At 42.9% G+C, this 221,958-nt stretch overlaps 10 protein-coding genes and 2 long non-coding RNA genes across 22 annotated transcripts; 8 read left to right on the top strand and 4 right to left on the bottom strand.

Moving 5' to 3' along the window:
* Positions 1–1,039: 1,039 nt before the first annotated feature.
* WSCD1 (WSC domain containing 1) lies at positions 1,040–20,459 on the top strand. Of its 2 annotated transcripts, none has more exons than XM_018919568.3 (9): positions 1,040–1,774; positions 8,002–8,693; positions 10,918–11,032; positions 11,522–11,706; positions 14,329–14,450; positions 16,433–16,598; positions 17,097–17,261; positions 17,939–18,139; positions 19,173–20,459. In XM_018919568.3, the coding sequence occupies exons 2-9, from the start codon at positions 8,267–8,269 to the stop codon at positions 19,523–19,525; spliced, it is 1,734 nt and encodes a 577-aa protein (XP_018775113.1). In that variant the 5' UTR covers positions 1,040–1,774; positions 8,002–8,266; the 3' UTR covers positions 19,526–20,459. The 2 variants fall into 2 exon arrangements, with proteins under 2 accessions (XP_018775113.1, XP_018775114.1); XM_018919569.3 differs by lacking the exon at positions 1,040–1,774 and adding an exon at positions 1,816–5,882.
* Positions 20,460–76,969: 56,510 nt separating this feature from the next.
* Positions 76,970–89,470, top strand: SLC13A5 (solute carrier family 13 member 5). The gene is made up of 12 exons (XM_030232986.2): positions 76,970–77,074; positions 79,372–79,500; positions 80,274–80,410; positions 80,831–81,045; positions 82,344–82,515; positions 83,651–83,773; positions 84,310–84,522; positions 85,313–85,434; positions 85,714–85,832; positions 86,980–87,141; positions 88,118–88,255; positions 89,039–89,470. Exons 1-12 carry the CDS (start codon positions 76,970–76,972, stop codon positions 89,165–89,167), a joined length of 1,764 nt encoding a protein of 587 aa, XP_030088846.1. The 3' UTR covers positions 89,168–89,470.
* A 7,881-nt stretch (positions 89,471–97,351) lies between these two features.
* MED31 (mediator complex subunit 31) lies at positions 97,352–99,512 on the top strand. The gene is made up of 4 exons (XM_030231428.2): positions 97,352–97,492; positions 97,812–97,889; positions 98,402–98,498; positions 99,236–99,512. The coding sequence occupies exons 1-4, from the start codon at positions 97,483–97,485 to the stop codon at positions 99,426–99,428; spliced, it is 378 nt and encodes a 125-aa protein (XP_030087288.1). The 5' UTR covers positions 97,352–97,482; the 3' UTR covers positions 99,429–99,512.
* A 1,089-nt stretch (positions 99,513–100,601) lies between these two features.
* TXNDC17 (thioredoxin domain containing 17) lies at positions 100,602–102,806 on the bottom strand. The gene is made up of 4 exons (XM_009094854.4): positions 102,611–102,806; positions 101,815–101,896; positions 101,468–101,543; positions 100,602–100,886 (listed from the first exon to the last, which is right to left on the bottom strand). The coding sequence occupies exons 1-4, from the start codon at positions 102,750–102,752 to the stop codon at positions 100,818–100,820; spliced, it is 369 nt and encodes a 122-aa protein (XP_009093102.1). The 5' UTR covers positions 102,753–102,806; the 3' UTR covers positions 100,602–100,817.
* On the top strand, positions 102,746–114,672 carry KIAA0753 (KIAA0753 ortholog). 3 transcript variants are annotated; one of them, XM_018919573.3, is made up of 16 exons: positions 102,746–102,858; positions 103,151–103,291; positions 104,094–104,706; positions 105,203–105,309; positions 105,592–105,654; positions 106,483–106,698; positions 107,792–108,002; positions 109,078–109,277; positions 109,565–109,734; positions 110,501–110,590; positions 110,763–110,850; positions 111,050–111,223; positions 112,281–112,362; positions 113,006–113,126; positions 113,267–113,491; positions 113,585–114,672. In XM_018919573.3, exons 2-16 carry the CDS (start codon positions 103,202–103,204, stop codon positions 113,700–113,702), a joined length of 2,568 nt encoding a protein of 855 aa, XP_018775118.2. In that variant the 5' UTR covers positions 102,746–102,858; positions 103,151–103,201; the 3' UTR covers positions 113,703–114,672. The 3 variants fall into 3 exon arrangements, with proteins under 3 accessions (XP_018775118.2, XP_018775121.2, XP_030087287.2); XM_018919576.3 differs by lacking the exon at positions 102,746–102,858 and having other exon boundaries at positions 102,945–103,291; positions 104,122–104,706; XM_030231427.2 differs by lacking the exons at positions 102,746–102,858; positions 103,151–103,291 and having other exon boundaries at positions 104,587–104,708.
* A 1,384-nt stretch (positions 114,673–116,056) lies between these two features.
* Positions 116,057–153,174, top strand: PITPNM3 (PITPNM family member 3). 2 transcript variants are annotated; one of them, XM_030231438.2, is made up of 19 exons: positions 116,057–116,213; positions 124,560–124,655; positions 128,528–128,635; positions 129,855–129,931; positions 131,847–132,082; positions 133,068–133,257; positions 134,912–135,031; positions 137,623–137,804; positions 139,081–139,250; positions 140,728–140,898; positions 141,945–142,139; positions 142,927–143,075; positions 144,156–144,272; positions 144,924–145,040; positions 146,171–146,319; positions 147,348–147,497; positions 148,321–148,504; positions 148,957–149,029; positions 149,419–149,556. In XM_030231438.2, the coding sequence occupies exons 1-19, from the start codon at positions 116,192–116,194 to the stop codon at positions 149,427–149,429; spliced, it is 2,517 nt and encodes an 838-aa protein (XP_030087298.2). In that variant the 5' UTR covers positions 116,057–116,191; the 3' UTR covers positions 149,430–149,556. The 2 variants fall into 2 exon arrangements, with proteins under 2 accessions (XP_030087298.2, XP_030087297.2); XM_030231437.2 differs by having other exon boundaries at positions 116,058–116,213; positions 148,901–149,029; positions 149,419–153,174.
* Positions 153,175–155,085: 1,911 nt separating this feature from the next.
* On the bottom strand, positions 155,086–162,622 carry PIMREG (PICALM interacting mitotic regulator). 2 transcript variants are annotated; one of them, XM_018919581.3, is made up of 6 exons: positions 162,505–162,622; positions 161,229–161,548; positions 160,101–160,432; positions 159,260–159,355; positions 158,370–158,405; positions 155,086–157,170 (listed from the first exon to the last, which is right to left on the bottom strand). In XM_018919581.3, the coding sequence occupies exons 2-5, from the start codon at positions 161,517–161,519 to the stop codon at positions 158,390–158,392; spliced, it is 735 nt and encodes a 244-aa protein (XP_018775126.1). In that variant the 5' UTR covers positions 161,520–161,548; positions 162,505–162,622; the 3' UTR covers positions 155,086–157,170; positions 158,370–158,389. The 2 variants fall into 2 exon arrangements, with proteins under 2 accessions (XP_018775126.1, XP_018775125.1); XM_018919580.3 differs by lacking the exon at positions 158,370–158,405.
* Positions 162,623–164,681: 2,059 nt separating this feature from the next.
* On the top strand, positions 164,682–167,816 carry FBXO39 (F-box protein 39). Its single transcript, XM_009094859.1, has 3 exons — positions 164,682–165,695; positions 166,483–166,659; positions 167,688–167,816. The coding sequence occupies exons 1-3, from the start codon at positions 164,682–164,684 to the stop codon at positions 167,814–167,816; spliced, it is 1,320 nt and encodes a 439-aa protein (XP_009093107.1).
* A 707-nt stretch (positions 167,817–168,523) lies between these two features.
* Positions 168,524–175,319, bottom strand: TEKT1 (tektin 1). Of its 2 annotated transcripts, XM_018919583.2 has the most exons (9): positions 175,194–175,319; positions 174,924–175,065; positions 172,821–173,064; positions 172,283–172,448; positions 171,945–172,073; positions 171,384–171,527; positions 169,945–170,167; positions 169,162–169,358; positions 168,524–168,891 (listed from the first exon to the last, which is right to left on the bottom strand). In XM_018919583.2, exons 3-9 carry the CDS (start codon positions 173,008–173,010, stop codon positions 168,732–168,734), a joined length of 1,209 nt encoding a protein of 402 aa, XP_018775128.1. In that variant the 5' UTR covers positions 173,011–173,064; positions 174,924–175,065; positions 175,194–175,319; the 3' UTR covers positions 168,524–168,731. The 2 variants fall into 2 exon arrangements, with proteins under 2 accessions (XP_018775128.1, XP_018775129.1); XM_018919584.2 differs by lacking the exon at positions 172,283–172,448 and having other exon boundaries at positions 172,913–173,064.
* A 934-nt stretch (positions 175,320–176,253) lies between these two features.
* On the bottom strand, positions 176,254–194,739 carry SMTNL2 (smoothelin like 2). 2 transcript variants are annotated; one of them, XM_030233369.2, is made up of 9 exons: positions 194,199–194,739; positions 188,248–188,338; positions 187,291–187,533; positions 186,554–186,622; positions 184,954–185,029; positions 182,743–182,913; positions 182,059–182,176; positions 180,592–180,743; positions 176,254–178,657 (listed from the first exon to the last, which is right to left on the bottom strand). In XM_030233369.2, the coding sequence occupies exons 1-9, from the start codon at positions 194,601–194,603 to the stop codon at positions 178,531–178,533; spliced, it is 1,452 nt and encodes a 483-aa protein (XP_030089229.1). In that variant the 5' UTR covers positions 194,604–194,739; the 3' UTR covers positions 176,254–178,530. The 2 variants fall into 2 exon arrangements, with proteins under 2 accessions (XP_030089229.1, XP_030089230.1); XM_030233370.2 differs by lacking the exon at positions 186,554–186,622.
* A 16,353-nt stretch (positions 194,740–211,092) lies between these two features.
* LOC108964334 (uncharacterized) lies at positions 211,093–214,874 on the top strand. Of its 3 annotated transcripts, none has more exons than XR_007779171.1 (6): positions 211,093–211,241; positions 212,908–213,172; positions 213,267–213,311; positions 213,413–213,456; positions 213,538–213,578; positions 213,660–214,874. It is a non-coding gene; the product is annotated as an uncharacterized LOC108964334 (long non-coding RNA). The 3 variants fall into 3 exon arrangements; XR_003944610.2 differs by lacking the exon at positions 211,093–211,241 and having other exon boundaries at positions 212,198–213,054; positions 213,131–213,172; XR_007779170.1 differs by lacking the exon at positions 211,093–211,241 and having other exon boundaries at positions 212,198–213,172.
* A 2,585-nt stretch (positions 214,875–217,459) lies between these two features.
* Positions 217,460–220,748, top strand: LOC127060284 (uncharacterized). Of its 2 annotated transcripts, XR_007779169.1 has the most exons (3): positions 217,460–217,550; positions 219,500–220,219; positions 220,582–220,748. It is a non-coding gene; the product is annotated as an uncharacterized LOC127060284 (long non-coding RNA). The 2 variants fall into 2 exon arrangements; XR_007779168.1 differs by lacking the exon at positions 220,582–220,748 and having other exon boundaries at positions 219,500–220,388.
* The last annotated feature ends 1,210 nt before the right edge of the window (positions 220,749–221,958 follow it).

Here is a 221,958-nt window from a genome sequence, read left to right as displayed (position 1 = left end):
TACCGGCCCGGTCGCCCCGCCAGCTGTCCCTCCTGCAGCAAAGGTCCCGAGTGCCCGTGCCTGCCCACTCCCCTCCACACACCCCTGCTGCCACGCACGTGCTGTGGGGCACGTCAGGAGTTTGGTACATTTGGTGCATTTTTCTCACTGAGAATGCTGACTGCATTTTCTGCCACTGCTTTACCTGGGCACAGTCCTGCAATTCTATTGATTTAGGCCCCAACCCAGCACATTTAAAAATGTCATTATTACATTTAACATTTGATTAATTTAATTTCAGTAAAACTAAATTTCACAATTTTACAGCCTTAAAGCTGTACACTCACATGAAGGTTGGATGGGTTGCAATCGAACAGATGCACAACTTCTTGGGGTTGAGAATAGACCTCTACCCATCAGCATTTTAAAATTTGAATGTTGCACTGCTAAGCCTCAGGATTTTCTGTTAATCAAAATTCACCAAATCACTCTAGGATTGCAGCCTTATCAGTCCATCAGGTCCCAGAGAACACTGGTTATGAACAAAAGCACTTCAGTTGTTCATGCTGAGCTGAACAACCAGGTTCCTCTTCTCCAATGTGGAGATGGGAAAGCCAAGTGTCATTTAAATAGTGTCAGCATCTCGTTGTGGGGTTCAGACCCCACTCATGGGCTGCACTACATGAACAGATGCACACCCCTGCATCACTCAAGTCCATGAGACTGGTCAGAGCATGAAGAAATGTGCAGCATACTGAGAGGAAATTGGATCAGTCCCCACATGGCATTCCAATTCCCTTTTTCCTGCCACATCCAAGAAACCCCAAGTGCTATTTTCTCACAGCCAGGCAGGTGTTGGGTCTGATGTTTCTGACCCACACTCGCTGGCACAGAGAAGAACCAAAGTTGGTCTCATAACCACATTCTGTTTTGACTCCAAGAGATGGATCTCCACAGGTTCATTAAATATGTGTAGACCATAGGGTATTTCAAAATCCTAGGCAGGAGTGCGGCCAGCACCCATTGAAATGCAGATGCTTTAACAATAATTATCAGTTGCTCAATCTCCTTGAGAAGCAGCAGCAGGATGGAGCTGGAACATGCAGGGAAGGTGGCAGTGCAGGCAATCCTGAGGACACCAGCAACTGCCTTTCAGCTCTCACATTTATAAATAATTTATTTCCAGCCACCTGTGCCCAGAATAACAATTTTCTGCCCGAAATTTCCAAGCTGGTGCTGGGAGGCCGTCAGGGACTCGCTTTTCCGGGACCCTCTCGACCTGTTGGGAAGGGGTCCGGGTCTCCAGAGGGGCAGCTCTGAAGGGATGTGCCCCTAGTGGGAAGAGGCACAAGAAACAAACACGGAGCATCCGTTCAGCTGATCGCATTAGGGCTTCTCGCTGCTGCCGCTGCCACTCAGCTCTCTGCCGATGCAGCCATCCGTGCGTTTGGACAAACACCCAGGCAGAGGGAATGGGTAGGTCTGGAAACGTCGGCAGCTGCAGAAGGCTGCAGAGCTCTGCTGTGAAGCAGCCTTAGAGAATAGGCTGCTTCTTCGGGCAGGGGAGCGTTATGAAACACGAGCGCACTGGCTGTGCCTGAGGATTTTGGCAGCGCAGCGCGGACGCTGCTTCCATCCTGCCTGTTGGCGCAGGAGGCCATGGAGCGGCTCCCTTCGGCCGGCTCCGGCAGGGCGCAGGACCCCGGCGCCCCGGCCCGGTGAGCCGCAGGGACCCCGGAGAGCCGCAGGGACCCCGGAGAGCCGCGGGGACCCCTCGAGGGACACGGCGGCAGCGGTGAGCGGGGCGCGGAGAGGGGCTGGGCGAGCTCCCGCCAGGGCAGCGGGAGGGAGCGGAGCGCCGCAGACCCGGGCACGGCACCGAGCGGGGCGCGCAGGATTACGGCTCTGCGCGCTGGAAGCGGGAGGCAGCAGAAGGATTAGTAGGGAAGGGCAGAGGGAGCAGGATTTATCAGCTTTTCAGATATGCATTACGGCCTTTTGTAATATTTTACTGGATTGTACAGGACTTGGCCTGGGCACAACAGGGGCTCCTCAGCCAGAAAAGAAAGGAGAGGTTTTTCCTCTTTTTCTTACATCGTTCAGTATCTGCCTCTGCGAGCCGTGCACCAGCTGGCCTGGGCACGAGCAATAACCGGACAACTTTTTCGAGGCTGAAGTATCAGCATTCATTGCAGTCTCAACGACTATTTGTTTTACTAAATTAATCCACAGCATCTAAGTAAAGGGGCTGAGCGGCATTATTTACAAAGGCTGCAGGTTGCTCTCGAGATGCCCTTCCCCAAGCATCCATGGAACATTTTACTTGAAAAGTCAGCAATGGGTACTGCAAGTATGTGTGTGTGACAGCCTAGTGAGGCAGGCTGGAATGCTCAGCTTCTCCCATCAGTTTCTGGAGCATCACTGTGCTGAATAAATAGACTCCATCAATGTTTAGTAGGTGAATGTTGCAGGACTTCAGATATTGAAGGGTTTAGGAAAGACACTTCTAAAATACCTATGGTTAAGTTACAGAGCTGTGCGTTATTTTAATTCTAGTAGATTTCTTTGCACGCAGGGGAGGCTCTCATCTGTAGATCCTGTGGGCTAAGGCAAACATAAATATATGGTACATTTGTTACAACAATCTTGTGCAAACTTTGACCACAGACCACATAGGAGCTTTTGGAAACTCTTTTGCAGATAGAGCATCATTTGCTGGGTGGTTCTTAATACCTAAGAACGTAAATCATACATGAATGTTTTAATGTAATTAAATACTTCTGAGATACAGTAATAGTTTGCTGAAAGCTTTCAGTTTATCAGAGAATAGTGACAGCAGACTGTATGTTACCTCTGTAGCACACATCATTCTGTTTACAGAATGCACACACATAGATATAGATGCACATGTGCACCTGAAATGTGGGTATGCATGTGGCTGCATGCATCTCTTCCATACTGGCATAGAATTAGTCCTGCTGATTACTGCATTATGACTTGAGCTAGGTAAAAAGTGTGGGATTAATGGAGAAATTAATGGAGAAATGGTGTGATCGCTGCTCAAGCTGTCCCTGAGCACTTTCCAAGTCAGCACTCTCACAATAAGCCTTGCTGGACCATCTGCCTCCCACCAGCTCCTCTGCATCCCTCACCTCAGGCTCACCAACAACATTATTGTCTGGATTTATACCTATGTATGCTAAAAAATTGGTCTTTAAAAGCTGAATATTTGGTGAAAGAGCCACTGGGACAGGATTTGCACAAGTTAGTGCCAACTTCTCCAGCCTCAGGCTGCAGCTCTGCTCCTGTGGCATTCCCTTTCCCTTCCAAAGCTGAATTATCTGTCTCTGTAAAACACCTCCTGTATTGAATGAACAGGGTATAATACATATTTTAAATTTGTGTTACTTTCAACTTGATTTGCCCAGTTAATGCATTATAGAGTTTTCCTCCACCTTTCTCCTAACTCCACATGGAGATCTTTTTCTTATGTATCACAGTTCAGTGTTATGTAAAGGTTTTAACACAATCTCACCATCAAACATAACTTTGCAATCTGATTACATCTTGTATCAAGCCCATGTGTAGCAAGCAATGGTTAAGTCACTGGAGAGCCCTCTCGAGCTGCAAGACTTGTCACCACAGCATGTGGAGAAATTTGGGTGTTTCTACCTAATTTCCAGCTTGTTGGCAGACCTCCCTTGTTGGGAGATGCGTGGGGTCAGCACAGACATCCTCTAGCAAGGGAAACTTTGTAACTTGTAAGAAGCGCTTGAAGTTTCTCAGAATGATTGCAATAAAGGGAACTGCTAAGAGTTGACAGGGTCCCAGCATCAAATCTGTGGCTTCTTAACAGCCACTTTTACTTCCTATGTGCATTCACACAATTTGATATTTGTCTTGACTTTCCAAAACACTGAGAAAATGGCAGTGTGTATCCAAGGAAAAGGCTGCAAGACAGAATCCTTCAGCTGAGGCCTGTCCGCATTTGTCCTCAAGGAAAGCTGACAAAAGAAAGGAGAGACATGGAAGAGGGATGGATTTTTCTAAAAATAGTAATCATGAGTCCAATTCCCTTCAGTTTACAACAGGAAACATCATCTTGCTTCCCTGCCAACAACTCTGAATTTGCAAAATCCTGCTGGTCTTTAGACAAGGACCAACTCTTGATGCCCCGCAGCTGTAAATGCAGCATTGACCTGAGCTTCTGCACTGAGCACACATCAAAGAATAGTCCTCAGTTAAGCAACTCTTCACCTGCGAGTCTGGGGCTGTTTTTCAGTGTCTTCAGCCTTTACCAGAAATCATGGCATCACTGAAAATATTCAGTCTTCCCTTAAAAATTCTGTACATGCTCCTTCAGCTAGGAGAGTAGAATTGCCAAGAACTTTATCATACACACGATTGTATCTCTCATTAATGAGAAATACGTTAATGTATTTCTCTCTACAAATACATTAATGCAGCTGCTTAGCGTGATATCCTCTGTCACATTTTGCGAGTTCATTTTGGAAGCAAAGTACTGATCTGCTTTTCCTTATAGCAACTATTTTGGTAGCAAGAGATCCTTTCCCTGCTGAAGTCCCAGCACCCTGTAGATCTGTGCTTCCACTCACCATGCCCAAAGCTGATAATTTCCAGTGCTAACTATTGCCCTTTTTTCAGTGCAGTGTTAACCCTTTCATTGACCTCTTCACCTAGAGGTCTCCTCTGCCCATCAATTATCCATCACTGTCCTTTCAATTATGATTTTATGATTTTACTAACAACTTCCAATTCTTATGGTCCTAATCCCCCTTTGGCTGTGAGAACTGATAAACAGGGATAGAAGACTTGTTTTCTTTCATTTAGCTTAATTCATTTCAGGTGAAACATGCATGAAAAAGACAAATGCCACATTGTCTATTACAGATACTAGTTATTTCCTCCTTAGTCTTTCCTTTTAAATATCATAATCAGAAGTGATGCACTTCAGCTCTTTTAGGCATACTTTGATGATATTGCAATATGCAGTTTATGGAAAAATCAAACGGCAGTTTTTATTTCAGCAGCACTTTGCTATTTCCCCACTAAAAAGCAACATTTAATTTTTAAGCTGCACATTTGCAGCAGTGGTTGTGGGCGGAGAGTCTGCTTATTTATTTGGTTGGGTTTTACTAGAATGTACTGTCATGGCAACTGCTCTAAGGGTGAGTGCATCTGGAGGTAATTCGTACACATCATGTTGAATGCAGCAAAATTGTATTGTACCATTTAAACTTTTTCAACCACTGGGCGAAGGGCAAAGTTACCCCTTTGAGACTCCAAAGCAGCTTCTCCTTACTAAACAAACAAATACATAAACAAACTTGGCAGAGCACTAGGAGCAATGCCAAACATTTCTTGATGTTTGGATGCAAAGCCTGCTGCACAGTTAATTTAGGTCCAGTATCTTGGGTGTTTTCTCCAGTACTGCTGATGCACAGCAAGCTTTCCATCCTGTTCATGCGTAGGCTGAGCATTATGCCTTGCCCAGGTGCTGTTTGGGCAGGCATTGGCCAGACTAGTCTCCCTTGGCTCCAGGAGGCATTGCCACGTGTTGCCCAGGCAAGTGCCAGATCCTCTCATCCTGGCATTGATGTGGTCTCCAGCTGTTCCATTTTACATCACTGCAAGCATGGAGAAACTCTATCAAAATCCACTGACCAACGACACGAGTGGTGTTAAAAAGGACTAAATTGGGCCAGTGATGCAGTTTCAAGCATAACATGCCTGACCTTTGCTACATGGTCTTGATGGCCTTTCTCCAGCCAAGTTGTGGGCACTGCGTGATGAGCCAGAAAGCTCCAGCTATCCCAGCATGGCCTCTCCAACACTGGCAACAAGGACTCATCTGAGAACTTGGGCCTAAAGGATCTCTCTCAGTGAGTAAACCAAAAGAGCTGTGAAACCCTGAATGGGCAGAAATGACTGCAAATCTTATATATTTATCTAGTCTTATCTTTCTGCTGGGGGCGGGGGGGGAATCTTCAAACTTTTGAGCTGGTGTGTGAGTGCAGCCATTGCCATCTCCCTGCTGAGGGTTCTCAGCAGCTCCCCTGGGCAGGACTGCCCTGGGCAGCGTGCAGAGCCCGGCCCCCGTGGGCACCTGCCCTGCTGACCCAGCCTCACCTCGAGGTTCTGCACGGAGCATGGGCATCCCCAGCCCCAGTCTCAGGTGGCTGATACCTGCACACTGCTTGCTTTCAGATCACACAGCTTCCACTGGGAACAGCTCAAGTTTACAGTAGCCCTATGGCAGGAACAACTAGTGAATCAAATCCCACCTATGCTCATAGACAGTATTTCTTCAGATGAATTAGTGCAGTAACATCCTGCAGGATCTAATTATGGCTAATTTTCCATTCATTTGTCTCGGTACATCTGACCCTTTTACTGCAATTCTTGAACACTCACAACATTGATCAGAGATTTAACTCTAAGGGTCAGCTCTTTAGCTGGTGTAAATCAATGCGTTTTCTTTGGCTTTGGAGCTGATCCGAAGGGAGGTCTGTAACTTCTGCTGTAGAGAGAGCAGTCAGAATTCACTGAAGATGCTACAGCCTGGCAGTGCTTTGCACCTGCTTGTGCTTACCAGCCCTTGGAGAAAGAGCAGCAATCAGCACATTGAATACTTCTGGATATTACTCAGTACTCTACAGTTAAAATCAGCATACATGAACTTAAAAAAAATACCAGTAATAAAAGTACCTAAATCAGGTCTTTAAGATCACCTGAATTGTAAGAGTAGAGACAGAGACTCCTGGCTTTTGACAGTGTCATTTAGGAATTGAGGCTAAAAGTCACACAAAAGGAATTCAGGCTCAACTGACAAAAGATTTAATTGATCCTTAATTTATTTTTGTCCTAGAAGTTTTGGATCTTTGGTTTGGTTGCGATCTAAGACAGAAAGAATTTGTGCAACCAAATGAAAAAGGGAATGGGTGGAGACTAAATTGGTAACATTTATTTCATAAAGCAGCATAAGTGAGCATCCACAAAACTTTCAATCAACAACTGAAACAAGAAACAGTGAGCAGATGTTCATTGCTAGGACTGTGGATTTCAGGAGTATGCCCCAAATGCAAGCTAAGCAAAAGTCATAATATTTTCTTTTCTGGAAAACACTGCATCTTTTCTCAACACTTGCCTGGCTCCACAGAGAAAGGATAGACTGGGAAAACAGGAATTTATGAGGAGATGCCAGCTTTTATTTGCCACAGGAGATTAAAGGTTCCCTAGAGTACAAAGGAGCTTTTCTTGCCCAGACAATTCCATCGTGGTACACATCAGCACAACTAAAGCTGCAAAGCTCAGCAACAGTCAAGAGAGATCTGCTGAACTTGAGCTGAAATTTTTTCAAACATTCACTAGTTTTTCTCCACACGCATTCCCTCATCAACAGTTGGCAGTATGAATTCACTAAAAAAAATAGGATCTCTGGTTTCTGTTAAAGCAACACACACAGAACCTCCAAATATCCTTCCAACATAAAGCCCAACTTCTTTGTGCTTCAAAGAGATTAATAATTATTATCTTATCTATTGTGAGTTGATGCAATTTCTTTTTTCCTCCCACACACCCACACTTCTGTTCCCTTCTGATCTTCATTTGTAGCTGAGCTACCGTTTAGCTGAAAGGAAGGAATTTGGTAATACCTCCCTAAAAAGATGCCTGTTCATCCAGTGACAAAGGACGGAGATGTTGGCTATTGATAAAAGAAAATAAAGAACTTATTTTCCAAACATCCCAACAGAAATAACCTCATCATTAAGGTATTTCTTGTGCATTTCAAGTTAAAAGAAAGAAAATAAAAAAGTCTGAAGATCTGAAACTCGCTTGAGCTCAATCAATCGTTCTCATTTGTTCTTAACATTCATAATTATAAACAACAGACGGAGAAATGCTCAGATAAAGCCAAAAGGGGTGGGTGGGGGAAAATCACCCTGATGGTGGATGTTTTCATTTGGATGTGAACCAGCCTGACACCCCTTGGTCTTTCAGGTTTCAGCCTCGGCGGTTCAGCAGCTGGGCAGGGCACGATGAAAGCAACAGCCCAGGAGCCCACGGAGCCCCTGGGCCAGCCAGGCGCCTGAGGCTGGCAGCAGTGCCACACCAGGCTGGTCTCTGCCGCAGACAGCTGGGAGAAGCTTTTCATCAGGAGAAGGCACCAAAGTGATGGGCTGAACTTATGGGAGGAATGAGTGTCTGGCCAGGTGAAGATTTGGAGGCCTGTTGGGAAGCGTGAAGGGCCAGTTTCAGTAAGGGCATGGCCAAAGCTTTCTTCAGGCTACAGAAGTTTCTCCGTCGGATCCAGTTTCTGCTCTTCTTCCTCACAGCAGCTTACCTGATGGCTGGCAGCCTCTTGCTACTGCAGCGGACCCGCTTGGTTCTCCAGCAAGGTTCGCGTGGGACCCCCAGTAACCAGGCCCTGCCGGTGCTGGAGGGGGTGAGCAGGGTTGGGATCACAGAGCCCAGGACCCTGCAGAACCCCCGGCCCGGCCCCAGGCTGCTGGTGGGCATGGATGCACTGCAGGAGCCGGCCCTGGACCAGCGGCACAGCCCGCACTGGCTCATGTCCCGCAACTCGGAGCTCAGGCAGCTGCGGAGAAGGTGGTTCCACAGGTTCACCAGTGACCAGGAGCCCCTGCAGACAGCAGGGTTTAAAGCAATGAAGAGCACTGCTGAGCACAAAGGTAAGGGACAGAGCCTGCCCGTTTTCTGGCACATGCACAGGCTGCACTTTGCTGATACCAAGCAGACACAGGCGAGCACCACACACCCTGCATGTCTGCCTTCCTCCTTGCTCATCACCACTTTCAAAACTATTTGTAGGCATATGCCTAGGCCAAAGTAGAAAGGATCCATGCTGGGTGACTGCTGTGCCCTCACTGCAGCAGCAACGTATGAGTTGTAATCTTTGATGCTTTGCCTTTTAGAACTAGTTGTTCTTGGAGATGTTTCACTGATAATAAAACAGGAATGGGATCTGGATGACTAGACACCACATTTCGGAACTGCTTTTTAGTTTGTTGAATAAATTTGCCCAAACAGAAGGGCACAAAATCCCACAAAATGGGTGCCACGTCGTGCTACTTACTGAGAGAATTGTCAGAAATGGGAGTGAGAAGGTGATAGTGGTGGGAGATGAGTCATACAGTGTGAGTCAGGCAAACTGAACCGCTGGAGTTACCTGAAGCTCCAAGCTGGAGCTGCTCCATAGATGCTTCAGAACACCCTGTTGGTGGCAGATTTTGGTGGCAGAGGAGAGACTGAGAACTGCTCAGCCAGTGCCTTGCTGAGGTTCTAGCTACTGATGAGAGGGGCCAGAAGGACTATTTACTTGTACATCTCACCATACTGAACTGTAGATTCAAACATACATCATTTGAATATCAGATTGAATGTGAAGGGACATTATTAATAACAATATTGTTAACAAGCATTGGAATGCCTTTGAAGGTAATTAATTAAAACTTAACTACCTACATAGAGCATGTTATCTTTTCCAATTCATTTCTAGTAAACTTAGAGGCTTGTTATTTCATTATAAATCCCTTTCAAGACCTAATGAACTCCTCCGTGCTTATAATGCTTAATGATGTTTCAGTGATGCCCTGTGGTTCCTGCTTAGTAGAGCAGCACTGCCTCGCTATGGAGGCTGGGCTTATGCACCCCCATGGGTGTCATCCTCATAAGGCCATGCCTCCGAGGCAGTACAGCTCTGCCCCAGGGGCTGCTAGCCAGCCCTTCAAGGGCTTCCCTGGGCAGACCCTTAACCCAAGCCACAAACACCGGCATGTCTCCAGCCTGCTGTGAACCACCCAGCTCACTCTGCCTCACTCTGTCTCCACCCAGGAGCACGTGGCCTTTGGTGAGAAAATCCAAGCCCTTTTTTCATCCAGGTCAGGCTATCTCACCTGCTGACATTGCAAAAAATCCCTGATGGAGCAACTCAAAGTTCCTTTTTCTTGTGGATTAGTTAATATAATATTTTTTAGTTTCATTTTTCACCATATATTTTTTTTCCTATCAACATTATTTAATGCGTGTTTACAGTATTTAATTTCCCTATGTTATCATCTCAATGTTGTTATTTCTGAAATAAAATTTCCTTTTTTCCTTCATATTTTGATGATTAAATATATTTACAGACATACAATTGCTGTATAATAGTGGGACTATAAATCATGGTTCCAATTGTATATTAAAAAATGGGCTGGATTTTTACAGTATTTTGTCCATTACAACAAAAATTAGGCTGAGCACTGAATGCAAGTCTAAGAGAAACATTTATCTTTCCTATGCTAAGTAAAGCAAGACATATTTGAAGAGATTCCTTTGCACCAGAGAGGAGATAGCTCGGTATGATGGCTACATTGTGCTGCCTAGTTAAAAGTGAATTTATCTTTCCATTACAGCTTTAATGTAACTATCTATATCCAAAGAAAATTGATTTTCTTAATATTTCTCTTGCACCATCTCATTATCAACTAGAGATTTTAAAGAACATTTGGGAGAAATCCAAGAGGATTTCTGGAAGTTTTTGGCATTTAAAGGCTACATTCTCCTGTACTTTAGAGAAGTGCCGTGTTTTCTCATCCAAAGGAGGGAGTTGAGCAGACAGCAGCTGCATGCAGGAGCTGCAGTCCTGGGTGGGTTGTGGACTCTGGGCATGCAACAGCTGTGGAAGGGAAAGTTTCATTTCCTTTTAGCCCATTTCCACGGGACAGTAGCACTGACCCCTTACCAAGGTTCAGCAGCAATGGAGAGGTCTGCAGAGGGTGTGGGACCCCAAACAGGTTGGGACTTGACCAAATGCAGCCCAGCTTGCCACGTGAGGCACTGGATAAGCCTCAGGATGGGTTTTTCCCTTCCATCCCATATGCATTGCCTAACCCTGGTCTTACATGCACACAGGCACCTACATGGGCTGCTTCACTCACGATTCGAGGGAGAGGACACTGAAGGGAGCTGTCTTTTATGACTTAAGAAAAATGACAGTAGGTCACTGTCAGGAAGCTTGTGCTGAGAGGTGAGTGGTGATTTTTCACTGCAAGTTTTCTAGTTTTTGACAATAAGTGGAACTGAATTTGAAATGGGAAAAGCATTCTTATGTTAAACATAAAGCATCTATGAAAACAGTTATTATCTCATATCTTCAGGCACAGCATAGTTCTGCTTCTCTGCTTGAAGTAGACTGCTGCACTGCTGTCTATTCTCTATGGCAGCATGGCTACTTACATTATATTCTCCATTGTACTGGACAAAAATTACTGTTTGGTTAAAGAGTCTTTGTAAGATAGATATCTTTAGATAGACATTGGTTTCTAGCCCATATTTTGTTGAGGGGTTGCCCTGCTTAGGAGGCCACGCTGTATCCAGGATGGACTCAGCTCCAGAGCAAGGCAGCAGGAGCACAGGCTGTATGCAGGGACAGGGGGACAGGCTCGTCCCTTCCTCAGGTGCAAACTGGGGAGCAGACGGGCCCCTCTGTGACAGTGGCTGCTATTTCTGCTTGCAGAGCTTACAGCTACGCAGGCCTGGCATTCGGAGCAGAGTGCTACTGTGGGAACACGCTGCCAGCTGCTGCCGCCAAGCCCGAGGAGTGCGGCAGCGAGTGCAAGGGCGAGAAGGGCTCCGTGTGCGGAGGGGTGAACCGGCTCTCGGTCTACAGCGTGCAGCAGCTGCGGGCAGGAGCCAGGCCACGTAAGTGGGCATGCGGCCGGACAGGGGAGGCCACGAGGGAGATGTGTCATGGCCAGGCTTAGTACAGGGGCTGTCCCTTCTGCTTGTCTCACTCTATTTGTCACCAGAGTTTGAAACAGCAAAGGACAAAGGTGCCTGAAGGGCACAATGTCCATTTGCTGCTGGTCTGGTCCTTGGCTCCTCCCCGGAATAGCTGTGCTGCTCAGCACCCCAGAGCGGGGACATGTGCCTGGCATGCTGCCTCGAGGCTGCCACAGACGACGTTCCTGTCACCAGGGAGGAAAGTCAACACAGTGCAGTGATTGCAACAGAAGCACAATTTCAGCTGAAAAAAACCACTCCCTTTGGCATCTACCGAAGGGGTACAAACCCATGTGTGTTTAAGAAACAGCCTTGGAAGAGGTGCCCTGTGACAGGAGGGCAGAAAATTACTTAGATCAAGACCACCCTACACTCAGATGATCCTAAACAAAATGAGTAATTTGTGACTGCAAGGAATAAGCGGAGACCAGAAAGAGCCACATCAATCCCTTTCTTGAGAGAAATGAGACCAGACTTTTGCTTTTCCATGGAGTTCTGTTTCAGCAGGAGTTGGGAATTTTGTTCCATCTTTAGATAATCCATCGTTACCCCATCGTTCAGTTAGCTACCATGGGGGACTCAACGGATAAACCTTAAGGCAAACACAAAGTACATAAGAGATCTAAACTGCTGATCACTCTTTGCAATTGGCAAGCTCACAAGACCTTATGGATGCTATTTGCTGAGAAGAAGCACCAAGACCTTAGGTTGTGCCAGTATTGATGGTCCTTCATTTCATCTTAAAGACAAGTCAAGGTTTGTACAATAACCCAACCAGCTACATATCAATTATATATCAAAGGTACGCAGACCTAAATTGCTACTGTCAGGCTGACAGGCATGTTGGCCAGTTTCCCAGGACATGCATCACTGTTTAAACTCCAGTATGAAATATATATACACATTCTTCAGGAAAAGACAGCATTTAATTTTTTTTTTAAGTATTAATGAATTACTCCTCAAATTAGTCTAGCCTGAAGCTAGAATTGTAATTTTCTTGCCCTTAGTAATACCTGACAGTTGTCTGTTTGAAGAATCCCCCTGACACAAACCAGCTGAGGGGCCAAAAGAAGTATTAATCACAATGAACAAGTATGTTAGAAAGTAATTCTGAGACTGTAAGGGCCCCCATGATTTACGCTGTGTACTGTAGAGCACAGACCTCATATAAGTCTTTTACAGGGAGCAGATTCATCAGCAGATTCAGACATCTCCACTTAAACCTTCCCAGACAGGGTTTGCTGTCTCCCCTGTCCCTCTCCCTGCTGCGGTTCCCTGGACACCGTGACTCCTGCCCCCATGCCATGGTAAGGAAGCCCAGAGTGTGCAGCTGTGGCAGCCGGGGTGGCCAGGGTGGCTGTGGCAGCCAGACTGCCACAGTCCTGCATGCCTCAGGGTGTCCTTCCTCCCAAAAATGTGGGCACACCACACAGACCTGGCTGTTTCCAGTGTAATCCATGGATGCATCCTGCTCCCTCCCGATGCCGGTGTAGGCAGGTCAAGCTTTCTTCCTGACCTCTGAGAAAGCTCTAAACATGTTTGTAAACATTTTGTTTCAGGAATTTTATATCAGTGTGAGATTTTGTCGAAGAGCTTTCAAGATCATTCTGAGAAGTCCAAACACTCTTTTTATTCTTTGGTGCCATGCTCAAAGGGACCTGATCCTAAGTAGACTCCTGTTCCTTTCAGCTTGGGTGGAGTTATTTTATCTTCACATCATTACAGAGATCCAGCTCTGCTTCTAGTAAATGATCTGAATAGTTACAAGAATAAAATTTAGGCAGCTTCTCCTTAGATTTCTCTAGGCTCTTGCTTGAGAGTCTGGGCTTTTCTGCCAAGAAATTAATTCAGAACCAATTTTTTTTCGTAACTGCACCACGTCTCTCCTGTCATTCAACTCACTTCCCACATCAGTTCTGGCAATACCGTTTAAGGGAGCCACTGCAATAGTGCCAAGCTCTGTGGTGTTTCTACAGAAGCAGGTGAAATCAGAGGCTGGTGCTGAGGACACAGAGGAAGTTGATCTCCTAGAGCAGCTGACAAAAGCCCCGTGTAGAGTCTGAAAGGCAGCAGCAAACTCCCTTGGCCGGAAAAGGCGTGGGAGGCAGAGGGGCAGCAGAAGAGTAAGGTGGTCCGACGGCGCGGTTCTCAGGAGTCATTTACGCTCCTTTCCTTTTCTGATGCAGAAGCTTTGTAGATTTTTATCAGGCCTTTTAACTCATTGAGGGGAAAGCAGGTCTTCAGAGGAAACCGGGACCTGCAAACAATAGCAATGCCCTCCGCTGGTGGAATTTAACTCGGTGCTGCAGCGCTGCTTCCCGTGGTTAGTACAAAGATAAAGGCATGTGCTTCTTTCAATACCACATGATTTGCGACACGTTTTTATAGCATATATTACAGTTTCTCTTATTTCTGCAGCCTTTGTAATATAAAATTTATTTTATTATTTTTGGCTTCTGAACCTAATATTATTCTTTGTGAAAGAGGCAGGATACTTCGGACATCGTTTTCTAAAGAGAAACCTATTTCATATCCCCGCAGGGAGGAATGTTATTTATCGAGGATGTTTTAGAGCTCCAGAAAATTTAACAGACACCTTTCCAGCCTCTTTGACACAGACCAATTTGACGGTGGAGATGTGCTCTGAATTTTGCTCCAAGAAAGTAAGAACAGTTCTCATTTCACATCATTTCTTTTATTATTATTTTAAATTCTAATCTACCGAGGGAAGGACAGAGATTAGTGCCTTAGAGCTTTGAATTTGCAAATGAGTTTCTAAAGGACAAAACTCATCAGAGTAAATACCCAGTGATGCATCTGGTCCAACCGCTGGAGTGGGGATGGCGGGAGGGAAAGTCATCAGAGTGGTGCCACCAGACATGATACACAAGCCAGCTGCTCTAAGTAATGAGTATCGACCGAGAAGAAATCGATACCGTTTCCGTGTCACATTCCAATCAAGCCCTGAGCCACATCTGCCCCCGGGGGAAGTGGCTGCAGCTCATGGAGAGACATGCTGCCAGAGGGTGGATGTGGGCTGGCAGCATCCCAAACGTGGCTCCAGTGCCCTCCAAGGGAGCCGGCTTCACTCGGGGAGCCATGCACAGGGCATGGGCAGGGCACCCTCTCCCTTAGTGTCTCTTGGTTCCCTTCCCATCCTCCCCACTCTAATGAGACTGTTTTTTTCCTACACACGGTTCACTAAATGATCAGATTTTGCCTGCAGTCTCATTCAGCCTCATGCACTAAACTCAACGTTCAATTACTTTTTGCAGCGTCACAAAATTAATTGATTAAAACTATTAGCTAGCTGATTACAGTGCTTTGACCAGGACCTATGGCCTCAGTGCAATCTCCTCTCCCACGGAATAAGCAAATGGCCTCAAGTTGCAGCAGGGGAGGTTTAGACTGGAGATTAGAAAAAATTTGAGATTTCTCATGCAAAACCCACTCCAGGTTTCTCTCCTTCCTCACTCATGTGCTGCCCAAGCCATGGGAAGGTTGTGCAGGTGAGGGTCAGCCTGCCTTGAGGACAGACACTGCACCACTGGCACCCTGCACTGATCACCTTCTGAAGATGCAGGAGGACAGAGGAGCAGTTTTTCTGTTGCCTCACAGAACCTCCAGCCTTCCAGAAAAGTTCATCACTTGCAGAGGCTGCTTGGCATGAGGTACAAGGAACACTTTTATTCTAGTCTGTGTTTGAGGGCAGGGACACTTACTAATTTCTCAAACTGAGAAACACTGCTTGATTGTAAAGGAAAAATTTCTGTTTGCAGGCAAACCAAGAACTGTTTTGCCCTTGGATCAAATCTGTAAATAGTTTTTGACAATGTCATATCTCATTCGCTAAGTAAATGTTGGCTGTTGGGCACACACAGCACACAAGTTGCATTCAACTCCTTATCAGAGGATGAATGCATGGGAAAGAGCAAGAGATAAACTGCTCAGCAGTCCTGTCACATGCTCCCAGAACTCCAAAAGACTTTTAAAAGGCAAAAAGTGTTGATATGGAATAGGTGGACCGGAACGTTCTGCACTCAAATACTCCCCGAACTTCCTTCAGCCCACCCGCACAGCCCCATGCCACCAAGAGAGCCCACGAGGGACTCTAAGGCAACCCAAATTTTTCTGGTAAACCATAGAAAATCTGAATTTTAGGGCCGGTAAGCAACTGCTAATTTCTTCGGCAAATATTTAGCACATTTCCCTCAAACTTGTTTTAATTTTTACTAGTATTAGCCCAGCAGCTGGGGCTCAGTACCCCACCACTACACAGCTTTGCAGCCTGTTACTCTTCCTCGGTAATACTGGTACACCAAAACCTGAATTACTCTGCATCAAATCCATTAAAAAACCACTTCTTACAGACAATAATTTTCCTTAGGAATTTATTCCCTGCAAACAACATTAACTTCCTCATGATTGCACACCTTAGTTGGCCTCCTATGTAGAAGCAAGATGAATTTCAAAACTTACAAATATGAAGACAGTAACAGGAAAGTAATATGAGCTTTAGAATGGCAATGCTTTGATCTTGACAGTGGCCTTGTGAAGATTTATTTTTTTTGCATAGCGGCAGCATTCCCTGCAGGCTGCTGATGCCATGGCATTTACACACTGATCCGTTTTCCCTCTTTTGCAGGAGTTCCCGCTGGCAGTGATCCGAGGGCAGGAATGCTACTGTGGATACCCCACCAGGCGCTTCTCGCTGCGCGAGGGCACAGACAGGCAGCGCTGCAGCGGGAACCACAATGCCAGCAGTGCTGCTGGGGGAGACTACTGCCTGGTCTATCAGACACCTGTGCAAGGTACAAGCTCCAGCCTCGCTGTGCCAGGGCCACCGCTGCTGGAAACAACCCCTGTGCCCCTTCTGCAGCGGGTAAAAGTGATCTCGTTTACAGCAGTCTGAGCCACAGTAGTGGGTATCACCATACAGGCAGCAATTTAGGAAACAGTCTTTCTCTAATTTCCCCTCTTGCAATCATGCTCGTGAAAGATGCCTCTTTCCATTCTCTCATTATGCAACACCTTTTAAGACAACTTGCTGGCAAGTACAATGGTTTGTTGCAGCTTTATCAAAAAAGCATTGCCTTACACAAAACCAGCAGAAACCTCTTTGAGGATAATCTCTTTGGCCTCATACAGCTGAATTAATTTTAGGAAGTAGCTGACTCACAGCCAGACCAAATTGATACGCTATACTACTAAGAGAGAGAGGGAGGAAGCAATAAACTGTAATTGAGAGCTGCATGTGGAATTATTAAAAAGCCACAATACTAACAATGAAGTATCTTCTCTCCTCACAGACACCCGCTGCACAGACAGGAAATTCTTAACCACTAAATCCAAAGTGTTTGTTGCTTTGTCAAGCTTTCCTGGGGCTGGGAATACATGGGCACGCCATCTGATAGAGCACGCCACAGGATACTACACAGGAAGTTATTACTTTGATGGAGCCCTCTACAACAAAGGTATCGGGGCCCAAGAGATGGGCCACAGGCAGCCCTTCCAAAGCACAAAGCTTTACTTATTGCCCTATCATCCTTCTGCTTGAGCCGTGACTCAAGCAGAGTCGCGGTCAGCATGTTTGGTACAATTTAAACATGCCTGGGCCGAGCAGCCTCTCGCAGTGCAGATGGCAGCAGGGACAGCTCCAGCAGCACACTGCTCTGACAGGAAGCTGCCCTCACAAATAACAGCCAGGCTCTCCATTTGCAAATGGGCATACTGCCTGCACTGCTGCCCTGTGCACACACACATGTGCTGCTCCCACCTGACAGGCTGGTCCAAAAGACCAGTTACCTAAACGCTGTGGTAAGACCCTTCAGCAAACATGCAGGTTAAATTTTCAAACATTACTAATTACTCTGGGAGAACAGTATCCTGAGGTGGCAGAGGTTCAGTAAGCATCAAGCACTGGCCCTGTGAAAAGCTGCCTCGCTGCAGTGTGGGGCTGAGGATGCCTCCCCCAGCAGAGGGATAGCCTGGCTGCCAGCACGTGTCCAGCGTGGTGGCTGGGGCTCCAGCCATGGTTTAGCTGACAGGTACTGTCACACCAGTTTTACACCACTCTAGGGAATGATTTAGTGGGAAAAGGCACAGACATATAATCAGGCAAAAGAGCTAACAATTCTGTCTTGTAAAACAGGTTTTAAAGGAGAAAAAGACCACTGGAGAAGTAGAAGGACTATCTGTGTGAAAACACACGAAAGTGGCAAGACAGAGATTGAAATGTTTGACTCGGCGATCCTGTTGATTAGGAACCCGTACAAATCACTGATGGCGGAGTTCAACAGAAAATATGCTGGGCATCTGGGCTATGCCACTGACCGCAACTGGAAGAGCAAAGGTGAGCATTACCCCAGCACAGGCTGGTTTGAAACCCATCTCCTCAGTGTGCTGGGGAGGGGGGACACACTAGGACCTGAGTGAGTGCTGCTAACAAATTCAGTGGGACTTGAGTCCTGTCACAGCTGAGCTCAGTCCCAAAACCTCTGGCACCTGCACAGTGGGAGCAGTTGTGGTCTTGCTGTATGTCCACCCCCAGAGGGGAGGGGAGTGCAGCACCATTACCACAGGCACACTGGAGCATCACTGCACTGTTGGGCATAAAAAACATGTCCATATACAAGGCTCCTCTGCACAGCCCCTTTGCCAGGCTGAGGTGAAGAAAATTTGCCCCTACAGCATGTAATAATCATGAGAAATCTAACTTAAGATCTAGAGGATCCAATGGAGCATGACATTTCATGACGGATGTTTTGCAGCACTGCACAGGTGCTAGTGCACTACAGAAAAATAATGATAAAAGCAATAAGTGGACCTGAAATTCAGTGTCCCCTGAACACATGAAAAGGCTTCAGAACCTGCCTGCCATACTTCATGTATTTGACTGGCAACTGGCTGGTGACTGCAATTTCCCCACTGGGTACACCGCTGCATTCAGACTCTGCAGCAGAAAAGCCATTTGGCTTCCATTTCCCCTTGTACATATTTTAAGCATTACAGCTATGGCTTGGCAGAGGGCTGGGGGGAAAAGTGTCCTGTGTCATAGCACATTTCTTTCCCAAGCTGATGTATCACCTTTCATCAGTCACAACTCAAGACCTATTCATCAAAAAACTGACAAAATAGCCCCCAGAAAAAAGAAAGTCTGCTGGGAATGGCTTTCCCATACTGCAAACTGCAAATTGTTACATATCAGCCACAAATGCTCTTTGTCCAGCCCAAAAGCTTTCACTATGACTGTCCTGACTTCAGGAAATTAAATTATCAAAGAGAGCAAATAGATATCAAGGTATCATTAATGTCTAAAGCAGAAGAAAATTGCTGACATCCAGCATGGCTAACTGTCTCATTTTCCTGGTTTCCTGGTGATCCAGAGTGGCCAGATTTCGTGAACAGCTATGCCTCCTGGTGGGCCTCCCATGTCCTGGAGTGGCTGAAGTATGGGAAGCGCCTGCTCGTTGTCCATTATGAGGACCTGAAGCAGAGCCTCATCCCCAAGCTGAAGGAGATGGTGGAGTTTCTGAATGTGACAGTGACAGAGGACCGGCTGCTCTGTGTAGAGAACAACAGGGACGGGAATTTCAAGCGGTCTGGTGCTAAGCAAAAGAATTTTGAGCCATTCACCCAGGAAATGAAAGATCTTATCAACAGATACATCCTGACAGTGGATGAAGCCCTAAAGGGAAGAAACTTCTCAGGGCTGCCCAGGGAGTATGTGCCAAGATGATAGGCTGGTATCACGCTGCTGTGGTTAGAAATGAAGTTTTTTTTCTTCTTAAAAAAACAGAAAAAAAGCCCAAAAAAAAACCCCCCACAAATAAGAAGAAAAGTAAAAAAAAAAAAAAAAAAAAAAAAAAAAGGGGGGGGAAACAAACAAACAAAAAAAAAAAACAAAAAACCAAAACAAACAAACAAACAAACCCATGAAAAAAAACACCGAAGACCAGATCTCTTTAGAAGTTATGGCAAAGATACTTGTGGAGGCTGCTGAGCAGTGCAGCAGTTGGGAATGCCTGGGTTTTGTCAGCCCCAAACAACCCCAAACCTGGCTCCAGGAGCATGGAGGAGACCTCAGAGGGGTGGCAGAGAAGGGAGTGCCCCCTGTGCTAGGGGCTTGATACGGGCTTCTGCACCTACCTCTCTTCATCTGGAGAGTCATGGTGGGTCTGGGGGGACACCAGGGCCAAATGTCACCACAGTTGGTTCTAGAAATGGTCACCTGGGAAGACCTGGAGAATAGGGGCAAAGGGGGTAATCCCCAGTCCTTCTGGCCCCAGCAGGGGTAGGATCACACCTCCTACCTCATCCCTGAAGTCCCTGGAGGAACTCCAAGGCAGTCCAGCCTGGAAAACCACAGCTACTTAGAGCTGCGTGCTGGAGCCCCCTCCAGCAGCCATACAGGTTTGATTTTTAACTCCTGCAGTCACCTTGGGTGTGTTTGACCCTGCAGGGGGCCCGTGTGCTGTGGGGAGAGAACAGCTGGCAGGGCAGCTGGCCCCATGGTCCTGGGCCACTGGGCAGCTTGGAGGTGGTTAATCCCTGTGGCCAAAGGAGCTTGCCCTGCTGCAAGACACTTCTGTTCATGTGAAGTAAAGGATTTCTTAAAAATTTGAGTGAAAATACTAATTTTAATTAAACAAGTTTATATAAAGGGAACTGAACTTCCTTTGCCTGTGTATCATTGGTGCTTTAAAAACAATACAGGACGTGGAGTACCCTTCAACCCAAGCCTCTCCCTGTTTACACCCCACACGTGGCTCATCTCTGTGCCACCTGCCTGGTATGGGGCTTGTTGTGGGGCTATCACATCCCCATCCCTAAGGCTCAGTGCCTTCATTAGCAGTAAGGGTCGCACAGGCCACAAAACTGTGAGGGATTGCAGTGGACTGAGCTGGTTCACAAGGAAAACAGGAATTCTTTTTGTTTATGCAAGGGATACAGCTCAAAAAAACCAACTCAGTTTGGGTGCTGTAAGCCCAGATAAAAATAGGTGGTGAGACCCTGAGGCGCCTGCGCAGGGGGGCACAGCCCTCCCTGGGACACCTCGCAGCCCCTGCACAGGAACACAGCTCACACACACCTGCACTCCAAGGAAAAAAACTCAAATAATATTGTGCCAGTACCAAACACCACAGACAGTACAGAAACATTCCTATAAAGCAGATAAGTAAGGATGCTACAGAACAGGACTATCACCATCTCTACTCCGACTTAGTAAAGAACTGATTCTTTTGGAAATTATGCATTAAAGGTCTTCCAAGTTTCATTTCGGCAGCAGTTGCTGTTGATGGATGTGCATCACAAGCTCTTAAAAGTACTGATAACAAAAATAATTTCATCCTATGAACCACAGTGGAGAGACCTTTCCAGGTCTGTTCTGCACCGGTGGGGTGGGTTGGAAGCAAACTGCATTATCTGGAGCAGTTGCTGCAGTCACACAGTGACTGGATTATGAGTGCTTATCCCGAAGGCAAAACAGACGATCACAGCCCTTGGATTTTTAGATATGTCAGAAGCTGTATTAACCTATAATACTTCTGAAATAAAGCACTTAGTACCACCATAGCAAAATTATACAGCTCATTTCATAGGAAAAAAGTCAAGTCACAATAAATGAAAAACACAGAGAGGGAAGTGATTTAAAGGCAACACCTTGCTAATGACAAGAACATTTCTTTGACGAGTGAGGTTATAAAGGAGCAGTCTGCACTACAACTGCATCTTTCATGAAGCATCAAATATGCTGGAAAAGAAACCAAATCTTCCATGCTGACCTACTCTATTACAATGATGTTCTGGAAGATTGCCAAACACACACAAACACACTCCTATGTGGTTGCATGGGCAGCTGGTCCCACATTCCCCACGCAGGGATCAGGAGGTCTGTCCCTGCCTGGAGACCCCTGGAGCCTCTGCACTGCCCTGGGGGCACAGGGCTGGGACCCCACCCTGCAGCAGGGAGGGCAGAGCTGGGACAGCACCCACCACCCCAGGGGACGGGGCACAGCTGCACCTGAGGCACTGTGCTCTGGTGGAGGATTTCTGTTAAAAGAATGTGAGAAACATTTGTTTTCTTAAAAACACTCTTTTTTCCACAGTCACTCATTTAAATGGATTCCACTGTGCCTGTTTTATGCCTTTCTTTATTTCAGCAGAGACTAAATTAAGCTTTGAAGTTTAGTGAGAAATCCTAATGGCATTCGACTTCAGTGCTATTGCCTGAATCCTGGGGAACGAGCAAGAGGAAAGAAAACACTGTTTTATTGTTTTCTACAACTTGATCCTGAAATGGCTGACTTTGAAAACAACCTTAGTGCCTAGCTTTATGCATTATTCATATATACTAAAACATGTAAATACAGTTTTCAAAGGTTAAAATAAAACTCCTTTCCTGTACAGGTTACAATTATTTAATATTTTGACACAGCAACTTACATCATTAATATTAAACAGCACAGAGGGGAAAAAAGTGACCTAAAACAAGCATGAACGTTTCTCATCAGTATGAACACCTACACATTACCCAGAAAACAGTCAGACTACAAGCATGCATAAAGTCTTCCAAAAAGGAGGGGAAAATTAAGCATTTTAATTTTGTATAAAACTGTAGCTGCCACTTTGCCATTGACTAAGAATAAGGTCAGTCAAAATGTATATTCACAAGGAATTTCTTGGCATAGTAACGGTCTTGGGGGATCAAATAGTGGTGTTATTCCATTTTTCAGGGTAATAATGACCACGTATTCAGAAATAGAAGATAAGTTAAGGTGTATTTGATTACTACAACAATACATAGGATGAACCTAGAGTGTACCCTTACACACTTTGTGAGCTGATTTAAGCCTGTGCCCTCCCCACAGCAGAACGTTTGTACAGCTGTGAGCCACAGGATAGCCCAGAGATGCAAATTCTGTGCTCTTTGGGCAGTGCCAAAAATATAATTTCACCCAGCACTGTCATGACTAAATTTCCTGGCTGAAGGATCAAGCAGGCCTGGGCTTTAAGCAAGTGTTCACTTCTTGTAATGTTCACTCAGAAAGGGAGAGACAACAACTTCTGCCTGTGACAACTTCTTCCCAGCTACAAACAGATTAATCCTAATTGCCAGGGACAGAAATCCTGTTAGGCTATCCAGCCTGGCTCTTTGGTAACACAGGATTCTCCCCGGGCTTCTAGGTTATTATCTATTGCTTTGTTTAGTCTCTCTTCCAGTTTTGTGTGGGTGCCCATACCTAGTACCTGAGCACCTCTCCAGTTATTTACATTGCTGAGGAAGATCAATACATTTCATGGGCTCCTCAGTTCTCCACTCAGGTCACTCAAGGACACCGCGGGAGTGGTGCAGGACAAACTGTTAGACAGCAAACAACAGCACCCTTCATCCTCTTTCTGCTCTGTCAAAAACTGCCTATGGAAAAAAAGCCATGTTCAAAGTGTCCCAAATTAAGGAAATAAACTTTGAAAAAAACAACAACAAGAAAAAGTGCACCTGCCAAAGCAGGTGCTTTGAAAAAGACTTGGTTTAGTTCAGACTACTTCAGCCTCACAAACCCAGTTCATGGTTGGTTGTTTTTGAGTGACTGAAGGTATACCAACATCCTTCCTGGGCCTGTTTTGTTCCTCAGACTATTTGCATTCATGCACCCACAAATTTTCTCTTCAGCTCTCTTATGTGGCAGCACTATGGGAGAGTAAAAAGGGTAAATCAATGGAAATTTCAAATTTCTTCTGGGCCATGAAACAAAATCCTCTGCTCACATATACAGCAGCATCAAAATTAAGTCCTGAGCTTTTGTAAACATAGAGGTTTGTTACAAACGCTTAATCCACTTCTACCCACTCTCCCTGTAATGAGGCACAACAAAATTATTTTCAATGTACTTTCTGCATTATTTCGCTGAGGACTGTTAATGATGTTTAATTTGCTATTGCTGCAAATATATAGCTAATTATAATTAGACAGGAAAATCCAAACCATGCATTGACTGTCATTCTCCAGAGCTGTGTAAAGAAGACTCTTGTTTTACAGAACACCCCTTAACCAGGAGCGGCTCACTTCTCTCAAGTCAAAAAAGCTGAAATCCTTAATTTTAATCACTCACTACAAGACATATGCTAAGTATAAATACATCCAAGTTGAAAACTGCTAAAGCATTAGCATATATGCAAAATACCTTTAATCAGAATCATGCAGAGAGGATCTTCCAAAACAACTTGATTCCACAGCATTTTACAAAAACTCATATTGTTATTTGTAAATAGCTTTCAAAAATAAAAGCAGGCCTGCATCCCCAGTGTGGAGAAATAAAAGCTACATCCATTTCTGGTGAAACTTGACAATTTAATTTAGGAGTACAATAAAACTATTTTAGTAAAAAGACCAGAATGAAAACTAATTAACTTCTATTTATTAACTTAAACTTTTATTTAACTAATCTATGAATTAATTAAAATAAAGATTTGCAGTCAGTTGTGAACATCAATAAATGAACACATTATTCTAATAATGGCCTATTACATTATTTTTCTGCTGGAATGCAATATTGATTGGAAATCCTTGGGATGGAACAAATTGATTATTTGTGCAAATTTAACAACTGTTTGCTTACAGATGCAAATACTTGTTGTTTAATTTGAAATAAGTCTATAGGCAAGTTCCAGATGCTGGCAAAGAAGGCCCAGTGCATCCGCTGCTCTAAGCATTTGCACCTGAGATTAATTAACCCTGGTCAGTTTCTCTGTGCTCAGGTGTGACTCAATCCAGCCTTTCCCAGAGCCCACCACCTGAACCTGGCTTCTACCAGTTGGCGCTTCAGCGGATCATTCAGCCCCGGGAGTCAGGTGTGCTGGGAAGCAGGGCTGGCACATCCCCCTGGGCTCCAGCATCCCCCCTGCTCCAGCATCCCCCCCGGCTCCAGCATCCCCCGGGCTCCAGCATCCCCCGGGCTCCAGCATTCCCCCCGGCTCCAGCATCCCCCCGGCTCCAGCATCCCCCGGGCTCCAGCATCCCCCGGGCTCCAGCATCCCTGGGCTCCAGCATCCCCGGGCTCCAGCATCCCCCGGCTCCAGCATCCCCCGGGCTCCAGCATCCCTGGGCTCCAGCATCCCCCGGGCTCCAGCATCCCCCCGGCTCCAGCATCCCCCGGGCTCCAGCATTCCCCCCGGCTCCAGCATCCCCCCGGGCTCCAGCATCCCCCCGGCTCCAGCATCCCCCGGGCTCCAGCATTCCCCCCGGCTCCAGCATTCCCCCCGGCTCCAGCATCCCCCTGCTCCAGCATCCCCTGGGCTCCAGCATCCCCCGGGCTCCAGCATCCCCCCGGCTCCAGCATCCCCCGGGCTCCAGCATCCCCCGGGCTCCAGCATTCCCCCCGGCTCCAGCATCCCCCGGCTCCAGCATCCCCCGGCTCCAGCATCCCCGGCTCCAGCATCCCCCGGGCTCCAGCATTCCCCCGGCTCCAGCATCCCCTGGGCTCCAGCATCCCCCGGGCTCCAGCATCCCCCGGCTCCAGCATCCCCCGGGCTCCAGCATCCCCCAGGCTCCAGCATTCCCCCCGGCTCCAGCATCCCCCCGGCTCCAGCATCCCCCGGGCTCCAGCATCCCCCCGGCTCCAGCATCCCCCGGGCTCCAGCCTACCCTCGGCTCCAGCATCCCCCCGGCTCCAGCATCCCCCCGGCTCCAGCATCCCCCCGGCTCCAGTCTACCCTCGGCTCCAGCCTACCCTCGGCTCCCTCCCCTCCACGGCACCCAGGCTGAAGCAGACCCAGGCCTTGCTGGGGTGTTGGAACACCCACCTCAATTGTTCCACATTTAATGAGAGTCACCAACAGTCCGCCCCACACAAACACCGAGCCACAGCTCTGCCGTTGTCATCGTTCGTTTAACTCCTGCCGAGTTGCCGCTAAGCACAGGCGGCGAGGAGAAGCTCCGAGGCAGAAGTGCGCAGGCAGCGTCCGACGGGCGGCCCAGCCGAACAGGCCGTGGGAGGGGAGCAGTGGAGGGAAATCCCTTACCTGTAACGTGCCACTGCTGTGGCAGCACTTCCCTTCCCCTGCTAGGGAGCTGTCATCTCCGTGACACTCCATGGATCCCTGAACGGGCAGCCAGCATTAGATCTTAATCAAAAATCTCTGCAGGCCAGAGAGGGGAGGGGTGTGTTCTGTCTCCGGGAGTGAATCTCACAAGCCATGCTACAGTATCACCTACCGGGAAGCAAATGACACAGCTCATCCTCTGAGATAAACCCCTGCTGAATTTACCTGAGCTTTGCCAGGCAGTTACATGGTTCAGGAGTCAGTCATCCTGCTGTCAAGAACCATTGCTTTAGCTAGTAAAAGATAGCATCATTCTGTTGACTTCTAACAAACTTCTTTTGGTTTGTCAGTTGCTGAGGGTCATCTCCTTCAGCCATTTCAAGGTAATAAAAAAGTTCTTTAAAAAACTTATTACAACTGATAAGCTGCCCATGCAAGAAAACATTAAAAGCAATTTCAAAGTGCAAGTTGCAAGTCTGAAGAGATGCCTATTGCTATTTATGCAGTAAAACAGAAAAGGGAATAATCAAGTAATTTGGTTTTCAATACAGAAGGACAAATAGAGGGGAAAATGCTGCTCTGAAGTAGCACAGAATTCAGGTTTTCATGATAATGAGATTAGCAAGACAAATGCAGTGTCACAGTAGTTAGCTGCCTTTTTCCATCAGCAGAACCTGCACTGTTAGCCTCACACTGGAGCAGGGTTACCAGAAGGCTGGCAAAAACAGGAATGAAGTTTAACACGGAAAAGCCTTATATGCTAAAACTAAGGTCTATTAATATCCACAGGCATCTATCTCTGTTGGGAATAACAGTATCAGAACTGCCAAAACAACTCCCAGATTTCAGGAAGAATTTGTAATCATTCTGAAGAAAGAAACATTCTCAAACATCTGTTTGTGGGTCCAGAACAGTGAAAGGCAATTACAATAGTAATAAAAAATATATCTTTGAGGCAAAGACCTGTCAGAACTCAGGACATACCTTTGGGAGTCCAGAGTTGCCAGGACCCCTGCCAGGGGGCTCAGAGACCCTGGCACACAGCCCAGAACACCAGTGGGGTCAATTATGAACTGTGGAGCAAATTGCCACCTTTACATGAAAATCTAAAAGCCACAGCAGCTCAAATAGCGTAATAATAAAGTTATCACAGGGTATAAATCTAGGTTTTGGGATTTTTAGTATAGGGGTTTTTGGGGACAAGATAGAGGGATTTGGATGTGTCTAGCCTTTCTTCTTCTTCTTCTTCTCTACCTCCATCTTCACTGGTGATGTTGGCACTTTTGGATTGGTTTAGAGTAGAAGCTCACTGTCTAACATAGATGATAGGTATTGGAAAGTAATTGTAAATATTGTACACGTCGTTTTTTAGTATATAAAGATAACACCGCCCTGGGGGCAGGCAGAGTGCCTCTGACTGTCCTGCTGAGCGACCTCGGCTGGACAGGAGAAAGAATTTTATAGATAAGGTACAATAAACAACCTTGAGACCAAGAAATGAAGAGCCCTGACTCCTTCAAGAACCAGGAAAAGAGACTTTTGAACTTTTCTTGGGGTCACTCTGACCAGCTAGAGACCCCGACAAAGACCAAGAGAACTTATTTCACCCAAAACAATGATACACCTCTTAAATTCAGCCCTTTTGCAGCTCTGTAAATTGCAATAATTAAAAGAGGGGGGGAAAGCTTAATGCTGATAGATGATTTATTTCAGTGAGCAACAGCTTCTGATTTCTTGCAACTTAATAAAAAGGAAATGACCCGGGGCTCTATCTGTGCATTCTCCATTACCATTTCACATCACTTCCACTCAAACCTTACCTGCCTCAATGAGGAATAACACATTTCTGCTTTGGCTGAGGAGACTCAGAGCTGTTGCCAGCAAACTGTCCGAGATCTCCTGTGCTCTGTGAATATTCATGTAACCAGAAAGATGTGCAGTGGGGTGAGGTGGCAGCAACCCTTTCAAGAGGAGTCAGGAATGCCACCAGCACTGGAAAAGCCACCCAGTGTCTGTCATTTTACTCTTTATTGAAAATATTTTGCTTTCCCCTACTTCCATACGATTAAATTTGCCATGGTGAATTGGCATGCAAAATTGCTCTCTCCATATACATTGTTGTTAAATTACTCTATAATTAGTACTAACATATTGTACTTAGAGCATTTACTATGCTTGATGGTTCCATCAACATAACCTTATTGTGATATATAGCAGTAAGGACGACAATTAAAATGGTATTACTCACTTTTAAAGAGCCACTGACAAGTTTTACCTACATTTGCAAGCCTCCTTTCAATCATGCTTAGCCACCTCCATAAACTCTATTAATAATTCTATCGTGCTAATTTCCCTGTGGGGGGAGAGAGAGTAACAGAAAAGCCTTCACTCCCTTTTGGGCAGGATGGGGAGGCAGAGAATCCAGAGCCATGATGGGGTACCTGCCTGCCATGAAGCAAAGGGCCTTTCGAATGCCCAGGAAATCAGTGCTGGAAATCCCCCATATCATTCAGCAGGACTTGGGATCCTAAGTTCTCGAGGCACTTCTGCAAATCCTGGTTTATTGCCCAGGAGGGCAGAATTTACATACCCCTAGGGACCTAACAAAACAGAGAAGTAATTCCTCTGTTGGAATTTTATCCAATCACAAGGGCCTATTCCCTGTGCACTGTCTCAGAGCCAGGACCAAGATTTAGCCCTTGGTTAGAAAGAATATTTATACATCTGCTTCTTGCAAGCTGGGTGCAGGACCCACCATAAATAGGTAACTTAACACTAAAATTACTTTTTAAATGAAGCCTTCATTTTCCATATGGAAAAGGAAATCCATTGGAATACTAATAGCTTACGTCTTTCAGATTCGTATTCGGGTACAGGGTAGCAGGGTGAGGAGAAGGGGTAGAAGTGACCTCAATTCTGACAGTCACATAATTTTGTGGTTCAAAAGTCATTGGAACATTTCAGAGCATAATGCCCAATGATTTGCATTCCAGAAACCTTCCCAGAAATTGAAGGATTGCTAAAGGGTGTGTATCTCAGCACTAATGCTTGTGCCCTTTTCTCAAATTAGTGATACTGTCAAGCTCTGATAAGATTGTATCTAACACAGAGCAAAATTATGGTAACAGTTATGTTGATCTTATCCAGCCCAACTCCTATTTCCATGGGAGTACAAAAGGAATGAAAGTTCCATTAAACTGTATTTGAGAAGATGATATGCACCCTGAAGCTATAGGACTCTATCTGAGCACTACTTGTCATATCCTCAGAAAAGAGTAGAAAAAGAAAATTCAGAAACAGCACCAATAATCTAAGCAATCATGTAATACAATCCCAGCTACAATTTAGTGCTGATTGTAATTCTAGGTTTCTAGTTGCAAGTGAAGGAAACCAGATGGATTTTGGGGAACTGTTTCCACATGTATAATTAAAAGGGTGCACAGCAGCTGAGGATCTGGCCTCGCTTGCGAGAGGCAGGGTTTGAACAGTGTGTTTTGCCTATAATTTGGCTATGGCCAGAACACATCCAAATAGCTTCCCACTTCCTTAAGGGAAGGATGATTAGTGACTGAGAGAGGCATGCTCGGAGAGCCATCTGTGAACTGGGATACAAACCTGAAATCGCCTTCAAACACCCAGTGCACCAAGAGATACACCGCACACAGCCACTAAAAATAGGAAGAGTGGGCCTGAATCATTTGTTCAGTTTCTGAGCTCACCACCAGCTGAGGAGCCTTCTATCTGCCTCAGGTCTGATGCTTTCAGGGAGGAACCACAACTGCTGTTGTAGAAGGAGAAGCACTTAGCAACACCTCCAGTTATGTGTCAGTGGTCTCAAACAAGCACCCTAATATGGATTTGATAAGAATGCCTACGTAAATTATAAATCCATTTTTTGTTAGAAGTTCACAAAAGATTTATTAAGAGATGAATCTAGATGTGTGCTAATTAGCTGAAAGTTGCATGAAGGGTAAAACTCCCACCTGCACCAGGTGGTGTTTGATCAATGACGGATTTGGCTTCCACCTATCCCTGGTGCCAAGAGGACTAAGCTGGTCATGAGCTGACCTCACTGCAGAGATATAACTGCATTGCAAATTCAGTTATAATGACCTTCCCGTCAATACTAGATACTTGCAAAGATATTTTTGTTAAATTATTGTAATACTCTACCTGCAATTCAATATCAATGCAGTCAGACGAAGATTATGCACATACAGCTATGACTCACTGACTGCCCTGCACAACCACATGGTGTGTTTGAGCAGGAGAATATAAAGTAAAGAATTTCCCTTTAGAATACAGTGTAAATGTTAAATTCTAATGGGTATTTTTCGGAGGACCATCTTTAAACATTTGACATGCATGTGTTCATTTGCAGTCAGGGTTAGACACTGTTAGACGTGAGCCAAACTCTGCTCAGAGTGCTGACTGCAAGACCAGGACCTGGAGGAATTATGGATGTGATCCACCTTCCTTCCCATGGCTAGGCCAAGAAAAGAGTAACTTGATCTTTAAAGGTCTAGACTATCTGTTGCAGAGCTCTCTGGGGCCAAGAAAGCCTCTCCACAGGGAATAAGCATCTACCCATTCTTTAGAGTAAAGAGTTGGATTCCAATGTCTGTCACCATAAAGCACAGTGACTTTATTTAGGCCTCATGAAAGTGAAATTCAGTCATGTTACTCTGACCAAACAGGTATTAGAGAAGAGAGTTTTGACTTGAATATCAAAAACATCCAAACTCCCCTCAATAGCTGTTAAACAAAAAATCATTCAGAATAAGACTAACTCATGCTAACATTAAAACAACATGCAGGGGGGAAAAAGTGAGAAAGCAAGCAAGCAAGAAAGAAAACTTGATATAAATCAAGCCTAAACACTCCACCAATCATCAGCTCTCTAAATCAAGAAATCTGACAGATTTTCCAAGTGAGAATCAATCTTCCTGTCTCTGCAGAAGTATACTGTAATTCTTTTTCCAGCACAGTACAGAAAACGTAACTGCCACATTCAAGATTTATTGAAAAATATTCTGCCAGACTGTTTGAATGCTGCTGTTCCAGATGTTTTTAAACAAGAGGTCAGAAGAGTTTTCATGGCTCTATCCTCCTCCGCTGTCCAAAACAGCTTTGGTGGAAGACAGTTCTTATAGTTTGTGTGCCTGCCCCAACAGTACCTGTGTCCTGAACCTGAGATGATGCTCCAGCCAGATGCCACCCCCTCACCTCCTGGGCATGGCAGATGCTGCTGAAAGCACAGAGAGGTCAATGTGGGGGAAAGGAGACAAAAAAAGCAAGGACAATTAAATAAACAGGAAGCCAGTATTAAATTCCCCCCACCCCCAGCACTGTCCCTGCCTTCTCTATCTATTGCAGGCTGCAAACCAAAGTTCAGCCCTCAGAGAACAGACTGGGATAGGAACAGGTTCTGACTATAGGCAACAGTACTGGAAAACAGCCCCTTAATTCTCAGTATAATACGGCAAATCAATGCTGCTGGCACTGGAATCTGTTCATGTTACAAGAAATTCAAGTGATTCTGCAAAAATAACCATGAGGCAACATATAAAGGGAGAGGGAAAAGACATTGAATTAAGAAACTATTTAAATTCAGAAGCCACTGAAAAACTCATCAGCTAAGGTTTCACCAGAGTTTCTCAGGCTATTTTTAAAGCACACTGATGAGCTGACAAGAGGTATTCTTCCCTATTGCTTAGAGCCAGGGGACTTCAGCAGATCCATCTAAGAGGCCACCTCACAAGCATTTTGTGGCTTGCAAGCAGGCATTGGGGCTGTGGTGATGTTCCTGGGCTGTTGGTGCTGGTCATTGAGCTGTGAAGCCAGAGAACTGCAGTGAATCTGGACTCCTTCGAATATTCGTTTTAGACACTGTGTGCTAACACTGGCGTTCTGGCTCAATTTCAGTTTGCTTGTTTACATCCCAGCAGTCTGCAGCCCCTGCACTGCTGTCTGGGAGGATGATCTCTCTCTGCCCTCCATGACATGACATGGCAGCACTGGTCAGTGCCGGGGAGACTGGGTTTTGGTGAGGGCAAAGTGACAACCACAAGTTATCTCTGTATCTACCAGAGATGTTGAAGTGTTTTCTTCCCGTGGAACTTAGAGGAATGTCAGAACTGCATGGTTTGTCCATGATAACCCAGAGGGACGGAAAGGCTCCAAGCAGGGATGTGAAGAAGCAGCAGTATGAGGAGCCCAAGGTTCAGTCAGTGTTGAATGAACAGGCTGATGTTTTAGGAGTTGGACGGGCAGGGAGGAGGCAGTGAGATGCAACTGAGCTTCCTCACTTAACCTTCAGAGGAGGGAAGTGATCTGGTAAAACTTTAAAAAATGCATGTTCCTACTGGTGAAAAAAAGCAAGCAGAGGAGAGGCCGTTTCCTTCCTGTTTATCCTTTAGTCTCCCTAAAAGCTTACAATGACAGCTTAATATAATTTCGTTTTTAATGAGGATATTTTGTATTCCAGGAGAAAAGTTGAGGTTTGATGTTCCTTTTAAGTCTATATGATACAACAGCCAATCTGTCTGTTCAACAGCAGGAGCAGACCTTGCAGGTATTTTTGTTCTACATTGGTAAAGATGGTTATTCTTTTTCAAAAGGCATATATAATTTTTCTTTGCTTTCTGCATGTATTTTCACTTTCTTATAAGCCAAAGAAACATATTTAATGAAAAAGTCCTGTGAGAATGCCCCCAGAGCTGCAGTGCAGGTGTGTCACTGTCCACTTTTCCCACAAGCTGCACCTGCTCCTCACCCCATCAGTCAGGAACATGCCTCTGTGGGAAACAGCCTAACATCCCTTCAGGTGAACATGCAGGAAAGATGGGATCTGAGCTGGTGTTCAAAATTCAGCAAGAACAATTTCCTTTAAAAATTAATTACTGCTGGCATCTAATATGATTGCAGCATGCAGGCAGACACCAGCAATTAATTAATTGGCAGTTTTCAAAAAAGAGGGTATTGATTTGTTGTTCCTCGTAAACCTGGAATATTAGATTGAGGACAAGACAATTGCATAAAGCAAGGGAAGGAAATTGGCTTTCATGAACGAGATAAATGGAGAGGAGTCTGGGTGTCTCTAGTTTTCACCTGAATCCCCATTTAGGGTCATACACCAGAAAGACACATTCAAAACAGCTCACTCATTCTTCTGAAAAATTCTCTCCAATAAATTATGCTGTCCCAACCCCTGCTCCATCTCCAGCACAGAGCCACTTGCTGTACAGCCCAGCAGCCCACACCTCCACTGGAAAATGTCAGTTCTCAGCTCCAGAGCATCTTGTAGTTCTGTTCAGTCCTGCTTCCCTGCAAGCTTCCTTCCCTTCCAGACAGCTGTATCACATGGAACCTGAGTGGCATGGCCAAGGCAGCATGCTATCAATTCAATAACACACTCTTTATTCCTGGAGCACAATTGTGTCTTTTTAATTATCTGCCCTGTCCATCGCTCTGTAACAGCTCTCTGTTTCTCTTTGTCTGTGTACATATTATTTACCCCCCATAAATACTCTTTCCCATGAGTATTTATGGGGAAGCTCAAATTTGGAGCATTACTTAGGGGTTTGACTGGCACAACTTCAGTGATTCAAGAGGGAAAACCAGCTGAAAGATTCTGTCCTCCCTGCCAGTCTGTGCACTGCAGCCCTGGGGTGGCAGGGCCCTCAGCAGGAGCAGGGGCATTGCTGCTGCCCTGAGCACCCTCTGCCCCTGCTCTGCCCATCTGCACCTCTGGCCAGTCCCGTGGCTGCCCATCCTCTGCCACGGCCAGGGGGCACAGAGCACCGAGGTCTCCCACATAAGAGAATGTAACTGAGCAGTGAATTTTAACTGGTTACGTGGTGTCTGGTGACAACACAGCCAGCACAGAAATCCTGGAGAAAAACAAACAGGAAGATCTCAAACAGGCAGTTTCCATGGATGCAGGGGCTGCTTGAGTGGGTTACAAAAATAAAATAGTCTGTCATCCAGAATTTCACATTCCCTTTCTCCCTGCCTTCACATGCATGGGGTTTGAAGCTGTTAATTCCCATTTCTGTTCCTGCCGCTCCTCCCCAGAGACTGGGAACGTGCCACCTCCTGATTGACATGGCAGCCCAGGGAAAAGGGACGTGATCAGTTTGCCTGCTCAGCATTCAGCATGCTGACAAACAACCCTACACTACCCAATAAATCCTGCCTCAGAAAGCCAAGGCTTCATTAGCAGAAGCTATTTACTTGCTGCCCAGACTGGGAAGGCAAGGGCCTGGCCAGCCATCGTGGGTTTGGCTGAGCACTGTGGTCAGACCCAGGTGCTGCAGACTCTCTGGGCTCCGTGAATGTGAGAGGAACGTTCTGACTCACAATGATACAACTTTTTGACTAGAGTTCCTGAGAAAATCAGGAAAATCTTTTTTAACTGTGCTGGTCAGGGGGTCACCTTACAGCTCTCCTCCTCATCTTCTTCCCACCTTCTTTCCACACATTTTATCCTTTTTTATTTTATCCTTTATTTTATTCCTTCCAAGGAATTTGGCAAATTCTTCAAGGCTTCTGAGCTACCCAAGTTCTGCCAAGTTTCACCCCAAATAAGCCTGCTGCTTGCAGAGGTGACAGGCTGTTTGGGCTAGAGAAAACCCTCCTCCCTGATGCTGCTGCTTACAGAGATGTATTCCCAGGCAGCACTGATCTCTTTCTGAGGGTCTCTGGCCTCCTTCCAGGCAGGACTCACTTTGCAGGGAGCAGAGAGCCAGGTCCACCATGCTCAGTGCGGGGTTAAATTGGTGCAGAGGTGTTGCAGCTGCTGGATGAAGGAGTGAGAGACACAAAGCACATGGGACAGGAAGGGTACCCAGCAGGGCTGAGCCTGGGAGCCTCGGCAGAGTTCCCATTATCAGCCTGAGATGCCCCAGTCTAGGAGGATGCACCCTGCTGTAGGGACAGCTTGACTACATCAGTTACCACCTGTTACAGAAACACCCTGCTGGTGAAGCCAAATCAGCCTAATTAGAGGATCTGAAAACTCTCGGGCTCAGCACAGCTGATCTCATTGTTTGCTTGGGAAGGTGTATCTTCCAAAGCCAGAATACACTTGACTTAAATTCCCTGCAACTGAAGCAACTCTCAGTATTGTTTTCAGAAGTGACTGAGGCAGATTTGGAGGTGGGGAGGAGAAAAGGACTGTAACATATATGATTTCCAGTAAAAAGTCCTCACTTCCACTCAAGGACATCACCCAGAGCATGCTGCCCAGGATCACCACCAGCCAGACTTGGGTATCTCCCAGGACAGAAGTCATACTCCCTCTCTACAGCCCATCCCAGGATCTCACCACCCTCACAGCAAAGAATCTTTTTCTGATGTTAAATGTAATGTTCAGCATTTCCATTTGTATCCATTCCAGTCACAAAGCTAAAAGATAAATTTTGGAGTGTTTGATGTGCTCAGATTGTGACACAGATACAGCAACTCTGCCCATGGGACTTGCTGTAAAGGAGCAATCCAATCACTGGGAGCGCTTGTTTTCACATCACCTGCAGAGAGAAACACTCTCCATCTACCCCAAATAAGCCCTGCTTCAGAAACATGCTGTGAGTGAAGTCCACGGACAGAAAAAAACCCAACCTGCCTTTGATTGCACATGCAGGAGCCTTTTGTGTCTCCCAGGAGAGGAAATGGGCTCTGGAATGTGCAGCCCTGGCACCTTTCATTGTGGCCTGGCATTCCCTGTGCATCTCTCTGCCAGGTGAGGAGCTGGCCATAACTCCAGTGCTGTGCAGTCCTCTCCCTGCAAGCCCAGCTCACACGTCCACCAGGGCCACGTGTCCACCCAGCCCCACAACCATGAGCAGTGGGAAGGTTATGGATTGCCCAAGCAGGGTACTGGTGATTGCAATTATTATTCTGGTTAGTTCTCTTGGAGGTTCCTCTCTGCAGGCAGGGCCCCTGGGCAGAGAAAGAGGCATTGCCTTTCAAAACATGACTTCTATCTCTCCCAGACCCAGCTTTAATAGCAACAACAACAACAATTTGTGCAGCCTAGGGGCTGCATTTCTTTTGCAGCATCTCCCTCTTGTTGCATTGCATTTTTCCTTTCCTATTTAGCACTTGAGAAACAAAACTGATTAGAGATGTCTCACTGGAGACTTTGGTTTCACGGAATAGAAAGAAGCAGCACTAAAAGCATACTGAATATTCATTCAACAATGAAATCCTAATTCTCCTTAGCAGCTCTTCTGGGCAAGTTCCAAAGTGAGATTTGAACATCAAGGTGATTATTCATTATGTTGTAGTTGGCTTTTTCTCAGCAGATCACATTTCTACATCTCATTGCTGCAAATTCTCATGCACAACTAAACTTACTGCCAGGGCTGAACAGAAGAATAACATCAACGAGATTTGTATGTGCAGGATGGGCAGCAAACACTAAAGATTTGTAAAATGCAAATTCCACAGCAGCTTAGTAAATACCAACGACTACCAACTCACCAGAGTTGTCAAGGGCATCCTAATGTCTGCTTGAGCCTTTATCATCTTTAGTCATCTACATGCTGTCACTTCAAGGAAGAGGAAGATGGGGACAGGAGCAAGAGCACTGTATCACTGTGAGCTGTACAGCACTTTCACAATGGCAGGACTGGGGTCCATGCTGAGCTCTTCAAACACCTCTTTTCTAAAGAAGGGTTTCTTCACACTGTACTTAAAATTATTCCCAGCTCTTCATAAAACAATGTCCCAGCTCACTTCAGACGTGAATTGCAACATACATGTGCAAAGAAAATAAGAGTCAGTTTTTATGGAGAAGCTGCCTCAGGGATTTAATTCATAATTGTTGTCTTCAATTTTATTAAAATCAATATGAGATTTTATTACAGTATAAATTAAACGGGAGGCTATTTGCTCCTCAGATACCAGAAGCAATAGCATGAACATCGCTTCAAGCAATGATATTCATGCAGATGTCTTAGCTAATATTATCCATGAGCAAGTGTGGAGCTCCATTTCTTTTTCTCCCTTATTTTTTCATCCCTTAAACACCAGGCACAGTTCATGAAATGTGACTGAGGCTTACAGATGATACTCAGATATTTTTACAGGCTCAGGAAACTCAGAAAGGACTTGCACTAATATTAAGACCTGTAGGAAATGCTCTACAGTGAGTAGAGCTCAATTTGTTTAGTTTATTAAAAAGAAGGTGAAAGGAGGCTTGATTACAGGGTGTTAATAGGTTCACAGGGTCAAAGTACAAGGGACTACTAGGCTTTTAACCTAACAGAGAAAATGGCCACCATGCTCACAGCATGCACCTGCCAGGCAGGTGGCCCGGGCAAAGGGTGCTGCTGGGGTGCCCGGCCCTGGCACATCAGCACCACTGCCAGACACAAACCCTGCAGCAGACTTGCCTGTCCCTGTGTCAGACAGTGGGTTTGGGAACTGATTTGGGTTCACGTGCTTGCAAGCAGCAGGTGAGGTCTGCTAGAGCTGGGAAGGTGGCATAGGTGGCAGTCTGGTAATAGCACTGCTTTGAGGTGAAACTTCTAAAACCAGAGTGAGAAGATGGGAGCTTTCATGGAAATGCCAGAGTGTTGGAGGAAAAACATCAAATGCTGTATTACGGTAGATATAAAATAAATTGTGATAATAGCCAATATCCTGTCAAAGTTGATCTAATAATCACTTAAACTGGACTTAGATGCTTGAAAGGTTAATGTGCCAACAACTCATTTCACTGAGCTGCCATATATCAGTAGACAAATCATTTAAATAAATATGTACACACCCTGAAGAAGGTCAGCAGAATCTGTAAATGCAGGTCATATCCTGAAATGATGCCAGTTACTGTCACTTGGAAGGAAAAAATTATATCAGGCTGATTTGCATAGGGAGAAACTGGACCTAAACACTCAAGATGGAGAAATCAAATACACACCGCAGCTGGTTATGTGATCTTTAAAGCTCATCCCACCACACAATACAAAACTAAAGCACTCCCAGTTTCCTTCTAGATCTTACGCTTTCTTTAATTAGGTCATTTTCATAAAAACTGGATTTCTACATTCAAAGTTTAACAGTTCTAGCTGAGGTTTTGTGCAGGAGTTTTTTTCCTTGCTTCTGAAATTGCCTTTGCTTTGGAGACATAATAATTTCTCTCTTACTAATTATGATGTCAAAACCAAAGGATTAGCTATTCCACTAGGAATATATACACAGAAGAGGTGATTACACAGCATTCCCTTCTCCATGCAAAAGCCATTGGCACAAGCTAGTTACACAGAAATAACACAGACCAAACACTGGCTTGTGCCCCTGGGTGCGGCATCAAGTAGAGCTGGATGTGGTTATGATGCACTTATGCCAACCAAGGTCAGCTCCTGCCCTCTCTGCCCAGTCCTTTTATCTGTATCATGTCATTGCAGTTCTGTGCATCATCAGAAATCGGGGATGGCTGTTTCTTCCTTCTGTGCTCTGCTCACCCATATTGAGCAGAGCCGTCAGCACAGATTCTGTTCTTTTCCTTATTTTATTTCTTATTTTTAAGTCGATGAGTTAAAAAACCTGTTTTTAATGAAAAAAGATGAGCTCTCTGTTAGAAGCATGATGAATAAAGCCTCCTGAATAAAAAAATTCTGCAGGTTATTAAAAGTGACACATCAAATACAAACTGGATTGCAGGGCACAATGAAGTAATTATTCATTAGAGAGACACAATTAAATTAGTATTTAACACTTTTTGAAGCCCTGATAGATAATGACCATGGGGGAAACCCCTTGGGCCCAAGGGATATTCCATACCATGAAGTGCCTGAGAGCACTGAAAAGTGCTGAAAAGTGTCTGAGACATCTCATTACTAAAAGTATGCCATCCTATTTGCCACACTTCCTCTGACAGTTCAGCAACACAGGAGAAACCTTGCTAGGAAAGAGACACACTCTCCTGTTTAACTAAGAAAAAAAGAAAAATAAAAAGACACACAGTGTCTTACCAGTTATCACAAGGAGCTGCATGGTCCCTTGTACCTCTCTCTGTAAGCTAAGAATAGAGGCTATTTTAATATGCTGCCAGATACAGGCATTTATGGTTGAACATGCTCAAACACCTCCTCAAGCCACAATCCAGCAGTCTCCCATCTTTCTAACCTCAAAGCCCCTCATTCTTGTGATCCCCACTAAAACAAATAAATATGTAATACTCCTGTTTTCTTCACAGGGAATTTATGTAGAAGATTATTTTAATGTATAAAAGAATAGACATATGTTCAATTGTAAGCAGTGAAGTAATTAAATACAGTAAGAGATAAGCAGGGGACATGGTAAAGTTTTATCTTTTGAGTTTTTAAAGATAATATTTCTTTTGAAAAAATGCATGTTAGTTTAAATGGACACTCAATCACTAGACCCAGGAATTAGTCAGTGAGAGTCTAGGCTTCAGGATGTTAATGTGGTGCATAAACAGATCCCAGGCCTAGGGTAAACAATTAAAGGCTTTTTCCCCCAGGGTTACTACGTGACAAGGGAGTTACAGTTCATACTCTATTAACCCCTCTTCTGTCACTGTCAGACATGTTCTTCAAGACAAATTTCCCCAGCTGCTGGTTCCAGAGGAAAGAAAAAGAAAGTTACTGAAAAAGAAAGGAAAGAAAAACAGTCACTGAACAGGATCTCATGGGGTTAGGACCAAAGTTAAATTACCTCTGACTCTAGTAGCAATGCCCTATCTTGGGTGTTGGCAGAACTAATCAGGAGATTCACTGGATGTAAATAATAATTAACAAACATAAGTGAACATGAATGGAATTCTAGCCTCATGCAGGTATTGTCTGACCCTTGGTCTAGCAACTTAATAGAGCAGAGCAATGTAAAATGCCTGCAGTAGAAGCACTAGAGAGCAGCAGCACAGGCCCTTTCAACCCAATGGAGATTAAATATGGGACAATAATTTGCTTTTTAAAATGACCAAAATAGAAGATGCTGCAAGATTAGTAGAGCAGAAAAGTCCAAAGGATGCAGTAATAATTCATCCTGTTATCGAATGCCTGCTGACACACAGTGCAACTCAATAAAGGCATTGCTACCACTCTGTGCTGCTGGGGAGGGAACAAAGGGGCACAGAGACAGAGGTGTCATGGCTGTGCAGGGACTGCACCACCCCAGCCCAGGGGAGAGGGCTGCCCGTGCCACCCTCCCATTGCAACAGCAGCCAGCCACGGCACAAACCAAGCCAACGGCAGGCAACAAACAGAAAACAGGCCAGAATGTCTTCAGAGGATTTACCCTTCCATGGAGTACCACAGATAACAGAAACTGCTCCACCCCAAAACGTGCAAGCAAATGCCTGGCTCTTGATCACCTGCTCAGACAGCACAGATACAAGTCTTAATTAACTCTTGATGCAGGGTGTTGTTATAATGATAAATAGCACAACAAAAGTGGAAAAATATTTTCCACCTGCTGCATTTGGCTCCTGCAGGGCAAAATGGCTCATCTGGATTGTTATGAAGCCATTCATCACTAAGATTGTCTGTTACCTTCCTACAAAAATTGCATTTTAAGAGTTTGATGGTGAGTCTGAAGTAATCCTATTGACTTAATACAACAACACATTCAAGATGTTGAAGAATCTTTGTCTTAATTCAAGCTGTCTACTTGATATTTATTTGTGTGACCTGCAGTGCTTAGCAGCTGTGGTCACTACCAGCAGTCTGTGCCACAGGGCACTTCAGATGACTGGAAGTTCCACGTCTCTGGAGAAATATGGATATCTGCCTTCCTAAAAAAAAATAATGGGGCAAAACATCTATTATCTTACCTTGACCTTATGCACAGAACTCTGATTTATCCTGTGGGTAATAATGGATGTAAGTGGCATTTAATCCTGTTCTTATGCTCCTTTAGAGTGCTATGAAGTCTTTACATCACTGAAAACCAGTACAGGCAGAATTAGTGTCTTTTGAGGTAATTCACAGAGAACTGCAATGGCCATTTAAAACTGGAGGAGCCTGTGCATTCCCATGGATCACCACAAGAGAAACTACTTGTTCCTGGGTGAGAAACCTTGCTGAATTCTGAGGAACCATGTCCAATCCCTTGGCCATTTCAACCAGCACAGGAGGGGTTCCAGTTTGCTATTACAGACAACCTGATTAAAAGCAGCATCCAGTTTCACAGGGAAAAGGGGGAAATATATTTTCCATCAGCTATCTAATCCTAATTGCTTATCAAAGCATAGAAACAAATCCAATAACATTACTACTGCCATGAGAAATTATGGTCATGGTCATTCTCATCTCACAAGCTGTCAGCCAAAATCAACACTCCCACTGCTGCCACAGCATCACCAAGGGACACAGGGATCTGGCTTGCAACTTGCTGTGAACATGGGGTAAAGAGCTTTCACAGAAGCAAGTTGGAAAGAAAGGAGTTCAGCCTCAGGATGAGCTAAGGTCTCAGTATTTCAAATGTTTCTCTGTGTTCCAATGTCTCACTCAAACTTGAGCTGCTTGATCATTGAACAGAACTGCCTGCTCCACTGCAACAGACTGCAGTAACAGCACCTTGCAGCCTGATACTAAGCAAGGGCCAGGCCATTTCCCAAGCAGAGTTTTTAGACTTGTGAAAAAAACATCCATTTTTCATTTAATTCCAAACCTTAATGAATGTCTTCAATTTATCAGTAAAAGTTTGAAAATGTATAAAGTTCTTCCCAAAACATGACAACAAGAATGAATGCTATTTGCCAATAGGATATCTATCTTGTAGTCTTTAAACACAACACACCATCTGTTCAGAGTGGAATTATATACTCCTCCTATCCATGTCTCAGTCTTCCTGTATATTCCTGTATATCTATCTCCTTTCATTCTTTCTTCTTTTCTCTTGCTCACTACTTGTGGTTGATGGGACTGTGATTAAGCCCAGATGGACAGAGAGGCAAGCAGGCCCCAGCAGAGGGCACTCACCCTGTCACCACAGTGCCAGGAGGTGCCTGTCCTCTGTGCCACAGTCTGCCTGGCTTGTGTGTTTACCCCTCTATTACCAGCACTGTATCACAGTTAATAACAAGCTGTTCTGTGTGCTGATATGCCTCAGGGGAAGAAACATCTGACTTTCCAAATGAAAAACTCTTAAAATTATTTAGAAGAAGTTCTCTCGATATGATGATGTGTAAGATTATTTGTCATGCAGTGCTTGCCAAAGAGCTTAGACTAGAATACAACATACAGATCTAAAGACTGAGCATTAATAGAAGAGGAAGTCTGTTCCTGCACCTTGGTGTGTGCCAGCAGCAGTTCCCAAACTCAGACACCCATCCTGTCCCCATGTCCTTTGTTCTTCCCAGGTTGTGCCCTCACTTCAGTAACCAATGACCAGCTTCAGGTAGCTTTGGTTCAAAGTTACACAAAGCTTGTAGCATTTCTCTCCATTTTAATATATGAGCAGACAAAACCTTTGTCTCCAGACTGAGCAGTATTTCAGCCTTCCAGGTTTCTTAAGCAGGGTCAAAAAATAAAAGCTTGATTTTGAAACTTACATTTACTCCACTGTAAATAGGGTAAATTTCTCCCAAATTTGACCTAAACCAGGACATCAACCAATGCTCACCCAAAAGATTAAATTTCAAGCCATCCTAGATGCTGCTGGGGTGCACCCTCTTCTCAGCTGGCTTTCACCAGTCTGCTGCTTGCTGCAGGGACCTTTCTGTTAGGCAGAAGCCAAATAATCACTGTAATCAGGAATGAACTATGGATTTGTCATCTACACAGATGTATTAAAATTGTTGTGAAACAGAAAAATTTAATACTATGAAGATATTAGATATTAGATATTAATAACACACTCCACCATGTGTTATTTACCCCAAACCATTAGCTCATTAAATGAGGAATGCATAAAGTAATCAATACTCAGTAACTAAGTCAAATTAAAACAAAATTAAAATGCAAAATGAGCTTTAAGCAATTCCATTTAATCTCCCTGTTTACAGATTTGGCAGTGATTGCAGGCTGCCTTGGGTGTCCATGCATCCCCCACAGCACCTGGTGGCACAGAGGACAACCATTTGACCTCAGCCCCACACACCTGGGAATTGTCACCCTTCTTCACAGCACATGTGTGTGTTGAGGGATTTAATTTAACAATTTAAATGTGTACACAGGCCAGTGGTCCTTTAGTGCTCCCTTCTCTCTGGAATACACAATACGCAGAGTCTGTGGTCCAGCTAATGAATGGGAAAGAAATATTCTCTTTCCTGTAAGCAGCAAGGAACAGAGTCTGTATTTCCAATTGTCTAGAATGCATGTGTCCATCATAGCAACTGGAAAAGTGATATCAATCTACAGGAGAAAAAGAATGTGTGGCTTTAGCCTGAAGAAGCCAGGTCAGCACCCAAAGAATGGCTGAAACACACCTTTTCCCTGTGGAGCTCAGGTGTTCTCTCCACATCTACTCTCGTATTCCTGTGCAGCAGCAGACCTGGAGATTATCTAGAATTTTTTGTCAGATTTTCAGTCTCTTCAGGCTCTTTTTAATGAAATGACATTGAGGAAAAGAGAGCAAGCTGGGATTATGATAATGCTGTGTTTTAAACAGAATTATTTAAGGCTCCCAGGAGACATCTATTTTGATAGCACGGTTAGAGTATCACCAAAAACCAGGAGATAGACTCTCCAACCAGTTTGTTGTTAGAAAACTGACAACTTTATTTAGTGCTGCATACATGGGGGATTGCTCTACCTAACATGTATGTCATTGAATGAGTGGCTCCACTCTCCAGACAGCAAGCACTTTCAATAAGCAAATGCTCAATGTAATGGATGAAAAACATCATTAATAAATAATAGTGCCGCAAACACTGAAAGATGATCCACCTTTCAGTAAACTGCACGGGCTTTTCAGATTTTGTGACTTCATCTCCAGATCTCTTGGAAGTGGTGTATAAATATAAAATATTGCAGCTATCACCCTTCATTTTAGCAATCAATTTTGCTCTTATGTGATATTCATTTTTTGCAAAAACAGCTGTTTGAAAGAAGTTTGCTTTGCCGTGTGTGAAGTAAAAACAAAGACAGACTGTTGCAAATGGAGGCATGAAGTGGGCCAGTGGTCAAGGTGTTTTACAAATTTAATAATTAAGAGTGTTTCCTGAAGAACAAGGAAAAGAGGTCATGTAAACTTCTGCCTTGAGCAGTTCTCAACTTTTCCAAACATCTGTGTTTTGAAAGCATGACCTTAAACTGTGTTAATCCTCAATATCTGCACTGTGATGTTTACCTCTATAAGCAGCTGGTGTTTAGACATAACACCATATTTATTAAATACTTGCTTCCTATGTTTGGTTGGGGTTTTGTTTGCCTTCTGGTTAGCAAAATGAGTGCTGTGAGCTGACTCAGCCTAGCCAGCTTCCTCAAGCCCACAAAAAATGACAAATGTAGCCAGAGGAGTGCTTCTCCCTTGGAAATGCCATGACTGATGATTAGCATTTCACTAACAGCACTGTCCTGGCATCTCCTTATACCCTCCACACAGCGAAACTCCTCAGCCGCATAGTCTGCCAATGGTCAAATCATGCAGGAGATGAGCAGCTTGCATGAGGCACAGAGTAGCTTCTCCTAGGCATAACACCAACTAAAAACACCTTCACTTTTGACAAACCTTGCCTTCTGCTGTTCATTACGAATGCAAACACAAGCCATCTGCTCTCCTGGGGCAAGTCAAAGTTGCTCAAATGCACATGTACTGACTGTGCTTCCTTCAGCACAAATCGCTGCCCAGGGTGCGCCTGCTCTACCTGCACCAGAGCCAGCTCCGGGGTCAGCACCCACACAGTGCTTTCTTTTATCTCACAAACAAATTTCAGGAGTACCTTGTGGTGAATTTCCATCTGTTCTGGCTGTTTAGACTGTCTGGGAGGCAGACCTGAAAAAATGAGACACCTCACAGCACCTCACAGCTGCCTTCAGTCTCAGTGGGATGTGGTTCACTGCTTGATCTGCCCCAGCCTGAATTCCTCTTGCTCTTGCCCATCACCTCCTCAAAGGGGATCTTCTGCTGTGACAAATATTTTTATGGCTCCTTCAGTGCTGGAAATGCATGCACTTGGTCTGTAAGAGACACTGCAGAGTTGTGATCACAGCAGTTTGTAGCAAGCCTGCTTCTTTGGATGCAAATCAGTTATTTTGGATCACTGAACAATAATCACTGTCAGTAGCAGAGAAAAGAAAGGGAAAACTTTCAAGAATAGGGACAAATATCTTGCAGGAAATAATATACACTAGATAAGACTCTGAAGTCCTGAGGCCAAACAGCAGTACAATAGATTTCCACCTACACCTTTTCCTGGTCCCTGTACCTGCTGCAGCATTTTTCCAACGACACCAAACAAATGACATTTTCAAGTCATTCATGCACCAGGATCACTACAGGCACAACTTTGCATTGACCTTTATGTTAATCTCTGATGAGGTGTGTGAAATTGAGCAGAACAGTACATTAATCACAGCTGACATCATAGTTGGGACCCCCATACATGTAATTGCACTCAGTGCACCCCTGTGAGCAGAATAATTTCCTACCAAGCTACTTACTAAGTTGCAATCCTGCATAAAAACACCTGCGTCAGATCCTTATGCTACAGTTATGCTAAATTGGTTTTCACTCTGTTTATCCTTTTAGTCTTATTTTTTTTCTCTTGTTTGCAAATAGAATTCTTACGGAAAACACCAAAAGAATGAAGCACCTGACTGCCAAATTTCTTTGCTCCAGATTGGGAATTATACAGTATGGGTACAAAGGGTGTGAAGCTCTGAATGCTCACTAAGTCCTTGAAAAATTTCTAATATTATTTCTGATTTCTCCATCATGTGGCGCACTTTTCTCCTCTTATAAAGCATGAAAGAAGACAACCATGAACCATGAATTCTTGGAAGCGTGACTATGTGTATTGCACAACCCAGACAATACTCATGAATAAATCAGAACCCATCAATAACCCTGATGCAGAATTTCCATGCAAAGGTGCTTTCAAAAAAAAAAAAAAAAAAAAGTTCTTTTTTAAACTGGGAACTCCAGCAGTGTATTTCATGTCTTGGAGGTAACACGACCATGCAGACATCAGTGCTGCTACAGTCACACCTCAGGAGCCCAACATCACAGCCTATACTGGCTTGAGCCTAGCCAAGATTGGGACCCTTGGCAAGGTAACCCACCACCACTCCTGCCCAGCCAGCAGCATTCAGCTGCTGTGGGCAGCACTCAGCTGCTGGGATCCGGGTTTGGCTCTGCTCCATGCTCAGCCCACCCCTGCCTGGGGGCAAAAGCCTCCAGAGATGCAGCCAGCAAGGGGGAGGTGAGGAAGAGCTGAGAACAAGTCACGCTTGTTTTCCCTGGGAGTATTTCTAAGATTAATCTCTGCAGAGACGAGAGTCTTGAAATATTTATATGAAGGATTTCATGCTTCAGTGTAAATCCCATTGTAAACCCTACAGAAACTACAGGGTTCTTCCTCCTCCCTTTCTCTCCTTGGCTGTCTCTCTCCACGTATATAAAAATAAATGGATAATATCCAGCTAGGCTGAATAAATTCAAAGCTATTGCGCTGTGGAATTACAATTGCCCAGAGAAAAGCACAGAAGGAACTGACTTTCCTTCCTACAATGCAGGGGTGAGTAATGGAGCATAAACATGAGCTGAGCTCCTCACCCTCCTGACTGACACAAATACACATCAGCTGGAAGATGCCAGCTCCATTTGAAGCCAGGCATTGCATGTGTTAGAGCTGAGGGAACAGGAGATAGGACCATTGTTAAGGGGGAAAGAACAATACTGCCATCGCAGAATAAAACTTCCAAATAGCATAAAGAAATCAAACATAACTGGGAGAGGTGCAAATACTAATTCACAGCATTGAGCACCAAACTCCCACTGCTATGCTCCCTCCACAGACAAGATGTTTTTCAGCCAACTGGCATCACATTGCTGCTCCATGGGAGAGATGGCAGGAGACTCTGACCCTCAAACTCCATGCCTGCTCTAATATCACAACAGCTTAATAAGGTGGTCATCTTCAAGTTTAAAAATACTTCAAACTTTCTTCATTACAAGGATTTTTGCAATGAACTGCATTGCTGTTGTCAAGCCCAAGGTTTTCTTACCTGAGAATAAACTGTGCAGAGGGCCAATCCCAGTTGCTTTACCACATCAACCTGCCAGTGATCCAGAGCTAAGCCTGCAAGGAAAGGGTCCCCTTAGCACCATCCCATTCGTGATGGCATTGTGGCATGTCGGCTGAATAGAGGGCTTACTTTGATTCCGGCGGAATTTCAGGTGAGAAAAGACACCTGTAAACTGCACTCCCAGGCCTTACTTCCCATGGAGAGCAAGGGCTCAGGCACGCTGATGGATCAGCCAGTGTTTGGTGCTGGGCACACATTATAGGTGACAGGCAGTGCCCAAAAAAACTTTTTGCTCTGAATGAGCTACAAAGGTAGTTATTAAATTTTTGTGAGCTATAAATAAAGCAGAAATGTCTTTTCATTAACGGTCTTTTTCCATCCACAGATAGGGGAAAATGAAAAGCTTTCACACAGGTGTCTTCAAACAGCACAATGCTGCCTTTTCCAACATCCTCAGCTTTTGTCTGCTCCCAGAGGTTGTTCCCAAACCCCCAGCTCAGTGTCCAGCTCATTAGGCACATGCCTTGTTCTTGGCAGTGCTTCCTACAAGAGGCAAGGATAGGCAATGCAGAGGGGTGTCAGCACCCGCCAGAATTTCCCAGTCGCAGGCAGAGCCCCGGCAGGACAGAGCACCCCCGGAAAACAGGCTCTGCCTCCTCCCCTGCTCCAGCCTTTAGGGACAGCCAAAAAGCCACAGGGTCTTTTTTCAGAGCCTGAGATCCTGCTGCACATGAACAATATGAACCACAGTGAGTGGAGCTGACAATATGGTGATAATATATTATTTCTTTTTCTCAGTAATTGTTGCATGCTAAATTTAAGCATGACAAAGCACATTGTATTTCTGCCTCAACTTTATGAAGAGCTTAGAAGAGCTTTCTAAGCTTCTAGCAGAATTGGTTATTTCAGGTTAATAGAAGTGTTGCAAGGTCAATGCTGTGAGCCCAGCACATGCCTCTGTGTGGAGGATGAGAGCTTGCCAAGGGCAACAAATGCAATGCACAGCAGCAATACTTGCATGGGCTGTCAAAACACTTCCTGTATTTTCCTTAGTTAATAAAAATTAGGAAATTAGTCCCAGCATTTTAGGAACAGTTAATGCTACAGTAATAGATATAGATAATCTATTGCAACATTAATAGGCAATCTCTTAAAATGCATTTACAGCCTCCTGTACTGGAGAGGACCCTGAAGTGCCAGCTCAGTAATGTGTACCTGCTTAATTCTGAGGAAACAGCTCTTTCCCGGCAAGCTTCCCTGGGAGACTGGCTTTGGGAAAGCAGAATCAACATCTTGCTTTCCTGACTCCAGTAAAGGCCAGCCCCTGCCCACGCACACAGCACTGGCACCGCACACAACTGCTGCACCCCTCACACTGGGCTCTGAATTTCAGAAAGGGAAAATCTTGAAAAATGTATCCAAAGATCAGTAGAATATGGCAAAAGGCTTCAGAGCCCAATGAAGTGCCATGTTTCCAAAAGGAAATGAGATGGTGGGGAATTAGTGTCTCCTGTAATATTCCTGCTTCTTTTGACACACTTGAGAGTACCACTGGGGAGGAAGCCCAGGAACACTGCCATCAGCTGCCAGCTCATGGCACAGGCCACACAGATCATTCCCAGCCCATTACTGGTGACAGCTTAAAAGTCTGATCTGCTTTTTAGAAGTTAGAGCACAAAAACATTTCAATGCACTATTCCATGCTGGGCATCCATTAAAGGAAGCAAATACAGTCTAAGCCTTCCCATGTTGTTTTCATAGAGAAAATAAGCAAACTTTTCTGCCAATATTGTGTCACCTCATAAATTCCCTTCTCAGCAGAGCAGCACTGAGTGATGTGAAGCAGGCACTAATCCATTCCAGTGAATTACAGCATGGTCCTGAAAGCAGTTTCTTAACACTAGCAATGGACTTTGGCTCCACTGGGTATTTAGCTATATTTGGTTATTTAGCTGTGAATTTTGGCTGCTGATCTGCTCACTTCCTATGTTAGGCATGAGAAGCAGCCACCTGGGTGTGCAGTCCTAGCATGAAAAGAGTAGTACTTAATATCTAGTCTCATGTCACCTGGGTGCTGTGCAAATCTTACAATACTCTGGGTACTGTCTCTAATACCAGACAGCCAGAAAAAGAAGATGGATTTAATTTGGATCTTTTGCATTAAGACAAAAGTAATGCTATGACTTGGCTGGGTGGAAATGCTACACTGAGTATCCCCACTACACAGCTTACATCTGCCAGTTGCAGAAACAGTATGATGGACAAGCCAAAAAGAGATCCAAAGAAGCCAAAAAGGTTCATTTGTGTAATTAAATAACTAATCAAGAAAAAAATGCATCCATGGTGTGACAGGGATGAAACAAGGCAAGTGCACTTTACAGTGAAAGACACAAAAACTAGACAATTTATTTTCTGTATCCATGTCCATTTGCATGGTTCCTGCTGGTAATCAGCACAGAGCCGGTGCAAGATCTTTTCTGTATCAAAAATATTTTAAAGTTCTAGACATGAGATCAACAGACAGAAATTAATGTAAAAACCTGTTTAGAGCCCAGCTGTTCCACCCTTGTGAAAAGTAGACAAAAAGCCATGTACTGCAGGGGATACCTCCAGAGAAAACAGATTCTCACTCACTGTCTCCTTGAACTGGGGAGAGACAAATTCTTATGGAATAATTCCATGTGTGCCTTATTAATACAAACAGCGGCATAGCAAGAAAAAATGAAATCAATTACTTATAAAAACTCCATAAATCTCTTCCACTATGTTGCTGTCTTCTTTATGGTAATGGTCAATACTGAATATTAATTGAAAATCAATGGTACCAATAATACTTCAACTAAGTACAGACCATAGCTCTAAGTTTTCTTGTATCTCCTGTGTGAGGCTTTCTTCATATCATCTTAAGCACTTCATTTTTTGGCTATAATTAAAAATGCTATCATGTGCTGTCTGAAAACTGATGACAGTGTTCATAAAAACCTGCTAGGAAATGTATATTGTGATCATAGCTTTACACAGAAGCTTCTCCATGGAGCCAAGGCAGTGTCATGCATCCATTCAAGATGATCAACTGGGCCTTCAGAATGCACAGAGACTGGTTTTCCCATTAATGGGTACAAAGACTGCAGTTTAATTTATAGAAATTATACCCTAATACCTTCCCAGAAGCATGGTTTTGAATGACAGGCATGTTGATTTTGTAAAACAACATCTGAAACAGAGTGGCACAAAAACACTGTCTCCAGTGTGTCCATAGGGCCACTTCACTGCCCATCAGGACAAATGTCCTGGGGCACTAAAGAGATTGCATTTATACTAATTATGTTAGAATTACAATGATGAATTCTGATAGCTGTAACTTCTTCAGGGTTATGACTGGAATGCAAAATTACATATTATATCCTTTGCCATTTGACTTGCATCTCCTTCAGCAAGACTTGGAAAATCTGAAGTTTGTGTTAGCATTGGTACACATCCCCTGCAGATTCATGGCAAAAACATGAACCCATTTCAACTGATTGCCAAATTCATACCCTTAATAAAGAAGGATTTAAATATAGTGTAACATCCAAGTAGTTCACAGAATGGTATAACAAGAGTCAGGACATGAAACAAATACAATTAAAAAACCTGAAAACAGAACCTAAGGTGCAAAAAGGGATCAGAATTTCTTTTTCTCAATATTGTACCGTTTCAAAGGACACCTAATTCCAAGTCATAAATTACTCTTCTTTTTAACACAAAGATATTTTATAACATCTCAATCCATTATACTACAAACTGCAAGTAAACTTTCGTATGAAATATAAAGATGGATTAGTTAACTCTCAAAAGGTGTGTTTTGACAATGTGTTTTGTTTGTCCCTGACTATGTCCTTGATATCAATACACCCCCATTTTCAGTGTTAATGAAACAGCAATTCCCAAAAGAAAAATGTCCCATCAGAGAACTCTCCATAGCCAGAAGGCCAGGCTGCCAAAGGCAGCAGAAAATTGCGTAAATTAAACGCTTCAGCTGTCTTTCTGGAATACCTTATCTCAGCTATCAGCTCTGAAGTTACCTATCCAAACCTCAGACCACAGGTCCTGGGCTGCAGTTCTGCCTTGCTCTGAGCACTTATGTGATAAGAACAGGGAAATCCCTAGGGAATGGGATTTTCCAGGACAGCAGAAACCACGAACATTTCTTCCTTGGAGCTATTCTTAGACTGAAATATTCATCCTTAAATTGCTTCTGTGTCTCCAACTGGGTTGTCTGGCAGCCTGGCAGACAAATCTTAGTAACATACATACTTGATAAATACGCCAGGAGAAGTACTTGCAGTCTTGCTACAAAAAAAACCAAAAAAACAAAAAAAAAAAAAACAAACAAAAAAAAAAACAAAAAAAAAAAAAAAAAAAAAAAGGGGGAAGAAGCAAAAGAGTAAGAAGGAAGAAAATAAAATATAAATTGCTCAGCTGCTCTGGCTCCATGGATAACTTCTGGGAAAAGGCAGTGAGGATCAGCAAGAATGACAATTTCAACAACTGGGTTAATGTCTTCCAGCAGATACAAGATCTGTTGGCTACTGAGTTCAACAGAGCCTTGACTTGCACAGCCACACAGTGCAACCTCATATCAGCATGGTGAGAAAATGATTGATTGCCAAGGCTCTGAAGGTATTGAGCTATTTTTTCTCCCGACAGTATTCACAGCAAGGTAAGCTACATAAATAAACGGCTGCGAGGTACATTAACTCCACTGAAAGGAAAACACATGATCCTGTCATAAAGCATTCATCCAACAATTCCTCAAAACCATAAGTGAGGTTGTAATTTGCTGTCGCTGTAATTCAGACATTCATTTACTTTTCCGAAATTGTTCTTTCCACAGAGATCACTCTGCCTCCAAATCAAAACTCAAAACCATATCACCAACCTGTTAGGTTTAGCTCTTAGTTTTGAGGATTTTTGTTGTTTGATTTTGAGAGAGATTAAATACCTCAGAGCTCAGTTACCCCAGCAAACTGTCTGCATCCAAAACACCCCCAGCAGGGCTAAGCTTCTCCTAAGGAGTAAAAAAAAAAAAGACAAAGTGAACAAGGATGTTTCCACGAACCACACTTTTCAGGAGAAAAAATTTACTGAACACATAATTTTGACTGAATTTTCTCTTAATCACAGCTACTTAGAATGTATTCTAATAACTACTGAACATTTAAGAAAAAAATTAAACCCTGAAAAATACTTCCTCTAACACACACAGAGTCAGCAATGCTTCCCTGTGGCAGACTTATTCAGAAATGGAAATTCATTTAGCTTCTAATTGATTGATCATTATGCCACAGCTCTTCAATAAAATGGAATTAAGAGGACCCATGTAATATTGGTGTATAGTTTCCTTGTGGGGAGAGGAGTGAGACATCTCACAATTCATACTGGTTTTCATTACAATGTCACTTTTTATTTGCAATTTCATTCCTTTTTAAATTGTTTTTTGGATCAGGATTTATTTCATTGTATCATTGCAGTTCCAATGGCCCTTGGGGATAGCTGGCCCCACTGGCACCCACTCCCTGCATGGGACTGGGGCAGAGAGACAGAGCCAAGTCACCACAACTTCCCTGCAAAATTTTCTACAAGACTGTCAGATAAAGCAGTTGCTCCAAGAAAATTTTTTTACATACTATTCAGGATTGTATTTGTATTAATCAAGAATTTGTAGGTCAATGACTTAAAAAACCTTTAGGCTATAATTAAGCACCTGAAATTCACATGAGAATCAACATGGAAATTAAAACCACTTATATTGCAAAATAACTGTGCCCTTCTGCAGCACCAAAAAAATCTTGTCTTGAAAGAATTAACTCTGATTACAAGGGATGAAAAAACCCAAGATATCCATACAGCTAAATTTAATGTGCATAGTCCCACTGAATTTATTAGGCTTTGAAATCAGGTGGAGGGCTGCAGAACCTTGGGATGGGCATGTCTCCCCTTGAACTGCAGAGATTCTGCAGGTTTGGGATCCATCTCAAGCAGCTCTGGCAGCTACCATGCAGCCAACAAGCAGCAGCTCTCGGTTGCTGCACTCCTCAGATCACTGTTTCCCCTGTAAATCCTGCCATCTCACATCTCCCTTTGGATGTATTTTAAAAAATCCATTACAAGAGTTGCTCAGCAGTTGTTCAGCATAAATCCAGACTTTTCCCCCCTCATTTCACAGTAAATAAATGACATTCCATCTTCTCAAAGATTTTGAGTTCTATTTCCATTTAAAAGTTCCTGTTGCTGGAGAAGTCCAACCCTGTTACAACAAGGACTACGTCTGAAACACTACTGTAAATACATATTTTGAAGCTGCAACAAAATGAAAGAAAGAGCACCACTACTTAATCTTACAAAATCATTGACTGCACTTGCATTATCTTCTGAAGACATGGCACCTGAAAACACATTAGTGCTCTGTTCCTGATAGAGCAGAAGAACTCAAAACCAGCCAGACCAGGTAGTGGGTGAGTGTGGGAAGTTACTCCAGTAAAAGGACCTCCTCACAGTGACTGAAACCAGTGGGGGAAGCCAAATACCCCACCCCTTCACAAAACAAAACGGCGAGGTGAAAACTGGAGCAAGTGTCTACAAAAAATAATTGCTCCTGTTGCATTCACACATCTGGTAAAAGCCACCTTTTGCTTAAACTGTGTTCCTTTATGCTTTTCATTCATGCCAGGAAAAAATGCTCAAAGCCAAAGCACTCCTAGAAGTAACAGCTGATGCCCCATCTCTGCTGGAGTTTGTCCAGGTTTTGTTGGGAGTCATTGTTGATACCAGCAATTACTATGGACATCTTCAGTATCTCTTCAAGTGACAAAAAATAATCTGCAGGTTAAAGCAGAAGAATTTGAGAAGTCAAAATCATCTTCCATCTGAATGTTCTAAATCCCTCTCTGTCATGAGCAGTTTCCTGAGAGCCACAGCATGAGGCAGCCAGGGGCTTGCTCAGAATCTACCCCCAACAGAGCACTGGGTCTTGCAGGAAACCCTGGGAGTAAATAACCTTTCTGGGTCAGACCCTGGCATTGCACACTGGATAACTGCATCAGTAGGAAGGCATTAATAGCAGTCCTTACTTCATAACCTGCCTGGAAAACCTGGCAGCCCACAGCTTGGACAGGTTGAAGTAGCTCTTCACTGGGTTGAAGTAGCTCCACGGCAAGGCCCAGAGAGTGGTGGTGAATGGTGCCACATTCAGCAGTCATGCCCTGCAGATGAGTTTCCCCCAGTGTCTCCTAATGCCCACCCTGCCTCTTCTCCCACGTTCAGCAAGCACAAGGGCTCCATGATGGGCTTGCGGTGCTGAAGTACCTCACTTGAGGTATCCCACTGGAGTACAGTCCCTGCCTCACACCCCACTCAGCAAACACGAGCTCAATGTGCTATCAATCTCTAAAACTCACAGAAGAAACCTGCATATTAGACTTCAGATTCAAGTCCCAGCAAGGTGTGAATTATTGTCCCACAGTGACCATCTAAATCTCATAATAGCAATATGTGATGATAATACCTACATTGTAGGTCCTTTTTCCAACAATAAAAAGGACATAATGATCAAATTAGTAGGTATAAGCCTGATGACTCTGCTAAGATTTTCAATTTGTGAAACAAAATTGGAATGGGTGTGCCCATACTTCCTGACTGCTCCAAGTACAGGATTTATTGCTCTGCCTTATGTTTTTAACTCCTGCTATGGTTGGAGGACGCATCTCTTGCTTGGAATATGCATTAATGTATCTTCTCTGCCTTCGAGCTTTCTGGAAAACAAGATGCAGCTGCAGGAACTATTCCTTACTCAGTTTCACCTGATGACAGACAGGGTTTCATAGAGTAGTCCAATGCGAGAAAAATAAGAAGACTGAAGAATTTTAGTGGATGCAAGGATACAAAACACAGGTGGCTATTAGTGGAAAGAGCTACTGATTCCCTTGGGCAAATTCAATAGCATAACTGAATCATCTCTGTGACAAAAAAAAAAAAAAAGCCTAACAAAAATTCCCTGCAAAACCAGTCTCAGAAGTGTCATGCTTTGATATAATTGTTCAAATGCAAAGACTTAGACCATCTGCAGGCTCTGAGTTCAGCAAGAGATAGATATTAGCTCATACAAATGAGGATCAGATCCAAGGATCAGCCAAGTGGCCAGAGGGAAGCAACAGATAGCGCCAACCTTTATTCCTCGAAATTTTTAAAATGTGAATCAAAGACCAGTGAAAACAATGTAAGTCAAATTACCTCACTAGGCTTTGCAAGATGCTCGTTTCCATGTCGCTCCACACAACTTCTGAAGTACTGGTTCCATCCCAGAAACTGGGCCCTGGAACAAGTTTTCCTGAGTTTGGAAACAAGTTAGTATTTTTTGTCAGTTTCGTTTTCTTTGAATTTCATCAATAGTAAGTTCTTTGTCTGCAGGGAAATAAACCAATACTCTGAGTATTTGTTGTTTGCAATGCCTCTGGGTAAGACAGTGTGAGAAAGCTGCACAGACTCTAGTGACTGAGCTGATGCGTAATGCCCTTCTTCCCTGGTATGTCACCAGAGCCTGGCCACTCTGGCTGTACTTGGGAGTCACTCTCTTAAAGTGTTAAGTGTCATCTGGAAAAAGGGTTAACTAGTTGCTGTAGGTAGACATTACTCAATATGACATTACTGAAATGGCAAAAAGTGTAACTTGTGGAGAGCCAGTAAATGGGGGCAAAGTAAAAGTTCAGGCTCAGTTTCAGAGCCCAGTTTTCACTGAGGTGTTTAAACAAGAGACACTTTCATTAGTGCACAAGTCCCTCCTACTGTGTTAATTGACTTGAAAATTTGATGGTGTGACTTTGTGCTTAGCTAGGCGTTGAGTGGTTCTGAAATTCCAATTTTCCTGTTACCCTTTGAAGCCTTGGGGAATATAATCATAAAAATCCCTATGATGATTAACATCTTCCTCCCTGGTTTAACAGTCTTGAGTCACAGTGTGCAGCTGGAGCAAAGACAACCCACAAGCATGACACTGCTTGCGTCCTGGTGATGTCACTAAAACAGCGTCTGTCTATGACTGAAGACATGTTAAGGAAGAGCAAAGCTTGTCTTCAACTGGCATGTCTTTGTAAGCAGGAGATGCTGGTGCTCACATTTGTTTTTAGACAATAGACACATCACCAGCTGTAGGCTGCAGCGTGCTCAGAGAAGAGCCCTCCACGGGGGCATGGAGAAGTGCTGAGGTGGCTCCATCCTTTCCACGGATTTCTGTCCAGAACACTGACTGGTGATTTGAGGGTGCTCTCAGCATAAGCAAAAAGTATCTGAATTTGTCTTGGATACTAATTTTGCAGTAAATTGCAAAATTTATCAAATCAGCTGTGGCTTAGTTTCTGTGTCTTCTTGCCCTTACCCAAGAGTAGTCAGAGTTCCTGATTACTCCCAGTACTGCACAGAAAAATGGGGCTCTTCAGCCTACCAAAATACTGCTGAATCCTTACCCCCAAGGCACATCACACCATGGTTCTGTTCTCCTCTTTTCATGAGCAGGATCAGAAGGATGGAAAAATTAATTAGCTTCCCTAACCCTTCTTGAACAAAACCAAGCATAAAAAAGAGACCAGGAAACATTGCCTCTTTACATACACACTTGGAAAACTAAAGAATGCTGGTGGAATTGCTGTTTCAGATGTTCAGATGTGACATTTACACACACCTTTCTGCCATTTGAAGAGCAGTGGCCCATATCTAGAACATTATATCCACCAACAGAACAGAGTCCCTGGTGGAAGGGAAAAAACCTCTAGAAAATACTCTTACTCCTGTGTGACCAACACTCATGGGCTGCCTTTTCCCAGTCCCTGTGCTCAGGAACACTTAAATTAAAGCCAAGCCATGTGCTCCAACAGCTGTGTTTACTAGAGCAACTGTGGCTTGCCCTCTAAAACTAGTTCTAAGATGATGCCAGCTGTGTTTATACAGATATAGGAAACTTCATCTGGCAAACCATTTGCCAAATACCCTGTGAATTAGCTATTTTCCCTGTGCTGAGATAATACTGTCATTACCTGGTTTTAAACTTTAACACATCTGTATTACAGTGCTGCAGATAAATCCTCAGCTGAAAGTTCAGCCTTGAAAGCAATTCTTTGGCAAGCACATTTATACTGAACACAAAGGACACCCTGCCTAGTATTTCTTTGCTTTTCAGGATCATAAATCAAAGCCACTCTTTTGTTCAGCCATTGCTATTTTGGGAACAGCCCCCTTCCTCCACTGAGGAGGGAGGTTCACAAGGAAGAAGAGGCAGGAGGTCACGTCATCCTGCGTGGTGCAAGCACACCTCTGTAACCAAATGTCTTTTCATTACCTGCAATGCTTAACATGGTAAGTGTGTCACAGGCAGAAGCATACAGGAGATACAGAAAGTCTTGACCATTATTCACTCTGGATCCTCTTAAGACATGGAAAATTTACACCCTAAACCCAAATGGTGCTGTGCTAGAATTGTGGCCAAAGCAGCACTCATAGTACAGGGGCATCTCAACTATTACTGAACACTGAGACACAGCACCAAGGCTTTTTCTGCTTCCCCTGCTGCCCTCAGTCAGTCAATACGGAAAAGGCAAGAATAAAAGGCTGGACAAACACACTGGGTAAGAAACATGCCTGTGTAGCATCCTACAGGAAGGAATCTATGATCATCATGGATTATAGATGGAATGTGAACCGACTCATGTTGTTGCTGCAAAATATCAACTGGAGAGAATGCAGAGGGGAATGATTGGAGGTCTCAAAATTGCTTAGGAAAAAAACAGGTGAGAGAACAATTTAGTCTAAGGAAGGTCAGACTAAGGAGATCAGGTACAGATATAACAGGGGAAAAGCATGAACATAAACATTATAGGGCTCTTTTCAGAGGCATTTAGACATGCTAAATATCAAACTCTGTCAGGATTATGCTCCAAGTCACTCACCCTACTACTGAAAACATGCATATCTTAAATTACAGCTAAACACTCATACAAGAAAATGGCTTCTAGAAGGTCAGAAGCATCATCTCAATAGAAGAAGCAAGCTTCTGGTCTATGAACAGGCTTAAATTCAGAGCAACTCAAATCAGACCTCGGGATCTTAACTCCAGTTCAAGCCATGTCTATGCAAATGATTTCAACAGGACTGCCGCATTTTATTCAAATTAAAAGAACAGAACAATCCTGCTCACCTGCAGCAAGAGGCCCTATACATTATACAGTGCACATCAAGTACCCGTTAACAACTCACTGGAACGTGATGGTTAAAAATTTGACCAAGCAGCTGTCAAGGAATTGATCATTTTGAAAACGTTTGAGGTACAGAAGTCAAGCGTTAATAGACCTGCTACAGTGTAAAAGAGCAGGAAGTCTCGGACCTTTCAGTTCAAAGGGAATAGTAACTCAAAGCCCTTTTGATCTGGTGATGACCTGCAAATCTGCACTTACCCGCTCATTCTGCTGACTCCCAAGACAGTCGAGCAGAAAAACCTCATGACAAGCAGCTTGGCAAATCAGATGCTTACAGAATACACAACAGAAAAGAGACACAGCTGTAGTAAGTTTATAGTGATGCCTTCCCAGTATATTTCTTAATAATTGCAACAATTTATCTTTTCCTTGATGTTTCAATTAGACCAGATCCCAGACCTAGTGAAATCAAGGAAAATCTTTCTGCTGATCTCAGGCACTTTGGACTAGTATCTTCTGAAGCGATTTGTGTTTCATTCGACAATGCAAGTTAAACTTGCGTTAATCAAAGCACAGGTGACAATATCAGAAAGACAACGTGACTTTTCCATGCCATTCCACCACTTCGAAAAAGACTCCATGAAGAAGTTGACCTTTTCTCAGTCAAAATATAAATGCCAAAGTTGCAGTAATCTATCTTTCAGTCACTGTCACCTTGATAGTGAAAAACGCTCTAAGCGCTACACTTCAAACTTTACCAAGACCAGATGTACTTCAAAGGCAGTCTTCCCTTTCAGGACGGATTCTCCACCTCTGAAATGCAATTAATCTTATGCAACTTTTCCTCACAAATGTGACAATACTGGGGATTAAGACTCACTTTAAAAGAGGGAAGGACTATGAAAATGTTGGGGAAGGGCAGGAGCACCAGACACTTGCCTCCCTACAAGGAGGGGCTCTTGGCCAGGGGCTGTTGAGACAATTAATTCCCCTCAGTCTGGCAGAGATCAGAACTCAGAGTCCCACTACCTTGGCAAAGTTTCTGCCAGTGCTGTAGGGAATGCTGCCAGCCAAGGGCAGAAGGCACAGGCACCAGCAGCAGGGAAGAGGGAACAAGTGTCTTTCTTACCCTCTTCCCAAGGTTCACACTTTTGCCAGAAAATATGCTTCCAAATGAGTTCCCTCGGAAGCAGAAAATAACATTCAAAACGCTAATTTTTAAAACTCAGCCTGAAGGAATCACAGAAAAGTTCTGGTTGAGAAGAAATGCTGTAAGGAATAAATGATCCAAAGTCTCTGCTGCTCTTTAAAGACATTTTTCCTTTTGCTTTCCTTTTCCTTTGAACTGAATGAGGCTACAAGTCCAGCTTGTCAAGAGTAATAAATATTGCTCTTGAAAGCTCACCAGAGCTGAAACTTTACACAGGCTCAATTCTATTTCAGTTCCATTTGATATTCCAGGATATTCCATTCTTCACTGCACAGGTGAATGTCAAGTGTTTAATTCAACCCTCTGTGTCACTGTATGTCTATCTCATTATCCATATACCCATGAGGTTACAGGATATTCACAATCATTATACATGAGCCCCTCCCCTTCAGGGAAAGGATTGCTACTTTTAACATTGAGCTCTGGCTCAGGAAAAAAAAAAAAGAAAAAGAAAAGAAAAGAAGTATTTATACCAAAGTGTAAGATCACTAAACTTCAGTTATTGCTTCCATTTCACAAAGAAGGCACATACTTGCAATGCTAAGTGACAGCATAAAACCCTTAGATAGATGCATAATAATTTATTAATTACCTCTAATATAGACAGAAGCCCTTGGACATAGATATGGTACAAGAAAACTGTCATGAATCACTACCACAGATTAAGAAACATCTGGTTTTTTGCTTCCTCTTATCACTCATTCCATCTTTTTCATTTCCTATTCTTTCATTTCATGGTAGCAATGTTGAATACTAACAAGGCATATGTATTTAACTGTGCTCATTTCCATGCTAATTAATTCAGGCTCCAGTATACGCATTTTGTACAGGTTTGATAAATCCCTCTTAAATTGGTAATTTGAGCCCAAATCTTCTCACAGGGCAGAGAGAATCATTCACCTTCTGGCCACCTCTGCCTATGATGTCAGTGCAGGGATTATTTTAATTAAATGTAGGTGAGAAAATCAATCAAAAGATAACAAACAGGCCAGATCACCCATTACCTGTAGCCAGTATATATATGGGATTCTAATCCAATTTATGAAGCTTTATAGCCAGTAAACCAATTAATTTTAAAATGCATTTCAGTCAAGATGAAAAACTACTTTGTTTTGTGCTTTGTTTTTTAATGACACAAATACAGTGATTACTCCTAAGTGATATCCATCAGAAGACTCCTGGCAGTTTATATACCTCAAATACTTTGAGAATGATGTTAGCAGACTGTTTTCCTGCTGTTATTTGCTTTCATTACAACACATTAAACCATGAGACAGAGGATTCTACTATGGTCCCACTGTGTTGTCCTTGGTGCCTTGCCACTCACAGATACTAGAGTCTCTGAAAGCCTCCAAGGGAACAAGAAATACTCAGGAAAAGATATTGAAATTTTTAGATATGGGACCACTATGCAAGTACATAAAATATAATTACCTTACATCAGCTATTTCACTGAGCTCAAAACTGTAATTATTGTTTCGGGTTACGTTACCGTTTTAAAAAATAGGAAAAAACAGAGTGATGCAGCTAAAAAAGCTCTTCACTATGGAGAATTGAGTGAAAGTTTTGAAAAACAGGATAGTGTGTAATTAGACTTAACATATATCCAAGCAGATATTTACAGTCTTCACGACAGTAAGACAAACAGGAAGCAAAAACTACCCAAATACAGCAAAAGTCACCATCAGTTTGGTGTACCAGAGGGTAATTTCATTCTGCATCACCAAAAATGGTTATTCAATTGTGATGTGCTCGATTGTTCTGAGCATCTTTTTCTCAGTTTTTCAGTTTGCTTTTTTTTCAGGGAGAACAAAAGTAGAAGAAGGAAGGAAAACGGGAACAAAAAAAATTTCTGTCTCACCCAGCATAAAATGTATTTCATAGTAAAAGCACTCAGGAATCAAAGGAGAAGAAAAAAAATTCCTATTTTTATGCCATAAAATCATAAAATAATAGTTTAAGAACTGCTTCTATTCATAACCTCAGTGTCAATAAAAATGCTGAAATATAGGGTGGTAGGGCTGGATGAAATGAAATATAGGGTGGTAGGGCTGGATTTATCACTGGAATCTGCACACTGCCATAAAGCATGTCCTCTATTAGTGACAACAGCTGTTGGTTTAATAACCCTAGAAAAGACCATTAAATTCCTTCAAATTTCCCATAAACAGATGGAAGAAATGCAAAAGTGTTAAAACATATGGGAGAACATATTGGAATTCAGCAGCCTCCTGGAGCCAGGAATCCCAACACTGCAGCCTCCAGGCTGACACAGGTCCCCCACAGTGCTGGAGGTGGCTTTGCTGTGGAAATAATGGAAATATGGGGAGATGATGGAACAGGCTGGATGTCCAGGGGCAGAGGTTGCTCTGACAGTTCACCCTCATGACTTCTGCAAGCACAGATTTCCTTCCCACTCTATTTCCTTGGGAAGTTCTTTGCACCCAGAACTTCAGGACATGCAAAATTTTAACACACAGATGAACCCTTTCCCCAATAGCTGGAACAAATATGTGACTGTGTATCACTTCTGCACTTCCTAGAAAAAGAAAAAATTCATTTCAGGAAATGGAAGTTTCCCAACAGCTTGAAAGAGAAATTGCAACAGGTCACAGATTAAATGTTTCCTGTGAGGCTTTTTTGTCTTGCACTGCAGTAAATCCCCCAGGCTGGTAGGGACCCCCCCCCCAGGACAGAGTGCCCTTTCTAGAGGCATTGGCATTGGAAACAAGATAAATTAAATCCTTCCTCGCCAACCAGGCTGCAACTCACTGCATGTGGTCCAGCCAGGAAAGCAGGAGCACTGCTTCACTGACCTCACTGAGTGAGTGTCTGCATGCAGTTATATGCAGAAGCCTTTACATTTTTTATTCTTTATATATCATCTGCAATGAATTTTGTGAACTTAATTTTATCTTCCCAGTGAATGCAATTCCGACCCAAACAAGCTGTTCATGAGCATGGCAGTTCACAAGCCATCTGCAATATGCTGCACCTTCCTTGTGTATACAAATAACTTTAAGTTTGCTCTTTCAAAAGACTACTTTTTCTTCAGCAAAAACCAGTTACAATATTAAGCCATAAATCTAGGTCTTGTCTCATTGTTTATATATGGTATATTTTCATAAACAAATGGTTCTTGTCTTCTCTAAACTGATAGCACAAAAGGAACAAGTTTATCAAAGTCGTTCCAAACTATATATAACATAATTGTGGTTTTGTAAATCCAAGTCAGGCACGTAATTATTGCATATAATATTTCCTGCATTACTCACTTGAGCAGATAGGCATTTCAGTGAAATTTTGGCTAATAATTGACTCTTCTGAAAATCCATCATTTCAACTCAAAAAACACATGCAAGTTGATATATTTACATACACACACTTCTACTTGCCATCTCACACACCTTCCTACTCCGGTGTACATCACGAAACCTGGAAATTCAATGGCTCTCTGTCCTGTCCCAGAGAAATGTTATAGCTTGAAAGGGTTTACTCCCCACACCTTTTTTGGCTTTTATGTTTTTGTGCTGCCAAGCATCACAGTCCTTGCTGAGAATTTCTGGTAACAGAATCAGAAATAGTTGCTCTCTTTTTTGTGCCCAGTACAAAAGCCACCGACCCTGCTCTCTCCTTCTTGCCTCTTGCATTCCTCTTAGTTCTTCAGACCCATTTTCCAACCCTAAGTATTCTGTGACTTTCTTTTTGTAGTGATGACTTCATACTGGAAAACCAATTTATCATCCAAATCAATTGCTTGTGCATTCTTGCGGAGCAGAATACACCAGTAACAGATAGAGATGAGTTACAGCTACTGCTGTGCCTCTAGACCCACAAGACTCCCAGCACCTGGCCAGCTGAGAAGCCAGACACAAATCTTTAAAAAACTTGAAACGGATGCGCAAGATGCTTACTTGAAGGCCCTCATTCAGAAATGGCCTAAACTGTCATTCCTTATTCCTCCATAGCAGATGAAAGCTAATTTTTCTTTGAATGAAAACATCTGCAGGAGATCTAATGTGTTTTAAAATATGCATAGTGACCTCATGTTGAGCTGGACCTGCTTCAGCTTTCCTGAATGCTGATGCAGAGATCAGCTACAATGCAGGGATTGGAATTGCATCAGGAGCCCCTCTGACCCTCCCTGCAGAGCCATGGGACAGGGGGATGGAGAGGAGCTGTCAAGGACTGCCTCCCCACAGAGCCATGCTGAGCTGACATCCTCCAACAGACAGAAACACCTCTGCCCCTTTTATTCAGTGACTCAAAGAGACACTTCACCTATGGGCTGACTCCTGCAGTTTTAGAAGGAAGTTGGTCCAAACAGGGCCCTTGAGCTGTGCCTGTGCTGAGGCTGAGCACAGCAGAGACCAGGTAAGTCTGGTGCCTCTTCTGAGTCATGGCTTTGCTGGTTACTGATGCCAAATAGCTAATCCTTGCTTCCTGTGAGGCCAATTGAAAGGAGACAAGGAAAGCAAATAAACAGAAAAACAACAAACAATTTTAAAAAACCCAAAAAAACTGCAAACAACCAACACAAAAATTGCACACAGAAATAGTACTTTCCTCAACAGAATTAGCTAATAAAGAACATAAAGGCACTTGGAGTTTTACTGGGTTAGGCTTCAATCCTTATTACAAAGTTTATCAATTATTTAATAATATTTCTATTAATTATTTAGCAGATCTTTTATTTAAACAGGCATTTGGTAGCAGAGAAACTGGAACAAACCATTTAAATCCTCAGCTTTATAATCCAAATAGGTAGGCTTAGCAGAGATAAAAGTCACATTTCACAGGGAAAAACCATTTGCTGGACTCATTTCACCTTCCAAATTTGTTTCCACTCCTCAGAAACAGCATAAGATGAAGCTAAAAAGCATCTTTGGTGCCTGGTGCTGGTGTGGAGTGCAACACCGTCCCCAGCACCCCACAATCCCACCACAGCTCCCCCAACAGTGATGGCAGAAGAGACCAATGGCCCCTGTGCAATAATCAGCACCATGGGGAGGGACAGGGCTTCTGCCTGGCCCTGGCCCTGGCCCTGCCCTGCCAGAGCAGAAGCTTTGGGGGTGGTCCTCATCATTCAGCAAAAATGAACATGCAAACCACAGCTCTCTTCTAACTCAGAGCCAGGGGCAGCTCTCACAGCTGTCCCTTTCAGCTCCATGGCAAACATTCTGATGGCTGCACCTCAGATCTTGCAGTCACTTCATCCTGGTGCTGCACACAGGACTCATCCACTCACACAAAGAGGATTACTCACTCCCTCAAACTGGAAAACTGAGAATAAGCCTGTAGAGCATTGTGACCAGCAATTCTGTCTCTCCAGTCAATATTTAAACTCTAGTGGAGTTTCATGAGGGAACTTGCCCCCAAAGCTCCCTTTCAAATCTGTATGTGCCTTTCCCATCTCAGTGCTCTGCAGCCAGCACAGGGCTCCTTCAGTGCACAGGCTGTGCTGCACCTGGGCTTTAGAAGTGTCATCTTCAGGTGACACTGCAGCTTGTGCGTGTGTGTGTGTGTGTGTGTGTGTGCACGTGTTAAGTCTCACCTTTCTCAAAGCAATCAAACTGCTTTAATTACTTCAATGCTCTATATGCACAGTAATAGAACAGAATTTTTAAAGCTGAATCGTTAATCATTTGAGCTAGATCAATAAATAATTATCTGTGCCATACCACTGTGCTCATAAACAGAACCTTCCAGACACAGACACATGGTAAATAAACAACAGCCACACAGACATGTGCAAGAAAGGAAAACAGACATTCCTCACAGAAACTGTTTTTTTTTCCTTAAGTGTATAATAGTGAGATTTGTGAAGTGCCAGAGCTGTGAACTGATAATTTATTCCTAAAACAATTACAGGCTTTTGAAAATTTTATTACATAAAGAGCAGATTATTAATTATCATATCTGGTATTATTTCTGCACTATAATTTTAAAACTGACCAGACACACACAAAGGCACATAAACATGAGCAAAGTGATCAAGACACACCAAGGAGCAGTGATGGGGGTCTTGACCTGTGTAGGAGTTTTATGTAACACAAAATAATAATCTGCAATAATCTAAAAGTTGTGAGAGAAGAGGGAACAAAAAGTAGTCATCCAGTCACTGCCACCATTAAACTCCATTTTAATGCCCATGACATCTTGGAGAAATGCCTATTTAATTACCTCCTAATTCGGAGCCCTCCCATCCCCTCATGTCTCAGCTCTCTTCTTCTTCTCAGATAACTCTGGGAACTGGAGCTTTAAGGAGAAACAGCAAGCACTGCAAGATTTTAAACAAAAATTGCAAGACTTATCAGCCCTGCCACTTGAGTGTTTTCCTGTTTTCAAAACAGAGCCCTATGTGCTCCACCAAGGTGCTCACCGCTAGACAAGACATCACAACAAGGCCCATATCCCAGCTCTCACGAACCACCCCTGCAATGTCCCCTTTCAGTCTCTCCAGAGACACAAGTCCTTTTTTCAAGAGGAACCTTGCCCTAGTTTCAGCATGTTTCCAGGAATAAAATTCTTACACAAGATTAGGAAAACAAAAGAAAACAAACAAAATTATCCCAATGCTCCTCTAATAAAATCCACATAAGATAATGCATTTTTCATAGTGAATGAAAATAACAATAAAGATTCAAGCTCTTGTAGAAATCAATGATTCTCCTATTTCAAAAGCTTCTGTGCAAACAATATTTCCTTGAACTAATACAATACATTGAAGTGAAAGTTGTAATTTTACTATAATTGCATCAATAGAGCAGTCACATTCCTCCATACAAAACTCTGAAGATGAAATTTTAAAGCAAGGCTCATAAATACAAGAAGAGAGAACAAAATAGCCTCTTTTTTGATAATTAAACAGTTAGCAGCTAAATTGCATTGTAATTGATTGGAAAATTGCTTTTTTAATGAGATTTAGTCACGAGGAAATGGCTTTTTTCTTCAACGCATCCAATGTGCATTGGGGTCATTTAAAGAGCAAACTGCCTTCCTGGGCTCTCCCACAGAGATTGAACTTTCCCTAGGTCACGTCACCCAGCAAAGGAGTTCCACCCCTGTGAGGCTCAGCCCTGCAGCTCAGTTGTGCTGGACACCTGCAGGGCAGATGCAGGAGTGCATTCAGGGCATGGCAGGTGCAGGGGGTACAGGGGGTGTAGGCGGGTACACCTCATTGTCCTAGGAGATCAGCTTGCACCCTGCCAGCTCTGTTGTCTGTTTGGCTGATGCTGGGGTGGACTGGGAGCAGTGCTCCAGCAGAAGCCCCAGCCTGGACAGTCAAAATAGGCAAAACAACGTGAGAAGAAGTACTGAAGTATCTTTTAAAAGATGTATTATTTCAGACCTAATGTACTACTATGATTAATACAGTGCACAATAAAGATAAAGTAGCCTTTCTTCAATACCAGAAAGGCCATTAAAATGTTTGTTTTCAATTACATAGGAAACAGTCTAAAAGAAATCTTATCCAGCTACCTTAAGAGCACTGAGTAAGCACATAATAAATGTAAATTATTATTTCACAGCCATTAGTTACAGGAATTTTCCAAAAATGATACAGGAAAAAAAAATTTTGAAGAATCCTGGTTTTTGCAAACAACCTATTATGTACAAAAACACACATTGCACAGTTAAGTCAGATTTTTAGTGTTTAGTTTCCAAGATTTCTATTGATGTGACTTGGACTGCAGTATAAGCAGCAGTGATCGCAATCATTTGTTGCTGCCATAGCAACAGAGAAAATTAAAAGGGCAAACACTGAAGCTCAAGTGGCATCACAGTTGTAGCTTATAATTGTCTGACAGTAAAATGCTGTGTGCAGGGTAGCAGCAGCACTTGCAGATATCTGTGAACCACGTTTACTTGCAGAGATCAAAGTCATTTAGGTCAGTTCTGAAATCAAGAATGAGTACCAGTTCTCATTTTTTTACAGTTCCTTCTCTTTCTTTTTTTTTTTTTTTTTCTCTCTCTCATGTAGGTAGATTTTAAAAAAACAGTTCAGAGCAATCTTATGGAGATTTAAGCTATGTCTCCGTTTTTCGGGCTTCTAATTTGGAATTCCAATGTAACTATTATTTGCCACTTCTGTTCTAGATTTTAGAAGGTGGCAGACAACAGAGTCCCCTCTATTTTCAGTTTCCACAGCACAGGGATGAATTTTCTTCTGCTCTGCTGCCTCTGAAAGGTTTGCCATCCCTGGAGATATTTCTGCCTACCTTAGTCCACTCACTCTCCCCTGCTGGTTATTTGCACTATTACTGCATTTCCTTCTGATTTTCAGGGACATGTGTTTATATACCATAGGAGAAGATGGTCCTACTCATCTATCTAATAGTTTACTTTTTGCAAGTTTTTTTCTAAATAATCAAAAAAGTACTTGAGCTCAATTTTATCCCAATGTGACTCAAGACACCCAAAAAGACCTTCAGCAGCAAATGAAGAAATGCCAGTTATGAGGTACTACACAAGTTACATAGTTGGGTATGGTTCATAAAATACATGCTGTTTGTTTTAACATGCTGAGGCAGCGTGGGGGCCTTGTGTTGGCTCAACAGATGACTTTTACCCTCTGGATTATGGAAAATCCATGTTCATAGAAGACAATAGTAAAACAATGAGAACCTGCATTGTCTTTTGCAACAGAACCACTGAGAAGCAGCAGTGGGCAAATTCAAAAATAGGTCATTCAACTTCTCCCCACCAGCTCACTGCAGGGTATAATGTCAGTTTAATTTCCTCATTTAGTTCCCTCTGCTTCCCATAACACTGCTTTTGAATCACAAGAGTGCTTGGGATTAGGATATCCCAGCTGGCTTTGCAATGTTTTGTATTTACACAAAAATCCTGCCTTCAAATGAGATTAACCTTTGAACAAAATTAATGCACATAGCATAATGAGAAGCAGTCACCAGCACACAGCACCTAGGAAAGGGAGAAATATGAGGTGCTCTTCATTCTAGCACCTCAGAGACTGGTGTTAAAATTGTCACTACAAGAAAGCATTGTTTAAAAAAATACTGTATGGAGAGGCATGTAGGTAAGGATTTACTAGGTAAGAGGGTCATACAGAAATTGTCTCCTGCTACTGCCAAAGTATAAAAATGTGTCTTAAGCTTCAGGGTAAAACACTGAAATCCCAGAGTATTTGAAACTTCAGCAGTGCTTCAGGAGTATGATGCCATGTCCTCTAAGTACCTGTCCTGGTAATGCTGAGCTTCCTTTTCTTGCACAGAAATATGTTTTTAATCTGGTAATAGATTTGTGCTTGGTAAATACAGCCTATTTTTTTTTTAAGAAACAGACAGTAACAGAACAAATCCTCATTACCGAGCAGAACGACGGCACACTTACGTTCTTGGCTTCTCCAGTATCTTCCATTTCCATCTCCCGGGGAAATCCAGGCCGAGCTCTACGATCCTCCCCTGCTGCCCAGGGAAGAGCACGTTGGGTCTTTATTGCCATCTAGTGACTGAAGTGAGCGCACCGCACTGGCACACTGAACACATCTGGGAATTTTGGAAACCGACAAGCGCTCCTTTTCTTTCAGCCTGAACTTCGTGGTACCCTGTTACCCGCATCCCTAACGGACCTTGGGCCTCAGCTTTGCAGACGTGTGGGAACTGCTGCTTTCGTACAGTCCTGCCGCTCTGCAAATGAACCGGCCCTTCACCCTCCCACCGGGATCAGGCACTTTAGACAGAAGCCGCTCACAAAACCAAGGAGCCTTGGTTTGTCCCCAAGGAATACACCGAACTTGGGAGCAGGGTCGCCGCGCTGGGCAGCACATCCAGCCCCAGAGCGACATTTGGGGTGGCATCAGATGGTAACAGCCATCTCCTCACCATGGGAGAAGTACAGAGACAGATTGCTCACAAGTGTTTTGAAGATCCATTAGAGATGTGTTTTGTTTTGGAGGCTCTCTTGGTACTGAGACAGACTCCTGGCAGCTGGTACACCTGCACACAAGGCACCGGAGCATGCCGGGGGGCTGCAGAATGCTCCAGGCCATGAACACCTGGCTCGCTGCTCTCTTTTTCCAGATGTTGTCTTTGACCCAGCTGGGACCTGACGTTATGAATTACCGAATGGTCCCACGCCCGGGCTGGCCAGGCTGCTCCCGGCTCTCCTCCCGCCCGAGCCAGAGCCGCAGCCCCTCGCGGGGGAGCCGGTGCCACCGACATCCACACGGTGCCACCCACAGCCACACGATGCCTCTGCCACCCACAGCCACACGATGCCTCTGCCACCCACAGCCACACGGTGCCGCCCACAGCCACACGGTGCCGCCCACAGCCACACGATGCCTGTGCCATCCACAGCCACACGGTGCCACCCACAGCCACACGATGCCGCCCACAGCCACACGATGCCTCTGCCGCCCACAGCCACACGGTGCCACCCACAGCCACACGGTGCCACCCACAGCCACACGGTGCCTCTGTCGCCCACAGCCACACGGTGTCACCCGCAGCACCGAGCACCGAACACCCCGCGGGCCTTCGCGGAGGAAACACCTCTCTAATAGGCCAAATTTTCCCGCCCCTCCAAAGAGAAGGACTGGAAGGCTAAAGCCCGGCCCTGTGATCTGAGGCAGTTTTGTGGCCCTTTTCAGGCACAGCAACCTTGTTCCTGGTGCTGCAGTACGAGGTGTGACCCCATGTGTCCTCACAACCTGTGACAGAGCACAAAGATAGTGTGCACTGCTCTTGGTGTAACAGGGCTGGTGTGTGTATCATCACTTTGCCCACCTGTTCCTGCCCACTTGCTGTCCTGTGAGCATCCACTCTCCCTCCACTTGCATTTCAGGAGACAAACACCCTCAGTTATCCCTGAATGTTTCTGCCATTTCCTGAGATGAAGGTGTTTGTGCTGGTTCTGGGTTCAGTGGTTCACTGAAGTCATGGAATGCAGGGTTTAATGTTTTCTCATTGAGAGGGCTCAGCCCGTGGCTGCTCATTCAGCGAAAAGGGGCTTTGTCTTCTCTCACAGCATTCCCAGCATCCACCCAGCCCTTCCCACGGCGAATCTAAAACCATGCTGAAGACCTGCATAGGTGAATTCACCCCACCATCTTTAGGGCTCCGGCCCTAAAGTCCCACAGGCCCAGACCTCACCAGAAGGCCCTGTGGGAAAGGCCCAGCTGCAGGCCAAGGGGGGGGGTGGGAAGTCAGTTGGGGGCTGAGAGGCAGTTTGGAGTGAGGAGTCAGTTGAGTGACAGCTGGAAGTGAGGTTGTGATTTGCTGGAGGACAGCGTGGACAGCCATGAGCAGAAAGCTGATTGGGTGACAGAACATGTGGACAGCAGCACCGAGGCTGAGCCAGCCAATGGGTGCCCTTCTTCTGTTAAGTTCTGTTAGACCTCGGTTTGGTGTCAGTTGTGTCCGGTGTTCATTAGAGGCTTAACGCGATTTCTGCAGTAACGGAGTCTTCTTCGGACACGTAAGGAGGTCCGTGCCACTTTGTTCCCCATTGCTACAGGGTCCTGGGCATTCGGGAGATAAGTTGTGATTGTGTAAGATTCCTTTGCACGTAGGAAGCCAAGGCCAGTGTGTCACTTCTCGTGTTTCTGAAGGGTTGGAAGTGGCAGCAGAATTTTGCAATAGTCACAGGTCACCAGCATGTCAAAAGACTGAGTCTTTAAGAGCTTGAGGTGATGTGGAAATGGGGCGTTGGAGTCCCTGGGTTGATAGGAACGTAGTCTCTTCTGGGAGAGGGAAAGCTAATCATCTTTCTTTTGTAGAGTTTGTCCAATGGCCTTGCTACTGTTCAAAACACATCAGGTTCTGTGATCCTCATGGCCCCTTTCAGTCTTCTCTTCTATGAGAGATGGCCGGTTACCCTGAACAAAGAAATGAATGTTTTATCACTTAATTGCAAACATATCAAGAAAAAGATTCATCAGTCATGGAGGGAAATTGAGGCAGCTGCTGGGTTTGCCATCGTCCATGCCCTGACACCTCTCCCTGCCAGGTACTGCAAAATCACCCACAGTGGTATTCTGAAAAGAGAGAACATGCAGCAGGAGAGAAGGCTGTGAAAGAAACCTCTGCACGGCAAAGTAGCAAAAGAGCAGGAACTTGGGAATGTGAAATGCATACAAAATACTTTTGTTTCCTACTCAATGGAGAGCATACTCCTGCCATGTGGTTCTTCCTCTGCTGCCTCTCTTGCAGGAGACTGAGATAACACTAAGAAAAATCCTAGAAACTCTTGAAATCCTCACTTTGTAGGAGTGAAGATCTCTTACCAATTTTTGCACAACTTGCTGTCTCCTGACATTTTTCTTTTTTTCTGCTGGATATCCTTTCTTCTAAGAGCAGAGAGGAAAAAAAAAAAACCCAAAACTGAAAGGCTCTGTTGCAGTAACTCCACCCCAAACAGCTGTTGAGCCAAAACATTTTTTAAAGAAGAAACAGCAGCATTGCCAAACGAGTATCAGGGTTTGATTTTCAGTGGCAGTTCCACACAGAGATTAATTTGCTAATCCTTATAGAAACTCTGGGATCTCAGTTTCCTTCTTTCCCATATAAGTTTGATTTACATTAGCTGGTTCAGCAGGTGGCAGGGTTCCTCCACCCCACCCCTGGTTGGCCTCTGCCCCGAGCACCCAGGCATGCTCCAGCCCAGGAGCAGAGATCCTGTGGCACCCTGAGGAGGGCGGCATGGCATGAGAGATCCCTCCAGGTTGGCCTCAGGGCTGGCTTGTGTTGAGCAGGACGGTAGGGGCATGCTGCCATCCCCTTCGCCTCTGGAGGGATGGTCATAGTAGTATCGGCTCCCAAACACACCTTGGCTTCCCTGGGGCAGTGCTGCTTCCCTTGGACAAAAGCTGCCAGCTCATGGGAGGTGTTTTCCCTCCATCTCCACCTGGGAGAAACCCTTCATCAGGCCTCAGCCTCCTGTCCCCAGGGAGGGGACATGGGCTGCTCAGCCGTGCCCAGCAGATGCCCAGGCCTCACTGGTTCCCCAGCAGCCCTTGGAGCATTTTGGGGTATCCAAGTACGTTCCAGGTGAAATCTTCAACCTGCATTAGCCAGCCCTGCCTTTCCTCACTGGGGATACTTTGCTGTGATTGGGATGGACCAACAGCACAGAGGCCCCAGGAACAGCACGTCCTGTCTCTTCCTGGACCTCAGCAATACATTTTTAAATAGGAAACTTCAGAAGATATATAAATTAGAGAGAAAAATTAACAGAACTTTATGGTTTCAATGCCAAGAAATTTCAAGACTTTCTGAAGGAAGGTCAAGCTTTTGTGTACCTGCTGCTCCAACTGATCCCTTATAGCTCTACAATGCAAGTGGTGTCTCTTATGGGACAGACTCTACCCACTGTGGAACAATGGGATACAGGAGATGCAGAAAATATTAGCTAACTTTCTTAGTCTGTCAGGTAGGGGCACTAATATTAATTCTTTCACTTTGCAGGAGTATCAGAAAGAATCATTCACTAGTCTTTGCACAATATATCATAATGTCATCTGTGCCACAACAGCTGCCACAGATGTTTCTCAGAAATTGGTGTGGTTCATTTCCCATCTAAACAAGCCCCTACTGTCCCCCATTTTTCTCTGGGAAAAATGAAAGAAGAAGAAAAAGGGAGCGCAGTAGGCCATTATTTAGATCTGGGAATAATGAATGTTTATCTGGATTTTGTAACACAAATTATGTAATGAAGCAGAGAAAAGGCTTTTGAACAAATATGTTAATGAGATGACAGCTAAGGGAGAGGTTACAGAGCTGCCAATTCTGAATCAAATTTTTAATGTGATTTTCTTTTGGATCTCTTTTCTTTCATAGTCATTAGCCTGCACAGCATTTCAATGGGCTTTAGAGCACAAACTATATGGGAAACACCAATTCTACGTCAAGAAAGACTGATCAGCAACATACACTGACTGAGAAAATCCCACTGACTCAAAATTCATAATGAGGGCTTTTATGTAAAACATTGTTGTGCATGGGGATTGTGCTGAAAGGACTGTTCATTCAGAGTGCTGAGAGCTTTTCCTGGAAAAATATCAGATGCTCCATTGGGAACTTAGTTGAAAGCTACTCCTGAAGCAGGACAGTGGACTAGCAGTAACTGGGAAGGACTGACTGGAGGGAAAATGGAGAGCAGTGAAGGAGTGGTTTTCTCTGAATGCTGGTAATAACTCTTTCTATTTAAATTCTGTGTAAACCTTCCAGTGCATAACATTACCATACAAGACCTCTTCTAGGCACCTTTTGAAGGCAAGAATCAGATAGAGGTAAGTTTTGAGCTGGTTATTTTTAAAATATGACTTTCAAAAGCCCAAGTAGAAAACATTCTTTTTCTGCTACATCCTAGAATATCTCAGGGTCAGTTGTTTTAAGTTTTGTTTCTCAGTGTCAAGTATGATATGACTTACAGTCTCCTTGTTTAATTTTATTTTGTTAAAGCTTCTGTACCTCTGGCTGTTGCATGGAGCTTGCAACACGAAAGAACTTTAAAAAGAATGTGAGGAGTTTTTGTCTCGAGAGAGAGTAGCAGTTATCTAGGTCAAATGGACTGTTTAGAACGAGCAAACTGTACTTGTGTGTTTGGGCAGCATTTGAATTAGAAGCAGAAAATATGTCTACCTGTAATTAAATGAACCAGCTTCTGCCTGTAAAGCCTCCTTTTTCAGACCATTCCTATCCTCCAATAACTGGAGTAACTGGGATGATTGCCTTGTAGAGACTGCAATATATCAGAAAAGCAGCTTCTCAGGAATGAACTAAGCTATTAAAAAATCTGTATTTTACAATTTTTTTCTACCTGGACTGACCCTGGAAATTTTACTTTCTAAGTGGGATTGTTTTTCAGTCCCTTTCTCTACGAAATGATACATGTCAACCTTTCTTTACTAGTCTTCAGCAGTGTCCCACTTCTAACTGCAACTCTTGGCCATGGTTCACATAATTGACTCTGGTATCTGAAGTATAAAAGGAAAGATTGCAAGACTCTGCAATGTGGTTTGACAATGCTGTCAAGGTCACCTGGGCATTTTCTGTCTTGAAAGATACGGCTGTTCCTGCCTCAGCTGTTCCTTGCCCAGCCATAACTAGCCCAGTCTCCTGAGTTGGCTCTCGTGCTCACTGAACACTTCGTTGAACCTATTCAGCTCACGAACAGCAGAAAAATGTTCTGCTTTCTTTGTCAAGTTAAATCAAATTAACCCCAGAGCCACCAGCTGAGAAACATTGCAAAGGCCAGGGAAGGTTGGTGGCAGTGAGCCACAAGAGGGGCTTGGCTCTGTTACTAAAACCCTTAATTCTTGACATGCTTCAAAATACCTGGGTTTATTAGGGCAGCAGAACAGCAAATGGAAAAATGGTATCTTGCAACCAGGAAAAGGGATTTCAAGTACAAGAGACCTGATTCAGCTCCTGGTTCCACCTCTTATCACCACCCATGCCTAAACCTCTTTGTAACTCAAAAATTTGAGTTCCTTTGAAAACTGATTTGAAACTTACTATCAAGAAAAACAAGAAAAGTACATTATTCAACACTAGGGTATCTAAGAATGCTACAGTCTCCTGCTTCTAAATGATGTCTGCAACCAAAAGCTGGTTTTACCCACTGCTTCTAAAGCCCTATTTAAAGCTATTGTTCTCTACTATGTTCAGAGCCATACTGACTAGAGGAAAGGATTCCTTTTTCTTGAAGGTGTGCAGTTGGTCTCAATTAGCATAAGCTGAATTTCAGGCTGTGGGAAGTTTTTGTTTGAATGCTCTTTGGATCACCTAAAACTCATCCTGGATGTTTTGCAAGTGCTTAGGCTTTCTGCAGCTCCCTTCTACCCAGCTGTCAGACCAGTTCTGTAAAGCAAGCAGCCAAAACTTTGTCTGTCCTCTCCTTGGCACAGTGAAAAGGAAGCTCATAATCAAATGATTTGAAGGCAGTTTGCAATAATTCTGCACAATAAGGGAATATTGATTCCCTTTTCTGTATTGACAAAAAAAAAAGGACTGAGGCATGAATTAGCTAATTTAAATTCCTCATGGAGTCCCATGTCTCATCTCCAGGTACAGCAAGCAAGTCTCCTTTCACAAGATTAGTCCATCTAACGGTATCAACACATTTTTTGTCTTTCTCTTTATGTTCTTTTTTCTTCACTGCATCATATTGAAACAGGAAGAATACAAATCATATTTGCACTGGTCATTCAGAGTTAACCTTAGAACAACTCGTTTAGAGTGAACTATTTCCATTTTCTTATTTAAGTGCTTCTAGTGCTTCTTTTTTTCTTTTTTTTACTAGGAACCATTTTTTCATTGGAGACAGGCCACAGGAATTCAAGTTTTGGCCAATTCCCCCACATTCTGCTAGACTTTGCACTGGTGTGAAGTGTGTTTCCTCTGTGTTGGTAAGTTACCCAGAGGGCCTGCTCCGAAAGGTTTGAAGATTTGGAATCTGTCCAGATCCGGTTGGCTACTTTTTTCTTAGTGGGCATTCACTGCTTTTATAAATGAAAAGTAACATTGGAGTGTCTTGTTTTGAACTTCTGTCACTCAAGTTCCTTTGGTCAGCAGAGGACAAAGAGTGCAAGCTGTAGTCAGAGCTCCCTCATTACTAGCTGTGGAATCTGAAATTCTTTCTGTCAGTAACTGCTAGGTAAGACTGTATTAAGAGACTGCAGGATCAAATTGTTGATATATGATTTATGCTGACTTCAATTTCAGGTGGCTGTTGCCATCCCAGAAGCAAAACCTAAAATATCAACTATTTGTTTGTCTAGTTGTCCCTTTCTGCCCACTCGGTTGTGCTGGCCACCATCAGCAGGGCCGTTCCTTTGGATTCCAAGGCTGCGATGTAGACAAAATCACTGAAGTCAACGTCAAAAATAACCTTTCAAGTTAACCTTCCTGGGTTATTTTTAACCCAGATCCAGAGGCACAATGCCTCTCAAAATAATAGCAAAACACAGCCATGCATGCCGGCACAGACCTTTGTTTTAGAGAGATCCCCACTGTGGTTTTAACTCTCGATTTCGCTAAGGAGCTCAGTCCTTCCTCACCACGGTGTGAATGAGCGAGGGACGATCCTGCCCTGGCGCCACCAGCAGCTCCCGAGAGGCCAGCTCCCGAAAGGGGCGGCGGCAGCACCCCGGTCCCTGCACGCCGTGGGAGTCTGTGCGTGCCGGCACCTCTCGGTGCGCTCTGCGAGCAGGGAGAGCGTTCTTACAAGACTCTCCCGGCTGGGCTGGTAGCTGATACACAACCATCGAGCCGCTTTCCTTGGCACGGAGGTGGCCGTAAGGGAGGGGGTACGGGACCGGCCCGCGCCGTGTCCCGGCGGCCCGGCAGGGAGGACGGGTCGGAGCGGGGCCCGGGCGCTCCGGGAGGCTCGTTCGCTCCCTGTCCTCAGCCGGGAGGGTGAGGCTGCCGGAGGCTGCCCGGGGCGGCCCCCGGCGGGGCAGGCGGGACGTGTCGCCCCCGGCCGGGTCCCTCCCGCCCCTCCCGCCTCGTACTTAAAGCGGCGGCCGCGGGCCCTGCCGGCGCTCGCGCCTTGACCGTGTCCTCCCACAGAGCATGGCCCCGACGTGCCTGCAGCCGCTGCTGAGGTACCGCTCCTTCGCCATCCTCTTCCTCACGCCGGTGCTGCTGCTGCCGCTGCCGCTCGCTGTGCCCACGAAGGTAGGTGCCTGCGGGGCCCCTGCGGGAACAGAGCCCGGCTCCGGGCCTGCTGCCCCCCGGGTGACCCCGCTCTGCCCGGCTCCGGCCCTGCTCCCGGTGGCACCCAACCCACCATGCCAATTAGATGCAATTCATTCTGGGCCAAGACAAACCCATGCGTAGCTGGCCGGCATTGGGATTGTCCTGCATTATGTCGTAGTGATTGGAGTCGGCAGACGGGCAGGAGTGCGTCCCCCAGCTCTCTGCTCAGGGTCTGATATTCCCAGCGTGTTGCTTGGTGACATTCTCCACCCTAATGCAGTCAGCGTTGTGTTGTATGAATTGGTCAGGATTTCAAATGCCAAGTCCTCCAATTCATCCATCTTACTCCAGGGATGGTGACGGCGCAACTCCTTTGCATTCAGTGGAGTTACGCTAGCATAAAGTTGGAATAACCCAGGAAAGTTTGAGCTTTAATGCCTTGTAGCCTTCTTGACCAAGTGTGAATGCTCAGTTTGCAGTATTTTAGCCTACTAGAGCTTTGGAGGCTATTCTACTGCCAAAGCCAGCCTTTCTTCTGAGCAACTTGTATTGCTCAGTCTGTTTTAAAGTAAGGGAAAAATGTATCTGTGCTTATAAACCAAATTGCCAACCCTTCTTGTTTACCTGTCTAAGTTATATACCAGCCCAGCCTTTCAGTTGAATGGTGTTGCTTTATATAATGAGGCGTTCCTGACTGTTAAGCTCTACTTTGATCAAAACTAGGAAAGATAATTTCCAAAAAAATTAAATATGCCTTCAGTTTGCCATTATTTGTAGGCATATTTTGTCATTAGTCTAACCTAAGAAATTACAGTGTTGCACAATGGGAAGGCAATATTTCTGTCAGTGACTGCTTTTTCATCTCTCAGCCAGGAGGCAGGTCACTGTGTTTTGTGTCAACTGCACAGAAACACCAAAGAGACATTCTGTGACTGTTTCCATAAATCATGTATATATAGGTATAAATACAAATATATATTTAATTCCAAATCTTTTGTTGTTTGAATTGGCCACAGTTGCTGGAGTTAAATTATAAGCATGGCTGTATTTTTGAACTTCACATAAATTATTTACTCTCTGCTTTCTAAAACCAGGGTTTTGAATTTTATTCATTTAGAGTTGTTTATCTGTCTTTCATACTAGCAACAGATTAACCAGTCAATTCTACCCCTGCATTACTACAGTACAGCATGAATTGTATCATGAGCTGACCTTATATTTATAAAGGGAAGAGACTTCAACAGGATCTGTCTGATATCTTCTAGTCTCTGAAGAATTTTTCTTTTCAAAACTTGTGCTGTAATTAATCTGGAAACTTGAAGGAAAAAATTTCACATTACTTAGAAAAGATGTTTTCTGGTTCTTAAACTTCTCAACAAAATTACCTAAAACACAGCCCTACTTACTAGTAGCACCTGATGTCAATTTTTAAATGTCACTGTCACACCATTTATTTTAGCAATAAAGTCACATTTGTTGTATTAGAGTAAAATCCCATAAACACATGCCCTAAATAGGAGCAAATAGTGAGCTACAGAACACTGACTTCAGCTTTCAAGCAGTTCACTGTTAGCTAATGAATACCTGCTTCTCCTGACAATTTTAGAGTACAAACCACAGAAGGCTGGGATACAGAAATGCCTAGTCAACAGCCCAAAAAGACAGGTTACAAGAATTCTAAACTAGGGAATCCCCTTAGCAGGTAGGGAGAGTATGATATGGGAAAACAGTTTAATACCTCTAATGTGCTTAGTCACAAAAAAAGAAGTTTTACTTTAGGAGTTACTTTAAAAAGCAAATAACTTTTAAAATTATTCAGTGAAATAGTTTCTGAGCTCAGCTGTGTTACTGGACATACATCAAAGACTTGTGAATTTCAGAAAAGCTAATCATCCACACTGGGAAATTTGGCCATCCATTTAAAAAAATTAACTCTATATTGCTGTTCTTGGCTCCTGGATGTAAAATCTGCTGACCTCAACCACCAAGAGGTACTTTTACAAAGCAAGCTGTGCACTTACCTAGTGGTGGAAGATTTGTTTTTCTCACAGCATTTATTCTGTGTTAAAGCAAACACTATTGTCTTCTTGGTCAAAAAGATCTTTTTATACAAGTGACTTCAGAACATTTAAAAGCTCAAGTTTAAGTCCTTATTCAGCATAACTTGTTAAGCTACAGACAGTGCAGTGTATGAGCCACTTTCAAGAGCTACCAATGTGTTTCTTATCTTTAAAAACAGTTTATGATCCTTAAATATGTCTTCTATAATGTTGCAGGAGGCCAGATGTGCATATATCATCATTATCATGGCTGTGTACTGGTGCACTGAAGTGATCCCCCTGGCTGTCACCTCCCTCATGCCGGTGGTATTTTTCCCTCTGCTCGGAGTTCAGACCTCTAAAAAAGTGAGGAACTTGTGCAATCCAGGTCTGATACAGAGAAATCCAGTGCTCTGATCCCTCATCAATATTTAGCCAACAAGTCTGTATTAGTGTTCAGGGTTCTTATATGGGAAGATGCTGATCTATGTACACATTTGCCCAAAGTGTTGACAGTGGGGGGCTTGAGGTGGTAGAGGGGAGGGTCTCTTTTGGACATGGATCCTGCTGGAGAGCATCCCACTAGTGCCAGCAGTTTGTGTGTTCCCAGCCACAAAGAGAAAGAAAAAGTAGAGCTGACAGTCTTCTGGGAGATCTCAAAATGCATGGGACAAACTTGTGAGAGTTTGTCCCATGGTGCCAGCAGGTGTGCTGTGTCCTCCCCAGATCTCTGCCTGGGCTGTTAGTGCTGGAGGCACAAGGCACAGGCTGTGTTCGGGTTCTGTAGCCCAGGTTCACTTCTGCCCAACAGGCTGGTCAAGGCAGGTTGCTGATGGTGCTGAGAAAGCCCTTTTGGAGCTCAGTATTTCCAGCACCTTCCATACTTTGAACCCCCTGCTGCATTTTAGGAAACTGATGTTATTTTGCACCATGATGCACAAAGAGCTCCTGCACAGGCAAGTCAGCAGTTACACAGGAGACGAAGGTTTCAGGAAACTGCAGGGAGCTCACAGGCAGCAGCTGCCTCTTGTTCCAGTGTTGACTGGGGCCTAGTCCAGTCCATGGATTTGAGAGGGTGGTAAGCAGATTGTACTAGTGAAGCAAGTATTTTGGCCTGACTTACCTTCTCTGTCTTACAGGTATGCTTGCAGTACCTAAATAGCACAAACATGCTCTTCTTTGGAGGGCTGATTGTCGCAATTTCTGTTGAGCAGTGGAATCTTCACAAAAGGATTGCACTGAGGGTCCTTCTGATTCTTGGGGTGAAACCTGCACTGTAAGAGTATTACATTGGTTTTTTTCTTACCTCTTATCAATTTAGCAAAGGCCTAGGGATGATATTTAACAGTCAGCAGAGAAAGGATCCTTCAAGAGCCAATTAGCTGTACTTGCACAGAGTTTCCAGAAATGAACTCTAGCAACAGGAGCAGTTTATTTGTACTTTATCCAAAACTAGCATCTGACTAAATTTTAGAGGTTTGCCATTGGGGACAAAATTATGACAGACTTAATTATGCCCTGGGATTCCTTCAGTGAACGTGGCAGAGCTGTCCTAGAAGGGAGTCTGGCCCTGCTCTGCTCCAGTGGCTGCACACATCCCTGCCTGGGATTTGATCTCCAAATTATAGTGACTACAAAGCCTAGCAGCATCTGTTCACTTTCTTCCTCTCTCCTCTGTGTCTTTCTCTCTTTTCAGCCTGATGCTGGGATTTATGATCGTCACTGCCTTCCTGTCAATGTGGATAAGCAACACAGCCACCACTGCCATGATGGTTCCCATTGTCCAGGCTGTCCTGGATCAATTGGACATGACAGAGCATGATGTGACCACGGTGGAACCAGCAACTGGGCAAACAAATACAGTGATTGAGCTGGAGGAAAAGAGCACATCAGGGTCCACTGCAGTGCACGGTAATGGCCTGCTCACCAATAAGCTGATGCTACTGAACTTGCTACACTCAGCTCCCCAACCTAGGAGTGCTGTGTACCCTTTCCAAGGAAAGAAGATGGTAACCTGACTGAAATCCTGAAAATATATGACATTTAGGTTTTATGAAATAGCTTTCAATTTTGATGGCTGCCATTTTGTATGCTAGTGATAGAGCCCAGACAGGTTGTTATGTTCTTTCCTTCGAGCTAGAGTCATCCTCCCAGTTTCCCTAGACTTAACTGCCTGTTTAGGGAAGTGAAGAGCATATCCTGTGGGAAATAACCATCCAAACCCCCAGCATCCCACTTTCTAAATCTTGTGATTATCAGTGGTGATTCAGGTTCTAGGCTATGTAGGACTATTTGAAAAAAATATGTAAACACAGTCTATTTTGGTTATAGGGTAATAAATATCTCTTTATTGACCAGATGGTATGTGGAGGTAGGGAGAAAAAAGAGGACTGCTTTAAAAGCCACATGGAGAAGAGGAACTGGTGTAATTTGACGAACAGTAGACAAGCTGTTCTTGTGTGTGATCTTACCCTGATGCTTGATTCCTCAAGGTCCTCTGCTACTGATGTGGTTCTACAATAGCTTTCACTTCATTTTGAATATGAGCACAAACTCAGACCCACTCATTTCAGTGCTCTGCTGTGCTGTTACACAGGGCTATATTATTAAATATGATTAAAAATCAGATTCCAAGTGTAGTGAAGATAATAAGAGTGTGCAGAAAATACCCTTTGATATTGTTGAGTTGGTTGCAATTGCCATAAATTCTTTGTCCTGCTCCATTAGTCCAGTTAGATTTCAAGATTAGAGTGTTAACCTCAGAGAACAATGGACACAGCAGTAAAGTTTTGTAGTTATTGTAAACTGACATAATGCCAAGCAAGGATTTGGGTTTCAGTGTTTTTTTTTTTCCCTGCCTGTATTCACATCTGTTAAAGCTAGTTGGGTTGTTGCTGTGGAATTGGAATGGTTTCAGTGATGACAATATTTGGCTGGTGGTAAGCCTCTCTGTGAAACAAGACATTACTGAAGAGGAGTTGTGGCACTGATGTGGGCAACAGCATCCTTGAATCATGTAAACTCAGTCCATCAGCCTCTTTCTTCTGCTCCTCGTGAACATTAGTCTGAAGTATTTAGGGAGATATCTGTGGGTTTTTAAATTAAAATAAAAGGCACATACAAACTGAAAGCACTATGCCTACAGACCCTATCCTCAACTCTCTGCCTTTCCAACTTTACCTGAGGCAAATAATTTTCTTTCTGACTAGGTGTAAGCAATGAACAAGTCACTGATGACTCCAAATCTTCTGAGGAAAGTAAAACGAGGAAGCGTATATGCAAGGGAATGACACTTTGTGTATGCTATGCAGCCAGCATCGGAGGAACTGCAACACTTACTGGAACAGGACCAAATGTGGTACTGAAAGGCCAGATGAATCAGTAAGTAATTTTTGCTGCTTCTTTTAGTTACACTGCCGTACTGTTTGTGTGACCAATTGACTGGTCTTAGATGACAATTTCAGTTGTGAGCTTCAAGCAGTTAGTTGAGGAGCTGAGACTGAGAAATGTGTATGAAGTGTTAGGCCTCTTTTTTTTTTTTTTTTTTGCTTCAGCATCTTTTAAAAGAAAGCTATGTGATGGAATTAAGGTCTTCTGAAAAAATGGAAATACTTGTTGGCAATCAACATGCAAATGGTTGATTATGCAATATTGGTTCTTCTGTGCCCTCTTTTTCAACTGAAATGCAGCACATCCAGAAGAGGAACTGCAGTAAAGAGCACCAGAAGAATGTAGATTAACTCTACTCATAAGCGCACTGAAGAGAGCTAGAAGGAACTTGGCCCCTCATGTAACACTGTTCCTCCATGCTGTGGCTGTGGAAACTGTGCAGTTGTGTTGTTCTGTCATTGCTAAACTGAGATTGGGAACTGATTTACATGGAACCCAATCTGCAGTGGAAAATTTTCCAACTTTACTTCCTTGTGTTGCAAGTGCTTCAGCCTTAGCTGCTACATTATCTCTTGGTTTTAACACCCAGCTGGAAGTTTGCTATTGATATTTTTCCTCCAGTCATTATTGGCAAGCACAGAGAATAACAAAAATTGCCTTTCTTAAAACACTGTCTTCATTCTTTCAAGCCAACTAGCAACTTTTTCATCTGTTGAAGGCAGCAGAAGTACAGATATTAATTTCAGGGAAGACATTTATTGTTCTCTTACTAAAATGAGTTGGGAGGAAGACAAAAATATCCTTTCTTGGGATAAATGTTAGGAGTGAAAGGTGTCTAGAATAAATGGGAGATCTTTCAGCCATGCTTGTCTGATTGAGACCTAAAGTATCAGCATAAGCCCCTGTATGCATCAAATTAAAACACAGGGAAAACTGACAGTCATTTAAGTTCTGCTCTGAAATCAGGCTGCCTTATCCCATGACTTAAATTAGGCTGTGTATGTTACCTATGATTGCTTGTAATGGTTGTCCTAGATTTACATGCATAATTGTCTCTAGCACATATTAAAGGAAGACTAGATTTCTAAAGGTTTTGACTTTCATACAGAAAATAATTTCTTTACAGGTTATACCCCGACAGTAATGATATTGTGGATTTTGCTTCCTGGTTTGGATTTTCATTCCCAAACATGGTCCTGATGTTGGTGCTAGCTTGGCTTTGGTTACAGTGCTCCTTCATGGGACTCAAGTGAGTATTTATCTACATGATATTATGTAAACCCCTCAGTAAGTTAGTGCAGATCAGCTTACTGAGACATCTGGCTAAAACAAATGCAGTGACAAGTTATTAATTTTGTAGCAGACAGCAGGTCCATTTCACAAAAATTTTGAGGTCTGGAAACCTTTTGTGTTAATGGGAGGTATATTAAGGCAAAAGCCATATACTTTCTTAATCTTCAGTCAGAATTGTGTTTTTATTTTTCAATCTCTTGCCTGTGAATTTCAGCCTTAGGAGAGCTGGCATAGCTGGTTTGCAGTCATTGATTCAAACCTGACTTTTTCATCCTGGGTTACTCCAAATTGCCATCCTTTGATAAACCACATTCTTCTGTGAGAACTGGTGTGTCCCCACAAAATACTTTGGCACTGTTGTAGTTTCTTTATTTATGGCCTCTGCTGTGGTCTGTGTATGTCCCCAAGAGGAGCAGCTGCAGAGTGATAAGGATGTTAGATCCCTCTAATATGTTCATACTTACGGTATTTTTTTTCTCCCTTTTTTCAAAGCTTAAAAAAAAGCTGTGGCTTTCGGGCAAAGAAAACTGACAAAGAAAAAGCTGCATACGGTGTGCTGAAGGCAGAAATGAAGAAGTTAGGCCCTATGTCTTATGCTGAAATAAATGTCCTCCTTTTGTTTGTATTGCTGGTGGTCTTGTGGTTTTCCAGAAACCCAGGCTTTATAAAAGGCTGGGCTGGTATACTCTTCAAAGGAGGAGAAAAGTAAGTATTTAGGGTTTTTTTCCATCTTTTACCCACTTGGTTATTATTCAGATTCCCTTTCTCATAAATTCCATTTTGAATGTGGGATCATTAATTCCAACTTTACCTGACTTAACATGTTAGCTGGGCTTGATGCAATGGCTTGTACATGACACTACCAATCATCTGTGATTTGACCGTTTGTGCTGCAGTGAAAAGGCTGGAGACTGAGACATGGAGCAAGCTGAACTTTGTAAAAGAAGAGAAAATTCTGTAATGTTGGTCTCAGTCACACTGACATACACCTTAGTATTTTGTTTGTATGAGCTCCAATCAGTTGCAGTGACATTTGAATATTTGCTAATATCACCTTTAACCAATACCTTAGAGCTCACGGGAAAATTGATTTTGTGCTTGGAATGGCTTCTTTGTGTAGTGTTTGTGCATGGCATGTAAGGAATATAAAATATTTATTGGGACTATCATTCAGGCCATTTATTTAGATGTCTGTCTTTGAGATACAACTGTTGAATCTTGGCTTCAGCGCAGAGAAAGAACCCTGCTCCAGGAGGGATGAGTTGTCATCCAGGACTCTATTTATTAATGTGTATTGTAGCTTGTTTCTTTTATTTATTTTATTTATTGTGTTTAAATTATGTCAGGTCTGAGAGACTTCAGACATGAGCTAATGACCTATTTTGCTCAAGCCCCAAATGGGATGGCAACGATCAGTGACTAGAATGCTGGAAGGCACCCCTTTTCTAGGAGAAAGGTGTCCATTTTCTAACCTGTATTCTCTTTTCTTCATTAGGTATATGACTGATTCTGTTCCTGCTGTGTTTATTGCCCTGTTACTGTTTGTCCTTCCTGCTCAGAAGCCCAAGTGCATAGGCTGGAATCCAAGCACGTCTGACCCTGAAGAGACTGAAGAAGGTATTTAAAAGAGGGACTTTAGTACTGTGAAACATCTAACCCACACAGCCAACAAGGCAGAAACATGCACTGGATTTGCATGCAGTTCTTTAGAGCATCTCACCTACCTTCCTTGTTGGGCAGTGCTGGGGCAGAGTCCACGTCCATTTCCACGTGTGTTACCCTCACCCTGTGCAGATTTCTCAGTACTGTGCATCTGCCCACCAGTATCTTACAGAACAGAAGACAAAGTGTCTTCGCTTTCCTAAAACATGTTCTACTTTTTATTTCTCACTTCAGATAAGAAAAAGTCATTTTTATCAGCCCCGCTGCTAGACTGGAATGTGGTTCAAAGGAAGATGCCCTGGAGCATTGTGCTGCTGCTGGGAGGAGGTTTTGCTTTGGCTGATGCAAGCGCAGTATGTCCTGACATCTGTTTTTCTCTGACTCAAAGGCAAACTTCCCTGGTTTGTTATCTAGTCCTGTATTACTGGGCATGCACCCAAAGCCAAACCCAGTAGCCAAGTTCACATCTGAAGGGAGATCTAAATTAGCAAAAACCAAGGAGAGGTGAATGCTTGTGAGTCTTCTTCAGGAATTTTTGTTCTTTAAAGTTTCTTTTATTTATCTTACCTCTTGGAGACTCCTGAGTAGGTTGGGATCTTTGCTGTCTGGACAGTCCAGAAAAGCATCCTTTCTTATTTCTGTAATCATCCCAGTCCCAGTCCTGGCTAGAAAAGTAGAAGTATAGATAGCACTTGTCAGATTTTCAGGACCATCTGAGGTTTGTTTGAGGGTTATATATCTTCAGACTTAAAGCAAAACCACTGCTGAAGTGGTCAGAGAGAAAATCCTGGGTTGATGCTGTGTTTATAAATTCACAGAAAAGACAGCTAAATTCCCAAAACAGGAAGGAATCTTGAGGTGAACCCATATTGTTTCTTTCATCACTGCTAAGATGCATCTAAATTAAAGGAAGCGTTATCTATCAATAGTGCGATATTTTGGGGAAAGTAATGTTCACATCTAAGTTTTGTGGCTAATTAGGTTTAAACCGTGGGGCAAGTTAAAGCTCTGATCCTGACATTCATCTACATACAACACACATGGATTATTAAAGCTCCAGAGCATTAAAAACTATGAAGTCAGATATTGTAACCTGTTTGTATTAACTACTGCCTGTGTTCCTACAATAGAGCATTCACACAGAACCATAACCTTCAGAAACCTTAGAAAAATGTGCCAAGAAGCTTCTGGGCCATACACTAAGTATTTGCAATAGCCTCAGAAAAATTTTCTTGTTCAGCAAGAAACCATAATTTTGTAACGTGTGTGAGCAAGTATTTGGTTTCTGGAAGAATCAGAAAAGTGGGATTCAGTGTTATGTCTAGTTGGCAAGGAATTTTTTTTAGTTTTTGTGACAGATAATTGTACTTTCCCAGATGGTATATGTATAATTCAGGCGTCCTTTAGTATTATTTGTCAGGAATGTTGCCCATAACATGGCTTCCCTGTTTGTGAGTCAGGGGTTCTAAACCTCACTGACACCCACTTTCTTTCTTGCAGAACTCTGGGCTCTCAGCTTGGATGGGTCGTCAGATGACTCCACTGGGATCTATCCCACCATGGGCCATTGCAACAGTGATCTCCCTTATTACAGCTGTCTTCACCGAATGCACCAGTAACGTGGCCACAGCTACCCTCTTCCTGCCTGTCTTTTCATCCTTGGTAAGATTGCTTCTGTCCTGTTACCCTGTCAGCTGGAGGATCAGAGTTAAACTGGGTGGCAAAGCAATATTATAATTATTGTCTTGGATGTTGCTCCAGTGTACTTAAAAGGAAGCCAGGTCATGCCTTCTGTAAGGTGTGTGCCTTGGCCCTGGAGAGGGTGAAGTGACAGTCACTTTTTCAATACAGTTCAGCAAATATCAGTTACTTCTGGTCATTTTGAACCAACTTAGAACTGGGAAAACACACACACACACAAAACCCAAACCAAACCCAACCCAAAATCTAGCACTTTTTGATGGTGCCTTTGAATTATTCATCTTCACATTCTGTGCTAAAATACTCAAAGTGGTAGGCCTGATTATTAGGAATGTGTAATTTCTCACAGGAACCCAGAACAATTTTAAAACTTAGGGAGGAAAACCTGATAAGTTTTGCTGCCTTTTCTGAGCAGAATCGAAACTGTGGCATAAAGAGAAAAATAGGTTACTTTGTTCTTTAATTAGAAAAGGACAAACACTTTATTCTAGACTATTTTCTCAAAGCAAAATTACCCCAATCAAGGTACTGAGCTATTAATGACTTAAATTGGCACTTGAGTTTTGAGTGCCACAGAGTTTATGTAAAGTCTAAGAGTGTCACTCCATGTGCCTAGTAACTATAATTCCCATTCCTGGAAAAAGGGTGGTCTGAGGTCAAAGAAAAGATTGTTGGATATATTTGACCAGAAATCTAAATTATACCATAGAGCAAAACAAACAACATGAAAGAATTGTTTTTAAGTATCATTGGACAGGAAACAACAGCAAGTTATCTTTAAGCACATGTGGATTTCAGAATAAAGTGTTTGTGAATTATTTTGGTGATGTAATACAAGGAAACAAAGTAATGTATCTCATTGGTCTGGTGTGGATTGATCCTTTATGCTTTTCTTTTCAAACACCCCCAGAGTGATATTCTCTCCATTTCATTGCAGGCTGAATCAGTCAAGATCCACCCTTTGTATGTTATGCTGCCGGGTACTCTCAGTGCTTCATTTGCCTTCATGCTACCTGTTGCAACACCACCAAATGCAATAGTGTTTTCTTACGGCCACATCCGTGTTTTGGATATGGTAAGATAATTGCCTTCTCTCTTACCTGAAATTCTCCGTTGCTTTCTTTGCAAAATATGGTGAGAGTTTAATTTTCTTTGCATAGTATTTCCAAAGTACCAGGAAGCTCTTATGGGCTGTAACTGCAACTCTACGCCACTCTCTTCTGCAGCGTTAATATTGTGATAAAAATTTGCATCTCTGCAGTAACAGTACTTCTCTCATGGGCTTTGGCAGACATACAGATTGGCCCAAGTGAAATGAAAAACTGACAAGTCATAAGTCTCTGAAACCTGAAGGGTTAAAGTCCAGGCATGCCCTGCAGTGTTCTGGGGCTTTGGCAAGTGTCTAAAGCCTTGTCTCCACTGGAGCTGAAAGCAGAAGGTAGCAATCAGTAGCCCTTGGCTCTGGTCCTCTGATTTTCTGCCAGACCACACAGGGCAGGTTCTGGGCGGAACACACAAACATTACTGGTTTTCTAACTGGATACTTGAAGAGGGCATAAGCTGTTCTCTAACTAATAAGAACGATGTGTTACACATACCTTAAAGCTCCTCGACTGGTTATATACATAGCAAAGTGGTCAAAGACTTTGCAGAGTGTGTCCCCTGGTATCTCCACCTAAGCAAGAGCAGAAGGCAGTGGAGACAGTGGCTATTTCTGTGATTTATTTGACCATCTTTCTTGTGTATGTACAAGTAGGTCTTGTTGCAGTTTGCTGTGCTGGTGTTTGGGTGTTGCTGGTTTGGACTTGCTGGGCTGGTGTTTGGTTATTGTTGTTGGTTTGGATTTTTTTCCTCACAGGTTAAAGCTGGAATAGTGATGAATGTCATTGGAGTCTGCTGTGTCACACTGGCCATCAACACATGGGGAAGACCTATGTTTCAGCTGGACACATTCCCAGCCTGGGCGAACAGCACAAGAAACCAGTGAGCTGTGAAGAATTCGTGTATTGAACAAGGAAAGTACCCTCAGTACTCCCTATTGCCTAAAGTCCTGTGTAAACTCTCATCACCACTTCAGATCCAGTGCTGGGTGTTTGCTGCCTTCCAGCAGTCACACATCAGTTCAAGTTTGAACCAACCCAATCTTACTCCAGTTGTTCTGGAGCCAAAAATCTTGCAATTATACAACCTCTGTGTCAGGATCATAAGTATGTTTGAGTGATCCATTGTACCTCCAGTCAAGGTCAAGGATTAGGATTTATCAAACTTTCAATAAAGAGAGGGGAGGCTGTTGTATCAAATGGTTTGAACTATTATGTCACTGGTATGTACTTGTAAATCACTAGCATTGAAGATTGCACTCAGGCAGGGCTGAACATTCCTTACCTATTCCTTATACCTACAAGTCAACAACTGTACAGAGAAATCCCTGTTGTCACTTGTCTAGTGAAGAAAGGGGTATGTGATGTTGTTCTATGTTATGTTTTAGTTGGGCCTCAACCATGTGGTAGTATCCTTCCAAGTTAGCATTCAACACACTTTCTCTTGCCTTGTTTTCACTCCCAAATCTCACTGCATTTAGACACCTTTATTGAGGGTTGAGATAATGTAATTCCATGATGGTCATGATTCAGCTGGTATCTCGGACAAGGATGCACTAAGGCTGGCTCTGTGTTTGTTGCACTGTGGCAATTAGAGGGCAGGGAGCCTTTCCCTCAGATACAGGTGTAATTTCACATCCCAAGTAGTGTTTTCCGAGTGCCAGCCTGGAAATGCCCAGTGGCCCTTGGGACTTTACATCTATTGCAGAAGTTCCTGAATTAGCCCCTGATGTGCCCTATTAATTAACTCTGGAATTTATGAGGGAAGTCAAGATGTGAGGAAGGCTCTAACTGATGACCTGGGAAAAATGTAGGGGCCCAGATTTTAGTGCTTGTTCTGGCTGACAGCAGTGGGAGTTGTCCTGTGTACTTTGGAATTCATGTCTTGTGAGAAAAGGAATTTGTAACCTAATTATGCCATTTCTGTTGCAGAAGTAGTCTAGAGAATGATTGGTGTTGGGCTGGGTGTATTTTGTCAGTGGTACATGGATGCTTTTCCTTCAGCCCTGGGGATGGATGTGGGTGGGAGGTAAAGCAGTGTCTTACGGTGGAAAGATCTGTGGGTATGACCTGGGATGTGCTTCCAGACTTGCCATGTATCCCCGTGCAAGTCAGTTCACCTCTTTGTGCTTATTTCCCCTCCTAAAGAAGATGTTATGGAACCTATCTACCTCACCGAGGTGTTGTGAGGACATAAGGTAAAATTCTGCAGCCATAGTGATTTCCCACCTCATGATAATGGGTGCAAGGTGTTAAGTTATAGAATTACAGAATTCTGTGTATAAGATCTGGCATATAGCATAGTATTGTGTTTAGGATATTAAGTAGTTCTGTTATTAATGTGAATTTTCTTTATGGAACTGGAAAAATACATTTTTATCTAGAAGTGAGGGAAATATTTATCCACAAAATGACCAGTTGCTTTTTTGAGCAGAAAACTGCTTTAAGAATTTATTTCCATGCCTTTATCTTTTATGCTCTTTCATGGTGGTAAGCACCATAAACTGTCCACTGAATGTTGTTCCCAAGAGCCACCAATGGCTCCCTGTCTTTCCAGATGGCTGCAGGTGGTGCAGCCTCCCAGTTCTTCCAGGGAATGGTGGAGCATGTGGATAAACACGCTTCCACTTGCAGAGTCTGTCTAAGAAAGAGGCCAGTTCTAGTGCCAAGAATTGGCAGATGAGGTATTGCTCACAGATATTTGTCACCACCTGAAACTTATGACAGTATTTTTTTTAAGAAAGTGAAACCAGGAACAGTTGAGCATGTTCTGTCCTTTGGCAGTCACCACTTAATGCTGATTTGCATCTCTAGCTATCTAAATGCATTTGAGAAAGGGAATTCCTCTCTGACTAGTAAGATACAGGGGAACTTGCATGGGTAGATGATACTGAGCTTGGCTGTCTCAGTTCGTGCAGACCAAAACTCTTCTAAAACCAGTTCCAGCTAAAAGCTGTAGGACAGACGCTTCACTGTCCTATTTGCAGAAAAGAATGTTCTGAAAGTTTCTTGAAGGGGAGAGATGGCCCTTGCCTCAGCCAGTGAAGAGCTTCACTCTGTTGCTGGACAAGAAGGAAGCAAATGCTATTTTCATCAATAGTTACACAGGGTGATTCATGGTCAGGAGTGCTGGGCCAGGGCAGTGTGCATGTGGGGTAACGAACAGTGTTGAGTTTATTGTAACTGTGAATTATTGGATGTGTCACCTCTCTGTACTGTTAATAGCAGTGTCTTTTTGAGACACTTTTATGACATCCTGTGATTGATTCCTATTTAATTTAAATGGGTGGGTTACATAATTAGAGCCTGGCAAATAAAAAGTTTCTAGAACTGACTCCCCTCCTGTGTAACATAGTGGACCACTTGTTTCTGCATTAGCTTCCACTGTAGCACAGTGGTGCCCCAGTAAGATCCAGGAATGTACATGCTGTAGTTGAATAATGCAAAGCAGAGATTTGAACACCACTTTTAGGTGTCTTCAGACCTGAAAATCAGTGGTTTCTCTTCTTTAATCAGCTAAGTGATAACTCAAGTTCACATCTCTGAAGATGTTTAGGTGTGACCAAATCAGGTGGCATACTCCACGAACTGTCTCATTCATTTCAGAGTAAAGGATTATAAGACTCTAAGAAACACATCCACTTTTTAAGATAAATGTTGTACACACTTTCCAATATAACAGGCACAAATGGGCTTCTCTTCAGCAGCAAGCATGCATGGTGTCCTGTTCCAGTGCCCTGAGTAAATACATGTTACTTGCAGTGGACAGTGCAAGGACAATTGCTTTGTGACTAGATCTGGTTTACAGCCCCTTCAGCTGCAGGACAGGTACCATAGAAAGGTACCACTTACTAGACATAACAATTGTTTTGTTGCTCATCAAAGGAATATTGTTTTAGGTGCAGAGGTTGTGATGGTCCTAAGGTAGTGGCATAAAAGAATCAGTTTGCCCCCCACTTTCAAACATGCACCCCCAGCACCCACAATAAACATGTGAGGATCCTCAGTGTGGGCTTTGTCAGGGTGTTATTCAGCCACCCTGAGTGAGCAAACAGTTCCCATTTTACCATATGGGGGCAGAGTGTGATTCCTTGTGGTCAGTGAGTGTCAGCTGGCCAGCTGGCAGTGCTGCCTCTAAGGAGCTAAATTAAAGCTTTCTTATTTTCTGCCCACTTTCTATGGATCCTTGGCTTTTCCTTTCTTCTCTCAAAATACCAGTTTACCAAAATATCAAGTTGCTAATGCTGTTTCTGCAAATATTGAGTGTCCTAAACATTCAGCATTGTGATCTGTGCTGCTGTTGCACAGGGTTCCTCCTTGGTCATATACCAGTGTGCAAACTTGTTCCCACAGTGTAGTGCTTGGGAATGGTGTCACAACTGTGAATGAGTTCATGAACTACCAAACTACAAGAAAACATACAAAGGGAGAACAAAGGTACTTCCTGCCCATGTATTGAACATCTAGATCTGTGAAATTGAGAAGAAAAACCTTGCAGCATTCCCTACATGATTAGAAGTCCCCAATCTGAAGAGTGGTTCGGACTTGTTGGTGTCATCCACTGGGTTCAGAGCAGCGAGTAGTGCATTCCAGCTGAGTTCTGTTCTCACCTGAACTCAGTGTTTGGCTTTTTCAGCCTTTGTTTTCCAGCTCAGGTGTGTTGCCACTTGAAATAGCAATAACCTGGTTGTAGCCAAACCCAACATTTGCTGACAAAGTTAGAATTGGACAGTTGGTGAAAATCAGTCCAGAAAAAGAAATAGATCACTGAACCAGACCTAGCCAAAATGCGGCAGGGGTTCCTTAACATACCTCTTCCTTTTTAGTAGGGACATATTGTATACATTTTTACATACTTCACATCTTTTTTTCCCCGCCACCAAGTGTCTGTGCTAAATATGTGAAAAGGTGGGTGGTAATGAATCCCGAGCCCTTGGATCAAGTGACAGAGTTTTCACAATGTTTTCCAGTGTGGGTGAATAAATGTGTGACTTCAGACAAGTCTGATCAATCTCTTTGTGCCATTGAGAAGTTTTCAACACTTCTGTGCCTCGCACCACAAGGCCACCAGTCTGCTGCAGGACTTGGGCTCAGCATTTGTCTGCGTGGTTTAATGGCAGGGTGCTGATTCTCCTCTGCCCAGAAGAACCATCCCAGTGGCAGCTCTTCAGTGTCAGATCAGACCTTCCCCTTTGTGTATCTTTGCTGGCCCCTGAGTGAAGGGTCTGTGGCACAGAGAGGGCTTGCCATGCACTGCAGACTGCCTCTGCTGGCAGTCTGGCACAGAAACTCTAAGGGAAGTACAGCTCTTACCTTTGGGGGCACAGAGTAAAGGTAGGCATGCCATGCTGCCCTCAGGTGATTGGGGACTGCTTAATGTTTGGTAGTTATTTAAAAATAGAGCTGACTATACTGAAGCTACTTTTGCCCAGTTAGGTTTTTCTAGAGCACTTAGTCAATAGTTGCCCATTTATTTTGGTGTAAATGTAGATTTACATTTACTGTAGATTCTGGCCATAAGAAAGAGACTTTCTTCAGTCAGAGGAAAGATGTTATCCTTCCCCAGTTTACTTCAGTGCTTTATTTGCCCACACAATTTTTTTTCCCAGTCTTACTTGGCACATGGCACTTCAATGAGTTTTTATAAGCTGTTTCGAGTCAGAGTGTGAGCCTCATTAAAATGTTCATAAAACTTTTTTTTTATAGACAAACCATTTTCTTGAAAGAACTGAGTGTTCCAGATACTAAATCTATTTTATTGTAATTTCCTTTGTGAGATATTCTTTGAGAACAATAACTTGGGCTGGGTCTTTGCAAATATTTTAGAAAGCCAGCTGAAGATCAAATTTCCACCAGAAACAAAGTTAACGCAACATTTCAAATAAGGAATTACTATTCTGGAGGAAATTTCTATTTTATTTCAATATTTTGCCTTGGCTATATGGTCAGAAATCAGAAACATAGGAATGTATATTGCTCCTGGCAAATGGCTGATTTCAAATTCACCTGCTGTCCAGGTAAATTCCTTCCTAATAGAGGCCTTTAGGTATTTTTAACAAACTTATTAATGAAAAACATAAATGCTTTCTGACACATGACATTTAATCTTGAATTTATCTTTGAATTCCAGTGTTTGTCTGAAGCTGGAGGAGTACCAGAGTCACAGAAGTACATGTGCCAGTGCCTTCAATACACCAGTCTTTTTACAGTATTTCATCCAATTTGCAGCTTGCTTGAATGGTATTTGGCATCTGTGGATGAAGTGGTTCCACCATGACTCTTATTGGCTGCCTTCTGAAATGCACATTACCTGCCAGTTTCTTGACCTCAAAAAAGAGAACTTCATGAAGAGTTAAGCCTTTAATTAAATATGTTCTGACAATTGTTTTAGTCACTGAAAACTATGATTTTGTTTCTATTGAATTACAATTATAGCATTGGAGTAAAAAAATTGCAGACTTTGTGCTGGCTTGTTATATATATAACATAATGCATACTCTGCTCTGTTATTTAACCATATTTGAAGTAGGATGCTCTCCAGTCTACAGGAGCTGTCTTGCATTCTGTGGGTAAAATCCTGTCAGATGCCCATGTTGGTATCAGTTTGCATTCTGTTCCAAAGCAGTGGGCAGACGGGGGTGAACAAGAGGGGATGTCTTGGGTTTCATGCACTGGTATGAAACACGTCCCTGTTTCATCTCACTTGATCAGTTTTCAGTGATGAAATTGCTGGGACTTTTTTCTCTCTGGTGCAAATGCACTGCACTTTGGAGGAATCTTTTGTAGCATTTCTCTTCCTCAGTGTTTACCTTCAAGATTCAACAGCATGCCAGATGAGACTTTATTTTCTCTTGTGTCTGATAAAACCTTGGTGGCCTCAGGTCCCAGAAGTGGCTCCATTTAAGAGCTGTGTCTCTATGCCAGTTCTAATGAGTTAAGATAAACTTATTGTCCTAAACCATCACACTTCTGGGCAGACAACAGCCTCTTCTGGTCTCTATGAAAAGAGAAACTGATGCAGCAATGTCATCCTGGTTCTATGACAATAAGACAAATTTCTGGCTCACATTTATATTAACACATGTCCTGCAAGTCACCCGGCGTTTAAAAACAAAGCAACAAAAATCAAACTTTTCTTACAGAATGTTCTCATATATAAAATCCTTCATACTATAAAATCTCATATACTGAAATCCCGATTTTCAATTTTCTTCCTAATTTTGATGGACAAGGATTGAGATGTTTGACTTAACTCGGGCAAACCTACATAGTAATTTATTTTTGTGACCAATCCTTTTTTAGGGTTCTCTCCTCTGAAGTCACTCTTGGGAGAGAAATCCTGTTCTAGAATAGCAATGCAGACACGTGGGATCTATTTGATCTCTTCTTTTAGCTCAAAGTCTGTGTTTACTGGGGAGTGACTTGTTATGTTTTGATATAGTAATAGTAGTACTCCACAACCACTAAAATGTTGCTTAAGAAAGCAACCCATCTTTTTATTAAGAAAAATACTATGCACAGATTCTTTTTATATGGTTTTTGTAATGCAATTCCCAGGGAAAAATTCATACTGCCTAGGAAAATATAGTATTATAGAAAATTGCTATGTTGGATGCCAAAAATACTTCAACAAATGAAAATTGGAAATGATTAAACAACAAAAAAAGGAAGAAATTAGAAGGGTTTCAGGAAAGTCTGTAGAGATTGCTTCCACTGCTGCTGCTCACTCATGGAGCATTTGCTTATTAATGGTTTTACTCTGAGACTTCTGTGTCGTAATGAAGAATTAAGGTTAGAGGTTGACAGAAATCTCCTTGGCTGACTATAAAGTCACTACAAAAAACAAACAAAAAAAACCTGCAAAGCTACAAATTTTGTCCAATATCCAATATTTACCATTAAACTTTAAATACAGTTTAGTATTTTAGAATTGGTTCTCTCCACTTCCTTTTGCTCTGGAATTTATGAACAGTGGCTTTGTCTAGTACAAAGCTAAAATGAATGTTCTGCAAATACAAACAAAAGTTCATCCTCTTTTTATCCTTCCTAGCTCAAGGGCTATGTGGGGGAAAAGCATACCTGGATCACTGACCCCAGAGCCAAATTCTAATGGCTCTGGGACTGACTGACCTCTGTGGCAAACGGACAAACCAGTACCCCTGCTCCTGTCAGAAGGAATGCTCATGTTCGGGAGGAGTCGCAGGAGCTGGTGTCGCAGGAATGTCACTCTGAGCTAGCACTAGACTCCTGGCACAAGCGGCGCGTGTGTGACCGGGCTTTTGTCCCCTCCGATGGGGAAATTCTGCAGGGCTGGAGGGTGCCGCAGGACGGTGCTGAGTGACGCCGTCAGGACAAAGCGATTGATGTAAAACGAAATGGTGCTCGTTTAAAAATACACTGGTTTGTACTTTAACGATTTCCGAGTTCTTTGGGGTTTGCCGTGAGCTGCAGCAGAGCACCGTGAGAAGGGAGGAATTTGTACGGTGCCATATTCATTGCGGGGTTTATTCGGATACTGGGATCTCTCAATTCTCTTTCCAAGAGCAGCTACTCAATGCCCTGGTGCTGCAACCCAGCAGAAGCTGCTCCCTAACCAGGGGAGTGAGGGAATGGTGTCAATCATGCTTAGTTCCAGACACCCGAGTGTTTGCAGGCTGCCCTGCAGGACAGGCACGGGGGAAGCCCTCCGAGCAGTGCGCGGCCCTGGCGACACCCGTGAGCTCGGGAAACCAAGCCCTTAAAGTGACCCACACGTGTTAAAGGGGCGCCCTGTCAGTGTCCAGGGCGAGTGCGAAGGACTGTGAGTGGGCCCACAACCGGGACCGGGACGGGGAAGGGACCGGGACCGGGACCGGGAACGGGAACGAGCGGCTCTCCGCCTCCGCCGCGCCCCGCCTCCGCCGCGCCCCGCCTCCGCCGCGCCCCGCCTCCGCCGCGCCCCGCCTCCGCCGCGCCCCGCCTCCGCCGCGCCCCGCCTCCGCCGCGCCCCGCCTCCGCCGCGCCCCGCCTCCGCCGCGCCCCGCCTCCGCCGCGCCCCGCCTCCGCCGCGCCCCGCCTCCGCCGCGCCCCGCCTCCGCCGCGCCCCGCCTCTGCCGCCGTTGCTAGGCAACAACTGCTGAGTTCCCAGAGTGCTTAGCGTTGTCTTTCGCCGGACCGTTGCCAGGGGGTGTGCTCGCCGCAGTCGGGTGTGCGCGCCCCGGACATGGACGCAGGTGCGGGAGCGCGCGGGATCCTGCGGGACCGGTGCGGGGCCGGTGCGGCACCGGTGCGGGGCCGGTGCGGGGCCCCGTGGGGCCGCTGCCGGAGCTGCCCAGGCCCCCAGAGCGGCGGGTCGGACGGGACCGCGCAGGCCGAGAGAGGCCGCTGCCCGGCGCTCGGGCCCCTTGTGCTGCCCTGGCCGGGCCGGCCCGCGCTCGGCTGCCGGCCGTTCGCCCACCCCGGCCCGCTTTGGTCCCGGGTGACACAGCGACTGGGATTACTTTCAATCTGTTGTGTGGGTTCAATTCTTACTGGTTTTTTTTCTTAAATCAGATGATACAGGAAATCGACTTCGATTCCAGTTGGAGCTGGAGTTTGTTCAATGTCTGGCAAATCCAAATTATCTCAACTGTAAGTACTTAAATAAATAACAGGACCCGGACGAGTTATTATAGTGTATTGATGTTTATTGTTACTGGTAACTGGAGAGAGAGCTAAACAAAGAAAAGGGGTTTTCACAGCATAAAAGTAGTCTGTAAAGAAGAAAATAACAAGTTTGAGTCTGTTATTACAAAGTAATGTCAAGTTAACAGCATTCCTTTATCTGATAACAGAATTTTGCGAATGTGAATAGTTTTAGGTACTATACATAACTCATTGCTAATTTTGATGCTACAGTCAAATTTTCTTGTTTCAAAAAGTTGTTCCATTCAATGGAAGATGCAAACTGTAAGGGAGATGAGACCAATCTATTATTTTGTTGACATAAAAATCTTATTTTGCCCTGTGTTTTTTTAATTTGCCAAATAAAAATTATTGAAATTTGATTGTAATGAGAAAGTTTTGACTGTGATTTTTTTCAGGTGTGCTGATATTTTACACCCATCTGTAACTGTCAATTCCTTATTTGTCATTTATTTCAGTTCTTGCACAAAGAGGCTACTTCAAAGATAAAGCTTTTGTAAATTATCTTAAATATTTACTTTATTGGAAAGAACCTGAATATGCAAAATACCTGAAGTAAGTGCTCAATTCCCATAAGTTTCTGCATTTTATTGGTTTGGCATTGACCTCATTTTACACGCTGTACAGCACCACGTTAGGATTTCATTTCTGCCTTTAACATTACTTTTGTCCTCCCTGCAGCATAGATTATGCAAGATCATGGTTATATGCAATGTAGATTTTCCCATTTCCAATAGTCCACATGTAGCAGCAATGGGAAAATTATAAAAATTTCATGAGTTTTGCATAGAATCTTTCTGTAAAGCCTTAATCGGCACTTTCAATGGGTTTAAAAACAAACTATTGAACATTAGGGTAAAAAAGCAGTTAAGTGAATGTTAAGATCAGTTTTGCATTATTGATGCTTACACGAAGCAAAGGGTGATTTTGTGTTTTTGCAAGTGTGCAAATTCCTTCTGTTTTTGGGAAAATGGTTTTGGTCATCTCTAATTGGGCTCTGGAAGCAGGCCTTGCAAAGCCTGTTGGATGGATGGATGGATTTGGCCTATCAAACCAAACCATATGGGAAGATACTCTAAGTAGGCAGGAATGTGCATTTATTACTGGGATTGGATTCCTTGTTTCCTGGCCTGATGCTGCAGTTACCAAGTCACAGTGTGCATGCTGAAGTGGTTTCACACTTGGGTAAAGACATACAAGTCAAAACTAACAACCCACAGAAGCACTGGAGACTCTAGATTTAGTGTCCTTTGTTAAAAACCTGTATTAAAGCATGTTTATTTTTAACCCAGGTATCCTCAGTGTTTGCATATGCTAGAGCTGCTCCAGTATGAACATTTCCGCAAAGAACTGGTCAATGCTCAGTGTGCCAAATTTATTGATGAGCAACAGATCCTCCACTGGCAGCACTATTCCCGGAAAAGGATGCGCCTCCAGCAGGCACTGGCTGAGCAGCAGCAACAAAACAACACCTCTGTAAAATGAAGAGCACGCGGAGTAGTGGTGATAAGGTGTACTTTGTGTTAGTGAAGTGTTTGCAGGAGATGAATGAACCCTTGTGCAAGTTTGGCTCTGGGTGTGTGTCCCTTTTATTTGAATTTATCAAGTGACTGGGGTTTGTTTTTGTTTCAACTCTTTTGAAGACTAACTAACACCTGCAATTTATTTTATAGCATGGACAATTTTGTAAGAGTTTTACTACAATAGTTATTGATTCCTCTTGATTTTGAAAACAAAATCTAGATTTATTACTATCTACAAAGAAGTGTAACTCTAAAGGCTGCTCTTAGGACGCCTTTTCCCTGGAGAATAACGATGTGTCTCAAAGTGTCACTGAGAACTCCCTGCTACTTACAGCTCTGGGACATGTAAAGGTGATGATAGACAAGGTCAAAACTGTGCAGTTTTTCCTTGAAACCAAGCTGAGCTATTACTTGTCACTTGTCTGTTTTCCTGGCAATCATTGTTGGTGGAAGTTAGTTTTCCGTACAGCACGTTGTACAGATAGAAATCAGAGTGTACAGGGTAAGGTCTGGGGAGCGGAACAGGGATAGGTGCTGGTAAACTCTGCAGAACAGAGAAAGAAACAAGCTGTAGCTGTCTCTGTTCTATTAAACTCAGCTTCCTTGAATCTTATCCTCTGCCCGTGCAGCAGTGGCTGCTCTGGAGTCTCTTTACACTCCATGTAACAAGAACAGGGTTACAGGTGTGGGGAAATGTGCCATTGCTTGGAGTATTGGAGAAGCACTTGCCACTTATTCCTGTATAGTTTTTTTTTTATTCTAAGAACATAGCTCTTGGCAGCTGCCAGGGTTTTAATTTTCATATTTTTAGACTGTATTTCTGGTGCATTCATGTTGTATTTCCTGTCCTTGTAGGAGCAGGTTAACCAACTCCCAACTGTTAACCATTGGGATCAGTGACACTACAGCTGCCAGCCATCACATTATCACACTTAGACTGAACAGATAAGCCATTAAACATCTTTGGCATTGAAAATTTATCTTAACAGTTACAGTAATTATGTGGTCAGGCTTAGGAAAGAGGTCTTTCTCTTTCTCCCCTTCCTCCTTACTCACTGTAAGTGTAACTTGCAGTTACATGTCAGTAAGTATAGGCTAATCTGAGTTTCTAACATAAGCTCAGCTCCTTTGAAAATAGGTTGTTCACAAATTCAAGTTTATTTGGACATGAAAGGAAAGATACAGGTTTTCTTTTAAGATTTTAGTGTAAGGTTTGGACCCAGAATTTCAGGACATTTAACTAGTCCAAAGTAATTAATCATTAAAGTTTTAAAAAAGGTCAGTGATTCCTTGAAAGGACAGTGCAGTAATTGAGACTACCATCTTCATCAATGATTGACTAGTGAGGCCTTTAGTCTTCAGTAAACAACATACGCACAAGCTCTGATTTAAAACATTCTTCTTCAACCAGCTTCTGAGGCTGAAAGAAAAAAAGATCGTAATTAACATACCTCTTCTAGCTGAGAGCCATTTGTACATACTAACATTAGCCACATCCAGCAACTTTGTCCTGGGGAGTGAGGTAGTGGGGGTGGAATAAGAAAAGTAACTACAATTGAAACATTCCTGGGGGTTTTCTGGCCTTGGAAGAGGCATTTTTGAGAAAGTAACTGCTAATTTAACTAACATGTACAAGTTACAACTTGAGCTCCACTCCGAGTGGAGTGCTCCAAACTTGTTTCACTCCTGTAGCTCAGTGTTCGGAATTTTCAAAAGCTGAGGATCTGCAAATCGGGAACAGTAACAATATGTAGCTAAGAAGTTTCTCAGCCCCTCAAGCACTAAGAGCCAAGTGCACATATTCCCTTTACTGCATGTTTATTACAGAAGTTACATAATAAGCAGAATGGTTCTCTCTTGAGGAACTGGAAGCAGAAAGCTCTGGTCTCCTTGAAGAAGAGAGGGTTCTCAGAGAATACAAGTGACTAATTTACAGCCCTAAATTCCTGCCAAGTCCCCATCTCAATGCTGTAGATTCAGAACATAAAACAAATCACTTACTGTTCCATATTTAAGTAGCGTAGGCACTCCTGTTAATTTCAGATTCCTCCTGAATTCATTGTTGGGATCCTTCCAGCTGTTCAGAAAGAAGGTGTTGAGCGCAGCTTGCAGAGGGGCATTTTGAAGTTAAAATAGCTTCAAAATTATTCAAAGGCCTTTGCCTCACACCTTCCCAATGCCCTTCTCAAAACAAGCATGCAGATAGATTATGTCAAGGATAGTGAGGACCTCAAAAATGATTGACTCTTTACAGAAAAGGACAGCTCAGTCAGTTTTTTCAACAGGTTAACCACCAGTCCACCAACAGAACAAAGTCATCCCATCTGTCAGCATTCAAAGGTACTTACTAGGCTCTATCTCCAACTAGGCAGTAGATGAAAACTGATTCATCAGGCAGGTTATGAAGTTCTTTCCTTATAACTGGCTCAGCTAGAAAATAATTTTAAAAATCTGTTAGTACTAAATACTCGTGCTACAGAATCACATGGATTAACTTGGACCGGCAAGGCTGCTAATTAATGTTTTGTCTGCTTTAGAGATCTCTATTTCGTTTCACCTGGCTATGCACAAGTTTTTCAAAGTTTATTACATGCCTGAACGCGGACTGGACTTGTGTTGGAGTAAAAGCCAATTTCTTCTCTAACACGAAGAGAAACACTCGTTCTGTCCTGTCCTGGGTGTGGCAGCCCAGCACAGCGCCCTTCTGCAGGGTGACGCTTCCATAAGGCACCTTCACACCTGCTCAGACACGTAAAGCCCAGCAGTTCAGTGCGGTGATTCCTCAGAAGGAAATACTACTGCTGGACACCGTTGGGGAAGGCACCGCTGCGCCTCGACACGTGCAGCACAGGTGAAACTGACCGCAGGGCTCAGGTCTGTTCGTCTGCTGGGCCGTGTACCGGCCTTCGCCAACAGCCCGTGCCGTTCGATGTGCGCAACCAAAGGGGCAGCGCGGCAGCTGCGGCTCCCAGCCCGCTCAGCCTGTTCAGTTCACCAGGGGAAACTGCGCCTGGAGCCTGGCACCGGCTCTGGGGCTGCTGTGCCCGCCCAGCATTTCCCGGAAAGGCACCCGAGGCCTCTCCGGCTTCCTCAGGACCGACACGGCCCATGCCGGAGGCAGGGCGCTCCCCCCACGCGCCTCACCCGTCACGCAGTCGGGACACCAGCTCCTGCCCTCGGCATCCTTATCGCCGCAGAAGAGCGCGAAGATGGGCCGGCCGTGGTAGCTCTGCGCCGTCCGCACAAACTCGGGGTACCCGCGGACCTGCCTCTCCTCCCAGCCCATGGCGGCAGCGGCGGAGGCTCCGCCCGGCCCGGCCCACGCGGCCGCCGTAGCTGTGCGCGCTCCCGGCGTCCCGTGCGGCGGCGGGACCAGGTTCGAACGGCCCCTGGTGCGTCCCGGCGTGGCCTGGCCCGCCCGTCCGCCCGTCCGTCCGTCCGTCCGTCCGCCCGCCCGCCCGCCCGTCCGTCCTATGCGGCAGCGCCCGGGGCCCGCCGTGCCGGTGCCGCCCGGGACGCCGTGAGGGCCAGGGGCGGGAGCAGCCGCGGGCCTTGGGCGGTTGCGGAAAGGCCGCCCCAGTCTGTCCGCGGCTCCTCGGGCTGGTTCTCCCTTTGTTAGTCACATCAGACCCGGGATGGCTTTTGCTAGTCTGAAATAACGGTTTATTGTGCTCGCATTCATAGCTGTGATCCCAAGCAAGGCATAATAGCGGGATTTGCCCTCGAGCTGATGAGATGGTGCCAAGCAAGACAGCGATGTCTGATGATGCCTTTCCATGCACCAGCCAGCGATATAGGAATGAAGCTAAAGCTTTACAAACACAGGTACCATTTGCTGTTTGTAGCTATGCTAAATTGGTTTTCTTTGTGATTGTAACAAAAATATGATTCTGACCCACTTCGTGAGACAGCCCAGCAGGGAGTGTCATACTAGCTTTCCTCATGCTGTCACACGTGATCTTGACACTGTTCTTTAGTAAGGTTAGAGATCACAAACTGTATGTGTAATTATTCTTAATTATTTGTTGTGGTTCAATCCCAGTAGGCAGCTGAGCACTTGCTCACCCTCTCCCAGTTGGGATGGGGAAGAGAACTAGAAGGTGAAAAGTATGAAAAGTTATGGGTTGTGATAAAGGCAGGTTAACAGGGAAAGCAAATGCTTTCCTGTTTGTGTGCACAATCAAAACTAGGGAATATAAGGTAAAGTAAGGAATTCATTCTCTACATCCCATCAGCAGGCAGGAATTCAGCCATTTCCATGACTTCAGCACATATAACAGTGACTTAAGAAGACAGATGCTGTCACCAGTCTCCCCTTTCTCCTTCATCCCTGCAGCTTTTACTGCTGAGCATGATGCTACAGGGTGTGGAATATCCCTTCTGCCAGTGGGGATCAGCCATCCAGTTGTTTCCTCTCTAGCTTCTTGCCCACCCCCAGGCTACTCAGTGGTGAGCAGGTGAGGAGCAGAAAAGGCCTTGACCTCTGTGAGCACTGCCTAGCAAGAAGGAAAACATTGGTGTGCCGTTAGCAGTGTTCATCATAAATCCAAAACAGTGCCATCATGAGTTGCATTGCCTGTGTATAGCATTCTGTATAACATCAGGGTTTTTTTTACACTTTGAACAGCTCCAGTTTAATAGAAATGTTCCTGCAGTTCCAGAGAAATTGGCTCTCAGATTCTCTCACCCCCGTCCAATTATAATAGAAAAACTGAAGGCATCCAGTGATCAGAGAAATCTCATTGGAAGTGAGGACCTCAGTCTGAGAAGCTCTGGGATGTTCTCAGTGGTATCTGAAGAGAGACTTAAATTGGCTGTTCAGCTGGCAAAAAGGGACATCAAACAAAGACGTCTTGAAGAACAAGTAAAACGGCAGGTATTTGGAGATGTCGTCAGTACACCGATGTGGACCCAGAAATCACAACCACAGAAGACTGAAGTATTTGCAAGTCGAGAAAATAAAAATACCCCAAAGTCTCAGACTCACTTGACATGTCAGCAGAGGCTCGCCCAGCCTTCCCGAGGGGAGTCTGCCAGCTCTGGCACGAATGTTCCTCTCTGCCTACTTAAGGAAGGAAAGCCAATACCAGCTGTTTTGGACTCTCCTCCCACCCGGGACACAGGACCAGACCACAGGCCAAATTTAAATAAAAAAGAACATCAAAATATGCAAGAAGTTCAGCGTCTGCAAAAAGAATTGAGGAGCTATGTCCAGAAAATTGAAGATTTTATTAAAAAAGGTGTAAGACTGAACAGTAATTATATAAATGTACACTAATTTGTTGATTTTTTTCCCCTCTAACTCCTTTTTGGGTTGGATTAGAATTTGTATTTATGTCTGGGCTTTTGAGAACCATCTATTTTTTTGAAAAGTAAATAAAAGAATAGCTAGCCAGCTTAAGCAGTTGGTTCTTTTGTAATAACTTGTAGGAGGTTTAATAATTTCTAATTCTGAGTGCTTTATCTGTCACTTTGTCATAAAACTAATCACTGACATGATTTTTAAAGTAACTAATGAGCTATATTGTATTAGACCATTTAGTCAAATTCTAAATAGAAACAGGATGTAGAGTTTACAATAACTAACTTGCATTACTGCTAAAGGAACCCCCACAAATACGTGGTTTGGTTCTGCATGGAAAAGGCTTATTACTAAATTATGTCTGTTGTCATGATTTAATTGGCATTTTCACAGGTTAAATTAAGATATAAAACTTTATATTCTATGCTTTTTAGGGAGAGATAGAGAACTTCTAGATCCTGAAAACGAGCAGCGGCTTTGCACTAGGAGACAGCAACAAGCTGCACGGTCAGCTCGGATGCTGTATGTGCTCCAGCAACAGGTAGGAACCATGATTTTAAACTGGGATGCATAGGAGCTTAGTTTGTTGTGATGAATTTGTCAGAAACAAACTGAAACAAGAGGAAGTCAGTTGGGTCATCTCTGAAGTTCCATGGCATTCTAGTTTAAATCTGAATGGTGTGACTGATTTTCCCCTGGCTGGACAGAGAGGTGAGCATCACTGTTGGAAAATCTCAGATGCTACAGTGAAGATCTATTGTTCATTTATAGAATGGAACTAATTCTGATTGACTTGCTCCTCTCTGTCTTTCTTGATAAACAGGTAAAAGAAATCCAGGACGATTTAGAGAAACTGAGTCCTCATACAATCAAACATACTAAAAAGGTAAGATGTAATTATCCTTCAGGCTGTAAGTGACTTATTGACAGAGTTTTTTGGATAATTGAGTTTGATTGTCTAGGGTGCAGCTAAGCCTTCTCCAGAAAGGAGATTTCCTTTGTATCGTTCCATTCTCCGAGAAATATGGCTCGCTTGGCCTGATATTGCCTTTGCTGCCTCTCCTCAGGTCTCATCTGCAGTAAACGAGAGGAAGGCGGTTGGTCTTCTGCGTTTATGTGGCTTCTAATTCCTTCTTCATTCCAATTTCTTTTTGCAAGGAATTAACAATGTGTTCTACTCCTGACTGCTTTTTTTAGACTTCTGGTTGATGACACTCTGTATTACCAGCCTTCTTTCTGATTTTTTTCTCTGCCCAGCAGCTTTCAGGGGGATGGCTGAGGTCATGCCCACAGTCTAGCCAACGGTGCCCTGTTGTTCTCTTGTGCTTTTTCAATCACCTTCATTTTCTTCTGTAACAAAACAAGGAGGATTGAGAATATTCTTGTTTGTGCAATTGTTGCACATTAGACTTCAGCCAACTGTAAATGGCTACAGTTCTGTGTTGGCACAGGTAGTAGAAACATCATGACCTGATATACCCAGGCTGTTTTACCTGAGCCCAGCATGATGGTAATAGGAGTACTCTTGTGAAGAATCTGGAGTAAATTGCTTCAATGCCTGTTTTGTTCTGTCTTACAAATGGATTAACATCAATTAAAATTGTTCCAAGCCTGAGTGTTTCTGCATGACATTTTGGCAACAATTCTTCCAGTAGTATAAGTATCCATAGAAACTATAGTTATTAAAGCATTTATTTATTTTTCATTTTTCCAGTCTCGAGCAGTATCCAGGTTGGCAGCAGCACACAGAGGAGCTGTACGAACCTTACAGTCATTTGCCAATCAGTTTACAGATCAAACAGATGAGCATATTCCTGCCCATTACAAGGAGCTGGGCAGTCTCATTCGTCAGCTGTCTCTCTGCTCTGCCAAACTAGAAGGGGATTCTTCCATTTCTGAAGCTATCATGGACATTTTGCTGCAAGTTGAGGTAGGAAAAAAACATTTGTTTTTGCTAAGGCAGCGAATAGGTAGTGAAATATGAGATTGTGTTAATGAAATGGCAGAATATATTACTGGGTTTGTTTTTATTTTTTAAAGGCCATATTTTCTAATGTAAAAATGTACCTCTAATGTTCCTAAGTAATGGTGGTCTAAAAGAAACGTGCATACTAAACACAGAAGCTACCTACTGCTGGTCTTGTTGATGCTGTTCCTAGCTTTCTTGGCTGTCCTGGTAGAATGAGGACTGGTAATAATAATTGTAACAAAGCATCAGTTTCTAATTCATTAGTCATTTTCAGGACAGAGAGAATTCATTTTATACGTAGGTGTGCATTAAGTGTTTTATTACTCTGGATGCATGCTTTAGTCATCAGCATCAGTGGTGAGCACCTGAGCATCTCATACAGTGTTACGTGCAGAGCTGTCCAGGCAGAAGATAAAGTTGTGGCTACAAGAGTTACTTGGCTCTGTGCCCTTCAAATATTTTTTTTACTGATATCTGATGACTTATACATGTCATTGGTATCTCAGAAAAGTTCTGATTTGTGTTGCCTGCTGCATAAATTTAAAAAAGCAATACCAGAGCCATAAGATACTTTCCTTAAAATACTGTAAGAGCTATGTTGAAACTAAGAGCTATGTTTTTAATTTTAGTGTTATGACCTGCTTATGAGAACAGTAAGAGTGCTAACTGCCTGGGAACAGAATAGGAGGTAGTTGTTTAAATTTGGACATAGCATTGGAAGAAGTGTCTGTGTTACCATAGTCATGTGACTGTGAAGTTTTTGTTGGTCTGTATCCCTTGTGTTCAATTCTTTTTGAGCATTCTGTAAGCAAATGGTTTGCTGGAGTCAGTTGTAAATACAAAAATGTAAGCCTTGTTAGGAAGATTGAAATAAATAATGTGAAAAAGCTTCTACATGAACAGGCTATCAGTCTGAAAAAACCTGAAAGTTATCGTCTTAAAAAAAAAAACCAAAACAAAACCAGACAAAAAGCTCCAATGCTTAGAATGAATTTGCTTTTCATTGCATCAGATTTACTGAGAGAGTAATTAAAACTCTAAATATTTGCTGCAGGATCTGAATTCACTGCTGGAAAGCAAGCAAACACCAAAAACAGTGAAGAAATGCATTTCAGCTTCTCAGGCCAAATCTCCAAGGAACACTGAGACATTTCCAGACAGAAAGCACTTTCTGTATCCAAAAGGAGAAAACAAACCTCTCACCTTAAAGAGACAGCATGGACAAGAGTCTAAAAAACCTCCATGTGCCAGGAGTCTTTTGACTGGTTTGTATTTTGAATAACTAAACACATTTTTATCACTTAACTTGCCATCTGCAGTGCCATTTTTTAGTATGGTATTGTTGGTCAGAAGTTGGTTAGAGGTTAGCAAATCAGTCTAACAAAAACCAGGCTGTAGTTGTTTAACTGTTCATAGTGAAAAGTTATCCTGTGTCTTTGGCTCAGAATTCCCTTGGTTGGTACAATTTCTCTACTTCTGGGAGAAGTGGCTGGTTTATCCTGGCCAGTTCATTACTGTTACTATCTTTTGCACAGCAGTCTCACTTTTGTACCTAGAGACATGTGAACTGATGCTTAAGCTGAAGACTTGGGGGTTGTAAGCGCTCTCTTGCAGTGCAACTGTTTGGAATTGGCTTTCTGTATCATTCTTTTGCTTTGCATATGAAAGGAAAGGAGTTTTATTCTTTCTCAAGGTGTTGTGAGATAAATATACCTGAAGTGTTTTGGCACCTCATGAAAGCCACTGTAAGTTTTTACATTATTATATAAACTATATTAACTGTTTTTCTTCTTTGTGTTGACTTTCTCGTACCTCAGGCTGGTTTGTACTATAATAGTAAGTATTTCCTACTACCCCCAGGTAGCAGGAATTCTGTATGCTGAATTCTGGCAGTCCAGGGAAACAGTATATAAACATGTAATGGTTTCCATGTGTCTTGCTGCCTAAAAGAGGATGCTTTGTTATCACCACCTAGACCTCATATAGCAATTGCTCCCAAAAGACTTTCCCATAACTTGCATATATATGTACATTTTCAGGTAATCTCTGTACATATAAATATGTATATGCACACAAACCACAAACTTTCCTGTTCATCAAAACAATGTTACAAAGACAACTTCTTTAATACTTGTCAGGAAATACAAGGCTAGAATTTTTCATTTTGTCTTTGATTTTTTTTTTTAATTATAGTAGAGCTTAAAAATTAATTATAAGGTATACCTAGCATAACAGAGGTATCAAATGTAGAAAAAAAGACAATTCTTGCCCCTTTCAACTTACAGTTAACAGTTCATGTGTTTAGTATGGGTAAACACTGACATGTTGCAAATATTTCAGCCGTTCAACAGGCAAACAGTTGTGCTTGTATATTACACAATAAATACCAAGAAGAAAGTGGCCTGCCTACTTCAGAGAGAAATGCCACTTTGCAAGGAAGCACAGATGTACTGGTGAGAGTTAAAGCTGTAAAAAAAGAGTCTGTCCTTGAAAGTGCTGCTTTGAAGAAGAAAGGAGTGTTATTGCCTGCAAAACCACAGGTATGGAAGTGATAAATCATTCATGCTGTCTTCTACCTGTTTTCTGGGATTTCTTGTATAATATAAGTAACTGTGAAAGCTTTGCACTTCCTCACAATATTGTTATTCTGAGCTAGGAGACATAGGGGGATAAACTGTGTCAGCTGCTATGTAACTTTTACTGCTTCCTATCCCTGTGGATGAGTGAGGATCATAAGCAGGAAGGTTAAGCATTTCAATAATTAATATAGAGGGGACAAGCCCAAGTGACAAACAGGTGTTTTTAATATGATCATGTTAATTTTAAGGGAATGCTGAAGTCTTTAAAATCAAGACGGGCACACCCTCCAGGAAAGCATGCCCGATTTCAAGAACCAACTATAGCTTTCCAACTAAAAGAGAACAAACGACCCGTTAAGGAGAGCAAAATGCCTTGCGTGCCTTCAAAGCCTTCACCTCGGTCTGTTTCACCTAAGCGGTAAGTTTGCTGTCCCCTGGCACCCACCTTTGCCCTGCTTCCCAGTGGAAATGCTTCTGGATCTGTGCTAGTGACTAGGACAGAGTTGGCCAGGCTTCAGTCCAGTGGCACAGCACAGCCTGCTGTCACATAGCTCCTCTCCTTTCCCATTTGGCCCAGAGCAGCCCCATTCCCTAAAGCCTGGGAAGAGCCAGGGGTTTAGTATTTTGTCTGAGTAGATGCCTGGGAGTCAAGAGCAAACTGTGCAAGGCGGGGCAGTGACAAAACACAGGAGGAGGAGTGGGTGTTCCCAGCACTGCATTAAGAAGGTCATTATTATCTTCCTGTTCCAGAAGGACAAGATACATGTATTTGTCCCAGACAATAATAAAAGTGCAGATTTGTTTACTCTAAGCTCTGTTCAGCATCCTGTTAGACAGGGGTCTCCAAATTTAGGTTGGTTTGGGACTGGTGTTTGTGGCATTTGAAGCCAGGCGATCCAGGTGCTGGATCCGTACTAGGCAGTGTACATGGTGACACGAGGAGCTGATTTCTTTGTACAGTATTTGTGGATAAGCATGTAGTTCCTATTACAGCAGAAACATGATTCAAGATCCCTCATTCTCAACAGAATTTTCTGGATTATATGGTTTTAAAGGCTATTAATTTTCTCTCCGAGATTTCTTGTAACTCTTCCAAAATAATACTGGAAATTACACTATTTAATTCTTCAGTTGTTAGAATGTACATTTTTTTAACTCTCTATGCTACTGTGCTATTTTTAAAGACTAGCAAGGCTTGAAGCAGAAAACTCAAGGGGAGTGAAGGTTCTAACTGACCTTTGCAGAGGAGAAATGGAAAAAATACAGAAGATAAGGTAATTACTTTCTTTGAAAAATCTCATAATTGGTGTCAGATCTGATATGAGCTTCTCTCCACTCCCAACAGTGGGAGTAAATGTAAAAATAATTTATGTAGTTTGGTGTTTCAAATTATTGTTGGCATACCAGTTTTTAGAATGACATTTTCTTGTGTTCTTCTTTGTGCAGGTCACAAACTGTTTCTCCAGCCCGGTGTGCAGACAAAGCTGAGAAGGAGACACAGGAGTGGTCAGAGCTTCCATTTGACAGGACACAGGTAGTACAAGCAAGCTCATGCCACTGGGTGAATGATGCCTTGAGAACTGTCAAACATTTGTGAAGGGGCAACAAACAGTTCATTTCCAACTTAATGCAAGTCACTTTTGTTTTGGTTTGGGTTTTTTTCTTTCTTGTATTGGGTTTATGTCTTTTTGTTTTCTGTAACATTTGTTTTTGGGATTTGTTTTTTAAAGTAGCAGGTTGCAACAAATGCAGATATTCTGAGTGAAAAGCTATTGGATGATCTTTTGGAAGATACTGCTCAGGAACTGTGGAGCATGGATCAGCATGAGAGACTCCAGTCTGAGGCCCTACCTGTGGCTGACACTCATAGCCTGGAGTCAATGTTGCAAAGAATGGAAGAAATTGAAGTAAGATTTTCTGTCTTGCTCAGTCTCATTAGTGTCAATTTCTTATTTACTGTCCATAAATTATAATAGCTGTAAGTATCTACATTCTTAAATGAAACAATGTCTGACTAAATCAGTTTCTGAGATCAAAGACCTGGATGGAGTTTGTCCTTCCAGAAGATACAGTGTAAGAACAGAAGCACAGTGTTTGATTAATGTGTTGCTGTAAAGTTGGCAGACCTGAGTTTGCATCCCATCTCAAGAGTTTGTGGCTTAAATCTTTGTGTGTGAATGGGTGAATCAGTATGGTAATTATATTGATTGTCTAGCAGAATGGAAAGTATATTAATATTAATTTGAATTTTTCCCTTTTGTGTGCTATGGAATCTCAGTGTTCTAGCAGCATGACTATCTTGAGGAAATATGCTCTGGCAATCCAAAGTATTTCATAGGGCAACATGGAGAAGTCAGACAAATACATGGTTATCTGTGCCTATATAAATATTTAAATATTATATATATATAAATATTCTTAAGGTTATCGTTTACTTGACTTTTCTCATATATTGCTTTCTTTAAAAGTTTTCTTCTGTCTATTTTTTCATAGTGCCTGGTTTGAGTTCCATTTTGACCTTCCTGTTCCCTGAAATTTATTATGACTTAGAACTACACAGTTCAGTGCCGTTTACTCCTAGAGATCTGTTCATCAGTTGGAAGTGTGAAGTTGCAGTGTCCTTGTCTCTGAGGCACTGGAGCACACACTTGGATTCACTGTTGGTGAGGCAGGAGCAGCTTGAGGGCCCTTCAGTGGTTTGGCTAAGGGCTGTTGGTCTGAAATGGTAGGAGTTCCCATGGGACTGGCAATTAGTTTTGTATTTGAGAATGACATTTTGAACAAGAGAAATGTCTGTGTTTTCAATCTCCCACCCCTTTTCTATGTTGTGTTACTGGCCAAAGTAAGCCTGCTTAGCCCAAGGAGGATCCTGACTTGCTTTGCTGTTAATGATAATCAGTACAGCTGAGCTGCCAGGTCCATGGCTGACTGACTGACTGGTGTGTGTGTTCTGTGTGTGTGCAGATGTACCAGGAGGCTGTCCGCAGGAGAGTCACTCAGATTGTCTACAGTGACTCCCAGTTCTGGGCCCAGGAAGACAGCATGGGTAATTGTCTTTTTTAATACAACTTGGTTTCCCTGTAATCTGTAGGTTTAAATTCAGATGTTTTGAAATCAAGGTAATTGGATTATGTGTGATCAAATAGCACCACTTGGCATAGGTGCTTCTTTCAGAGGACAGTTTCTAAGATGTAGTTCTAAAATCAGTACTTTATCAGCACTTCTTTTCTTTATCCTGTGGTTTGATTGAGTAGCACAGTGGAGCTACATTGTTTTTCCATTGGATCACATGCAATTTTGCTGAAACTCTATTGTTAAACACAAGTTGGAAAATCTCCCAGTAAGACTGGTGAAGATTTACCCCAAATCTTTATAGATTCTTTTTCCATGTGTTGGATTTACCACTGAATTTGACAGACTGTGCTATTTTTACAGTGGTATTTTCTGTCTCTCTGCTAGAAGTACCCACTGGTAGCACAAATGATTTATACTAAAGGTAGTATTTCTAAAATGCTCAGCTTTAATACACTGAGCTGTATTTATAAGTTTTTTTCTAATTTCAAATACTTTACTTACCTGGAGGACATCCCCTTAAAAGAAACAAAAGTCTTTGTGAAGACTTAACCTGCAGTAGACGTAGTTTTTCTCTTTCAAAAAACCAATTTAAAATAGTATTTTCTTCCTTCTAGAACTACAAATGGCATCAACAGCTAAAAAACTTACACCTCCTCATCCAGTTCAGATAACCAAATTAATCAGACACAGAGAGCTGGAAACAGACATTTTATTTGAGAAACCTTTTGACAGCACGTAAGTGGAATACTTGGCCCTACACTAAACTGTGGTGCATAAGATCTATATGACTTCATTATAGTGTTTTCATTACACTGACTCTTCAAAAAGAGACTTCAAAATTTAGCTCTGTCTTGATGATTATTTTATATTTTCAGGGATATTGATGAAAATAAAGAAGCAGAGGAGAAATTGCAGACTGGAAATGACGTTCTGCAGCCCTCGCTTCTGAATTCTCGACAGAAAGCATATTCTGTGTCTCTCTCTGTGCCAAGCAATGTGCTCCAGAGCATCTTGGATTATAACAGCAGATATAAGCATCATTTAAAGCTGATTTCCCATGAGGTTGTGGGCAGTTTCGATCCATGGCAGATTGCTGAGAGGTATATGAACTGTCTTTGTGGTTTGGAAGTGAAAGACTGGAACTTGAAAGCTGACTTTCTGAACTTTCTTTTTTTGTCCTCTCTCTCCCTCAGTCTTGCAGAGCAACTGACAGAAGAAGCCCTGTGTGACGTGGCAGCGGAGCTGCAGGATGTTTGTGAGGACTATGCAGAAGCTGTATTCACATCAGAGTTTCTGCAGCCAGTGCAGTGAATTCTTTCCCACCTCTCCCATCAACATCAGCCTCAGCCTGACAGTCTGTGAGATTTTCTGCACTGGCTCTCCATCAAAGATTCATCTTAGGTTTTTTATAAAGCCATTTTAATAGTATTTTCCTTTTCAGAAAGGACTAACTTACTTTTCCTTTTATTGGCTAATCACCTTAGCACATGCTACACTGTAGTGAGTTCTTTTTGGAGATGTAGCAATCCAGTGAAGGATTCTTATGGCACACCACAAATATGCAAACACTTGTCACTGGCTGTACTTGCAGGCTTGCTTGGGCTCTTGCCATCAGCTTCAGAATGGAGTTCCTGAGTACCTCTAGTACATAATGCACAGGCAAAGGGAGACCTTCCAATAGAAGCATGTGATAGAGATCTTACTTTCTTTTTCATAAACTAGTCTAAAATGTTACATTTTTATCAGCATTTAATGAGTGATTCAACCCCACATAACTTTCTCTTAAGAATCCCACTGAAATCAAGAACAACAAAATAAATGAGCAACTGGCATTTCTGCAACATTAAATCAACTTGTTTCAAGTAATCAAGGTACTAGTTTGGATTATGTCTGGAGTCAGAGCAGTGACTAATAATTATTTGAAGTAACCCAGAGAACATATGACAGTCGGTTTCCTTTGTCAATTTTTCCTCCAATCTATAACACGTTCATTTTTAATCTTCTAAAATTATTTTTATTTCCTCCTTAATTAGAACATGTATTTTAAAAGTAATTTAGTTTCTCTTAAAGCCTCATTTACTATTTCAATTGTCTTCAAATTTACATCAAGTATAATGATGCAAATGTTACTGCTGAAGTGCAACTTTGTTGATATGTGATTTCTGTAATTTAAACCAGCTGATTTCTAAAATTACAATAGTGTCTCTATATGTATATATGTGTGTGAAAGTATTTTGAAGATGTTTTATTTTTTAATAAACACCTGTTTATTATCACTGAACACAGTTTTAATTTAAGATAACTTCCCTCTAAATCCATTTGGAATAGCACAGCATATTCTGTGATCCTGTATATCCATGGTTTTTCTCTAGGGTTGCTTTCTTTGATGGCTCAGTGACACTAGCACCTTTGGGAAAGCAATCCTTGTCAAATCTTTTAAACAGGACTTGTGTCCAGCAGCAGAGGCAGTGTGACTCGAGGGCAAACTACAGCATGTACTAGCACTGTCACCCATAGCTGGGAGAAGGTGAACCATAGTCTACTTGCAGCTGTCACTGGAGGTGGGAACTGCTGGGTGTTCTGGCTATTCCACTTAAGGCTCAGGCAAAACCCCTTAGCTTGCCATGTTCTCAGGAGTATTTGCTATGGCTCTTGAATGAACTGCTAAGCAATACCCCTAGCAGATCATGCAATTATACGTACCAAGTTGGTGTTGGCACAGAGCCTGTAAGTTGCTTTAGGACTTGGTTGCATTGTTTGCTTAGTTCTTTAATTGTAGGATTTTTGGGGCAAAAGTTTTGTTCACTGCCCTTTATTTAGTGGTGTTTTGAAACACTGTAGTAACATACAATCCCTCCTGAGATCTCTGCCAGCCTCCTCCCATCGTTTCTAGAAGAAGGACTGTGACTTAAGTCATTTCTGAAGATTAATTTCTCCCGGGTATTGGGAGTTCTGGAGAAGTTCGCTTCTCTGCTTTTAGAGACATGCTGCTAGCGAGGCTCTTGAAGAGGGACGAGCCCTGTACATTCCCTAATTCAGCTTTCAGCAGACTCTAAGCCATTTGCCTATGGCTGACTTAAAAGGCAGCTTTGCAGTTCTTCAGTCACTGCATTGACACGGGGCTTGGCAGCACCCGGAGGAATTTTGCTGTTCAAGTTCAGAGCAGCCGCTCGCAGCTTGGCAGGGGCAGCACCACAGCAGCAGCCGAGCCGTGCGCGCCCCAGCACCACGGGGACAGCGCCTCCCGTCCCCCGGATAGCTGAGGGCGGGAACCGGGCACGGTGCGGGGCTCACCCCCCTCCCGCTCTGCGGGCTCGCAGCTCCGAGGGGCGCCAGGACGGCGAGGGAGTCGCGACCCCTCCCCGGGAGGCGTGTCGTGAGGGCTGCGGGCGAGGCGTGCTCCAGGAAGAGGGTCCTTGCCGGCAGCGGCGGGGCGAGACCCGCCGCCGAGCCCCTGCCGGGGCCGGGGGCTGCTCGCACCTCGCGGCCGCTCTCTCCAGGCCGTATATGCGCAGCCACGTCCCCGTGCTGGCCCGGCCCGGCCCGGCCCCCGCTCTCCGCGGAGCCGCTCACTGCGCCTTGAGCGACGGCGGCTGCGCCTTTAGCGGCGGGCGGGCGGGCGGCACCGGGCGGCGGTGGCGGCGTCTCCCGGCCGCGTCTCTCAGCGCCGCAGGCAAGGGGGCGGCGCGGGGCCTCTGCTGAAAGCCGATGGGGCGCCGGAGAGCGGGGCGCCGGAGCGCCCAGCAGGCGAGCACCTGACACGGCTGAGGACGGCTCCGCTGCCAGCGGGCAGCCCTGAAATGGCGAAAGCTCCCCTCTCAGGTAAGTGCTGAGCCTGCGCGGCGCAATGGGGCAGTCCCGAGGGGAGAGCGAGGCCCCTGGGGCGGGATGGGGCGGCCCCGAGGGGAGCGCGGGGCCCCGGGGGCGCGGCGGAGACGAAGCTCCGGCACGTTCCCCGCCCACCCGCGGCTCCGTGGCGGTTCCGTGTCCGCGTCCTTCGCCGTCGGCCCCGCAGAGCAGTGAAGGCGAACTCGTGTGAACGAGGCGCGGGTACATTCGACCTCGTCGTCGTTATCGAGCACGGCCCGCTCTGCCTTCGGCACCCGCATCTGCCGGTGCCGTGGTCAAGGCGCGGCCGTGCGGGTCTGCGGGGGCATCGCAGGCGCCCGCGGCCATCGCCGCTGTCCGGCCTCCTCCCCGCTCTCCGCCGGTGCTGGTCCGCGAACGGTCTCTCCCAGCTTCAGGGAATTCCGGGGCTGACGCCTGGTCGGGCCGGTGCTCGCTGCCGCCCACTCGGGAGTAACAGACCGAGAGGCAGCAGCCGTGGTCAGAGAACAATACAGGTGTGCAGTTGGGTGGAATTTGACGAAAGCCTGCCCTGCGCCTTGCCTATTCATGTAACTTGTGCTTCCTCTGGAGCCTGAGCACTGTGGAGGTTGGAGGTCGGTTGGCTGGGGCTGGGACCAAGGCTTGAGGATGCTCAGCAGCAGCAGCACCCAGATGTCCCGTGCCCTGTGGCAGGTGTGGCCTCAACGAGGTAGCATGTGTTCTGTGTGCACGAAGCCAGAACAGATGAGAGTGCAGTTGCTGATGCAGAAGTGGTTTTCTTCTAGGTTGCACACAGAATCCATTGCCGTTGCAGGTGAAGGCCCAACTGCTATGACTGAATGGTCAGTATGTGACATTTCTGGTGTTTGGTGCCAGGTCTGGACACAGCTTCAGAGCAGCATGGCAGTGTTAAACCTAAACGCAAAAGGATGTTTTTTTACAGCACTGTTTATTTCTTTACTCCCCCAAAATAAACATGGATTGGTGGCAGCCCAGAGATGTAACACTCAGAAACATGAGAGCATTAATAATTTCAGTGGATGCAAATATAGGATTGAACTAAATGTTTCTTTTCTGTCTTTGGAAGATGAAGAAGTAATCAAATAGGCAAAAAGACTCGTGGGTTTTTGGTTTTTTTTTGGCATTAGCTTGCAGTTCTTTTAAGTTTGATAGGAAAATTAGAAGAGGGTATTGCTTTTGCTTTCTGTGATACATGAATAATGCACCCTGCATACATACTTTGCATGTTCAAGTACACAATTTTGCGCAGGAATTTTAAGGCATAGTAGTTGTCTTGGATGTGATTTCACTGAAAAAGTGTGTATTTTGAAAGAAGCTTTGTAATGGCAATACTTATTTCAAAGAAAAGTAAGAGACCATTCACAAAGAAGGTCTGGAAGAAACTATCTGGTCTAGGCATAAGGGAAAATGTGCTGCTTTTATAAATTGAGCTTACTGAGTTTATCAGTGTGGGCTACAATATGCACAAATATTAAAACGTTGTTTTGCTTGTATGTATCCTGCCTTGCAGTCCCTGCCAGTGCTGTAGCCTTACCTCAAATAGAAAGACCAAAATTGTAGTGAAAATGTGCTGTTTGCTCACTGTTGAATGACAGGTGTGCTTGTAAAGGGCTTTTAGACATGGTCCACACTTGACTCATTTGAGTAGCCAGATCTCACCTCGTGAACTCCAGACCCTAAGCACTTGAAGTTGTCCCTATGCAGAAATGCTTGAGCATTTGCAAGTGTAGATTGTAAAACCACATAAAGACAATTGCAGATCACCACCTGGCATGTTCCTGTGGGAGTGGTAGAGTATCTGCTTTTCAGCTCTTACTTCATTTTTAACAGAGCACAGTGACTCAAAAATGCCAGAGCCTCCTCAGAAAGCCAGAATCTCTGCACTATGAAAGTAGAGACTTAGAGATGTGTTGCAGGCAGTCCACCTACAGTCATTGCAGGAAAAGATTGGAGAATATTCATATCTTCTCTGGTTTTGGGGAGTTAGTTTGGAGGAGGTGATGACACTGCTGAGAGGGAGGGTGAAGTTAATTTCGGCTGTGGGGAAGCTGGCATCTGAAGCATCAAGAAACAGCTCTGGGAGATGTACAGTGTTTACAGGAAAGTTTGATCTAGGGTTTGAAGTCTGAACAGTCATGTTAAACCTCTTTTCTCTCTTCCTCCACCTCACTAGTAATCCTGTAAAGTGCAAGACTGCAAATGTCACTGATACCTTAAAATAGGGGCTTTAAGACCTGCATGGCTTAGTTTTTTGATTTGTTTTCTGTACTCAGTATTCAAATACATGCCTATCCTTACCATCTGCTGCAGAGCTGCCAGTGGAGGGATATAAACAGTAGACAACAAGGGATTTCTCACTGTGAAATTGCTGTGACATGAAAGACACTGAATGAGGAATGAGAGAGAGGAGCTGGTTGTGTTGGCCGCTTCTGACCACAGTGGCCATCAGTTAGGTCTTTCACTTCTTGACAAGAGAACCTGCAATTTTGGTGGACTTTTTTCTATCTGTAACTATGTCTGGCTTTGTCAGCTGTGTATTTTGACAAGGGAGCTTGACATCTTGACTTGATCGTCCACTTTTTTCTTCCCCATCCCCTTTGGCATTCTATGTTCTCTCTACCCTTCCTCCCACCTCCCACTGTTATTTTTCTTCCTTTTCTCCGTTAGCCTCACAGTTTTGTAGGCCTCCCACTCCATGCCCCTTCTCAGCCCCTTCTGCTGAGTGTGTTCCATTTCAGCTCCAACTGATTTTATTTCAGTTCCAGTCTCTGATGCAGATTCATTCTGTGATTTTGGATGAGGAGGCCTGCCATCAGTGATGGGATATATGGTCCATCTTTTTGGTGGTCAGTGTGCAGGCAAGGACTTCCTCTGATCAGCATCTCCCTCTGTCTTGTATGAGCTCCTGAGTCTTAGGAGTGCCTCCAGTAGTTTAAATTCAAATGCTTGTAATGTACGTCTTCAGTTTTATGATTTCCAAATAAGAAATAAAACATAAGTAGGAAATAATTGTGGGTGAACTTGGCCTCCAGTAAGTCTTAACTTCATAGTCACTAGGTAACACTGTGTGGGTAGCTCAGTTAAATCACTTAATGGGTAGGCAAGAAGAATCTGAAACCAGCAAAACAGAAGGAAATATTATTATGCAACAACAGTCAGTAGCAATAACAAAGGTCATTCCTCCTACCCAGCATCTCTATCCAAATAGAAAAATGACTTGTGCTTTTAAATTTTATTAGGACAACTGCCCCTGAATTCAAAATGGTGTGCTTCTAAAACAAGTTTTGACCGGTGGAAATTTTTTAAATCTGTGTAATAGAGTATATTTTTTATTATTTTTTTAATTGAGATTAAGTCAGTCCTCAGTATTTGACTGTGTAAAAGACTGCGTTTCCAGTAGCTATGAGAACACTGTGTGCTGTTTCATCTCTACCTAGGTGTGGTGATAGTATTCAGAAGTGCTTTCTTTATCATTGCCTGTCTTCTGGCATGTGCTTATGTCTCGGCTTGATTGGAAATTGGAAAATGTTACCAAGCAAAAGACGTAGAAAAAGGCTGGGCGTCCTGCAAAACTTGAAATCTGTGATAATATGACAGTGAAGTAAATATAATTGAATTCATTTTACAGTAAAGCCCAGTGCTGTAACTGCATCCAGTGAAAACTGCAGCTCTTACCCCAGTCTGCTTGAATGCATTTTCCTGGCAAGTCTGGTGTGAGCACCCTTGGGCTGGGATGGCCTCTGGAACCAGCCTGTGATGCTGCCAGTACACAAGGGGCTGGTATGGCTGGCATTTGGGTCATCCTGCTTACTTTCCATGTGTCCTGCTTGCCTGGAGAGGTAGCAGTGATACATGCATTGGTAAGGAGAAGAGGGAGATGCTGGAGTGGCTCTTAAACTGATGCTTCTAGACTAAGCCTACTGTGCTGCTACTCTGCCCTCACAAGTATGTTTCAGGAATAAAATCAACGTACTCTCATTCCCAAAGAGTATGTGCTGGTCCTGCCCATGAAGTGCTTCTGTAAACAGTGATGTGATGACTCCAGTAAGGGTTTTTTTTTTTCAGTTTCAGTAAGAGTTTTTAAAAGCTGTTTCAAAATTAGGAGAAGGCAGAACCAGTGAAGAAAGGTAACCTGGCTGTGGTTTCACAGCAGGGCTAGGCTTACTTCCTGTTGCATTTGAAAATTAATTTTCTGCTCATTAGATCCAGTAGCAGATTCAACCCTGTACCTTGGTAAGGTGTGCTAAGAGGACATCATTTCCACAGGAAAATGTTCCTTCCTTTTTCCAGAAGATATTCTTGTGCTCGCACATGTTCCACCTCTAGGTGTATGCCACCTAAGGACCTGGGGCCCGTACTGTGTGGTGTTGCTCTGTGCTGTCAGAATTGATGCCAGTTACTGGAATGGAAATGGAAAGTAGATGCCTTTTCTTTCTCCTGACTTGGTGTGCATTTTGAATACTATCTTTTCTTAACAGGTAATATTGAAGCAGCATTTTTGGTACTGGTAGCAGAACATGTGCATACTATTGAGTAACAATGGTGAGCTGTTCTGTCTTAGGATGCTTGGGGCTTCCGTGATGAGTGTGTTTTGGACACTGGGTCTTCCAAAGGATATAGGAAAGTGATTAAAGTTGGGAATCAACAGCATTAGCTATTCACTTTTCAGAGGAAAACCTTTGCTTCTTAAACGTTTTCCAAGCCTCTTCAGCCTTACTTTACTTACCTGTTTTTCTGTTTCCATTTCCTTAGTCCTGAGAATGTTGGCTAATGACCAGTAGGGTCACTTTAATTCCTCCTGTGTTTTTCTTGTTTTTCCACTCTTTTAGAATCACCCTCATATCACGTGTAATGAAGCGTGCTCATGCACTGCTTTATTGTCATATCGTTGCCAGCTTGATAAAAAGAGACACCTTTGGAAAGAATTTGGGTTTATGCCTCCTGACCAGAGGAAGCTAGAGCTGATTCTTCTCTTATATATACTTTGCAACTGCTGGTGGTTTCTTATGGAACTATGGTAGAATGAGCCCTGCTGGTGTTTCTGGGTGAGAGTAGAATTGGCATTTTCCATTACTGTTCCGCTCCTTTGGTCTATTTGTGGAACATATCAGAGATTGCATCATTTTAGTGGGTTGTTCCTTCTCTGGATGGACAGTATTAGAAGCTGCTGGTATGTGAGTGGGAGCTGTTTCTTCTGCTGTTTCCTGGAATTATGTACACTCACTAAACACCAAGGATTAAATTTGTCTTGCATCTGAATTAGGATGACGTGTACAGACAGAGGTGCAGTCTGATTTGCCTTCAACCGAAGCGCGAGCGTTGCATAATAGAACATGGAACTATTTCTGTGGCAATTTTTAGCCAAATAAGATCCTGGCTATTTTGCTGCTTATCACAAGAGGTTGCAGCTGATTATGATCTGTGGCTCTTTCCCTTATGGAAGTCGCTATGCAGGATAGATTTCAGTTGTGATTCTTACTTATTCATAGTAGAGGTAAGGAAATTAATATCTATCATGCATCACAGCACCTCCATCAGTCACCAGATCACTGATGCAGCAAAGTACCAGTGAAATTCCAGCTGTTCTTTGTTGATGAAAAAAAGACTTTTTTTTTTTTTTTTAACTGAGGAAAATCCCTGATTGTAATCTTAATTACAACTACTTACGGTTAGTGCTAGCCTTACTACTAGAGCTTCGAGCTTCTGCTCATAGTGCTGCAACGATGGCTCTGCTCTTGTCTTCTCCCTTGCTTTTACTGTGCCTCTGTGCTCAAGGCGAGCCCCGCCAGCTCCCTCTGTGACAGGTGACTGTCACAACTCGGAGTCCTGTGCAGAGAGAACAGGTTAGATAGAAAACTTTACTTCTGTTTCTTCTAGAAGAAAAGCACCCGTGCATTTCTGTGGGCTCTCCTTCCACCTCTGGGCAATGTTACTCCTATATCCTACTATCCCTCTGTCTTGCCTCCAGTTCAACTATTGTGACTCACAAATTGGTCATGTAGTGTTCAAGGCATTTCTCCATGCTTTCCCCTTCTTTGATCAGAAATTGTGACACTGAATAACGGAAATGAAATGAAAGTTGCTACCCGGGTGCAAAAACTTCTGAAATCTGGTTGCTAAGAGTCAGCTGACTGATCTGATAAAGGGTAGGTTCACTGCTGTAGAAGCATAAAGCGTCATTACCGAGGAGCTCACCTGTGCTCAGAAGTAGGGCTGGTCTATTCATTCTCTGAAACAAAATTATAACATAAGATATGCAGCAGTTGACAGTGTAATCACATCAGTGAGCCCAGGAAATGCCAGTGTCTAATAAAATCAAGAAATGTTAATGGAGTCCTCTGAAGGTGCCTAATGCTAATCTGCTGTCAGAGAAGGAAGCAGACTCAATAGGACCAATGTATTAGGGCAATGCAATGCAGTCCAGCCAGCAAATCAATCTAGATGTGGAGAGCTGTTGCAGTGAGCTTTACACATATTTGTGCTGCTGACTGTGGTTATGTTTAAGCTGCTTCTAAATCTAGAAGCATTCCCAGTGCAATACAATAAAACTTATGCTCCAAAGATCTTTTCTCATAGCCAGAATTTATGCCTGGATATTTGTGACACTTTTCCCTGCCCTCCCTACATCAAACTCCAAGGTCCCTGGAACCATGGGTTTTTTTTGTGCGGGGAGTACTGTTACTGATTTTCAGCCAGGCCAGTGGCAGTTCTCCAGGGAATTGCTGTTTGCTTTGGAGTACCTTTGAGTTTTTTACAATTTTTAATTCTTACAGCCTTCTCCCTCCTTTCATTCTTCCGTCCTCTCTCTCTCCCTCCATCCATCCCTTCCTTGCTCCCTCCCTCCTTCTGTCCAGCCCTCCGCTCATCACTCAGGTTTTTTTGTGGCGCTTCCCACCTACTGCTTTTAGAATTTTGGAATGCCTGCTGTTCCAAGCATTGACCCAATGCAGACTTTTTTTCATTTGAAGTTCAGAACAGTGTTCTTTCTACCACTGTTTTGATGACTGTAGTGATGCATTTTAGGATAGGTATGTATCTGAATGGAGGGGGTCCAGTAGCTGCCAGATATCACCGGACACATTCCCAATACATGCTGTACTCTTGTAATGAATACTGACTCCTTAATAACCATTAAAAAAAAACATATCAAAATGCTATTAATTGACTATTATTTTTACTTACTTCTTAATAACCAATTTTTTAACCCTATTAAAATGCTATTAATTGATTATTGTTTTTACTCACGTCTTGGCCAGCTAAAATCTGCTGCTTCTTACCACCCTTCACTTATATTTCTGATTAATTCAGCTATAGGTGGAGTAAATGAAGAGCAAAAGGCTGTGACCTAGTGGCATGTTTTCTCCAGAATAATACAGAAGGATGCATCTTCTGTTTGAGTTGCTCTTTTACTACTGAGAGAAGAAGAATGCTTTTGTGGCCAGGGGCTCAGGATATTAGAATCAGGTCTGATGTCATCATTTGCGGAAATGAATAAAACGAAGGACACTATTCTGGTGGGTAATGAGTGTCCTTTCTAAAATAGTGTTGTTAGGGGTATGGTGGATTTGATCCCTGGTTCTCCACTGATTGTGGGGAGACTTTGTTGTTAATATAAGGAATATATTTCACTGCTTCTTTCTAGTGTCAGTGTTGCTTAGATGTAAGGAGAATTCAGATATTTAGACAAGTCTGGCTTACTAACTACAAATTAGTTTGAATATGATAACCCGTTAGGACCATCTAAGCTGTCATGACTGTATCTGTTACTGTACCTATTCTAATGTGGTTTTCCCTTTCTGTCTTCAAATGGGAAGCGTCCAGTGAAAGCCCCAGGCCCCAGCACAGCAGAGCTCTCTAATGAAACCAGTTCAGTGAGTGAGAATTAAGTAGCTTGTCTGCAAATCTGTGAGCCAAATAAGATGGCACTTATTTTACGAGTTAAATTGAATTTAAGTGGGAGCTACTGTTATGTCCTGGGGAAATGCTGCTTTGTGTCTTAGAAAGAATGTGCAGTTTGAGTGTTGGAGTGGAAGAGTCAGATGAATTCAACAGGAAAGAGTTTATCTTTTGAGGTCACTGCATTAGCTGAATGCAGGCTTATCTTTAACACAAACTTGTTTTAATCACTTTTGTTAAGTGGAGGTACTTTTTTGCCATCCTGAGAGCTCTGGCTGGCTGACAGTTGAGATTAAAGTGTGCATGATGACCATCCACCTGAGGCACCTACACAAACTGGTCATTAATGTGTTGGGTCAGGGTCTTTTCTGGAGCAGAGGTGAGCATTCCCTTGTGTAAATGTGGGTGTCCTTGTATTTTCAGCTGGCCCGTGCCGATTTGGTGGCGCTCAGCGGCACATGCAGAGTGTTCTCAGAGACTCTGTAGAGAGCTCCGATGAGGAATTCTTTGATGCGCGGGGTGAGTACACATTTTTGTCCTCCCCTCCCCTTTTTTTCCCCCAATTTTGCAACAACTAACTAAACTCCTTCATGGGTGAACTGACAGCATTGTCCTCATCAGACAAAACCTCCATCAGTTCTTCTATCCAGGATTTGTGAATGGATCTAAATTTACTGGAGTTTGGTGAGGTGCTGGCGTGGATGACTGAGCTGCCCTGAGCTGAGTGTGGCGTCAGAAGCAGCCAGACACCACCAGTGCAGACCTCATGGGGTCTGACCCTGGTCCTTCCCAGCTCAGATGGTGTGTGAGGTTACAATGGGACTGTTCTTGTTCACAGTTCTGATCAAGGCCATCAGTGTCCATTTTACTGATGGCCAACTTTAAAGACCAATGTCTTAGGTTTTTCACTATCAAAACTTTTTCTGGAGGGACTGGGATCTTTGCTTGTTCAAAGAGCAGTATTTGAATGCTTGCAGATTTCATCACAGAATATTCTGACTTGGAAGGGACCCCCCAAGGATCATTGAGTCCAGATCCTAAGTGAATAGCCCATATGGGGATCAAACCTGTGACTATGGCACTGTGCTCTAACCGCCTGAGGTAACTGCAGCACTCCCTACATCATCTGGGAGGCCCTGAATCTTGACATGGTTGGTAACATGCCAAGTTTTGTTCTGAAGTGGGAGAAGAATCTGTAGTTGTGTGCATATACAATCTCCCACCTCCAGTGGGAGGCTGGGGCTCTGTTTTGGTTCTGTTTCCAGGAACCAAAATTTACACTTTTCTGACACATTTCACTTGCTTTTTTCTGAAAGAGTTTTCCTTAAATACATAAGTTTTAATGTCAGAAGTAGTCTATGTAGTCTGAAATGCTTGTAATGACAGTTGCTATAGTTTTTATAATGGTTACTTGAAATAAAAAGATGTAAAGATAATGAACAACATCTGTTGCTGTGTTGTTAATCCCCTAATACCAGACTTCTAGTGAGAGATAATAATACGTGATAAATTGCTTCTGTGGATCAAATTTAAATGTGCATGGGAGACATCTAAGCATGAAGAGAATGAGAGATGGTGATCTTTTCCCACTGGGTATTCAATGAGAATAGGATACCCAAATTGTTTCAGCTGCATTTAAATCTTAAGCTTTAATGAATGGAAGAGTTGGAAATAGAAAATAAATATACCCTATCCTGATCTTCCTCCACACTGCCTTTGTGCTTTGCAATGTTCTACCAAGTGCTTAAAATAGCTGTCTTGATGATTTCAGCAATGTTTCCAAATTCCGCGTGAAGCTGCAGTTGTAACTTTGAGCGCCAAATCATACTTCAGGTTTTTTCTCCATAAAGAGAACTAAAATGATGGTGTTTCAGACATTCTAGATGGCGTAGTTTTCTTTGATGTGAATAGATCAAAAGTGTGACTGGATTCTGTCTTTGGGAGTATGATCATTTACTGTTCTTGATGGAATATTCTTTTGAATCATCAAGATCCATTGTTCAGTAATGCTTTGAAGGTCAGTGTGATGCCTGCATTTTTGGAGCTGGCAAGGCATGCATTGTAGGCTGAGAACAAGAAATGCACTTTAAATTTGCTGGACATAGTCCATGTTGAGTTGACACAAGTATTTCCAAGTTTAGATTACTTGACAGTTAGCTTGCAAAAATGCTTTTCAAATCAGGTTTTGTTTAGATAGATTTTCATTTCTTCATATCCTGTTAGTTGTCACCAGAGAGATATCAGCAACTCCCTCTTCCTGGCCCACGTTGAGGAAGTTGCAGACTGCAATGAGGTCTTCTCTCTCTTCTCTCCTCCCTCTCCTCCCCCTCCTCCCTTTTTTCTCTTCTCTTCTCTCTCTTCCCCTTCTCTTCTCACAAACCGAGGGACCTCAATCATTCCTCATAAATCTTGGTCTTGAGGCCATTCAGCATCTTGGTTGTCCTCATCTGGATGCTCACTTACAGCTTTAGATCTTGTACTATGGCACCCAAAACTAGACACAGGACTCAACGTGAGGTTGTGCCGGAGCAGAGTGCAGCAGTCACCTTCCTTCAGCTGGCTAGGGTGCTGTGCCTGATGCACCCCAGGACACAGTTGGCCTTTCTAGTTGCCAGGATGCACTGTTGACTCATATTCAATTTGCCATTAACCTAAACCCTCAGATCTCTTTCCTCATGTCTTCTCTTCAGCCCTTTCTCCCACAGTTTGTAAGTCTACCCAGGATTACCCCATCCCAGGTGCACAATCCAGCACTTGCACATGCTAAATTTCATATGGCTGGTGATTGCCCAGCTCTGTGGTCTATTCATATCTCTCTGCAAGGCCTCACTACCCTTGAGGCAGTCCATAGGTCCTCCTAATTTAGTATCATCTCTGCTTTCTCCTGATCAACCTTTTAGAAATAAAGTGTTGAAATGTCAGGAAAATAAATGTACACAGAAGCATAAATACTAGCAAAAGAGGCAGAAGGCGTTTCTACACTCAGAAACTCTCTTGGTGATAAGGGAGCTTGTGTTTTTGACAGAGGAAAACATATGTGTGGGCTGAAGTAGCGGGCATTATCAGTAGATTAAATTTATCACCAAAGAAACAAGAGGAGTTTGTTTGTGCTGGAGTGAGAGAGACCTGTCCAGGACAGAGACTGTGGCTTTCACCTCCTAAAAATGAGGTAGTTTGATACCCTTTTTCTGTCTCCAGCATAGTAACTTATACAGAGTGCTTCATCAGTGTTTGATATTCTTGGAGCTGCAAAGTGCAGCTGGAGTTGAGTACTATGAGGTTTCTTCATGGGAGAATTTGGAAGCTATCCCACATCTACCCATGTGTAATTTGTACTTCATAGACAGGCTGAAGTAGGAAACAGTGGGCACAGCAGTCAGCACGATTAAAACATAACATTAGTGAGCTGCTTTTGTATTCTGAAAAACAGCTGGGGTCAAATCTCAGTTTCTCAAACAAAGAAATTTCTGGCTGGCAGCCTTGTAAACAGAGAATCAAGCACCTGTGTTTGAGATGAAGCAGCTGTACATGTTTTGACTGTTGATTCATCTGTCATAGCTAACTACTTAATTCAGTGATATCCATATGGAAAGGGAGAAGTAATATTTTACTGTTTTATATTGCCTGGCTTTCCTTTGTTTCTTGCTTTCCATGTGACATGCCATAAGTTAGGCAGGAATTTTACAATGTCAGCATGTAAAATTATATTTGATGCAGGAAACTACCTTATAATTTTACTGCAACGTACTCTGATCACAGAAGATGGAAATTACAGCTGAATATCTCATCACAAAATTGTCAGAATATGAAATTCCATGGTTGACTAACATTTTTTTTCTCAGATTTGAAAAGCTGCTCAGAGAAGCCTGCACATTCCCATTTGGCTGTTTTATCAGACTTCAACAACAGACAGGCAAACACCCCTATACCAATCTCCCCACACATCTGCCCCACAGCCTTTAAGCTGAAAAAAAATCTTCCATAACAGCCCTCTCATTTGTTTTCAGTTCTTTTCACTGGTCTTCGTGCCTGCTGCACACACCTGCCAGTGTTCTAATAAAAAAAGTTAAAAAAACCCCCAAAACCAGCCAACTACTCCAACACTCAAAGCGATTATTATAGACTTTGTTTGGCAGTGGCTGCTCAAGAGAGAAAAGATTCAGACAGTTCTCTCTTTTCCATGTTTTTCCTGCACATAATCTATGAAGCATATAGGATTGCTGTAAAGCATACGAGTAGGCAAGATTTCCTGGATAGTCCTGCATAACCTGTTACATGTTCCCACTAGGGGCTCTAATGAGCGTTTATTTCTCTCTTGATCACTGGTTCTCACCCTGTCTTTTTTCTCTTTTTTGTCACAGCAATTTATTCTGTTCTTTTTCCTCTTACAGAAGAGATGGTGGAAGGAAAAAATGCTATTCTCATAGGCATGAGCCAGTGGAACTCAAATGACCTTGTTGAGCAGATAGAAACAATTGGGAAGCTTGAAGAAAATCAAGGTAATGTTTAGCTTGTATTACATAATGCTTAAGAGTTAACAAAACCATCTGACTACTGAAGCAGTTCACAGTGAAATGTCAGTTCTTTATTCCTGCAGCTATGTTCATAAGCACATTGTCCCTAGGTGTCAGCTCCTTCCCTTTTGGAAATCATACTTTTCCCATCTAGCCTGGTCTTTTAACTGGAATTGTGGAGCATTTTGAGTTGGGATCCGCAGCTAAATCCTCTGTGTTTCTTCTTCTCCTGTGCTCTGTAGTGGTCATTTATGAGATCTGGTGGCATGTGTATGTGTAAGACTCATTCAATGAAGAAACTGTGGAACTTAACACAGGAACTATATCATGCTGTGATTTTCAGAGCAGGATTGGACTCAGTGATGCATGCCATTATTTTCCTATAAACAGTGCAGTCTGCAAAACTGCATCTGCAGTATATTTACAGTATTCTTTCTCATTTGTTAATAGAAAGCATATGTCACAGCCTTCATGTGAACATATTTCTTATAACAGATTTGTCATTATGAAGGGCTAGCAATAGTGAAGCAGATGGTAAGAAACAGCATCATTTCTCATGAGAGTGTGATAATGGAAATAGCAGTTTTCTTTTGGGACTATCACCCCTTTATGCTTTGTAGCCAACACAGTTCTCTTTTTCTTTTTTTTCCTAAATCTCTCCCTAATTAGCATGGCAAAATATTAGGGATATTTGAAATGGTCTGTGTAATTTAAAAAAAAAAAAAAAAAAAAAAAAAAAAAAAAAAAAAGAGGACCTTTCTTGATTCTTAGTATGGGTTCAAACTTTACCTCATGATCTCAGAAGTTTAGGAGTGGTCATATAAATTGTCTTCTCCTAGATTCAGGGTACAAACTTATTTTTTGGTCATGTATCAAACCCATGCCTTTCATGCCTGCTTTAGGGTGTTGAATCACTCAGTGTTTTTCCTTTCACCTGGCTTTCTTCTTGTGGTGATCTTGAGATCTGATGTACTCCACCTGAAGAGGCGGGGCAACAAGTTACTTCAGGCAAAGCTGGAGATGCAGAACTTGCTTAGTGTCTCTGAATCACTGATGAACGTGTATTGTTCTGTTTGTCTGCAGGTATTTCCTGTGAATAGAACTTTCTGTCTTGAAATCAGAAATGGGCCTTACCTCCACAGATGTCTGTAAAAGATGTAACAGGCAAATATTTATATGTCTAATATGTCTCTTTTCCTTTCAGGTGAATTGTATAGAACCTCTTTAAGAAAACAAAGGTTCCCTGCGCAAGGCAGTATTGAAATACATGAGGACAATGAGGTGAGATTGTTTCCTAAAGCAAGCTATGCTGATTTTCAAGGAGTAGACGTGTGGAAATACTCTGATGTTGTGTTATGTAACTGTAAACTCATCTGATGCCTTTGTGTGTTTTTCCCTTGTTTAGTAGGTGCACATGTACTCACTGAAAATCATCACAAGATTTTTAGACATTACATACTTACATAGAAATAGGACTCAGTTTTCTGAAGAGAAATTGTTATGTCTGCTTAGCACCTGACTGGAAATGCAGGTTTTGTGAAGTAGATTCAGCAGCAGTCATGAATTTGATAATAACAAAATTGCCTTTATTTAGAAGCAGGAAAGAATCTCAACACGTGGTCCTTCCAGAAAACTGATTAAGGTCCTCTGTCCACACATAGGACAGGTAATGGAAATGCCTACTTTACCGTTTTTGAAGAACTCAGTCCTACAGCCCCCTTAAAATCATGACAGTCATTGATTGACTGCAGTCAATTAGTCTTTGAGCACCTTGTCTAAGTCATGGCTGAGCTACTCCTGAAAGACAAATTAATTTTATTCTCTTTGAGTCTTCCTGTGAAAGATACCAGTTAAAGTCAGCTGAGAGACTTCTCATACCAGTGACTTCAGAAATATTGACCCACTTGATTTTTTTCCTTTTTGAAGCTTTCAGTTCCACCAACTCCTCAGCAGTGGTGCTTACTTACAAGCAGACCTTGTCCATGGAAGGAATTGTATTTAGTTTTTAAAGGGAATTAAATTTTTCTGAAAACTGGAATGAAACCTTACAGAGAAGGAAATTGTAAATTGGTGCATGGAAAAGGGGAATCTGAAAAATGCTTGCATGATTCTCCTGTATTTAAGCAGATACAAGTCAGGTCAGCAAAATGCCTTCAGAATGAATACTTCTACTGGATACTAAAATTCATGGGTTGAATAGACATAGTGGAATAACCTACAGTTCTCTCATTTTTGGCCATTTCTCTGTCACCATAATACAAGTGCTAAAGTTACCCATTTCCTTTCATTCCAGAACTTATGAATAAACTGTCCAGAACATTGCCTGATTCTGAGTAAATCACCCAATCTAGCATTTAATGATCCTTAGTCAAAAAACATTACTGTTATTTTTACAGTGTGTCCATATTTGGTCAGGAACTAGAAGTCTTCAAGAATCCTGTCATCCAAAGTGAAGAAGAAAATAGCAGTCAAGATTTAACAACAGAAAATCTAACCTTTTAATGTGTTACTGAGTTCTTGGAGTACACATGAGTATCAAAGGGTAAAGAGGGAAAAAAAGGTGAAATTGTGGGACATTCAAAATGCTTTTCTGGTTTCAAGCAGGAAACATCTTGGTTATTCTACGAAACATGCTGATTATTGTCTGTGTATGCGCCTATTCACATATTCATAAGTTTGTTTGTTAGTTTTATGGATATCAGCAATGATGCATTTTTTTACTTTTTCAGTAAATGTCTTTCATTTTTATAAGAAGCTACCAGTCTCAAAAGCCTGAGATAACTGCATCATCTGCTTTTGCTGAATGCTTTCATTGGCAGAGGAATTTGTCTCTTTTGGAGTTGTGATGCTTTGAATGAGAACCTTGTCAGTAAATTAGGCAATTACTAGGATACCTAGACAGATAATTGCTTATGCTGCCTGTAGAGTTTGGAATTTTTCTCCAGTCTCAGAGTATTTAAAGTAACTTCTGATATACACACAGCTGTCTTAATCTTTGTTGATCTGAAATCTAATCTATGCTGCCCAGAGTTTGTGTCAGAGCATAGTGGGCTCTACATGATTCAGACATACTTGAATTAAATGGAACAAGGGACATGCACACACATGCCCCCACCCACTCCAGTGAAAGCAAATATCAAACTAACAAAGTCCGTAAAAATGTCTCCTCCTTTCCTTTTTCATGTTTTTCTCACAGGAAGGAGTTCAGCACCAGAACTGCAAAACTCATGTGTTAATTTTGATCCTACATGGGGGGAACATATTAGACACTGGAAGTGGGGACCACAGCAGCAAGCTGGCAGACATCAACACCTTCAGTTCTGTGTTTGAGAAAGTGACCCGAGCCCATTTCCCTTCCTCTTTGGGCCACGTCTTAATAAGACTTGTTCCCTGCCCAGCAATTTGTTCAGCAGCTTTCTCTCTTGTTTCCAGGTAAGTTCCGGATGTTTGGTTATGCATTGTGGTTTTGAATGGTTTTCTGTGACCTATATATTTCATAATGGAATTTTGTGATTCATTCTTAATCTTCTGCTGACTGGAACACATGCAGCGATCTTTCATCCTTTTCTAAGTGGATTCATTTGTTTTAAAATAAATTTTTGTTGGATGTATCCACTTCAGAAGTGGCTCTTCCTCAGCTGTTTTTTCAGTCTTGAAATTCACTCATTGAATGAGAGAATATTTTCAAGTAACCATGACATAAGTATTTTAAATGGCACAATAGAGAAAGATGAAAGAAACATACTCCTGCATCAGTTGTTCTACAAGTGCAAGCCAGGATTAACTGCTGAACTCTGGTGAGGGAAGGAGAGAATGAGACTTTCTTGGTTTCTGTTTTTCTAAGCAAAGAGACACTTCTCTTGGCTTCGTCTGGGGCTTCCTTAAGTGATACTTGTTTTTAGAGTATTTTTATTTCAGTATAGTGCCCAGGGTTACATTTGAAGCTCATGATTTCAGATTGTGTGCAGCTTTGTTTTATCTTTTTTAAAAGACTGGACACTGGGAAAAATGTCTTAATATGCTTTTGAGCAAAACACCTGTCCCACTTGTGTTCTTGGAAATGATTCCATTGTAATGGTTGGATTCTGCTCTCTGGTGTAGTGAGTTAGTGTATGGAGGGAAACAAAAGCTGAAATGTAATCATGTCATTGCCATTTAAAATTATGTCAAGTTTTATGTAGAACAATTGCACCAAGTGTGTTTAACTACAGAAATGCCTTCTAATGTGATCTCATTCACCTGAAGCAGTAATGCTTTGGTTTTTTTAAGGAGTTGAATTCTCTGAGAAAATGATCCTTCCTGTGTTTGCTCATTGTGAACTGCAGTAGCCCAACCCTTTTCTGTTAGTAATTGCTCATTCTCTAATGCTGTGTGCTGCCTCTCACAGTTTTCCTGATGATAACATGTCCTTTTCTAGCCTAAATCCCTACAGCTATGATGAGAGCTGTCTCAGCAGCAGTGAAGACCACATCCCACTGGCTGCCTTGCCTTTGCTGGCTGTTTCATCTCCTCAGTACCAGGATGCAGTTGCCATGGTGATCAGTAGAGCCAATCAAGTCTATAATGAGTTTCTCAAATCTACTGATGGAGCTGGTTTTAATGGACAGGTAGGACTATTTTCTCTTACATCAAAGTAAAATTTCTTCAGAGCAAGGCTGTTTGGTTTTAAGCCATTATGTTGAGGGGTTTGAGTTATGAGTGTGGGACACTACAAGTATGATGGATGAATGCTAGCATGGGATCATCTACACAAAATGCCTTCTCCGTGTCCAGCACAAGACAGGCACTTTTGGAATCCTGTGCACTATCTCACGTGGATTTACTCAGCTGGTGGAAGATTATATACATTCTCCCACAGGCATTTTGACTCCTAACCTCTTACTGTATGGCAAGTGAGGGACATAGTGAACAAGCATGCCAGCCTGAGACAAGTGATCATCTGTGTTAATGAGTTCTTAGACATAGTTGGTGGGAAAATTGGGATTTAGGATCCCAAGAAATTTAGGATCCTAAGAAATCCAGTACTGAACTATTATTTCTTCTTTGCCTCCATCACTGTAGTAATAAAGCAATAGAAGAGAGAAGACTCAGTTGCTAGCAGTGTTGCAGATTTCCTGTCTAATTCTGGGGAAATAATGTGATTTTTCTGGTATGACCTGCACACCAGCGAAGTCACCTACAAGTTTCTTTCAGCTGACAGAAACTGTCCATTACTGTTCTTGCTTTACCATCTTTAGTCTACAAAACCTCCTGCTTCACACAGGAATATGATATTGATACCCTATGTGAGTTACTGATATTATTTTGTTATGGGGCCATCTACAATGGCCAGAAACATGCACTTCCTTTAAGTACAGTGACCTCCACACTTCAGAAAAAGAAAGAAAAAACATTTAGTATAGAGTACAGTGTAAACTTTGAAGGGAAGCTTGTGTCTTATTACACAAATTCTTTCCCATGGTACTAATAAGATTATGCTGTGATACATCAGTATTTTTAGACTATAATTTGGTTGGAAGCCATTTTTACTGTGCATAGTAAACTGTTCTTGGTTAAAGCATAAGACCAGCCCAGCTGCAGTGACAGAATATTATGAAAGGTGAAATTACGTAAAGAAGAATGATATCAGTTACAAAAATAATATGAAAACTTTCTCATAGAACTTTAGTGTTACAATTTTTTTCCTTGACAAAGCTACAAAAAAGTCTCTCTCTTGTGGTTTACAAATAGTATATGTTACTTACTGTGGAAGACTCTGCTTGACCTTTATATGTTCCACAGAATTTTCACCATCAACTGCCAACACAGTTAAAATACACATGACTTCTCTGTGTTCTCTAAAGTGCTTTGCTTTCTTCCTTAGATAGAAATTTCAGCTCTGACTCTGAATAAGCCCTGTACTGATTGAATATCATCTATCTTGACATGCACCCTCTGCGGATCTTTCCTTTCATATTTTTGTCCCTTCTGTCAATTTGCATTCCAAGTTCATTAGATCAGAGATTGCCTTTTTTTATTTTATATAGTATGTGAAACAAATTAACTCCCACTCATCCAAATAGTCGCTGGCACAGATATTCTTTGCATAGGACATATTTCTGATGATAAAGTAGAAAAAAGTAGCTGCAATATAAACCAAAGTGTAAAAACCAGTAACAAGGGGATTAAGTAAGACAGAAAGTACAGAAAGTACTGTGATGCTTTTTGTCTCTTTTGAAAACATTTGCTACATCTTAAAAAAAAAAAAAATCTGTTTTTTAGGTGTGTCTTATAGGTGACTGCATTGGAGGAATTTTGGGCTTTGATGCCATCTGCTATAATTCTAATACAGCTTACGAGAGTCGGAACAGTAGCAGGAGAGGAAGCATCAGCAGCATCCAGGTGAAGAGAAAAAAAAGTACACACAGCTGAAACCCTATAGATGCATTCCATGGAGGAAATCAGCTTCATATAAACCTGAGGAAATTTAAGGATTTGGTAAATTACCATGATAGAATGGGATTCTACCCATGTATCAAAAATTTGCTGGTAAAAATTGAATTGTCAGCTTCAGTTTTATGATACACAGAAATCAGTAGTGAAGGCTTTATCTGTTAGCCTTTTAAAGTAGGGTTTCTTTTCCCTCTCCCTCTCCCTCTCCCTCTCCCTCTCCCTCTCCCTCTCCCTCTCCCCTCTCCCGCTCCCTCTCCCTCTCCCTCTCCCCTCTCCCTCTCCCTCTCCCTCTCCCTCTCCCTCTCCCTCTCCCTCTCCCTCTCCCTCTCCCCTCTCCCTCTCCCTCTCCCTCTCCCTCTGCCTCTGCCTCTGCCTCTGCCCTCTGCCTCTCCCTCTCCCTCTCCCTCTGCCTCTGCCTTCCTTCTCTCTTTCATCTGGAATTCCTTACACTACTGCCTGGGGGGCTAGCATTAGGACATATTATGAATAATAGAAGTGCTGCATTTGCGCAGAAGAGAGGATTCATTCTACCTGTGATCTAGGAAAGATATTATGGTAGTAAAAGTACAGGTTTTTAAAGTAATGCTAACATGTAAATTTCATTATTGTGTGCAACACACTTGAGAAAGAAATTAAAGTTCAACTGATCTTCTGTATTTCAGACTCAAGTAGGTGTGATGAATTAGAGTTGACACTGTGTGAGGTGCCTATGCTCTGTTCTTTGACTTTGTGACCCTGGCAAAATTGTTTCATCTCTCTAGTTACCTCCCCTCAAAAATGGGCTCAGTGGTACCAACCTTCTTGTTCAATTGAGAGCTGTGTGTGGTGGGAGTACTCTCACGCAGAAACATCCTCTAAATTTTTCCAGGAAGGACAATTACCATTAATAACATGGATTTTGGAAATAAGACTATTCACTTGCCACAGAAGTCAGGAGATCCTCTTGGCTGTTGGAGAAAGGTAGAGCTGTGTTGGAAGGTTCATATCAAAGCTCATATGCCCTATGAACTTGTTCTTTCTGTAGCTTCAGAGAAACAGATTCAGTTTGCTTGTTTTCCATGGTCTGTCTGCATCTCTTTTAATCTGTCATGCCCCAGACCTGATCTGTAAGCCTTGCCCTCTCTTTTCCTCTATCTTGTCTAGTTGTAGTTTTACACTTCCTGCAAGTTGCTTAAAAGTACCAGCCATGACAGTATAATTGTATTCAGGGCACTTGATATTAGGGCTTGTGAAGAGTGTTCCAATGACACTTCAGGAGAAGAGGGTGGTGGTAGAGGAAATGTAAATGTAAATGAGTTTTGGGAGAAGATGTATGCAAGAAGGAAAAGGAAAAACTAAGAATCCTGCCCTCTTGTACAATGCCGAGCCAACTGTCCGGTGACCTCCTCTAGAGTCATCTCACAGACATCTAATCCCATGTCCTTCTAAAACTGTTTTTTCTTTCCTTATTGAATTTGCCTGTGCCTGCCCCTCCACTTCCTCTCATGAGGATGCTATAGACTGCTATGAGGTATCCCCTCAGTCCCCTTTTCTCTAGCCTGAACAAGCCATGAAACCTCAACTGTTGCTCATATGAGGGGGAGTCATATGAGCAACAGTTCACCATCTTTATAGCCCTCTTTCAGACACCTTCTAATAGCTTTTTTATCTTTCTTGTATTGTGGTGCCCAAAACTGCACACAGGACTCAAAGTGAGGCCACACCAGAGCATAGTAGGACAGTCACCTGGACTGGCTAGGAATGCTGTGCCTTATGCACCTCAAGATGCAGTTGGTCCTCCTGGATGCCAGGGCAAACTGTTGAGTTGTATAACTTGGTATTGACCACAACTCCAAGGTGCCTTTCTGTGTGGCTGCTCTCCAGCCTCTCGTTCCGCAGGCTTTATGCACTCTTACAAAAAATCAGATCTTGCATGCCTAATGCACACAGATCTCCTGCATGAATGAGATGCGAGGTTCAGTCCAATGGCATTTATTTTGAAAAACAGCATCTGCAGCATCAGGGAGGATGCTGGTGCAAGCTGCATAAGTGCTGGAGGAAATGAAAAATAATTTAATAATTAACAATAAGTAAATAATCTTAAGGATATGGTCCACTGGTCTCCTCTTGCATCCTGCAGAAGCTAACATTTTCAGAAAATCAGATCCCATATCCATGGAACATGATGAGCAAGATCATTAATGTTGTAATATGAATTTTGTGCACTCAGGTAAGACCTCTTCTGATTACCTTATGATATTTATAGTTCTCTAAGAATGATGAATTCATGAGGGTTAAAGCTTTTGTTTTACTACTTCTTTCTGTCCCTCGCGACTGCTCTACCCTCAAATTCCTGATTCTTCTTCTGGCTTTAAGCTATTATCTTGAAGGGAAATTTAGTCTTCATCTCTGTCCTTCTACTGCAAAGAGAAATTTTTAATCCCTTCCATCCTTTGTTGGATTAAGTGAGATCATATGTATAAATGCAGGCATTTCATATAAGCTCTTTTGTATTTTGTTATCTGTCTAAATCTTCCCTTTGCTCTGTTAATTTTCTGAAGGATAATCCACTCTTAGCAGAGGACTCCAGTCTGGGTGACAGCAAACACCTGAGCAAAAGCAATATTGATCTCTCGGGAATCATGGAGGATGAGAAGCAGAGGCCACCGCTGCCCCGGAAACAGAGTGACTCATCCACTTATGAGTGTGATACCATAACCCAGCATCACGCCTTCCTGTCCAGGTAACCAGTGCCCGATGACTGAGTAAAAGGAATGGGCTTGCCATTGGGAGGAACCTGTTAGCAGCAGAGCACAGAGGCATTGTTGTTTTTTGTGGTATGTTTCTGAAGGTTTGCTTAAAGTTCTTGTCTCTCCCTCAAAGAAAACTATGGATTTAGTGGGTCTGGTATGAACATATTCACATCTTGATCTTTTTTCAGTTGTGAGGGTTTTGAACATGCAAAAATGAATGCACATAGTTCTATTTCTTCAGTACAGCCCACTCAAAACAAGATGGATGAATACTTGATAATTGTAAATTTCTGTTACCTGTTTCTTTCTAATGATCCCTCTGACTTCACTTTCAGGACTTTTATTATTCTCTAGTGAGATAATTGCTTTAGGTTCTCACGTTGGTCTATAAGCTATTCAGATCAGCTTTAAAACAAGAGGGAAAAAAAGCCCTGCATAAAGATTTGGCTTAAATGAGGAGGGAATTGGGGGAGAAGTTAACTTAGTTTTCCTTTATCCTAAAAAACCTTTGAAATACATGGGATGGGAACATAAGCGTTCCTTTTGTCTCATTGTTCCTGCTGGTTCTAAGTTGGTTTTTTACTTACCTGAACTATTCAGGATTTTGTTTCCTCTATCTATCTTCCTATTTCCTTTATTTCATTGTGAGTGATGCAAAGGAGCAAGACTTGCTGTGTGTTGAAGTTTCAGTTCTGCTGAGTTGAGTATAGTGCAGACTTAACTACTGTGCTTTACTTCTAGTCTGGCATTTTTCTTAGTAGCAGATAAAGGTAATCCTATAGTCTTGCTTTGATGGAATGTCCTTTACTTTGTTTTCTTTGACTATTCTGCAATTATTTTGAAACCATTGCATTTTCTGGATCTCAGTGTGTTGTAGATTGTTTTTCCTCTGAGACAGAATGGTTGTTTTTTTCTTGTCTGCAACTGAAAACATGAAGATTTGTTTGGTCAGTCACTTTTAGGTTTTTTATAGGAGAAATACTGTGTTATATTTAAAACAGTAAACTTGAATATTCATGGTCCTTGCAAAACTTTACCAAGTATTGTGTAGAATAATTGCAGGAAACTCTTGCATGTTGAAGGCAATAAATTTACTGAATAGCTGCACTGAAAATCATGGCTGCTATACTGAAATATCATTTTACAATTTTAAGGCTTGTATCTAAATGCCATTGCTAGAACTTTCTAAGTATCCTGTTTTGGGACTGTTCTTTTTTTTCTGAATGCCCTCTTTATTATTTTTGATTCAATATTTTCTTTGTTCAGCATCCACTCAAGCGTGTTGAAAGATGGTGCAGAACTTCCTCCTGTGGATTCCAGTTTCTCAGAAGTAAATCTGGGCCGATTTGAATTTGAGGTGTCTGATTTCTTCCTTTTTGGATCACCACTTGGTTTGGTGCTGGCCATGAGGAGCACTGTTCTGCCTGGTCTGGATGGTAAGTTCTTCTTGGGGTTAAAATACAGGATCCATAAAGACCTTTGTAAACAAAGAGCCTCACACAAAAAGGAGGTAAATAAAGGAGCTTAGTTAAAGTTAGGGGGTGAGGTAAGTTTCTTCCTTTAAGAGATGGGAATGTTAATGTAGGTAGGTACTGAGGTGATGAGGGTTGCTCCAGGGATGTCACTCCTCTCTTACAAAAGTGTGTCTTAAGTTCTGCTGCTAATTATATACTCCATGTCATACATCATGAAGCTCACACTTCACCAAGGATGAGTCCTTGAAAACAATACCAAAAATAACATCTCTTCTTGTTCACGTCTGGCTTCGTGGGTGGGTTTGGCCCTTGGGTGTGTTGCTTGTGAGCCATTCTTCCTCTCTAGTAACAGAGCCTACTGATCAGACACAGAGAGGATTTTTAAAATTTTATTTCTAAAGCATCTGGATTTTTTAAGTTTTTCAGTTAAAATATTACTTTTCATTATTCAGCACATACTTTGTCTCTGCATGGTATGAGCTTTGGATAGCACAGCATCTTTATAGGAAATGATGCATTCATTTATTATTAGGTGAGGGAGAAAATCTGTTGCAATAATGAGACAGCAATTCGGAGCTCCAAGGGTTTTTTTTTTCCTAGCCAGTCCTTTCCACAGTCTCTGCTCTGCTACCCTCCAGGCACCTTGAAAGGAAAATTTCATGTTAATTACTAGTATTTTAAACTATTTTCTTCAAATTAGCTCTCACTTCCATCCTTCCTCGAATATCCTGCAAAGGAGTATGCTTTGAAAGCAGCTCAACTGATGGGCATTTCAAAGACATTCTGAGGTGAGCAGTGTCTCCTTGAAGCATAATTAGTCATTAGAGGTGCATATGATAAAAGAATCCCATTTTAAAGTGATAATTGTGACACAGTTGAGAGGAAAACAGAAAAATTTAAATCTATCATGCAGACAGTTGGAAATTAGTTGAGAAGAGTCAGGTGCCCTCTTTACTGAAATGAAAGGTAGAAAGCTACCTGAAAATGTGACAAGTAAAATTCAGATGTATTTATTTGTTTTGTTAGAATTAGTTTTTATAATATAAGGGAAGGTTCTGCTGTCCCCTAGGTTTAAGTCCTCAGGATGACACAAGCCCATCAGACTGTTTTGCTGGTATATATTTGAAGTGCCGAGCTATAATGCTCAATAATGTATTTACAAGATTTTTAAATTTTTTTCATTTCTCCTTTACTTCTGTTTCTCTTCTGCTGTTCTTCACATTTCATATGTGCCTGCATTTCAGATTGTGATGTCTCTTTAAACTCTTATGCAGTGAAGTGTTCTTTACTTATGAAATAGGAAGCAATTCAATTTGGCCAGCTGTGTGCTTATCTGGAGTTTACAGAAGACCCTATTAACTGTGTTTCTGCACAGACTCCTTGAAAATTGTAAAGCTGCAAAACTGGCCTCTTTTTCTCTGTCTCATTCTCATCCAAGTATGCCAGGTCCGACCAGCCTGCAGCCAAGTTTACAGCTTCTTTCACTCTGCTGACCCCTCTGCCTGCAGACTTGAACCGTTGTTGGAGAAAAGATTCCATCTCCTTCCTCCATTCAGTGTCCCACGGTACCAGAGATACCCACTAGGGGATGGAAGATCTCACCAGTTAGGTATAGTGCCTGTTTTCATAGCTCTGTTGTTCTTTTAACTGTTCTCTCCTTGTACAGCTCAAGAGAATAGCAATGTGCCAACATGCTAAAAACAAACTCTGGGACTGAGTAGCACAGACATAGTTAGCAAGTGTGGAATCAAAGAAGATTACTAAGAAAAATTTTTCTTAAGCATGAGGTTTGTGATACTAATTGTGTTAGAGAGGAGTTTGAAGGCAATACCACTGTTCTAGTCGAAGTGTCACTTGGAAAATTCTGTGTCCTTGGCTATCATTTTAAACAATTTATTTTCACAATTAGTTGGCCTTTGCCTAGATCTTCATGTGTTGTTTCTTTTGGTCACTTGTGGTTGGTTTGTTGTAGATATCTGCTAGGACAAATCACTGAGCAGTCTTGATTGCACTTCTCCTAGGTGGATTACTAAGCAATAGTTATGTTGGTAATAAAGATTTGAATCCAGGAAAATAAAAGCCAATCAAAAATAGATTGATTTCTGGGGAAGAAAGAGGAAGGGGTGGATGAGCAAGGTGCTAGTAGAAGGAATTGTGCTTTTTTGACTTAATAGAAAATAAGGTAAAATCATAGGCATGAAGTATCTTTGACTTGTCACGTTATGCAAAAAAGGACATTTTGCTCATGTCAGAAAGAGGACCAGAGAAGTATCACAGACTCCCAGGACTATGTAGTTCTTCTCATAAAATTACTTTAAAATGAGTAGGATTCAGTGTGAACTAAAATAGCATCCCAACATCACTACCCAGTTTGGAAGATCCTGGCCAAAAGCACTCCGCTGCCATTGCACATTCATGGCAGTAGGGTGTGTGCTTCCTCCATACAGTCAGGCTGTGTCATGCTATTCTCACTCTGAAGGAGGAAGTTTCATCCGTGGGCATTAAATGAGATATTATTCAGGAAAACACTCATTAGCCCTCCATTTAAAAATAAATGAATAAATAAGGAAATAAGTTATACACAGAAGTACTAGCTTCAAAACCATGCTGTGTGTCCTTTTTTTTAATTGTTATTTTCACTTTTGTAACCTGCAGGTGATGCTCTCCACAATCACAGTGGCCTGTTCCTTGAGACTAGCTCTTTGAACATACCTTTCTCTCAGGAGAGTCCAGGATCTCCAAATGCATCTGATCAACCACAAGGGAAAACAAGAAAGTTGAGCTTGGCCAGCACAAACAGTGAAAACTCGGGGTCAACTGAAAGCTTGCCATCAGCATGCCTCACCAACAGTGAGTGAAGCTTGGTGCCCCGTATATCCTGCTATTGGATATGGCAACAGCCTTTCCCTTCACATTGTTTCTGTGAAAAACTTGATTATGAAAAGAAAATATATCTGCTTGGAATTTGGGGAGAATGAGAATAGCACAAGTTTCTGCCATTTTACATAACACAAGTTATCTTTTTTTTCTGTTTGTAATTAGATAGATAAAGTAATAGTAAAGAAGTCAGTTTTATATTATGGTGTTACTCATAAATAGCTGCAGGAGTTTCACAGTAACAGGGGTTTATGATCATGTTCCAGGCATGAAGCAGTATAGATAGATAAGATTTGTTACTCATAATTAAAAGTGCTATAAATCAGTATATTGTCCTGCTATGGACTATAGTTATATGTGTGAGCATATATGTATGTATGTATGTATCTCTCTCTCAATATTTGCTTCACTGTTCTAAAGGCATTTGCAATTCTTACCCTGTAACATGATCATAAAAGTAATAGTCTTTCACTGTACATTTTCCATGGACCAGAAAGCAGTGGGGATCATGCTGTGGTGATTTCTGCTTCCCAAAACTTGAACCCAGAAGAGCTGTTTAGATGTTAGGCAATCAAGTGATGATGCAGTCAGTAAAAACTGTACTTTTGTGAATGATAGATAGCTTTAGCAGACTTAAAATGTCAAGATTAAGAAAGCAGAAGATTTAATTCCATTTTCTAGATTAAAATGAAGACAGCAGAAGACAGCAAGAAATTTATTGATGTAGAAATGTTATGCTATTTTGTTTCATTTTTTGTAGTTACTGCAAAGTGGTGGGGAACAAAACGAATAGATTATGCCTTGTATTGTCCAGATGTGCTGACAGCCTTTCCAACAGTGGCCCTGCCACATCTCTTTCATGCCAGCTATTGGGAATCAACAGATGTTGTGGCCTTCATCTTAAGACAGGTAACTGATCTTTTTTTTTTTTTTTTTTTTTTTCTCTGCAGCAGATAACCTTGTGATTGTTAATTGCATTTTCCAAAGGTCAGTCTTTAAATCTTTTGTTCAATTAGATGGCTAAGTGTGGATGCTTCACATACAAGTGCATTTAGGAGTTACAGATCTGGATTTATTGGAGAGATAAAGGGGACAAGTGAGCCCACCATTAGCACTGCTGACTTTGTGACGAGTAATATTGTGATTGCAACATGATTTTACTCAAGGGACTTCATGTAAGACATCTTTTACAAGGATTCTAGACCACTCTCTTAGCAAGGGTACTGAGATTGTAATACTTCAGCACAGAAAACCAGCTGTTCAACTTGAAAAATTTGTTTATCTATTTCTCATTTGAAATAGCTATTTGTGATTGCAGGTACAACCCACAGATTGCAGTGAGACAGAGCTTCTGGTTTCAGTTGAAATGTGCCATAACCCACACCCAGATTCTGAATTCTGTGGGTTGTGTTCTGAAATCTGAGTTGGACATGAAAGTTTCTTGGTAAATGTATGATGTTTAGGTTGTAAGAACGTGTATGACATAAGGTTCTGCAAGTTTAGTTGGACTTCAGTGGGTCCTTGTGGGTCCCACAAGGGATAAGAAATATTTTCTCTGAGTAGATGTGTAAAAAATCAATATAGATGAAGTCAGGAGTCTGATGTCTGCCACATAAAGGACATTAAAAAATGCTTCTGTGGTTTTATGCTTCTTTACTGACTTTGCAGACCATAATCAAGACAATGTGACTTGTCACTTGGTACCATCCTAATCTTTTCACTGTTTTCTCTGGAGGAATGTGCAGGCTGTGCTGTGAGTGAAAAAGCTGTTCAATAAGTATTTGAAATTAAGTGTTGGCCAACAGAGTGAAAGCAGTTTCTTTGTCTGTGCAGGTTTTGTGAACATATGGCTTTACCACTCTACTTCCATTGTGCTTTTGGCTCTGCAGTGTCACTCAGCTGGGGCAGCAGTGTAATTTCTCTTTCTTTGCCAAGTACCAGGACTCCTCAGGCCACAAGCCGTTTATTAAAATATTAATATAATTTCAGGTGATGAGGTATGAAAATGTAAATTTCAAGGAAAATGACAACCTGGATCCAGAAACACTAAGTCCATCCAATCCACGAGAAAAATGGCTACGCAAAAGGACACATGTCAAATTGAGGGTAAGTTTAACACTGAATATATATGGCAGCTGTGGAACATGGGTTTGGCAGAAATTTAAATGAAGTTTGATCTCCCCAAGTAAGAGTTAACATAACTGAATATCACTAAAGAGCTGAAAACTGATAACTTAATCCAGAGCCAGGCAGATTAATGGTTAGGGAATATGAGCAATTTCATCTTGGTTTATCACTTCATGTTGGGAGAAAGTATATTTCTTTCTTTAAATAACAGGCTCTAAGTTTTACATTATGCAAAGAGGTTTCTTTTATGCTAGACAAATCCATAAGCCAAGCAAAAATATTTCCTACGTTCTTCAGGTACTAATTCAATTAATAATGACAGTTAAAATGTATGTGCCCTGCGCGTAATGATGTGTATCTGTGGCACCACTTGAAATGAAAAAGAATTGGCTTTCCCTCAAACATTCTCTCTTATTTGGTTGTTTTGAGTACTCTCTCTAGAAAGTCTATTCAGGAACCCACCATAAATGGAAATCAGGCTCCAGCTGAAATGGGAATGCAGTGCACTTCATGTACCTCAGACATACTGCCCAGGACTGTGTTTCTGTGTCACTGTTCATAACAAAATAGAGAGAGCAGCCTTGTGACAAAAATGAACCATACCCTTCTCATCTTCTGCTCTTATTTCAGAATGTGACTGCTAATCACCGAGCTAATGATGTCATTGCAGCAGAAGATGGTCCTCAGGTACTAGTTGGGCGCTTTATGTATGGACCTCTGGACATGGTGGCTTTAACAGGTGAAAAGGTGAAGTCTGAGTAATCAATTTTCTTAGTTTTACTTGAAACAGTTGTTGAATGCACCCATGTACAGTGTCAGAGAAAGCCTTACAGTGAGGGGAAATGTCACTTGCCTCCTACTACTTTGGCAGAAATATGCTATGAAGTGGGCTTTCCTGATGGCTGACCAGTCTCTGAGCTCTCATCTCTCTTTACTGATTATGGGTATCTACTTTGGTTGGTGGTGTGTGTGCTGTGCAGTGGTTTCTGAGCCTGCCATGCAGCTGTACCACCTGCTGGAGACAATTAATTTTCCGCGGAAGAAGGAAAAAGAATTTTATAGTAGTTGACATAGCAATAAAAGAAAACCATGTATCATCCAGGCATTCTAGAAGCTAGGTGGCTGCTGTATCTTACACATGGGCAAGTAAAGATTAGATTTAGAAATTAGTAGTAATGTGACACAATTGAAACAGTCATTCCTAAAGCTGCCTACAGAAGCCAGGCTTACAGCTAATAAAGCCAAGCATCAACTGAACACATTTTTTTCATATTCACTGAGATTGTCGGAGTTTCTGAGCAAATTAAGAGAGCAATGCTGCTGAGCTGATGGCAAAACTGAAGCATGTAGGCTTCACTTGGCTTGTTTCAGGTCTAGCAAAGTATTTAATATAGTTTATGTTAATTTTGATTAAATGAAGAAAACCATATTGATTAAATCTTTTGATAATTTGAACTGTTTTGATTGTAGGCGAGGTAATGATTTGAGAAAGATTTTGTCTCAAGAACCAGATGCAGGAGGTTTCTTTGTAGGTTTAGTGTGTGAAAAGGTAATATAGCTATGCAAGGTAAAATTATCCTTTTCCTAGTTTAAGGCTCCTCCCAAATTTCTGACCTCCATGTTTGACACGTGCAGTGCTAAGACCAGGGCTTTAAATTATGAAGACAATAAACTCTTGTATGTTAGAAAGGATTTGCTTATTAAGAGGACTCTCTTTGAAGTTCTTGCTGAGTAATGAAATTCTTTCAAAGTTCCTTGTAAGCTTTTACTACCAGACATGGTTGGAGATACTGATATTATCTAGGCTTGGCAGGCCTTGCACATAGGGGGTGTTTTGTTGTCTGTCACACTAGATTACTGTTTCATTGGTTTTGCAGGTGGATATCTTCATAATGACTGAGCCATCTTCGGGCAGGTGGGTGTATTTTGACACAGAGATATCCAACAGCAGTGGACGAATATCCTACAATATACCTGAACAGAAGAGACTGAGAGTTGGTGTGTATCCCATCAAAATGGTGGTCAGGTAATAACTCCAAGCTGGAACTAAAGCTGTGATGGGTTGTGGCGATCAGGAAGGAACTTCAAAACTCAGTAAAAACGTCATTTGAATCCCTGCTTGGGAGATTAAATCAATGAGGAGAATTTAGCTGAAATAGAATGTGTTGTTGTTATCCACCAGTTAACAAAGTCCAAAGTCAGCTTACAATCCTATGTAGTGCAACTTGAGAAGGAGAAAATGTTTTACCTCAGTTAAATAAAAAAGGCAATCAATTCAAGAAAATAGTTACTGAAACACAAATAAAATTATATTAAAAAATGAAGATTTAAAGTGCAGGAGTAAATTTCAAAGAGGAACAAAATAAATTGTCCTGTCTTTGTTCATTAGGCTGTGAGCACATATTTGTAGGAATCTTCATCACCAGACATGAACATGGTCTTTAGATTACAGATTTTAGGGAACGTGAGGTGGTGGGATGAGAAGAGCTTTGGATTTCCTCATCATTTATCCATTTTTAACATCCAATTCTCTTGGGGAAAATACATCATAAGGAAATGGTTTTCACATGTCCTTCCGTGACAAGAGTGATGTATGACTGCATTGTTTTTTGTTTGTTGGTTTGTTCTTGTTTGTTTGCTTGATGCCTTTGTTTTTTGTTTTTTACTTTTCTCAACTGGCATTCCCATTGCAAGGGGGGATATTTGCAAGAGGGTGGGTAATGTCCATTAACAAACTGTTAAGATTATGGAGAAAGTTTGAGTAGTAATTAGAATACTTCAAGGTGTTCAGTTTTTTTTTTCTAATTCTTTTGGTTATCTGTATGCATGTGTTTTCTTATTAGGATCAGCTTCCAAATTTCTCTTTGAAAAACTATTTCCTAAAAGTGTAAGTTTTGATTGTTCCACATAAGACTGAAATCAGAAGCCATTTTTGGCAGTGTTTTTTAAAGCTGTAGGTCTAGAAAGATCTAATTTCAAATCTTAACTTGAACATGCAGAAAATACATTCTGACATTTTGCTTTTTAAATTAATTTATTGCTTTGACTCTGCAGAGGGGACCAGAGCAGTGCAGCAAGTTACCTGACTGTACTGCCCCGAGGAATGGAATGTGTTGTGTTCAGCATTGATGGCTCCTTTGCAGCAAGTGTTTCAATTATGGGAAGTGACCCCAAAGTCCGAGCGGGGGCCGTTGATGTTGTCAGGTAAATGAGGTTTGAACACTTCAAATCTCTAACTTTCTGCTTGAACACAGTAGAAAGGAAAAGGATTGTTATATTAAACAGACAGCAATTTTCTAAGGGCCAAGATTCTCTGCAGATACATTTCTGTATTTTCTTGCACAGCACATCTGCTTGAATTTCAGAGAAATGTTAGAATGCTGTGGATTACCTTGAAATTTGTAGTTTAAATTGCCTAATGACAAAAAGTTACTTCTTGGAAATATGATCTTGAAGTGTGTGCAGTGAGTTAATAATGATTCCATGTGTCTTTTGTGTATCACTAATTTCAAATAAGGACATATTTGTACTTAAATAATATCAGGTGCCATGAATGCAACAATGTTTTTTGGAGGAAAAATTAAAAGACCTTTTAATTCATTCTTGCAGGTCTGTTAATGGTGCACTGGATGGGAAAAGTTCATTTTGGAACTTGCACGAGAATGTAGAAGTGTCAGTTTTCAAGGGTTTCCATTCCTTATAGCTGAAATGGCAGGAAACCTCATTAAAGATATCAAAAGTAGCAGTACCTGATGTGTTGCAAGGTTTATTCTAAGTATATTTTTGAATGGTTTTTATATTTTAGATAATATTTTGTATAAGAATGTCTCTTGCTTTCCTCCATCTCCCCTGAGGTGTAGACATTCTTACTTAGTTTCTGGATTGGAGCAGAGACTTAGGCATGCTGCTTTCCACTTTTTGAAGGATATCATATGACTTATAACTGGTCTGAGAAAAGATCCTGACCTGACCTGTGAGCATTGTTGCTCTTTCTGCACTTATATAATTTAACTGCCTCTTCTGACAGGCATTGGCAGGACCTGGGATATCTGATTATCTATATCACCGGCCGTCCAGATATGCAGAAACAGCGTGTAGTTTCGTGGTTGTCCCAACACAATTTCCCACAAGGGATGATCTTCTTCTCAGATGGACTCGTTCATGACCCACTGCGACAAAAGACCATTTTTCTCCGGAATCTCATGCAAGAGGTACTAGAAACCTATTTGTAGCCTTAAAACGACTTTTCAGGGAATGCAATTCAGTAGAGATCTCTCTTCTTTCTGAACAGTAAGTCTTACTGAACATCACAAAGTCTTTTTGCCACTCCTCACTTATTTTCTCACTTTAAAGAGTAAGGAAAGCTGATAAAACATCCAAAGGGACCTCCAATTATGACAAATCAGTAAATGAACTGCTTGTCCTTTCCTGTGCACATAGCTGTAGTTCTTGCTCACATGCAGGCAGATTGATTTAGCTTTCTGTGGTTTACGGATTGGAATTTTTAACAGGGAACTCATATGCTGCTTTACTGTAAATCAAGTGCCAGCCTAGTAGTTGCATGGTGTTCAGTAGTGTGTTCACTTTGGAAGTAATGTTTGTTTCAGTGCCACATCAAAATCTGTGCCGCATATGGTTCCATGAAGGATATTTCTGTGTACAGTGTCTTGGCTCTGTCACCATCCCAGATCTACATAGTTGGACGATCCACAAAGAAATACCAGGCACAGTGCCAAGTAAGTAACTCTTGCTATTCAGTCAGGAAGTCCTAGGGAAGACAAGGCAATCCATGCAAGTGAATGCATGTGCAAACTCACAAATGCACAAAGCAGCAACGGTATTTCAAAGAAAGGCTGTTGGGGTTACAAATGAGGCATTTTCTGGAAGGGTGAATAGTAAAGAGAATCAGGTAGTGGCAGGTTGTATCTACAAGTGCGTGCATTGCATATTTCTGAATGACAAAATGAAACGGGTCACTTGAAAAAAAAAAAATTGAGGGGAGAGGAGTATTCATATTTTGTAGGTGTCTAACTGTGATGCCAGTGATCAAAACTTAATGCCTCATTAGCACTCATTGGTCAAGGCGGCAGTAATTTGTCACCCTCTTCTCTTCTTCCTATTTCAGTTCCTCAGTGAAGGTTATGCAGCCCACTTGGCCTCGCTGGAGTTCAGTCTCCATTCACGACCCAAAAAGAACAACTCTCGGATGATCTTGAGAAAAGGCAGCTTTGGCCTCCACTCGCAGCCTGAGTTTTTGCGCAAGAGAAACCACCTCCGCAGGACTATGTCTGTACAGCAACCTGACCCACCTTCTTTAAACCCCAAGCCAGAGCGTGCTCAGAGCCAGCCTGAATCAGACAAAGATCATGACAGGCATTTTCCTTCCATTGCTTGGGTTCGAGGTGGAGTTCACAAATTTGAATCTATTCCCTAGGAGGATTGGGACTGTAGATCTTGGATGCACCCCATAAAACTTGTAGGCATGCCTAAAAGGTAGTATTTAGGCAGCTCCAAATTAAGAGAGGTGGACAGGAATTTGTACCTTGGAGTCTTCCCTGTTCTGAAATCTGCCTTCTTATACCAACTGGGGCACTTCCAGTCTCTTCCTCTTATCATGTTTATTGGGGAAGTTTAAAACAATCTAAAACTACCACAAGTTTATCATCATAGCAACAGGTTATTTTTGGGAACAAATATAATATGTGCAGTAAGAGGAAAAGATACTGATTTTGCTCAGGATTGTGGTATCAGCTAATTAGCTGCACCCAAACCAGCATCAAGGGTAGGTCCTGTAGGTTACAGAGGAGGTTTACACTTTAAACTTTAAGTAGTCATGTCTGTTTCCACTTCACTTTTCAATAAAAGTGATAAAAGGGAAGCAGCAGAGGGAGCTACAATAACAGGTGGTTAGGACTTCTACAACAAGATGCTTTCTGGGTGCCTTAAACCCACGGTTTTCTTTCAGCCTACAGTGTTGGTCAACAGATTCCAACATGGGCCCTCACTGGACAAATTAATGTGAAAACTTCACTTGTGAACCAAACATAAAAACTTCATATTAAAAATAAATGTCAGCCACAGTTTGAATACAGTGTTGTTGTAACCAAAGTAGTGTGCAACTGTACAAAGATCACATTGTTTTTGGAACTCAATGACTGTGCAAAAATGTGTGTACTACTCCAAAGAAGATGGCTCTGATGATCTCAGTCTGAGAGTCAGATCCTAAGAGGGCAAGCTAAAAGGAACCGTTTACTAAGGGATCTGCAAACTTCGGGGCAATTGCTTTTTAATTATTCAAACTAGAATATTTACACTGGAGGGGAAAAAAAGTAATTAAGTAAATTGATAAATTGTTTACCTTCTCATGCTTCACAGCAACTGCTGCATTAAGACAATCTGTAGCATTCAAAATTATAGCATTTGAGCTTCATAGAGTGGACATGCAAAAATACAGGTGCCACACAGACATTTCTCTACTGATTTAAATTTCTCTCTGATCTCTCAATGGACTTACTAGAAGTAAAATGTGTGATGCTTTCCCTAAGTTGTGATATTTCCAGAGTGTTACAGTTACTTTAACATAGTAGCAGTTTGCAGATTCTTCATGCAGAGAATTTTAATGACTGAACTGACGCATGTTTTAAAACCTGCAATGAAGTTACAAGTGCACATAAAACCCCCTTTTTTTTAGAGTTAAAAACATACTATTGACACTGAGAAACCTTGAAGTCAAAAGAACATTCCTTTTTCAGGTTTGTTGTTTGTTTTTTATTCAGGGAATTGGGGTAGAGAGGGTTTGGTGCCTCTCCATCCCCCTTTCAGGTTCTGCTAGACCAGACAGAGTCTCTCACCAAGTCGGTTAATGATTTTGAAAGTTAATGTGTAAAACAATAAATGCAATGGAAAACTATTAAGACAGTTCAGAAGTAAAGTAAGTCTGTACTTTCTGTTAACCATGAAGTTTCAGTAGACTTTTGGAATGGTGTAAGAGTGTAGCTTTTGCCATAAGAGGCAGCAAAATAGGTTATAAGTGGAGATGTTTGATTTATATTTTCAGATATTACTTGGCAGGATTGTCAGTTACCTATTTCAAACTTCCTGAAATATCTCTGGCACATTAGAAGTTGGTTGTTTTGTTTTGTTTTGTTTTGTTTTCTAATGCTTCCTTTAAGGCAAAGGGTAATCTCTGCTGAAGATTAAGGAAAGATGTAAAATGTTTGGTAGCAAACACTCTGTGAGAGCAGGTAAATATGTTACAAGGGGCTAGGGTTTTGTGATCTGTTGCTGCAAAAGCTAAATGAAAGATAGCTTGCAAACTACATCGAAACACTCTTAACAAATTACAAATGCTTTCCCAGTAGTGTCATAGTTCTTGAGCCCATGAAGTTGGAGGAATTATTCCATGTTCTGTCTCAGCCCACTGCACATACTAACTCTAGTCACATAGTCCATTTCTTCTCTGCTTTGCACCATGATGAGGTTGCACAGGTGCACCAGCCTCCATCTCCTTCTAGTGAATTTACTGTTAGCCTGCTCCTCCTTGTTAGTTTCAAATAGGCATGGGAATACAAGGCTTGTGAGAGGAACTTACTAGGAAAATGTTAAGTTTGATGAGGGGTCTAGAATATTGACTGATTGAAAAGTTTTTTTTAATCATTGGATGTTGTTTAGCATGTCTCCTGACTGTAATTGCTATTCCTGTTTAAAGCTACTGTTGTTTTAGCCATCTACCTCTATCACCCAAGAGACTTGAAAACCTATTTTTTTTGTTCAGTTGCTGTAGTAGAAAGGTCTACTTCCTTTCAAAAGAGGGATCTGTGTGTAATTCCGTGACTGTATTGAAGGAAATAGTGTCTAAGTACAAAGTTAGAAAAATCTCCTAGGTTATAAAGGGGTGTCTTTTACTCTTGGAGACATAATGTCATTTTACAGGGTTCCATGTCATCAAGACTCCGATTTTGTGTATTTCTGTTAATAGCTGGCTCACCTTCACAGTAGTCACTGTGCTGGCTTCCCTTAAGAGTATTAGGAGCTAATAGCAGTAAAACAAGTGTGTGTGTGTGCATGTGTGTATATGATTTAGTGTGGTAACAATTTCAACGTTTCTACACATGGTATTAAAATCATGAAAATACTCTCCCTAAATTTTTCATACAATGTATGAGAGCTTATATATCCTTTGCTTAATTCCAGCACTGCTGATTGCTCATGGCTAGAATGGTTTATCTTGTGATCCCACACTCCAGCTGTGCACTTTGGCAAAATAGTGACACAGGCTTCTTAGTTACACACTTTGTCCACATGAAACTGCATTCAGTCATTCTCAGGCATTCAGCTTGCAATTGGATTTCAGTTTTACTTGTGTATTCATGGAAGATCAGTCCCCTAGGAAGCCATTCACTGAGGGTAAGTTTGATCCTACAGTCATCTTATTCTTGATTGCAAGTCATCATTGCTGCAGTTTCTGTGCAGTCAGCACGCACTTAAACTACACAGACTATGGAAGTGTTTTAGCATACACAGAAGGGACAGTGAAGTCAGGTGGGTGTGCCCACTAAACATACATTAGACTCGTCAGTTGTTTCAGCACCGTCTTTTGTTTAGTGCCTCCAGTGTGTAACAGAAAAGCACATTCTTTTAACGGGCTGAATGGAGGAAGCATAAATGAAATTGTAAAACACAAAATCATTAGTCCAGTGGGTGCTAAGGGTACAGTACAAGTATGCCACAGTTGGCAGCATGTACTTCTTTGTCCTGTTGATATGGATCCATTTTAAATTACTGTAAAAAATGGCTGTGATAAATAGCAGTGGTAGAGTTATTTGAGATATTGTGAAAACACACCTTCACAACTGTGGTGTTTTGGTTTTGTCTGTGTGAACCTGTGTATAGCTCCTGGAAGACACTAGTTTTGGTTCTGCTTTCACAGCAAATTTGTAACCAATACACATTAAAAAAAAAAAAAAAAAGAACAAAACCAAATCAAACACAGCAACAGTGGCTGTCTGTTCAATTTTGTTGTCTAGCTAGGTAGGTTTGGAACAAGATATCATTGTATAGATTGCAGAATTGAATAGTGATGTTAATCCAAATCTGCTTATTTTAAATAACATTTCTGTTTGCGTACACTAGTGTTCTTGGTATAGATTTTTGCTTGACCAAAGTATTCCTGTTTAGTTTTGTGGCATGGTTTGTATCTATTCAGCATAAAATTTTGTTAGGTGTAAAAATGACAAAATACTGGTAATTCTTATTCATTGGGGTTCATGAGAGCTGTCATTTTTATTTGTTTACATTAAACTAGTCTTAATTTATACAGATTACTTTTTCCTCTAGTACCTAGGGAAGTCACTTCCAAACAGCTAAAACTTTCACTGGTTATGTAGAACTATCAGTGAACTAGAGAGAAAAAAATTACACACCCTAGTTTATACAGGACAAAGACATTTTTTCAGAAGCCCCAGTATTCTGGAAAATAGCCTTTGTTTGCCATTACTAGTGAACAAATTGTCCTGTTTATACATTGCAGTCTTTCTTTAGCCAGGACACTACTAATGAGTGTATTTAACAAATTCTCAATACTTAGATCTATAGTATCATCATGGAATCTATAGTATAATTTATGGAATAAATTTAGAAATTTTATAGAAAGTTTTCCCTTTCTATATCATTTCTGTTTTAAACTTGCTAAAAGCTTTTTTCATAAGCATTTAAAACAATACCTAAAACCAGTAGGTATTTTATGTTTTAAAATTTGTTAGGTCCAACAGTTCTTACTGAACAAGAAGGATTTTCCTCAGGTTTTTGTTTTTTTTTTTTCCCTATTGCCATCTAGGCTGCAGAAAGGTGAGTGCATCATCATAGGACTAGCTGATTGGAGCATGGGTATCTTTTTGGTAAACTCATTGGCTTGATAATGAAGAGATGAGGATTATGCACCACAATGTCATGATTTTTCTGATTAGAGTTTGACATGTGGCATCTGAACTCAAGATTTCTGCATTGTTCACGTCAGGCATGCAGCGGGGAAAGTGGCACTTTCATCCTCATGTGGAGTTGGTACAGGACAGAATTCCTATACACACAAAACCTTCCAGCTTACCTTTTCAGCATCTCTAAGAGCAGTGATTCCTTATGGCCTGTGTTCAAAGCTTAAGCAGAAATTGTGGGTTTGTGAAGGTAATTAAGACTTCCATTATGTTTAGTCACTCAAGGCAGCAATGTGTTCCTATAGATGAGCCTAAATTCAGAACCCCCATAAAAAATGGAAGTAATAACACATTTTTCTGGATGAAAATACCTGTTTTTCAGAACTAAGGCCTGGAACAGCTAGAGTCCTGTGCATGGACACTGGAATTGAAGTCATGCGTTGGCTCTTTCACTCATTTTAGGTCAAGCCCAAACAGAGATTATTACAGTTTACCCACTACTTGTATTAATCTCAATAAGCTATCCTTGAAACTGAATGGAATTTTGGGGGGGTTGGGGGGGTGGTTTAAATTTCACAGTTTATTTGTCATTAGTATGGATATATAGAACATAGGAAGGGGAAAAGAGAGAGGCAGGTTTACTGTGACATGGTGGGAGATGGTGTGTTAGAGATTGCAACATTGAAACATGATTTACAGATAGCAAGTTTGAAAAGCAGTGTTATACCTGGATGACTGGTATACAGCCCAGAATGGCAGTCCTCTCACAGAACCCCAAGTCTTATGCATAACTTGTTTTTCTATTTGTTGGGCTGAAAAGGGGCAATCCCCTTACAACTGAATTCACACAAGGAAACTTGAAATTGTAGGTGTTCTTTCAGTCTATAGTTTTATTAAGTGCATACTTTTAAATATTGTCAGTGAGAAGGTTCTATCTGGTGACAAATGTTTATATTTCTTAAGGCTGCCTTGTAAAGATTCAAAAATGTACAATAATGAATTTCTTAATATGAAATAAGGAGTAAGATTTCTACAACTGCTATAGATTTTGATGTGAGCTGGTTTTTAAAATCTTAAAACAGATTAGCCACTTAAATAAAACTTTCGTTGCCTTTAAACAAACAGTGTCACTGATTTTTCTTACCAGTAATTTGATAAATATTGGATCATGATTGTATATGTCCGAGTAGCTGGTGGAAACATTACAAATAGAAGCTGGTTGATCTGTTTGAAATAATACTTAGATTGGAGGTCAACTTTTCAAAAACCTCCAACCCTCCTTCCTTTTCAAAAGTCATAGAAAAAGGCATTTCACTAATGAGACAACATATTTGTGAAAGCTTTGTAGAAGTACTGTCAGGACATACAAAGAACAACTTGGAGATACTATACTTATACTTCCAGATAGAAAAGTTATTAAAAAACCCACAAAACACACACAAACACTAGATCAAGAAATAACACAAGTTACAATTCTCAGTCATCTGAAAGTCTAGAAGTCTTCAGGCTGGAAGGGTTGCTTTCATATTTCCAGGCCTCATTAACTGTTCAAATGTTTTAAAATGGGTTCATTTGACAAGAAAAAAAAAAGAAAAATTGGGAGCAAGTTTAAAAATCAATACTTATACATAAATCATAATTTAATGCTTTTCATGTTTATACCTGATACCATCAAACTTTTAGTAACACTGGAACTACTAGGTCACATGCACATTTTAAAAATTATCAAGTAGAGCAAAGTTTCCCAAATCAGTCTTTTGTTTGAAAGTTCATTTTAGAGTGAACATAATTGGAGAAGCCTGCACAAAGCTTACCATGGAAAACAGCCCTACAGTTGAATTCTAAAATCTTGACAAATCTTTGCTTTCATGTGAAAGACTAAACTTTGTTATACTGAACGACACACCAAAAAAGGCTTGTCAAATGAATGTTAATTTTTTTAAAAGTAATTAGAAGCAAAATACAGATATCAAATGCTAAGTATACAGAATCACAATACTTCCACTTCTACTTGCAACAGTGGTCACAAGACATTACATTAATTGTAGTAACAAATTTCTGTGTATAACTAAAAGACAGATGCAGCACAAAAGCAATGTTTAACTCAACTGCCAAGATGCTGTCTAAAGCATTAGTAAGAAATTACAAAGTTGCTTTGATTTATCTGGAGCTAAACTACCTAAGATAGGATTAGATGGCTAACCCTTAAGGCCATGAAGTAAGAGTCCTAAAATGGCTCTGTTCTTGTGGCATGAGTGACTCCATAGAATCCTGTTGCTTTGGAATGGCAGTTTTGCTTAGAACTCAAAGAAGCCACTACTGTTTTATTAACTTCCAGCTAACATGATCAATAACTTTAGTTTGCTAGTAACAAAAAAACCCCAACAAGTTAGGCTTTCAAAATAATAGACCAATCTTTTTCACATGGAAAGTGTGCTAAATCTCGTGGCTGCTGGATACCAACTTAAGCACTACTTTTACCTAGGATTACCCTTCATAAGTCTGTCATAATCCCTTGCTTTGGCCATTCTTACTGGCCAGTTCCACATCATTTTCTAAGTACTTACTGCCTCATGAAAGTCACTTTCAATATCGTTCCCTCATCTCAGCAGGGATAGTACACAGTGGTTGGTACTATTTTGATTCTATCTTTACTTGCAAAGAGAAAGCAAGGGAAGTCCTGAGCTGTTTCATAAAAAAAAAAAAGTGTAATGGCTCATTTAAGTTTGTAGAGCGCAGCCTTTCAGGTGCTTCTCAGACCTCTCCCTTATATGTGCTCATAAACTTGGAAACATGAAAAAATAATTACAGCCATCTCTGTCTAGGTACCAAGTGCTTGATGGAGTTTCTTTGCTTGCCTTCTGATAGCTTGAGATGGTTTCAGGGATCGATGTACAGACTGTGAGTTTTGTGCCATTAGACAGTAGTAGTTTGATATTGCTTGTTGCCTGCAGAAGAACAACAGGACTACCATTAGCAGCATGAAGTCAGTAGAGTTAATCAACTGGTTATCATGCAGATTGCTGGAAAACAGATGGAGAAAGGAAGAGGTCTGGTGCACTTTCACTGTGTAACTGCTCTAAACGCTAGCAAGAAAATATTTTATTATCTTCAGTGAACGTAAATGGCAAGTACACAAATGAAGTACTGCAATATTTTAACTAGCAACAGGAGTATTTCTTGTGATATAATCTAATTCATTTAAATGCAAAACATTAGAAGAGTACTTTGAATTGGAAATAATAATTTGAGATCAATATTTGCTTCATCATGAAAAAAATGAAAAGGAAGCATTAACATTAAAACTCATGGCAATTGGATATCAGAACACAAAGTCTCATGTAAGACTAAAGGCACCTCCAAAAAAGTTCATTTCACAGTTATTCCAGTAGGCAACCAGGCGGTAACAGAGCACAGTATATGCATCTACACATGCAGAAGTACTGGACCAAATTGTGGAAGCAGTACAGATCACTGTTGAAACCATCAGTCCGGCATTTGAAACTGCTCTCATTTTTCTTGAAAAGTTACAAAAAAGTGTCTTGCACCTATCTTTGTTGCTAAAATGGGACATAGTATTCAGGATGTACCTTTCCCTCTAACAAAAAGAACACTTCCAGCATAATGGGGGAAGATATTTATGTCACACCCACTCGGGTACAATTGCTGTGTTTAAAAATGCAGCCAATACAATTATGAGCTGCTGTTAATTGTGATAGCATAGACTAAACTGCTATGAAATTTTGAGGGATGGAAAAGAAAGGCTGTAACATCAGACAGCTCAGGATAGTGGTTGGTTCTCTCATGCTTTGTGATCATTAGTAACCAGTGAGAACTGAACCTGAGTGACAAAATATTAGTACTAGTCATTTTTGGTCTGGAGTGAGAAAAGCTGATGTTTGCATAGGAGGCTCATTGTGAACCCATAAGGACTCACTAATCCACAATTTAGAGGTGAAGTTTTACAACTGCACAATGATCTGCTGTAGCAGAGATGGCCACAATGAATATGAAGGAAGAACCCTGTGGTTCTACATAATACTGCCTTAAAGCAGCATGAGATAATAAGCCTTTCTCTCTATAAACAGCAGGTTTTCTCCCCACAGTGGCATGCAGGCATAGCCAAGGTAAGTGAACAACTATTTACCTGGTTGCTACTATCTTCAGTTACGAATGAGAGAACCTGTCACATCACCAGCAGATGGGAGAATATTAGGAGTGAGATTTAGTGAACTTTCAGTGGATATGATAAAATTAACTTGATACAAGTTTTAACCTATAGTTATCTAGACATGGTCCCATTTACAAATTTACAAATTTTTTGCAATTATCTGGGATTTTAAGCCCTTACCTCTTTGTGTGTAAAGTACTTTATGCTAAACTCTATTTAGAGAATTTGAGGCTCTTGACATTTACTTATTGAATACTTTACATGGTCTAAGAGAGGAAGAAGTTTAGGAAATCACCCTGTGACAAGATTTCAGACTTTTAATTTTTATTTTCTTAATACGTCTAATTCAGAATGACATAAGCTTCACAAATACAGCAGCCTACCACCTTGTGAATTAACCAAGGTGTTTTATAAGAGGCTTCTTCATTTGGGTACCATGGACTGTTTGTTAACATAATGCTACCTAATAAAAGGGTTTTATAATAGATGTGCATCATCATCTGTGACTGTGCCAGTACACTGGAATTTTCCCACCTCCTCCCCCAGTCTGGATTGGCACCTCTTTTAGACAAGAGTCAGGGAGGTATTGTTCTCACACAAGGTCAAAGGTAGGCTATTTCTGATAAAAATCTGACTTCTACAACAAGAAAACTGAAGACAAGTAGAGCATTTGGCAGGTTTTAGAAGCTGCAAATCCAACTGCTGATTTAAACTTCCCAGGTATCTTTAAGAAAAAACGGATATACTACATTACACTTGAAAAAGTTCAGCAACTATTCCCAATCCTGAGTTACAGGGACTACTTGGCCTGCAATTGGCTATGGTCAGGTGGCAGGTAAAGTTGAGGGACACTTAGCAGTATTTACCTCTCCTCTTTCACAATGGCATCATCAAATGCTTGGGAGATACGCTTCAACTGGCAAATCCCTGAGGAGACCGGTTCCAACTCAGAGTCAAACTCTCTGCAAACAGAATGGTCATTGCTACAGATCAAACAGGACAGGCTGACTAGGTGACATTACTCAAGCCTTCATCCCTGAAGTAACACTCTTGTTACCTCTAGACTTTACCCAGAGAAGTTTAGGGCCATGGAAATTATACTCTTAATTCCATTGGCCAACAGCTTCACATCTCCATTCATCCTCCAAACTGCTATCGTCCAACTGAGACATAGGATTAAGATTCACAAGGCTTGGATTCAACTTCTAACTTTAACCTTTCTTGTGACTTCGACCAAAAGAAAAACCTGTGTGCACATTATTAAATATTTCCCTAGCTCCCAACCCTTGATCTAATTTGTGTTTGTTCTTTGAGGCAGGAATCTCTCTATGTTATATAAAGGACTCAGCATAAACAGAGTTATTCCTGGTATCTTTGGAATACAAATAGCAGCTTTGGAAAAGTTACAATTAAATCAGAGTGAGATACAGAGTGTTTTCCTTTACCCAAAAGGCACCAGCAAAAAACTCAGGTATGTCTCTAAGAAAAGATTACTTTTTATGTTTCAGCTTTACGCATAGCTCAGTCCCTGTCTATAGAGGGAGCTGGAACTACTTTCTTGACTATTCAAGAAGCACAGACCTTCAGGGGAATAAGACAGAAAACTTGATGCCTTGCCTTTCACTTTACCAGGTACTCTAATCAGTGTAATAAATTTAAAAATAAAAATAAATTTTTAAAAAAAGTTTACCAAAGAATGTGACTTACATCTTTCTGCTGGAAGGAGCAGGAGATGAATAAGGGCTCTTCAGTGCTGCTGCTCTTCTGGATCTCCGGAGAGAGAGAGCATTTTTACCAAGCCAGCAGGAGAAATCCCTCCATTCTCTATGTTCTGACACTCTTGTTGGCCCAAGCAAGGCCCTTTTGCTGGACCTTGGAGTGCCTTTGGAACTGGCTGCTGGAGTAACACTCTTACAGCAAGGTGTTCGAGGTGTAGCAGTTCTTTTTTTGGTAGAACTGGTCACAGAGCTTCTGCTGATGGATTCAGCTGGAAAGGTCACCATTGCGCTTACTGGGCTTTGGCAAGACTTCTGTATTTTCTGAAAGAAGCATTAGACATGTTAGGCTAAATTAACTCAATTTGCCATGAGTTTGGAACCAGGAAGACTAGGAATATTTGGGCTGAATTACTAGTTCCATGCTCATATCAGGTTTCCACTAACATGAATGCATCTCAAACTCTGTACTCATTTGCACAGGGAGTCTCTTGCTTCCTTAACTCTTGGCACTCATCAAGGACTTCAGAGCAGGCATTAGACAAAGTTCTTGCTGCTCTTAAGCTGGAAACATTAAGGTTCCCCAACACAGAATGCATGCATTTAAAAATCTGAGGTCTGCAAGAAAGGGAAGTGCTACCTGCTACCCTGCTACCCAGTAGCAGGTTCTGTCAGTCTAAATTTAGATTAACTATAATGAAGAACATGCTAGTAAATAGTATGGGTACAGGAGAATAAATAAAAGAAAAAAGTCCAAAGTGCTGCACATTTCTCAGTAACAATTCTTTGCAAATTATTGCAATCTCTGCCCAATTTCCGCTGTGTCAAGGCTGTTCTGCCATATATAATTAAATAAAGGAGGGGAAAAGCTCTTATAACAAAATAAACTGTTTTCACCTTCCTCCATGTTCTGCCAGATCCATAATTTGCCTGTCTATACTTTAGGAAAAGATATTAAAAATTTTAAAAGTTGGTAGCTATGAGACAAGTACTAAGGTGTGCAAGTGTGTGGGAAAGGATTCTCTGGAATACAGCACTGAGTACAGAATTCAGAAATCTTAGTATTGGAATTGAAGCAAAAATTAACCTCTATCTGTATTCTACTACAAAGACAAAATACCTGGGACACTGTTCCAAGAGCATATTTTGCTGTTCTTTTAATAGTCTGAAGAGTTTGGCACCTCTGCCTTGGTTCCAGACTTTCCCTAGCTGGGGTTTTATGAAAATCCAGCTTGACTCGTTTTAATGGTACCCGTTTCCTTAAAGACATGCGGATGGTATTGACAGAATTCAGAGAGGCCCTTCTCTTGAATTTGTCAGGCATAGGGCTCTCATCCTCGTTGAGGTGAGCTAGGAGCTGGTGTTTCCGCCACGCCACTGTTGCTTTGACATTATGGAGCACGGATGCCATCTTGTTCCAGTTCTTGGTCAACTTTATTTCTAAAATAATGAAAATGAGAGCAAAGCTTAGGCAGAACAAGGTACAAAGCGGTGTAGAAAAGATAAATGGAAACTGTTACAGAATATATTTGCCCGAAACAAGAAAACTAGAGCTGAGCAGACTTTTAGTTGGGAGTCTTGAAAGAGAACAGGGTTGATTTTTAAGGCTATTTAGGTTTGCTCAAGCACCAAGAAGCCTTGTATTGCAATTCCACTGCAAAACTCTAGTTTGAGAGGTAGAATGCTCTATGAGTGTATCTTTTTGGTTTGTGTCTCTGATCAAGATCTGATATCCCAAATTTTTGCCTTCTATAATCAAAACAACCTTCCACTGCGAGACAAGTTTATGCAGCTGCTATTGTCTTCTGCGGTACTTGCAAGCTGAAGGCTTCTGCTTCAGTCCCAGTTATGATTGTGGATATGTAAATCCTGAAAGAGACAGGATTATTACTGGCAGAAGTCTTCGGTGAGAAGGGCTAAAATGCTAGTTATCTATATGACATATGGCAATTTAAACATACATACTTTCTATTCTTGATTTTCACTTGCTAACAAATTCGATTGAAATGAGAGAGAGAGAGAGAGAGAGCCGCTGCTGTCCTACGGTTATAATGATCTGTTTGTTAAACGGGTATTGCACAGGACAGCGCACTGCCTTCTTTATTCCGGAGGCCACGGCGGTCTGGGGTAGCCCCCGGCCGGGGCCCTGGACACACCCAGGCCCACGCCTCGTCCGAGCTGCTCTCGCCGCAGGCACTGGCCGTGCTCCCCGCCGACAGCCGCTCTGCTGGCACTGGCCGTGCCGCCACATCAGCCTAACGGGACTGGGCGAGATCAGTCAGTGCCGTTTTTGCGCCTACCGGGACAGTAGCAACAAGAGCGAAAAGTGCCGCCAAGGCCGGAGGAGACGGGTGGGGCAAAGGGAGCCGAGACTAGGCCGCTCTGGCAGTACTCACTCAGCGCACCGGACGGAACCGGGACCCGAATCGGGACGGAGCTGCCACCTCCGTGCCGCAGTCCCTTTCTGCGCCGCCACCGCGTTTGAACGCCGCGCCGCCCCCTCCGAGCCCTCGGATTGGCGGCGCCGCCGCCGCCGCCCCCCGCAATTGGCTGGGCCCGCGCGCGCGCGGCTGCCGTTACTCGGCTCGGCGCGCGCGGAGCAGCCGGCAGTGAGGGGGCGGCCCGCGCCGGGCTGAGGGGAATGTCCCGGGCCCAGCGGCACAACCGCAGGGGCTGCGCTGCGCCCCCGCCCGCGGCTCTGGCGCCTTTGCGGACCTCGGCCCAGAGATCCGCGTCAGCTGGATTAGTAAAAGGACTCAGGCTGGGTTGCCCACTTGGGTATCCAAGCCACAGCTCCTGTTACTTCTGGTAATTATCGGTCAAAATCTTAGAAGGTTTTGCTTTTACTCCACGGGCTTCTGCAGCTCTTGCTGGAGGAGACAGCTAGTGTAACTGTCTGTATGGGACCGTAAACCATCCGGGATGCCCTCTGAAGCAAAGAGGGCCAAAGGCAAAGGATGTGTATGTTCAGCGGTGGGGGATTTTATTTTGATTTGATTTTTTTTTCCTTACCTGAGTGGCAAACAAGACATACATAGCATTCACTTATCTTGAAATTACTTCTTCCTGAAAATAATTGTTCTAGAAAGAATTTTAGCAGTGTTTTTTCCCAAAGATTTGTTTTCCCCCCACCAAGTTAAACTCAGAGCTGACAGCTAGAACACCTCCTTAGCTAAGACTCAGCTTATAGTGATGGAAAAGCCAACCCAACACTGCAGGATATCTCTTGAATCTCACCACTGGCTTATAAACAAACATACTTTTTAGATTCATAAGAACTCTGGTTTTAAAAAAGTTCCACATGATGGTGTTTGTGCCGCTTTGTATTCACACACTAATACTGATGAGTGCAGTGTAATAAACATCCTTTATTAACAGATGTGTTTCTATGTATTACAGCCCTATAATCTGTTCTGCTTTCCTCTGTCCATTGCCTTCAGGGCTTCCAGGTAGCTGAAGTGTTAGACCTCTTCCCCTGTGTTCTCCCCAGTCTCTATAGCAAAAGTTTCAGGTTCTTCTCACTAGCAAACTGGAGCTTCAGCCACCATGTTTTAAGACTTGGTTTGGATTTTTGGATATTGATTTAGAGACCTCCTAAATGACTAATAATTCAGCAAAACAAAGAGCTCTTCTTGGGGGTGCTAAATACAAGTGAGAGAGAGAGAGAGAGAGAGAGAGTCAGGTAGTAAGCAAACCAAATGATCAATTTCTAAGGGTTTTCCTGATAGCTGGGGATGTGGGTTGGTACTTTGAATGGCAAGAGTGGGCAGAGGAATCACTAAGAATAGAAATGGTGCTAATTGAAAAGAGCATTTGTACAGGCAGAGAGATTCTATGTGACATAAGAACTGTAGGCAAAAAGACAAACAGCAGACTGAAGCTTAATTGTGCTATTAACCTGTCCTTTCATTTCTGTTTATACAATTAAAATAGAAATATCTGAGCTTTTCTGGTTGTAAACAGACTGTCAGGGATCTGCATGTTTTCTTCTTCTTCTTTTTCTGGTGCACTTCTTGCTTCCAGCCATTTCAACTTTTTTTATCCAGCCTTAATCTAAGGCACGGTACTGATTGTCATGGAATGGTACCCCAGAAGACGATGAAAAGTCATTAGTGCTAATTTTGCAGTTAATGTCCTGTTCAAATGTATACAGCCCAAAGAACTGAGTACTTTTAAACGCTAGGCATCAGATCACAGACCACGATCAATTAATTGCAGCTGATGCTAACCAAAAGTTTTGCAGCCGGTGTGGCCACTGTAGCAGCAGTTGATACCAGTTCACTGTTGAGCTAGACTGAAGATGAAGGCTCAAAAGTTAAATATGTGTCCTGTGCTTGTACTGAGATTGTTCTTCACTCTGTTTTTTTCTTTTGATTTAGGTAAGACTATAGTTTAGACTCAAGGGCTTGTTTGACAGCTGGAGTACAGAGGCAAAGGGTTGTTGGTTTTGATTGTGAAGAAACAAACTTTCATCCATTTGTTTAGAAGCCTATTATGTTGGGATTGGCAAGAAATCTACCCACAGCTTTCTGCACGTTGGTTTGATTTAAGACCCAGAAGAGAAGTCCTCTCAATGGAAGATGACAGTGAACCCGAGCAAAGTTCCTGGGCCTATCTACCTGATGTCTGTCTGAGGCATGTCTTCCATTGGTTAGATGACAGGGACAGATCTCGGGCTGCCTTGGTCTGTAAAAAATGGAGTTGTGCCATGCACTCTGGATCTCTCTGGAGGTGCAGAACCATCACCTTTTATGGCCAACCATCAAGGGCACGCACACTGGAGTTTCAAAGTGCACTGTGGTATACCAAGAAATTTGGCAAGTATTTGAAGCACCTTGAGATCAAGTTATCAAATCCTTACAATACTCCCTTTATAAAAAAATTTCAAGTGATTATGAGAGGTCTTCTTTCACACCTGGGTAAGTGTAATAGTCACCTAGTATCCCTGAGCATCAAGTACCTAGAATTAGACTGCTTGATCTGGAAAAATGTAGTTAGGGCTCAGTTTATCAAGAATTTAGCTGCCTTCCTGAAAAGAATGAGCAATCAACTTGATTATCTTAACTTAAAAGGAGCAAGAATAACTTTGGAAGAAGGCTGTGAGCTTCTGAATTCTCTAAGCAGTTTGACAAATAGAAGCTTTATATCTGAAATCAATATTGAGGATTTCTTCAGTCTCCATCTTTCTGTCTACAGCAGTGCCTTGTTCCACCAAACTATGTCTAAGTTCCACAGGCTGACCATCCTGACTTTCAATTACAACTGCATCTCTGATGAACTGCTGGACATCCTGCGGGAGCGCAGCTCTCATTCCCTGTGCACCTTGAATATCAAGTGTCATATCCATGACCCTCATGGGCAAGTGGTCTCAGGAATGTCATGGGCAAACTTGGCCAAGAGAGCCCCAAAACTGAATGTGAACTTCTTCTTTGAAAGAGTCATGAAGCATGATCAGCTAGCTAGGATCCTGCTAGAGGAGATCCCAGTTAGGAGCATCAGCCTACGGAGCTGTTATTTTAGTGACCCAGACTGGACAATGAGACCTACCCTCACCAACCTTCTCCCAGCTTACTGGCATGGTCTGCAGGTAAGGGAAACAGTAGAGATACCCTACTGCAGTAAAACAAAGCTCTACAAAGCAAACATGTAGGCCTTCTACATAACAGCAGTCAGCAACAGAAGTTCCTGACTGCTTTAGTTTTACGTCCAGAGGGCAGTTTTCATAAGTGATTCATTTCAGTGTTTCATCCATAATGTCGTTAATGAAATTATCCTTGTCCAGTTATAACCCTCCATAATGCTATCAGGCTGCTCTATTTCGGCAATGCACAAATGTCCTATAGCATATCTAAATTAACTAGTGCCCATGTCAAAGCACTTCAGTGTCACAAGGGGTGTGTCATCAAAGGTTTGCAACAGCTGATCCACATAAGTGAGCATCAGATCTTTGCATGCCAGAGGGAAACAAGCGGCCTTACACCTGACATCTGCTGACAGCTTTTGTAAGTCGTGTTCCATTGCAGAGTTGCCAATAAACACCATAGATATGTAAAGCTTTCTAGAAACCATCATTGGCTCCACTCTTGTCTCTGGGATAATGTTCATTATGTCAAATAAGATCATGGTATGACTGTAGGTGCAGCATTTTCTAATAAATGCACAAGGGATCACCCCATCTTAACAGGAGAGGGATTTACTGTAGCACATACACTGTTGTCATAATGCAAAACAGATTGTCAGCTAATATCAAGGTACAAAATTGATCTGCTCCCTTTTTTTTTTTTTTTTGTTAACTTGGAAAACTATTTGTTGAATTCTTGTTACTGCATGCAACATCTGTTCAGTAGTATTAACAGTGTTCATTTTTTCCCAAGAAATTAACACTTGAATTAAACAATGACCATGAGTTGCTGGACAATGAGCTGCTACAGCTTATCTTATCATGCAAGAGGTTGTTGTTTCTGAAAGTCTGGGCATTTCTAAGTGTCAGCTTTATGGAGAGGCTGCTACAAAACCGTGCAGAAAGAAAATGCATTTTAACTACCATAAAGGTAAGACTTTGTGCTTCAAAACTCCCATTCCTATTCTTGCTCCTATACCCAAAGGTCCCCATGCCCAGGCAAAAATCACAGACATGGTAATGTAACTATCTTCCCTATGTTATGCATTAGTACCAAAGAACTTGGGAGCCACTCACAGAAAGGAGGCTTTCCAACCCTACTTAGCCACATACAGATACTATAGAAGTTTATTATGAAGTCCTGAAAATTCCAGAAGCCCTTCCTAGACTGGCACTCCCTCTGTCACCTCTAGTTCAAGCCCTCTCCCACTTCCAGGATTTCTCAGTCACCTCTCAGGCTCAGTGCTTATGTCTATAACCAAGGAAGGTAGACTGAATCCCACTAAACTGCAAAAAGATATAAACACATCACACCCTTCAGGGGTCCTGTGTTGAACTGGGACCAAGCCGCAACTGTAGCTGGTGTAAACCACGCTGATGTGCTACAATCTGAATTCAGCAGGTCCTCACAGATCTGCGCAGATCCCAAGGATGCATCAGTTCTGGGGGTAAAAACAACCTTGTCTTCCTGTCTGAGTCAGCACAGGCAGACAGCAGGGACAACCACAAAACCACAGCTAAAAGACAAAGAGTAAATTTACTTCCCTTCTTTTGCTCACCGAGGCATCCCCAAAGCAACCCCCAGGCAGACACACACAAGTGGAGATAGAGGCACAGTTAAACTCACTCCGTGCCAGAGGATCACTGGCTGGTGTTCATACTGGGTTATCAAGGGCTAGTCCAATCTGCAAGGTCACCTGAGTGATTTACAATCCTTGTTGCTAGTCTTCCACTATTTAACCCATTCCTCCCAACACCTCCCAAAGATTCTTTGGCAGGAGATGATGTTTTCAGTCAGCTGGGAGTGGAAAGAGAGAAAAGCCTCAAGATTCTATTCCAATTCAAGGAATTTTGCTTCTCTAGATTCCTTATTAGTCACAGATGCTTCTCATTGCCATAAGCTGTTAACGGGTTGAGCTCCCTATATCTGAGAGAGATGACTGCTGTTTGTGCATACAGGTCAGGATTTATACAGCCCAAGATGACAGCACTGAGGAGGAGCGACTGCTGGCTGATATTTACAGGAAATTCAAGTACCTGATTGACTCAGAACTTAATTATTTTGTCATCACCTACCCAATGGTATAAACTACAGGAAGAGAACACCCAGTGACATCTGCATTAATGGATCCTTTGGAGTGCTTTAGTAAGGGATTTGAATTTTGACAGCAGTGCTTCCAAAAGGGAGTTATCATTCCAGCAAGTGAGAAGCAAGGGACAATTTTAAACTCCATGCATTAAAATGTTGGACTTGGGAACTGGACTCCTTTGTCTCCAACATTATTTATTCTTTCCCTTGCTTTGGTTTTCCTTGCCAAAGGAAAAAACCCCTTTTGCACCCTTACAAGCATCTCTGATAAATATAAGACCCTCCTCTTTTTTCAGCACTTCTCATTGTAGAGCTTCAAACACTTTACTACTAAAGCTCATCTCACTGTTTCCATTTTACGAATAGGGAAACTGAGACATGGGGTGAACAAGTGATTTTCCCAAAGTCAGTCTTGACTTGATCCCGATTCAGATGCAGACAGATGTACTATCTAATCTATCAGTTAGGTAAGACAGGCCCTGTTAAGTTGGCCATACTGTCTATTCTTAGCAGCAGATGCTAAGATAAAAACAAAACATTGCATGGCCAGTCCTGAGAGACATCCCTCCCACTTGCCCAGCTGTCCAATAAGTGATTTATGAGGACACTCCTGCTCTGGCTTCCACATAGTTGCCTTTTGACACCTTTCAATGGCAAAAGTTATCATTGGTTACACATGAAACATGGAAGAAATGGCATTTCTCATTATTCTGAATTTTATTGCCAAGTGGAAGATTTCATCAAACATTTTAGAGCATAGATAGTTCAGAAGCAGATAGCTGTAAGTACTAGGTCTGTTTTAATTACCTTGTGCAACTAGACAGCATTGAGTCAAGCCAATAAATTTGGAAGCTTGCAAATAAAATTTCAGCAGGAACTGGTTCTTTGGAGCATAGTCTCCCAGTATAATGACTTCAGTAACTGTTTATGCAAACAGACTCTCTCATTTGCATGCACAGCACTTCATCAATATACAGTGTGTTCTCCTTGACCTTGATCTCTTCCTCCAAGGAAAGCTGTCGGCGGCTCAGGCCTTTCAGCTCTGTCTGAGCCTGTGCCAATGCATCCTTTAATCTAACAGGGAAAATAGAGGCAGGCATTAGTTGAAAACACATGGGTAGGGTGTTTTTTTTTTTCTCATAAGGGTTAGGAATTCTGAGCAAGAACAAGAAAGATGGAAAGGGATTCACAAAGACAATATCCATTAACTTCCCTTAAAGTGTCCTGCCCTTAAGAGAAAAGCAATTCCCAACTTTTCAGGGAGAATAGTTGGGACCCATTGTTATGCTAACACATTTAATTAGCCAATACCACAGATTTTCCTCTTGCTTCATTTCCACTTGCCTTTGAATATTTTTCGTGATCTCTTGAACTTCACTCATCAGGCTGCTGTGCACTGTGTCATAGCACAGTTCCACATTGGGGCGATGGTTCCTCGCTTCCAAGCGGGTTTGAGCCACTTTTACAGGTGCTTCCTTATCAGCAATTGCTTTCTTTAAGGCTGCAATGTTCTTCTCCTGTGAGGCAGTCTCATCCATCACCTTAACAAATCCAACAATGAAATTCTGCACACTGCCTCTTACAATGTGTGAAACCATCACAGTCATCTTTAGTAGTTGTAACAATCACAGTAACACTCACTATGTTGTTATTTCATCAAACAATATTTTGCAAAGCTTAGCCAGGAGTATGATTCCTTCATTGGAAAGCAGATTACACTGTTTTGGGTGAACCCAGAAATTTGTGCTCAGCAATTAATATTTTTTTATATTAATACTCAGTTTTCATGTGTCAAATTTTGATCACATTGACCCTGCTGTTATCAATTATCAGGCTCTTACATCACAATCCTGAAAAAGCTATAGGAGCCTCATGCACGAAAAATCACAAGGAAAATCCTGTCTTTACTGATGGCTACAGCAACATTTAGATTGAATGAGTGACTCCAGAAATTTGTCTCTTTGGTGGAACACACAGAGCTAAGAAGAAAATCTAAAATTACTTTTATGGAGAAGGGAACAAAAAGGAAAATGTGGCGGATAAGTGCAAGCCACTGTTCTGGGTAAACCGGTAGATAACCCAATCCCTGTGTTTCCACTTTTTTACTGACTGTCCCCAATGACTTACCATTGCAAGAAGTGTCTCTAGCTTGTGCTTGGCATCCTTGACTTCCTTCACCCTATTTCTAAAAGCATTATTCACCATCTCACATTGCTTGCGCATGTCATTTGCTATCTGTGAGAGGATGCCATCGATAAGTGCCTTCAGTGCCAAAGAATTGTTTCGCTGCTTGTCAGCCTTTTCAACATTTATGTTTGAGAAATCTAACCAGTCCTCAGGGCTAACAAAACTGAAAGGGAATCAAAATGAGAGGTCACCAACAGGCAGCAGCAGGCCCTCTATGACTTCATAAATCTGTAATTGTGCCACAAAATCAAGAACAAAGCAGCACTTTTAACTGCATGTCCCAGTAAGTGCCATATGTCTAGGGAGTGCTACAGATACAAAAGGAAGACTCTGTTACAATAATTTTGTAATGAAGTAGATGAGAGTCCGATGAAAACAAATCTGCTAGAGTCATAGAGCAGCCTTGCTGTTACTTTCCCCTGGGGAACTTATAAGTTAACATGGCGGGAAACACACATAATAATCAATATTTCTTAGAACATCTTTCATTAATAAAGCTGTTACTATTAATAGCAGGCAACTATTTACACAACATAGTCACTTATTCTCTCACAGAGTTTACCTATACGACACTTACAGTACCTGCCTGAAACAATAGCTGAGAAGCCCAGCCCCAAAAGTATCCCAAGAATTAGAGGGTTACGCTTCTGCAGCTTTGGCTTGCAGGCGGCTGTTTGAAAACCCTTCTTCAGAGGGTTCATTCCTTGTTTCATAGGGCGAATATATAAAGTTGTAATTGTCATTTGCACATAGCAGGCAACACCATCCTGGGTGTGGTCTGAGTTACATAAGCTGCTGTAAGCGCTGGCAGCAAGGGCTGTCAGCCTCTTGGTGTTGCAAGTTTGCCAGCTGTTACATAGCAGCAGTGACTTTATGAGGCTCCTGCACACACTGCTTTCTCAGTATAGTTCCTCTTTTCAGCCCATTTTTCTGTGGTAGCTATTTTTGCGTTAAAACCTTTCACACTAACTAACCCATGCAGAATGGGCACATTTGACAGCTTAATGTCTGAGTCAGAAACTGGCTTGACACCTCATGGGTCCCAGTACAGCATTCTCCCCACTGGGAAACCCTGGGAAAGGAAAGAAGTTAAGATCAGTAAATCTATTCTGTGTTTAAGCAATATGTGAAATTCTTCCCTAGCTAACTGTGAGCTTAAAAAACTTTTTAAAAAGCTGCAGTTCACTGGGAACACAATTATTGTGGCTTATTTCACGGACATATTACACAGATACAGAAGTGATGGACAGAAGTATAAGAAACAATTAGACGGCAAAAAGATAAAGCCTGTTTTACACAAAACTAATCTTGCTGTTACTGGGACAGCCCATATTATCTGTATAATTATCATATGTTTGTTGAAGTAAAGAACCACTTACTTTCCTTTTAGTTTCATTGCATTATCAGCATATATAATATGAGGAGTGTCGTTTGTCAAGCTAGCACAGTAATCATCAATCGTCAAAGCTGTGAATTTGTCCTTCAGATCCATGTCCAGGTCATATTTTGCTGAACGATTTCGTCTAGGAGAAAAAACAACCAAACTCTAAGACCAAGTGTAGGCATTCACAGGTGTCCTTAATATGCATGCATACATGCATTAGGTAATTAAAATGCTGTTACAGAAATCGTTGTGTAAGAACTCTTAGTTGTCAAGTCACAAAGCTGCCTTTCTATAAATTGATGGAACAATTCTCATTGAAATTAAAGGCACAGGACTGGATCAGGAGAAGACCAAGGATCAAGTGCAAGTACTTTGTATTCTACATGCAGAACCTCTCAACACCACTGATTGAGTGGTATGAATTAGGACTGACCTCCTGTTAGTGTTTAGCATTGAAGATAACTTAGGACCTGTGCTCAGCCTGACAACTTCTCAGTATTACAGCTGTCTTAACTTTCATCTAATTAGTGTTCTGTTACGCTCTCTGCCTCTGCACCTGATTTGCTCATTTGTTTGTTCCAAAGTACGTCCAAGTAAAGCAATAATCCCCTGGAGGACTTCAACTTCCTTCAGCAGTTCCTGTTCCACTTCATCATGCACCAAGTCAATCCCAACTCGCCTCTGCCTACATGAAAAAAGGAAAAACCATCAGCCACATTGTTCAAATGCCTGCATCAAACAGAAGATGATAAAGTTCCACTCTCCTCAGTGCTGTAACACCTAAATCAGATTGTGACTTCACTGTAAAGAGGGGTGGGCCTTTAGTTTGCAGTGTTTTTTCTTATTTATTAAAGATTCATTATCTAGACTTTTTTTGTCTCCTTGAATGCTCACCTGTACAGGAGACACTTTTGGGCAATGACAAGGGGCTCTTTGCAACCCTCCAAAGCTCTCTCCAGCCTGTTCTTGAAAGTCAACAAAATCTCTGTCTCGTGAACAATTTGTTCTAGCTTGTTATCTAATTCTTGCTTCCAGAATTTTATCTCTTCTCGTCTCTGTTCTGTAGAATCAAAATAACAAACATGTATTAATGTGAGCCCATTTTATGAGCAAGGGGACTGCAGCTCAGGTCTTAGGTATGGCTAAAAATGGAGGTATTCTATAGTGGAGTGCCTGTAGTGCTGTGGGCTGTGTGGAAACAGTTTAGCAACCCTGTGTCAGGAGCTTTGGTTAAGAGAGCTTTTTGTGTGTTTTGTTATAAAAATAAAGAGTCTGCCTCAAAATATTTTATAAAATATTTTTGATTTTTTCATGATATAACAAGCATGGCATTGACATATACGCCTATTCATTATCAACTAATTTGTTAAGTCCTTCTTGAACATATAGCTCAAATAACACATTTTGACCCTTGCAGAAGACATGGGATTACCTAATTTCTTGTTGACATCACTTTGGGTTTTTTGAGTTGTCTTTTCTATTTCATCCACCAGCCTCCAACTCTCAGCTATCATGCATTCTGACCTGGATTTCTGGGACTCTGTACTGGCACGCTGCATCTTGTTTGCAGTGTACCATTCTGAGGGATGAAGTTTAGATGGATCTTGCAACAATCTGGCCATTGCTATTTGGAAAGTTTCTTGATATAATGCAGGTCAGTTCTTGGAATATCGAACCTGAAAACAGAAATAGCATTATATTTGGCTTGCCAAAGCAAGAAGGGGAGAAGACAGGTCTATAAGGATGAGAAATATTTTGTTCTTTTTCCCTGCAAAATGACACTGATATGAAAAAAAGATTTTTTTGCTCAGTGCTCCCCAAGTCTTTGAGTAGGGAAGAATGTGCTGATGTGTTTGGAGTGGGAGAATGAAGAAACAGAAGAATTTGTGAGTGGCAATTAGGAGGAGAGAAGTGGATCTGATGGGAAAAGATGGACTATGCAATAGGAAGGAGAAGAGAAAGGAGACCTGTGGAGAAAGATGGAATTACTAAACAAGCAATCACAGAAAACAAAAGAAAAAGTGAACAAATATAAAAGATAAATAGCCTCACAAAGGTTGCAAAGCAAATACCTTTCAATAATATGGTTGGAGAAATGGATAAAATCTAGACTGTAAAACTAAATGTAACCACAGAATTATTAGTGTTGGAAAAGACCTCTAAGATCATTGAGTCCAACTGTTAATGCAGCATAGTTGTGTTCACCACTAAACCATATCCTCAAGTTCTAAATTCACATGCTTTCTGAATACATCCAGGGATGAGAATTCCACCACTTCCCAGGCAGGCTGTTCCAATGCTTGATTAGGTGATTTTTTTTCTAATGATGATTATGAAAAAAACCTAAACAAAAAATAAACTCAAAACAAAACAACCCCCCCCCCCCAAAAAAAAAGCACAAAGAAACCCAACCTCAATAAAAAAAACTACAACCACACAACTGACAAAACAAAACACCAAACTCCAAATCAAAACCAGACACGAAAAGCTGAAGGAAAAAATTCAGCAGGCAAATGAGGAAGTGGGAAAGTCCAGAAAGGATTAAAGAAGAACAAAGCATACTGAGGACACTTGTTTAGTGGAGGGTGAAACCAATGTCCCGAATTTGCACAAAGTAGTTTGATTATAAATTTTCCTATTGCGGTATGCTCATCCAGTGTTCCTGAGACAGTTCCTGAGCCCAAATGCACACAACTTCGCAGCAACACACAGCTGTGCCATTCAGCACAGCTACCCTTAACTCCCTTCGCCCTCACTCACCTCTCGACTGACCTTAACCCTCGACTGAACTGCTCTGAAGTTCAAAGCCTGGCAAAGTGCCACGTCCTCAGTTCCCCTTCCCTAGGAAGGGTCTTTCAGCCTCTGAGACCCCTCAAGGGTCTCTCAGCCTCCTCAGCAGCAGCACAGGTTCTTTTTAAATGTGCGACTAAATACTGCAGGAAGCGTCTCGAACTGCACGGAAGGCAAACAAACTGGCTGCTGTGGGAACTACAGCAGCTACCTCTGTTAGCACCTTGGTGCTGTGGCACCGGGTGGAGGAGGCACAGCGCACACAAGTCCGTGGCTCTTCATTTCACCCACTTCCTGTTAAGATTTATCGGGAAAAACCCCACGTGTTCGCTGTACATTATTTTTTTCATAGTTCCCAGAGCTGTGGACAGTAATTCTCAATTGATTTGTTGTAGAAATGCATAAAGATTGTGAAACAAATGAGAGGCGTATTAAGTATCCAGCTACTTAAAATGTCAGTCATAAAATATCCTCAACAGCATGCTCTATCTTTATGTCAACAATATTCTTTCCTGGGAGAAAATATTCCGGGAGCCAGACAGAAGAGATGAAGGAAATAAAGAGCTTGACATCAGACGGTACAATTGTGTCCCCTTCGTATAGCTCTGCTGTAGTTTAGATAGAGCAGAGTTTCTCAGAGTGAAACCCGACAATGTTCCAAAAGATCACAAAATGATAAAGAAGCATTACTCGAAAGGAAGTTGAGCAGAGATAATATCATGTTTCTGAAAACGTGCTCAGTCACCTTGAAAACTGAGGAAACTCGCAGCGGTGGTTTTCCACGACGTTATTGTGGGACCAGTGGGACTTCACGCCGGTTTGTTCTGAAAACCCAGTATCTCATGCTGTCCTGCCCCAGATTGTAGCGACACTGTCACAAATTAAAGCTACAAACCACAAATCCATTCATCAATGTCAGCTACCGTAAAAGACAATTCCTTTCAAACTGTTAATGTGAAATTTACAACCGACCCTGCAATATGAACTTTACGACAAAAGAAAGCTTTAGTTTTACCTCAGATGGTTTCCTCTACCGACTCACAGGGCTAGAAAACGGCTCCACGGCGGCCGGGGCTGCGCGCACCGGACGGTCCCAGCGCGCGCCCGCCGCGCGCCGAGCCCCGCGCTAACGAACAGCCGCGGGCGGGGAGAGCGGCGGAGGCACCGCCCGCTGCGCCGACACCCGCGTCGCCTTTCCACACCCCCTCTAAGCGCCCAATTACGGCCGGATGCGAAAGGAAATCCTCTTCTGCACAGCAGTAGCGGTAAGGTTAACACCAGCTTGCTTACCACGTTCCATCGCAATGCCTTTAAAAAGTATTTTACGAAGGAGCAGTTCCTCACATTGTGAATTTTGTCTGGATGTGGAAAATAGGGTCACTATTTGTGAAATGGCCAAGTCCTCAGTCTGGAAATGTCTCATGTTTTCTGTGGAGGAGTCTAACCAACCAGCATTATTGAGACTAGATCTAAATTAAGTATGTTGCCATATTCTTTGTTGGGTGCATGAAAAATACCATAAATAGTCTTATTTGTCCGAGAATCAATCAGCAGAACTGCTGCCACTGTGTTGAAGTAGGAGTGTTCTCTAGGTTGAGCTCACACTGCAGCATCATCAACTGCTTTCTTTCAATGTTGCTGAAATCACAAAGCAGACTAACGTAATAGGTCTGAACATTGGTGTTCCACTAGAGTCCAAAATAATCCAAGAAGAAAGTCTGAGAGGGCTGGGGCTGTTCAGCCTCCAGAAACCTCATCAGAGAGCTTTCGGCAGCCTTTCAGCAGTCTTAAAAAGTAGATGATGTCTCTGCTAACATTATTTTGAAAATATTGCACAGAGCAAACTGACTTAGCCTTTAAAAGGAGGATCAAGTTGTCAATAAACAACCGTAAATATACTTTTAGATAGAATACAGAAACATTAGAAGAGTTAAGAAACAGCCAATTGCGTAAAATATATACTACGCCAACTTAACAGATTGTTCTTTTATCATTCATGATAAACACACTGTCATATATATACACACATGCTCTGCATTTTTTAAAAAATAAAAATACTGAAAAATCAATTGGGGGCTTACATTATATACTTTAATTTCAATTTAATCATACAATCAAACAGTTGAGGTTATTCATACAGAGCAGACCTCTTAAAGCACAAAGCTGTAAGTTTTTCTAAAAGTATTCTATAGCACTATCTCCCTAAACCCTTATACACAAACCATCAATAGATCAACTCAGCTTACAGTCTTCAACTTTCCTGCCAACAGGTGGCTGGTAAGTCCCAGATATCTTTACGAGCACCTCTCTGAAGTGGGAAGACTTTAGAAAACCTGTACAAATACCTTGTGGATAGCTGCAGAAACTAAAAAGCTAAATTACAGAAAGCATGTAGATTCAACCTGTTGAATAAGCAATAATTTTACAGTTTAAAAGTTCCTTTATATAATATGCTATTAGGCCTAAATTGGCCAGGCACTTACCTGCGTCTTCAGCACTCACATCATTCAGTAAAATAATCTATGACCTCAGACTGTGAAGGAATGCGATAAATTAAGCCAGTATTGCCCCTCTTGTGGTAGTTATGATGGACCTTGGCTCTGCTACTCAATAAAAAGTAGTCTACTGTAAGAATGTAAATAGGTGTATTGTGTGTGCCAGTTTTGGACAGATTTCTCCTCATGCTTAACCAAAACTCCTCCAAAACATAAGTACAATGTGTTTATCCTTACAGCGCATTTAGTAGAGTTATAAGCACACACTTCTCAGAATTATAGTCATTCAAGACAAAGTAAAAAACTGAAGGCAATGGCATTTATATGCTAACAAAGCAGTTGCTCCATTCATGGTTTTTAAGTAAATTAGACTAGAAAGGGAGACTGAAGTAAAATCGTATTTCAAATGGAGTTGAACTTATGTACTTTTTTAAGTGAAATTCAGAGCACACAGAACCATGACTGGAACAAAAATCTTTAAAGTAAAAGCTCTGTGTTGTTTTCACTGATTTTACTTAGTTATCTATCACATCATTCTAAAAAGATGCAATAAATCTGAAGAATGCTTGACATATTTTATTATAAATGGTCATCAATACAGAACCAAATTAATCTTTCTAAATATCTACAAAAAGCACAAGGGCAGGTTAAAAAACATTCTCTAGCATGAGCAGATGATTTGTGGCTTTCAGTTTTTTTCTTTCTATGAGCCTGTTCTTAGGGAAGAAATAATTTTAGAAGGCTTTTTTCAGTCCAGTAAATCTGGAATAATCTAACTGTACTGTGGTTTTAATAGTAATTTAACTGAAAACTGAAACTAGTGCAAGGCTTTTGAAATTATTTCAAAACTCCCACATCTTTCATATATATTTTTCGTGTATTGTTCATTTGCCTCAGAATCAGCATCTGTACTGAACAAGTTGTAAAGAGTTCACTCTTGTCCACACTGAAGAGCTGCTTTCCCCCTGAGTCCAGTTAAAAGGACATTACAGGCTCGTTTCTATTACAACTGTTCCAAGGATTTTGTACCTTGCTAGCTCCTACCTTTCCAGCAATCGTAAACCATGCAAGCACACAATCTTAGACAAAGAGGAGTCCCAGCTGTTGCTAGTCTTATCAAGAAATTAATCCAGGACTGCCAGTAGAGGCATTAGCAACCCTCTCAGCAAATACTATTAGATTTGACCATTACAGACAAATGCCATTATGTAACATAGTAATCTGTCACCACACTCATCACACAAGAGGTTATGCTCTCTTTATGATTTAAGAGAACAAAACAATGCCTGTTTGATCTCTGTGTGTATGCTAGAGTGGAGGAGTAGGGTTGGAGGAGAGGCATGATTGCCCTAATGGTTGAGTACTCTAGGTCATTATTTGCTAAACAGAATGTTCCTTGTCCATCTGCTATTTCTTTTATACTATGTTCAACAGAGAAGTGAAACTGAAGGTGCTATCTTCTGGAGTTTTACCTGCATTTTAAGATGGAACATCTTCATAGCAGAATCACTGCATAAAACTGTCCCTAACCGTACAGACAGGAGAAGTACATTTGCTTCCTGCGATCTTTAAACATAAAAATCCTAAAAATCCAATCTACTACTAGCACTGACAATACTTGCTTTTGCCAATGTCTTTTTGTCTTTTTCAAACCTATTTCCATATTACTGACATGGTGATTGTGATCAACACTTCAGGGCACTGCTCAGCAATACTTCAGTCAGCCAGCTACACAGCTGAATGTAAGCAAAGGGACAGTACAAAGCAAGAAATAATACTGTGTTCCACTTGCAAAATGTCAGTCTTCCTATTAGCATGCTGTACTTGACCCTTCTGGCTGGAGAGGTATAGGTGGTTTTATTCAAAACATCGTAGATGACTGTACAGAGACTGGACGTAGGTGAAGACGCACATGGGATCTGGCTTGTGACCCATCACCATCATGTCTTCCACTTCTATCAGACGGTCACAGTGAGCCATTTTCCTGTATTAACAATAAAACAGATACAACAAATCAAGAGTTATATAACTGCTTCCCAGGATTCATTTGATGCTCTGAGCACCTTTGAAACATCTAAGAAATCCTGAGGTTTACTGGCAGCATTTCATTTCACAATGAATTGAGCAGGGTCAGGCTGGACATTGTTATTTTTATGACTACAGAATATTCCTGTTCTTTCTGTCTCTTGCTTTATACTGGGATCTGATCTAAAGCCCGGGAGGGGTGGTGCTTTTTTCACTATCATTCACATTCTTTATATCTGTAGCATGTAGCCCAATCTCACAGTACTCTTCCCATGTCTCAGTTCTTGGTTAATATATAGGGAGTTCCAAAAGAATGGAAAAGCTCAGGAGATGAGATGTGCTGATGAAGGCCCATGTGACTGTGAATTGTTCTCTACCACCTCCATATCTTCAAGATGTGAGTGATCTGGCCCAGCAGAAAAGAACAGACCTGCAGAGGCTTAAGATGAAAAACCAAAAGGGCAGGGATCAATTTTATCAGCCTAGCTAGTACTGGGGTAAACAGCAATAGCTGAGAAAATAGCCTTTACTGACACTCAAATAAATCACTTTAAAGGCAATCATAGCTATGAATAGTAATTTCAGTAATTTTTTCTCACCTAATGTTTCTTAGTGTTGTGTTTATGGTATCTTTTGTTCTCTTATATAAACTGAGGTAGAAGAACACTGCAGCTTTCCTTTGAGAGTTGTAGGTAGTTTTTTAGAGATCAACCACCTAAAAGTATCACAGAATCTCCTTCAACTTGCTGACAAGCAACAAAAAATTTTTATATATACATATATGTGTACTTATAAAAATACTTGTATTTCCCAAATCAATTCCTTTGCTAGAGCCTGTAATAAGGAGAAACAACATTATGTCAAATAATGTGAAAATTTTTTTTCTGAATGGGCAATGGCAAATCCAGTTAAGTTACCTCATTAGCCATGTGTTCCTGCTGCCTGTTATCATTTGGAAAAAGTGTACCAAACCCAGCTGCATACCACATGGAGAGGTCTTACCCTAAGAAGCATGTTGATATCAGCTCAAAAATGTTACTATCTCTGACTGGCAGGTTCATAATGACTTTAACAAATAAGTTAGCATTTAATTACCTGCTATACAGCATAAAAAAGAATCTGGATAATAAGAATCATGTGACGGAGGGTATTAGCTGTGCTTGTTTTCAGAAATGCAGTTACCTGTCTGAGATACTGAGAAGCTCTCAGCCTTGATCTGTACTTACACTGAATTCAACCTTTGTTCTTTTTCAAGCAAAACAAGGTACAGTTAGAGACGAAGTCTCCCACATATTCTATGCATTCTCTCTGCAGAGCTTTATTATCTTTTTTTGCATGATACATGCAAGCTAGTATGGCTGATGCCTTAAGTTTTAGCTTTCGTATTATCCAGATTCTGTACTGCATTAGTACATAAGTCTGAACTTCATATAAAGTGTTAGTAAGTTCTCCTCACAGTTTAGTCAGACAAAACAATCCTCTCCCAGCCTGAGAACCAAGAACACTGTTGCAGCTTCAGGCCCAAAGAGTATAAACAGCAGCGAACTGAGGAGAGCAATCTGGGAGGATGTGGCTTCATAATCTGAAGGTGTAATTGGACAATTAACACCAATACGTAAATGGACCAAAACTTACAAAAGTGTGAAAACGTGTGATCCATCATCCATCTCTGGTGTAGCCTTGGCCAGGCTCTTGTACTGTCCAAGGTGTATCCTTTGAAGGCCTTTTTACTAAATACCTACTTTATTCCTTTAACACTGTCTAGCCTCTGTTCTAGGTAGCTTCCCAAGGCATCAATAGAGAATCAAAAAGAGTAATAATGAAACTCTTCACTGCTGCTCAGGTGCATTAGACTTGAACTGGAAGCACTTCACAGAGCGCTAATGTACTCACTCAGCCGTTGCGAAGGCCAGCTCAAAGTTCTGCTTGCGGTTAGCTGGGTCAAGCTTATTATAATCAAAAGCTTCAGGAAAGAAAGAATGCACAAGAGCACAGAATGCCATCCCATCATTCCAGCTTGAGGAGAAGTTCTGGAGATCAATGTGCTGTCATGATGAAAAAAATACACATGTTAATGCAGCACAGGGAACAAATAAGAGCAGCTGCTTTTGTTCAATGCAGTTTTCTATCATTCTTTCCCACCAGCAAAAGCACAAGCTTTATTTTTTCTTCCCATCTTTGTCTGTCTATTTCATTGTTGACATTCTGGGAAAAAAATGGCACTAAAAAGCAATAAAAGCTCTTTGCCTGAAATATCCAGATGCAAAGCAGACGCATAGTCAAGGTCCCTGATCCAAAGCCCACTGAAATTACTGTGAAGAATCTCATCAACATCAGTGAGCACTGGAGCAGGCCAGATGCACCAGCTCAGTATCTGTGGAAACTAAGGACACTGCTTATGTATTACCATAATCACCCTATGGAAGATTTAAAATTTAAGAACAGTTCATTTTGTGAATAACATTAGATAAAGGCTATGCTTGCTTGCTTTGCCCAATTCAGTATCTGTTTACACACAGATAAGGTAGAAATATAAGAAAAATCATGCCTACTGCACAACCTGATTCTCAATACAAATTCTTATTGTTACTTTCAAGTGCCAGAGTGAAAAGAAAGATATTTGTGCTCTTGTCTCATGCTGCTTTCACATCATATAAAATTCAAGCCCCAGCTTTTCTGATAAGCAATTAACCGTAATTTTAATTAGTTCTGCTTATTTATACTATAATCTACACTTTAGCAATAATTATGCACATTTAGTAATGTTGAAAAACATACTAAACACATGCCAAAAAATCCCTAGAAAAAAATTTCTGTATTTCTTTGACAGTTGCAGTTTAAGGCCAGGTGAAACGAGTAAAATCTCAACTGCTGTATTCTCATAGTGACACTGATGCTACCTCATAAAAATTCTCACAGTATGATTCAAACTCAACCATTTATTACAAATTCATTTGTTGAATACTAAGAGAGACTTGGGTCTGCATGTAGCAAAATGGCCATAGTCTCCATGTATTCAGAACTTGTCAGGTATAATGTGAATAAAAAATTACAGCCTGGAACTAAGAAAAAAAAGTCTGAGTGTATACTGAAGTTTTCATCCATAAGCACAAAAAGGTCGGCTTTTAGAAAAACTAAAACATTGCCTTAATAGACATACAAAATCTCATTCATGCAGTCACTGACAGTCTTGAATTGCTGCCTACGCAAACCGTATTCATGTTACCCACACAAAAATTGATGACCTTGAGGAAGTTAACTCATTCTCTAGCATATTTTACATTCATCCTCTGAGCACAGAATTCGGCAAATTATCTTGAAACAAAAAAGAGAGAGATGGAAATACTAGCATATCTTTACCTTGTATCCTATGGTTTTAGAGCGACACCAGTCTAAGAGAATTTGTTTAATGCTGCTAGCGCTGGCAACCCCAAAACTCAGCGACCTCTTCAGCTTAGCTCTGGATTCTCCTTTTCCTCTGGAAAATTAACAGAGACCAGATTAAATTACATTCTAGAAAAACTTAAACCTATTTGTCAGGAACATGTAAACAACTTTGCTCAGGTCAGCCCCTGTCCAGGTGATATTTGAGAAACATTTTGCTGAAACCTCGACTTGTTGGTCCTGCAAGAAAAACTTAGTTTTTGTTAAACAAAAGCCAGAATTCCAATTCCAAGCCCTCTTTTCTTTAAATCATACTCCCATCAAGAAGTGTCCATATTTTGATCCTTAATGAGTGGCAACAGAAAGTCACTGTATTTGTAGTCTCCTATAATGATGGAGAAGGCACCTTTCACAGAACTCTTCCCTGATAAAAGGGAACCTGCTGCTTCAGCTGAACAACTCCAAAGTCAGAGGATTCTGTAGCTGTGAATTTCCAAGGCTTGGTCTGTAAGTCAGTGAAACTTTAAGGGCCTCATATTGTCCCTTAGCTCCAAATACTACATGGAGAGAGTTCTCCCACCTAGCTGTACTCTGCTGGTAATAACTGACAAATTAGTTTCCCATTAACAAACTATTCTGGAGACAAGGACTGAGACGTACTTTCCGTCATCCCGTTCAAGTTTTTCAAAAAGCGCTTTCCTGGCCTGCGTTCCTGTAGTCCGTGGCAGCGTCTGAGACCGCACCAATTCTCGCCTCCTTTCAACTTGGCGATGCACAGTAGGAGGAGGTGAGTGAGAGCTGGGGGTCACCTCACGGTAACTGTCAATGGCACTGGAGAAACATAACGTGAAAAGTATGTGGTAAACGAAATAGTAACTCTCTGCAGTGGCAAAGGCAAGCATGAAGGTTCAACTGTTGTCGCTAAACCTTCCAAAAGATCCACTTCAAGAGGACCTGCATAAGTCAAAAGCAATGTTAATAAAAGTAAAATTATTGACACACAACAGCACTAAAGTATTGAAGCCCCTAAGGTACTGTTACAAATAAGACACAGCTGGACAAGCTACAAGCAATTTGTAGCACTGAGCAGAACAACAATTAAAAACCTTCAAGTAAAAAAATAAGACAAAAAAAAAAAGCTGTGGCCACACAGGAGCACTAAATCCCATCGATTTCCAACTTCAGGGTTCTTGGAGGCTGTGACATTTTTAAACTGAAACTTGAAGAATAAATCAGGAAGTACTTTCGAAATTTCTACTTGTAGCACACAGAATTCTGACCTTCTGCAAGTGTTGCTTTCCTGACTGCAAGCTGTATATGTGATTGATATTCTAATTTGTGTTTGTTTGAGCCATATACTGCTTCATTGGCATTAATGAAGCAAGCCAAACATTGCATTTTGAATTATTCCATATCACAGAGATCGGGAAACAGGCAAAGAACAATGACATCAGTGTCACCTCCATCTGGTACAGATGGAGGTCAGGTCAGACATGACACCAAGTTCTAGGGTGCCCAGCGTATCATGACTCAAATACTGAAGTGCTGATGCTGGAACTAACTCAGAGGAAATGTAATGCCTAATTTGGGATTGTTTTCAAGGTAGATACAAGCTTAATTTAAGAGATTTAAACTTTCTTCTCTCCAATTCTTTTCTTGATGGATATTTTGCATGCTAAGCATGTCTGGATATGCCAGGAATAATTGTGATACCATGTAATTCTCTACTAAGCAACTGCAACTCTTGAGTCAATAATGAATGTGTAGTAGTCCTCAGCAAGGCATTTATCTACAAATTAAAGTCTAGGCTAGCCAAACTAAGGATATTTGCTGGTAATCATATGTTGGTTTCCAAAAATATACCCAAAGTACTAATTTCAACACAGATTGATATATTTAAAACTGTTTTCAAAGGATCTAACAACTTCCTCCTCCTAACAAAAATCCACCACTATCGAGCACTGATAATCTTACTGATTAAGACTAAAACAATGTGGAAATCCACAGTTAGGTCTACTTCAAAGTGCTCTGTAAAATTTTGTCCTTTCTCATCTCCGTTCCACTTAGCCCAGAGGAAAGCTCACAGCCTTTAACACGCTGAAAATATAGCACCAGTGACTCATTTGTTCTTTGGTGCACTCGTGGGGCAGCCTGAAGAAGCCTGAAGAACCCCCCACCAAAAAAGGAGCCAAATGTGCTAAGGCTATCCAAAGCTGTAATCACAGGCGTGATGTTGATGTATAGCCTACTAGATGCCTTGAGAAAAGAAAGGTGTGAGGATTAATCAGGATACAGCCCTGATATAGGAATCAGAGGCACAAAAGAGCAAGTCATGCAGGGGGTTTAGGGGGAACGGGTGATCCTCAAACTAGACATATAGCATGATATCTACAGCAGGTTGCTGATTTCCCATGAGAAGTACAATCAAAAAATAACCTGGTATGCTTCACCTGAGAGCATTCAGGGTACGTATATAAGCACTGCTGTGTTGAATAAAAATTACTACATACAGTACATCACTAGGATGGTTTTAGTACAGATAGTGTGATTATTCCAGTCGTCATTGACATTGATTGGTTAACTTGCTGAAAGTAGAAGTGTGGTTAAGAGGAATATGCCCATTTACATGTTGACGGACATAGCACATACATTACATACATTAATGTAATTTAATGTATGTACATACATACATTAAATGAACTACCTATGTTAATGTAAGAGATTATGGGGCAAGTAGATTAATGTACAATTCTATACCCAATGCTTAAAACAGCATCTGGGACTCATCTGTTTTCCAAGTCAGCAGAACACCTGTCCCTTGAGACTACATTGACCACAAGGGCCTAACAAAATGTAACAAAAAATGCATACCTGTCACCACTTTTGGCTCCACTACGCAGCCCGTAGTTCACAGTTGAGAGAGGCTTGGTGACAGAAGTAGCATTCTCTACATAAAAAAAGAAAAGATGCATTAGTGCAGAAACTTTCCTCATGTGCTTTCAAATAGAAACTTTCCTCATGTGCTTTCCTGATGGATAGACACGCATTGATTTTTACTCACCACACTGTAAAGCTGCAGGCCTCTGACTTCCATATGAGCAAACAGGCTGGGGAAAGATTTTCCCCAGCAGTTCAATTCCTCTGTAAAACTGCAGCAAGGGTAGTGTAGGCATACCAGAAAGAACTCTGAGAGGATTTCTTTGATAAAAATGCAGTTGGAAGGTCAGATCACTTCAGGCCCTCAGAGGAGGGCACACTGCCACTGACATTTCAGTTAAAGGAAAAAGCGGCACTTGCAAAAGTCATTCTAGCAGACAAGCCCTGGGGAGTTTAATGTAATTGAGCACATAATTTAAATGATCTCATTTCTACCAGGAAAACATTTTAGTTTGTAAAGCAGAACAGACTTGAAGTTGCAAATGTGGCTTAAAATCAACTTTGCATCTTACTCCCTCCACCTCTGAGGTTCTACCTTATGTGCTTTGCCTCTTAGGGCTCAGCTCTGGACTCCAGCTATGCTCTATAGTTGCAAAACAGTGGAGTGTCTTGCCCAGTTTTAACGTACGAAAGCCAAAACTTGTTGCACAAACCAGCAACTAATTTCTTGAAAGCTCCTTCTATACACAAAGGACTGCCATCCTAGAAGCAGTCCAACCTGATCACTGTCTTACTCTCTGAAAATGCAGAATTCTCCCTTCTTCTTACAGAAGTGATCCAGATCAACAACACTTCTCATGTAAAACACACTGGTAGATGCCAGCATACAGGTGTGACAAATTTGTGACCACTAACAGTTGCCAGATATTTATGCCAATCTCAGATGTTTTGAGATGAGAAGGAATGTAATCCTTATTCCAGAAGGGCTACCTATTCTGCTATATAAACTAACACTTGAGACCACTGTGAAATGCCAGTACATTGTGCAGACAGTAACAACTTGGTGACAGCAATCAGAGGTACTTTGGAGAGAGCTCAACTCATCTGTTTCAACTGAAATCAGAAATCCTTAAAGCATTTTGTCCTTTGCCACATTATATTACAAAGGAGACACCTTACTTTTATCTCGCCCAAAGTAATTTACTTCAGTATATGTGGGTGGGCACACCACTTTCCAACTGCCTTGTGTGCAGTCACAGTTTTCACTTGATCAGCTGAAATCTTCACTGCTCAAGCTGTCTGCCTGCCTCACTTTTCTGGCACCTATGGTTTCCACTGCAGAGATTGCCTAACGGTACACACGCACATCACTGTGTAAAGAGGGGTAAGTACCCCTCACTTTGAACTGATTGAGAATCTGATGGAATAGAGCAAGTGTTCGTGATTCTATGAGTCTGCATACATACTTGTTAGCAACATTAGTATTACCGTGTACCTACAAGTCAAGACTACATGTTCAGTTCTGAATCCCCCAAAGAGCCAAGAATCACTCTCAATTTTTATTGCATAAGGGCACGCAGATAGGAACACTCACCTCCAGTGACAGATGAATCTATTGTTTTCATTATAATTGAATTCCAGTCCTTCACTGTATCAGCACAAACTAAGACAAAGGAAGCATTTGCTACATTTTTAGTTTCAGTAAGATAAAAATTGAAAGAATAATCTGCAAATAATCCCTATCTCTTGCTAGCAATCCCATCCCAGTCTCCTTCTGTAATTTCTGACCCATATATATAGTCCAATTTGTAAGTCACAGCCAAGGATGAATGGCTTCCATGTGAATTTTTTTTTAAAAACTCAGTTTCAATATAACTAAGGTTCTGCAATCACTGACACGTGTATATGTGTCAGACTGCTGTCAGTCATTCCTTCTTCCAAATGACTACTGGAACCTGCTCGACAAATATCTGCCTAACTTCACACAGGACCTCCAGTCCTAAAGCACTAAAAATGTCCACAAATTTCATGAGAAGAGCTGGGCATGTTTAAGTGATTCAGTAACTTACTGAATTCAGTAATTGTGCTGTAAGATACGCTTCACTAAAATCTCAGCTACGTTAGGCACAAAAATTCTCTGCAGATGTGACATTACAGCTGAAAGCTCCAGCTAGGACTCACAGTATTCAACAATGGAATGTCCCACAATGGGATACAGAGCCTTAGAAGCAAGGTTTCATAATGACCACTAGGTCACAGGACAATACTCATAGCACCAGCTGAAGAAAGGAAACAGGATGCAGCTCCAGCAAGTTATTTTTTTTCTTTTACCTGGCTGGTTGGAAGATTTTACTCCCATTTTATTTGTGCTCTTGCCCTGTCCCTGCAGGCAAGAAGATGTATTTGTTGTTCCTGTTGGACAGATGTTCTCTCCTGAAAACTTCTCAGATGTCCTGGTTACTGCAGTAACAGGAAGGTGGGGCATCTGTAAGGTGACTGCAGGGGCATGGGCTTCGGGGGACGAAGATTCTGACATCTGAAAACAGGTCAGTTCACGGGAGACTTTTGCCTGACCTGAATAAAAAATGAAAGAGAGGAAGTAAATTTGTTTGCAGTTTGTAACAAAGCTACAAACCAATGTTCATACAACAACTTCATTTTACAAGTCATTGGACTTCCTCCTCTTTGAAACATTATACCATTTACATAGCAGAAACAAGCCTAGCCCAAGTGATCCTTGCAGTGATCACAGTTACTCTACATGAATCTCAGCAGAAGCAATGCCTTCAGATCATTAATATACTAGCATTTGCATTTGGTAAGCTTCTCTTCCTCTGTGCAGCCCTCACTCGCAATCTCCTGCCGCCGTTAAGGAAGCAGCATTTTTGTTCGTGGTTTTATGAAGCACCGTATGATTCTCTCTTAAGCGGAGATGGTAAGTCCTTCCTCCACTGAAGAATGACAGAAGCAGATGGGTGACTTGCAACATGTTTTGGGATGCAAGACTACAACGGCACCCACCATAGAAGGTCTTATCGCTCGTGTCTCAAGTTAATGCAGGACTAGTAGCTTCCAATTTATAAAACACCATAGTAACATGCTTAACAGCAAAGCCAAAGCTTAGAAATTAAACTCCTAGTTATGAAATAAAGTACTGGTGCCACCGGACAATATCCATCCTGAAACTATAGTAGATTCTAACCCTTCCAAAATGTGAGTCCTGCTCTATGACTGCCAGGATCAGGTATTTTACAAGCAGTGCTGCTTCATTTCATGCCCTGTTCCTACCTGATGACGAAGATCGATGCCCATTTTCAATGACAGAAGAACTAAAAACTCTTCTAAACTCAGGTTTCTGGTGGTCATCCAGGTCTACACTCTGTCAGAACAGAAAACAGACATGACAGCTAAATTTCAAACAGCAGCAAAAGTGAGAATATCCAGAAACACCTGCCAAGAACAGGTCTTCCTCGTGCCAGTGACCGCAAAATAAGAAAGGAACAATCACCTATCCCCAGAAGCCAAGCCTGCAAATGAAGCATTGGCAATGCCTAACTCAAATCAATCTTCACACACGTGTCCTTAACGGACCCCAAGTACCTACGGGGTGTTATCTTTTGTTAGATAAAGGTATCACCATCCACTGCAATGGTGATAAACAGAAGACTTGATGTATCAGTAAAGAAATTGAGATTGCATGGTATAATGCTGTGCATTTTCTTCTATTTGCTGCAGAAAGTAAATAGCGTATAAAAACATATTGTACAGGCTTTACAAAGTAAATTCAATCCTAGGACGCTACAGCTATTTTATAATCTGTTACGTCTGTAAGGATAGCTTTTTTCTGGCAAAAGCATAAATTGTCCTCATAATGGCTGTCAATATAATTCCAGAAAAATCAGCCAGGAACTCTTTTGCGGGTTTAGTAGGAGGTTGTGGGGATTTGGGGGGGGGGTGGGGGACGGGGAAATTGGTTGATTGGTTGGGTTTTTTGTCTGGTTGGGCTGGGTTTTTTGGGGGTGTGAAGGGGCGTGTTAAACCGTGAGGAACTATGTGATTTTTGGCTGCATAACTAAAGGAAGAAGAAACTGCTTCACAGATACATGATTACTGCAGTTAAGTTTCCAAGAAGAAGCAGCAGCTACAAGTAGTAGAGAGACACTCCCCCCCCCACAGTCCACGTTCTTAGATTGCGTAGTTATATCCAGATATTTTAATTTCTGGGAGAAACCCCCTATTTTGAAACTTTTGAAAAAGGTACTGTGCATGAATAAACTCCGTTATCACTAGCTGCCAGGATTGAGAAAATTACAAATTAAACAAATACTAATTATAGAAGCCACGTAGAATCAGGGGTTCAGAACCTTTATTGCTGCATTTAGTGCAATTGAGATCCCAGTCAACAATTACTGCCCAAATCCAGAACTGAAATGTAAAGCATAGCTAATGCAGCTCCCTAGAATGTACCCATGATACACAGTTAGAACTGTTTAGCCATTCATGTCAGCCGTTATGACCTGAATGTGAAGAATGCCTGTGTAGGCTGTAAACATGAATCTACTTTTATAAGCTGGGGAGGTGTGGGAGAGTAAAATCGTCAAATGACATGATTGTTGCAAAGGTCACGTAGCATTCTACGTACTGAACTGTCTTTCTAATGCAATGTCAAGTGCTGTGTTACCTTATTTCATGCAAACTTGACTGCTACAGTTTGGCTAACAGTGCCAAAGAAGAAACTGATAGCAGGCTGGAGGACGGGGAAGAAGGCCCATGTGCTGACAGAACAGTGGGAGGATCTGAGATCAGATTCTGATGTGCATTTAGTAGTGTCAGACTGAAGTACTTTCGAAAGTCACTGTGGAGATGCCAAGCTTCTGACAAACTCGTGTTTAGCAATACTACTTCTGTCAGTGCTGGTTACATAGATTATAAATAGCAGAGGGATAACTACACGTATCTGTTCTTAATAATAAGTACACATTTGTACAACTCATGTGACAACAACACGATGAAGAACTGATGAAACTGAAGAAAAGAAAGTTTACACTAATATTTTGGATGCCTTATCCAAAGCTGGCTTGTAGAGCTAATCTCTGTGTAGTTCAGAGGTCTCTGTGTAATGGAGGGTGATAACACTTTCCATAGTTATAGAGCTGCTGAAATTCCTCCTTTGCTGCAAGGAAGTTACCCTTTGGAGATCCTTAACTGGAAGCTGCAGTTATAGCAAGCCAGTAGTAAAAATTCAATGTTTTCAGAAAAAATAAGCACCAGTTCACAAGATTAGGAAAAAAAAAAAAAAAAATTGGTATTTCCTCACTGAACTTCTAAGGCGCATGTCTGTTATGCCTCTTCAAGATTTTGTCTGCAATGAGGTCAAATTCTAGAAGAATGACAGACACAAATGATATTACTGTCACTCAAATGACAGATTTCAGTCATGCAATGTCATTCATAAAACCACCAAAACTAACACAAGGGTCACAATACAAATCACTGGTTCTAGAAATGCTGTTTATGTAGGAGAAGTAAATCCCATTCTTAAATATGATAGGTGAAATTGTTGCTTCACTTTGATGAACAGCAGTATTGCCACTGACTGCCACAATGGCAAAGTTCCACACTCTGTTCCTTGCATATAGAGAGATCACTGAGATATCAGATACTAGGAACAATTAAATTTTGAGGAAATGGAAACAAGCCAGCTAGACACCAGCAAGAAGTGTACGACATTTACCCCTTAATTCTACTACTAGAAAGCCATTGCCAACAAGACAATACAAGTATTCTCCATCTGTAACTGACCTGGCTACGTGAAGAAAACGCTTTCAACCATGAACATATTACAAAAGCTATTGCATTGAAGAAAAACAATAGGAGTACTGGATACAAACGGATAGGAGGGAACAGTTCTCTCTTAGCAGCTTCAGCAGGTGCCTGTGGCCATGCCACAGTGAATTAACACAAACAACAACAAAAATAATCTAGATAAGGATCAAGGCAACCACAAAATGTCACCATTCCAATAGGACACTTGCTGGAAGTATAAGAGAATAATAAAGAAGTGAAACCAACAGACTTCCTTTATTAACACAGGAGTTAAGATAGTTTGGAAATAGAGTATGTAATGCTCTATTAATCATGTACTCTCCCTGTCATGATAGAAGCATAGAACAGTTTGAATTGGAAGGCATCATAAAGATCATCTTATTTCAAGACCTTGACATGCATTAGACCAGGTTGCTCAGGAGCCCATCCAACCTGGCCTCAAAGACTGATAGGGACGGGGCATCCACAACTTCCCTGGGCACCCTTCACCACCCTTTGAGTGAATGGTTTCTTCCTAACATCTAATCTAAACCCGCCCTCTTTCAATGGTTTAAAACCATTGCCCCTTGTCCTGTTGCTATCTGCCCGCACAAAACCAAGCACCTCACCCTCCTTTTTGTAAGCCCCCTAAAGTACCTGAAGGCTGCAACGAGGTTTCCCTGAAGTCTTCTCTTCTCCGGGCTGAATAAACCCAGCTCTCTCAGCCCATCTTTGCTGGAAATACTTAGGTCATTATATAGACCCAAGTCATGTCTTATGCAGTTACTCACAGACTGCCTAAGTGCTGGGTGCCATCAGGTCATCAGGGAGAGATCCCAATGGGTAGTAATACTTGTTCAGACCTTCATAGGTGGTCATAGCCAGCTATCTATCTCTTTGACCACTGCAGGCAGATTCCCTGCAGCTGTCTGTCCAAGTTACACAAAAACTCTTCCGACAGTTTTAAAACAGGACACCCTTAAAGTACTTTTAGTCCCCCCTCTAAACAAAGGCATCATGCTTAATCACAAAAACTACGGAAATATCGTAAGTTATGAAGCTCTTGCCAAAATGTAAAATCTGACCAACAAAAGAAAGATCAAAACTCTTCCTTCGTAAATGCTCAGTAGTGCAGGTATGGCTCCAGGATCCAGATCTTTGAAACTACCTCTTCAAATATCCCCTATTTTCCACCTTTGTGAAAGCCGCTCTCAAGACTCTGGTGTGGTTCAGAGAGCTGAGTTGAAGTCTGGTATCAAAATCAGAGCGGCTAATGGCCAATGAAAATTCCACCAAAACCAGCATTTAGACTGCTCTACATCAGCTTTCAAGGACATCATAGCAGAAATCGCCCAGATTAGAATTAAAAGGAGATTTGTGTCCTTGAACTGTGCTTGGAATTCCCTGGATTCGTCTTTTTTTCCAAATGAAATTACCATGAAAAATAATCTAGCAATATTAGAAAATAATGGCTCAGGTACCAAAGATGCTCAGAAACTCTGGTATCTAATTAATGCTGCATCGACTGCACAGTAAAAAGGAACTCAACCAATAAATCTTTTCAGGAGCAACAGAGCACATCTTGATTTGCTACTATTTCCAGGTCAGTATTATTTGCTTCTCGTGTCTCGCATTATAGAAGTACTCACTAAGACTAGAAGCGTCACCAGCTTTATTATAGGTGCTCGTGTATCTGAAAACATACACAGTGCCATTTATGGTATTCTATTTCAAATGCTTCGGTCATGTAACCAGAAATTGGAATCAACTGAAGGAACAGTGTTCATTACAGAGAATCTAAGCAACCGTCCCAGCAACCAAGGCTTGGTCTTTCCCCATTTGCATGCAGCCACATCAGAACCTGACCCACAAACTCATGTTATCACTGCACAGATTTGGCATGTATAGCTGTAGCTACACCTCCCATACTTCTCAGTACTGAAATTCCCTTTCGGTCAGCTCTGCTAACTTGGGAACTTCTCCAACCAAAATTGTTGGGAGGGCACTGAAGAACGATCAGCACTTAAGTGATCTTCCTTGAACTCCCGAAGCAAAGCAGGAAGGTTCCCACCCAAACAAAAGGTCATACTTTGCTTTAACGCAGACCGATACCTAAAGCTGGATATTGGCCATAACACTGATGCGAGACTTTCACATACTGTGAAGTGCACGCCACAGCATAGACCGTGGCGATGGAGCGAGTGAAATGGAGTGAGGGACCACAATCCTTGTCCCTTTTGTGTCACTCATTTCAATTTCTTGCAATACAAGCAAGTGTGGATAGCTCTGCAGAACAAGAAGGAAGCAGTCTGGAAGTTCTACGGATGCTGCTTACCTTTGTCACATGGGGGAAAGGCAGCAGTTGCTAGAATGTATCTAACAGCAGTTTTACCTTTCTATTTGCCCAGAGGTAGGAAGCCCAACGATCCCATTCACAGGTCAGTAGGAATGAAGAGGGCTGGAACGCAATACAGACTCTGCTCATTCCCACCAATTCTAGTAAATTTAACTTTCAAGCTTTTCTTCTTTAACCCCGAGCCTAGATAGACCACAGACCAGTTTTTTAAAGCCCCAAGTCTTAAAACCCTCTTAAGACAGGCTTAACCAAGAGGACATGAAACAGGTTGTCATCTGTGACAGCCAAGTCTCTAGTATCTCAGTTTTACGTGACCGAATCACAGTGTACTGACTGGTTGCGCTCTCCTGGCATCAAGGGTGGCACAGGAGCTCACAATTCTTATCGCAGAGACAGACGCAGAAAAAGAATTACACAAAACATCTCGGTAACAGATGAGGTTTCCACTACTGGGATTTCTGTGCACCAAGTTACAGTGCTCCATTACACTGCATAAAGTTTTATCACTGGGATGGATGACTACATTTGTGCAAGTTTAGGTCACGGAGACCACAAAAGCTTGTGTCAACCTCTCAGGGATGAGCTGCAGCAGTGAGGGACAGCGGCTAGACAGCAAAACTAACTCACTGTGGGATGTTATCTAATGGAAACCACTGCCTGCTAAATGCTAAGCTATTCCCCTTTGCAAGCTTGCCAACTGGCAAACAGCATTGCTGGTACACAGATCCCCCAGAATCCAGTCCAAAAAGGATACAAAAATATTCGAGTACACACGTACACTGATAGCTTAGAGTGCCCCCTCTCCTCTTATTTCTAGCCACAGGGAACTGACAGGTTGCTACCACTCTAACCAAGATCCCAGTCTGACCAAAGAGGGCCATAATCAGGTAGATCTCCAGATGGCATCACAGCCAAGACCATTTCTCAGAGCACCTCCCAAAATACCACTGATCCCGCACCGCAAAAGAGGAACCCCGTGTACCTAAACATTACCCCGTGCCAACGCAGCCTGGCAACACCCGTGAAGCATCCCTTCATGCCCTTGGCCCTCCCTCCTGTCGTCTCCCTGGCCGCTTACTTGGCTCCGGCCAGCGACCGGTAGCTTGGCATGACCCGAGAACGCGCCGTCGGCCGAACCTTGCGCCGGCGAGCCGGACCCCACGACCTGAGGGCTCTCCGCCGCCTCGTTCACCCACTCCTGCGGCAGCCCCGCCGACCTGCCCAGGGCCTCCACCTGCCGAGACAGGCGCTCCAGCTGTACCCGGAGGCGCCGGTTCTCCTGCTGCAGCTCAGAGACAGCGTGTGCCAGGGGGCTGGCGAGGCGCAGCACCTCCTCCACCTGCCGGCCTACTCCTTGCTTGAACAGCTGGATGTCCACATGGATCTCCCGGACGGCGCCCCGCAGCGTGTCCTCGTAGCGTTCCAGGCCGTCGCAGACAGTCTGCGCCTCCCGACTGTTCAAATCCTCGATCTCGCCGGCCATGGTGTCCGCGCACCGCAGGCTGCGCGGGCAGGGACGCAGGAAGGTCGAGAGCGGCTATCGGCAGACGCCGGACCGTCTCCCGCCCCGGCGCCGCCGCCTCTCCTCCTCTTTGAGACCTCCCCGTGCCTCCCGGCGGCCCCTAGCCTAGCCCTAAGCCCGGCCCCCGGCGCCGCTGGGCACGGCCCGTTCAGCTGGGACGAGGGGGCTCGGCGGGGCGCACGCCGCGCCCGGGGCAGCCGCCGCACAGGAGCGGCGCGGGTGGTGCGGCTGCCCGGTCTGCCTCACTCAGCGTACACTCCTTCAAAGGGGGAGATGGAATTTCGGGAGGTAATGGTGGAACAAGCAGGGGAAGGGGCGGGGCCACGGAATCGTTCACAGCTGCCCGGGGACTTGAGGGCCCGAGAGGGCCGGGCGCGATGGGCTGCGGGCGGGGCCGCGGGAGCGAGACGGCTCGAATCGGGCGGCAGCGCCTGTGTGGGGCGAGGAAGATGTGGGAGATGTGGGTCGGGAAGGAATCGGAGAGAGACAGAGCGAGGGGAGGAGGCGTTAGTACCAGGTCTTCCCCGGGTTGCTTGGACGATGACGATGTCAAAGGGTGAGCAGGTTGTCTCTTCAGCGGGGAACACGGATGAGAAGGGAGGAGAGAACGGTCTTTGAGAGCATAGAGACGGAAAGGCACGCACATGCATCCTTAGACAAACTGCCAAATTTCTGCGCTTTCATGGGCAGAAACTTGTAACCGGCATGGTCACACTTCCACGTTTCCCACAGTAGGCTGCAATTCTGTGGGCATTAGTATTGAGCTGCCACGTCGTCCAGCAGATGCAATCTGTGTGCATGGTGGATGCGACACATTTCTGTCAAGCTAACCAGAGCCACGATGCAGAACCCTTTCAAGCGTATTCTTAATTGCAGCACAAGACAAAAAAGCCTCACAAAAAAGGGAATCTGAGAAATATTTTAAGCAAATTTGCATCATCGGGTAGCCTATACATGTCAGCACTTTATGTCAGGTAGCTACAACTTCTTTGGTACCATTTAACAGTTGTCAATAGTAGCCTACTTGCAGCAGCAAGAAGCTAAGCCTGTAAATCTGGAATGTGCAGGGAAAGCTGGCATTCTGCCCTGGTCAGTATGTGTAAAACTCTAAAACAATAATAACAATTTAATTACCATTAGCTCAGAAGCAATTTCTTAACATATGCAACCTTATCTAAAAACAATATGTGTGTGTGTGTTTGTGTGTGTGTGTGGTTATTGCTGTTGACAGCTCATAGCTATTAGCTAATGGTACTAATAGTGTAATTCTTTGGAAAATAATCTTCTCTAGTAAATATTTTCATTTTTACAATTGTTTTAGTTGCTAAAGAAAACTTCTACTTTTTCACAGAACAATAATCTAGTAGACATTTTAGTTTTCTGACAAAAGGTGTTTTGAAAGAAAATTTCCAACCTATTCTCAGCTAGGTCTAGCAGAGCTAAGCAAATCAAATTGTTTGGCTGTTTACAGACTCAGCAACCATAGAGTAATCACAAACTGCCAGTGTTCTTAAAACTGCCTCTCATTCATGCTTTTAGAGCAATTTACAGTACAGGTGAGGATACCAACAGTTAACGTACATCCTAATCTCACAAAAAAATTAAGTACATCTTTCTGTCTGTCTCTCTGTCCTGCTGCAAACATGGAATTAGCTTTATACTTCAACAGTCTGAAGCCACACCCACCTTTCTGTTCCCTTTGAAATCTTCTCCTTTGGAGCTCTTGCAGGTGGACAGAGCATGGGAATATGTCACTCTCCAAAAGCCTCTCAAAGTAAACAGCACACTGGTTTGGGTGAAGCCCAAACCAGTGATTCAAAGATGGAAAGATAATGCTCAGATTTTCAGAGCATAAACAGAGAGATTTATAATATCTTGATGCCCAAATCACACTAGGTTCTCTGTCTCAATATCTCATGGTTTTTCTTCTTCAGTAAAACTCTACTGGGAAATAAGATTTCTTTTGAAGTACAGGCAGTTAAGGACCTCTTTTCAGGTCTGAGCCACAAACCAAAGACCAAGATCAATGAGCACATTTCTGTTCATAGTGTTTCAATAGTTCCCTAAGCATTTGTGGTTATCGCTTTATAGAATCAATCTGGAGTGCTAGAAAAAAAAATTAAAACTATCCAAGAACAGCAGCAACATGTACTTTCATTAAAACAAACTCTGTTTCCTTCCCTATGTGTCTCCATACAAAGACACATGCATGTATAACAGACGTGGGTGTACACGTGTGCATTCAGAAGCCGAACCATGAGCTGGGAAGTCCTCACCTGATAATAAGTTCTTTCTAGACTTGTGTTAAAAGCATATTCATTTCAAACCTTGAGAAAACACAACCTACTGAAACGTACTAATCTAAAATCTAAGAAATTCACTTGTAGTTATGCAACAAGGATTTAAAGAGGTATCTTAGATGTAGAAAGATTTTGGATAGTTTAAATATCAAAAGCCCATTCTGAAATCGGATCAGTTGCGTGCACTGCTCAGATGAAGTTTCACAGCCCGTCTGCATGTGAAACAGCAGTTTTTTAGCAACTGAGGAAGGATAAACCTTCTAAATATAAAACATGAGTTATGTTCTTAGTGACTTATCCCATTCATTAGTTCTAATTTGCAAAGCTTATTGAAAACAGCTGAAGATAACAATCACTCCAAGCAGGCTAACAGCCAAGAAGCCTCAGTTGTTTCTTATAACTGACAGACAGCTTTTCAGTGTGGTTCTGGCTTGTACCAGGAATTATTGTAACATTAAAATCACGGTGGCAGAAGGTATCAGAGCATACACCCGAGGCACGTGTCTGCAGATGTACGTGCAATTGCACGCACCCAAAGGCAGCAATAGGAGCAGCCATTCCCTGACTTGTGCAAGCTCCTTTGGCCGTGTTCACTCCCCACAAGAAGGGCTAACAGTCTCCGTTACACCTAAGGATGCCAAGCCCTGTAAAGGGTAACATTTAAGAGACAACAGTCGCTGCCATGGCTGCAAACTTTGTTTTCTCAATACTGATCTCGGGTATCTGAGACCTGGTCATCCTCTCCTTAGCAATCACTATGCGATCATGTGTCAGACAGCATTCCACGGGCAGTTCCAATTCTTTCCAGATCAGAGTTCTAGCTTTTCACGGCATAAAGCAACCTGATACTCTGGGCTAGCTCCAGCTTACACAAGACTGCCAGCCAAAGGGAAGGCCTCAGCAATAGGACATTTTTTGTCAGCACCTGTCTAAAAGCACTCTATTACAGAAGAAGTGGAAAAATTCTAGTCACTTCACACAAACCAGTTCCTTATTCACATCTCCTCCTTAGCACCTGCTTCAGCAAGCACAGCATCTTACAATGTGGCTTATTATTTCTTTTCCAGAGCACTCAGCTCACCCCATCTGATAAGAGGTGACACTACTTGAAATTCTGAGACCAGGGCAGAGGTGGGTAAAAAGGAGAAGCAACCGCAAGACTTACGGGTATCTGGTGCACTGCGAGAGTGATTCGGGCTGAGTGTCTCACAAGCAAATATTTTATTAGGAGGATTAAAACCCTCTATTGCATTAATTCACCGTTGGGTTTTGCATTTGAAAGGAGTAATTTAAAAGTTAACAGGGCAACCTCCAGTCTCAGCTATATTTTATCATTAATGTGAAATTATTCTTTGAATTCCTGAAGTTACCTGACATTTACTGTTATCTCTCTAAAATCAGAACGCAGGCTTTGGTCTTGATTTTGAGGGTTGCCCATGCCAAGTACTGGATTTTTTCCTCCCTTACGTGCCAAAACATGAGCAACAAAGGTAGGCGATCCATATCTAGGCTTAGAAGAGCATTCACAAAAAGAAGCAGAGGAAAACATTTGGGTTGTGCTTCATCAAAAATATTTTACCCCAACTATTATTCATTATCAGAGCAATGAACATGGAGATGTGGACAGCGGCAGTAGTGTGTTCAACGATGACCTTGCTTCAACTCATTTAATATAGAGCCAAACTCTTAACTGATTTCTTAGATACATCTGCTTCTTATTGCAAGCAGAAGGCATCATTAAGTTCCTTAAGACTTTTCTCCTCTCTTTATAGGCAGGACAAAAACAGAGGCATTTTCTGAGGCGATCTGTCTATAGCACCAGTGGTTAAACCACTGAATGAGAACTCAGCTTTGTACAGTTCCCAACTGGCTTTCTAGCACCAGGCCTCAGCTTTACCTCTCTGCTGCTTCAGCGAGTGTCTCAACAACCAAGGAGGATGCCAGGGCAGTGCACCTAGCCAACCACGTCTCTCGGTGCCCTAAGCTATGACTTCCCCAGTAGAAGTAAACCTATGCAACTTCCTCATACTTCATCCTAAAATCAGAGAAAATATGGGGACATTCATAAGCTTCTGGTTTAAAGTTTTCTCATGAACATCAGCATCAAATCCTTCCAGAATCCCCCTGACACCATTCCTTATGACAGGTTTAGAAAGGTGGTGTTTTCTTCCATAATTTACATAATTTTGGCAGCTCCTTTACCGGTATCCTGTGCTGCTTGGTACATGTTGGAAATTTTGTTGCAAAATAACTTTGCAAGCAATACCCAGAAGTGTTGAGACGCACAGAAGAATAGCAGGCATTTGACAAGCATTATCCTGAAACCTGTGGAATTTACAATGCCTAGGTTCCCACCCTGCTACTGCATTCCTAAAGAGCTTCTTTACAGCATAGAGCAGCACTAGGCCGCCCACACCAACAGTGGGCAGTCTGTGTCACAGGCAACAGCAGTATGCCTCTTTCTACATGGGAGCTCACTTTCCTGCTGTGTGCAAACCAGAAGCTCTGTCAATGGGATTAACCAGTAGTACTTAGTACCAGTAGTCAGGACCTGAAGCTTACCTTTCTTTGGAGTACATGCAGAGTAAACTAGGCTCTGCTTTGAGAGATCTTTGAAGATTTGCTAAGATTCAGAAAGCTCACAGGCAGTTAAAGAGCCTGGCTCATAGAACTAAGGAACATAGAACTTTTCTCTGAAGGTTTTTAGCAGTCAATAGAAATAGTGCTTGGTAAAGGTCAGTAACTCATCATTTCAGACCTAATAACAATAACAGGGCCAGCAAGGTTGTTCTGTGATGACACCCACTGTGATTTATGACCTACAAGGGGCTGCCTTACAGCAGGAGCACATAAAATGTGGTAATGCTAGTTGCAGCTCGGAGGGGTTAACAAAACCTGTGGCTGAGGATAGGAAAAGCTATTCTGACCTTGTTAGCTAGTGTGTCTGTGTGGCTTTTAATAGGCTCCTTCTCCCATAGAGAACTGAGATCCAGTGGAGCCAAAGAGTTTGGCAAGAAAGTTGTGAAAATACCGGGAAGATCAGCTTTTGATCATTACTTGCAGCTACACTTTTATGGCCTGCAGGCAGTTATTTTTTCACATGTATTTTGGTTGCTGGGAAGAAGAGAAGATGCCAAAATTGATAACTTATGGACTAAATAACTTGCTTGGGGGAAATGCAGGGCAGACTTGCCTGCTGGAAGGACCGCTTTCTAATTTTGTGCCACAGATGGACAGATGGAAAACTATTCCTGACATCCAAATGCAATGTGCATTTATTACTTGCAGCTTTCCCTAGTAAGCGTGACACTGTAGCATCAGGAGTGAAGACTCAGTTGAATAATTACCTCTTATCAATCAAATTACAAAAGGTTTGGGGGGGGGTGGGGGCAGGGAAGAAGAAAATATGAAGAAACCCCAACGAAACTCACCTCTTGTCTACACCAGGTAGACCCATTAATGGATCTAGACCCTATAAGAGAATGAAATAACAAGAGAGTGAATTCCTCCTCAGCACTTCATCAGCACAGCTGTGGAACTGACATGCATAGAAACAGAACCAAAGGAAGAACAGCAGCATTGACAGCCTTGATGATAAAAGGATAAAGTTGCCAGCTGTCACCAGCTGTCTTCCTACAACCTAAGTAACTGTCACTGAATCCTCTCTGGAGATGGCACATGCTCCACAGATAGCCTTGTCAGTCATGCTGTGCTTCCAAGGGCAAGCTCAGTCTTTGACCATGTCACAATTTTTCTAAGAAAGGCAATAACTGGCTCTAAATGGAGGTCCCCTCTAGAGTGGAGACACTAACTAAATGTGGAGTGCAGAAAAGCCTCTGTAGGAAGGATCCTTCGCTCACCAACAAACTTGAGCAGGTATCTCTTGTGGAAATGTGGAAGTCAAGACTGATACACTGAAGATACACTGAAAAAGGTCTGGGAAAAATTGGATTTAACAGCCCCATACCAAAATAGGCCACTGACAGCTAAAGGGACAGCAAGCAAAACAGCCTGCAAACTCCTTTCAGTGTCTAAGAGACAACACAAGCTAAATACTATTAAACCTAGATTGCATGGACTCTGAAGCCAACAGCACAGAGTGAAGTCAAGAAGGGTGGGTCAGGGATCAGAACAAGCAGTACTTCCCTCTGCAGCAGGTCCTAAGGCCTCTTCCTCACTGGCATCTACCACTTTTGCTCCCAGTAAAGGTTACCATAGCCACAGCAGCTGTGTGGAAGTGACAGTTATTTGGTTTTAAAAGAAAAAACTCCTCCCTAAGTATTTTTACATTTTCATTTTACAACTCAATCGCTTTATGTAACCCCACAGAGGTATGCACATTAAGACCTCCCAAGGTGGGTCAGAGCCTCTTAATCCAGACCTACAACCCATAAAATGACTGTAATTGTTATGTGCAATGCAATACAAGAAAGACAAAGAAAGCAGCTGCAGGACACAGCTAAACCCACCATGCGACCCAGCCCCACTCACCCTGTGCAGCTACCGCAGCTCAAGCACCACCCGCGGAGCCTGTCCTGCGGCCCCAGGGGATTCTGTCCCAAACAGATATCAGTCGGCTTTCTTCCTTCCACAGGATTGTCCCCAACGAGGAGCCTCCAAGCACTGGGGAAGCGAGCCATCTCGTCAGTGGGGAAGCCAGCCTCTTCCTTCAGGGACTAAATCCATGCCACATTCCTTTACAAGAGAAAACGTTTGTGAGTTCAAGGACACTACAGATACTCCACATCAAACCCAGAGAAAAGGCAAATTTGTTGCCAGTATGAGAAAACTGATAAAGAATTTTGCTATTTGGAGCCTACCTTTTTTTCTGAATTGCTTCCTAAGTAGTTACAAATGTGGCTTTCTCAGGTAAGACAATGAACCGACACAGATATAGAAAAACATGGACCTGAGGAGCTTGTGATAGAATGCAAAGCATATTGATCACTGTTTCTAGGAGGCATCCATGTTATTATGCAAAGACATGGCTCAAACAAAGAGCAATAACAATAAAGCCCACATATAAAGATCTTAAGGTCTCTGTGTTGGGTAATTTTCTTTTGAAAAATTCAGCTATTTAAGTATGGCTCTGTAATTCAGGTGAGTTTAGGGCTAGGGTTTAGGGTTAGAATTCTTAAGGGCTTGAATTTAGGGGGGAAATCCCCCTTTTTCCATCATATGAGAAATTTAAAGCGAGGAAAACCCCTCTTTTTCCAATATTTCAGAAGATTAAAATAAAGGGCAGAAGACATTTATTTGCCAGTGTATCAGTTTCAGTGGAGGTAACCACACCATTTCCTAATTTTAAGGGTTTTCTTGAAAGAAGCTCTGCCTTTTCCCACAGATCCTGTACTTACATTACGATAATGTACATACATAAAAAGACAATCTGTCACCACAGCCACCAGTCACCATCAAGCCGACCCCTCACGCGAACAGCGCCGCCGCCTCTGTGTCCAGCCCGCACACCGCCCCCTGCCGGCAAACGCCGCGCTCTGCGTTTACACCGCCCTCTGCCGGCAAATGCCGCGCACTGCACTCTAAACACAAAGCTTTATTTCTTACCAGTTTTCCGTTTTTCTACTCTAAGTAGTTGTAGCAAAAAAGAAAATATTGTTATTTCCCTGAAGGGTTTGCTTCTATAACAAGCCTTTTACTTCCCTTGAATTCAAGTCAGAGGAGCCAAACAGCTGCAGCTGCTCTGAGGGTCTTTATACCCGGTGGTATTTGACCCCTCCCTTTTCCCGGGCATCATGGGAACGAGAGGTGGGCACAATCAGGGGTATATTAACCCCAGCCTTGGCTGAGGGACCTCATTCCCTCTTCTTTCTCTTGCATTTGGTAATATAAGAGCTCTTCTCTCATTTCAGTGAAGAGGTTCTTTCGGTTTATCTTAGCTTGTTTTCAGCAGGTGCTTCTGGGCATCCAAAGCAATAGAGGCTGTGAAGAGAACAGCCTTGACTACAAGGAGTTTTCAAGTTCACAGTTTTGGGTTTTATGTTTGGGGGTGGTAAAATGCATTTTTAATTTCTGGTTTTGTTCTTGTTTTGTTTTTTATTTTTTTCTAGGAGGAGTGCAGCTTCCAGAACTTCTAGGTTGTATCAAGTGCAACACTTATTTCACTAGATTCATCCTGTCATAAGAGGCATCTGCCTAGTGTCAAAGATGATTGAGATTGGTGCTTCAGGTGAGTTGAGGATTGTGACTAGGAGAGGGAGGGTGAGCCGGTGGCTGGTTAGGAGTTATTGTGGGTGGGTTTGAAGGCAGCAGGGTGAGAAACAGTATGTATTTAAGGGCCCCCTTGCTAAGGCTTTTCAGAAGCATAGCAGGGGTGTTCACATGCCTTATAGCACACAAGGTCATCTATTGCACTCACAGGAATGCATTTAACTTTGCCTTTCTCTAACCCAGGTGCTACTCATAACAACAGCCACAGCCTTGGAAACAGGATGAAGCTGGAGACTGAAGGACCCAGGCACACTCAGGAGAGGGCAAGTAGCTGACTTGCTGGGGTGTGGCCCACATAACACTGAACTCATACATTGTTTTCTTTATTGTAGCTGACAGAGAGGCTGATAGGCAATCATGGGGCCCTCAGAGGCAGACTCATTTCAGGTGCAACATGGGTTCACATCACTGATCATCCAAAAGATAAGTCAGGTGTCCCAGCCTGGCGATGGGACGATGTGAGAGTAGCGGGTTGGAAATTCTTGGGACAGATATAAAAATTAGCAGAGGCAAAAGAGATCTTCTCTAAGGGGCCTCTTAGGACAGCTAACGGGAGAGGCTCTACTTTTGATTGTAGCTGTAGTGTGTGCAGTGCAGAACAGTTCTGGTCTATGTCGTGTTGTCTGGTGTACTGTGTTACCTTGTGTGTTTTTGGGGTCCCTTTGGTCAGATATCTCTGCCTTTTCCCCTTGAGGCCCTCACCACAAGCATCAGCTGTCACCTCTAGGTTCTTGAATGCTCGCACTTCTCGGCACAACACCGATACCATTTGTTCTTTTATCTGCAGGCTCAGCCGTGTCTGAGTCACATCTCATAAGCATTGAGTCAGCTGTTTTTCTGAGGCCTTGTTTCCAGGCGTATCACCATCCATCCTTTCCAGCTGAGTTGTAATGCTCGGAGCCTTATAAGATTGTATGCTATGGGGAGCATTCCAAATGTAGCATTGTCTCACAGCCATCTTGATCATCGTGACTGACAGTTCTTATAACAGGCCGCTCTGTTCGAGTCTGCTCTACTGCTCCTTAGAGGAGCCTCCTCCATCCACCGTCGCCTTCGCGTTGGTCATCTCTTTTGGCATCTTCTCGGTCCTTACCATTATTAATCTTGCCAGGAAGTGTTCTCTCATCCTTGCATCACACCATTTCTAGCATAATGTGTTGTGTTTAACGTCCCCTTGTTTGTCGTGTTCTGTGTCATGGGTGTCTGCACATATTTGTGCTGGAGCTGCTCTGCCCTGCCACATAGCCTGGTCCTGGGGGACTTGGAGTTTGTGGGGTGTTGTTGAAGTCTAGATGATATTCCTAGATTGACATGAGATGTTTGGAGCTGTGAAGTTATCCTGCCGCCCTTTGACTTTTGTCCTCACTTTCTTTCAGAAGCAGAAGGATAAAATCCAGGGCAAAATCCATCCGCTCATTCTGGGTGAGGAGGTTCCCCCCAAGCGGGTCTGTCACTGTTTGTCTCTGCAGGGGGAGTGCAGTGTGAGTCTGTTACAGCACTGTTCTTTTACTTTCTAGGTAATAAAGCTGGATATCAGCAGTTAAGGTGAGGTGGGCAAGGTGAGCATTGAGTAGTCTACAGAAGCAGTTGCTATTGTTCAAGTCTCACTTTCTGATGCAACTCTAAGCATCCATTCTCATTTGTGCACTTTAGGCAATCCGCTCGGAGTATGCTGAGCCCCTGTCACCACCTGGCCGACGGACCGGGTTTGCTGCTCTCGTGAGCCCTGCAGAAGTATCACGGGACACAGTGATGAAGCCTCTGCCTTTTCTATTTAAAGGCCTGGGTAGCCTTCGGCAACGGCCGAGGAGCTGCGGTGAGTCGGTGAAGTAGGGAGGAGGAGGGAGGGTCCCCTCAGGTTTCAGCAATGCCACATCACCTCATATCCTCTTAACCCAGGCACACACTGTGATGACAGCATCGGCCTCTGAGCGTAGCAGAAGCATGCGGCCCGAGGAGCTGGGCATTCTTAGGAGAATGGTGAGTAGCAGAATTGTTGGGCTTTGGCTAATGTGCTGCTGAGATCATGCATTGATGTTTGGATTTCTTTAATGTAGCTGACTAAGAAACAACAGGAAGTTGTTGAACAGCACTGCTAGCAGGAACTTCTCGGATGTCGACCCTGCCTTCTTTTGCACCTGACACAGATTGGCAACCCCTACTACAAGCCACTGAGGGGATCGAAGTGGGGTGCTGGGTAGGAACCCACTGGGAGGGGTTTTTGAGTCCGCTTTGGAGATGGGGATGTCCAAGAAGTGGCCCCTTAGGCCCTGTAAAAGGAAAGCGTCACTTCTGATGACAGATCTGAGATGCGCAGGGCAGAGCGGTCCCGGTGTGTATCGTGTCATTTGTCTATCATGCGTTACATGTGTTTGGATATGTCATGTCTTTTACCTTAGGCCTTTGAAGGGCCTATCAGAAACCCTGGCATCATTCTTAGCATCTGTGATCTCAGCGTTCCTTGGCCTGGCACCAAAGCCCCAGAAGTTTTGACTTGGGAGATTAGACAGGTATCAGAATCTCTTCTCTCTTTACAAGCATCCAGTCAGATGTCTTTTCAGGTCTTGTTCTGAGCTGTCTGGACAGCTATGCCCCGCAAGGATCCATTATGGCTGATTAGGACTTGTAAGGATGCGAGGTTAGGTAGAAGATTCCAACCGTAGGATTCTCAGGCATTCATCTTTGCAATTCTTGGACTAAATCATTCAGTTAGCATCTTCTTCCTCCAGTGTTCTCTGAGCCTCGTCAGCTTGCCTTCAGCCTCCCCTTAGTCATCTCATTTGGCATCTTCTGTCCTCACAGTCATCCTTCCTGCCAAGAGATTTCTGTCCGTGTTGCGTGCCCATTGTTTGTCATGTCCTGTCTGTCCTGTGTCACGGGTGTGCGCACACATTTGTGCTGGAGCTGCTCTGCCCTGCCGCATAGCCAATAGCACAAGTCCTACAGAGTTGAGATTTGTACTGTGGGGTGTAGTTGGACTCTAGATGGTATTCCTAGACTGACACAAGATTTGTGGAGCTCTCAAGTTATCTTGCAGCCCTTTGACTTTTGTCTTAACTTTTTTTTCAGATTCCGATGGATTAAATCTGTGCCAGCGGTCCCCATCCCAGGTGAGGGAGTTCTCCTAAGCAGGTCAGTCAATGTTTGTCTCTGCAGCAGAAGTGTAAATGGTGACTCTGTTACAGCACTGTTCTTTGTCTTTCTTTTTAGGAAGTCAATGCAGAGAGCAGCAGTCAAGGCCAAGTGGGCAAGGTGAGCATTGAGTAGTGTACAGGAGCAGTTGCTATTGCTCAAGTCTCACTTTCTGGTGCAGCTCTAAGCATCCATTCTCGTTTGTGCACTTTAGGCAAATGACTCAGCCTATGTCCAGCCCCCGTCACCAACCGGCCAATGCACTGAGTTTCCTGCACCTATGAGCCCTGTGGAAGTATCACAGGAGTCTGATCATGAAGCCTTCAAATTTTCTATTTCATGGTCCCATCCTGGCAGCCCTCAGGAACAGCTGAGGAGTTGCGGTGAGTTGAGGAGGCAGGGAGGAGGAGCAAGGCTCCACTCAGGTCTCAGCAATGCCAGACCACCTTGTCTCCACTTTAACCCAGGTGCACGCTGCAACGATGGTGTCAGCTGCCAAGCAGGCCTGAAGCGTGCGGCCCGAGGAGCTGGGCATTCACAAGAAAATGGTAAGTAGCAAAAATGTCATGTTTTGGCCGCTGTGCTGCTAGGATTGTGCACTCATGTTTGGTTTCCTTTCTCCTGGCAGACAAAGAGACAACAGCCTGGTGTCAGCAGGGACTTCCCAGACAGCGTGTCCGCTTTCCTTCTCGCCCGTCACGGATCGGCACGCCCACCTGTCCGAGAGATAAGTAGAGGGCTACGACCCAGAGAGGGGATGAAAGCAGGATCTGGGTCACGACTCACAGGGAGGGGATTTTGATTTGGCTTTGGAGACGGGGATGTCCAAGCAGTGCCCTCTTAGGCCCTGTAAAGGGAAAGCGTCACTTTATATCAGAGTGCCAAGGTGCACAGGGCAGAGCAGTCCCGGTGTGTATCGTGTCACTTGTCTATCGTGCATTCTGTGTGTTTGGGTATGCCATGTCCTGTGTCTTTTTCCTTAGGCCTTTGAGGGGCCTACCAGAAATCATTCTTGGCATCTGTGATCTGCATTCTTTATTCTGGCACCAATGCCATAGAACTTTTGACTTAGGAGCTCAGATTGCCATCAGACTTGCATCTCTCTTGACAAGCATCTAGTCAGATGTCTTTTCAGGTCTTGTTCCGAGCTCTATGGATAGCCTCGCCCCACAAGGATCCATTATGGCAGATTAGGGCTTGTGAGAATGTGAGGTTAGTTAGAGGATTCTGACCATAGGGTTCTTGGGCATCCATCTCTGCAGTTCTTGGAATGAATCATTCAGTTAGCATCTTCTTCCTCCAGGGTTCTCTGAGCCTCATCAGCTCTCCATCGGTCTCCCCTCGCTCATCTCATTTTGCATTCCCTTGGTCCTTGCAGTCATTTTTCTCGCCAAGAGATTTCTGTCCTTGTTGTGTCCCCCTTGTTTGTCACGTCCTGTCTGTCCTGTGTCACGGGTGTCTGCACGCATTTGTGCCAGAGCCGCTCTGCCCTGCCGCATAGCCTGGTCCTGGGGGACTTGGAGTTTGTGGGGTGTTGTTGGAGTCTAGATGATATTCCTAGATTGACATGAGATGTTTGGAGCTGTGAAGTTATCCTGCCGCCCTTTGACTTTTGTCCTCACTTTCTTTCAGAAGCAGAAGGATAAAATCCAGGGCAAAATCCATCCGCTCATTCTGGGTGAGGAGGTTCCCCCCAAGCGGGTCTGTCACTGTTTGTCTCTGCAGGGGGAGTGCAGTGTGAGTCTGTTACAGCACTGTTCTTTTACTTTCTAGGTAATAAAGCTGGATATCAGCAGTTAAGGTGAGGTGGGCAAGGTGAGCATTGAGTAGTCTACAGAAGCAGTTGCTATTGTTCAAGTCTCACTTTCTGATGCAACTCTAAGCATCCATTCTCATTTGTGCACTTTAGGCAATCCGCTCGGAGTATGCTGAGCCCCTGTCACCACCTGGCCGACGGACAGGGTCTGCTGCTCCTGTGAGCCCTGTGGAAGCATCACAGGACTCAGTGATGAAGCCTCTGCCTTTTCTATTTAAAGGTGTCACCTGAGTAGCCTTCGGCAACGGCCGAGGAGTTTCGGTGAGTCAGGGAAGTAGGGAGGAGGAGGAGGGTCCACTCAGGTTTCAGCAATGCCACATCACCTCATCTCTTAACCCAGGCACACACTGTGATGACAGCATCGGCCTCTGAGCGCAGCAGAAGCATGCGGCCCGAGGAGCTGGGCATTCTTAGGAGAATGGTGAGTAGCAGAATTGTTGGGCTTTGGCTAATGTGCTGCTGAGATCATGCATTGATGTTTGGATTTCTTTAATGTAGCTGACTAAGAAACAACAGAAAGTTGTTGAACAGCACTGCTAGCAGGAACTTCTCGGATGTCGACCCTGCCTTCTTTTGCACCTGACACAGATTGGCAACCCCTACTACAAGCCACTGAGGGGATCGAAGTGGGGTGCTGGGTAGGAACCCACTGGGAGGGGTTTTTGAGTCCGCTTTGGAGATGGGGATGTCCAAGAAGTGGCCCCTTAGGCCCTGTAAAAGGAAAGCGTCACTTTTGATGACAGATCTGAGATGCGCAGGGCAGAGCGGTCCCGGTGTGTATCGTGTCATTTGTCTATCATGCGTTACATGTGTTTGGATATGTCATGTCTTTTACCTTAGGCCTTTGAAGGGCCTATCAGAAACCCTGGCATCATTCTTAGCATCTGTGATCTCAGCGTTCCTTGGCCTGGCACCAAAGCCCCAGAAGTTTTGACTTGGGAGATTAGACAGGTATCAGAATCTCTTCTCTCTTTACAAGCATCCAGTCAGATGTCTTTTCAGGTCTTGTTCTGAGCTGTCTGGACAGCTATGCCCCGCAAGGATCCATTATGGCTGATTAGGACTTGTAAGGATGCGAGGTTAGGTAGAAGATTCCAACCGTAGGATTCTCAGGCATTCATCTTTGCAATTCTTGGACTAAATCATTCAGTTAGCATCTTCTTCCTCCAGTGTTCTCTGAGCCTCGTCAGCTTGCCTTCAGCCTCCCCTTAGTCATCTCATTTGGCATCTTCTGTCCTCACAGTCATCCTTCCTGCCAAGAGATTTCTGTCCGTGTTGCGTGCCCATTGTTTGTCATGTCCTGTCTGTCCTGTGTCACGGGTGTGCGCACACATTTGTGCTGGAGCTGCTCTGCCCTGCCGCATAGCCAATAGCACAAGTCCTACAGAGTTGAGATTTGTACTGTGGGGTGTAGTTGGACTCTAGATGGTATTCCTAGACTGACACAAGATTTGTGGAGCTCTCAAGTTATCTTGCAGCCCTTTGACTTTTGTCTTAACTTTTTTTTCAGATTCCGATGGATTAAATCTGTGCCAGCGGTCCCCATCCCAGGTGAGGGAGTTCTCCTAAGCAGGTCAGTCACATGTTTGTCTCTGCAGCAGAAGTGTAAATGGTGACTCTGTTACAGCACTGTTCTTTGTCTTTCTCTTTAGGAAGTCAATGCAGAGAGCAGCAGTCAAGGCCAAGTGGGCAAGGTGAGCATTGAGTAGTGTACAGGAGCAGTTGCTATTGCTCAAGTCTCACTTTCTGGTGCAGCTCTAAGCATCCATTCTCGTTTGTGCACTTTAGGCAATCGACTCGGCCTACGTCCAGCCGCCGTCACCAGCCGGCCAATGCACTGGGCTTCCTGCACCTAGTGAGCCCTGTGGAAGTGTTACAGGAGTCTGCGACGATGAAGCCTTCAACTTTATTTCCTGGTCCCATCCCGGCAGCCCTCAGGAATGGCCGAGGAGTTGCGGAGAGTCGAGGAGGCAGGGAGGAGGAGGGAGGCTCCACTCAGGTTTCAGCAATGCCAGATCACCCTGTCTCCACTTTAACCCAGGTGCATGATGTGACAATGGTGTCAGCTGCCGAGCAGGCCTGAGGCGTGCGGCCCGAGGAGCCGGGCATACTCATGAGAACGATGAGTAGGAAAATTGTTATGTTTTGGCCGCTGTGCTGCTAGGATTGTGCACTCACGTTTGGTTTCCTTTCTCCTGGCAGACTAAGAGACAACAGCCTGGTTTCAGCAGGGACTTCCCAGACAGCACATCCGCTTTCCTTCGCACCTGGCACGGATCGGCACACCCGTCTGAGAGAAGTAGAAAGCTATGACCCAGAGAGGGGATGGAAGCAGGGTCTGGGTCACAATTCCCGGGGAGGGGATTTTGATTTGGCTTTGGAAACGGGGATGTCCGAGTAATGCCCCCTTAGGCCCTGTAAAGGGTAAGTGTCACTTTGTATCAGAGTGCCAAGGTGCACAGGGCAGAGCAGGTCCGGTGTGTATCGTGTCACTTGTCCATTGTGCATTCTGTGTCTTTAGGTATCGCATGTCTTTACCTTAGGCCTTTGAGGGGCCTATCAGAAACTCATTCTTGGCATCTGTGATCTGCATTCTTTATTCTGGCACCAATGCCATAGAACTTTTGACTCAGGAGCTCAGATTGCCATCAGACTTGCATCTCTCTTGACAAGCATCTAGTCAGATGTCTTCTCAGGTCTTGTTCCGAGCTCTATGGACAGCCTCGCCCCACAAGGATCCATTATGGCAGATTAGGGCTTGTGAGAATGTGAGGTTAGTTAGAGGATTCTGACCATAGGATTCTTGGGCATCCATCTCTGCAGTTCTTGGAATAAATCATTCAGTTAGCATCTTCTTCCTCCAGGGCTCTCTGAGCCTCATCAGCTCGCAGTTGCTCTCACCTTGGTCATCTCATTTTGCATTCTCTCGGTCCTTGCAGTCATTTTCCTTGCCGAGAGATCTGTGTCCGTGTTGTGTCCCCCTTGTTTGTCACGTCCTGTCCTGTGTCACGGGTGTCCTCACGCATCTGTGCCGGAGCCGCTCTGCCCTGCCGCATAGCCCGGTTCAATAGGAGAAGTCCCGGGGCCTTGAAGTTTTTAATGTGGGGTGTGGTTGGACTCTAGGTAGGCAGAAGATGTTTGGAGCTCTGCAGGCTAAGTTATCCTGCAACAGTTTGACTATTGTCCCAACTTTCTTTTCAGATTCATATGGATCAAATCTGTGCCAGACGGCCCCATCCCAGGTGAGGGAGTTCTCCTGAGCAGGTCTGTCACTGTTTGTCTCTGCAGCAAAAGTTTAAATGGTGACTGTTACAGCACTGTTTTTTGTCTTTTTAGGAAGTCAAGGCAGAGAGCAGCCGTCAAGGCCAGGTGGGCAAGGTGAGCATTGAGTAGTGTGCAGGAGCAGATCTTTTGCTCAAGTCTCACTTTCTGGTGCAACTCTAAGCATCCATTCTCGTTTGTGCACTTTAGGCAATCCTCTTGGCGTACGTCCAGCCGCCATCACCTGCCGGCCGACACAGTGGGCTTCCTGCAAAGTGAGCCCTGTGGAAGTGTTACAGGAGTCTGTGATGATAAAGCTTTCAACTTTATTTCATGGTCCCATCCTGGCAGCCTTTAGGAATGGCCAAGGAGTTGTGGTGAGTCGAGGAGGGAGGCTCCACTCAGGTCTCAGCAATGCCAGATCACCCTGTCTCCACTTTAACCCAGGTGCATGATGTGACAACGGTGTCAGCTGCCGAGCAGGTCAGAGGCGTGCGGCCCGAGGAGCCGGGCATACTCATGAGAACGATGAGTAGGAAAATTGTTATGTTTTGGCCGCTGTGCTGCTAAGATTGTGCACTCACGTTTGGTTTCTTTTCTCCTGGCAGACTAAGAGACAACAGCCTGGTTTCAGCAGGGACTTCCCAGACAGCGCATCCGCTTTCCTTCGCACCTGGCACGGATCGGCACGCCCACCTGTCTGAGAGATAAGTAGAGGGCTACGACCCACAGAGGGGATGAAAGTTGGGTCTGGGTCACAATTCATGGGGAGTGGATTTTGATTTGGCTTTGGAGACAGGGATGTCCAAGCACCTTAGTCCCTGTAAAGGGAACATGTCACTTTGTATCAGAGTGCCAAGGTGCACAGGGCAGAGCAGGTCCGGTGTGTATCGTGTCACTTGTCTATCGTGCGTTCTGTGTGTTTGGGTGTCTCATGTCTTTTACCTTAGGCCTTTGAGGGGCCTATCGGAAACCAGTCGTGCCATCTGTGATCTGCGTTCTTTATCCTGGCACCAATGCCATAGAACTTTTGACTCGGGAGCTCAGACTGGCATCAGAATCGCATCTGTCTTTAGAAGCATCCAGTCAGATGTCTTCTCAGGTCTTGTTCCGAGCTGTACGGAGAGCTGCACCCCACAAGGATCCATTACGGCAGATTAGGACTTGTAAGAATGCGAGCTTAGGCAGAGGATTCTGACCTTAGGATTCTCAGGCATCCATGTCTGCAGTTCTTGGAATGCATCACTCAGTTAGCATCTTGTTCCTCCAGGGTTCTCTGAGCCTCATCAGCTCTCCATCAGTCCCACCTAGGTCATTTCATTTTGCATTCCCTTGGTCCTTGCAGTCATCTTCCTTGCCAGGAGATTTGTGTCCGTGTCGCGTCCCCCTTGTTTGTCACGTCCTGTCTCGTGTCACGGGTGTCTGCACGCATTTGTGCCGGAGCCGCTCTGCCCTGCCGCATAGCCCGGTGCAGTAGGAGAAGTCCCGGGCCTTGAAGTTTATAATGTGGGTTGTTGTTGGGCTCTAGATGGGATTTGTAGATGGACACAAGATGTTTGCAGCTGTGAAGTTATCCTGCAGCCCTTTGACTTTTTTCCTAACTTTGTTTCAGATGCAGAAAGATGAAATCCAGGGCAGTGGGCCCCCTCTGGGGTGAGGGGGTCCGCCCAAGCAGGTCAGTCACTGTTTGTCTCTGCAGGGGAATCATAAATGGTGGCTGTTACAGCACTGTTCTTTGTCTTTCTTTTTAGGAAGTCAAGGCAGAGAGCCGCACTGAAGACCAAGCACGTAAGGTGAGCATTGAGTAGTTTACAGAAGCAGTTGTTATTGCTGAGGTCTCAGTTTCCGGTGCAGCTCTAAGCATCTACTTTTTTTTTTTTATTTTAGGTGGTCCACTTGCCGTCTATCCTGGCCGAGCATGCCCGATGTCAGGTGGGTGCAAGCTTGAAGTATCGGTGTGGCACACTTGTCAGATTAGGGAGGTTGTGTTTTCTCAGTATCTCAGCATGCTTTTCCGCTTTCTTTTTTTGCAGGTGCTGTTGCCACTCCAGGCATGCCTAAGAACAGAGGAGAGCAGGTGAGTCTGCATTTAGGCAGGCTGACTCATAGGTGAGCGTTATGCAGCAGCATGCTAAGCCTGTACCTTTTCTTTTTGCAGGTATCCTCTGGGCAGCCTCCGGAGTAGAATCAGGATTTGAGGTGAGCCGGGGCAGCGGTGCGGAGGAGTCCCGGGGATTACTCTTTCTGAGGGCAATAGTCACCTTTTCTGTCTTGTCTTAGGTACCCTGAGGAGGTTTTCAGCCAAGGTTTGGAAACAGCAGCACCGAAGCACACACGGAGAACGTCTCGACGTCCACGTACAACCGACGATGGATTTTGTCCGCTCATCTTACAAAAGCTAAGTGTCGGGGCCGATAGTTGGGAGAAGGGGAAAAACCTTTCCTATCACAGGGGGCAATTTGATGTCAGCTTAGCGGAGAGGTCTGTAGTGGGACAGGCTCTCTGGAAGTAAAGGGAGAGGGTTTCTCCTCGGCCTCACCAGAGCCTTTGCTGGGCAGGGCAGTTCCGACCCATCTCCACATTCTTGTGAACTTTGCATCGTCAGCCTTCTTCGACTCGACATCGTCACGGATTTTTCACCCGAGGAGCTCACCTTCAGGTCCGGAGCTACGGCCACGGTCACCCGGCAGTCCTCTTCCTTCTCTAGGCCTACCGAGCCTCTCGAGCATCCTCTTAACTCCTTGGGCACTAACTTCTTTTAACGAGTTATATTTCATCCTCACGTGCTGTCGTCATAGGGCTTTCTTTCCTTCGGCATCATCGGCCCCTGGCTCATCTTGCGCTAGGAATCTCGGGTCCATAAGCCGAAAGTGCCAGGAGGTTTCCACTTGTCTCTGTGTTATGTCGTCTGTGTCTGTGTTATGTAGTCTGTGTCCACTGTCTTCCACGCCCTAGGCCTTTGTTCCACCTTGGCACTTTATCGGCACAATTTCGTGCCATATCGGCCGTATTTTCCTCACGTTCCTTCGCTTATTCTGGCACCTTTACATCTTGACTCTTTGAGACAGGAAGGATTACACAAGATGTCCTCATCCATCTTCCTTCTCACTACCAGCTTTGGTAGTGCCTTTTTGTCCATGCCATTCTCTTGGAATTCTAGAGGGAGTGTCTTACACCCTCCTCACGTGACTGCAGTAGTACTGTAGGTTCCATCCTCTCAAAGGGTATAGGGCTCCAGAATTAATCCTCCAGAGAGTTATCTCAAGTCCTGGTTTATACTGTATCTACCACTATTGGTTTATATTGGATGTACTTATATTGTCTGTAATTATGTTGGCTTATATTGTGTGTACTTGTATTGTGTGTACCCGCGCCGCCTTATATTGTGTGTACTTGTATTGTGTATACCTGCGTCGGCTTATATCGTGTGTACCTACATTGTGTGTACCTGTGCCGCCTTACCTACATTGTGTGTACCTGTGCCGCCTTACCTATACTGCGTGTACCCTTATACTGCGTGTACCCTTATACTGCGTGTACCCTTATACTGCGTGTACTCTTATATTGCGTGTACTCTTATATTGCGTGTACCTTATATGCGTGTACTCTTATTGCGTGTACTCCTTATATTGCGTGTACTCTTATATTGCGTGTACTCTTATATTGCGTGTACTCTTATATTGCGTGTACTCTTATATTGCGTGTACTCTTATATTGCGTGTACTCTTATATTGCGTGTACTCTTATATTGCGTGTACTCTTATATTGCGTGTACTCTTATATTGCGTGTACTCTTATATTGCGTGTACTCTTATATTGCGTGTACTCTTATATTGCGTGTACTCTTATATTGCGTGTACTCTTATATTGCGTGTACTCTTATATTGCGTGTACTCTTATATTGCGTGTACTCTTATATTGCGTGTACTCTTATATTGCGTGTACTCTTATATTGCGTGTACTCTTATATTGCGTGTACTCTTATATTGCGTGTACTCTTATATTGCGTGTACTCTTATATTGCGTGTACTCTTATATTGCGTGTACTCTTATATGCGTGTACTCTTATATTGCGTGTACTCTTATATTGCGTGTACTCTTATATTGCGTGTACTCTTATATTGCGTGTACTCTTATATTGCGTGTACTCTTATATTGCGTGTACTCTTATATTGCGTGTACTCTTATATTGCGTGTACTCTTATATTGCGTGTACTCTTATATTGCGTGTACTCTTATATGCGTGTACTCTTATATTGCGTGTACTCTTATATTGCGTGTACTCTTATATTGCGTGTACTCTTATATTGCGTGTACTCTTATATTGCGTGTACTCTTATATTGCGTGTACTCTTATATTGCGTGTACTCTTATATTGCGTGTACTCTTATACTGCGTGTACCTCTTATACTGCGTGTACTCCTTATACTGCGTGTACTCTTATACTGCGTGTACTCTTATACTGCGTGTACTCTTATACTGCGTGTACTCTTATACTGCGTGTACCCTTATACTGCGTGTACCCTTATACTGCGTGTACCCTTATACTGCGTGTACCCTTATACTGCGTGTACTCTTATACTGCGTGTACCCTTATACTGCGTGTACTCTTATACTGCGTGTACTCTTATACTGCGTGTACCCTTATACTGCGTGTACCCTTATACTACCTTTTTATGATTGGAGCTGCCCTGCCCTGGCCTGTAGTCACAGCTAGGTAGAACAGTTACAAAAACTTTACTGTTCATCTGTTTTCTATGGGATTTTGGGTAGAAAACTTATTGGCCCATAGTGGGGACAAGTCCTAGCTGTCAGATAGACAGTCGTTGACCACTTCCTCTCGTCTCACAGGTGCCCGAGGCTACTGATTTCCCCAGAATCTACCATTTGATGTCAGGGAGCGGCAGCCAAAAGACACGTCAACGCACGTTCTCCAGCGTTTAAAAAAGGGCCGCAGCGAGCGTGTAAGATGGAAGCGTGCGTGAGCATGTGTGAGAGCATGCCATTGTCTGTCTGCGTCCGCTTGTCTTTGCACGCGTGAGTGCATGCCGACTGGATCTAACATTGCGTGTATGACCTTTGCTTTTCAGGTTTTTCAACTAATTTATAAATTTAGAATAAAAATCCCCAGCCGGGGGGTTTTTTTTTTTTCCCCCCGGCTGGGTTTTTTTTTCCTCGGTCCCGGCCGGTCTGCGAGGCGACGTTCATCGCCAAAGTTTGGGCGCAGACCGTCCAGGGACCGGGGTTTTCGTCAGGCAGGAGGATTTCTAGGAGGCTCCTGGGAACCACGTTCCTCAGGAGCCATGCGAATGCGTGCCGGGTGTTAGCAGAGCGATTGCGACGGGAGCGATGTTGGGTTTGTGTTTAAGCTGAAAGAAACGTGTGTGCATGTGTGTGTTTGTATGTGTGTGTTGAAGGGTTCTAACCTTGTATGACCTTTGCTTTTCAGGATTTTCAACTAATTTATAAATTTAGAATAAAAAATCCCCAGCCGGGGGGTTTTTTTTTTTTTTCCCCCGGCTGGGTTTTTTTTTCCTCGGTCCCGGTCGGTCTGCGAGGTGACGTTCATCGCCAAAGTTTGGGCGCGGACCGTCCAGGGACCGGGGTTTTTGTCAGGCAGGAGGATTTCTAGGAGGCTCCCGGGAACTACGTTCCCCAGGAGCCATGCGAATGCGAGCCGGGTGTTAGCAGAGCGATTGCAACGTGAGCGATGTTGGGTTTGTGTGTAAGCTGAAGGAAACGTGTGTGCATGTGTGTGTGTGTATGTATGTGTTGAAGGGTTCTAACCTTGTATGACCTTTGCTTTTCAGGTTTTTCAACTAATTTACAAATTTAGAATAAAAAATCCCCAGCCGGGGGGTTTTTTTTTTTTCCCCCCCGGCTGGGTTTTTTTTTCCTCGGTCCCGGCCGGTCCGCGAGGCGACGTTCATCGCCAAAGTTCGGGCGCGGACCGTCCAGGGACCGGGGTTTTCGTCAGGCAGGAGGATTTCTAGGAGGCTCCTGGGAACCACGTTCCTCAGGAGCCATGCGAATGCGTGCCGGGTGTTAGCAGAGCGATTGCGACGGGAGCGATGTTGGGTTTGTGTTTAAGCTGAAAGAAACGTGTGTGCATGTGTGTGTTTGTATGTATGTGTTGAAGGGTTCTAACCTTGTATGACCTTTGCTTTTCAGGTTTTTCAACTAATTTATAAATTTAGAATAAAAAATCCCCAGCCGGGGGGTTTTTTTTTTTTTCCCCCCCGGCTGGGTTTTTTTTTCCTCGGTCCCGGTCGGTCTGCGAGGCGACGTTCGTCGCCAAAGTTTGGGTGCGGACCGTCCAGGGACCGGGGTTTTCGTCAGGCAGGAGAATTTCTTGGAGGCTCCTGGGAACCACGTTCCTGAGGACCAGTGATCGCAGGGGTGTAGTTTAGCAGTTGCGATGAGAGCGATGGTGAGGTTGTGTCGGAAGGGGGTGTTAGTGGTAGATGAGCGTTGTTTGCTGTGTGCTTGTGTTGCTTTGGGTTTCCTGTGACAATAAATCAACATGTAATGAAAACAGAAAAGGGTTATTGTATTGTGTTAATATGTGTTTTGTGTTCTATTGCTCTGTATTGTTCTGCATTTGCATTATTGCTGCATTTCCCTGTATTGCTCTGTATGTAAATTTGACTGTTACTGGTGTGTTTATAGATTGTCTGTCTGTACTAGCATTTCTATACACTGTTTCCATGTATTTTGCTGAAGTGTAAATGAAAAATATTCATTTAATAAAGTTGAATCAACCCTAATAAAGATAACCCCTGCCCTCTCCCTAGCCCTACCCTGGCTCCTGCCTTCCTTTGGTGTGGTTTGGTCATTTTCTTTTACTGTATTTCTTCCTTTTGCTCCTCACTTTTCTATTTCTAACTTGACTTAATTTCCATCTGTCCCTAACCTTTCGTTTCTGTTTCTCACTCTTTTTAGCTCTGTGTCTCTGCCTCTGTAACTTTATTTCCATCTGCCTCCTTTTTTCTGTTTGTACCCTTATATGCGGTTACCCTTATACTGCGTGTACCCTTATACTGCGTGTACCCTTATACTGCGTGTCCCCTTATACTGCGTGTACCCTATACTGACTTAACTGCGTGTACCCTTATACTGCGTGTACCTTATACTGCGGGTACCCTATACTGCGTGTACCCTTATACTGCGTGTACCCTTATACTGCGTGTACCCTTATATCTGCGTGTACCCTTATACTGCGTGTACCCTTATACTGCGTGTACCCTTATACTGCGTGTACCCTTATACTGCGTGTACCCTTATACTGCGTGTACCCTTATACTGCGTGTACCCTTATACTGCGTGTACCCTTATACTGCGTGTACCCTTATACTGCGTGTACCCTTATACTGCGTGTACCCTTATACTGCGTGTACCCTTATACTGCGTGTACCCTTATACTGCGTGTACCCTTATACTGCGTGTACCCTTATACTGCGTGTACCCTTATACTGCGTGTACCCTTATACTGCGTGTACCCTTATACTGCGTGTACCCTTATACTGCGTGTACCCTTATACTGCGTGTACCCTTATACTGCGTGTACCCTTATACTGCGTGACCCTTACGCGTGTACCCTTATACTGCGTGTACCCTTATACTGCGTGTACCCTTATACTGCGTGTACCCTTATACTGCGTGTACCCTTATACTGCGTGTACCCTTATACTGCGTGTACCCTTATACTACCTTTTTATGATTGGAGCTGCCCTGCCCTGGCCTGTAGTCACAGCTAGGTAGAACAGTTACAAAAACTTTACTGTTCATCTGTTTTCTATGGGATTTTGGGTTGAAAACTTATTGGCCCAGAGTGGGGACAAGTCCTAGCTGTCAGATAGACACTTGTTGACCACTTCCTCTTGTCTCACAGGTGCCCGAGGCTACCGATTTCCCCAGAATCTACCATTTGACGTCAGGGAGCGGCAGTCAAAAGACGCGTCGACGCACGTTCTCCAGCATTTAAAAAAGGGCCGCAGCGAGCGTGTAAGTTGGAAGCATGTGTGAGAGCATGCCAATGTCTGTCTGCGTCCGCTTGTCTTTGCACGTGTGAGTGCATGCCGACTGGATCTAACGTTGTGTGTATGACCTTTGCTTTTCAGGTTTTTCAACTAATTTATAAATTTAGAATAAAAAATCCCCAGCCGGGGGGTTTTTTTTTTTCCCCCCCGGCTGGGTTTTTTTTTCCTCGGTCCCGGCCGGTCTGCGAGGCGACGTTCATCGCCAAAGTTTGGGCGCAGACCGTCCAGGGACCGGGGTTTTTGTCAGGCAGGAGGATTTCTAGGAGGCTTCTGGGAACCACGTTCCTCAGGAGCCATGCGAATGCGTGCCGGGTGTTAGCAGAGCGATTGCGACGGGAGCGATGTTGGGTTTGTGTGTAAGCTGAAAGAAACGTGTGTGCATGTGTGTGTTTGTATGTGTGTGTTGAAGGGTTCTAACCTTGTATGACCTTTGCTTTTCAGGTTTTTCAACTAATTTATAAATTTAGAATAAAAAATCCCCAGCCGGGGGGTTTTTTTTTTTTCCCCCCGGCTGGGTTTTTTTTTCCTCGGTCCCGGCCGGTCTGCGAGGCGACGTTCATCGCCAAAGTTTGGGCGCGGACCGTCCAGGGACCGGGGTTTTCGTCAGGCAGGAGGATTTCTAGGAGGCTCCTGGGAACCACGTTCCTCAGGAGCCATGCGAATGCGTGCCGGGTGTTAGCAGAGCGATTGCGACGGGAGCGATGTTGGGTTTGTGTTTAAGCTGAAAGAAACGTGTGTGCATGTGTGTGTTTGTATGTGTGTGTTGAAGGGTTCTAACCTTGTATGACCTTTGCTTTTCAGGTTTTTCAACTAATTTATAAATTTAGAATAAAAAATCCCCAGCCGGGGGGGTTTTTTTTTTTTTCCCCCCGGCTGGGTTTTTTTTTCCTCCGTCCCGGCCGGTCTGCGAGGCGAGGTTCATCGCCAAAGTTTGGGTGCGGACCGTCCAGGGACCGGGGTTTTTGTCAGGCAGGACAATTTCTTGGAGGCTCCTGGGAACCACATTCCCAAGGAGCTGTGTGAATGAGTGCTGGGGGTTAGCAGAGCGATTGCGACGGGAGCGATGTTGGGTTTGTGTTTAAGCTGAAAGAAACGTGTGTGCATGTGTGTGTTTGTATGTGTGTGTTGAAGGGTTCTAACCTTGTATGACTTTTGCTTTTCAGGTTTTTCAACTAATTTATAAATTTAGAATAAAAAATCCCCAGCCGGGGGGTTTTTTTTTTTCCCCCCCGGCTGGGTTTTTTTTTCCTCGGTCCCGGCCGGTCTGCGAGGCGAGGTTCATCGCCAAAGTTTGGGTGCGGACCGTCCAGGGACCGGGGTTTTTGTCAGGCAGGAGGATTTCTAGGAGGCTCCCGGGAACCACGTTCCCGAGGACCAACGATTGCTGGGGTGTAGTTTAGCAGTCGCAATGAGAGCGATGGTGAGGTTGTGTCGGAAGGGGCTGTTAGTGGTAGATGAATGTTGTTTGCTGTGTGCTTGTGTTGTTTTGGGTTTCCTGTAACAATAAATCAACATGTAATGAAAAGAGGGAAAAGGTTATCATATTGTGTTAATATGTGTTTTGTGTTGTATTGCTCTGTATTGTTGTGTATTTGCATTAGCTGCTGCATTTCCCTGTATTGCTCTGTATGTAAATTTGACTTTTACCAGTGTGTCTCTAGATTGTATCTGTACTTGCATTTCTATACACTGTTTCCATGTATTTTGCTGAAGTGTAAATAAAAATATTCATTTAATAAAGTTGAATCAACCCTAATAAAGATAACCCCTGCCCTCTCCCTACCCCAACCCCGGCTCCTGATTTCTTTTGGTGCGGTTTGGTCATTTTCTTCCACTGTATTTCTTCCTTTTGCTCCTCACTTTACTTTACTTTTCTATTTCTAACTTGACTTAATTTCCATCTGTCCCTAACCTTTTGTTTCTGTTTCTCACTCTTTCTAGCTCTGTGTCTCTGCCTCTGTAACTGTATTTCCATCTGCCTCCTTTTTTCTGTTTGTCCATTTCACTATTTGTCTCTAAATGTCTTTCTCTTTTGTTGATACTTTGCACCTTATTTCCTTTTCTCTATAACTCTAACTCTTCTTTTCCTCTCTGTGTTCTCCTTTTTCTTGGTTTGTCTTTTTTGCTCCTATTCCTTTCCTTTACCACTCTAACCCTAAATTTCCACTTTAATCCTAACCCCTTTTCTTTAACTTCTCTTCTTCAGTTTCTCCCTCTCCTTTTCCTTTTCCCTCTCCTCCATTCCTTTGTTTTTTCCCTCTTGCCCTCTGTTTTCTCCATCTTCTTGCTTCTTCCTCTCTACTTCTTTGTCTCTTTGTTTTCTCTATTTCCCTCTTTTCTCTCTACTTCTCTCTCTCCTTCTTTTTCTCCCTCTCTCTCCCTCCTTCTGTTTTGCTCTCTCTCTCTCCTTCTTTCCCCCTCTCTCTCTCTCCTTCTTTTTTCCCCCCTCTCTCTCTCTCCTTCTTTTCCCCCCTCTCTCTCTCCTTCTTTTCCCCCCCTCTCTCTCTCCTTCTTTTCCCCCCTCTCTCTCTCCTTCTTTT

This window comes from Serinus canaria, chromosome 19 (genome assembly GCF_022539315.1).
Source record: "Serinus canaria isolate serCan28SL12 chromosome 19, serCan2020, whole genome shotgun sequence".
Lineage (NCBI taxonomy): Eukaryota > Metazoa > Chordata > Aves > Passeriformes > Fringillidae > Serinus > Serinus canaria.
Note: the sequence above shows the minus strand (reverse complement) of the source record. Positions and strands in the feature narration are given on the sequence as shown.

What these genes read in the sequence shown, in the direction of transcription:
- SLC13A5 (XM_030232986.2), top strand. Translation starts at nt 76,970, where the DNA reads ATGGCCCCGACGTGCCTGCAGCCGCTGCTGAGGTACCGCTCCTTCGCC. An exon ending in CTTTGGCTGATGCAAGCGCA is followed by an intron (nt 85,833 to 86,979) that starts GTATGTCCTGAC and finishes TCTTTCTTGCAG; the next exon opens with AACTCTGGGCTCTCAGCTTG. An exon ending in ACATCCGTGTTTTGGATATG is followed by an intron (nt 88,256 to 89,038) that starts GTAAGATAATTG and finishes TTTTCCTCACAG; the next exon opens with GTTAAAGCTGGAATAGTGAT.
- FBXO39 (XM_009094859.1), top strand. Translation starts at nt 164,682, where the DNA reads ATGGAAGATGACAGTGAACCCGAGCAAAGTTCCTGGGCCTATCTACCT. An exon ending in CTTACTGGCATGGTCTGCAG is followed by an intron (nt 165,696 to 166,482) that starts GTAAGGGAAACA and finishes TTTTTTCCCAAG; the next exon opens with AAATTAACACTTGAATTAAA. An exon ending in GCATTTTAACTACCATAAAG is followed by an intron (nt 166,660 to 167,687) that starts GTAAGACTTTGT and finishes TTGTGCATACAG; the next exon opens with GTCAGGATTTATACAGCCCA.
- WSCD1 (XM_018919568.3), top strand. Translation starts at nt 8,267, where the DNA reads ATGGCCAAAGCTTTCTTCAGGCTACAGAAGTTTCTCCGTCGGATCCAG. An exon ending in CAGGAAGCTTGTGCTGAGAG is followed by an intron (nt 11,033 to 11,521) that starts GTGAGTGGTGAT and finishes TTCTGCTTGCAG; the next exon opens with AGCTTACAGCTACGCAGGCC. An exon ending in CCGCAACTGGAAGAGCAAAG is followed by an intron (nt 18,140 to 19,172) that starts GTGAGCATTACC and finishes CTGGTGATCCAG; the next exon opens with AGTGGCCAGATTTCGTGAAC.
- TEKT1 (XM_018919583.2), bottom strand. Translation starts at nt 173,010, where the DNA reads ATGGCCAGATTGTTGCAAGATCCATCTAAACTTCATCCCTCAGAATGG. An exon ending in CAAACAAATGAGCAAATCAG is followed by an intron (nt 171,528 to 171,944) that starts GTGCAGAGGCAG and finishes TTTTTCTCCTAG; the next exon opens with ACGAAATCGTTCAGCAAAAT. An exon ending in ATCACGAAAAATATTCAAAG is followed by an intron (nt 168,892 to 169,161) that starts GCAAGTGGAAAT and finishes TTTCCCTGTTAG; the next exon opens with ATTAAAGGATGCATTGGCAC.
- PITPNM3 (XM_030231437.2), top strand. Translation starts at nt 116,192, where the DNA reads ATGGCGAAAGCTCCCCTCTCAG. An exon ending in GGACACATGTCAAATTGAGG is followed by an intron (nt 144,273 to 144,923) that starts GTAAGTTTAACA and finishes CTCTTATTTCAG; the next exon opens with AATGTGACTGCTAATCACCG. An exon ending in CCCATCAAAATGGTGGTCAG is followed by an intron (nt 146,320 to 147,347) that starts GTAATAACTCCA and finishes TTGACTCTGCAG; the next exon opens with AGGGGACCAGAGCAGTGCAG.
- SMTNL2 (XM_030233369.2), bottom strand. Translation starts at nt 194,603, where the DNA reads ATGGCCGGCGAGATCGAGGATTTGAACAGTCGGGAGGCGCAGACTGTC. An exon ending in GCATCGATCTTCGTCATCAG is followed by an intron (nt 187,534 to 188,247) that starts GTAGGAACAGGG and finishes TTTTTTATTCAG; the next exon opens with GTCAGGCAAAAGTCTCCCGT. An exon ending in AAAATCTTCCAACCAGCCAG is followed by an intron (nt 186,623 to 187,290) that starts GTAAAAGAAAAA and finishes CCTTTGTCTTAG; the next exon opens with TTTGTGCTGATACAGTGAAG.
- PIMREG (XM_018919580.3), bottom strand. Translation starts at nt 161,519, where the DNA reads ATGGCATCCGTGCTCCATAATGTCAAAGCAACAGTGGCGTGGCGGAAA. An exon ending in GCTCCTTCCAGCAGAAAGAT is followed by an intron (nt 159,356 to 160,100) that starts GTAAGTCACATT and finishes TTCTGTTTGCAG; the next exon opens with AGAGTTTGACTCTGAGTTGG. An exon ending in GCCATTGTGAAAGAGGAGAG is followed by an intron (nt 157,171 to 159,259) that starts GTAAATACTGCT and finishes GTTCTTCTGCAG; the next exon opens with GCAACAAGCAATATCAAACT.
- KIAA0753 (XM_018919573.3), top strand. Translation starts at nt 103,202, where the DNA reads ATGGTGCCAAGCAAGACAGCGATGTCTGATGATGCCTTTCCATGCACC. An exon ending in ACATTTTGCTGCAAGTTGAG is followed by an intron (nt 106,699 to 107,791) that starts GTAGGAAAAAAA and finishes TATTTGCTGCAG; the next exon opens with GATCTGAATTCACTGCTGGA. An exon ending in AAAGAATGGAAGAAATTGAA is followed by an intron (nt 111,224 to 112,280) that starts GTAAGATTTTCT and finishes GTGTGTGTGCAG; the next exon opens with ATGTACCAGGAGGCTGTCCG.
- TXNDC17 (XM_009094854.4), bottom strand. Translation starts at nt 102,752, where the DNA reads ATGGGCTGGGAGGAGAGGCAGGTCCGCGGGTACCCCGAGTTTGTGCGG. An exon ending in GTGTCCCGACTGCGTGACGG is followed by an intron (nt 101,897 to 102,610) that starts GTGAGGCGCGTG and finishes ATTATTTTCTAG; the next exon opens with CTGAGCCAGTTATAAGGAAA. An exon ending in CTAGTTGGAGATAGAGCCTA is followed by an intron (nt 101,544 to 101,814) that starts GTAAGTACCTTT and finishes CTTTCTGAACAG; the next exon opens with CTGGAAGGATCCCAACAATG.
- MED31 (XM_030231428.2), top strand. An exon ending in AAATCCAAATTATCTCAACT is followed by an intron (nt 97,890 to 98,401) that starts GTAAGTACTTAA and finishes CATTTATTTCAG; the next exon opens with TTCTTGCACAAAGAGGCTAC. An exon ending in GAATATGCAAAATACCTGAA is followed by an intron (nt 98,499 to 99,235) that starts GTAAGTGCTCAA and finishes TTTTTAACCCAG; the next exon opens with GTATCCTCAGTGTTTGCATA.